Here is a 288,358-nt window from a genome sequence, read left to right on the forward strand (position 1 = left end):
AAAGCACCGATTTCCAGGTTTTAATCTTTTCCCACTTTCAAATGTCAAAATATGTAAAAGGCATGTATTATTATAATATTATCAGAGGAAGTGTACTTCAATACAGTAAACTTGAAAACACAGAGGTTTGTTAAGATCTGGAACACAGTACCTGAAAGGGTAGTGGCACCAGATTCCAATAAACTTGAAGAGAACTAATTTCCAGAGGTTTAGGGAAAAAGCTGTGGGACTAAATTGGACAACTCTTTCAAAGAGCTGACACAGACACAATGGGCTGAATGGCCTCTTTCTGTGCTAGAAGATTCTATGATTCCCCATCTCTTTGCTCATGTTGACATTGCAGATCCCATGACAATATTTGAAGAGAGGCAGGGAGCTCTCCTGGTGAGCATTCTTCTCTGAACCAGAGGCAGATTAAGTGGTCAAACTCAATCCTTTTACCTGCAGCCCTGTGAGCTGTTGCTGAGAGATGTAATGAAGTTCTGTATAAATATACGTCCTATCTTTTAGAAAAGTTATTCCAGTCGAATAATAATATGGCATGTCAGGAGGCAAGACTGAAGGCATCCAGGTCTTAGAGCCCTGAACAGCACTTGGCTGTATTCATTTCTGTTGAGTTTGTGGGATATTCGTAATCCGCTGGAAGAAAATGGTCAGTTGAAAAAGGAGTGTGAAGCTGGTGTGTCCCTGTGACGTAGTTTTAGGATGTAAGTGCACACTGTGGGAAGGTGAGAGCTAGAGTAAAATAATCTACATGCTGGGGGGTATATTTGTCCTTGTGTGAGTAAAAAAAGAATCAGATCAACTACCCATTCTGCATCTTTCCCAATTCTCTGTTTTCTTTAATTACAGTATGCGTTCTCTGGGTGCGAGTGTCACTGGCATGGCCAGCACTTATTGCCCATCTGAGGCGGTGGTGAGCCATCTTGCTGCAGTTTGTGTAGTGTAGGTACTGTAGTGTAGGATTTTAACCCAGTGGCAATGAAGGAAGGGCCAATACATTTCCAAATCAGTATGGTGTGTGACTTGGAGGGAAACTCGCAGGTGGTGGTGTTCCTATGCATCTGCTGCACTTGTCCTTTGTGGTGGTAGAGGTTGTCTTGGTGGCCGGCTTGGAAGATCCTATCAAAGGAACCTTGACGATTGCTGCATTGTATCTTGTAGATGGTACGCTCGGCTGCCACTGTGCGCTCGCGACGGAGGGGGTTCATTTTTTAAAATCCATTCACGGGATGTGGGCTTCGCTGGCTGGGCCAGCATTTATTGCCCATCCCTAGTTGCCCTTGAGAAGGTGGCGGTTTAAGCTGGTGAATGAGATTTCAATCATGAGGACTGCTTTGTCCTGTGTTAAATAATTGTGTGCATTCTCTTTATTTAATTAGCAGACATTCTCAATCTCTGAAACAAAATACACAAACAGCATTTACCTAATTTGTCATTTCTAGAGACCTGGTTGCAACTGAACTATACTGGTTATACCCTGACAGTGAAAGCTGTGGCCTTTTTATGGGGATTCTGTATATTTTTAGTTTGCTACAGACTGCACTGCTATCTGCTGGTCCCCTTTTTTAAACTAAAAATCAGCATCAAAACTGGGTCTCCATTTGTGACCTCTGTTTACATCTCCAGTCATTTTCATTAGTCTATCCAATCGAAGTGGGGAGGGAAGGGGAATGAAACCAGCTGTGGCTCAGTGAATCACCCTCTCACTTCTGAGTCAGAAGGTTATTGTGGGTTCAAGCTCCCATGGATTTGAGCACAAAATGCAAGCTGAGATTCCCAGTGTCAGTACTGAAGGAGTTCTGCACTGTCAGAGTCGTCATCTTTCAGAGGAGAACATATAATCCAGGGTCCCATCGAAAAAGAAAGGCAGACTGTCCTGGGCCAATATTTATCCCTCAACTAACATCATTAAAACAGATAATTATCAGAATGCTGCATGTGGGACCTTGTTGTGTGCAAGTTGGCTCCAGTTTCCTACGTTACAACAGTGGGTACTCTTCTTTGGCTTTTTGACAATAAGTCTTCCATTTTCCTTCTACTGGCCTGATTTCTGGCTGTTGTGTGTGCATCCTCTTTGTAAAGCAGGTCATCCTTTGATGCCATTTTATTCTTCAGGAACAAGTTACCCCACAAGCTCAGACCTCTTGCAGTTAGGAGCATCACAACTTCTGCACACAGCCACAACGTGATTTACAAGCAGAAAAATCACCTCCCCTGGTGTCACTGATGTCCCCATCACCCTTCAGTCATGGAGATTTAATGACGTTTGTGGGGATGAGGGTGGGACATTTGTCTCTAAACTCCCCTCTGCCATTTTCCTCAATTCCCGGTTCTATCAATCCTAATGGGCAAGAATTGAATTGACCATTACAAAAATTGATTTGTGCAACAAATATTGCTCTGCTCCACACACACCCACACAGGTAACTCAACCATTTAACAGGACTTAAGCATTCTCTGTGGATATGCACAATGTAGCTTCTCTGTACAGCAAACACTTGCATTTATACAGCACCTTTAACATTGTAAAACATTGCAAGGTGCTTCAAGGGAGCGTCATCAGGCAAAATTTGACAACAGAGCCGCTTAAAGAGATATTAGGTCAGATGACCAAAAACTTGGTCAAAGAGGTAGTTTTATGGAGTGTCTTGGAGAAGGAGGGAGAGGTAGAGAGGCGGAGAGTTTAGGGAGGGAATTCCAGAGCTCTGGGCCCAGGCAGCTGAAGAATGGCTGCCAATAATGAAGCGATAAAAACTAGTGGTTAGGTAAGAGGCCAGGGTACAGAGATCTGGGAGGGTTGAAAGGCTGGAGGTGATTACAGAGAGAGGGAGGAGTGAGAATACTGAAAGGCCTGGATAGAGTGGATGTGGGGAAGATGTTTCCATTAGTAGGAGAGACTAGGACCCGAGGGCACAGCCTCAGAGTAAAGGGAAGACCTTTTAGAACAGAGATAAGGAGAAACCTCTTTAGCCAGAGAGTGGTGAATCTATAGAATTCATTGCCACTGAAGGCTTTGGAGGCCAGGTCATTGAGTGTATTTAAGACCGAGATAGATAGGTTCTTGATTGGTAAGGGGATCAAAGGTTACAGGAAGAAGGCGGGAGAATGGGGTTGAGAAACTTATCAGCCATGATTGTATGGCAGAGCAGACTCGATGGGCTGAATGGCCTAATTTCTGCTCCTATGTCTTATGGGATTTGAAAACAAAGTAGAGAATTTTAAAATCAAAGCATCACTGGACTGGGGGGGGTCAATGTAGGTCAGCAAGGACAGGGGGTGACGGGTGAATGGGACTTTGTATAAATTAGGGTACAGGCAGCAGTCATTTGGATGAGGTGTATGGAAAGTTGGAGGCTGACCAGGAACCACTGGAATAGTTGGGTCTGGAGGTAACAAAGGCATAATATCTCCCTCATGGGACGATGAGGCACCCAGCTCACAGGCTCTATTGCCAAGCAACACCCATCACAGACAGTCCACAAATATCCCCCATTAAAAAGCATTTTTGAATTTGCTGGGAATTCCTTCTCTAACCTATTTTGCTACCCTGTTACTGAAATAAGCAGTAAATGTCAATCAATTCAAAATTGCTTTCGCAAGGCGACAGTCCAATATTTTGGTATCACATAGCCCAGGATCACAGCTACATATTAGACTGTGTTCAATCCCTTCAGTATTTTAACTAATTTGAGTGATAGGACATCATTGCATGCAGAGGACCTGGGTAATTTCAAAATAATACACAATATATCATTCCGACTTGGTCCTCATATTCTGTCTGAGGCCGCTGGCTCGTCCAGTGTTGCAGGGATTTCGGCACTGGTTTCGATGTCACTCGCCAGAATGTGAGAGGGTGAGCTGGCCACAAGCAGAAAGCATACGAGTCAGTTCCTGAGACATCATATAGATTTAAAGCACAGTCTAGCAGCATCTAACACTATCCTGTCAGAATTCATCAATCAGGACCCACTGGACCGCTAGTCTGCATTGTGAAGAACTGTGAATCAGCGCTATAATCCCCTACCTGAATAATTCCTGATCCCACGATTCCAAATGAGAGAGGTGCTTCTCTTATGTAGAGAGGGAAATACAGTCAGGCAGCTGATCACCTGTGTCAACATATGACTGATGTAGAGAGGATGAGGAGCAGATGCCACCTACTGCTCACCTGGGCACAATCCAGGCTGTGCAGTGACTGGGGCATGGTAACGTAATGGTTATATTACTAGGCTAGTAATCCAGAGACCCTGGGCTAATAATCATGAGAATATGAACTCAAATCCTAATTTGGGAATTTGAATTTCATTTTTAAAAATCTGCAAAATTAAATCCTGGCTCCAATCTGAAGCCAAATGGTTCACTTTAGTAAATGAAACCCAGCATCCTTACCCGATTTGGCCTTTATGGGAGTCCAGCACCAACAGTTTTAAGTTTTAAAATTACAGAGGAATTTAAAATGACAGAAGAAAATACACTTGCTGATGAGTATCCTCCATCTTTTAGATAAGCAGGTCCTTGTTTTGTGATTTCCTTTTTCTCCTCACAGGCCATCTGATCAAGAGTTGGACTGATAATTCCGTGTCAGTGCAGGGCAACATCGCACCAAAAACACATTCTCATCTGATTTGTTGTTAAATAATTAAATTTCCACAGGTCACTTATCTTTCTTTTCAGTTTTCCCTCTCCTTCATCCTGGCTCATCAACTCATGCCACTTGGCTCAGTGGGCCACATTCATGTTCTGAGTCAGAAGTTTGTGGGTTCAAGTCCCACTCCAAAGATATATTTCAGGCTGACACTTTAGTGCAGCTCTGAGGGTGTGCTGCACTGTCAGAGATGCCGTCTTTCAGATGAGGTGCTAAACTGAGACTCTATTCTCTCTGGTGGATGTAAAAAAAAACCCTTATCCATGCTAGTATGTCACCCCCTACACCATGTAACCTTATCTTGTGTAGCAGCCTTTGATGTGGCACCTTATCAAGTGTCTTCTGAAAATCCAAGTCCACCACATCCAGAGGTTCCCCTTTATCCACCTTGCTTGTTACTTCCTCAAAATACTCTAATAAATTAGCTAAACATGATTTCCCTTTCACAAGCCCATGTTGACTGCCTGATCAGATTATGATTTTCCCAGTATCTTGCTATACCATTCTTAATGATGGATTCTAGCAATTTCCCTATGATTATTTCCGCTCTGGCTGTTTTACCAGTCAATGTTGGATTTGTTTCATGTATTCCGAGCTGGTGTAAAGTTAAAGTGCATTACAGTGATCACCTTTTCCACCTCCTAATGCTCACCTTTCACACTCGTAGCCAATAGCCTCTGCACCCTCTCTGTGCAGAACACTCTTTCTGCACATGGCGTTATCCAGAATGGCCTCGTTGACAGAGAATGGAGTTTGCCCCTGGACACAACACTCAATCTGCGCTGTGGGCAGCTGCGTCTGCAGGAAGAGGTGGAGTTGACTGTCGGACAGAAAGATCATCGTGTGGAGAACCCTAAAAGAAGAAAAGAACCTCATTCATATGGTGCCTTTCACAACCTTGGGACACCTCAAAGTGCGTAACAGTCAATTAAGTACTTTCGAAGTGTAGTCACTGTTACAACACAGGGAAACATAGCAGCCAAAAAAGTTCCCACAAATAGCAATGTAATAATGCCCATATAAACTTCTTTTTTGTTGAAGTTTATTGAAGGTTAAATGTTGGCCTTGACACCAGGGAGAACTCCCCTGTTCTTCTTCCAAATAGTGCAATGGGAATCTGAGAGAGCAGGCTGAACCTTGGGTTTAATGTCTCATCCAAAAGACATCACCTCTAACAATTCAGCATTCCCCCACTGAGGCACCTGGAGTGCCAATCTAGATTTCTGATCTCAAGTCTTTGGAGTGGGACTTGATCCCACAACGTGTGACTCAAAAGTGAGAGTGTTTCCCACTGAGCCATGGCTGAAAAACTGAGTGGGAAGGGAACAACTGGTCACCAAGAAATCCAGTAGGGAATTCAGAAGAAACTTCTTCACCCAAAGAGTGGTAAAAATGCAAAACCTGCTATTGCAGGGTGCGTTTGAAGCAAATAGTATTGATTCACTTAAAGGGAAGCTAGACAAGCATATGAGGGAGAAGGGAGTAAAGGATTGCGATGGTAGAGGAGGAAAGATAGGTAGAGGCTTGAGTGGAGCATAAGCACCAGCATGAACTGGTTGGGCCGAATGGCCTGTTTCTGTGTCGTTTATCTTAGGTATGTAACCCTGTGTATGAAACGTGTAGTAATACACAACTTGAGTAATATATACGGGGTTGGGTTCCCCTCTCTCCAGTTTTGCCTTTAATGTCCAGAAGGTAGCGACTCTTCCTGGGCCATTCTATGTGTACCGGCTGCTGCGATACCAAGTAACCGTCCTCCATATTAATGCAGTGAGTTGTTACAATCTGGAATGCACTGAATGAAAGGGCGGTGGTAGCAGATTCAATAGTAACTTTCAAAATGGGAACTGGATAAACATTAGAAAAGGAACTAGATACAGGGCTTTAGGAAAAGAGAAGGGAAGTGGAAATAATTATTCATTCATGGGATGTGGGCATTGCTGGCTAGGCCAGCATTTATTGCCCATCCCTTGTTGCCCTTGTTCAGAGGGCATTTTTAGGAGTCAGCTACATTGTCGTGGGTCTGGAATCACATGCAGGCCAGACCAGTTAAGGACAGCAGGTTTCCTTCCCTAAAGGACATTAGTGAACCAGATGGGTTTTTACAACAATCGACAATGGTTTCTTGGTCACCATTAGACTTTTAACTCCAGATTTTCTTTTTAAATTGGATTCAAATTCCACCATCTGCCATGGCAGGATTTGAACCCAGGTCCCCAGAGCATTACCCTGGATGTCTGGATTACTAGCCCAGCCACAATACCACTCCGCCATCGCCTCCTTGGACAGCTTTCCAAGAGACAGCACAGGCATGATGGGCCTAATGGCCTCCTTTTGTGTGGTATGATTCTATGTAGTTTGAGGCATAGATAGTGATGGGAAGGCGTTAAAGCTAAGCTCAATTCTGTCCTTACTCCCCACCCACACACACACACACACACAGCAGGGGTCATGGAGCAGTGATCAGGAGCAGAGGATTTGGTTAATTTAGCTGATCACTGCTGACACACCGCACTTGTCCTCAGTATCGCTGGAGTAGGTGAGGTGCATGAACTGGGATTCTTGCTCCTGATTGTCCAGTGACTCCTGATGAAAGGTATCCGTGCGTAGATATCAAGTGAGAGTGAGATACTGCTCAGTAGGCCCTCGTGGGTTAAACTCCTGCTGGACTCATCATCAAAAACCCAGAGATAAAGGATGGTCAGTCAGGTAAAAGCGCCCCAAATAGTTTTGCTCCACAATGATAGCAACTTCAGCAGAGAAGCAGGAAACACTGAAACTGCATCCAAATATACAAACATTTTGATTTTACTCATGTTATTACATATGGATGTGATGCACAGGAAAGAAGCACCATCAAAGCCTTTGAGTCTGATTATTTATTTTTGTAGGAGTGATTGCAAACAGAAAACACAAACTGTCTTGCCCTTCTAAACAGTGATCTGCAGAGAACTGGTTTAAATCAGATTTGCAGTATGCCAGAGTCAGTTGATTTCCCTGTGTGAGGGTTGCTGTGACACTTAAAATGTCTGAGAGTGCTTTTCTGATTTAGAATAGCAGACAGACCCTGATAAGATCATTTTCCAATGAACCATAACACGCTTAGCAATACTGGAGCACATCATTAGCCAGGGGTGGGGGAAGCTGATCACAGATTTGTCTGATTGATATCCTGATTCACACAGTCATCTCCACAAATTAAAATTAAAGCAACCTGCTTGCTCTGTCAGGAAAATCAGGCAAGAAAGTTTTGCAAAGATTATAATTCCCATTTGCTAAACCATTTCAGTGCAAGTGGATTTCCACTGAGCCCACAAAGTGCAAGCAATCAGTTGTGCAGTTTAGCTTAATTTTCTAGTCTTCTCTATTCTTCTCCTGAAGCTGCTGATTCTTACAGGGTAACCATTCAACAAAGCACTCCACATGTCTAAGTCTAGACAGCAAGATATTCAAACAGGAGAGCATTGTATCTTGGATTTCCAACTCTGATTGGGACATTTCTGGAGGTTTCAGCCAATAACCCAACTGCCCCACCCAGTCGAACAGCCTTTTTTCGCCATCTCCAATACATTTTAGAATAGTAAATGGAAGTACTCAAAAAAAAAGCCACAATTTGTTTACAGCAAATGATCCTTTTCCTGATTGTTTGTCTCCAGGAGGTTAGTTGTTATTTCCTGGGGACTCCAGGGCAATCCTGGAGTGTTGGCAATGGCAATTGTACCTGAAATCTATTATTGCCTAAAATAACCAACATGCGCACTTCTCAACAAGGATCACTAGATAGACACCTAGGCCAGGAACCAGGGCTGATTACTTCCTCCTTGCCCAGCGTGTCAAGATCATTAAGGTGTCAGCCATAGCTCAGTTAGTTAGCACACTCAGCTCTTTGTTAGAAGTTTACAGATTCAAGTCCCACTCCAGAGGCGCCATCTTTTGTAAGAGGCTAAACCAAGATTCCATCTACCCTCTCAGGTAGACATAAAAGATGCCACGGCACAATTTTGAAGAAAGTAGGGTGTGGTTCTCCAGTATCCTGACCAACATTTATACTTCAACCAACATCCAGGTTGACACTCTAGTGCAGTACTGTGGTTGTGCAGCACTGTTGGAGGTGTCTTCTTTTAGATGAGACTTTAAACTGAGGCCCTGTTTACCCTCTCATGCAAATGTAAAAGATTCCATGCGACTATTTTAAAGAACAGGGGCATTCTCCCAGTGTCCAGGCCAATATTCATCCCTCAACTAATATCACTAAAAACTTGCTGTGTGCAAATTGGCTGCCACTTTCCCTACATTACAACAGTGACTATACTTCAAAAAGTACTTCATTAACTGTAAAGAATAAAATCCATCCTGTCCAGAATTTTTCACCTAGATCAGAATCAGCAGCAAACACAATTGAGAAATGCAGCTGATAATTTCTTCAAACTAGTCTGTTAGTAGGTGGAGCACATCCACCTGAAACTTGCTTTTACTGTGTAGCATAGATCAAATGATAAAAATGAATTAGTGTCAGGAAACAGGCATAGGAAGAGTGTCTTGGGTTTAAAACAGAAGTTATTTTGGAGCCTTGGGGTAATTGTATTAACTATATAGTTTCATAGTCCATGCACATAATGCAAGTTTAAGCAGAAGATTTAATATCTCCTTCAGTCTCACTTTTCTGAATATGAATCGGCTGATGGATAACTAATTACTCAGAAAGCCAACTCTCACTTGAGCCCCGATACTCAGCATTCTCAAGACATGAGAACTTTAAGCACTGGAAGTTCCAGTACCCTTCTCCTAGCCGAGCAAATATTTTCCCTTATTTCTCCCTTCCTTCTTTGAAGACACTGACTCTTGCTGGATACATCTCCACTGAGATGGTAATCCTCCAAAAGGGAATCCTCTTGGCCCAATGGCTATTCTTCACATGTGGGATCAGACAGGAATGTCACTGTGCTATTTGACCATGTGAGCAACATGTAAACACACCCACCAGAGGCTGATGTATCTCAAATGAAAATGCAAACTCTGGATTTTTCCCTTTCTGACCCAAATGTAGTGATCCTGTTGTTAACCCAGCTGAGAGTGAGGTTACGAATGTGGGGAGTTGCCAGTGGCAGTCACCGTCTGGAGGTTAGAGATAGGCAGGAGCAAGGACATGGAGGGATTTGAAAATAAAAACATTCCATGGCAGTAGTTCGAAGAAGAGCAGGGACTTCTTCCTGGCCTCCAAGCCAATAATTCAATCAACATCAATGGAACAGAGTATCTGATCATTATCTGCATTTATAGGGGATTGCTGCGCACAAATTAGCCACTACGTTTTCTACATTAAAATATAATGATGCTTGAAAAGTATTTAATTGGCCATAAAACATTTTCAAATGCCCAGAGGTTGTGAAAGGTGTGATATCTTTTATCTTATTTACTGTGAAGGTTTGTTACAATAAGCAGCGTGGTGTAGCACTGGCCCGTGTTGTGCATGTATGGATGGTGCTGAGTACAGGATTGGGCTCAGGCCAAATGTTTGAATGGGTACAGCAATGAAGTACCTATGGTACCAGCCTATCAACCCAGAGGGCTTGTCTTGTGATTTCACCAGGGCAAGTTGTGAACTCAGATAGGTCAAAACTGAATGGCACTTGCAATATTGTAAAAACCAAACTGCTTCGAAGAAGGGTACATGCCATGACTTCTTGCTCAGCTCACACTATGGAGTCGATTCATTAACACCTTGCAAAGTGGCCTATCCTGTTAATCGGTTGTCTGGGTAGCTTGGAATGGGTATTTCTTATAGTATTGCACACATTCTGAGACAATAGTTAAGGAGAAACGCAGGTTGCCCAGAGATCTTGAGGAAGCGTATTTGACATTAGTCAAAGGGAGCAAGAAGTGGAAATGGGAGCTATAATTAGGTGAGAAAGAAAAATCATCTAAAGGGTTAAATTATAAAGGGAAGCAAGAACAAAAAAAATAAGAAGAACAAGCCTGGACACGTGAAATGTCCTGAGATCAAAGGTTAGGCAAAGAGTAGATAAAAAGGATACATGACACAATAAACACAAACAGATAAATGCAAAAAACTGCGGATGCTGGAAATCCAAAACAAAAATAAAAATACCTGAAAAAACTCAGCAGGTCTGACAGCATCTGCGGAGAGGAACACAGTTAACGTTGCGAGTCCGTATAACACAAACAGATGTTGTCTCAAGGAATGAATAGTACATTGTTAGAAGAGATAAGGGATGATCAAGAAACTGTATGGGTAAGCAAAATCAATTAGCTAACATAGATATAATTATAAGAGAATAAAGAAGGGCAAGTTAATAAGATCCTCATGTTAATAAGATCACTATGTAAATATGCTGGAGTCACGTAATTGTACTGTATAAATACTGCTTGTTGAACACTGTAACTTCGAGCAGATCCGTCGTGATCTCCTCCCAATGGCCATTGTATGGTTCAGCGCTTAATAAATTGTACTCTGTCCTGAAGTAACCTGCATTTGCTGTATTTATTCTTTGACATAGAGGATGATTATTTTTGCTGACAGCATCTCCTCAATGAAATGTCATACTACAGAAAGTGCCAGTGAGTGCAGGAATTAATGTTGTTTCACAGTACCTTTCCACACAAGAGGTGTGTCCCACATACATGAAAACAGGTTCACTGACTGCACAGATGCAAAATGGAATTAAACCTTGCTCAATCACAACAAGAAAACTCCAGGTAAATTCTTCTTCAGATTATTTTCCCTTCTGTGTTTTTTGTCTGTCCTAACTTTCACAGGGACAGGACGAGGCCATTTTACCCCTCAAGCTTGTTCAGCCATCCAGTGAAATCATGGCTGGTCTGTGACCTAACTCCATACATCTGCTTTTATCTCATATCCCTTAATACCTATGGTTGACAAAAATCTCATTTAAAATTAACAATTCATCTAGCATCAATAGCTGTTTGTGGAAGAGCTCCAAATTTCTACCATCCTTTGCATGTGGAGATATTTCCTAAAATTTCTGAAAGAGCTGACTCTAATTTTTAGGATATATCCTGTACTCCTAGACTCCCTGACTAGCAGAAATAGATCAGAAATAGATTCTCTCCACCTACCCTAGCAATTTGCCTTAATATCTTGACAATTTTGATGAAAGACATCTCTTGATCTTCTAAATTCCAGGGAGTGCAACCCTAGTTTGTGCAATCTATCCTTGTGATTTATCCCTTGATGTCCAGGTATCTTTTTGATAAATTTATGCTGCTCTTCCTCCAAGGCCAATATATACTTCCTAAGGTGTGGAGTTTGTATAGCTGCAGCATAACTTCTATGCCTTTGTATGCTAGTCCGCTAGGTATAAAGAAAAGCATACCATTAGCCTTTCTGATTATTTTCTATACCTGTTCATTGCATTTTAATGATTTATGCACATAGGCCTCCAAGTCTTTTTGGATCTCCTAAAGATGCTGGTTGACTCTCACAGGAGTAAGGTCCCAAAGGCACTAACTGCCCTCCTGCATTGCAGTTAAGCAGCCATTCTTCATGTCTTACTCGAGCCAATGAGGTTTGGAGATTTGGAACTGTTAGCATTATTTTAACACCAATTGGAAAATCAAGGATTGCAAGCCAGCAGCTTATTTGACTATTGGGGGGGGGGTGGGGGGGGCATCAGATCCCAGTCGGATTTGTCCTGCCACATGCACTTTCCAATAAATATCACTGGATAGTGGTCAGGGGCAGGTACACCTGCCTACTTTATCCTTCTTCCTGCTCCAACAACAGCTTACAACAACAACTTGCATTAATATAGTGTCACTAGTATAGTAAAATGTCCTAAGGCACTACAGAAGATCATTATTAGTCAAAATTCGCCACAAAGCCACAGAAAGAGATATTAGGACAGGTGACCAAAAGCTTGGTCAAAGATGTAGGTCTTAAAGAGCGACTTAAAGGAAAAAAGAGGTAGGGGATGGAGAGATTTGGGGAGGAAATTCTTAGGGTCTGGCAGCTGCCGTAGTGGAAAAATTAAAATTGGGGATGTGCAAGTGGTCAGAATTGGAGGATGCAGAAATTTTGGAGAGTTGTGGGGCTGGAGGTTACAGAGATAGGGAAAGCTTGAGGCCAGGGAAGGACACTGAGAAGAATTGCAGTTCCCCTAAGATTGCCTTACTCAGCAAAGGCCACACAATGAGCCTGCAAGCTTACTGCTACACCAGATGTGTCTCACTGGCCTCTTCTCTGTGTTGTGGTTTTAATTTTCTTTTTTTGTTTTTGCTCATTTAACAGACACCATTGCTGACACTTTTACTGAAAACTTATCATGTAAGAAAAGTCCCGAAAGGTTTCTGGACAGTGCTTTACTTGTTAGCGCTCTTGTTTCTAACAGGTTATCTGTTCATTAATGCAAGCACCCAGTGGCTCCTCCATCTTACAGTCTCTGCCTGATTTAGAAAGCATGTAGGAGCAAACAGATTATAGCCGTTATTGGGTTTTAACCCAATCCTATTAAAAAAGGAGATATTACAACAGTGTAAAATAATCAACAGAATTAATTCAAGGCAGGTTAGCTCTTCAGGGTACAGGATCACCTTTTAAGGGCACTTGAAAGGCTGACACTCCCCTAACAGCTTAAGCCCAGCTTTAATACCTTACCATGGCGTGAGTCACTCCACTTTACTCAGATGGTACTGTACATGTACAGGAGTTAACATTGAGACACACATGAACCTACAGTACCAGCCAGAAGTGACTTGTTCCCAGTGTAAATTACTTCTTCTGGTGGGGGGAACCAAAACAAGGAGAAATAATCTTAAAATTAGAGCTAGGCCCATCAGGGATAATGTCAAGATGCACTTCTTCACATTAAGGGTCATGGAAATCTAGAACTTGCTCCTCAAAAAGACTAGGTCAATTGCAGATTTCAAAAGTAACTCTGGCAAATTTTTTGTTGGATGAGGGTCAACGTTCTCTTAACTTGTGCAGAAAGAGCTGTGCACAAGCAACATTCTCTTTAAGATGCACGTATGTGTGGCCACGGATTAATCTTAAAGAGACAACCAGTGCAACAAGCTGGCCGCACATGGCATACAGAAGTTAGAGGGAACATTGGTAAGGGTATTAAATAAGGGAACCAAGGTGAGTAGATAGTGAAGATACAGATCAGCCATGACCTAACTGAATGGCAGAACAGGTTTAAAGGGATGAATGGCCTTCTCCTTTTCCTATGTTCCTACCCACTGTGTACTGGACACATATAGTTATCCTGTCTCAGCTGGGTTGCTATAGTTAGCCTCAAGCATTCCTGGGCTAGATTCTGGAAAAGCAGTGATCACTATCCAATGACCCCTTAAAGGGCGTTGGTATCAGGTCAACATCTGGTCTGTGTTCACCCCAATTACTTTAATAATCTGATGACACTCATTAGGCCATCGGCTTGTCTCACTAAATCTCTTCCTCACCACAAAGAGCTGCCTCCCTAAAACCTGCTTTTTTGGTTGTGTTTGGGCATTCCCCCCCACTAATTGTCCTATTGCTCACCATCCCATTCTCCTTCATGAAGTATCTTAGCCCATTAAAGACACTGTGCATATGTAGATGATAGCTGCTGGGTTTAGCTTGCAAAAGGTGACCATGCGGGTGCCCAATGGCTCTTGTGAATTTGTATTTCAGCAGAAGTCGGCACTTTTTGTTTCTGTGCTGTAATGCAGGGGAGAGAAGAAAAATAAACATTTCACCTTTCAGGGAAAAAAATTCAAGCTTTTAGAGTTGGACTGGCTTCTTTTTTTAAAACGATCTTGAAAAACAGCTCCTGGCTTTGTTTAGCTTCACACTGAATTAGGCTGTGTGTTGCTGTGTTTCAGTTTTATCCTCCCCCAGGCAGGAAGTTTAAGATTAATTCTGTCTGCTTTAATTCCAGACAGGATGTGATCTAAACAGATAAAACAGACTCCACATTATTAGCTGTGTGCGAGTCTCTTGCAGCCAGTGTGTAGGAGCATCAGAGGCATTACTAAGGTGAGTCAAACAGGCTTTCCAATGTTCATGATAAGCAGCATAGGCTGGATAGGGGATTGGGGTGTTCCACAACAACGTGTCAGTGAAAGCAGTCAAGCAAAGTTCTCACTCTGGGGGAGGTGAAGTGGAGGCGGTGGGGGTGGGGTTGAAACAGAAGGATAAAACGGATTCAAATGGGGAACCGGACACCTTTCTGTAGTTACTTGAAGTCTGGGCAATGAATGGGCTTCAGGGAGAGTGGAAATCAAGGCAGTTATTTTCAGCCAACAAAATGATTCAGCCATGGCTCAGAGGGCAGCACTCTCACCTCGAAGTCAAGAGGTCATGGGTTCAAGTCCCACTCTAGGGAGTTGAGCACATAATCTAGATTGATACTCCAGGAAGTGCTACAATGTTGGAGATGCTGGTTTTTGAGTAAACCAAGGCATCATCTGCCCTCTCAGGTGGATGTAAAAGATCCCATGGCACTATTCAAAGGAGAGCAGCAAAGTTCTCCCCAGTGTCCTGGCCAATAATTGTCCCTCAACCAACACCTAAAGCAGATCTGCTCAATATCTATTTGTGGGAGCTTGTTCTGTCAAACTGGCTGCCACATTTTCCTGCACTCAACTGTGGCTACAATTCAAAAGTACTTAATTGACTCTAAAGCAATTTGTAAAGCTGTGAAGTGTCATGAAGTGATTAAAGTTGACATGTAAATGAAGAATAGAGAATCAGAGAGTGATACAGCATGGAAGAAGGCCATTCATCTCATTGTGCCTATGCCAATCCTTGAAAGAGCTATCTAGTTAGACCTGTTCCACTGCCCTTTCCCCATAACCATACAAAACGTTTCCCCTTTCAGTATTTCTCCAAATGCCTTTTTGAAAGTTATTGCTGAATCTGCTTCCATCATCCTTTCTGGTAGTGCATTCCAGATCATAAGTTTTCTTGGCATTAAACTGGATTTATGAATGGGAAATCATGTTTGATGAACCTGTTGAAGTTTTTGAGGATGTTATTAACAGAATCGATAAAGAGGATGTGGTATACTTGGATTTTCAGAAGGCTTTGATGAAGTCCCCCACAGGAGGTTGGTTAGCAAAATTAAAGGACAAGGGATAGGAGGTAATATACTGGCATGGGTTAAGGATTGGTTAACAGGCAGAAAACAAAGTGTAGGAATGAACAGGTCATTCTCACATTGATAGGCTATGCCTAGTGGGGTACCTCAAGGATCAGTACTTGGGCCCCAGCTGTTCACAATATATATCAATGATTTAGATGTGGGAACCAAATGTAATATTTCCAAGTTTGAGGATGACGCAAAGCTAGGTGGGAATGTGTGTTGTGAGGAAGATGCAAAGCAGCTTCAAGAGGATTTAGACAGACCTGGTGATGGCCAAGAACACGGCAGATGGAATATAATGTGGAAAAATGTGAGTTTATTCGCTTTGGTAGAAGGAACAGATGTGCAAAGTATTTCCGAAATGGTAAGAGATTAGAAAGTGTAGATATACAAAGGGATCTGGGTATCCTCATCAATAAGGCACTGAAAGCTAACATGCAGGTGCAGAAAATAATTAGGAAGGCTAATAACATGATAGCCTTTATCGCAAGAGGATTTGAGTACAGAAGTAGCAAATTCTTGTTTCAATTGTATAGAACATTGGTTAGACCGCACCTGGAGTACTGTGTGCAGTTTTGGTCCCCTTCCCTTAGGAAGGATATTATTGCCATAGAGGAGTGCAAAGAAGTTCACCAGACTTGTTCCCAGGATGGTGAGACTGTCCTATGAAGAGTGATTGGGGAAACTGGGCCCGTATTCTTTAGAGTTTCGAAGGATGAGAGGTGATCTCATTGAAACCGACAAAATGATTAAAGGGATAGACAGGGTAGATGCAAGTAAGATGTTTCCTCTGGTTGGGGAGCCTAGAACCAGGGGATACAATTTCAAAATAAGGGGGAAGCCATTTAAGACCGAGATGAGGAGAATTTTCTTTCACTCAGAGGGTTGTGAATCTTTGGAATTCTCTACCCCAGAGGGCTGTGGAAGCTCAGTCACTGATTATGTTTAAAGCAGAGATTGACAGATTTCTAAATACCAATGAAATAAAGGTATATGGGGACAGTGTGGGAAAAAGGCATTGAAGTGGATGATCAGCCATGGTTGTACTGAAAGGCGGAGCAGGCTCGATTGGCTGAATGGCCCACTCTTGCTCCTATGTTCCTAAAGCGCTGCATATGAATTGCAGTGGTTGATGCTCTAATGGTGCTGCCCCATTTCCTGCTGTGGGTTTTGAAAGTTTGGATGAATGATCAAAAACCACATTTACAATCAGTTCTATTTCTAATTAAAATGCAGAGGATCCCACTTTAATCAACAATAGTAATTCACAAAACATCCTGTCATCAGTAAGGAAGTCTTGGAGGAACCACTAGAACAAGCAGGTCGGCTAACTCCCAGTTATCAGTAGGAATGTCTGAAACATCGTTGTCTACATAACTCCATGGCCATGACAAACTGGGACAGGGTGCATGCTGTCTCTTCATCTCTACTAAATGAAGCTACTTCTTTTCAAGAGTCAGAAGACTGTGGGTTGAAGTTCCACTCCAAAGACTTGAGCACAAAATTGAGGATGGGACAGTGCAGTACTGAAGAAATGCTGCACTGTTGGAGGTCCTGTCTTTCAGTGGAGATATTAAAACCTGTCTGCCTTCCCAAATAGACATAAAATATTTCAAGGCACTATTTCGAAAAGCAGGGAAGTTCTTCCTGATATCCTGGCCAATGTTTATCTCTCAACCAATATCACTAAAAAAGAGATGACATGATCATTAACACATTACTGTTTGCTGGAGCTTGCTGTGTGCAAATAGGCTGCTGTGTTTCCTCCATTACCACAGTGACTACATTTCAAATTTACTTCAGGAATGTCCTGAGGTTGTAAAAGGTACAGTATAAATGCAAATAATTCTTTCTTTCACGTTCTTTCTTTTCTCCCTCCTCTCCTCTCCTGAAGATGCTCATGCTGGAATATTCCTGGAGCCTAGCTGCTTTCTAGTACCTCACCCTTCATGATCTGCTTGAGAGGCTGATGGCCACAAATTCAACGGTAACTTTCGAAAGACAATTTCATATGAAAAGGAAAGATTAGTGTGACAATGGGGAAAGAGCTGGGTAACTCTTTTGTTACAAACCAGATAAACTAAATGAACAAAATCAGGGACAAAGTAAAAAGCAGCCACTTAAAGAGATACTGCAAAAAAAAGAGTTGCGGTGCAAGGCGACCATGTTTCCAGACTTTGATCAGGTCCTGGTAAAAGGCAGGCAACGCCTGCAAGGAGCCACGAAGTCCCTCAGCTCTACAAACAGGAGATGCACAATATAATTCAGACCTTGCACCTGGTGGGAAAAATGCGTCGTCAGGGCACACCATCTCGGAGGAGGCTCTTACGTAAAGGTATCGCTACAGGTCCTGATGACGGAAAGTCACCACCTGGGTGCGTAGGCACATTAGTGCCTGACCTCCCTCCCTAAGTGGGAGACTCAGAGCCTCAGCAGCAACCCTGTGCAGCCTTTTGTCCCAGAAGAAATCGATCAGCATTCTCTGGATTTTTGTGGCAAAATCCAGGGCAGGGGGTCAAAATGACCAGCCGGTACCGCAACATTCGGCAATCAGGGTAGTTGGACTAATTGTGATGCTGTAATTGGATTGCTCTTCCAAAGAACTGACACAGACAGGATGGGCTGAATGGTCTCCTTCTGTGCTGTAAGATTCTATGATCTGTGAGCCTGCACATACAGGCTGGGGTTTTCCACTTATAATGGGCAGAAAATTGCAAACTGACAAGCAAAGAAATAGAAAACAAAAACTAAAATAGCTGGAAAAACTCAGCAGGTCTGACAGCATCTGCAGAGAGGAACACAGTTAACGTTTCTAGTCGGTATGACTCTTCATCAGATTTCCAGCATCCGCAGTATTTTGCTTTTATCTTAAAGAAATAGAAAACCTTTCCCTGCATGTCAGTGGGAGATGAGACCATAGAGGTAGAGCTGAGGCTGCGCTTATACTCACCCAACACACATAAAAGCAATCACTGGATCATGACTAGAAGACGAACCCTGGCTAATCTTTTAATCTTCATTTTGAAATTAATTCTAATGCTCTAACTGTCATTTGACTGGCATCTGCACAGCTCACACGAGAAACCTAAAGCATCCTTGGTCTGAATGGTTCTGCACCTGAAATGTTCTGCCTGAAAGGGCTGTGGAACCAGATTCAGTACTGTAATAACTTTCAAAAAGGGACTGGATAAATACTTGAAAAGGAAATATTTAACACATTATGCAGAAAGAGGAGACTGGGTTTGATTGGATTGCGAGAGGTGGCACAAGGATGATGGGCTGAATGGCCCCCTTCTGTGCTTTCAGCTGCCTAGGCCCTAAGCCTTGGAATTTCCTCCCTAAACCTTTCCACCTCTCTCACTTCCTTTAAGTCATTCTTTAACCTACCTCTCTTTCTAACCAAAGTTTTGGTCACCAGTCCCCATATCTCTTTATGTGGCTCGGTATAAATTTTTGTCTAATTATACTCTTGAGAAGCTCCTTGAGACATTTCTCTACTTTAAAATCACCACATAAATGCAAGCTGTTGTTGAACCCTTGTGAATGGATCCTTATGTAGCCCAAACAACTCTCAACCTTGTGAACCCTGACACAAATTCCCCTTTTTATGCCCTGAACAAGTTTTTTTGCAATGTTCCCAACTGTCAGGGTGCTCCTATTTTAGCAACGGCTGAAGTTTAAACATGGAATTAATATAAATACCTAAGTGCACAGCTTTAACAAAATTTAATTACACCCAAAAAGAACTCTCCTTTCATCAGACCTGTGTACCCTGAGCCATGAGCAATTGGGCTGTTTAAGCAGGCTTTGTCTCTAAGTAAATACTTTCTACCCTGTCCACCAACCCCCATCTCATCTGGCTAATTTAGGTTAAAGAACATATTGCTGTTTACAACAGCAATTAGGACACAAAATCACAGAGGTGAAAGAGTTCAAACTAACCGTAAATACACTAACTATGGTTTACATACTCAAAAAACTTAGAATCACTGAGTGGGCCCCAGAAATTAGCTGAGCGTGACACAAAGCAGGATTAACGGAACAGAGCGAGAGAGAGAGAGAGAGAGAGAGGATTCAGGTCAGGTGCATTTAATATTCTGTTTGTCACATGCTTTTCAGTTCACCTCAGGAAAGGGGTTGTTAACAAAATATAAACCGGGATTTTCCGGCCCTGTTGGTGTCGGGCATCATGGCAAGGGGGATGGGACAATATGGCAAGACAGCTACAAATCGGTTTCATGCCGTCGTGAAACCAGTTTGCGATTGTCCACTCCACCCGTCAACGCTGGGCTGCATTGCCCGCTGCCACACGTCGGGAACCTCATTTCAATACTTTAGCATCTCATTATAAGCCCTGGTTGCTGGAATCACCCCCACCATGCTGGATCATCCGGGCGCATGCTGACGTGTTTCACAGCTGTACGTAAGCGCCATGCACCTGGCGGACTGCACTCGGGACTTCGAGGTTTGTTTGCCTACCTTGCTTTGGGCAGCACTCGCGGTCATCAGCGCCAGGCTTCGCAAGCAGCACCACATCACTTTTAGGGGGATCATGGGCAGGTCTCTACCTACCAGGCCAGCCATAAGGCAAGGGTGGATTTTCAATGGCTGCAGGGCCACGGCTTGCTTGGGTAAAGGAAAGAAGTGGCTTCAGGCAAGGGAAGAGGCTGCAGGGCGAGGGCTGTACTGGGGAAGAAGGGTATCCTAGAGTGTGTGTGGGGGCACATGTTGATCTGTGCAAGTGGCCTCAAGATGGTGAGGGCTGAGGAGGCAGTGTCCAGAGATATGGCCCAGATGGAGATGTGAGGGTGTATGTGAGAGAGAGTGGTGATGTCCCTTGAGCTGGCAATGAGTGTGATGCCAGTGAATGTGTGATGGCCTTGGGAGTGTGTGAGTTTAGAGTGATAGGATGGTTGCCTTACCCTGGCAGCATGGATGAGATCGTTCATCCGTTTTCTGCACTGGATGGCCGAACTCTTGTGTGCAGCATCAGCACTGACCACCTCTGTCACTGCCTCCCAAGCTGGAGTGGTGAGACTGATGGGCCTCCTGCGGCCAGAGCGGAGGTAGAGGATAACATGGTGAGCCTCCACGCTGTCCAAAAGGCATCCCAGGGATGCATCACTGAATTGGGGGGTGGGCGTTAAGGGGGTGCTGCACTCTTTCCTGGCTTTTGGGGCCATGTCTTCACAGGGGCAGCCCTGGGCTGCAAGCATCGAGAAGTGTGCATGCAGCTGCGGTTTAAATGTGGCGCCTAGTGTGAAGAAGCGATGAGGTAACGGCGTGGTGGGCAAATCAGAGGCTGCCCGCCAGCGAGATGGCGTGTTTCCTGCGGCTGCATAATCAATGAGGCAGGAATGGGATGACATGGCACAAAAACCCGCCACTGCAGCCAGTGGGTAAAACAACTTTTTTCCCGCCCGCTACCGCACTTTGTGCAAATCTGGGACAATTCCGCCCATACAGTACATTAAGGAAGAGGAGCTATTTTGTCTGGTGGGTGCTTGCAGAACAAGAGCGCACAATCTTAAAATTAGAAACAGGCCATTTGGGATCTCAGAAAACATTTCTTCACATAAAGGATGGTGGAGAGCTGGGATGCTACCTCCCACATCTACCCCCCCCTCCACCACCACACACACACACACACACACACCACACACCCCCCCACCCGCAAAGCTGGGTTTTTAACGTGGCTTCTCGCTTCTCCCAGAAGATCACATAGTTTCAGGTGGGATGGAAAGTTTATTTACAATGTCACAATCACTAGACACACTGGATTAACCTGGAGGTCCATCAATGTTCTTAAATTTGTAAAAAGGCTGCTCAGGCCGAGGGTCAATTGGAAATTTCAAAACTGAGATTTTTGTTCGGTAAGGGACCAAGGTGGCAGATTAAGACTCGGATCATCCATGATCTAATTGAGTGGCAAGCATTCTCAACGGGCTGAATGGCCACCTTTTTTTGCCGTGCAAAAGCTTTTTGCAGCAGAGAATGACATTTTAATTTAGAAAGATTTTTAAAAAAAAAAATGTTCTCCCCATCTATCCTGAAGCAGCTCATTTTTGTTGGGGTATGCGATTAGAGTTCAAGAATAAGGACGACTTACTATAGTTGTACAGGGCTTTGGTGAGAACACAGCTGGGAGTACTGTGTGCAGTTTTGGTCTCCATATCTAAGGAAGGTTATACTTGCATTGGAGGCAGTACAGCAAATGTTCCCTAGATTGGTTCTTGGATAAGAGGGTTGTCCCATAATGAGTGGCTGAACAAATTAGGCCTATAATCTCAGTCATTTGGAAGAATGGGAGGTGTTCTAATTGAAACATACAAGAGCCTGAAGGGGGTAGACAGTGAAAGGTTGGGAAGAATTTTTCCGTTGGCGAGTGGGGGTGGGGCCTGCTCACTGATGCGTAAAATGACGCGTGGTGACATTGGGCGGGCATCCCGATGTCACCGTGTGTCATTTAGATTGTCAGTTCGGTGGGCGCACAGCCAAATTGTCAAAGGCCTATTAAGGCCATTAACATAGAAATTAAAGTTGTTAAGAATGCTGCCCGTCCAACCTTAAGGTTGGCGGGGGGGCAGGTGAAGAGCTCAGGCGGCCTTCGCATTTTTCATGAAACCTCATCCATGGGCAGGATGAGGTTTCATGAAGGGTTTATTATTTAAATAAAAATTTTTGAAAAAATTAATGGACATGTCCCAGATCACGTGACAGTTTCACATGAAGGGACATGTCCTTGAAATTTTTTTCACCTTTATTAAATATTCCAGAACTTAAACTTATCTCCCTGAGGCACCTCCATGCCTCAGGGAAATTTCTGCGCTCTTTCGCGCACATGCACGAAACAGCGCAGGCCCCGACTCAGGGTATTCCCCCCTCCCCCCCACCCGCCCTCACAGGGAGTGCACGGCGCTTCTGGGTGTGCATCACGCTGGGTGGGCCTTTATCGGCCTGCTCATGTAAAATGGCGGCATGCACCCAATTGGGTTCGCACTCGCTCCCGCCCGCCCCCGCACAACCCCCCCAACGGGGGAAAAATTCAGCCCGTTGTTTCTCCTGGCTGGGCAATTTAGAACAAGGGGGCATAGCCACAAGATACGGGGTCGATATTTAGGACTGAGAAATTTCTTCACTCAAAGGGTTTTGAACTTTTGGAATTCTCTACCCCAGAGGGTTGTGGAAGCTCCATTGTTGAATATGTTTAAGGATGGGATAGAGAGATTTCTCTCAGGGAATCAAGGGATATGGGAAGTGAGTGGGAAAATGGAGTTGAAACAGAAGATCAACCGTGATCGTGCTGAATGGCAGGGCAGGCTCAAGAGATCTACCCCAGCTCTTATTTCTCATGTTATGTTGAATGGTTGTCAGTTACTTGCCCAAGTGAACATTCTTCAAATGTGGGTATTGGCAGGTTACTTAGCCATGGAGCGCAACACAGTCAAGAAAGGAAGGAAAAACTTGCATTTCTATAGCACCTTTCCGGACCTCAGAACATCCCAAAGCACCCTTTAAATAGTGTAAATTAATAAATGCAGCAGCCAATGTGCCCACAGCAAACTCCCACAAACAGCAATGTGATAATGGCCAGGTTACCTTTTTTCCTGATGCTATTTGAGGGATAAATATTATCCAGGGAATCAGGCAAAACTCCCCTGCACTTCTTTGAAATAGTGCCCTGTGGTCTTTTACATCCTCCTAGGACGGCAGACAGAGCCTCAGTTTAACGTCTCATCTGAAAGATGGATTTCAAGTCCAATTCTCTCCTCACTTTGTCATAAAGATGCACTTTACAGTCAGGGTCAGTCATCGGATGGCTATCAGAAGTAGAAACCCTACCTTGTTCTGTCACTCTTCTCCAACCCAGAGATAGCTTACCACGCTTTTCAGGTTTATTTCCTTTCATTGCCACTTGCTTAACAGACACCAAGCCGACACTTTTATTGGAAGCGTGCTTGAGAATAGATGCACTGCTCAGGGAAAACTGCTGCAAAGCATAAATATATCATGGTCTATTGACAGACTTGTAAACTTATAAACCTAGGAATAACCCTAAAGCTAACACCTCCATTAAACACATTAAGCTTTCAGAAGGCCGATATCAGCACAATAATTTCTGGCCTGTGGCTTTAAGGAAACTGTGGAAGATCTATTAATAACAACATCCTTGTCTGCATCAATTTTTTGAAAATTATTCTTTCCAATACAATGGGTGATTTGTTCATCTAAGTAATGAGCCTAATACAAAAGCAAAATAGTGCAGGTGCTTGAAATCTGAAATAAAACAGTAAATGCTGGAAATACTGGAGTTGAGTTCTGATGTAAGGTCATTAACCTGAGAAGTTAACTTTTGCTCTCTTCACAGATGCAGCCAGACCTGCTGAGTACTTCCAGCACCTGACACCTTGGTTTAAAATTTCCGAAAACTTCCAAAAGACAGTGGGGCACTCCCTCAGTATTGCATCGGTATTGTTAGCCTGGATTATGTGCTCAAGTCCCTTCTTATTCAAAGGCGCTATGCACTAAGCCCCGGTTGACACCACTAACACTTTAAACCAAGGTGCCAGTGGTCTTAGACCATAAGACCATAAGACATAGGAGCAGAAATTAGGCCATTCAGCCCATCGAGTCTGCTCCGCCATTCAATCATGGCTGATAAGTTTCTCAACCCCATTCTCCCGCCTTCTCCCCATAACCTTTGATCCCCTTACCAATCAAGAACCTATCTATCTCGGTCTTAAATACACTCAATGACCTGGCCTCCACAGCCTTCTGTGGTAATGAATTCCATAGATTCACCACTCTCTGGCTAAAGAAGTTTCTCCTTATCTCTGTTCTAAAAGGTCTTCCCTTTACTCTGGGGCTGTGCCCTCGGGTCCTAGTCTCTCCTACTAATGGAAACATCTTCCCCACGTCCACTCTATCCAGGCCTTTCAGTATTCTGTAAGTTTCAATCAGATCCCCCCTCATCCTTCTAAACTTCATCGAGTATAGACCCAGAGTCCTCAAACGTTCCTCATATGTTAAGCCTTTCATTCCTGGGATCAGGAATGAAAGGCTTTCTGATCATCTTTCTGATGTGGTTCCACAGATAAGGTTCCACAGTACTATTTGAAGGGTAGGGTGTTCTGGGCAACATGCTTCTCTCAATCCACAGCATTGGGAAAAAGAAACAGGGCTGTGTGTTCATTCATTTCAGCTCTGTTTATGGCATCTTGCTGTATGCTCAATGGTCACTGTTTTTGCCTAGATAAGTAGCACTGCACGTCAAAGTAATTGTTGTACATTAAGTACTTTGAGATATTTCTGATAAGAAGTGCTATAAATACAAGTTTATTCTTTAATGTTAAGTACCTGTAAAATGACAGGGTGTGTGTTATAGGGCTGAACGCTTTTAACAGTGTTCAATTGATGTTTACGAACCACTCCCAGATACAGTCTGAACTATACAATTATGTGGCAACTCCAATAAATTCACTTGCAGGTTTCCAGAATTCCAGTAACTTATTCCTTATAACGTCATCCCCTGCTCCAGGGAACTGGAACAGATGAGGAACAGGATCTAACTGCTGAAATCACGTTAACCAGAATGAAGCACTTGACAATCTTGAGTTACAGGTTTTCTACTGGCATAGTCACAGAAAACTGACACCATTCACCTGAGTACAAACCAGCCAAAGTCTACAGACTTTACTTGACAAAGTCTATAGACTCTACCTCCATTCTCAGGAAACCTCCAACCAAAGGTGCAAGAAGGTTGATCACTTTGCCACTCCAGAACTGCCCATCCAGAGCAGGACTGCAATAAGCCTATATATTATTTTGTTGATGTCCAATGCCCAATTGGTCATTCCATCATGCCACAGATGCATTGAGCTCTCTATGCATGGAGACCAACTGTACTTGTACACATAAACAGGGGAGCATATTGCAATCTGATCACTCTACTACGTCTTTATCTGTAATATGAAAAATATGTTTGAGGCAGTGCTGAACTGTCAGGGATAACGTCTTTCAGAACTGAAGTCCCATCTGCCCTCTCAGGTAGTTGTTAAAATATCCCAACCTATTTCAAATAGAGCAGGGGACTTCTCCCCAGTGTCCTGCTCAATATTTGTCCCTCTTCCAACATCACTAAACCATATTATCTGGTTATTAACTCATAGGTGTTTGTGGGAACTTGCTGTGTGGAAATTGACTGCTATGTTTCCTACATTAAAACAGTAATTATCCTTCACAAAGTGCTTCATTGGCTAAAGTGCTTTGAGATGTCCTGTGGTTGTGAAAGGTGCTACAGAAATACAAGTTTCTTTTTCGGCCATTGAGCAAATGTAAGATCCAAACACAGTAGAGTAATGGTTACATGTGGCTGAATACAGAGTTGGATTTAAAAGTCAAACTACACTGTCTAGCAGCCACAAAGCCTGGTTAAGTGTTGCTTTTTTCCTCCTTAATGTTTTCTACGCCTTGCTTAGTCATTGCTTTTGATTCCAGTTGGCTGTCAAGAAACAGAAGATCAATTTTGTGTGGTATCACTGATAAGTTATCCCAGTAAGAACGGTACTTTCATCTTAAAGAAGCCTTAACCTAATCTTGCAACAATGATATTCAGACTTAAAGGACCTTACAGCTTTTGAAAAGCTGGAATTTGCTTACAGATTGAGTTGAGGAACTTATCGAATGGTGAAATGGGACTGACTTGTAAATGGGTAACATATTTTAATCTTTCTTTAAAAATTCAAAAATATTATTTATTGTACTTTGGTAACCATTCTAAAATAATAGCTATACAAAGGGGGCAAATGGCTAGACTGTCAGATGTGATTAAGTATTTGTTTTATCGGTGAATATTTTTGTGTGATAGTTTTTCAGTTCTTGGATACTTACTGGATTCTCACAGGTCCTATGTTTATGCTACCCATGCCAAAGTAACTAAAACTGGCACTTCAACCATAACCCCTCCTCAGCATAAACCGATATGTTGATTTAAACAAAATGCCTCTAGCAGATGTTATTTACTCCTGGAATAGAATCATAGAATTGTTCAAGTACAGGAGGTGGCCATTCAGCCCATGATGCCAGTGCTGGCTCACTGGAGCAGCAACTCAGTTACTCCCACATCCTCTTACATACCCCATAGCCCTGTAAATTTTTCCCCTTTTCCCCTGGATATTTCTCTGCTGGGGCGGGGATTAAAGTAGTATAATGAGCCTCAGTATTTCTGGACTAGGGAGGGAAAGACGGAGTGAGGGAGGAGCAAGGAAAATCAGCTGGGCTTCTCACTCCTTATCTATGTTAATATAAAAACTGGAGCAAAGTTAAAGATGAGAAGCAGTTTTTGGTCTGTTGAAGCCCATCTCTCAACTCTACTTGCACATAGAGGAGTGGAGTGCAATCATGTTAAAAAAATCCCATCCCATTTCAAAGTAGAGCAGCCAAGTCAAGGGTGCAAAAGCAGTGCTCAACTTCAACGTCCCTCCCTCATTTATCCTTCAACCAAAATCACTAAAACAGAATATCTGAACGTTATCACATTGCTGTTTATGGGACCTTGCTATGTGGAAATAGGCGTGTGTTGCCGTACAAAAGTGACTTCATTGGCTATAATGTGCATTCTGACATGCTGAGGTTGTGAAAGGTGCCATAGAAGTGCAAGCTATTTTCTTTCTTAGTGCCCTGCCTGTCCTGCATCCCTTCCAGCTGTATTTAGAATGTCCCAAATGCATCTGTCTCCAACCCAGCAAGGATGATTATTTCTAACATTTCTCATATGCTTGGAGTAAAAAAGTTCTCCCTAAGATTCGTTTCAAATTTACTTTTGACTAACTGAATTGACGCCATCTTTGTCCTGTTTCCCTTGCTTACTTTGAAGCAACATTCTAGCTTACTTTATCTAAAACCATTTTATTCAGTATGGTCCTGATAGAAAATGTGGGTGTGTCAGGCGGACAGGATTGTGCTTAACTTTGATGTCTCTGGCTCATAGTCTGGACTCGCACATGAAGAGCTGCTACTTGGATGAAGTACTGAAGAGTTTCTGTCATCTGTGGAATGGATAGGTAGGGCACAGTTCCTTCAAGAGGACACAGAAGATGTTTCCACTTGTGGAGGAGTCCAAAATTAGAGGCCATCATCGGTGATAAATCCAATGAGGAATTCAGGAATAAGGTGTAATGTCTTTATGCAGAACATGGTTATAACGCTGAACTTGCAACCAGAGGGAGTGGTTGAGGTGAACAGCATGGATACATTTAAGGGGAAGGTGGATAAACGCACAAGTGAGAAAGGCATAGAAGGATATGCTGATAGGGTGAGGTGAAAAAATGCTTATATAATGCCCTTATTCAAAAAGGGGGGAGGCAGAAAGTAGGAAACTATAGACCGGTTAGTTTAATGTCTGTCGTTGGGAAATTGTTGGAATCCATTATTAAGGAAGTAGTAATGGGGCATTTGGAAAGTCAAAATGCAATCCATCAGAGTCAGCATGGTTTTATGAAGAGTAAATCGTGTTTCACTAATTTGCTAGAGTTCTTTGAAGATGTGACAAGCAAAGTGGATAATAGGGATCCTGTAGATGTAGTATATCTGGACTTCCAGGAGGCCTTTGATAAGGCTCAAGAGATTAATACACAAGATAAGATCACACGGAGTTAGGGGTAATATATGAGCTTGGATAGAGGATTGGCTAACAAACAGAAAGCAGAGAGTCGGGATAAATGGGTCTTTTTCTGGATGGCAAGCTGTAACTAGTGGGGTGCCACAGGGTTCGGTCCTTGGGCCCCAACTATTTACAATCTATATTAATGAATTGGATTCAGGGATAGAAGGTACTATAGCTAAATTTGCAGATGACACCAAAATAGGTGGGAAAGTAAGTTGCAATGAAGAAATAAGAAATTTACAAATGGATATGGACAGGTTAGGTGAATGGGCCAAAATTCGGCAGATGGAATTTAACGTGGATAAGTGTGAGGTTATCCATTTTGGTCAGAAGAATAAAAAGGCGACTTATTATTTAAATGGAGAGAAACTTCAGAATGCTTCAGTGCACAGGGATCTGGGTGTCCTCGTGCATGAATCGCTGAAAGCTAGTATGCAGGTACAGCAGATAATAAGGAAGGCAAATGGAATTTTGGCATTTATTGCTAAAGGAATTGGGTATAAAAATAGGGAAGTGTTGTTGCAACTGTACAAGGCATTGGTGAGACTGCACCTGGAATACTGTGCAAGTTTTGGTCCCCTTACTTGAGGAAGGATGTAGTTGCACTGGAGGTGGTTCATAGGAGGTTCACTAAATTGATTCCAGAGATGCGGGGCTTGTCTTATGAGGAGAGATTGAGCAGTTTAGGCCTATACTCGCTAGAGTTTAGAAGGATGAGAGGAGATCTAACTGAGGTATATAAAATGCTAAAGGGGTTGGACAAAGTAGACGTGGAGCGGATGTTTCCCTTTCTGGGGCATTCTAGAACGAGAGGCCATAGTTTTAGGTTAAGGGGTGGTAGACTTAAATCAGAGACGAGGAGGAATTACTTTTCTCAAAGGGTCGTGAATCTGTGGAATTCACTACCTCAGAGTGCAGTGGATGCCGGGACGCTGAATAAATTTAAGGAGGAGATAGACAGATTTTTAATTAGTAATGGGTTGAAAGGTTATGGGGAGAGGGTGGGAAATTGGAATTGAGGCCGAAATGAGATCAGCCATGATCGTAATGAATGGCAGGCCAGGCTCGAGGGGCTGAATTTCCTACTCCTGCTCCTAGTTCTTATGTTCTTATGTAAGTAGCGTAGGAGGAGGCTCATGTAGAGCATAAACAGTGGTATAGACCAGTTGGGGTAAAATTATCTGTTTCTGTGCTGCACATTTGATGTAATTCTATGAAAGAGAGAGAAAATTGGGCAAAGTGAACATCTGTTTTTTGAAAAGGGTGTTCATCTTTTGACACTGCACTGGAAAATGCTTAAATCTGAGTGTGTACTCAAGAGGAGAATTTCAGCTTTTTAAAAATATATAAACACACAGGAGATTCTGATCACATGTTTGTAATAAGACCTCGTAATAAGACAAACTGACCAGTAAAGGAGTGAGCGCTGAGCCCACGTCTTGCTGAAGTTTCACACCATTTGTATTAGCATCAAGAGTTATGGGGAACAGGCAGGAAAATAACAGTGAGGCCAAAATCACATCGGCTTTGATTTTGTTGAGTGATGGAGCAGGCTCAAGGGGCCTTATGGCCTACTCCTGTTCCAATTTCTTATCTACCCTAAGCAAGGCTACTGACTGCAGTGTTGAGGATTTCAGCAAACCTGACATCGAGCAGTTGGGCCGAATGGCTTGTTGCTGTGTATATACATTCAACAAACCCCTTATACACGATTCTTTAGTTATTATTCTGTTGAATAAATATTGCTAGTTAAATATTAAATATTGCTACTTCCCCCAACCTCAGCCTCTTTTGTTACACTTTAAATTGATAATTTAAGGTGCGCTGTAAAACCTGTTTTCCCATTTGCAGCTGCAGAGGAAACCTAGTGTTTGAAGGGCTAAAACCACATCCTGTACAGGATTAACTGTTTTGAGGTAGTCCAGTTTATTTATATTAACCACCAGTGATTAAAACTTTTTGGGGGCTTTTTTTCTCACTTCACGCAGGAGCTCAACGACATACAAATTTCCATCTCAGTGCAAGTCTCTTGATCTTCCTTGGTGTCTGTTGCTGTTTCTCTCAGTTTCTCCAAGTGATTTTGTCACCCTCTCGTATGTATAGGTCTGTGTTTTATAGGTGTTTCTCTGCACATCTCTGGTTTCCCTATACCTGTTTCTGAGTCTACGTAATTCTCTTTCTGTACTTCTGCATGTCTCCATTTTCTGTGTCCCTCTATATTTATGTTTCTGCTTTCTATGTCTCTTTCCTGTGCGCATGTCTCTCTGTTTACTATACTGTATATGTATTTGTGTGTGCGTGTTTCTCTGTTTTCTGTATGTGCCGCCCCCTCTCTCTCCCTCTTTGTTGTTACTTGATGTCTGTTTCACATTTTGCAAAGCTATTCCTCATTATAATTCATTTATTTTTTCAATATTCAGTTTGGTCATTAACAAATTTGCCTTCTTTATTCTTTGTTTTTGATTAATATTTAATGCTGGATATCATTCAGTACTGAGATGGTTAAGGCCTATTTAAAATATGCCCCGTTCTCTGACTGCTAATACACTGAGAGCCTGTTGGAGATAAGCTGCTGCATAGGATCAACTTAAGTGTGTGTTTTTCCCCTCTCTTTTAAATTTTTTTGAGAATAAACCACAAACTGTTTCCTTCTGTACTGCTGGTGTCTGATAAGATCAACGTCTGCCTAGGATCATAAGTACGCGTCAGCAAATTGCAGATGATCTTATCAGGGCTGGGTTGTGGTGTCGAATTTCAGATGAGATCACTTATTTTACATCACAAAGCACATCCCTAAAGCCTGCTCAGCATCAACTTCACGTTTCACAGACCTCTTTGTTCCTGGTCTGTGCAGCAGAGGCTGAGAAGCTCATTCCTTCTCTACATTCTGCAAGCAGCCACATTGGAGCCTGTTAGCTTCCATAATGCCTGTGCTGTAAATGCTGCCTAACTCCTTCATCACACAACAAAAAAAATCCAGTATACAACTGCACTGCCTGTCTGGCATTTAAAAAAAATGTGGATTATGGTTAGGAGTTTGGAGACTCTCTTTGTATAAACACACTATTGTAGTCTGCTGTTTCTGTGCTGTTGCAGTGCTGGTATGGAGAACCCGATCAAAATCAAAAGGACCGCTATCACGCTGGCTCAGAAAGTCCAGATCATCTTGAAGCTGAACGACCCCTCCTTCAAACAGAAGGAGATCGCCCGAGAGTACGGGCTGACCGCCTCTGCCATCTCCAAAATCGTCAAGAAGAAAGAGGAGATTCTGGAGGAATGGTTGCGTGGTGGGAACCTGGAGCGCAAGCGAAAGCGTGAGGGGAAGAACCAGACCATCGACGACGCCCTGCTCAGCTGGTTCTGGACAGCCAGCAAGGAGAAAGGCCCAATTTCGGGGCCGGTGCTGATGGCCAAAGCCAAGGCCCTTGCCGAGGAAATGGGGATCGAGTTCAAACCCACCAACGGGTGGCTGTGCCGGTGGAAAAACCGCAACAACCTGGCCTATAAGCGCGCGCCGAAGGATAAGAGCGAATTCAGAGGGACAAGCGACCAGTGGACTGGTACGATATTTAATTTTGCTGATCACCCCCCAACCTTATCCCCAATGTCTCTCAAAGCTGTCACTATTCCATTCACACACCTTCATATTGCCCTTTCCTTGCACATGGATCAATAACAAATGACCAAGGTGGCAAAATCTGGTTCACAGCACAGCTTTCAGGTCATGTTTAATCTGAGTTACCACGCGATAGGATCTCATGTTTTCATGTTCACCTCTAAATATCAAATTAGAAATTTGTTGATCAAGAAGTTGGGAACAGGGGCAGGCGGGGTTGGTTTAGGTAAATTCACTTAATTGTGATGGAATGGCAAAATCCAACCTCCCATTCCTTTCTGCAGCCATGTAATTCAGCAGTGTGTTTGGTACATAGTATTTACTGCGCAGAAATAGACCATTCAGCCTGAACGAGCCTCCTCTCAATGCTGTTCCTCTCACACTGTATATTCCTCTTTTCCTCGTGTGTTTATCTAGCTTTCCCTTAAATACATCGATGCAATTTTCCTCAAGTACTACAACTCCATGTTGTACCAAGTTCCACAAACTCATCACTCTCTGAGAAAAGAAGCTTCTCTTGAATTCCCTATTGTATTTATTAGTGACTATCTGAGATATATGGCCCCCTAGTTCTGATCTCCCTAACACCCTGGACTGGATCTTATGGAGCCCATTGCGGCTGGAACCATGGTGGCTGGGCCCACTTAATTGTGGGAGAGGCCCCGTGTCAGTCTCCCAGCAGCTGGGAAAACCTAAAACAAAAACAGAAATACCTGGAAAAACTCAGCAGGTCTGGCAGCATCGGCGGAGAAGAACAAAGTTGATGTTTCGAGTCCTCATGACCCTTCAACAGAACCAACTTTGTTCTTCTCTGCCGATGCTGCCAGACCTGCTGAGTTTTTCCAGGTATTTCTGTTTTTGTTTTGGATTTCCAGCATCCGCAGTTTTTTGTTTTTATAGCTGGGAAAACCTTTCCTGATTAAGTTGGAGGATGGGACTGACACAAAATTCTCGGCTGCTGCTGGTGGGATGTTAATTAGGCTCGTTCAGGGATTAAATGGAGGCCTCACGGGTCTCCTTCACCCTTGGAAGGCTACTCGGAAAAACCTGTCGGGATTACCAGTGGCCTCCCCAAGGGTGGGGGGCGGGATGGGATGGTGGTGGTCCCTCATTATCAGGCACTCTGTGCCCGATTGAGGAACCCAGCATCAGGCAGAGATGTAGCTGCTGAAAGCCACGCACCCCTCTCAGCCATGCCTCTTGATCCCCCCCTGCCCCAGAAGTCCCACCTCACGACCCCCATACTGCCTTCATTCACCTGTGGCCCCTCCGCCATCTTGGGCCTCACGTGAGTGTAGTTCCACCAGCTACCACTGTTCCCACTGGCACTGACAGCATGATCCGATTGTCAGCAGCTCTCAGTGGGGAGGGGGAAACTTCTGCCACTGGGGACCTCAATCGTGGAGAAGGTCTGACTGTGGCCAGTTAAGTGCCTGAAGGGCAATTGATTCTGTTAGGCCTCCCCCACAGAACTGATGGGTTTCCCACCGATTCCCTGACCAGTTGGTGAGACCCCCATCGGCCCAATAAAATCCTGGCCCTTGTTCTTGTCCACAGATCCGTCCACGGACTTACCGCACTCTACAATTGTTATAGTGCAAGGTTGCATTTAGTCCACAACACCTTGCACAAGGCTTATTTCCAGTTTCACATACTCACTGAGTTAGGGGTCAGAGATATGCCTCAGCATCAATTTCTTTCTCTTCGATTTTTTAACCTGCCTTTGTGAACATGTTAACTTTGCTGGGACAGGTTTTCATGGGTGCTGACATCTCCCACAAGTGGCCATTCTTCATGATCAGTGAGTGTGGGTGGTGAACATCAGCAAGCTATTCTATCACATGGTGCTGCACAACCAAATCTGACCCTGCCGCCCACATACCTGTCACCAGGGGGTTGCCAGCTAGTGATCTGTAGCAGAATTCCCCAGCTAATTTCCCCTCTCCTTTCAGAAGTCAATAGTATTGTCACTGTCAACCCAGTTAACTCACCCATACGAGGGATGAAACTTAGAATTTTGCTGGCTCTGTATGGCTCATTAACACTATCATTTCAGTTACCAACTGAGCCATTTTGAAGCATAATATTTTTATAGGGTATGAATGGGCGGATGGCCTACTGTGCAAGGTACTTCTCACACAGTAAGCCCTACCAATCAGATTGGGCAGATAGGTATAACTACCATGTGCAACAGTAACACTAGCCAAATGGCAATGATCACTTACATCTTTGTTGGATTCATGAGATTGGCATTGAAATAGCAAAGGTATGATCCGGTAAGAATTTTGGCAAGACCGGGACAGGAGAGAAAAAGTGAAGATCTCTTCTGCAATGGGTCAGTTGGTGAATAAACATTCAACTGTTCACTTGTCAGGCATGGCTCAGTGGGTAGCACTATTGCCTCTTAAGTCAAATGGCCATAGGTTCAAGTCCCACCCCAGAGACCTGAGCCCAAAATCCAGGCTGATAATCCGATTGCTAATACTGAGAAAGCACTGGACAATCAGAGGTGCAGTCTTTAGGATGAGACAGTAAATCTGTCTGTCCTTCCAGTTCAGTGACTGCAAAGTAAACAGAACTTGGTGTTAATTTGGAAATGGGCAGCAGAGTTGTGGATGAGCTCATGTTTAAAGAGGGTGCAAGGTGGGAGTCCAGCCAAAAGAGCACTGGAATGGTCAAGTCTGGAGGTGACAGTCATGGATGAGGGTTTCAGCAGTAGATGAGCTGAGGCAGAGGCCGAGATGGGTGATGTTACGTATGTGGTCACAAATTTTATTCATATTCCAAGCAGCTCCATCGCTTTTCAAGAACAAATTTTGTTATTTGCTGATCACGGCCACTTCTTTCCCGGTCACAATAACATGGATGCTAATTCTGGAAGAAACTGAGTCCTGTACATTTGTGATTACAAAGGAAACCAATAGCAACCAAGGAATTTGGAGGATGGGCTGAAGACAGGTTTAACAAGTTAAAAACTGAGTCAGGGTGGCACAAAGCCATGTGGAGAAGTCCTTCTCTCCAGAGAATGTCAATGAGCAAGTTTGAGGGATCATCACATAATTGTTTAACTCCAGGAGTTCACGTATCCACCTCACTCACCTTGGACCCCGCATGTAAATCATTTGCCCCTAACCACTCTCTCCTAGCTTAGTGGTCACACTCCAAGTCAGGAGGTTGTGGGTTCAAGTCCCACTACAGAGATTTGAGCATGCAATCCAGGCTGGCGTTCTCAGTACAGTTCTGAAGGAGTGCTACACTATCAGAGGTGCACTCTTTTGAATGAGATGTTAAACTCTTAAATGGATGTAAAATATTTCGTGTCATCATTTTGAAGAAGAATGTCCTGGGCTAATATTTATTCCTCAGCCCATTTTGCTAAAGCAGATTATCTGACCACTAATTTTAGATGTTTGTGGGAGCTTGCTGTGTGCAAATTGGCAGCCGTGACTACAATTCAAAAGTATCCATTGGCTGTAAAGTGCTTTGAGCGATCCTGAGCTTATGAAAGGTGTTATAGAAATGCAATAAGGAAAACAATTTTCCCCTTCTCCTGAAGGTACTAACTCCTGTCAGATACAGTTCAATAGCTGCCTACTGCCCTTCAAGTTGTCAATTTTCATGTGCGGACTTAGGCAGTGAGTGACAACAGGCATTTAACTATAGGGTGCGTCACAGCCAGACCAGGTTCTTCAACCACCTGATATGCACACACATTTTTAGCTGTGTACCATCTGAGATCTCGGTGTTCCTCTAATTCTGGCCTCTTGAGCATCCCTGATTTTAATTGTTCCACCACTGGAGGCTGTACCTTAAGTTGCCACGGCCCGAAGCTCTGGAACTCCATCCCTATACCTCTCCACCTCGCTTTCCTCCTTTAAGACATTCTTTAAAATTTACCTCTTTGACCAAGATTTTGGTCATCTAACTTAATATCTCCTTACGTGGCTCAGTGTCACATTCTGTTTTATTATGGTCCTGTGAAGTGCCTTGGGATGTTTTATTACCTTGAAGGTGCTATATAAGTTATTGCAGTGTGGAGGTGGATGTCACAGGACACCAATCACGGTTGTGTTTCTCCTCTAGGCTGGAGGAGGTTAGAGATAGGAACATTATCACACTAGGAACCACAAAGATTCCAGAAGAGAGGTGAGAATCATGGGATGAGAAGGTTGTCCCAGGATGAGAGATTGAGTGTGTTCTCTGGAGTTTAAGAGAAATTACAGGTTATCTAATTGAAATGTATAAATGCTGAGAGGCTGCTTCCCCTGTCTGATGAGTCAAGAACCAGGGCTCAGGAAAAGGGGTTGGTCACTTAGGACTGAGTTGAAGAGAAATTTCTTCATTCAGAGCATTGTAAATCTTTGGAATTCTCTACCCCAGGGAGCTGTGGAGCTCAGTCAAGATTGAGATCAATAGATCTTTGGAGATGAAGGAAATTCAGGGATGTGGCAATAGGGTGGGAAAGTAGAGTTGAGGTAGAAGATAGCCATGGATTTACTGAATGGCAGAGCAGGCTCCAGAGGCTGGCCATATGATTTACTTGTGCTCTATTTCTTAAGTTCTTAACGGAAGATAAACATTTATTTAGGGATTTTTTGAGAAATATTCACTGGGTCCATTTCTTCTTTGAGTACACACCGAGGACCGACTGACTGAATTTAAATGTGCCACACAAGTCAACCCAATTCCGATTTACATTTGTCTATATAGGTGCCATGCCAATCAAACCTTTTGTTTCTTTTCAATGAAGGCAACCTTTTACTTAGAGCAAAAAATAATCCCCAAATTTTTACAGCATATTCAGGCTTTCTCACAAACAAAAATTAAAAGAAATAGAACAAGTCTTCGAGTTAAGATTAAAAATGGGCTTGGATTCCAATGTCAGATTTTCCACTGCCACTGAATTAGATACTGAAAATCAAAAAATTGGGAGTGCATACCTAATGATAGAGAGCAACCTTCAAGGAGGTCTCTGTTCTGAAATAATTCTTTGAAAATGGACAAGGCAGTCATATCTGCCAGCTAATAAGATAGAGAAAAAAATCTTCTCCAACTGAGACAAAGAACAAAAGACACCAAGCATGCAAATTTGCTGCCATGTTTTCTACATTGCAACAGTGCTGCATCTCAAAAGTACTTCATTGGCTCTAAAGCACATTGAGATGTCCTGAGGTTGGGAAAAGGTATATAAATGCAAGTTCTTTCTTTTTTTTAAATCAGGTTTTGGGATGCATTACAACCTGATATTGACACCACAGAGGGTAGTTGTTCCTCCAAAGTCAGTGCCTATGGGTGAATGGCCAATCTCATTCTTGTATTTAAATCCCTTCATGGACTCGCCTCTTCTAACTCTGTAACCTCTCCTGCTCTTCAAACCTCAAAGATGTCTGCATTCCTCCAACCCTGGCCTCTTGCTCATCCTTGATTCCGTTGCCCAACCACAGATGGCCGTGCCTTTAGCCGTCTAGGCTCTAATTTCTGGAATTCCTTCCCTAAACCTCAGGGACTGTCTGCTGCTCTCTCTCACCTCCTTAAAACCTATCTCTTTGATCAAGCTCTTGGTTACCTGACCCAATATCTTCTTAATGTGGTCCAGTATCAGATTTGTCTGATAACATTCCTGTGAAACACTCTGAGATGTTTTACTAAGTTAAAGGTGCTATATAAATACAAGCTGTGGTTGACCAGTGTGGTACTGGATGCCAGCTGCCACCTGTGACAGTAACACAGCACAGGCCAAACTTTTAAATAGCTGTGGAAGCAGGACCAGAGGCGGATGGGGCCCCAAACTTCCCGCTACCTGCCGAATTGCAAGCATGGATCCAGATCAGGGCCATTTTTGAACAGCCAGGTTGGAGTGGGGTGAGGGGAATTTTCCAGTTGGCAGTTGGGTCTTCACTAAGGTCGGGACGGTGTCCCAGCAGCAGACCAGAGAACCATCTACCATTTTAATCCCTCTCACCAGGACCACAATTGTGAGATGGCCACAGACATCTGTGGAGGGAGCAGGAAGACTTAGGATTGAGAGATCTGGAATAAGGAAAAAATACTACAAAATAAGTACAAAAGAGTTAGGACAAAACAGGAGAAACTAAAACAGGGTTGAAAACCTGTGCAACACACTAGAGTTAGTGATTGCATCGTCTTTACTTCAACATTTAAGAATAGGTTGAATGAATGACAGTATGGCAGCTGTGACCCCTTTTTATTTTTAAAGTTTTAAAAAAGTTTTCAGATGATGTCTCCGTCTTTCTCCTACCTACATCGGCAGCTCCCATTCCTAACAGTGGGGCTGTCAAAGTGTTAGTGCTGGAAGGCCTCCAATTGGCCCTCCAGCCTTGGGAGCCCACCCTCCATAGGGCTTATGGAGGTGGCCAATTCATTGGCCATCTACTCAAAAATCACTCTCTGGGTCCCAAAACCAGCATGTGTGAGTACCAGACCCACTTTTCTTCCAATGGTGAGATTGAGACCCACAATCAAAAATTCAACCCAACTAGTCAGCAGTTTCATAAGCACAAGAAATAGGAGCAGCAAAAGACCATTCAGCCCCTCAAGCCTGCTCCGCCATTCAATAAGATCATTGCTGATCTTATACTTTAATTCAATTTTTCCGGCCTTTCTCCATATCCATGATTTCCTCAGTTTTCAAAAATCTATCAATCTCAGTCTTGAATATACTCAATAACAGCCCTGTGGATTAGAGAATTCCAAAGATTCACAATCCCCTGCACGAAGAAACTTCTCCTCATCTCAGTCCTCATCTCATGAACCCTAATCCTAAGGCTGTGCCCCCTAGTTCTAAACTCTCTAGTCATGAGAAACAGCCTCTTTGCATCAGGACAGAGTAGATAAAATGCAATAAGCAGAAGGGATGCAAATAGAAATACATCTGCAGAGAGTATGAGCCATTTCAAAAGCTGGCCATGAATATTAAAAGTTAATGTTAGCTGCCAGAGAGTCTGCAGTGCTGCTAATGAATGTCCTATTTGCATGGAAACAGTAATTGCAGTGAGTTACAAAAACTACGAAGGGATGAGGATCTGGCTACAATATAAATAAATGCACCACAGTTAACATTTCTTACATGGGGCAGAATTTTCTGCCTGTCGGGCAGGCGGGCCCGACCCAATCTCCGGCGGGCGGGGAGCCGATCCCCAATGGAGAAGCGGGCCCCGCTGCCATTTTTCGTGGGCCAATTAAGGCCCGCCCAGCGTCACGTCCGGCGGGAAGCGCTATGCGCTTCCTGTGCAGGCGGAGGGGGGGGATTCCCCAAAAGCGAGAGTGCGCTCTTTTGCACATGCGCACGAAAGTGTGCACATCTCCCTGAGGCTAAGTGCTGCCTCTGGGAGATCACTGACATGTTTAAAAATATTTAAAAAAAATTCCCCAACAATGTCACATGAGATGGGACATGTTCATAATTTACATAATAACTTTATTAAAATGTTTGAAACCCTGCATGAAACCTCATCCCGCTGGTGGATGAGGCTTCATGTTTTATCTATTTGCCGCCGGGGCTCCTGGCCTGCCCACCAACCTTAAGGTTGGATGGGCGGGTCCTTTAATTGTTTAATCGATCCTGTCAATGGCCTCAATTGGCCATTGACAGATCGGTGGGCCCGCAGCTGATTTTGCTGTCCCCTCTCCTTCCTGAAAATTTAAATGAGGCAGGATGACGTCGGGGGTTCCGCCCGACAACATCCCGCGTCATTTTACGCATTGGCGAGTGGGCCCTGACCCCTGCTCACCGGCAGCAAAATTCTGCCCATGGTTTTTGAAAAACAACATTAAAGAACAAAGAAAATATAACATTTCAGTTATAAACTCTCTAGAAATGCCTGACTGCAGGAAAAAGGTTATGGAGATGGAGGAGGAAAAACCCTGGGAAAAAAAGGGTGCAGTCCAGCAACAACAAAGATGAAGCATTTTAATCTTTGTTAGATTTTCAATTGTATTTTCTATTGCTGGTCACATTACACACAACAGAGGTAAAGTCAGTGATTGCATGCTAATAAAATTTATGGTACAGCCTGGCTGATTCTCACACCTCAGGACAAAGACCCAGGTATTTCTCTGGAAGACTGTGATCTGTAACGCTTTGATTATGTTAACATATTTCAATGGTTTAGGCATTCAGTTTGCATCTAGTGACTCACAGGAGTGCCAGGCTTGCTTCAAAATCATTTAAGTACTACATATCAGGATCAGTGCAGTGTAAGGATAAATGATGCAATTAACTTAACATTTCAGTACATTTGCAAAATATTTTGAAAACCTATGGGTAGCCTCTGAGTCAAAGACTTGAGCACAAAATTTAGGCTGCTTTTCCCAGCACAATACCGAAGGAGTGCTGTATTGTTGGAAGTGTCATCTTTCAAATGACATGTTAAACAAAACTTTCAAAAATGATATTGACAGATTTTTGTTGGGTAGGGATTTTAAGGGTTAAGGAACCAAGGTGTTTAGATCTAGTTGAATGACAGATGAGGCTTAAAGGGCTGAATAGCCTCCTCCTCCTATTCTATGTTCCACTTTTCAGTGTTATCATCGTTTGTCACCCTGGCTAACAGCAATTCTCCCCCCCTCCCCCCAGCCCCCAACCCCACCCTGAATTCAGTGCAATTAATAATCACAGCATAATCACTGCAAGTTAATCAAGTGATAAGCCACAGTTAATTACTAGGAAATAACAGAATTTAATCAAATCTTAAATTAAGAAACCTAGCGGAATGTAAAATGGCTATAGGGCTTGAAGCCATCAAAGTTAAAAAGAAAACAAGAGGAAATAAGTAAATCAAGAGGATCAAAATTCCTAAAGTCCCATTCTGTTGGTGAAAGTACATGAAAACACAAAGAAGTTACAACATGGACGCAGGCCATTCAGCTCAACCAGTCTGTGTTGGTGTTTACCTGCTACGCTTACAAACAGTGCAAATAACACCTATCCATCCTGTCCCCAAATCCTTTCATCCTCTTCTCCTTCATCCAATCTAATCTTGCATTTTGACATAATTTGCCTCAACCACTCAGTGTGGATGTGAATTCCACAGACTCTCAATTCTCTGTGTAAGGAGGTTTCTCTTGTCCTCTGTTCTAAATCTCTTACATATCAGTGACCCCTCATTTTAGACCCCTTGTCCACTGGACACAGTTTGAACCATCTACCCTGTCCCATTTCTTCATGATTTTAAACACCACTATCATATGCTAATTTGACTTGTTCTAATGAAGAAAGCCCAATTTCTCAAGTCTTTCTTTGCACTTATACATCCTCACCCTGTGAATCTTTGCTGTACCCTATAAAGCCTCAATCTCCTTCCAATAGTGTTGTGCCAAAAACTGCAAACAGTGCTTTTAAAATATTGAAATAAATATTTTACAACATAGTAATAACACTACAGAATTCCAGTTCCTGATTTCAACAAATAAACTGAACATTGAAAACTGAACTAAGTGTGATTGATTGCGAAATTTGACAGTTTTTGATTTAAAAACCAGCACAGGTTTCATAACATAAGTTCAGTCTCTTTAAATGTTTTATGAGATTACAGAATTAGCATCTTCACATCAAGGCATACAAATGTCTCCAATTATTTTACATATTTTAATCCTCCAAAGACTGTGGTTATGTTATTAAAGCATTTTTGTTTTTAAAAAATAAGTGCTTTTACATGATTTTAATTCACGAGATGCCACACATTACGGAAACAATAACTTGTATTTTTATCGCACTTTTAATGAACAGTCCTCCAATTCTGACCTTCTGTACATCTCTAGTTTTGATCTTTCTGTCATTGGCAGCTGTGCCTTACCTTCAGCTGCCTGGGCTCTAAGCTCTGTAATTCCCTCCAGAAACCTCTCCACTTCTCTCTTCTTTAAGACCTCCTTAAACTCTACCTCTTTGACCAAACTTTTGGTCACCTGCCCTAATATCTCCTTATGTAGCATGTGTCAAATTTTGTTTGATAATCAATCATGCGAAGCAACTTCAAATATTAAAGGAGCAAGTTGATGTTGTTTGGGAGAGTGGGGGTAAAGGGGATGAAAGCTGTGCTCTGCGGTAGATCTAGTGTAGTGCACTTGGCTCTCGTAGCTTGTTCCAACTTCAAACACACAAAGCATGCCCAAAGCAATGTGGTACTCGTAAGGTTAATGATACAGCCAGTGTAGGCCAACAACAGAGAATTTTTGTACAAGTTATCTATATTAAAAATCACATCCTGTTGTTTTTTTTCTCTGGCAGTCCCAAGGCCGATGAAGAAAAAAAACCCACATTCTTTACAGATACAATCAAGTCCTGTTTAAGGTCACACTGAACGTCAGTGAAATGGAAGTTGATCTTATCAGAGGATGAGGCAGTGGTTGGTACATCGCAGTGCAACCGCAATGAGAATTCAATGTTAAATTTCTGCTTGTTGCATTACACCGATGATCTTATCACAATTCAACAGTACCAAGAATTGTACCACTTTCCATCCACTTTCTTTGTAAAAGACTAGAATCTTTAATCACATTTCTCTTGTGCTGAGCAGGGCTGTGCTGTTCTTGGTGCTGGGTAGCTGAGAATGCCTGAGCGATTAGAAATCGGTAATGTGATCAAGCCAGCACAAGGGCTTCATTCAATCCTCTCCACTCAGACCACCCACTATCTCCTCTCCCTCAATATTATTTTTTAATCCCTGTAGGTTTTCATGTTTCAGGAATAATAAAATTGAATTTCACATTCTTCTTCCCAATAAGAGGGTGGCATTGTGACTGTGATTTGCTAAATTACATGCACATCAGTGAAATAGTTAGAAATTAAAATTATATATACAGGCTGGAGCAGGAGAACAATAATATGCTTAACCCTTGCAGCATGTGCTCTGAACAGATTGAATCACAGAATGAAACAGCATAGAAGACGGCCATTCGGCCCATCATAGCTGTGCCGGCTCTTTGAAAGAGCTGTCCAATTAGTCCCTCTCTACTGCTCTTTCCCCATTACCCTATATTTTATTTTCCTTTCAAGTATTTACTCAATTCCTATTGAAAGTTATTACTGAATCTGCTTCCACCACCCTTTCACCACAACTCGCTGCATAGAAAATGTTTCTTGCTGAAAAAAGAGACATGTCTAAGCATTTCATTTTGCACTCATCAGGACACTTTGCAAAAATACCAATGTAAGGGGAAGACAACAATTTATACCATATGTGAAGAGAGTGCTGATTGGTTGGCAAGTGGCATTACCATGGAGAATGCATCACTGATGGTGACTGACAGTTAACTGCCAAGCATTGTTTGAAATTTAAATCAGGCAGCTTGACCCTGATTGGTCAAGGCATTGCCCTGAGAATGAGTCAGCGAATGGGTGTCACCTATTTTGTTTAGCTGAAACAGGCGCAATGTATGTACATGTTCTTTCTGTCTGCAAAGAACAGAGCCCTGTGTATTAATATATGTAGCTTCCAGTAGACACAAATGCACCACATTACGAGCCTGACTGACAATCTTAGATTGGCTGTCGGCGTAATTCTTAGCACACTGAGGATTATTCAGCAAATGTTGTCCAATCATGGAATCACATCTAATGTTGGACACTGTGTTTTGAGTTTTGCAAGCACGGGCTAGTTGGGTATGGTCTGTACCCTCCCCATTGTGAACAGCAGCTGGGACATGCTCTTTGATATAACCCGCCAGTCTTTGGGATCTACGACCTACATACCTGGCATCACACTGGCACTGAAATTCATATGCCACATTACTCATTTGTGTGATAGGTGTCCCATGTGCTAAGAATTACGCTGACAACCAATCTAAGGTTGACAGTCAGGCTCGCAGTGTGGCCCGTGTGTGTGCTGGAAGCTACATATATTAATACACAGGGCTCTGTTCTTTGCAGACAGAAAGAACATTTACATACATTGTGCCTGTTTCAGCTAAATAAAATAGGTGACAGCTATTCGCTGACTCATTCCTCAGGGAAATGCCTTGACCAATCAGGGTCAAGCTGCCTATAAATTTCAAACAATGCTTGGCAGTTAACTGTCAGTCATTATCAGTGGTGCATTCTCCACGGCAGTGCCACTTGTCAACCAATCAGCAATCTCTTCACATACAATATAAACTGTTGTCTTCCCTTTATATTGGTATTTTTGCGAAGTGTCCTGATGAGTGCAAGACAAAAAGCTTAGACGTGTCTCTTTTTTCAGAAAGAAACATTTTCTGTACTACCAAACAACTATTTGAAAAAAATGTTTCCTCATGTTGCCTCTGGTTCTTTTGCCAATCACTTAAATCTGTGTTCTCTGGCTTCTGATTCTTCTGCCTTTGGAAACAGTTTCTTCTTATTTACTTGATCAAATCCGTACATGATTTTGAACACCTCTATCAACTCACTTCTTAATCTTCTCTGCTCTAAAAGGAGAACAACCCCAGTTTCTGCAATCTCTCTACGTGACTGAAATCCCTCAGACCTGATGCTATTGAATCTCTTCTGCACCCTCCCGAAAGCCTTGAAATCCTTCCTAAACTGTGGTGGCCAGAATTGAATACAATACTCCAGATCTCTGGGCATTAACATTCAGTCGGCTATGCTCGTATGTTTTTTTCCCATCCCTTCTCAGGAAGACAATGAGTTATGCTGGGCTACAATTCCGCAGGTTAACAACTGCCCTGTGACAGCTTGCCCAAGCAGCCATTCTTCCTGACAGAGTCTGGGTCATATGTGGGTGTTCTGGGAAACGATTTAATTAAGTGCTACACATAGCCAATCTTGTCCTGTCCAAATTCTAGAGACATGTACTTTTCGTCAGGAGACACTGGACAGTGATTAGGAGCAGGAATCCCAGCTGATTTAAAAAAAAATTTCCTTCCACTCAGTCAGGACACTGAGGTCAACTATAGTAACATCAACTGTTGTTTCAACTGAAATCAGCTCATTCAGCAGATACTGAAGAATTCTGCTTTGGACACCATGATGTACATTTCATAATTTAGAGTATGCAACAGCAAGTCTTTATTAACAACTCATAACTATGTATATATTTACACTAGGGGATACAGGTAAGGAGCTGACTCCCGTCTAGGTCTTAACCCTACTCTGTCCATCTCTAGACTGACTCTGGCTCTGGGTCAAGTATCTTCTTACATCAGTGTATGAGCGGTACTGTACTCAGTCCCACATTAACCCTTTATGTACCAGGCTCTTCTACTACACCTCCCCCTAAGCCTTTATCCCATGGATATAGAGTTACTTTAGATTACTTCCAAGTCTTACATTGTTATAAGTCTTGTGCATTAACCTTATTGTTACAGCCTTAATGCTATTCTAACATTTTTGTTATTACAGTATTAACATTAATAACGTTAACACTACAGAAACCATGGTTACAAAGCTGGGGCTTTCCCTTTCTGTATAGCTGCAGCTCAGTGGGTCACACTCTTGCTTCAGAAGATTGTGGATTCAAGCTCTGCTCAAGGCTTGAGCACATAATCCAGGCTGACACTCCCAATACAGTACAGATGGAGTGCTACAACATTAGTGTTGTTGTCTTTCGAATGAGTATTAATCCGAGGCCTAGGTGCCTGTTCATGTGAGCGTGAAAAATCCTTTGGTGCCATTTTGAAGAAGAGTAGTGGAGTTTTCCCTGGTCTCCTGGATTATATTTATCCCTCAACCAACATTACAACAAACAGATTATCTGGTCATTACCACTTCACTGTTTGTGGGATCTTGCTGTGTGCAAACTGGCTGCCACGTTTCCTACATTTCAACAGTAACTACAATTCAAAAGTACTTAATTGGTTGTAAAACACTGATGTCTTAAGGTCCCAAAAGTCACTATATAAATGCAAATATTTCTTTCTTTCTCCTTTCTTTTGGAACTCTCAATGAACAGAATTGAATCAGGGTCAGTTGACACATTTAAAAGAAATGGACTGACGGCTTGTGGGGTCAGGGGCACTGTGCCCATGATTCACCGCCCAGGAATTTCTGATCCTATGCCTTTAACCCTGGAGTGCTCCAACCCAACTGTGTCCCCTCAAACAGCACATGTGCTAACTGTAAATGTCACACAATATCAATAACATCATCCTCTAGTTCCATCACTGTTGATATCAGTACTCCAAACATATTTTACTTGCCATTTTTTCCTCATAAACCTTTTCTTCTCTCCTGGCTCCATACTGGGTACAGTTTTAATCATCCCTATCTCACCCAAATGAGCAGTGGGGGCTTCAACAATGAATGTGAGCAGAAAATTTGACCATAGGAGCTAACAGCCAAGGCAGTTGAGGTGGTGGCGGTGAAGCCCTTGTTAAAATATCATCCGATACTCTGAACAGAGTAAGCTAGGTAGGCCAAATAGCCTTTCTTTGCTTCTGTACCTAACCTTGTTCATTGTTATAGTTTGATTTATTCTATACTTTATAAAAGAATGTCCTTAAAATATAGAGCAACACGAATGACTGCAGATGTAAAGGAAAGAGTTATGAGGAAAGATTAAGAAAAGAAGCTCAGTCGCCATTGTCAAAAGAGAGGCTGGTTAAGAGGGATCCGGTTGAAGTATATAAAGTATTAAATGGCTTAGATAAGGGAAATCCTAAATATCACTTTACAATATGGCAGGATGATAGAAGCAAAGGTCAAATTTAAAACTCGGGAAAAATAAATTTAGGTTGGATTGCAGGAGGAACGTCATCACATTGGGACTGATAAATGGCTAGAATAATCAGCTAGGCTGTGCAGTAAAGGCAGGCGCACAAATCACAGTTGAATGCTAAGGGGGTGGAGTAGAGGGATGAATAATATCTTAGTCTTTAACAATGGCAAGACTCCATTTTTAAAAGCAGTCTGATAACAATTCCTCTTTAGTGTTTTGGACTAGTAGTCTGACTTGACTGCTAGCATTACTAGCCCTCATTAATGTCTTTGTTACTTTCAGACTCCATATTCAAATGATTTCTTGGACAGCATTTTACCTTGCACCCTCTGTAAACTTAAGTTCATTCGAAACTCTGCTGCCTGTATCCTAACTTGCGCCAAGTCACAGTCACCCATTACTCCTGTAATTGCCAACCTACATTGGCTCCCAGTTTGACAAATTTTTGATTTTAAAATTCTTATCCTTATTTTCAAATCCTCCCATGTCCTCACCCTTTGCCATCTCTGTAACCTCCAACCCACAACCCTCTGAGGTCTCTGTACTCCTCCAATTTTGGTTTTTTGCAGATCCTGATTTTCTTTGTTCCACCTGTGCCTTCAGCTGCCTGGGTCCTAAATTCTAGAATTCCCTCCCTAAACCTCTCCACCTCTCTCCCTTTTAAAGACACTTCTTAAAACCAAGCTCTTGGTCGTCCCTAATACCTCCATATGTGGCTCGGTATCAAATTATGTTTAAAGCTCCTATTAAATACCTTGCATTGTTTTACTACATTAGAGATGCTATATAAATGCAGGCTCTTGCTGTTTTGGTAAGCAAGATGATTTACAGCCGATTTGGTGATTGCCATTATCTATGTGAGCAATCCTTCGCAAAATGAACAGGAACATACATGTAAACTGGATTCAGGAACCGGTGGTGGAGGTGCTGGGGGTTGCTGTTGAAACAGGGGTTATTACAGTTGAGCCCAAATCTATCCCCCGACACAGCAACACGTGAGCACTTTCCTGCATGCACCAATCAGGAGCTGGGACTTGGTTGTGTACTCCCTTTCAACAACTGTCCTGCCTAAAATTAGCTCACTCCAAACAGACCGGGGTTTGAACCAGGGCCCCTTTTGGTTCGTACAGCTCAGTTGTACTGCTCAATACTTGGTGAAGTAATTAGGCTAGACTATGCGGAGAAGCTAACACTGGTATTTTTCCATTACTGAAAATTGCACAAAGTTATTCTTGACCACTCATCTCTCATTAGGCTCTGCTTGTGTTCTTTAAATGCAAGTTTGTAAGCTTTGCCACATTTTAACTGAAACATACAGATCTAAAGATTCAGGTTCCAACCCCAGCTTGTCTTGAATTAGCTGCTCTCAGCATAGGAAGCATTTGAGCCACTACTGTTTATCTCCTGAAGGGGAGAGGAGAAATATCAGCCTGGGTTCTTGATCATTAGCCACTGACCACTGCTGGACATTCTGTGTTTGGGCATCAGGCACATGGAGGACCAGGTTCAGTTCTGATGCCCTCCAGAGTTGAATATCCTGCAAGGACTCACTTGTTTGAGTCAGAAGCAAGAAATTACAATGATAGGAGTTTACATCACGATGCAGGCCCTTCATGTCTGTGCTGCCTCTCTGCTAGAGCAATCCAAAAGTAATCCCATTGCCCCACTCTCTCTTCATAACCCTGTATCTTGCTCTTCAGCAAATATTCATCCAATTTTTCCTTAAAGTTTACAATAGTCTCTGGATCAACCACTCCCCGTAGTGAAGCATTCTATGTTCCAACAAGTCTCTGCAGATAAATGTACGAAGATATGAAATAGGAGCAGGAGTAGGCCACCTGGCCCTTCAAGCCTGCTCCACCATTCAATAAGATCATGGCTGATCTGATTTCAATCTCAACTCCACTTTCTTGGTTACCCCCTGATTTTCACTCCCTTGCTTACCAAGAATCTATCTACCTCTGCCTTAAAATTATTCAAGGGCTCAGCTTCCACTGCCTTTTGAGGGAGAGAGTTCCAAAGACTCACGACCCTCCGAAAGAAAAAAGTTCTCTGCATCGCTTTCTTAAATAGGCGATCCCTTATTTATAAACAGTGGCCCCTAGTATTTGATTCTCCAACAAGAGGAAACACCATCTCCGCATTGACCTTGTCAAGAACCCTCAGGTTTCAATCAAATCGCCTCTTACTCTTCCAAACACAAGCAGATACAAGACTAGCTGGTCCAAACTTTCTTCATAAGACAACCCATTCCAGGTATTAGTTTAGTAAACCTTCTCTAAGCTGCTTCCAATGAATTTACATCCTTCCTTAAATAAGGAGATCAATACTGTACACAGTACTCCAGATGTGGTCTTACCAATGTCCTATATACTGAAGCATAACCTCCCTCCTTTTGTAATCAATTCCACTCACAATAAATGATAACATTCTATTAGCTTTCCCAAATACTTGCTTTACTTGCATACTAGCTTTCTGCGATTCATGCACTAGGACACCTTGATCCCTCTACATCTCAGAGCTCTGCAATCTCTCACCATTTAGATAACATGCTTTTTTATTTTTCCTGCCAAAACGGACAATTTCCCACTTTCCCACATTAAATTTCATTTGCCAAGTCTTTGCCCACCCACCTGACCCATCTATATCTCTTTGTAGCCTCCTGTGTCCTCTTCACATATTACTATCCTACCTATCTTTGTGTCATCAGCAAATTTAGCAACCATACCTTCAGCCCCTTCATCCAAGTCATTTGTATAAATTGTAAAAAGTTGGGGCCCCAGCACTGATCCCTTTGGCACACCACTCATTACCTCTTGCCAACCAGAAAAAGGCCCATTTATGCCTACCCTCTGTGTCCTGTTAGCTAGCCAATCTTCTATCCATGCCAATATGTTACTCCCTACACCATGAGCTTTTATTTTTTGCAATAACCTTTGATGTGGCACCTTATCAAATGCCTTCTGGAAATCTAAATACAGTACATCCACTGGTTCCCCTTTATCCGCAGCATATGTTACTTCTTCAAAGTCCAATAAATTGGTTAAACATGATTTCCCTTTCATTAAATCATGTTGACCCTGCCTGATTAACTGAATTTTTCCAAGCGCCCCGCTATAACATCTTTAATAATAGCTTCTACCATTTTCCCTATGACAGATGTTAAGCTAACTCCCCATAGTTTCTTGTTTTCTGTCTCCCCCCCCAACCCCCTTTTTGAATAAAGGAGTTAAGGTCGCTATTTTTCAATCTCACCGAATCTTTACAGTGCAGAAGGCCATTTGGACAATTGAGTCTGCACTGGCTCTCTGAAAGAGAAGTCCCAGTTCCCTGTCTTATCCCCATAATCTTGCACATTCTCTCTTTTCAGATTGCAATACAATTCCCTTTTGAATACCTCGATCAAACCTGCCTCCACCTCCCTCTCAGGAAGTTCGTTCCAGACTGCAACCACCCTCTGGGTGAAAACATTTTTCCTCACGTCGCTTTTACTCCTTTTGCCAATTATTTTTAACAGTACCCTTTAGTTCTTAGTAGTCTCTTGAGTGGGAACAATTTCTCACTATTTACCCTGTCCATACCTCTCAGGATCTTGAGTACCTCTATCAAGTCTCCTCGCAGCCTTCTTTTCTCCAAGGAAAACAGTCCTAACCTCTTCAATCTATACTCATAGCTACAGTTCTTGATCCTTGGAATCATTCTTGTGAATCTCCCCTGTACTCTTCCCAATGCCTTCACATCCTTCCTCAAGTATGGTGCCTGGAACTGGATGCAGTACTCCAGATAAGGTGTTATACAAGTTCAACATAACCTCCTTACTCTTGTAAGGGTCTGAAGAAGGGTCATACGGACTCAAAACGTTAATTCTGTTTCTCTCTCCAAGGATGCTGTCAGACCTGCTGAGTTTTTCCAAAATTTTCTGTTTTGGTTTCAGATTTCCAGCATCTGCAGTATTTTGCTTTTATCTCCTTACTCTTGTACTCAATGTCCCTATTAATAAAGCCTAAGATACTATATGCTTTATTAACTGCTCTCTCAACATGCCCTGTCATCTTCAATGACTTATGCACATATACACTGAGGTCCCTCTGTTCCTGCACCTCCTTTAGAGTTTTCCTCTTTATTTTTATACTGTCTCTCCATATTCTTCCTACCAAAATGAATCACCTCGCACTTCTCTGCATTGAACTCCACCTTGTCTGCCCAACCCACCAACATGCCTTTGTCCTTTTGAAGTTCAAGACTATCCTCATCACAGTTGACAAAGTTTCCAATCTTTGTATCATCTGCAAATTTTGAAATCATGTCCTGAACACCACAGTCTAGGTCATTAATATATATCAGGAAGAGCAAGGGTTCCAACACTGACCCTTAGGGAACTCCACTACAAACCTTCCTCCAATCTGAAAAACAACCATTTATCACTGCTCTCTGTTTCCTTTCACTCAGCCAATTTCTTATCCAAGTGCCTACTTTTCCTTTTATTCCGTGAGCTAGAATTTTGGTCACAAGTCTGTTGTGTGACATTGTATCAAATGCCTTTTGAAAATCCATATACACCACATCAGCAGCGTTGCCCTTAACAACCTTCTGTTACCTCTTCAAAAAACTCCAGCAAGTTAGTTAAACATGATTTTCCCTTCATGAACCCAGGCTGGCTTTCCTTAATTATCCTGCACTTGACCAAGTAACTACTGATTTTGTCCCCAACTATAGTTTCCAGAGGTTTCCCTATCACTGAGGTCAAACTGGCTGGTCTGTAGTTGCCAGCTTTATCCTTGCGCCCCTTTTTGAGCAAGGGTGTAACATTTGCAATTCTCCTGTCCTTTGGCACCTCCCCGTGTCTTATGAACACTGGAAGATCATCACTATTGCCTCTGAAGTTTCCATTCTCACTTCCCTCAGTTTCCTTGGATGATGCATCTCATCCAGTCATGGCACCTTATCAGTTTTAAGATTGCCTTTCTAACATCTCCTCTTTTAGTGTACCACTTACCTCGTCTCTCACTTCAGCCTGCGTAGCATCTTCTTTCTTTAGAAAGACAGATGCAAAGTACTCGTTTAATACCTCCACTATTTCTCCTGCCTCCATGTGCAAGTCCCCTTTATTATCCCTAATCAGGCTTACTCTTTCTTTTACCACCCTTTTATTATTTATACGCTTATAGAAGACCTTGGGATTATCTTTTATGTTAGCTGCAAGTCTCCTTGCTTTTCTTATTAGTTTTTTCACTTCTCCTCTGGTCCTTCTATATTCAGCTTGATTTTCCATTGTATTTTCTACCTGACATCTGTCGTACGTGCACTTCTTCCTTTTCACCTTCACCTCTATCTCTCTCGTCATCTGGATTTATTTGTCCTACATTTTCCCTCCAAGGGAATATACCCTGACATTGCCTGCAATACTGCTTATTTGGAGGTGGCCCATTGTTCAGCCACTGGACAGAAAGAATAGTCCCAGATTTGCGCTAAGTGCGGTAGTGGACGGGAAAAACGATGTTTTACCCACCGGCCTCAATGGCAGCTTCTCACGCTGTATCGTCCCAATCCCGCCACATTGATTATGCATTCCCGGGAAACACACCGTTTCGATGGCTGGCAGGCTCATCGTGCTGGGTGCCACATTTAATGTATAGGAACGTGCCCACCTCTCAGTGCTTTCAGTCCAGGACTGCTGCAAAGAAGACATGGCCCCGAAAGGCAAGAAGACTGCAGCCCCCCGGGTTTAGTGACGCGCCCCTCGAGCACCTTTTGGACACCGTTGAGGCCCGCTGTGACGTCATCTACCCCCGCTCTGAACACGCCAGCTTGGTTGGCAATGGCAGTGGTGATCAGGGCCAATGCTGCACAGAAGAGGTTGGCCATCCAATGTAGATGTAGAATAAATGATCTCATCCATGCCGCCAGGTTAAGGCAACCATCTCACCACTCTAAACGCACACATTCAAGCCCATCACACATTCACTGGCATCTCACTCACTGCCAGCTCAAGCGACTTCATCACCCATTCTCTCACAAATGGCTTCACATGTCCATCTGGCCTCATCTCCTCTGGAGAGTACCTCCTCAGTCCTCATCATCTTGAGGCCACTTGCACAGATCAACATGTGCCCCCATACACACCTTGGGAGACCCTCCTTCCCCAGTACAGCCCTTGCCCTACAACCTATTCCTTTCCCTGAGGCCACCTCTCCCCTTCCCCAAACAAGCCCTAGCCCTGCAGCTATTGAAAAGCCACCCAAGCCTTATGGTTGGACTGGTAGGTAGAGTTGCCTAAAAGTGATGTGGTGCTTTCTCCAAAGACTGGCACTGATGACTGCGATTGCTGCCCGAAGCAAGTTAGGCAAACAAATCTTGAAGTCCTGAGCGAAGAGCAGCCTGCCAAGTGCACGCCTTATATATGCTGTTGTGAAACACGTCACTGTGATGTGCACAGACGATTCAGCGTGAGGGAATGATTCCGGCAGGCTGGGCTTATAATAATATGCAGATGTATTACAGTGAGATTCCCGACGGTGGGAAACACAGCCCACCATTGATGGGCAGAGTGGATGATTGCAAACTGGTTTTATGATGTCATGAAACTGGTTTTTGGCCTTCTCGCCACATTGTCCGCTCACACTGCCGAACACGTCCGACGCCAACGGGCACGGAAAATTCCACCCTCCGTCTTTTTTGCCGACATTTGATTCCAACTCACTTGACTCAGTCGCATTCTCATCCCACCAAAGTTGGCTTTCCCCCAGTTAATTATTCCTGCTCTGGATTGTTCCTTGTCCTTTTCCATGGCCAACATAAACCTTATGATACAATAGTCACTATCCTCTAAATGCTCTCCCACTGATATTTGATCCACTTGGGCCAACTTATTCCCCAGGACCAGGTTCAACAGTGCCTTTCCTCTTGTTGGACCGGAAACATACTGCTGCAGAAGATTATCTTGAACACATTCCAGAAACTCTCGTCCCTCTTGTCTATTTGTCCTATTCCTATCCCAGTATGTTTTTGTATAAGTGAAGCCCCCATTATAATTACTCCATAATTCTTGCATCTCTCTTTGCAAATTTGTTTCTTTACGTCCCTTAATGGTCCAAATACTACGCCGATCAATGATATTGCACCTTTTTCATTCCTTACCTTTAGCCAGAGAGATTCCATCCTTGATGCCTCTGGAACATCCTCCTCTCCAATACTGTAATGCCATCTTTAATCAATGCTGCCATTCCCCACCACCCCTCACTCCAACTTTTCTTCCTTCCCTGTCTCTCCGAAACACCTTGTACCCAGGAATATTTAATGCCCAGTCCTGCCCTTCTCTGAGTCAGATCTCTGTTATAGCAATAATATCATAATTCCATTCGTCAACCTGTGCCTTGTAATTCACAAATTTTAGCAACCACACTCCGTGAATTCACATACATGCACATTAACCCTGATTTAGACTTCTATACTTTCTCTCTTACTCTGACCCCATCTAATGACTTACTATTGCCTACTCTAATTCTATCAAACTCTCTTAAATATTCTATTTACCTTGATACTACTCTCTGATATATCCTCCTTATCAGTTAATACTTCACTACTTCTCATTGCCAGTTTTCTCCTCTCCACTCTGAATTTCCTCTCAGGTTCCCATTCCCCTGCCAATCTAGTTTAAACCCTCCTCAACAGCACTAGCAAACCTCCCCATGAAGACATTAGTCCCAGTCCTGTTGAGGTGTAACCTATCCTTCTTGTACAGGTCCCACCTGCCCCAGAACCTGTCCCAGTGCCTCAGAAATCTAAAACCCTCTCCTCCTACTCCATTTCTCCAGCCACATGTTGAACTGCTCAATCTTCCTATTCATGTGTTCATTTGCACATAGCACTGGGGGTAATCCTGAGATTACTGCTCTTGAGGTCCTGCTTTTTAGTTCCCTTCCTAACTCCCTAAAATCTGCTTTCAGGACCTCATCGCTTTTTCTACCTAAGTCATTGATCCCAGTGTGGACCATTACCTCTGACTGTTCACCCTCCACCAAAAGAATGTCCTGCAGCCACTCTGTGACATCCTTGACCCTGGCACCAGGAGGCAACATACCATCTTTGAGTCACATCTACAGCCTCAGAAAGGCCTGTTTGCTCCTCTAACTATGGAATCCCCCACCATTATAGCACTTCCACTCTTCCTCCTCCCCTTCTGTGCAGCTGAGCCACCCGTGGTGCCATGAACTTGGCTCTTGCTACAGTCCTCTGAGGAACCATCTTACTCACCAGTATCCAAAATGGAAAAGCGGTTAGAGAGCCAAACAGTCTCAAGACACTACCTGCCTGTTTCTCTTAGGTACTCTCACAGTCACCCATTCCCTCTCTGCCTGTGTACTTCTTAGCTGCAGTGTGACCACCTCTCTAAACGTGCTACCCATGTAATCCTCAACCTTGCGGATGTACCACAGTTACTCCAGCCGCCGCTCAAGCTCTGCAACACAGAGCTCAAGTTTCTGCAGCTGGTGACACTTCCTGCAGATGTAGTCATCGAGAGCACTTAGTGCCTGTACGACTTCCCATATCCTGCAGGATGCACATTCCACACGGCCGAGCTGCACTGATATACCTTAAATTTTATATAAACTGTTTATTACAGTGTGGTATAATATAATAACTCACCTGTCACTCACCGATAACGATTGAAACTCTTTCTGTTTTTATATTTCTAGCTACCTTTCTCTCGTACACTAATTCTTTCTTCCTTATCAATCTTTTGGTCATTCTTTGCTGTTTTTTATATTCTGTCCAATCTTCTGACTTGGCAGAATTGGTCTTTGTCCAATTACATGCTTTAAGTTTGATGCTATCTTTAACTTTTTGTTAACCTCGGATGGTAGGTCCTCCCCTTGGGATTTTTCTCTCTCATTAGGATGTATCTATTCTGTGTATTCTGAAATATCCCCTTAAATATCTGCCCTTCATCTCCATTGACCTATCCCTTAATCTAATTTGCCAATGCACTTTAGTTAGCTCTGCTTTCATGCCCTTATTTAAGTTTAAAATACTAATCTTAGATCCACTCTTCTCTCCCCCAAACTGAATGTAAAATTCAGTTTATGATCGCTGCTACCTAGGGGCACCTTCATTATGAGGTCATTAATTCATCATATCTCGTGCAAAATACCAGGTCTAGTATAGCCTGCTCTCTGGTTGGCACCAGAACATGCTATTCTAAGAAACTATCCCAAAATAGTCTATGAATTCCGCATCTAGGCTATCTTTGCCCATCTGATTTTTCCAGTCTATATGTAGATTAAAGTTTCCCATGATTATCACTGTACTTCTCCGACAAGCTCCCATTATTTCTCCATTAAACCCCGTGTTACCATATGGTTACTGTTAGGGGACCCATACATGACTCCCACAAGTGGCTTCTTGCTTTCATCATTTTTCCTCTCGACCCAAATCACTTCTACATCCTGGTTTCCTGAACTTGGGTCATTCATCTCTATTGTGTGAATACCATCACTAATTAACAGAACCACCCCTCCACCTTCTCTTAGCTTCCTGTCCTTCCTAAATGTCATGTAGCCTTTAATATTTAGGTCCCAATCTATGTCATCTTGCAGCCATATCTCTGTAATGGCTGTTAGATCATACTTATTTATTTCTATTTGAGCTCTCAGTTCACCTGTATTATTTTTGTAACCTCTAGCCTTATCTCCTGATTTACTCTTAGATTTATACTTCTTGTACCCTCTGTCCCTTCCTGTCACAGTCTGTTTATTATTTCCCAAATTAATATCTTTCTCTTGCCTTGTCCCTACTCTTTTATTTACAGCATTTTCCCAATATGATCCCTTGCCCCCATTATTTAGTTTAAACCCTCTCTACTTCCCTAGTTATGTGACTTGCTAGAATACTGGCTCCAGCACGGTTCAGGTGTAGATCATGCCAACAGTACAGCTCCCACTTTCCTCAGTACTGGTGCCAATGCCCCATAAACCGGAATCCACTTCTCCCACACCGGTCTTTGAGCCACACATTCATCTCTCTAACCTATGTACCCTATGCAATGTGCAATTTGCACATTTCTCAGGTAATAATCCAGAGATTATTACTCTTGAGCTTCTGCTTTTTAATTTAGTGCCTATCTCCTCATACTCTCTATGCAGAACCTCTTTCCTAGTTCTATTTATGTTGTTAGTACCTACATGGACCATGACAACTGGATCCTCTCCCTTCCACTGCAAGTTCCTCTTCAGCCCTGAGCAGATGTCCTAGACCCTGGCAATGGGCAGGCAACATAGCCTTCTGGACTCTCGCTCTTTACTGCAGAGGACAGTGTCAATCCCCCTCACTTTACTGTTCCCTCCTACCACTACATTCCTTTTTGCTCTCCCCACTTGAATGGCTTCCTGTACCACGGTGCCATGGTCAGTGTGCTTATCCACCCTGCAGCCCCCACTTTCATCCAAATAAGCTGAGGGAACATTAAACATATTGAACAATTGCAAGGGCTGAGGCTCCGGCACTCCTACCCACTGAGGCCTCTTACCTGCCTCACTCACAGTCACACCTGCTGTCCTTGACCAAATCAGAAGACCCTATTCTAAGGGGTGTGACTGCCTCCTGGTACAAAGCATCCAGGTAGTTTTCCCCTCCCTGATATGTTGCAGTATCTGCAGCTCAGCCTCCAGCTCAATGACTCTGAGCTGAAGCTCCTCAAACCACAAACACTTATTGCAGATGTGTTTGCCCAGGATCATACTGGCATCCAGGAGCTCCCACATTCTGCAGCCATGACACATCACTTGTCCTGCCATCCTTAATGTGTTTTAATTAATTACTTAATTATATTATTCAATCATTTATTTTCCTTTTTTATATATTTTAATAACTTTGCCACCAGTTTGTATATTATTTTAAACATTAGGACTAGAATAGAGCTTAATCGCTTGCCAGATACTCGCCAAACAGCTAGCTTCTTATCCAGTAGTAGAGCAAGAACCAATTCCTGCAGGGTGGAAAAGTTAGAAAAAGGAAAAGGAAAGGAACACCTCCTCACTGAACTCCCCACTCAATTCCAAAGCTGCACTCGTGTGCAAGGCTGCTCTAAAAAACCCTGAATGTATAGTAAACTGTACAGGAGTTAGAGCAGATTCAACCAGTTAGCTAATTAACTACTCAGCTCTCTCAGCAGAGTGTGTTTACCCTGCCTCAGGCTGGAAGAAAGAAAGAAAGAAACTGACTCTACCTACACAGCACTTTCTAGGTACTGCTAATTGCAGACAAGATTAGATTTTTCAAGAACAAGATTAACACTTTAAACTCTCCCACTCAACAAACTCCCACATAGGCACTCAGTTCCAAAGCTGCACTTGTTTGAAGATTTACAAAAGATTTATAAAACCATAGATGATGCCAATTGAGTTACCAGAGTGCATACAAAGAGCTATTGTTCAGCAAGAGTCATCACCAATATACTGCAGAACAGATTTGAAAGAGAAGTGAAAACACAAATATTAAGGTATACATGTACTGGCTGTTTCAGGTTTCCCTGCTTTTGTGCCTCCATCACTCTACCTCCAAGATGGGCAGCTTGTCCCAGATTATTACGGAGAGGGAACAGCAACACAGCCACTGGATGAAGCAGAGGAAGATTCCCATGACCAGTCTGCAGAGGCAGCTGAGCAAGAGGATCACGACCCACAGTTTTATACAGGCAAGTATTCTATCCACACAAAGCTGGGTGGATGACTTCAACCTATGACAACACCCAGCAACAAAATGATTAACTTTTAAAATTTCAAATGGAAATTGTTAACTTAATAGCTGCCAGAAATGTGGTATTCGGATAAGTGTGCATTTCATTGCAGTAACAGAAAAAAAATGATTGCGAGAAAGGGGAATTTTGCAGGATACAGAAAAAACTAGGGAGAGGGAATACTCATTAATGAATACATGGGTGAATGTTCAACATGGCATGAGCTATAACAGCACATGATGGCCCTAGGTTCAATCTCGTTCTATCCAGCACGGAGCTAAACAGTCCAAGGAAGTCCCAAATTCAATCTGCAGTCGGTGCTGAGCTACCTGGCTTCGGTACTTCCACAGCTCTCAATGACTCCTTTTGAGTGCTGAACAGATTTGAATGTGATGTCTCCACTCACAATGATTGTATTGGCTCACAATGAGGAACGGCCCATCGGATGGTGGCCAGGGGAAAGAGTTTTCCTATTCCTATATGGGAAAATCCTAGAGCAATATGATTCTGCAGCTCTGTCCCCACCAGGTATAATTTTTAATAACAGGAGGAGACTCTTCAGCCCCCTCAAGACTGGTTCCTGAATTGGCCCTGGAACCCTTTGTGTGAAGCAGTGTTTTCTGACATCACCCCTGAAAGGCCTGGCTCTAATTATTTTGGTGATCCCTGATTGTATGGGGCCAAGAGGAATTTCTCTCTATTTACCCTCCGCTTTATTTGGCTGTGATTTGAACAACGATCTACCAGCGGGCAGAGTGAATCCCTTTGCACCATACAGTATGGCCGCTGACAGACCCTTTCTTGTTCCAGGAGCTGCCATGTTTCCACCAGTGCCTAGTGGTCAGCGTGGGCAGTGGCGGGCAATGGGGCCTGGGTCTACTGACAGCTCCTCTGATGAGATGCCTGCAGCACACCCCCTGGTCCAGCAAGATGTAGTCACTCAACATAAACCCAAGCGAATCAAGCAAGAGGAAGTCTCCATGCAGCCAGGCCACAACTGCCAGTTTTATACAGGTGGGTGCTACTGAAGGAAAGGTTGCTGAAATCAGCCAGAGCAGAGGACTGAGCTCCCATTGTCTCGTTTGCTGATGATAAAGAAACTGCATGGAATTTATGGGACAGAAACAGGCCATTTAGCCCAATAGGTTTGTGAGAGTGTTTATGCTACACAAGCCTCCTCCCACCCCTCATTATTTCTCCCTGTCAGCGTCTCCTTCTATTCCTCTCTCCCTCATGTTCTAGCATCCCCTTAAATGCTATTCACCTCAACCACTCCCTCTGGTAGCAAATTCCACATTCTCACCACTCTCTGGGTAAAGAATTTCCTTCTGAATTCCCTCTTTATTAGTGACTATCTTGTCTTTATCAACCCTAGTCCTAGTCTGCCTCTCAAGTGGAAACATATTCTCCACATCTTCCCTGTCAAAATCTTAACGATCTCTATCAGACCACCCCTCAACCTTCACTTTTCTAGAGCAAAGAGCCCCAGCCTGTTCAATTTTTCCAGATAGTTACTGCCTCTCAGTTCTGGTGTCTTCCTTGTAAGTCATTTCTGCACCTTCTCCAGTGCTTCTATATCCTTTTCATACCACGGGGACAAGACTGTGCACAGTATTTCAAGTGTGGTCTAACCAAGATGAAAAAATTGAAAGGCTCCTGAACAGAGCTCCCCAGGTAGGCTCAACAAGTTCATGCGATAAATGAACTACACTGCTCAGGACAGTCCCAGATTCCATCTCTGGGTTGAGCTGGGTGAGCTGATCTCAGCCTGGGCAGTGATGGAAGTGATAAGCATCAGCTGGAGATGAGATCAGTGCTCCTGATGCACAAACCTCCTCCCAGCCTGAGGACTCAGCTCCATGTGGGAACCATTCCCCTGGCTCCCTGGCAACAGTTCCCTTCCACCCAAAATCCTGCTCCTGCCCACCGATCTTCACACTATCTCCACACTGTACTCTGTGCAGAAAACTGTCCGGCATGCATTCCAGAAATTTATTGCCTTTACTACCTTGTGCTATTCTGCTTCTCCCTGTCTATGTGAAAACTAAAATCTCCCTTTACACCACACTGCTTTTACTACATGCTTCCCAAAGCACCATATTTATATATTTCCCTACTATATCATTACTGTAAGGAGATCTGTAGACACTACCACCATTTTATAACTTTTACTATTCCTTAACCCTACCCATGCCATACCCATTGTCTGGTTACCCATCCTGAAAACATTTCTTTCCACTGCCATTTGTCATTATTGCCACTCCTCCTTTCTCAATTTCCCTGTACACTCTGAAGATCCTACATTCTGGAATATTTAGCTCCCAGTCATGTCCGGTTTCTAGCCAAGTCTCTGAATCAGATCTGATGGTATTTAAAACCGGCCCAATTCCATATCAGAAGTCACTGCTTAAGCACTTTAAAAAAAAAAAGTCTCTTTTCAATCGCAACTTCACGGATAAAGTAATCTCCTCAGATTGTTTGTAAGACTTTACGAGCTATTTCTTTTTATTGTTAATCTTCACTTCTGTCGACAGGGGGCGATGCTGGGTTTCAGAACACCTCATCCAGTAGGTGACCATCAAGACTCATGCAAGAATGGTCACAGTATGAGCTGTCCGTTTCCAGAAACAGATATCATTTTCAGAAGAGACCGAAAACAGGGGTGGAAAGGGTTTGCGTGTGAGAGCGAGAGAATGAGAATGTAAAGAGTAAGTGAGATTGAGAATGTGTAAGTGAATGAGAGCATGTGTGAGAGGGTGAATGATTGTCTATGAGAGCGCATGTGAGAACGAGAATGAATGAGTGTGTGGTGGAATGAGCAAGAGTTTGTGAGAGTGAGAATGAGAGTATGAATCTATGTGTGGGCGTGAGAGAGAGAGCGCATGCAGCAGCAGACTCACACCATGGTAATCAACCTCTACCTATGGCTCCATGAGAATGTTAGTGACTCCTAACATAAACTGACAGCAAACAAAATGCTAAAACCCCATACCCCCTCCAATATCTGCATCAAGCTTCAGTAAATTGCATTTTGTTCCGTGGACCTCACTATTTTGCAATTACTCTTGATTTTTGCAGCAAGAGACAAGGTCGAGGAACAGCAGCAGACAGTAAAGGAGTTTAAAAGCAAAAAACTGTGGATGCTGGAAAAACCAAAGTTTAATTCACTTCTAATTCCAATAATAAACTGCGCCTTTTGGCAGCACTCTTTCCATCCATTGTAAATACAGTGGACCCATTTTATGGAACATCACTGACACCGTGTCTCTTACTCAGCCACTCCATCACCATACATTGTGCAAGACACAAAGAGATAAATTTCCCAGCTGGCCTCTGTGATCAGTACATAGTCCTTTTAAATGGAGAAAAATAGGTATCCGGGAGTGCTTACAAGGCATTAATCTAATGGGGGCTGGGCGGGTGTCAAATGACATCTCGAAACAGCAGAGCAAAGCAAGGCCAGTTTATAACAGTCATCTGAGCTCTCAGATTAGATTAGATGGCTTGTAATCACTCTCTGGAATCAGCTACTGTTTTCGAATATATTTCAATTTTATTTGGGATGAGGAAGATGGTCAATTCTAAGTCAGTTTCTGTGCCAGTGAATACTGCCAATGTCCTTTGTGTTAATGCAGAATAACATTCGCAATAAATGATTAACGATTGCAGTGTTATCGCTGCAAATTTAATCAAGAAATAATGCAACAATTTTTCACCCACATCTCCCTTCCCTCCCATTTACATGGTCAGTTAAAGCAGTCAGTGTATGAGTCACACAGAGTAGAAAGTTTCTAGATTCAATCCCTGGCCTGTGTTAAATTAGTTAATCACTGGCAGCAGTAAGTGTTACAATTGTCTTCAGTGGTCCTGGGTTAGGGAGGAGAAAAGGTTCATACTCCTGATCACTATCTCACAATCATGGCTGTGGGTAAACATGTGTGAACATCAGGGAGAGACATGATTCAGTTTACTTGTTATGCTCTTGCAGTTAAATAGCCTACCCACACTCACTTTCTAAATTGGGATCTGAAGAATAGCCAGTATGAATCAATACCTTCAGCAAGGTCAGGCAAAGAGACAATTGGAGGGGGTGGATAAAAGTATTGGGTACTATTAGCTATACAGAACAGGACAATCCTGGGTTTAATCTCTCCTCTGGGCCTTCAATAAAGTGTTAGTCATTTAACAAAACTTGACAAAGATACTTTCAAGTTTAAGATTGAGGGATCAAGATAGAATGGGAAGGAAATGAAAGGGGAGGAAGGAAAGGGAAGGGCTTAGAAGGGAGGGAGAAGAAAGGGAAGGGGGAAAGGAGAAGGGAAATGAAAAAGAAAAAGGATGGAAGAAAAGGAACAGACAAAAGAGAAGAGGAAGTGTAGGACAAAAGGAATGGAGGAATATAAAGAAAAGGAAGATGGGACGGGAAGAGGGTCTGGAGGGAAGGAAAGTGAGGAAAGAAAGGGTAGGATGAAACAATGGAAGGAAGGGGGAAAAGGAAAAGAAGGTAAGGCAGGAAGGAGAGAGAAGAAAAAAGGAAGAGCTAATAAAGAGGGATCTCAGATTTTCATTGCTCTGTTATTGGTGATCCTATCTTCAGCTGCCTAGCCCTTAGCTCTGGAATTCCCTTCCTAAACCTTTCCACCTCTCTAACTCTCTCCTTCTTTGACATTCCTTAAAATGTGCCTCTTTGGTCAGGTATTTGGTCACCTGTCCTAATCTCTCCTAATGTAGCTCAGTGTCGAAACACATTTGTTAACCTTTCTGTTCAGTGCTTTGGAACATTTTACTATGTTAAATGTGCTATACAAATGCAAGTTATTGTTGATGCAATATCACTATTTGCAAATGCTCATATTTATTCCTTTTAATTGCAATTTCCCAGCACCGTTAGATCTGAGAAGTCAACGAGAGATGCCTGGAACCTCAAATGAAACTCCAGCTTCAGGAAACCAGAGTAAAGGAGAGCGAGTTCAGACAGAGGGGGATTCTCGCAGCCACACCTATCAGTTTTACAAAGGTAAGAGTTTCCCGTTTAACAAGCAAATAATTGGCAGGAAAGTATTGGAAAACCCTGTTGGGATGGCTTCCCAATGCTGTTCCACCTCAGGGTGAGTTTCCTAGGGCGGGCTTCCTTTTTTCATTAATTTGTACCTGAGATCAAGAGTAAAAGTTAACCAAAAATGACTCCCTTCATGGCTCACAAGTCAAAGTATGGTGACAAGTGATACTGAGTGATAAGAACATAAGAAATAGGAGCAGGAGTAGGTCATTTGCCCCTTCGAGCCTGTTTCACCATTCAATAAGATCATAGATCAACTTCTACCTCAACTCAATCTTCCTGTGTTACCCCCATATCCCTGAATTCTCTTAGTACCCAAAAATCTTATCAATCTCAGTCTTGAATGTATTCAATGACTAAGCATTCACAGCTCTCTCAGATAGAGAATTCCAAAGATCCTTATTCTAGATTTCCCCACGAGGGGTAATAACCACTCAGCAGTTACCCTGTTCATGCCCCTTAAGAATTTGATATGTATCATTAGATCACCTCTCATTCTTTTAAATCCTAAGGAATTTAGGTCTAGTCATACAGAATGAGCTAGCATTTTTAATGCCTGCTTTATACTGAGCTGATCTCAGCTGGTGCAGCTGTGGGACACAGAAATTGGCCTCAGCGTCCTTGGATGACAGTGGGAGGTAGGATAGGGAAGAACAAAATCAACTGGGGTTTCTCAATTGTGACTGCCATTGAGCAACCCTCCTGCTATAAGTCTGTGTGCATGCATGGGTGTCTCATATGGGGACAGGATCACACCAGGCTATGGTACACCCTTGAGTCGAATAGTCTGTTGACATTTGCTGTCTAGGTTCACGTGTGAAGGCTAACACCTGGCTGTGGTATCAGGGGATGACTGTGGAATCCATACCTCTGCATGATTCAGGCTTCCGAGAAAAGGGAGAAATTCGACTAAAAGCATTTAAAGGTCTCCATGGATGGCTCAATGATTAAATCTACTGTTTGTTGTGCTACTGAGCTATGCAAGCCAAGTTAGCTAGACAGCTGGAATCAAATGAGTTTCATCATCCTCATGTCAGGAGAAATGGAGGCGGGGGTTAGCAGGCAGTGTTTCTGCACGCAATCCCCAGGACCTGTGCTGTTAAATGTCTATCTATGGCCAGTGAACAAGGATAGTTTTGCCTGGGTTGTGATGCCCATCCAGCTCAATAGCTCATTAACACTCAGAGCTGCACAAGCCATGGAACTGTAATTCCAGGAGGAGTCAAGAAAAGGGAGGAGGAAATTGTTTTTTCCTTATGTCTCCTTTAGAGGCCCAAGGCAAATGATGGAGGGACTCAACTATCTGACAGTATCAGACAACAAAACTGGAGCAATTCATAAACACAGCAGACTTATCTTCATTACATTTTACATGTGAGGTGCCAATGAGCAAAAGTTACTTTTAATCTGTAAACTTAACACCAAAATTGGAGTTCACATGTCTCATTTTCTAAAAAGAAAGACTTGCACATTTATGTAGCACATTTCCCAACCTCAGGACATTACAATATGTTTTACAGCCAATGAAGTATTTTTAAAGTGTAGTCACTGTTGTAATGTAGGAAATGTGACGGTCAATTTGCACACAGTAAGCTCCGACAAACAGCAACCAAATAGTTAATATATTTTTAGTGATATTGCTTGAAGGATAAATATCAACCAGAAAAGTGGGGGAGAACTCTACTATTTTTCTTCGAAATAGTTGCATGATATCATTTACGTTTACCTGAGAGGGTAGACAGGCCCTGGCTTATCTATTGTCCAATAGATGGCACCTCCAATAGTGCAGCACTCCCTTGGTGCTGCACTGGGATGGTCAGCTTGGATTTTGTGCTCATGGCTCTGGAGTGGGACAAGCCCACTCAGCGGTTAGAGGGTTATGAATTTATTTTTAGTCATTTGGTAGTACAGAACTTGAGTATTGCTGAAAAAAGAGAAATGCTATCAAAACTTGTTGTTTTGCACTCATCAGGATAGCTAAGCAAAATAAATGAACAGTCAAGGCAACAACAATTTATACTGCATGAGAGGAGTGCGCTGATTGGTTGGCAAGTGGATTCTGGAGGCATTACCATGGGGAATGCAGCAGAGAACAGTTAACTGCCAAGCTTTTGTTTTAAATTCAAAACAGGAGGTCTACTCTGATTGATCAAGGCATTTCCATGGGAAATGAACCAGGGAATGGCAGTCCCCCAAGCCTTTGTTTAGTTGGAAAAGACACAATGCGTGGACATGCTCCTTCTGTCTACAAAGGACAGGGCCCTGTGTGTGAATATATGTGGCTTCTAGCACATGTAAGTGAGCCACACTGTGAGCCCGACTGATAATCTTAAAATTGGTTTTCAGGGTAATTCTTAGCAAAGTCATGTTTGTTTAGCAAGTGTTGTCCAATCGCGGAATCACATCTAATGTTGGACACGGGGCATGTAAGGAGACAGGCGACTATGCCAGAGTGAGAAGGAGACTGAGTAAGTAGCAAATTAGATTCATGTGGGAATTTGGTGCATGGGGGAAAAGAGGTATGGTATACATAGCAACTATTCTAAGTTAATTAAGTGAATAATCAAATTAAGTTAACTAAATAACATAAGTAACAATGGCAGGACAGGTGTTATCTTGCAGCTGTGGAATGTGGGTGCTTTTGGATGCCAAGGCAATCCAGGACAAATATATCTGCAGAAACTGTAAGCAGCTGGAGGAATTCCAGATCAGGAATATTGTTCTGGAAGCCAAACTGCAGACACTGCGCAATATAAAGGGAAGGGGAGAAATACCTGGATACTTTGTTCCAGTAGGTGGTCACGCCTCTTAGAATAGGGTCCTCTTTTTTGGTCAGCAGTGAGGGACAGGAAGATGTGACCGTGAGTGAGGCAGGTAATGGGACCAAGCAGACAGTGGTGGAGGAGCCTCAGGCTTTGCAATTGTCAAACAGGTTTGAAGTGCTCACAACCTTTGTGGAAGAAAATGAGGTCTGCAAGGTAGATAAGCAGGCTGGCCATGGCACCATGGTTCAGGAAGCTGTTCAAGCCAGGGGAGCAAACAGGAATGTAGTGGTAGTAGGGGACAGTATAGTGAGGGGGATTGACACTGTTCTCTGCAGCAAAGAGCGAGAGTCCAGAAAGCTGTGTTGCCTGCCAAGTGCCAACGTTTGGGACATTTGCCCAGGGCTAGAGAAGGACTTGCAGTGGGACAGGGAGGATCCAGTTGTCATGGTCTATGTAGGTACCAATGACATAGGCAGGACAAGGAAGGAAGTTCTGCAAAGTCAATATGAGAAGCTAGATACCAAACTAAGAAGCAGAACCTCAAAGGTATTAATCTTTGGATTATTACTTAAGCCACACGCAAATTGGCATAGGGCAAATAAGAGTAGAGAGATGAATGCATGGCTCAAAGGCTGGTGTGGGAGGTAGTGGCATAGTAGTATTGTCACTGACTAGTATTCCAGGGACCCCGGGTAATGCTCTGGGGACCCAGGTTCAAAACCCACCACGGCAAATGGTGAAATTTGAATTCAACAAAAATCTGGAATTAAAAGTCTGATGATGACCATGAAACTATTGCTGATTGTTGTAAAAATCCATCTGGTTCACTAATGTCCTTTAGGGAAGGAAATGTTGACTCTGAACAAGGGCAATTAGGGAATAAATGCTGGCCCAGCCAGAGATGCCCTGTTGTCCTTCTTTAAGTTTAAAATAGAGACTGGATGTAGAATTTAATCAATTTGTGGGGCACGACGCTGGACTGTGCTGGGGTGAGCATTCTTGTGAATTGCATAACTAGGGAAGTAGAGAGGGCTTTAAACTAAATGGCGGGGGGGGGGCGGGATCAAGCTTGGGTAGATGTGGCAAATAATGGGGTACATTCAAGGAAGGAGACCATAATAGTAATAGGGGAATGAGGGTCAGAGAATAGCAGGAAGGGACAGAGAGATAAAAACTAAGAATATACCATTAAATACAATAAATACACCAATACATCAAGACTAGATGTTACAAAAATACCAAAAGGAAAAACTAAAGGCTCTGTATCTGAATGCGTGTAGCATTCACAACAAAGTAAATGAATTGGTAGCGCACATTGAAGTAAATAAATATGATCTGATAGTCATTACAGAGACATGGCCGCAGGATGACAAGGATTGGATCCTGAACATTGAGGGGTATATGACATTCAAGAAGAATAGGAAGCTAGGTAAAGGTGGAGGGGTAGCACTGTTGCTCAAGGATGGCATTTGTGCAATAGTTAGAGATGACCTTGATTCAGGAGATCAGGATGTAGAATTGGTTTGGGTGGAGATGAGGACTAGTAGGGGAAATAAGTCACTAGTGGGAGTGGTCTACAGGCCCCCTAACAGTAACCACAATGTAGGACACAATATACAAGGAGAAATATTGGGTGCTTGTGATAAAGAGATGGCAATAATCATGGGTGATTTTAATCTACATATAAACTGGAAAAATCAGATTGACAGTAGGAGCCTGGATGAGGAGTTCAGAGACTGCTTTCGAGATAGTTTCTTAGAGCTGGAACCAACCAGACAGTAGGTTATATTAGACTTGGTATTGTGTAACGTGACAGCATTAATTAATGACCTGAGTGAAGACACCCCTAGGTAGCAGCGACCACAATATGATTGAATTTTACATCCAGTTTGAAAGGGAGGGAGTGGGTCTAAGATTAGTATTTTAAACTTAAAGAAAGACAACTATGTAGGCATGAAAGCTGAGCTAGCAGAAGTTAACTGGGATACTAGGCTAGGGGATAGATCGTATATTTCTACCATAAAGAAAAAATTTAAAGGGAGGACCCACCATCTGAGGTTAACTAAAGTTAAGGAAAGCATCAAACTTAAGGAAAAACATAAAACTGCACAAAGATGAGTGGCAGGTCAGATGATTGGTCAGAATATAAAGAACAGCAGAGAATGACTAGAAAGTTAATCAGGAATAAGAAATTAAAGCATGAGAGGAGGCTAGCTAGAAATGTAAAAACAGATGTAATAGTTTCTACAGGTACTTAAAAAGGAAAAGAGTAAGTAAAGTGAGTGTTGGTCCTCTAGAGAATGACAGTGGGGAGTTAATAGCAGATGATAAGGAACTCGCAGATGAAATGTACAAATGTTTTGCTTCTATCTTCAATATAGAGGATACAAAATACATTCCAGTAACAGCTGTAAATCAGGGGGTGGAAGAGAGAGGGGAACTTGGTGAAATTACAATCACTAGGGAAGCGGCACTGAGCAAACTGATGGAGCTGTGGGTTGACAAGTGGACTTCATCCTAGGGTCTTAAAAGAGGTGGCTAATGAGGTAGTAATGCATTGGTGTTAATTTTTCAAAATTCCCTAGATTCTGGAAAGGTTCCATTAGACTGGAAAGTAGCAAATATTCCCTCTATTCAGGAAGGAAGGGAGGCAGAATACAGGAAACTATAGGCCAGTTAGCTTGATGTCTGTCGTAGGGAAGCTGTTAGAATCAACCATTAAGGAGGTTATAGCTGGGCACTTAGAAAAGCTCAAGGTAATCGGGAAGAGTCAGCATGGTTTTGTGAAAGGGAAATCATGTTCACCTAATTTACTGAAGTTCTTTGAAGGAGTAACATGCGCTGTGGATAAAGGGGAGCACAGGTTGCAGAGTTCATAAGTTCAATGAATACAGGTTCAGACACTGGCAGTGCATCTAAATCGCCATGATATAGTGACACAGTGCAAATGTCTATGACTTCCTTGAGTGGTATATTGGTGAATAGACTAGCAACGTCGAACGAGTACATAAACACAGCATTGCTATCGATATGCAAGTCCTGTATGGTCTTTGCAAAAGTGAATGAATCCTTCACCGTGTATGTGGAAAACTTACACAGATCTGGTTGTAGCAACTTACCCAAGCATTTGGCCAATTCATGTTGTGCAGAACCAGTCATAAATAAAATAGGGTGTAAAGTGACATCACTTTTGTGTGTCTTGGGCAGCCCTTGCATACATGGAAACAGTGAGCCATGAGGACAAACCCTATCATATATACTAGCTGGCTGCTCGTTACTGTTACATAAGTCCAACAAGCATTTTTGTAACTTTCTTTAGAGCAAGGCTGTCTGGTCATGCTTAGCAGCAGATCCAATGGATATGAATTTGGACCCATCATTAAGAATACATGCATTTTATTGATATAGTCACACTTGTTGAGGATTCCAGTCCTTTTGTCGGGCGTACAGATGTGTATGGTCTCGGTTGGCCGTGAGGCCTCGCAACGCTACCAGACATTCGTGTTGCAAATGAAAATCAGCCAGTCATACGGAAGTGCGCAATTGTGTGCACCAGATCGGCTAGGCTGCTAACTGGACAAAAGCCGACATCGATGGGGCAAGAATGGAGCTGGGCCAGATAGACTGGAACGAAAGATTGGCGAGAAAAACTGTAGCTGAACAAAAAAGAATTGGTTTGGACACAGTCAAGGTATATTCCATCGAAAGGGAAAGGTAGGGCAAACAAATCCAGAGCTCCCTGGATGAAAAAGGAGATAGAAATTAAGATAAAAAAGAAAAAGTGTGCTTATGACAGGTGTCAGGTAGAAAATACAATTGAGAACCAAGGGGAGTACAGAAGTTTCAGAGGGGAGGTGCAAAAGCATATTAGAGAAGCGAAGAGGGATTATGAGAAAAGACTGGCAGCCAACATAAATGGGAATCCCAAAGTCTTCTATAGGCATATAAATAGTAAAAAGGTGGTAAAAGGAGGAGTAAGGCCAATTAGGGACCTAAAAGGGAATTTACACTTGGATGAAGGGGCCGTGGCTGAGGTAGTAAATGAATACTTTGCATCCATCTTTACCAAGGAGGTAGATGCTACCCTGGCCATGGTAACAGACGAGGATAAGGAGGAAGTGTTGAATAGGTTGTTGGTCTTAAAGTTGACAAGGCACCAGGACTGGACGAGATGCATCCAAGGATACTGAAGGAGGTAAGAGTAGAAATTGTAGGGGCACTGGTCATAATCTTTCAGTTTTCCCTAGACTCAGGGTGGTGCCAGAGGACTGGTGAATTGCAAACATTACACCCTTGTTCAAAAAAGGTTGTAAGGATGAGCGCAGCAATTACAAACCAATTATTTGGGATAGAATTAGTAGTCACATGGAAAAATACGGGTTGATAAGGAAGAGCCAGCATGGATTTCGAAAGGGGAAATTGTGTTTAACTCACTTGGAGTCTTTTGAAGAGGTAACAGAAAAGATTGATGAGGGTAATGCTGTTGATTTGGTGTACATGCACTTTCAAAAGGCTTTTGATACAGTGCCACACAACAGACTTGAGAAAGGTTATTGCACATGGAACAAAAGGGACAGTAGCAATGTGGATACAAAATTGACTGAAAAATAGGAAGCTGAGAGAAATGTTCAATGGATATTTTTCAGGCTGGAGGAAGGTTTGTAGTGGAATTCCCTGGGGGGTCGTTATTGGGATCCTTGCTTTTCCTGATATATATTAATGATCTAGATCTTGGTGTGCAGGGGACAATTTCAAAGTTTGTGGATGATACAAAGCTTGGGAGTGTTGTAAACTGTGAGGAGGACAGTGTGGAGCTTCAAAAGGACATAGACAAGTTGGTGGAGTGGGCAGATAGGTGGCAGATGAAGTTCAATGTGGAGAAGTGTGAGGTGATGCATTTTGGTAGGAAGAACATGGACAGACAATATAACATAAGGGGTGAAATTTTGAAGGGGGTGCAGGAGCAGAAAGACCTGGGTGTGTATGTGCATAGATCTCTGAAGGTGGCAGGACAGGTGGAGAGAGCAGCTAATAAAGCATATCGTATCATGGGCTTTATTAATAGGCGCATAGAGTACAAGTACAAGGAGGTTATGCTGAATTTATATAAGACACTCATTCGGGATCAGCTGCAGTATTGTGTACGGTTCTGGGTGCCACATTATAGGAAGGATGTGAACACATTGGAGAGAGTGCAGAAGAGGTTTACAAGAATGGTTCCAGGGATGAGAAACTTCAGTTACAAAGATAGATTGGAGAAGTTGGGACTGTTCTCCTTGGAGTGAAGAAGGCTAAAAGGAGGTTTGATAGAGATAAAAGCAAAATACTGCAGATGCTGGAAATCTGAAACAAAAACAGAAAATGCTAGAAAAACTCAGCAGGTCTGACAGCATCTGTGGAGGGAGAAAAACAAAGTTAACGTTTCGTGTCCATATGACCCTTCTTCAGATTTGATAAAGATGTTCATAATCATGAGGGGGCTGAACAGAGTAGATAGGGAGAAGCTGTTCCCGCTTGTAAAAGTTTCAAGAATGAGAGGGCACAGATTTAAAGTGATTTGCAAAAGAAGCAAATGTGACGTGAGAAAAACTTTTTCACACAACGAGTGGTTCAGGTCTGGAATGCGTTGCCTGGAAGTGTGGTGGAGGCAGGTTCAATTGAGGCATTCAAGAGGACATTAGATGATTATTTGAATAGAAAATGTGCAGGGGTATGGGGAAAAAGCAAGGCAATGGCACTAGGTCATAATGCTCATTTGGAGAGCTGGTGCAGACATGATGGGCCGAACGGCTTCCTTCCGTGCCATTAAAATTCTGTGATTTTGTGATTCAAGGACTCAGCATCTTCACTGGATACTGGTTTGTTGCTGGATAACTGGGAGTAGAGGATTTCAAACTGAGAAAATACCTCTTCCTGTTTGATGTGGGATGAAGGCACACCAAAATTGAAGCCATGCACAAGAATAAATTCCTCGCTTTCAGAGAGTTCATGGTCAGAGAAATTTACTAAATGGTTTGGTGGTGTCATCAATAGTGCTGCCAAACTTCTTCCATTTAAGCAAGTTTATAGTGCGGGCTTGTTTCAAGCGGGTATCATTTATGGCGCAGTCATCTATTGAGGCAATATAGCGGCACAAACAGGTCAAATTAAAAAATGAAAGGAATTTGCGCACCTCAGACCAAGCACAGTGTAGGGCACGATGTAAATTAGTAACCCTACTACCAATCTGTTCCATCTCATCTTGCATAAACGTTCATTCGATCGTGGGACTGTGTCTCACTTTAGCATTGTTAATATGCTTGGAAATGAACACTGGCACAACCTTAGGTCTAATATACTCTCAGAGAAACTCGATGGACAGCATAGCTGTTCTTAACTTCCCTGTGAGTTGAATTTATTTTTGAAGGATTTATTATTGGCTCACTGAACTTTCTAAAGTTTGTAGCAGTCACCCAATATTTTGTTTCTACCAGAAGTTCCCTCAGATCAACAGTTTACCTCAGACTCATCAGACACCTCATCTGACGAAGGCACTTTGACACATCCTACAATTCATCGGGTAGCAAGTACCCATCATGCTACAAAACGAGTCAAGGAAGAAGAGAGCCCTCAACAGTCCGGCCACAGTTTCTCATTCTACAGAGGTGAGACCTTCTTGTCTTTGATCTCCCTGTAATCAGAGCAGACCAGTCCAGTCCTAACAATTGAACAGAAACTGCTCTGTTTTTGTTTCATTTGTTCATGAGATGCAGGCGTCACTGGCTAGGCCAGCATTTATTTCCGATCCTTAATTGTCCTTGAGAATGTGGTGGTGGGCTGCCTTCTTGAACCACTGTAGTCCATGCTCAGTTTTGCTCATTGATTATCTCTCATTAATAAGCGCAGTGCCTTATGAATATGAGTGGTTTGGATCTTTTGAATTAATGTGGGAACAGTGACTTCCAGTAGCCCCTTAGGAGCCAAGGTCATGGTTTACATGGAAAATCAAAACAAAATCACCACAGTCACAAACACAAAAAATGACCTTCATGAATTTGGTCAGGGCCATTTCAGTACTTGAGGAGTGATAACCTAGCTGGAGGGATTCACACAGGGAGTTGGGGAGAGAGGAGAGGAAGTGAGAAAGGAGGACCCTGGGACAGGCAGTCAACGGCACCCAGAGGAAAGCAGAAGAGCTATAAAAACAGCGCGAGAAGCAGCGAGAGTTCGAGAACAGAGGTGACTGAGGGAGTTTGGTGAGGAGGTACATCTTTCCTTTTCTACCTTTCCTCAGAAAGGTGAGCGGCGGGCAGCCTTGGTAAGTAGGAACTGGTGAATAAATTAGAAAAGTGTAATATTTTTAAACAAGTTGCTGTAGTTAGATTTAACTGTGAAGCACCAGGAATAAGGGAAACTTAGGGCCAATATAATAAAGTAATATAGATAATCCAAAGTAGAATAAAATTAATATAAAGGAAGTAGAGTTAAGACATGGCAGGATAGCTCAGTCGAGTGGAACGCGTGTCCTGTAATATGTGCGAAGTCATGGATGCTATAGGTGTCCTTGACAACCACATGTGCAGGAAGTGCTGCCAGCTGCAGAAACTTGAGCTTCGGGTTGCAGAACTCAAGCAGCGGCTGGAGTCACTGTGGCGCATCGCGAGGCTGAGAGCTACGTGGATAGTACGTTCAGAGAGGGTGACCACCAGGCAGTCCAAGAAAAGTAAGCAGGTAGTGCAGGAGTCCCCTGGGGTCCTGCTCACAAATCGGTTTTCTGTTTTGGAAGCTGGTGAGGGCACTGGTTCTTCAGAGGAGTGCAGTCAGAGCCAAGTTTGTGTCACCACGAGCAGTTCGACTATACAGGTGGGGAGGAAGAAGAAAGAAACAGCAATAGTGATAGGGGATTCATTGGTTAGGGGAGCATACAGGTGTTTCTGCGGCCGTAGACGTGACTCCAGGATGTATGTTACCTCCCTGGTGCCAGGGTCAAGGATGCAGGACATTTTTCTGGGGGAAGGTGAACAGCCAGAGGTCGTGGTTCACATTTGTACCAATGACTTAGGTAGGAAGGGGGATGTGGTCCTGCAATCAGAATTTAGGGAGCTTGGTAAAAAATTAGCAAGTAGGATCTCAAATGTAGTAATCTCTGGATTACTCCCAGTACCATGTGCCAGTGAGTACAGAAATAGGAGGATAAGGAGTATGAATGCATGGCTGGAAAGATGGTGCAGGAGGGAGAGCTTTAGATTCCTGGGACACTGGGACTGGCTCTGGGGAAAAGATGGCACCTGTACAAGCCGGACGGGTTGCATCTGAACAGAGCTGGGACTGAATTCCGTGTGGGACGTTTTGCTAGTGCTGTTGCGGGGGGCTTTAAACTAACTCAGCAGGGGTGTGGGAACCAAGAGAAAATATTAGCGAGGAATACCAGGGTGCACAAAATGCTGGGAGGGACAGATAGCACTAGTATAGAGAATAGGAAGTTAATAGGTGAAGTCAGGGTGAGAGAGAAAGAAACAAAATCTAAATGAGGATAACTATGCATGTATGTGAATGCACAGAATATAGTAACTAAGATTAGGGAGTTACAGGTGCAGATTGCCAAGTGGAAATATGATGTTGCAGCAATAACAGAGACCTGGCTCAAGGAAGGGCAGAACTAGGTGTTAAATATTCCCAGGTACGAGGTGTTCAGAAAAGATAGGAAAGGAAGGAAAGGAGGGGTGGCCTCCTTTTGGTTAAGGAGAGCATTGCAGTGCTGGAGAAAGAACACATCCCAGAGGGTTCAAGGATGGAGTCAATTTGGCTAGAGCTAAGGGACAAAAAGGGTGCAACTGCATTGCTCGGTGTAGTCTATAGGCCATCAAATAGTGAGAAGGACGTAGAAGAACAAACCTGCAGGGAAATTACAGAGAGATGCAAACATTGTAGAGTAGTTATAATGGGTAACTTTAATTACCCGAATGCAGATTGGGACAGTGGTAGTGTAAAGGGTGGGGAGGGGCAAAATTTCCTAGACTGTGTTCAGGAAAATTTCCTACAGCAGTAAGTATCCAATCCAACAAGAAAAGATGCACTGTTGGACCTGGTTCTTGGAAATGAGGTGTGCCAAGTAGATCAAGTGTCAGTGGGGGAACATTTAGGAGAAAATGATCAATGTATTGTACATTCTAGGATGATGATAGAAAAGGACGATAGGCAAGCCAGAGTAAGAATAATTAACTGGATGAGAGCCAACTTCGATGGGACAAGAACGGAGCTGGGTCAGATAGACTGGAATGAAAGATTGGCGGGAAAAACTGTAGCTGAACAATGGGCTACCTTCAAACAGAATTGGTTCGGGCACAGTTTGGGCATATTCCATCGAAAGGGAAAGGTAGGGCAAACAAATCCAGAGCTCCCTGGATGAAAAAGGAGGTAGAAATTAAGATAAAAACGAAAAAGTGTGCTTATGACAGGTGTCAGGTAGAAAATACAATTGAGAACCAGGAGGAATACAGAAGCTTCAGAGGGGAGGTGAAAAAGCACATTAGAGAAGTGAAGAGGGATGATGAGAAAAGACTGGCAGCCAACATAAATAGGAATCCCAAAGTCTTCTATAGGCATACAAATAGTAAAAGGGTGGTAAAAGGAGCAGTAGGGCCGATTAGGGACCTAAAAGGGAATTTACACGTGGACGAAGGGACCTTGACTGAGGTATTAAATGAATACTTTGCATCCGTCTTTACCAAGGAGGTAGATGCTACCCAGGTCATGGTGACAGACAGAAAACTCTATCACTAGAAGGGTTCAAAATTGATAAGGAGGAAGTGTTGAATAGACTGTCGGTACTTAAAGTTGACAAGGCACCGGGACCAGACGAGACACATCCAAGGATATTGAAGGAAGTGAAAGTAGTAATTGAAGGGGCACTGGCCATCATTTTTCAGTCTTCCCTAGACTCAGGGGAGGTGTCAGAGGACTGGAGAATTGCAAACATTACGCCCTTGTTCAGAAAAGGCTGTAAGGATAAGGGCAGCAATTAGAGACCAGTCAGTTTAACTTCAGAGGTGGGCAGGGTTCTAGAAACAATTGGTGGAGTGGGCAGATAGGTGGCAGATGAAGTTCAATGTGGAGAGTTGTGAGGTGATACATTTTGGTAGTAAGAACATGGACAGACAATATAACATAAGGGGTGAAATTTTGAAGGGGGTGCAGGAGCAGAAAGACCTGGGTGTGTATGTGCATAGATCACTGAAGGTGGCAGGACAGGTAGAGAGAGCAGTTAATAAAGCATAAAGTATCACGGGCTTTATTAATAGGGGCATGGAGTACAAGAGCAAGGAGGTTATGCTGAATTTATATAAGACACTCATGAGACCTCAGCTGGGGTATTGTGTACAGTTCTGGGTGCCACATTATAGGAAGGATGTGAACACATTGGAGAGAGTGCAGAAGAGGTTTACCAGAATGGTCCCAGGGATGAGAAACTTCAGTTACAAAGATAGATTGGAGAGATTGGGACTGTTCTCCTTGGTATGAAGAAGGCTAAGAGGAGATTTGATAGAGATGTTCATAATCATGAGGAGGCTGGATAGAGTAGATAGGGAGAAGCTGTTCCCGCTCGTAAAAGGATCAAGAATGAGAGGGCACAGATTTAAAGTGATTTGCAAAAGAAGCAAATGTGACGTGAGAAAAAACCTTTTTTCGGGTCTGGAGTGCACTGCCTGGAAGTGTGGTGGAGGCAGGTTCAATCAAGGCATTCAAGAGGGCATTAGATGATTATTTGAATAGAAACAATGTGCAGGGGTACGGGGAAAAGGCAAGGCAATGGCACTAGGTCATAATGCTCATTTGGAGAGCTGGTGCAGACACAATGGGCTGAATGGCCTCCTTCTGCGCTGTTAAAATTCTGTGATTCTGAAATGGCTTGAGATCTGGAAGGTGACAATGTATTCTAGAATCCTGGCGTCTGAAGGTGGGTTTTCGAGGAAAGAAATGATGACTGTGAGTTTGTAAGGGAGGGGGAACCATTTACAATGTCAGCTAGCTTGCAGATCCAGGAGTTTAATGAGAATGGGGTGAAGAGACCAGGTGCCAGGCTTGCAGATGAGATGAGGTTAGAGAGGGCAAGGGGGAAAACATTTGAGTCAAATGGGGTTCATGGCTGGGAAGAGGTTTGGCTTGTGATCAAGAGGATGGAAAGCAGCAGAGACAACTGCATGATTTGTCTCTATTATGATGACAAAGAAATCCATAAGTTTTCAGAACTTGTTAGATGTGAGGGTGGAGTACACGATTTAAGGAGATAGCTGGTAACAGAGTAAAGAAATCATGAGTTATCTTTGCTACGCCATCTTGTACATCTATCTGAGACAATGCCTTGGTTTAATGCCTCATCCAAAAGAGGGCACTTCCAACAGTATAGCAATCCCTCAGTACTGCATTGAAGTGTCAGCTTAGATTATGTGTTCAAGTCTCTGGACTGGGGTTCCACATGCTTTTGACTCAGAAGTAAGAGTGCTACCACTAAACCAAAGCTTACATAGCTAAATGGAGGGGTAGATAGATATATTGTAGGGACCCCTATACACTAGGTTTCACAGTGTTAGTTTTATGGAAAGCAAAAATGAGCCCAGGTTCCTACTCATGGGGCAGAATTTTACGAGTCGGCAAGTGGGGGCGGGGCCCGCTCGCCGACGCATAAAATGACACGCGGTGACATCGGCGGAGAACTCCCGATATCACTGCGCCCGATTTAAATTTTCAGGAAGGCGGGAGCATAGCAAAATCAGCTGCGCACCTGCCGACCTGTCAATGGCCAATTGAGGCCATTGACAGGGTCAATTAAGTAATTAAAGGACCTGCCCATCCAACCTTAAGGTTGGTGGGCAGGCCAGGAGCCCCGGCGGGCATTAGAAAAAACATCCCAGGGATGAGGTTTCATGTAGGCTTTAAAAATTTTTAATAAAGTTTTTGTAAAAATCATGGATATGTCCCAACTTATGTGACATTGTCACATGAGGGGACATGTGAGGGAAATTTTATTTTTCTATTTTTATCTTTTTTCACATGTGCAGCCGATCTCCCTGAAGCTGCACCTAGACTCAGGAAGATGAGTGAGCTCTTTTGTGCGCACCGCCTGCACAGGGACCGCAAAGCACTTCTGTGCGGATGTTGCACTGGGCGGGCTTTAATTGGCTCGCCCACGTAAAATGACGCCACGCCCATCAACCTCCCCACCCCCCAATGGGGGGAAAATTCAGCCCATGCTTTCCCGTGATCTCTATCAAAACCTGTGGGTGTCCAGATGTCTTGAGACAAGGTAAAAGCAAAATACTGTGGATGCTGGAAATCTGAAACAAAAACAAAAATAGCTGGAAAAACTCAGCAGGTCTGACAGCATCTGTGGATAGGAATACAGTTAATGTTTCGAGTCCGTATGACTCTTCATCAGAACTAAGGAAAAATAGAAATGAGGTGAAATATAAGCTGGTTGAGGGGGGTGGGACAGGTAGAGCTGGATAGAGGGCCAGTGTTAGGTGGAGGCAAAGAAGAGATTGCCAAAGATGTCATAGACAAAAGGGTGTTGACGGTGGCATTAGTTAAGGAATGTGCTAATGGTGACATTAAGGGTAGAAAGCAGGACGAGCAAGTGACAGATAGCCCTAGTGGGGGTGGGGTGGGGGAGAAGGGATCGAAATAGGCTAAAAGGTGGAGATAAAACAATAGATGGAAATAAATTTTAAAATAATAGAAATAGATGGGAAAAGAAAAATATATTAAAAAAATATTAAAAATTATAAATTATTGGAAAAAGGGGGATCGGAAAGGGGGTGGGGATGGAGGAGAGAGTTCATGATCTGAAGTTGTTGAACTCAATGTTAAGTCCGAAGGGCTGCAAAGTGCCTAATCGGAAGATGAGATGCTGTTCCTCCAAATATTTATTTCCATCCATTGTTTTATCTCCACCTTTTAGCCTATTTTGATCCCTTCCCCCCACCCCACCCCCACTAGGGCTATCTGTCACTTGCTTGTCCTGATTTCTACCCTTAATGTCATCATTAGCACATTCCTTAGCTAATATCACCACCATCCACACCCCTTTGTCCTTTTGTCTATGACATCTTTGGCAAGCTCTTCTTTGCCTCCACCTATCACTGGCCCTCTATCCAGCTCTACCTGTCCCACCTCCCATAACCAGCTTATATTTCACCTCATTTCTATTTTTCCTTAGTTCTGATGAAGAGTCATACGGACTCGAAACGTTAACTGTATTCCCCTCCGCAGATGCTGTCAGGCCTGCTGAGTTTTTCCAGCTATTTTTGTTTTTGTCTTGAGACAAGGATTGGATTTGGCTCTGAATTCCAACACTCACTGACTCGCTCAAAAGTGAAGAGTTGATGATTTAGGCTAAGTAGCAAAGGGCTGCTGATGCCAGTGAAATTGTACTTCAGAAAGAGTTTGAAGAGGAAAAGGAAAGAGAAGAAACCTGGAAAAGTAAAATTCCCAGGCACCATTAATATTCACTGCTGGTCACCACTGCTGAGGGAAAAATGCAGGTAGGATGGGCAGCAATTCACCTGCCTGTAGATAACTACGATTCAAAAGCAATTGTGTTCCATCTGACAGGGCCAGGAGAGTTGCCAGATCACAGACACAAACCATGTCCCTCAGACAACCCCTCGGATGAGATCATGAGGACCAAGACTCCAATTTATCGCACAATTGCTGAGCGCAACAGGCATGAGTGCATATTGCAAGAGGAAGAGCCCCTGCCCAAAGAGCATCAGAGCAAAAGCATTCCTTCTTACAAAGGTACAGTCACTGTACAGATCCACTTACTGTAAACTGGAAACCTTTCTACTGTGCTTCAACTGTGGCTCAGCAGTAGCACTCTCGCTTCTGAATCAACGTTAAGGGTTCAAGTCCTGGTCACTTGGGCTGACAGTCCACAGGGTAGGTTGTGAAAGAAGCAAGACAAATCCAAGTCTTTCTTTTCTTTCTAAAGCCATACCCAAGTGACCAGGACCCTGGAGCCCAGTATTTTCCTTTCTGTAGTTTAAGAAATACAACAAACTAAATTAGCTTGACTCAGTTGATGGCATTGTCTGTGTGTCAGAAGCCTTCTTCAAGAAAATAGTCAAAAATTGAGCAAATAATCTGGATTGATGTTCCAATGTAGTATTGGGGCAATACCACTGTTAGATGTGAGGGGGCAGGGGAGAGGGATTTAAGAAAGTAGCTAACAATAGGGAAGAAGAGGCTTGAGTTATCTTTGCTCTCTGGGATGGTCCTGTAGTAAGCATTCTTTATAAAGGATTTATAGGATGATTTGCTGGAAGATTTTTTTTATTATTGTTGATACACAAAGGAAAAAAAAAGAAAACTTGCATGTTTCACAGGTGCGGATGTACCTAAAGACTTTACAGCCAATGAAGTGCTTTGAAAGTGTTGTCGCTGTTGTAACATAGGAAATATGGCAGTTAATTTGTGCACAGTAAATTAAACAGGAAGTTGATAATGATTGGAAAACTTATTTTTAGTAATATTGATTGAATAAATATTGACCAGAGCAATGAGGGGAGCTCCCTTACACTTATTCAACAGTAGAATCTTTTATATCCACCTTGGAGAGCAGATGAGCCTTGGGTTAACATCTCCAGATTTTTAGCTCAAGTCTCTGGAGTGGGCCTTGAACCTACAACCTTCTGACGCAGAGACAAAGATACTACTCATTCAGCTATAGCTAACACAATTGCACCAGCAAAGACTGGCCCCATTGGTCAGACTGTAACTGCAGCCTACACCCAAGGAACTGTGCCTCAGCATTAATCAGCACCACTGAGTTAGAAAGGTGAGCGGAGAAGAGAAAAATAAAAACTGTTTCTTGCACTATTCTTTCTCTCAGGAAAGCAGACTCTGGCACAAGTGCTTCAGCAGTTGGGGGCTCAGCTCCCCTCACGAGGTTCATGCAGTGAGCTCCCAGCGTCACACTCTTTCGATCCCGGGGCAGAACTTTCTCGCAACCAATATGGAGGGCAAGTGAGGGATGACTCCATGTCCAAGAAGAGAAGTCAGTTTTACAAAGGTACATTCATGTGACAGAGTTTCAATGAACCACAAAGTACTCTTCCCAATGAGTACAGAGACAGAATTTCCAGCCAGCATCAGTCACAAACACAATCATAACAAATCCCTCCCATTCACCAATTGCCCACTGTACTCACTGATCTATGCTGACTCCTGATCTGGCAAAGCCTCAACTTTAAAATTCTCATCCTTATTTTCAAATTCCTCCATGGTCTCGCCCTTCCTATCTCTGTAACTTTCTTCACCCCTTCAACCCTCAAATCTCTGTGTCCTTCCAATTTTGGACCCTTACGCAACCCAATTTTCAATGCTCTATGAATGGTGGCCATACCTTAAGCTGCCTGGGCCCAAAGTTCCAGAATTCCCCTCCCTAACCCTCTTCATTTCTTTATCCCTCTCTATTCGTTAAGTTGCTGCTCAAAATCTCACGCTTTGTCCAAGCTTTTGATCACCTCTCCAAATATTTATTCATGTGGCTCAGTGTCAGATTTTGTTTGATAACAGCCCTGTGAAGCACCTTATGATGTTTTACTTTGTTAAAAGTGCTATATAAATGCAAGTTGTGGTTGTGATGTTTTAACTCCGGCATCAATTTTTTTTTCTGAGGGCATTAAGCATTCATACGCGCACAGTGCTGACTGGAAAGTCCACCTTTCTTAGCAAATCCACTGCCCTGTGTGGTACACAGCCAGACGGCCCCAGTCTGGTCATTAGTGGGCTAGAGCCAGAAAAACTGCTAGGTCGTCATAAAAACCCAACTGGTTCATTCATGCCCTTCAGGGAAGTAACCTGCTACCCCTACTCAGTCTGGCCTGCACACGACTCCAGTCCATACTGCATGGTTGATTTTTACTGCTTGGGATGGCTAGTAAATGTGGCCTTATCAGAATCATCCACATTCTGAGAACAAGTAATGAAAAATAAGTTCAATTTCTGGTCAGTGCTGAGTTAGTTCATGAAATAATCAAAAAGGCTAATAGAACCTGAGCCTTTATGTCAAGGGGGCTGGAATAAAAATTGAAGGAGCTTTGCTGTAGTCGTACAAAACCTTGGTCAGACCCTATCTGGAGTATTGTGTTCAGTTCGGGGCAGTGCCTCCCAGGACGGATAGGTTGGCTCCAGAGGGGGTCGTATAGGGCAGATTCACCAGAATGATATTGGGGCTTAGAGTTATGAGGATGGTTACATAAACTTGGATTTTATTCGCTTGACTCTGAAATGCTGAGCCGTGATCTAATTAAACTTTTTAAATTGAGAAAAGGATTTAACAGGGTGGATACAGAGAAATGATTTCCTCAGGTGTGGGGAATCCAGAGCAAGGGGGGCATTACCTTAAGTTAGAGCCAGGCCATTCAAAGGTGATGTCAGGAAGCACTTCTTCACACAAAGTGTAGGGAATTCTGGAACTCTCCTCCCCCAAAAGGCTGTGGATGTTGAAAATTTCAAGACTGAGAGCAACAGATATTTTTTGGATAAAGGTATTAAGCGATATGGATGAAAGGCAAATGAATGGTGTTGAGGTACAGATTAGCCATGATTTAATTAAATGGTGGAATTGCTCAAGGGACTGAATGATCTCCTTCTGTTCCTGTGTTCCTCAACTAGACTTTAGCTCAAATAAACATAGGAATTGGAATTAATGGTGGTCTCTGTACTCATTAAAGTCTAAACATGAACCCCCTTGATGATATGAGCCCTGGCACTGCTTGAAGTAAAATGCCGCACCTTTCAGAAGGTCCCAGGCGCCTTTTACAATTTGTGCTGAGTTAATTGATTTCAGTCAGATGCAGCAGTGGAGGTACTACAACTGAGCTCAGCTCCTGTTCAATAGCCAATGACTCCCTCCACAAGTTGCATGTGTATAGATGTGTGATACCAACACTGCAGCCACAATTTTCCAATCATTACTGTTTAAATGCATTAGTGAGCATTATGGGAGATTGCTACTCAGCCTCAAAGACACAACCTTGTATAGTTGAAATTGGTGGCTTGCCACCCTTGCACGTAAGGAACAGGCTATGGTGAATGCTAATTCACTGAATTCCTTAAAGCTAGAGCTGAACTGGTTTCTGGCTTGGGCAGAGATCACCTGGCACAAGAGGTAGGTACCTGGTAACATCAGCCCATTCCAGGGTTATCTCCTGGATTCATTTCGATAACATGAGCAGTGAGGTAGGTAGGTGGGGGAGGTTGGAGAGGAATTTTCCAGGTTCTTTCCCCAAATGGGTTTGCGTTTTTCTACCTTCGGAGAATTACATGGTGGGATGGGAAGTGTCTGCACATCTGTATGGAGCAGGCCTGATGGATTGATAGGTCTTTTCATATGTATGTTCGTATCTTAACCTGATTAAAATGAATGTGTTACCATCAGCGTTAATACAACTACAATTACAAAAAGCTAGGCTTAGTGGTCCAGGCTCAAACATAAAGAACGGTTAAGCAAGGTGCACAGAGCACTCAAGGCACATGAAACCCACAGCCCAACATGTGGCAGAATCTCTATGAAAGTTTAACTATATATATTTTCTATTCTGTTTCAACACTTCAGGTGAGAACAGTTACACAGGAGGCCTGCACTCTGCCAAAAAAAATACAGCTGAAGTCAAGGTCCAAGAGGAATGCTATAAAAAGGCTGAGCTAGCTGCAACGTGCGCTCTTCGCAATGTGTATTTTGCGGCCAAAGAGATGATCCCCAATTCCTCAACAGAAGCTCTGAATGAGTTGTGCGTGATTCAAGGTCTCACTGACCTGTCTGGACTTCACTCGGACAAGCTCGTCTCCTACAATGAGTCAATCGAGGAATTCCAGCAGGCCATCGCTGAAGTGACGGATGAAGGAATCCTGAAAAGGGCGCGGTCTAGTAACTGTTTCAGTATCCTGATCGATGAATCTGAAGACTGTTTCACTGAGCCGTGCTTGTTCCTGTACCTCCGAATCATTGAGCACGTTACAGGAGGATACGAGCCCAAAACATACTTCTTGGCGGTCAAAAAACTGCAGGAAGAGGTCACAGCAAAGAAGATCACGGCAGAGTTAGTTGACTTGCTCAAAGAGAAAGATCTAGACATGAAACAGATGTGTGGATTTGCAATTGATGGCACTGCTATCACAGCTGAATGCAAAAACAGTGTGGTCACTCAGTTAAAGGCACAGGCACCTGGGCTCTTATCCATCCACTGCATTGCTCATCGATTAGCTCTCAGCAGCGTGTCTGCTGCAGACACTGTCCCTTACCTGGTGAAATACCAACAAACTCTCGACTCTGTTTATAAACACTTTATCAATTTGCCAAAGAACAGGGATGGTCTTGAGGCCATTCAAAAAATACTGAGAGACACGCACAAACAGAGCAGCCCTTTCAAGGATATCTTTCCATCCAGGTGGCTTACAGTCAGAGCATCAGTTGAAGCTGTAATCCGCAACTTTGGCAACCTTGTCTCAGCACTCCAGAACAGTCGGTCAGCCAGAGGTGCTGGACTAGCAAAGACCATGTGCACCTACAAATTTTTGCATTGTAGTCACTTTTTGGCTGACATTCTCCATCAGATGTTCATTCTGTGTAAAAGTTACCAGACCTCCAATGTTGACTTCTCAATTGTGCACGCCCTGTTGAAATCAACGGTCACCACAATTAATAAGTTGAGTGCTGAAAGAACCGGCGAGATGCTCAAGAGCCTCTTGGCTGCACTGCCACCCAACATGTGGGATGACAGCCTCTCTGACTGCTCCTTTATATTTCAGAATCACTGGATAAAAGGAGGCCGCCGCCAGAGGACAGAGGCAGAAAGCACCTGTAGGACCTTCCTCGAAACTCTCACACGTGACCTTAAGGCCAGGTTCTCGGAAACCAAGGATTCAGCCACCATGACAGCGATGACTGCCATATTCGACCCCGCACATGCCTCCGACTCCAAGAACAGGCATATCCAAACTGTGACTGATTACCTGTCCTCACTTTCCGACGAGAGTGACAAAGACGATTTTGAGATGAGCTGCAAACAGGAGCTGGTCAGCTTCATGAACTTTGTAGAGTCTCAGCCTGGTGTTCATGCACTCACCAGCGCCAAGGATGTGTGCGAGCTTGCGCTCAAGCAGAAACTGATGTTTCCCATGGTCAGTTCACTGGCGGAACGGTACCTGGCTTTGCCGATTCCCACTGCAGATCTGGTGGGAGTGTTCAGCAGACAACACATGTTGAGGACCAAACTTGGGAACTCACTGACCAGCAAGTCGCTGGAGAACCTGATCAAGATCTCAATCCATGGTCCTCCAATCAAGGAATTCAACTTTGTAGCTGCCTATTCCAAATGGGCATCGAGTAAAGCCAACAGGCCAAAGCAGCAAAAAAGTTAGAGGTTTGCAGAGACTGTTAAGTTGTACTGGTTCTTGTGGTTTTTTTTAAATTGTTTGTTATAAGCAAGGAAGAAAAGAAGGGAAGCCTATTTGCTGGGAGAGTTCCAGAAATCTATCAGTCTTAGGAGCAGCTGCATGAGGCATAGATATGCCCTGCAGCAACCTAGGTTTGTTGTGAAAATATTATTTATCTTTGATTTTACCTCAATGTCCAGAGGATCTACATAACAGCGTATTCTGCAGTCAGCTCCCCCTGATGGCTTAAAAGGGAAATGCCTCAATATGCCATGGGACTGAGTCAGGTAGAACCAAATGCCCAAGATTATATCCCTGCTGAAGAAAGGACTTGCCCCATAAAATTGAGAACTCCACCAGGGGCACATCGAGAGGAAAATGTTAGAAAAAGAGTAACAGAGTTAAGAATTCAGCCTCCACATCAAAGGCATCATCACTTCCAGCGCTCCTCATCTTGACAGAAGCTTCCTTCCATCATAAGGTCAGAAGTGGCGATGTTTGCACAATGTTTAGCACCATTCGCGACTCCTCAGACACTGAACCAGTCCATGTCCAAATGCAGCAAGACCTGGACAATATCCAGGTTTGGGCTGACAAGTGGCAAGTAACATTCGTGCCACACAATGACCATCTCCAACAAGAGAGAATCTAACCATCGCTCCTTGACATTCAATGGCATTACCATCGCTGAATCCCCCTCTATTAACATCCTGTGGGTTACCAATGACCAGAATCTGAACTGGACCAGCCATATAAATACTGTGGCTACAAGAGCAGGTCACAGGCTAGGAATCTTGTGGCGAGTAACTCACCTCCTGACTCCCCAAAGCCTGTCCACCATCTACAAGGCACAAGTCAGGAGTATAATGGAATACTCTCCGCTTGTCTGGATGAGTGCAGCTCCAACAACACAAGAAATTTGACAACATCCAGAACAAAGCAGCCCACTTGATTGGCACCCCTTCCACAATCACTCCCTCCACCACCCATGCACAGTAGCAGCAGTGTGTACCATCTACAAGATGCACTGCAGGAATTTACCAAGGCTCTTTCGGCAGTACCTCCTAAACCCACAACCACTATCGTCTAGAAGGACAAGGGCAACAGACATATGGGAACACCACCACCTTCAAGTTCACCTCCAAACCACTCACCATCCTGACTTGGAAATATATCGCCGTTCCTTCACTGTCTCTGTGTCAAAATCCTGGAACTCCCTTCCTAACAACACTGTGGGTGTACCTACACCACATGGACTGCAGCGGTTCAAAAAGGCAGCTCACCACCACCTTCTCAAGGGCAATTAGAGATGGACAATAAATGCTGGCCTAGCCAGCGACGCCCACATCCCATAAATGAAGAAAATAAAGGCAAGAGATAAGGTGACACACTGAGTGGAAGACTGCAAAGTAATGCCGGCAGAGACCTATCCAGGATTGGTGTATGATGGCAATTTTACTTTTAAATCTAGCACACCAATCTATCACTGTTTCTGAACTTCCAAAGAAGGTTACAGAGGAAGGGGTTCTGTTTTCCTGGTTTGGAAAGCCCTCTTTCTCCCATGGAGACACAATTCACCACCCCCCCCACCACTGCTGAACTCCAGGGAGCACGTTGCCATTGGGTCCAGTTTAGGGGCAGGCTGGGTCCTGCTGGAGATCGAACAGCTAAATAAATGTGGCCTAACAACATAAAACATTAAATCACAATATGATGCAGCAGAGAAGACCCATTCAGCCCATCATGCTTGTGACAGCCCTTTGAAAGCATTATCCAATTAATCCCACACCTCCGCTCTTTCCCCATGGCCCTGTGATTTGGTTTTTGCATTCAAGTATTGCTCCAATTCTCTTCTGAAAGTTACTATTGAATCTGCTTCCACCAGCGCATTCCAGATCACAACAACTCACTGCATAAAGTAATTCTTCCTCATCTTCTGTGATTCTTCTGCCAATCACCATAAATCGGTGTCCTCTGGTTACCGACCTTTCTGCTAGAGGAAACAGTTTCTCCTTTTTTACTTTATCAAAAATCCTTCATAATTTTGGACATCTCTACTTAAAAAAACCCTTAACCTTCTCTGCTCTATGCAGAAAACCCCAGTTTATTAGCTTCTGTACGTATTTGTACTTCAGTCCTGCAACTCAAAGCATTGATAAATATCCTACTGCTTGTCCACCTAGGGACCATCCAACCTGTTAGAACATTGTTTTGCACACATATATGGAGTCGAGTAGGAACAATTCCATCCACCAGTGTAGTCCAGGTCCCATTAATGATCCAGATAGGCAATCATCAATAGTACCCTGGAGTACTTTAGTCTGCTTCGTTAGCATGGAAGGAGGCTATTCAGCTCATCATGTCGGCGCCAGCTCTTTGGCAGAATTATCAAGTTAAGCCCACTCTCCTGCTCTTTCACACAGCCCTGTAAACTTTTTTCAAGATTCCTGATTGGCTCAAAGTGCCAAGATTACTGAGTCTACTACCTGATGGGTCACATTGGAGCCAACTCAATCCCAAAGCAGCATGTGTACCTTCCCAACCCACCCTTTCCAGGGGTACAGTCACTAGTTGGTGGAGGTGAGAATGATTTAACAAGGAATGGAACAAAAAAGCTAAGGGATAACCATTTCAGCAGCATACTTGTCCATTTCAGACCTGTTTCCTATATCAAGGATCAACTGACACAATAGCATCCATACACATGGTACCATTAGGTGCCAAATCAGTGAAAGGATCTTAAGAACTCTTACACCCCCTCACACCCAGCTACAATAATTTCACCTTCCTGATAGGTAGGAAGTTAAAGAATGAGCTTGCATTTAATTTGCAACTTTCACGACCTCAGGATGTCCCAAAACACTTCAAAGCCAATGAAGTACTTTTGAGGTGCAGTCATAATTGTTGTAATGTAGGAAATGTGGCAGCCAATTTGTGCACAACAAGATCCCACAAACAGCAATGTGATTATGACCAGATAATCTTTTTTTAAAATGACTTTGGTTGAAGGATAAATAATGGTCTAGACATGGGAGAGAATTCCCCTGCTCTAATCTGAAATGGTGCTGAGGGATATTTAACATCCACCAGAGATGGCAGATGGGGGTCTCGGTTTAATGCTTCATCCAAAGAATGGTGCCTCCAATTCCCTCAGTACTGCAGTGAAGTAACAGTCTCTTGGGTAAAGTAGCAACCATACCTCTGGAATTGTACCTCAGAGTCAGGAAGAAAGGGTAATAAAATAAAAAATAAAAAGACAGGTGCTTCAAAGCCATAGCCGTGTTGGTTGTGGATCATTGGCGCAGATCCAAACACATTCGCTACCTCGATTAACATTATTCTAAGCATGGGTCATCCTGTCAGAGGCTGGCATTTTCTCACAGTAGCTGGAAGTGTTTCACAGGATCATTAAAAGAAAATGGAAGATGCTTAAAACCTTGTTGTTGAGTTGTTGTCTGGAATAGAAAAGATGTTTTAAAAGAAGGCTAATGTTTGCTATTAGGCAAGGACGCTGCAACTGAGTTTCATTTCAGACAGTCTGGCTTTCAAGTGGGTTGTCTGGAAAGTCCAATTGTAACTGCTTGCTGAAGGTTCAGTTCTTAAATAAGAGTTTTTTTTCCTTTCCCTGCTAACTTCCATACTCTATTATGTGTTGAGAAGCTGAGAGACTTCAGTTATATTCTCCTTAAAGCAACAGAGTTTAAAGAAAGATTTAAAAGAGGTGTTCAAAATTATGACAAAAACAAAAACAAAAATACCTGGAAAAACTCAGCAGGTCTGACAGCATCTGCGGATAGGAGCACAGTTGACGTTTCGAGTCCGCATGACTCTTCAACAGAACTAATTAAAAATAGAGAAGGGGTGAAATATAAGCTGGTTTAGGTGGGTGGTGTTGGGACAAGAAGAGCTAGGTAGAGGGCCAGTGATAGGTGGAGATAACCAAAAGATGTCACAGACAAAAGGACAAAGAGGTGTTGAAGGTGGTGATATTATCTAAAGGAATGTGCTAATTAAGGGTGGAAAGCCGGACAAGCAAGGTACAGATAGCCCCGGTGGGGCGGGGCGAAGGAATCGACAAAGGCTAAAAGGTAGAGATAAAACAATGGATGGAAATACATTTAAAAATAATGGAAATAGGTGGGAAAAGAAAAATCTATATAAATTATTGGAAAAAACAAAAAGGAGGGGGAAAATCGGAAAGGGGGTGGGGATGGAGGAGAGAGTTCATGATCTAAAGTTGTTGACTTTAAACGTCAACTGTGCTCCTCTCCACCGATGCTGCCAGACCTGCTGAATTTTTCCAGGTATTTTTGTTTTTGTTTTGGATTTCCAGCATCCGCAGTATTTTGCTTTTATCTCTGTGTTCAAAATTATGAGTGACATTGATAAGAGTAAGTAATGTGAAACTGTTTCTACTGACAGGAGGGTCAGTAACCAGAGGATACACACTTCATAAAAATTAGCAGAAGAACCAGAGGGGAATTGAGGAAGACCATTTTTTAAAAATGCAGTAAATTATAATGATCTGGAATTCACTGCCTGAAAGGGTGGTGGAAACAGACTGAATAGCAGCTTTCAAAGAGGGAACTCCATACATACTTAACAAGGAAAAATTTGCAGAGCTATAGGAAAGGAGCAGGGTGTGGGACGATTTGAATAGTTCTTTAAAATACAGGCACGATGGGCTGAATGGTCCCGTGTTGTGCAATTCTGTGATTCAATTAGGATTAATGAAAACCTGCAACAACTTGACTTATAGAGCATCTTTAACATAGTCAAATGTCCCAAGACACTTCACATGAATGTTATCAAACAAAATTTGGCACAATGCTACAGCAGGAGATATCAAGACAGGTGACCAAACACTTGGTCAAAGAGTTAGGTTGTAATGAGCACCTGAAAGGAGAAAGGACAGAAGAGGTTGCTATGTGCAAATTAGCTGCCATGTTTCCAACATTACAACAGTGACTACATTTCAAAGTACTTAATTGGATGTAAATCACTTTGAGATGTCCTGTGGTGGTCCACTACATAAATGCAAGTCTTTATTTTTCACACCCCTCCTGGTTGCTAGTTACAAATTAGTAATTGGCAGGCATTCACCTGGGGAAACTGAACATTAGGAGAAAAGTGGGGGAAACAGTTTATTGCTTTGGATCTGACGACTGAATACATGGGGCTAAAGGTCCTGGGGCCAGGGACAGTGTGGAGTAAGTGAATTGTCCATGCGAGCCTTGCTGAATTTGGAAAATTTCTCATTGGTGCTTCAGCCAGTTGTGGGATGCTAACACCAAAGTACCTTTATATAAAAAGAAACATTTTAGATTCCTTGGTCTTTTGCATGCAATTGAAAGGCTTTTAATCGGGGTCATTGATTTACGGGAACAGAATAAAGTCAAACTTGGTCTTTAATTACATAGGATTCCAGGATTTTTAAATTGGTGTTTTGGGGCTAGCATTTCATTATTCCATGAAAATTTAAAATCAATGGTCTTGCTTCTAAAATAGATTCTGGTGAAAGACCTTCACCCAAATCATTAACCTTGTTTTTATCTTTTCAGATCTGATGTGCATTTCCTGCATTGTTTTGTTATTTCTGATTTCCAGCATTTCCAGTTCCTTTACACTTGATTTCCTTGTTGCTGATTATCAAACCTCAATCTTTTGTTGCAGTCATTTTTGCTCCTCTTACAGGTTCCACTCAAATGGTAAATGCTTGGGGTTTCTTCGCCCTCCATGATTTATAAAATAAATGATTTCAGATCGTGGCTGAATGTTGCAGATTAAGGCCGAGTATCCTGTGGCTGCATCGTTACAGTTTCCCGCCTTCCCATTCCATTCTCAAAATCGATGGCTTTATCTTACCGTTAGTGTCTTTTGAATAACCGCACATGAACACCACCCCCCACATGACCACCGTTTGCCCATCCCCCCCCCTTCCAATCTTTGGACAAAATGCCAGAAATCCCAATCTCCATGGCAACTATGTTAAGTGCAGAGTACACAGCGAAAGGAATTCGCCTCCTGCTAAATATCACTGCCAGTTTGACAATTGAAGCAGTTTCCTGTCGGCTGTGCACTGCAGGAAGAAAGCATCGATGGCATTCCGCACACATGTTCTGTAAACAGGGATTAAACTCAGAGGTAAGCCCCCATTCTGTCCTCTTAATTGCTAGTATGAGGAAACTGGGCTCCACGGATAATAAGACGCATGTGTACCATTTTTTGTGGAATCATCAAGTCGTTGCTTTTGGCAGTCGCTCTCTTGTTGATAACATTCTTGTCTGAGTCAGAACATTGTGGGTTCCAGCCCCAATCCAAGACTTGAACACAAAACCTCAGACTGTTACTCCTGTACTGAGGGAGTGCTGCATTGTTGGAGGTCCTGGTCTTCAGGTTAGTTGTTAAACCTGAAGCCTGTTCAAGTGGATGTTAAAGATCCTTTCCACAATTCAAAAAAAATGGTACAGACTTCGCCACCGACCATTCTCACCAAAACACAAAATAGATGGCCTTTCACACAACTGATGTGAGATCTTGCTTTACACAAAATAGCTGCCTATTGTCTACATAACAGGTGACAGCACTTTAAATAATTAATTATACTTGAAGTGCTTGAAGACATTCCAATGGGAGGTGGTCACAGGTCTCAGGAGAAGCATAGCTAGGAGTTGCCAATCCTCCAGGCTTGACCTGGAGTCTACAGAAATTAAATACTGAACGCTAAGTTAAGTAACCCAGGAGAAAAATTATTTGGGCGTTAAAATACAAATTGTGTATTTTTTTCACATTTTCTTTGAACATTTTTGTGTTCATTAGTAACAAAAATATTGGAAATGGGACAGAGAAAAAGGCAGTTTGGCTGGCAGGCAAGGATAGATTTTGTATTCTTTCACGGAACGTGGGTGTCGCTAGCTAAACCAGAATTTTATTGCCTATCCCCAATTACCCTTGAGAAGGTGGTGCTGAGTTACCTTCTTGAACCGCTGCAGTCCATATGCTGTAGGTACACCCACAGTGCTGTTTGGAAGGGAGTTTTTGGATTTTGACCCAGCAACAGTGAAGGAATGGCGATATATTTCCAAGTCAGATTGGTGTGTGGCTTCGAGGGGAACTTGAAGGTGGTGGTGTTCCCATGCATCTGCTGCCCTTGTCCTTCTAGGTGGTAGAGGTCATGGGTTTGGAAGATGCTGTCAAAGGAGCCTTGGTGAGTTGCTGCAGTGCATCTTGCACACGGTACACACTGCTGCCAATGTGTGTCGGTGGTGGAGGAAGTATATGTTGGAGCTGGTGGATGGGGTGCCAATCAAGTGGGCTACTTTGTCCTGAATGGTGTCAAGCTTCTTGAATTTTGATGGAGCTGCACTCATCCAGGCAAGTGGAGAGTATTCCATCACAGTCCTGACTTGTGCCTTGTAGATGGTGGACAGGTTTTTGGGAATCAGGAGGTGAGTTACTCGCCACAGAATTCCCCGCATTTGATCCGCTCTTGTAGCCACAGTATTTATATGGCTAGTCCAGTTCAGTTTCTGGTCAATGGTAAACCCCAAGATGTTGATAGCGGGGGATTCAGTGATGGTAGTGCCATTGAATGTCAAGGAAGATGGTTGGATTCTCTCTTGTTGGAGATGGTCATTGCACTTGTGTGGCGTGAACGTTGTCCAGGTCTTGCTTCATATGGGCACGGACTGCTTCAGTATCTGGGGAGTTGCAAATGGTGCTGAACATTGTGCAATCATCAGTGAACATCCCCACTTCTGATGTATGATGGAGAGAAGGTCATTGATGAAGCAGCTGAAGATGGTTGGGCCGAGGACACTACCCGGAGGAACTCCTGCAGTGATGTCCTGGAGCTGAGATGACTGACCTCCAACAACCACAACCATCTTCCTTTGAGCGAGGTATGACTAGCCAGCAGAGAATTTTCCCTGAATCCCATTGACTCCAGTTTTGCTAGGGCTCCTTGATGCCACATTCATTCAAATGCTGCCTTGATATCAAGGGCAGTCACTCTCACCTCACTTTGAGAGTTCAGCTCTTTTGTCCATGTTTGAACCAAGGCTGTAATGAGGTCAGGAGCTGAGTGGCCCTAGCAGAACCCAAACTGGTCATCAGTGAGCAGATTATTGCTAAGCAAGTGCCCTTGATAGCACTGTTGATGACCCTTTCATGTACTTTACTGATGATCAAGAATAGACTAATGGGGCGGTAATTGGCTAGGATGGATTTGGCCTGCTTTTTGTATACAGGACATACCTGGGCAATTTTCCACATAGCCGGGTAGATGCCGTGTTGTAGCTGTACTGGAACAGCTTGGTTAGGGGTGCGGCAAGTGCTGGAGCACAAGTCTTCAGTACTATTGCTGGAATGTTGTCAGGGTCCATAGCCTTTGCAGTATCCAGTGCCTTCAGCCATTTCTTGATATCACGTAGAGTGAATTGAATTAGCTGAAGACTGGCATCTATGATGCTGGGGACCTCTAGAGGAGGCCAAGATGGATCATCCACTTGGCACCTCTGGCTGAAGATTGTAGCAAATGCTTCAGTCTTATCTTTTGCACTGATGTGCTGGGCTCCTCCATCATTGAGGATGGGGATATTTGTGGAGTCTCCTCCTCCAGTGAGTTGCTTTATTGTCCACCACCATTCACGACTGTATGTGGCAGGACTGCAGAGCTTACATCTACATTACACGTTGGCTGTGGGATTGCTTAGCCCTGTCTATCACTTGCTGTTTATGCTGTTTGGCACGCAAGTAGTCCTGTGTTATAGCTTCACCAGGTTGACACCTTATTTTTAGGTATGCTTGGTGTTGCTCCTGGCATGCCCTCCTGCACACTTTGTTTTAACCAGGGTTGATCCTCCAGCTTGATGGTAATGGTAGAGTGGGGGATATGCCGGGCCATAACGTTACAAATTGTGTTGTATAGAATTCTGCTGTTGCTAATAGCCCACAGGGACTCATGGATCCCCAGTTTTGAGTTGCTAGATCTGTTCAAAATCTATCCTATTTAGCCATGGTCGTGCTACACATCATGAGAGAGGGTATCCTCAATGTGAAGGTGGGACTTCGCCTCCACAAGGTCACTCCTACCAATACATCATGGACAGATACATCTGCGACAGGTAGATTGCTGGGGATGAGGTCAAGTATGTTTTTCCCTCTTGTTGATCCCCTCACCTCCTGCCACAGACCCAGCCTAGCAGTTATGTCCTTTAGGACTTGGCCAGCTCAGCCAGTTGTGGTGCTATCGAGCCACTTTTGGTGATGGACATTGAAGTCCCTCACCCAAAGTACATTCTGTGCCCTAGCCACTCTCAGTGCTTCCTCCAAGTGGTGTTCAACATGGAGGAGTACTGATTCATCAGCTGAGGGGGCACCGTAGGTGGTAATCGGGTTTCCTTGCCTACGTTTGACTTGATACTATGAGACTTCATGGGGACCAGAGTCGATGTTGAGAACTCCCAGGGCAACTCCCTCCCGACTGTATACCACTGTGCAGCCACCTCTGCTGGGTCTGTTCTGCCGGTTGGACAGGACATACCCAGGGATGGTGATGTCTGGGACATAAAAACATAGAAACTAGGAGCAGGAGTAGGCCATTCGGCCCCTCGAGCCTGCTCCGCCATTCATTATGATCATGGCTGATCATCCAACTCAATAGCCTGTTCCTGCTTTCTCCCCATATACTTTGACCCCTTTCGCCCAAAGAACTATATCTAACTCCTTCTTGAAAACATACAATGTTTTGACCTCAACTACTTTCTGTGGTAACGAATTCCACAGGCTCACCACTCTGGGTGAAGAAGTTTCTCCTCATCTCAGTTCTAAATGGTCTACCCCATATCCTCAGACTGTGACCCCTGGTTCTGGATTTCCCCACCATCGGGAACATCCTTCCTGCATCTACCCTGTCTAGTCCTGTTAGAATTTAATAGGTTTCTATGAGATCCCCCCTCATTCTTCTGAACTCCAGAGAATATAATCCTAACCGACTCAATCTCTCCTCATATGTCAGTCCCGCCATCCCAGGAATCAGTCGGGTAAACCTTCGCTGCACTCCCTCTATAGCAAGTACATCCTTCCTCAGATGGAGACCAAAACTGCAACACAATATTCCAGGTGTGGTCTCACCATGTCCCTGTACAATTGCAGCAAGACATCCCTGTTCCTGTACTCGAATCCTCTGGCTATGAAGGCCTACATACCATTTGCCTTCTTTACCACCTGCTGCACCTGCATGCTTACCTTCAGCGACTTGTGTACAAGGACACCCAGGTCTCGTTGCACATTCCCCTCTCTCAATTTATAGCCATTCAGATAATAATCCGCCTTCCTGCTTTTGCTACCAAAGTGGATAACCTCACATTTATCCACATTATACTGCATCTGCCATGCATTTGCCCACTCACTCAGCTTGTCCAAATCACACTGAAGCATCTCTGCATCCTCCTCACAGCTCACCCTCCCACCCAGCTTTGTGTCATCTGCAAATCTGGAGATATTACATTTAGTTCCCTCATCTAAATCATTAATATATATTGTGAATAACTGGGGTCCCAGCACCGATCCATGCGGTACCCCACTAGTCACTGCCTGACATTCGGAAAAAGACCCGTTTATTCCTACTCTTTGTTTCCTGTCTGCCAACCAGTTTTCTATCCATCTCAATACACGACCCCCAATCCCAATAGCTTTAATTTTACATGCCAATCTCTTAAGTGGGACTTTGTCGAAAGCCTTCTGAAAGTCCAAATAAACCACATCCACTGGCTCCCCCTCATCAGCTCTACTAGTTACATCCTCGAAAAATTCCAGTAGAATAGGAATTGTCTGTAAGGTATGATTCCATGAGTATGACTGTCAGGTTGTTACTTGACTAGCCTGTAGGACACCTCCCACAATTTTGGCACGAGCTCCCAGATGTTAGTAAGGTGGGCCCTGCAGGATCGTCAGGGCTGGGTTTGCTGTTGTTTCTGGTGCCGGGTGATCCGTCCGGTTTCATTCTTTTTCTACTTTGTAACGGTTTAATACAACTGAGTGGCTTGCTAAGCCATTTCATAGGGCAGTTAAGAGTCAACCACATTGCTGTGGCTCTGGAGTCACATGTAGGCCAGACCAGATAAGGATGGCAGATTTCCTCCCCTTAAGAGCATTAGTGAACCAATTGACAATAGTTTCATGGTCACTATTACCAAGACTAGCTTTTTAATTCCAGATTTATTAACTGAATTTAAATTCCACAAGCTGCCGTGGTGGATTCGAACCCATGTCCCCAGAGCATTAGCCTGGGCCTCTGGATTATTAGTCTGGTGATATTATCGCTACAACACTGCCTCTCCACTTGGAAGTTAGGAGGTAATCTAATGAACCAGGAGTGGGCAACCCGAAATATGGCTGTGTGCCTACCTATTCTTCATTTTGTATACAATGGCAAACACTAGACTGAGCCGGTCAAGGAAACTCCAACTTCAATTCCTGGTCTGTTATGAGTTAGTTAAGCTTAGCTAGGGTGCTCATATGGGCTGCACAACTATATTAATACTTCTGAGATAGGGAGGTGAGGGAAGAATCAAATGGGACGCCTGTTCCTGATTCAGCAACAGCTATTGGAAAGTGCACATGTGGACATCAGGTAAAGAAGCAATGGACAATAAAACAACTTAATCAAATATTTGATTCAACAAACTCTGCATCCTTAATCCAGTGCATGTGTTCCACTGTTGAACTTTCTGCATTCAATAGCACAGACCACAAATGGGACAGATTTCTCAAGCTACAGCTACAAATCCCAGCTCCATTTACACTTCATAAAAAACTTGGAAAGAAAGGAAGAATTGCATTTCTATAGCGCCTTTCACGACATCAGGATGTCCCAAAGTGCTTTACAGCCAATCAAGTGCATTTGAAGCGCAGTCACTGTTGTAATGTAGGAAACACAGCAGCCAATCTGTGCACAGCAATCTCCCACAAACGGCAATGTGATAATGAAAAGATAATCTGTATTAGTGATGTTGGTTGAGAGTTAAATATTGTCAAATCAATCAGGGAGAACTCTCCTGTTCCTCTTTGAAAAGTTGCTGTGGGATCTTTTCCATCCACTCAAGAGGGTAGGCAGGACCTTGGTTTAATGACTCAAATGAAAGTCAACGCCACCAAGAGTGCATACACTCTCAATACTGCACTGGAATGCTAGCCAAGATTTTGTGCTCAAATCTCTGAGAGCCCTGGTAAAACTAAAGTGAATGGAAATCAGGAGGAAAGCTCTCTACTGGCTGGAGTCACTGCAGGAGTTCCTCAGGACAGCATCCTGGGTCCAACCATCTTCAGCTGCTTCATCAGTGATCTTCCCTCCATCATAAGGTCAGAAGTGGGGATGTTCGCTGATGATTGCACAATGTTCAGCACCATTCACAATTCCTCAGATAATAAAGTCTGCATGCAACAAGACTTAAGTAACATTCAGGCTTGGACTGATAATTGGTAAGTGACATTAACACCACTCAAGTGTCAAAACAATGACCAATTTCAGCAAGAGAAAGCCTAGCCACCTCCCCTTAACATTCAATGGAATTCTGTCATCAAACCACACAGTCAACATCCTGGGGGTCACCATTGACCAGAAACTTAACTGGGCCAGCCACATAAACGCTGTAGCCATAAGACCAGTTCAAAGACTGAGAATTCTGTGCTGATTAACTAACCTCCTGACTCCCCAAAGCCAGCACCAGCTACAAGTCAGGAGCGTGATGGAATACTCTCCACTTGCCTGGATGAATGCAGCTCCAACAATACTTAAGAAGCTCAACACTATCCAAGACAAAGCAGCCTGCTTGATCGGCACCCATCCACTAACGGTACACCATGGCAGCCATGTGTATCAGACATAAGATGCATTGCAATAGCTCACCAAGGCTTCTTTGACAGCCCCTCCCTAACCCACAACCTCTACCACCTAGAAGAACAAGGGCAGCAGGCGCTTGGGGAGACCATCACCTGCAAGTTCGCCTCCAAGTCACACATCATCCTGACTTGGAAATATATCGCCGTTCTTTTATCGTAGCTGGGTCAAAATCCTGGAATTCCCTCCCACCACATGGACTGCAGCAGTTCAAGAAGCCAGATCACTAGCATCTTCTCAAGGGTAATTAGGGATGAGCATTAAATGCTGGGCCTTGCCAGCAACTGCCACGTTCAGTGAATGAATAAAGAAATAAAACCAGGCCCGACAATGGATACCTGCCAGAACACCCGAACATCAACTCTGCAACCAGATTAACAACTTGAATAAAGACAAACAGAAATTTTAAACTCTTGTTCAAAGTTTCAAGCAGAATTTTTTGTTTTTTTAATACACAACAATTTTTAGCACTGTTTCCAAACAGCAATGGTTTAAAACAGCACAGAAACAAAATTTAGACCTGGAGCTTGTGGCTGAGCATCAGACAATGCTGTCAGAGTCGGCCACTAGATGGTGCCCCAAACAGCAAATAAAACAACTAGAAACTTCATTAATATCAGTTTAACTTTTGAGTCTTGAAATTATTTTTTTTCAACGCTAGCGAAATCAAAATAGGTAGTAGAGGTCATATAGTAATACACCCTCCTGGTACTGAATCACTAACAGTGCAATCAGAGAGGATGGTTATATTCTGAAATGTAAAAGTGGTGCTGTAACAGAAGCAGACGAGCTGATCCCTGAAAGGGAGGGGAAGGGGGACAGGGAGGGGGGAAGAGGCAGGAAAGTGGTAGGTGGAAAGTGGCGGGGGAGGGGAGAGGAAAGGTGGTGAGGAGAGCGGAGGGGCTGTTAGTCCCCCAGGAAGGGAGCAGTAATCTGGGTCCAATACCCAGTTGTAACAAAGCAACATGTTCACTAAAGGCTGTGACTGTCTCGGGGTCTCCCAATATTTCTGGTCCCCAGTGGAGCAGACAAGCCAGTTCTAAGTAGTGGGGCGTTGGCACCATTCATGCTAATACCCATTGCCCTGGGGATCTGGGACAGAGTCAATGTCAAGCAAATGCTCTGTGGCACTTCAGGGTTTAAGGAATTCAGTCTCCAAATAAAATATTAAGCATGTGTTCACTTCAAATTAACCTAATATGACCAGGGTGTGCCTATTTAAAGTAACTGTCAGTTTAGCTCAGTTGGTAGCACTTTAGTTCTGAGTCAAAGGTTGTAGATTTAAACCACTATCATCAGTCAGCATACCAACCCCTCTCCCAAGAGGTTTTAATTTTAAAACCTCCGTGAGTGCTTCGGGATGTTTCACCATGTTCAGCTATGACTTTAAATCATGAGAGCAGGAAAAGGCGGCACAGGTTCAAACAATTAAAAGACAATTTTAGGATTGTTATCAGGAGGTTTCTGTTCACACTAGGAGTCATTAACACATGGGGTGAACTTCTAGACAGTGTAATGGAGGAAAAAATCCTGGATTTATTTAAGGAACGATTGTTGCAAACAGGGGAAATATAGGATGCCTGATGAATTAATTAAGATGGGCCAGATTGCCTTCCTCACAGTAATTGTCCCGTGATCTTTTAATGAAAGTGCAAATTTTTATTGTTGAAATGTTCTTGGGCCCAGCACTATGCCTTAAAGTTCTGGTGCTCTGATCTCTCCAATGATTCAAATGATGTGGTACACAGCTGTATAAAATCCCAGGCTCAATCCCTGATCTGCGCTGAGTGGCAGATTTCACCCAGAATGGCAGCAGTGTCTCTGTCCGCAGGATCACAGTCATTATTGGTATCCACAAATCCCTGATGTACAAGTTTGAGTCACGGGGACGGGTGAAAAAAAGTTTGGACTCAGCAATGATCCCCAATCACCCTGTGATTCATTCGCCTACCAACACTCACTGTCTCATCTCACACAGGGAGAATAATCGAGTAATTGAAATACTTGAAATCTGTGTCTATCTGTACAGAATCAAACCCTGCCCGAGGCCAAGAACTGGGAATAAAAGCAAGATACGAAGCCTTAACAAGGGTTCCTTAGCAATGCAGATTAAGTCAAATAGCATTACACTCCTCATACTGCACTTACTTTTCCAGAAACTGCTGCAAACCTTGTCGTCTTCTCTCTATACCTTCACTGTCGTTAACTTGGAAAAATGGTTTCTTGCCTGGAAGCTCTGGGAGAGGTCTGTGAAAATAAAAACAACAGGGAATTTTGTACACAATCTGTTCTGAAGCAGAGTCATTCGAACTCGAAACATTAACTCTGTCTTTCTCTCCACAGATGCTGTCAGACCTGCTGAGTTTTTCCAGCACTTTTTGTTTTTGTTTCAGATTTCCAGCATCCGCAGTATTTTGCCTTTATGTTAGGGAATCTTGTACATTTTGGTAAAGGAGAATGCGACAATCGCTTTGATTCGTATATTATCAGAATGTCATGACTGGAGTGGGGCGAGAGATGGAGTCACTAAACGTGCAATTAGAAAGGATGTTTGAATTCTAAAACAAAAAAGATTTAATAGAAGCAGGCAAGCTGGACTCCAAAATTACCCAGGTTTCAGAGTGAGGAGAAGGGTTGGAAGGAGGAAAGGAGGGATGATAGTCCATAAGAAGGGAGTTGCAATCTGAGTCAGCGCCAAGTTCTGGCAAAGCAGCATGTTCAATACCGGCAGGGTCCTCAAAGACTGTGAATGTCTTTGAGCTCAATGCAAGTGCCACTGATAATTCAAATCATGAATGGAATCAGTTATTTTCCCTCTATAGCTTGGTTCAGTGCAGAGCACTTTTGCCTGAGTCAAGAGGTTGTAAGTTCAAGTTCCACTACAGAGACTTGAACACATGCTACAAACTGATGCAATCAGTACCAGTACTGACAGAGTGCTGCACTGTCAGAAGTGCTGTCTTTTGGATGAGATTTTAAACTGAGACACCATCAACCTTATCAGGTGGATGTACAAGATCTCACGGCTCTGCCAACTGAGCCACATCTGACACCATGAGGTATCAAGTGACTTGTCCTCCCACTGGTAGCTCAAACTCCAGTGGGGTCAGTAGTGGTCGGCAGGTGTGATCCCAAAATTATTCTCGGGATAGCATGCCATGCCTTTTTAGAGGGACTTGGTTTCCAAATCATCCACCATTCTACGTGTAGCTCAGCGCTGTTAATTCTAGTGCTCTGTGCCACGCGAGTAGTAGTATTCGGAGCAGCACTTACACCAATCCAGAATTCTTCTGGAGCCTGCGCCTCAGCCACACAAACTCACGATACCGTCTTCGCACACAGGAGGTCTTTACAGTAAAAGCTTTACTGTTTGTCTGAAAGAGAGCAGCAAATGGCCTTTCAGTTAACTTTGTTACTGTTTGTTAGTCAAAAATAACAATCTGTACTCCCTCCTGCCACAGAATTCTAAAACGATACAGTAGGGGAAGGCGGTCATTCGTCCCATTGTGCCTGTGCCAGCCCTTTTAAAGAGCTAACCAATTAAGCCAACTCCATGTTCTTGCCACATAACCCTGCAAATCTTTCCCCTTCAAGCATTTATCCAATTATTTAGCCCATTTAAGATGGAGATGAAGAGGAATTTATTCTCTTAGAGGGTTGTGTATCTATGGAATTATCTACTCCAGAGAGCTGTGGAGGCTGGGTCACTGAATATTTTCAAGGCTGAGATAGACAGATCCTTGAACTATAGGGGAGTCAAGGGTAATGGAAAACAGGGAGAAAAGTGTAGTTGAGGCCAAGATCAGATCAGCCATAATCTTATTGAATAGCAGAGCAGGCTCGAGGGGCCATATGGCCTGCTCCTTTTTATGTCCTTATGTTTAATTCCCTTTTGAAAGTTATTATTGAATCTGCTTCCACAGTGTGTCCAGATCACCGTAACTTGGTTTTACACAGCATAAAAATTTCTCCTCAAGTCACCGCTGGTCCTCTTGACAATTACAGTGTGGTGCTAAACACCTTTACAGAGCCAAATGGTTTTAGGTTCAATCCTGGGTCTTTACTGAGTCATCAGAGCCAAGCTTGGGCAAGACTGGGGCGCGGTAATTAACCCCAACACCACTAGCTTTAGGGGCAAGGAAAACAGGCCATGGTGCCCGCTCCTGATCACAGTCCAATGATGCCTGCTCGGATGTGCACAAGCATGGCAATAACAGGAGCAGACTCCAGGTGCTGCTCCTACCCTCCGGACAAACATGCGATAACAAACTGCTGCTTAGCTAAAGTACTGATGGTACTTGCCATTTATGGAAATATGCCACAACAGCAAGAGCCAACACATTCATTGCTTGGGGGGCGGGGGGAGCGGAGAAGGTGATGGGAAGAAGTGGCAACACACGTTGAGAGTTGAGTCATGGAGTCAAGACAGACAATTTCAGTCCCTGTTTTACTGAGTTTTTGTATGCAGAGACCAGAGCAGAGTCACCAGGAATGCTACCAAGTGGACATAGAAGCACTCATGGAGAAGAGAAGTAGGATGTTGCTAAGAAGAGATCCCATCAGAGGCGTAGAGGTGCCCCACAGGAGAAAAACTACCAAGGTGTCTCCTCTCTGGACTGAATTTGTTTGCCTCCCAATAACCAGCTTGCAGCATGGCAGAGACCTGGGACAAGCCTGCTAACACACACGACTGTGATTGATGAAAGGCTAGGGTCAGCGTGAACGGATCACAGGGAACACAGAAACAGAAGGAGGCCATTCAGTCCCTTGAGCCTGTTCTGTCCTTCAATCGGATCATAGTTAAGCTGTACCTCAACTCCACTTTCCCAACTTGTTCCATATTCTTTGATATCCTCACCAACTTGAAATACATCAATCGCAACCTTAAAATTTCAATCGACAACCAACATTCACAGACTTTTTTGGAGGATGGAAGGGAAGAATTATAGATTTCCACCACTCTTTATGTAGAATAACTCCTTCCTGATTTAACTCCTAAATAACCCAGCTCTAACTTTAAGATTGTGCCGCCTTGTTCTTGATTCCCTGATCAGAGAAAATAAGTTTAAGTTTGGATTGTGGCTCAGTTGGGAGCACATTGACCTGAGTTAGAAGGTTTCTGGTTCAGGTTCCACTCCAGAACTTGAACATAACAAGATAAGGCTGACACTTCAATGCAGTACTGAGGGAGTGCTGCATTGTTGGAGGTGTCATCTTTAGCGGGAGACAGTGGCATAGTTGGAATATCACTGGACTAGTAATCCAAAGGCCCAGGCTCATTAATGCTCTGGGAACGTGGGTTGCTGGTGGAATTTAAATTCAATTAATAAAAATATGGAATTGAAAGCTAGTCTCAGTAATGGTGAGCATGAGAACTATCATTGACTGTCATGAAATGTCTTTTAGAAAAGGAAATCTGCGATCCTTACCCAGTCTGGCCTATATGTGACTTAAAATTACAGTTAACCAGTTATGTGGTTAACTCTCTTAACTGCCCTCTTGAATGGCCAAGCAAGCCACTCAGTTTAACGGCAATTAGGGATGGGCCACAAATGCTGGCATTGAAAGAATAAATAAGTAAAAAAATTTACCCTATAAAATCCTTTGAGCATTTTAAACACTTGAACCATATCCAAGCAAACAACACGCACCATACTTACATAAAGGAATATTTTATAATCCACATAAGGACTCCAGGAACTCTGGTCTTGGATTCTTGGATCCTGCACTCGCACAGTGATGAATTCCTACCAAACACAATGTTTCAGTCTTAAACACATCACAAACTGAAAGGCTTTGTAAAGCTACTTCCCCCTCTGTAACATCACCCATTTCCGCTCCTGCCTCAGCTCAACTGCTACTGAAACCCTCATCCATGCCTTTGTTGGTTCTAAATTCAACATTTCCAATGCTCCTCTGGCTGGCTTGACACCTTTAAACATGAACTCATCCAGAACTCTGTTGCCTGTATCCTAACTCGCACCATCTCATTCGCCCATCATCCCTGAGCTCACTGACCAACATTGGCTCTGAGTCTGGCAATACCTCAATGTTAAAATGCTCATCCTTGTTTTCCAATGGCTCTTTGGCCTTTACTGCACCCTGTTTCTTTAACCTCCTCCAGCTCCCAATCCAACAACTCTCTGATATCTCTGTGCTCTACCAATTCTGACTACTTCCGTATTCTTGATTTCCTTCACTTCACCACAGCCGGCCGTTCCTTCAGCTGTCGGGGTGGTAAACTCTGTAATTCAATCTCTAAACCCCTCTGCCTCTCTCTCCTTCTCTAAGACACTTCTTAAAACCTATCTCATTGACCACAGCCCTGATAGTTCCTCATGTGGCTCAGTGTCCAAATTGTTTGATAACACCCCTGTGAAGTACTTGGAATGTTTTACTGAATTAAAGACACCATATAAATGCAACCCTTAGTAGGAGATCTAAATAATGCAATAAATGTGGCCTTTTTAATACCTTTCAAAAATATTCCTCAGTTACTCCTCAGATTTTGTGCCATTCTCCAATTGAGTGAAACTGTACTGTCAATGCTGCTCTCTAACCTGCAGCTAGGATCTGTACTAAAGCCAGAGAATGCTGAAAATACTCAACAGAATAGGCAGCATCTGTGGCAAGAGAAAAAGGAGTTAATGCATACTTGGCCATAAAGAGACAACTCTGAAACTGCCACTAACACTTGGACTGGGCAGTATATCATATGGTGTGGATTCTGGAAACTGAAATGAGCTAAGTTCCACTTTCACCATTTCCCATGTGGCTAAAACAATAATTAGGGTATTTGTTGAAACACATTATTTGAAAAAAATTCCTGAAAAAATTACAATTAAAATACAGAAATTACAAATAAAATGTAACTTTTTTATTAGTTCATGGAATGTGGGCATTGCTGGCTAGGCCAGCATTTACTGCCCATCCCTAATTACCATTTCAGAGGGTATTTAAGAGTCAACCACATTGCTGTGGGTCTGGAGTCACATGTAGGCCGGACCAAGTAAGGGTGGCAGATTTCCTTCCCTAAAGGACATTAGGGAACCAGATGGGTTTTTACAACAATCAATGGTTTCATGGTTATCATTAGACTTTTAATATCATATTTTTTATGGAATTCAAATTTCACCATCTGCCATGGTGAGGTTCGAACCTGGATCCTGAGAGCTTACCCTGGGTCACTGGATTACTAGTCCAGTGACAAAACCATTACAGCACCGCCTCCCCCCTCCAAACTAAAATTTAGATACAAAGAAAGTCAACTTTCTTTTGAAGATAACGGATAGAATCAGACTGGTCTTGAGGTCCTGAAGGGACAAAAACTGACAACTGCTTCCAGAACTTAAGCAGCATTGCCACCAGTCTCATCTGCATGAAAAATTTTTACTCAAGAGGATTTAAAACACGAACTAGGAGGCATTCTGATCACATAAATAGTTCACTTAACATGTGGGTTGTGCTAAATCTTAATGCTGGACTTCTGGAGCTAGAGTTTTGGTGGCGGATTAAGATCAGAAAAAAAAAATTGGTTGGATATTGAGTGTGACCTTGCAGAATCATGTGGTTTTCCTGTAAATTGAACTCATTACCAATAAGTAGGTTTTATTGTGTGTTCCCATATTGACTCGGGTTATGACTTGGATACTATCACAGTCTGATTCTCCTTAATGTGACTGGTTTCAAATTTTATTCTGGCAAGGCCAGCATTTATTACCCATTAATAGTTACTCTGAGAAGATGGTGGAGCTTGTTTGGTCACTTCAGAGCCAAATGCAGTTTCCTTCCCTAAAGAACAATAGTGCACCAGTTGGGTTTCTTACAATAATACAACAGTTTTGTGATCAATTTTTATTTCCAATTTTTCTTCTGCCAACCCTCATGGTGGGAATTGAACTCTCACTCCCTGGCCTTGGGTTACTAGTCAAGTAACAGAACTGTTATGCTACCTAACCCAGCACTTGAACTATGTGAGCCTGCATGTTGTGCACTAGATGCAAAACCAACACTCACAACTTTCAATAACTACACACATATGTACCACAACTGGATTGTGAAACCAAGTCACCTGATAGATAAGAATCAAGCATCAGTTAAGCAGCAATGTGAGTGAAAAATGTGCGATTTTAAACTGTTTGGTCAGAGACTTAATGTTAATCCTACAGTCTGTGGGATGAGGAATGCCAAACATGAATTTGATAAACGCATTTACCTTGCACCAAGAACAACAGCTACTTTTAAAGAAGTAAAAAAAGTACAAGGACCTTCACAGGAGGGTTATCAAACAATAATTGACACCAAGCCACATAAGGCAATATTAGGGCAGGTGATCAAAAGCTTGGTCAAAGAGGTAGGTTTAAGGAGAGTATTTAAGGAGGGGAGGGAGGTAGAATAGGGAAGTTTAGGGAGGAAATTCCAGAGCTTAGGGCCCAGGGAATTTGAGGTACTGCTGACAACAGCAGACTGATTAAAATTGGGGATGTTGAAGAAGTCGGACTTAGAGGAGTGCAGTGATCTTGTAAGGTTGTAGGGCTGGAGAAGGTTACCCAGATAGGGAGAGGTGAGACCATGAAGGGGTTTGAAAACAAGGATGAGAATTTTAAATATGAGACTATGGTGGGCCAGGAGCCAGTGCAGGTCGGGAGCACAGGGGTGATGGGTGAACAGGTCCAATTTAGGATACAGACAGTAAAGTTTTAGATATAGCTTTGTTTTCACTCTTACTTAGTCTTCCATGAGTTTGTATGGAATGTGAGATACATAATAAATGTAATTAGCGAGCAGTAAAATAGGTGGGGCATTACAATTAAGCTGTGTTACTGGGCTAGGTATAGGGGATTGTTGGGAAACCATATCTTCAAGAACTATATTTCCTTTTAAAGTTTGGAAGAACGTTACATTATTTGGACACTTGGGAACTGACCTGGATTTTATTTTTAAAAAGGTCATAAGTTCACCTTGGGCTGTGAGCAAGCATGCCTTTTCCAAGAAATCACATGACTTCAGCTAAATGACCAGCATGGCACTTGAGAAGAGCTATTTGCGTATTTGAACTGTAATTACATTAATTGCTGGAAAAAAAACTGTTTAAAAGGCAAAGGCCCTGGTGATTTTCTGGAAATCACCTGATGGAGATGAGTTTTATGTTCTGAACTTGTTTTTTTGAACTCAGTTGGGAATAAACCGAGAAGGGGAAAGCTGCCCAACTTGCGCTCTCCTTGCCTTGCCTGAAATACAGTGTGGTTATCAGTATCCAGTGAGGAATCCTCATCTCAGTGGAACTTGTCTGTATTTGGAAACCTGAGATGCTGAGACAAGAGGGAGATCCCAAGGATTGATCTGGCTCTATTCACCTCCACGCCGTTGGTGAGAACCTTCAGCCATCTACTGGGACTAGCGATCCATCTTCACATGAAGGAGCACCAGATCGACAATGTTGAAACCCTGCAAACTTTATCCTTTTCATAAAGTTTTTCTTTAACCGCCAGTCTCTGCAGAGACCCTATTTGTTTGTTTGTGTGCGTGTGTGTTTGTCTGTTTTGGTGTATTTTAAAAGGGATAGATAGTTACACTTCCAGATTACAAATTGTGTGTTAACCAGTTCTTGCAACTTGTTTTTAAAAGAAGTTTCATTTTATAATAAATCAATCATTCTGAGTTTATTGAAAGAAGCCTGATTAAAGTCTCTTTTAATCTGGGTCCACCAGTAGCGAAGGTAAAGAATTGGCCATTTTGGTGAGTGAATTAAACATTTACACTTAGTGTACATTTACTTGTACATAGTGCACTTAGTAAACATTTAGTGGTGCGGCCTGTGGAGTAGCGGGGCTAGATAAACTACACATTCCTCCCATCCTGCTCATAACAGGATACAAAACAGTGGGCCATCCCGACTGCTGTAAACGCCATAGCAAAGTGTACGACATTGAATGGAAACAAGATCAGGTTCAGCTGTTATTATATCAAATTACATAAAATTTACAGTACAGAAACAGGCCTTTTGGCCCAACTAGTCTGTGCTGATGTTTATGCAGCACACACCTCCTCCCATCCTACTTCATCTAATGCTTTCTGCATATCCTTTTATTTCATTCTCCCTCCTGTGTTGTCTAGCTTCCCCTTAAATACGTCTCTGCTATTCACCTCAGCTACTTCAAGTAGTAGCAAGCTCCACATTCTAATCACACTCTGGGTTTCTCCTGAATTCCTTATTGGATTTATTAGTTAGAAACATCTTTTTTATGACTATCCTATTAAATCCTTTCACAATCTTAAAGCCTCCAGTAGGTCAACCCTCAATCTTCCCTTTTCTAAAGAAAAGAGCCCCATCCTGTTAATGATTTTCACTATTAAATAGCTTCCTTACATTCATGATCTGAGCTTACTAATGAAGTAGCCACCACTCGGGTGTTGTACTAGAGGGCAGACATTAGCATTAATGGAAATCTTTTAATTGGAGAAAATTTCAGGAACCAATTCCTACCTCTTCCTCCTGGTCTTTCATCATTTTGTTTTCAGTTGGAGAATTGGAGCACCATCTGTCAGGGCATAGACTCACAAATTAAACAGAGATGATTTTTATATTGACACTATAAGCTCTCAGTGTTCTTGACGATTTTAGAAAAATGCACCACGCTCACCGAAACAATTAAAATAAGTCAACTGAAATAAGCTCAATTGAAATAAACCTTTTACTGAAACCATCATTGTAAATCTCCAAACCCCCTCTCCAACAAGGGCTTCATTACAAAGAACTCTCCAACGTACCTCTGAGATGGGATATTTTGCTTGACTAGTGTGTGCGTTTGGTTAGTTACTCAGCTCAGGCAGCTGTTGAGTGGCTACAATTAGCTTCAGCTTCCTCAGACTTAAGGGAAGGGGATGTTGTGGATTCAGATGGGGTTTCTGATCCCTAGGTTTTGAGTTGTGCAGAAAAGGGTACCTGCATATGGGAGTGTTGAGGAGCAGATTGAGCAGAGTTGTGACATGCACCCCCACACATGTGGTGAATGCCCTGCTGACATTTGTTTAGAACGAAGAATGCCTGAGTCAGACGAGCTGCCACGTCGATGGAACCTGTGCTGTACCAAAGTCCAGACCTCCAGAGGCGGAAAAGGAGAAAAATAGAACAATTTTGAAAGCCTTCTTCAGTTTGTAGAACAAAGGATGTCATTCAGCTCCTTAAGCCCGCTCCACCATTCAATTAGATCATGGCTGATCTGCATCTCAACTCCATTTACTTACCATTGCTCCCTGTCCCTTCCTTTCCAAAAATCTATCAAACACAGTTTTGGAAGCTCCAATTAATGTTCTCTCCCACCATTGCACAGCCTTTGAGAGAGAGAGTTCCAGATTTCCAATAATCTGTGTGTGGAATAAGTGCTCCTGGTTTTGATGCTAAAAGAGATATGGACTTTGCTACAGCACAGGTTCCATGGACGTGGCAGCTCATCTGACTCAGGCATTCTTAGGTCACCTTAATTCTAATTTTAAGGTTACACCCCATCGCTGTTAATTTCCCCATCTGAGGAAACAGGTTATCTGCATCTACCTTATCAAATCTTTTTAACAATGTAAGCACCTCCATCAGGTTATCCCTTAATCTTCTAAACGCAAGAGAATGCAAGACAGCTTTGTGCATCCAGTCCTCAAAATTTAACCCTCTTAACCAGGGGTTCCCAAAACGTGGGTCGGGAAGTGGGGTCACAGGATGAGCAATTGGGGTCACGTGCTCCTGTGCAGCAATGGCAGCTATGGAGCAGAAAGTCAGATTTGATAGTCCTGGGATCCGCTGTGACATCCCTTAAAATGTGTGTGGTCTATTTTTGTCTGTGGGTGTGACCCAATCGATGTGCTCTGAGGCCTACTATCTGATACTAATAGAGCCTGCAAGATGGTGGATGTCTTAGTTCTTCATAAGAACATAGCATAAGAACATAAGAAATAGGAGCAGGCTATTCAACCCCATAAGCCTGCCCCGCCATTCAATAAAATCATGGCTGATCTGCCCCAGGCCTCAACTCCTCTTTCATGCCAGCTCCTCATAGCCCTCAACTCCCCGATATTTCAAAAATCTATCTACCTCCTCTTTAAATACTTTCAGTGATCTAGCCTCCACAACTCTCTGAGGTAGAGAGTTCCAGACATTCACTACCCTCTGAGAAAATAAATTCCTTCACATCTCAATTTTAAATGAGTGTCCCCTTATTCTGGAACTATGTCCGCTAGTTCGAGATTCCCCCACTAGTGGAAAATCTTCTCAACATCTACCGTCAAGCCCCCTCAGAATCTTATACGTTCAATAAGATCACCCCTCATTCTTGTAATGAATAAAAACCTAACCTGTTTAGCCATTCTTGATAAGTCAACCCCTTAATCCCAGGAATCAGCCTAGTGAATCTCTTTTGAACTGCCTCCAATGCCAGTATATCCTTTCTTAAATACAGGGACCAAAACTCCAACAGTACTCCAGGTGCGGCCTCACCAACACCCTGTACAGTTGTAACAAGACTTCCCTATTTTTAAACACCAAACCCCTAGCAAAACAGGCCAAAGTTCCATTTGCTTTCTTAACTACTTGCTGCCCCTGCATGCTAACCTTTGTGTTTCATGCACAAGAACACCCAGATTCCTCTGTGCTGCATTTTTTTGGAGTCTCTCTCCATTTGAATAATAGTCTGCCTTTTGATTTTTCCTACCAAAGTGTATTACCTCACATTTTCCTACATTAAACTCCATCTCCCTAGTTTTTGCTCACTCACTCAACCTGTCTATATCTGTGCTTGTATCCCTGCTGTTTGAATCAACAGGCCACCCTGCCCCCACCACCTCCTAACTTTCCCTCTGGGGTTGTACCAAATATGAAGCATTAAAATGGGGTCACAGCAGAAACAAGTTTGAGAAGCACTGCTCTAGGCCCCAGTATCATTCTGGTGAAAACCCGTGCTCACTGCACAAAACCTGCAGAAGTAATGTCCAGTCGCAGATACAAGTACAAATATAGGAAAGAAACCAGGAGGATATTTTTCATTCTCTACATTCCTTCAATTTAAACCAATGATAATCTTACTTTACATAACACCAACGAGTAACCGTGAGTTAGATGGATAAGCAAGCATATATCTCACCTGCAGGTCTCCAATTTAATGTTTAGACTACTATTGGTTTTGCAGTTGGTATTCCAGTCACTAAGTTGCTACTCAGAGTTGTAGCAGCTGAGCTCTCACCTCACTTCTTCATCTGAGCGACACTGATAGGCAGCAACAAGTACAAGCCCTGCATAAAAACAGCACAAAGTTCAGATATGCTCAATGCTAACTTGTTATCTCACAACCTGCAGTGTGGGCGTAGAAGTCAAGGCCATGCACCACAGACCAATAAAGCGTAAGCCTGTTTCCCACACACATCACAGTTGGTAAAAACTCACCATTCACAGAAATGATAGCTGGCCATTAGATTACTGACTCGGGCAACTGTAAATAATTGGTCTCAGCACTACTGATTTGAGGCAAAATGGTGGGATGTGGGTGAGCAGGGGAGACATCAGGGATCATTGCTTCCTCATCACTATTCAATGAAAGCTGTGAAGGGGGAATGAAGGGACATAGTGTGAAAACATAAAACAGAATTTTAATCTACTTGGCTCCCTGTCTAGCAATGCCTCGATTTGAAAATTCACATCTTTGTTTTTTTTAATTTATTCGTTCATGGGATGTGGGGGCCATTGGCTAGGCCAGCATTTATTGCCCCTTGTTCAGAGGGCATTGAAGAGTCAACCACATTGCACTGGGTCTCGAGTCACATGTAGGTCAGACCAGACCAGCAGATATCCTTCCCTAAAAGGCATTGGTGAACCAGATGGGTTTTTACAACAATCAGCAACAGTTTCATGGTCATCATCAGACCATTTAATTCTAAATTGTTTTACTGAATTTAAATTTCGAGCCCAAGTCCCCAGAGCTTTACCCTGGGTCTCTGGAATACTAGTCCAGTGATAATACCACTATGTCACCGCCTCTAAATCCCATTGTGGCCTCACCTCTCTCTGTAACCTCCTCCAGCCCCCTAACCCTCCGGGATCTCTGTGTTCCTCCATCTGTAGCCTCTTGTGCATCCTTGATTTCCTTCAACTCTCCATTGACGGCCATGCCTTCAGTTACCTGGGCTCTAAGTTCTGGAACTTCCACCCTAAACATCTCCACCTCTCCTCTCTTACAACAGTAATTAAAACCTACCTCTTTGACCAAGCTTTTCATCACCTGTCCTAATATCTCTTTGTATGGCTCAGTGTCAAATTTTGTTTGATAATGCTCCTCTGAAGGACCTTGGGGTGTTTTACTACGTTAAAAGCACTATATAAATGCAAGTTGTTCGTCATTTTGTTTTTATCCCCTTTTATATCTCTCTTGATTTTAATTTGGAAATAAAAATCCAAGAGGATGCAAAACACCCATTCAGCATCACCCATTTCACATTATCGTACAAAGTCAAGATATACCCTAGGTGAGGGCAGGATCTGACTCGGTTGGGGAGTCTTCCACAGCCTGTCAACACTCATTGTCCAGGTTTATATAGAATGATCACTTGGTCAAGGTACCAGAGGATGGGTGATACCCAGAAAATTATATGCCAGCAAGAGCCAGCGACATCAGGAGAGACTGGGAAAACATTACAAATCAGCGAAAAGGACAAGTACAAGCCCATACCTGTAAATCTTCCTGTGCAGCTGCTGGGAGCGACCAATGCAGGTGAAGCACTGGGCGGTGGAGAAGTTTGGTATAATTGGGCGGAAAGCCCAAACAGAGCTGTCACTATTCACTGCACAATGACAAAAAAAAATCCAAATGTAGTGCAGACACGAAGCTGCAACTACAGAGACCAAGACCTGGTGAGCATTGCATGGTGACGCAAAGACACAAACATAAAGAAAAAGTTGCATTTAAATAATGCTTTTCAGGACATGCCAAATCTCTTTACAGCCAATTCAGTATTTTTGAGGTGTAGTTACTGCTGTAATGCAGGAAACACAGTGGCCAATTTGCACACAGCAAGGTTTCACAAACAACAATGTGATAGTGACCAGATAGCCTGTTTTTCAGTGAAGTTAGCTGACTGATAAATATTGGTCAGGACACCTGACAGAACTCTCCTGCACTTATTCAAAATAATGCCTTGGGATCGTTTATGTCTGTCTGAGAGGGCAGACAGAGCCTCAGTTTGTTTTCTCATCCACAAGGTGGCAACTCTAACAGTGCAGCACTTCCTCAGTACTGCAGAGAGTTGCAGACTAGATTTAGTGCTGATCCCATGACCATCTGACTCAGAGGTGACAGCACTACCAACTAAGCCACAACTAATAGCAACAATAGTAATGTCAGATACATAGTGGCCTCTCCACAGTGCTAGGGAGAGAAACAGCTATCAAGTTCTTCACTAAGAGTGTGGCGAACAGTTCAAAAACATCCAGACTGGAGGGAGAAGATCTTTCACTGGCTTACATCAGATTGTAATTGCAGAATGTATTTTTGACATTGGAAAACCCTGTAGAAGTGCCACGATCTACATTGCAGGACATCAGCAAGGCTGAAACAAACAGCACAGGAGGTAATGTAAATAAGGGCATAAGAAATTGAATAGAATTACAGAATGGTTACAGCACAGAGGGCCATTCGGTGCTTCATGTTTGTGCTGGCTCTCTACAAGATCAACTCACCAAGTCCCACTCTGCTGGCTTTTCCCTTTAGACCTGCAAAGCTTTTCTCTTCAGATGATATGCAATTCTCTTTTGAAGGCCTCGATTACATCTGTCTCCACCACACTCTCAGGCAGTACATTCCAGATTCTAACCACTTTCTGTTTAAAAGATATTCAAGTCACTATTGCTTCTTTTGCCCATCACTTTAAATAAGTGTCCTCTGGTTCTGCATCCTTCTGTGAACTGTAACAGTTTCTCTTTATCTACTCTGTTCACTCCCCTCAAAAGTTTAAACACCTCTATCAAATCTCCTGAAATAGGAGCAAGAGTATACGGCCCCTCAAACATGTTCCACCATTCAATACGATTATGCTGAGCTGACCTTGGCCTCAACTGCAAATTACTGCCCATTTCCCATAAATCATGAAATAGTAATTAGTAACTCCAACCTTGAGAGTTTTCAAAGCCTGCAGCTTGTTGGAGGAAGTGTAGTCTAAGGGAGGTTCTTAAGATAAGAGTTGACAGAGTTCCATGTTTGCAATTATACAGACAATCACAGCAGATCAGCCCTTTAAACAGCGAATTTGTAAATCATTGCTAGAAATCTGAATGAAAGTGGCCTCACACTGATAGCACTAGGGGACTGTTCAAGATAGCTGGCACGGCAAGATTACCAAAGCAGCCTGGTTAATATTGCACGGTCAATTCCACAATTACCTGTTCCCAGCAAGCAAGCCCTTCTCAATGGGCTGCAGATCAAAAACAGAGCATGACTCCGTAACACCAATTTACCAAGCAGCTAAGCCATGTCTGAGATAGGGTAACAATGTCATTACATCAATTCTCGGACCTACGCTCCCAGCAGGAACACTACACTTGCAAGGATGGTAGGTCAGAGATATGACTTCATCACAGTAATATTGACTTTCCAACCTGTACTTCCTATGAGCATGGCTTTCCACTGTGAACCTGGAAGACGGACTCATTTGTAATTTTACACCTTCAGTTGTTGGGTTCAGCAACTTCTCTCAATCAGGTCCCTTGGCATTGACATTCACTATATAAACAGGTAAAAAAAAATTAGCTTACCATTTTCAACGTTTTTTTTGTTTAAAACGCAAAAACAAGTGGCCATTCACATCACATCCACATGCTTGAACCAGTTTTTTAAACCATCATCATCATCTGATAGCTTCAGGTGCAGAAATACTGACATGACTGAAAGGTTAACTTTTTCCTCATGAGGATCAGGTCACAGGAAGACCATTTCCACAAACCTCTGAACTGTGTAAATTACAGACAGTCACACATTAAAGGGATAGTCACCAACTAAAAATCAGTTGTTGCCACCCAGTGGCACAGCAAGTGTATCCAGTGAGTACACAGCAGGAAAGTCCCAGGTTTGAAGCTGGGTCTGCCCTGAGCTCACTGGTCTCAGGCGGAGCATCTGTGGCAGTTGGGCTCAGCTGTGATGCGCCATCCCCCAAACCCAGCATGGCCAAACAGCTACTGTCATACTCTCACATGAGTATTAGCTGCTTAGAAGAGGGAGCTGAAAGTGACTGGAGTCCAGGGAACTGTGCCACAGCAAAAAGTGAAATCTTCCACAAAAGGGTATTTTTTTTTAAATCAGCTATGTTGAAGTTAGAATACTACCTTTCAACTCTGGGACTTGAGTTCAAATCAAATTTTCTCTGTTAACTGGCTTAAGAATCGATGGTCAATCTCAACCCAGTGACCAATTAGCATTGATGCACTCTGCAAAACTGCAGGTAAGCAGTTAATACTCATGTGAGATTATGACAGTAGCTGTTTGGCCATGCTGGGGTTGGGGAGTGGTGCATCACAGCTGAGCCCAAATGCCACAGATGCTCCACCTGAGATCAGCGAGTTCAGAACAGACTCAGCTTCAAACCTGGGACTTTGTTGCTCTGTATTCACTGGATACACTTGCTGAGCCACTGAGTGGGCAAAACTGGCTTTTAATTTGGCACTAATAAGAAAATAAGAAATAGCAGCAGGAGTCAGCCATTTAGTGGCAGTGATCCTCCATCTCAAAGTGACACCTGTTTTTGGTTGGCAAGTGAGGATGACATCAGGTTACACCAGATCTTACCAAGCAATCATCATTTCAGGGTGGGTTCTCATTAATAAAGAGCATAGTTGACCCAGCTAAAAAGTGGAATCATTTTCAGGTGACACACCTGCTACTTGCCAGGTCAGATCCATGATGCCACGAATCTGTACCAGTGCATGAAAACGGCTCAGCCTGAGCAAGACCATGAGGAGGAGTCCACTGTGCTATTGCTGAACAAATGCTTTATCAAAAATTGATCCCAAATTCATACTCCAAGTCCCTGCTTTAATTGGATTGTCTCCATCTGGAGAAGAAGCAGAGTATGAGCTGGTACACTTGTGGCTTTCCATGACCATCGGGTACCGCAGGGCATATGGGAGGACAACATTAATAAGTTGCCATTTAGTTTTTATGATTCTGATTTCTATTAGTTGTATCCCTCTAAAAAGGGGGCACTTTGATGACTCTGGGGCAACCCAATGCCTCCTCCTGAGTTTTATTGGAAAGGCCAGCAGATGGACTGCAGCAGTTCAAGAAGGGGGCTCATCACTCCCTACTCAAGGACAATTAGGGATGGGCAACAAATGCTGGCCTTGCCAGTGACACCCACATCCCGTGAAAGAATAAAAATTCTCTGGAGTCTCAGACCACACAATCTGCTGTGTTTCATGTTTACACAGAGTGGGAGAGGGGGCTGCATGATCCCTCTTCCACTATATGAAGGGGCTGCTCCTCAAGCTCCTGATCTTTGGTAACCAGCGTGGGTGAAGAGTGTGCAGGTAGGTCACAAGACTTCCTTCTGTGGTCTGCTCCCGGGCTGTGGTCTAGGTACCAGGCTGGGCATAGCGGGTGGAAGTTGTTCTCTCTGCCTGCATTGGCTCTCTTCCACAACCATGTCGCATGCCTTGGTATCCCTGAAGAGGGAGGGCATGGTGTCTGCTGGTCCACTTGAAGCTTTCTGAGCCCAGTGGGTACTGCAGTAACTGAATAGCATCATTGAGATAGGAAACAAAATTATAAGTTGATAAGTTATTTACGTTAGTTATTTTTTATTCTTTCACAGGATTTGGGCATCACTAGCTAGGCCAGCACTTATTGTCAATTCCTAATTTGGAACTTACTGTTTGTGCCCCTTAAAAATGAGGGACCTTACAAAAGTTGCATTTATAGCACCTTGAACATAGTTAAAACATCCCAAGATACTTCACAGGAGCTTAAATCAGACAAAATTTGACACAAGCCACATAAGGAGATATTAGAACAGGTGACCAAAAGCTCAGTCAAAGAGGTAGGTTTTGAGGAGGGTCTTAAAGGAGGAGAGAGGTGGAGGGATTTGGAGGAATTCTAGAACTTGGGGCTCAGGCAGTTGAAGGCACAGTTGCCAATGATGGAATGATTTTTTAAATTCATTCACAGGATGTGGGCTTGGTTGGCTGGCCAACATTTATTGCCCATCCTAGATGCCTTTGAGAAGATGGTGGGGAGTTGCTTTCTTGAACCGCTGCTGTCTATGTGTTGTAGGTACACCCACAGTGCTGTTAGGGAGGGAGTTCCAGGATTTCGATCCAGCGACAGTGAAGGAACGGTGATATATTTCCAAGTCAGGATGGTGTGTGGAAACAAAATCGGTGATGCTCAAGGGGCAGAATTAGAGGTGCATAGAAATCACTTGAAGGATTGTAGGGCTGGAGGAGATTACAGAGATAAAGAGGGGCAAAGCCATGGAGAGATTTAAAAACAAGGATGAGAATTTTAAGATCAAGGCGTTGTTAGACTAGGAGCCAGTGTAGGTCAGCGAGCAGGGGGTGAACAGACAAGAGCTTTAGATGTGCTCAAGTTTAAATAAAAACCCGGCCAGGAGAGCATTGAAAGAGTTGACGGTTTCGTTGATTCCTTTTGATGATTTAATGATCCTAATTGACAGATCCTAGCAATCTGCAATCACTCAAAGCAACAAAAAACCCTTCTAAATAATGAGTTTTTAAAATCAAAAAATAAATATACAACAGTAAACTAACCACTTAAAGCTGGAGCCAAGGTACAGCAGTTAATAATTAGCCCGGCTTTTATGCAGTAGGCCCCAATTAAAAGCCGAGAATTTACCTCAGGACAGTTGTTCCGGAATGCAGCAACAGTAGCTTCCCCCGCCCCCAACCCCGGGTCCGCCTCCCCCAGGGCTCCGGCTACTCGCCCATTCCCGCAGATTAGTTCCGACTCTCCGGCAGCCACCATCTTCAGCGGCAACATGGGTAAAGCATTTCCACTCTTTTAATTTTAAAACAAAAAATACATTTTCACTTTTCTTCCCTCTCGGGACTGCTTCATTCTGTCTATTCTCTCTTTTTTTAAATTTGCAGCTGGCCGTGGAGGGGTTATTTGGAAGGAGGAGGGAGGTTGTGTGTGAGGGGAGGGCGGCCTCGGGCTTTATTGTGTGTCGGGGTTTTGGTGCCGATCCCTCGGCCTAGGCCGCGGCCTTACTTATTTATCATTCAACCAGTGTCTTTCCTTCTCTCAGTCGCGGTTATCATCGCCGCCCGCGGTGAAAGTCATGATTTTTAAAATCCCACACGGTAGTTTTTATTTTAATAAATGTTCATTTTTTTAATACATAAACTTGCTTTGATTCATGCGCATGCGCATTTACAATGCAGGAGCAGAAAGAGAAATGTTTTATACTCAGATTTTATTTAATTTATGCAGCTGGTTTTAAATGCATTTAAACACCCGATGGTTTTTGATGTTTTTGCATGCTTTTATTTTTTTCAACACGGGTTGTTTTCTTTGAATGGCATTTTTTTCAAATCCGTTTCTGCCGCGCGCGGTTTGTAGTCCGTCAGCGGCGGTGCCTCACTGCGCATGAGCGGGCGCTCAAGCGGCAAACGGCGATTAAATTCTCATTTTCCGAAATGGTGTTGCCGATCCTCGGGTACATGGGAAGATTGGGGAAGGGGATCTGATCGAAGCCCGGGTTGATTCGGGCTTTGAGGGCCGGTTCGGCTTAGGCGGTTAGGCGGCGTCGCGGGGGCCGCTGGGGGCCGGCGCCGAGCAGCAGGAACTACAACTCCCGGCATTCACCGCTGCGACGGCCATGTTGGAATTTCCCGCGCTTGCGCAGTGGCCGCGCTCGGTCACCGTGGCGGGTTGCGAAGAAGCCTTTTGTTTGTGTGTGTGTTTCTTTTAAATTTTACCAAACAGATTTTATATTTTTGCGAGATTTGTTTTCTTAGACATAATAATCGTGGGATTTGAAGACGGTTTAAATACAATTATTACCGTCGGCCGCTCCTTTTTATAAAAGGTACGGGTTTGCATTTTAAACGTTACCTTTTTAAAGTTGCAAACACCACCTGCAGCTTAACGGGACTCGTTACATTAACTAGAAAAATATATATCCACTTCACTGAATCCACCTTCATTCCCCGCCCAATTTAAGGCGTCAGTTGTGGCTCAGTGGGTGGCATTCTGGCCTTTCGGGTCAAAAGGTTGTGGGTTCAAGCCCCACTCCAGAGACTTGAGCATAGTATCGTGGCTAACACTGGTGCAGTACTGAGGGAGTGCTGCATTGTCTGAGGTGCTATATTTTTGGTGAGACATTAATCGGAGACCCTGTCTGTTCTCTCAGTTGGATGTAGAAGATCCTGTGGCCACTAATTTGAAGAAGAATAGGGCATAGAGCTCCCTCCTGTCTTGGACAATATTGGACCCCTCCACCAACATCACAAAAGCAAAATAATAGAAACCTAAGCGGCCAGTTATTAATCTGAGAGAAAAATACTGCAGATGTTGGAAATTTGAAATGTCAGAAAATGCTGGAAATACTCAAGCTGGTGATATCTGTGGAGAGAGAAACAGAGTTAATGTTTCAGGACAAGGGAGTTTTTTAGATCAGAAACAGTATTTTATCTGGTCTGTATCACATTGTTTGTTGTGGTGACTTCCCCCCAGGAATTGGTCAGCATCATTCATTCAATAATTTACTGTGCTGTGAATTGTGTTTTTAAAGCGTATGACTTGACCCACACAGCACCACATAGGAAGGAAGAGAGCTCCTTTTCAGATGCACCCTCGTTGCCCAGATCATTGGTAGAGACTTGGCAGCAGGTGCTCTTCAACTGGTGCCATAATATACTGCGCCTTTCATAAACTCAGATCATCGCAAAGCACTTTCTAACCAATTAAGTAGTTTTAAAGTATAGTCACTGTTGTACTGTAGAAAATGTAGCAACCAATTTTCCCACAATAAGCTCCCACAAACAGCAATATGAGAAAAATACCTGGAAAAACTCAGCAGGTCTGGCAGCATCTGCGGAGAGGAACACAGTTAACGTTTCCAGTCCGTATGACTCTTCAGACTCTTCTGTTGAAGAGTCATACGGACTCGAAACGTTAACTGTGTTCCTCTCCGCAGATGCTGCCAGACCTGCTGAGTTTTTCTAGGTATTTTTATTTTTGTTTTGGATTTCCAGCATCCGCAGTTTTTTGCTTTTATCTTAGCAATATGAGAATGGTCAGATAGCCTTTAGTGATGTTTGTTAAAGGATAAATATTGATTAAGGACACCAGGGAGCACTCGCCTGCTTTTCAGAATTGTTATGGGATGTTTTATGTCCCTCTGAGAGGGCAGATTGCACCTCAGTTTAACGTCTCATCCAAAAGGTGTTGCATCCAACAGTACAGCACTCCCTCAGCATGCTCTTTTAAGTGTCAGCCTGGATGAGTGGATTTGAATCCATGATCTTCTGAATCCAAAATGAGAATGCTGCCAGTGAGACACGGTTGACCCTTTAATCAAAGTCTCTGTAACAGAGTAACCTGCTGTTGCTCTGCTCAGTGAGGTGATGCACCCAAGTTGCTGTGCTTTCATGTTATTTAAGTGGAATACTCTGAAGGTGTTGCCAGGATACAGTGGAATGTGGCATGCAATGTCAGTGCTGTGATGCAGCACAGGATCACATTGAAACCACTATTTTAGTCAGTATTAGCTTTAGGCCTATCGCATTAACTGGAGCTCAGACACGAATAATAAGTTTTAAACTAAAATGACCCCTCAAAAGCTAAATTTGCAAAACAAAATTATCCCTCCAAGGAGGAGAAGCTAAGGAGAGTGTGAGATGTTTTTTAATGAGAAATCTCATTGCAGAGCAGTGGGACTCTGATTGAAGTAAAGCAGCTTTTATACTGGTGCTGTTTTAATTCCGATTCCAGGAGATCTGTTTGTGAGCTGGTTTCCAAGGGTTGGGGTAACACCTGGTTCCCTTATCCTGTTAATGCATTCATTGTCTCGTGAGTCTCCAGTCAGTCAATCAGAGTGCCAAGGTTTTGTACAATGTTTAGTAGGGTAAATATAGACTTGTGACACAGGCCTCCAAGATAAATTGTAATGGTGTCTGGAACAAAGATTTTGTAAAACCATTGGTTTGGTTTGTACTGAAAGGAGTCTGTGTGCATGTGCCGTGGTTAGATTACATTCAGGCCTCGGGGGGTGGTGGATTGGGGGGTGCGGTGTGGGTGGATGGTTGCGGTAGATTGTGACTCTGGTAGCTTCATCTTTAAAATCCCACTGTTTTTAAGAACTTGCTTTCCTTGTGACACGGGACTGAATTTCACAAGGTTCACCTTAAGGTTGGAGGTTTGACTCAAGATCTGCCTCCCTGCACTTGTACCCCAGCAGCTGCAAGTTATGAACAGTTGAAACTGGGCTACAAACTGTAAATTCCTGCCAGCCAGCCTGGGGCTAATCTATATTGCTGGTTTGATATGACAGCACATTGTGAGTGTGTGTCAGGGTTGCAGTCTTTCCTGGGACAGAGAGACAGCTTTCCTCTTGTACTGCCATGGCTGCTGCAGTTTCTCCATGCCTCAGTCAGCATCTCCGTGTCTGCACTGACATTGCCTTTTAACCAATTCCTATTTTTTTAAGAATCAGCCATCTCAAGCTAAACAGACAGTCTTACACTAGTTTTGAAAAACGTTCTAAGCTGGCCATTAGATAATCAGACTGTTGACCACCCATGCTAGGCGCACTTTTGTGAATATTCATGTTTCACAGCGAGAAACTTGTCTTTCTCTGGGTTTTGCAATATAAAGAACTGAGTGTAAAATTTGTTGCTAATGGGAATTGAGAAGATGTCAGTGAGAGATGATACTGAAACCTCTGAATTGGTAATGGCTGTGAGTAATCTTGGCTGAAATATTCAACATATTCTTCTAACTCTTCTGATGTTTGCTTTCACTGTTCAGTGTTGGTTTGTTATGGCAGTTCCTCTCAGGTGTCGTGCTTATTTAATGCAGTGGACCTTATGTGATATCTGGCCACATTCAGCAAAAAATATTAAAATCTCAATCCAAGAATATATTTTATTTCCTACACTGCAACAGCGATTGCCTGCAATGTTGTTTTTGGATGCCCTGAGGTTGTGAAAGGTGCTGTCTATAAAATGATGGTTGCTGCTACAATACCTGTCATCTCTTGGCCAGTTTAGGAGCAGGGGTAGGCCATTCGACCCTTCAAACCCTGACTCTTCTGAAATCTGTGGCTTACACACTCAAATGAATTTCCTCTGTGACAATGAATATTGGTGCTGGGACATGTTAACTGTTCATGAAACCCAGTCTTCCTCTTCGGCCCATTGGATGCAAATTTACTGGTCAACTTTGAACTTGGCTGATTATCTTGAGCATGTAGGGAGAAGAGGAATGAGAGATAAATATTCTCTTTCCTCTGATATTTGAGAATGGAGTATTCAGTTGTTCTTTCCTTAATTCGTTCTTGGGATGTGGCAGAGCTGCATTTATTTCCACATCCCTATTCACCAATAAGCAGTTTGATACAATTGAAAGAGAGGTTTGCATTTGTATATCACCTTTTCTGACCTCGGGATGTCCCAAAATGCATCATAGCCAATGAATTACCCTGTTTTGTAGTTTCTTAACAATGTAGGAAACATTGCAGCCAATTTGCTCACAGTAACATCCTGTAAACAGCAATAGGCTGATGACCAGTGAATCTATTTTGGTGATATTGATTTGAGATAAATATTGGCCATGAAATTTAGAAGAACTTGCTCTACTCTTCTTTGAAATGGTGCCATGGGATCCTTTGTGCCCACCTGAGAAGGCCGACAAGGACTTTGGCTTAACATCTGAAAGGCAGCACCTTGCCTATTGCAGCGCACTCAGGAATGCATTGGAGCAGCAGTATGGATTATTGGCTGAAGTTTCTGGAATGGGTCTCGAACTCTCAGCCTTCTGATTATTGGGTATTTGGACCAAAGATGACTCCGTCTGCCTTCTACCCCCACCCAAGTCCCATCAGTAATGTGGGATTGGCAGGGAAAGTCAGAACAGTTTCTCCATGGAATGCTTGCTGTGTTGCAAAGATTTAAACAAACAATTGAACTTTCATTCAGTACAACGCTGGTCAGCAAACCACATCAGTCTCAAATGAAAATGAGAAAACACCCAGTAAATGCATCAGAATAAATCAAGATGACAACTGAATTAAAATGGGCAGACAGAAGACCAGGTGCAGTCTCCACACGGCCACACTGCTGGGCAAGAACAAAGCGCAAAATGGAAGGCGGCCAGGGTGCCCGAGGCTCGTGGTGCTGATGCTGCTGAGGCAGTTGATTTGTAAAGTTTTTTTAAATAGTTCAGGAAAAAATTCCTATAACACTTTAAATGTAAGCTTGTTGCATTAAATTGCATTAAAGCAATTTTGAAACAGCAAAATGTGCCAGATAACTTAACAGTCGATAACCAAAACAGCAATTTGAAATGCCAACCATTTACAACAGATTAAACCACCTCCAGGGACAGCTGAGTGAGGGAATGAGCAGAAGATCAGGGTCTAAATGGTCAGAAACCAGGAACAATGGAGAGGCAGCGATTTGGGAGTCATTAGAAAAAGCAGTACGCAGGAAGAAAAAGCAGTCATATGGCTAATGGAATGTTAGCCTTTATTTCAACCTGGTGGAAGTGATGCTTCAGCTGAACAAATCCTTGGTTAGACCTTGTCTGGAGTAACTGCATTCAGTTCTGCTCACCCCACCTCAGGAAAAAGATATTGGCCTTGGGGGTACAACATTAATTCACCAGAATGATGCAGAGAATCGGAGGGTTAAATTTACAAGGACACTTGCATAAATTTGGTTTGTTTTCCCATAAGCTTAGAACATTGGGAGATGATCTGATTGAGGGGTTTGAAAAGTTAAAGGGATTTGATAGGGTAGATACAGAAACTTCTCTGGGGGGAATCGAGAACAAGAAGGCATAATCGAAGGCTAGTAAAAATTTGGAACTCTCCCTCAAAAGGCTGGGGGACAATTGGAGTGTTCAAGATTGTATGGCTTTTTTTGATTGGGTAACGATGTAGGGAGATATGGAACTAAGCTGAGGTGGACTAATTGAAAGTTGAAGGGCACTCTTATTGAAGTTATAGGAGCAGGACTCCTATAGCTGTGCATTCAAGGGCACGTATTCCCTAAACGGAGTAGGGATTTGGATGGCTCCAGATGCTGCTTCAAGCGGATGTGGGGTGTAGCTGTGATCTGATTGCTGTGATAGAGCCGCTTCTTGCTGCTTTATTGGATGGTGACCCTCAGCAGCTGGATCCTACCAGGCCTCTGCGCATCTAGCATTTAGCCTGGGGTGGAAAGAGGTGATCCTGGCAGCTGCTGCCTTCTTACTTGTCAACTGCATGCTCTGGGAGGGGTACGAAGACATAGGTGCTGACTTAGACAGTTGTGGGGTTTTTTGGCAGTTGGTTGAGCTTCCTGTGCAACTGCCTGACGCTACCCAGCCCAAACAAAGGAGCATTATCTGTGACAGATGCCCCCTATGCTCCTGCACCATCCTCCCTTGCAGGCGCAGACCCTTGTAGGAACATAGGAGCAGGAGTAGGCCATTCGGCCCCTCAAACCTGCTCTGTCATTCAAAGAGATCATGGCTGATGTTCTGCCTCAAGGCATTTTCCCGTACTATCCCCATATCACTTGATGCCTTTAACATCTAAAATCTGTCAACCCCTGCCTTGAACATAATGACTGAGCCTCTACAGCTCTCTGGGGTAGAGAATTCCAAAGATTTGCCATCCTCTGAGTAAAGAAATTCCTCCTCATCTCAGTCCTAAAGGGCCTACCTCTTATTCTGAGACCTGTGTCCCCCTAGCTCTAGACTCCCCAGCCAGAGGAAACATCCTTCCTGTGTCTACACTGTTGAGCTCTGGTAAGAATTTTGTATGTTTGAATGAGATCACCACCTCTCATTCTTCTACACTCAAGAATAGCCTCCTCAATCTCTCCTCGTAGGACAATCCTGTCATCCCAGAAATCAGTCTGGTGAACCTTGCCTCCAAGGCAAGTCTATCCTTTATCTTGGGTAAAGGCTCTATACAATTACAGCAAGACTTCTTTACTCATGTACGCAAATCCTCTTGCAGTAAAGGCCTGCTCTCAGTCATCCTTAAACTGGGCCTAACATCAATGCAACCTCATGGGGTCTAGGGTGACCCCCCCTGCACCCCTCCTCCACCCCTGGACAGGCCAGATCCATGTCTCCTATCTGACAGGCTTGTGGGGGTGATAGCTGCAGCTCCATACTGGTGGCTGGTTGGTGGTAACTAGTACAATGTGGGAGAGGTTGGGAACTGGGGAAGCAGTTTGATGGGAGCTTTGAGTGAGGAACAGGTGTTGATCTGATGGGATCCTATCAGTCATTGGGAGGTTTCCGTCAGCTTCAAATTCATCAACAAGCTATCCTGAGAAGGCTTGCTATCCTTTTGGGTCTGACTTGAGCAAACGAGCCGATTGCACCTTGCAGGTACCTAATGCCCCTTGATTAGGACAACTGCTTGCCAGTACAAATTGTGGAGATTCAATTCTCTGAGTTCTGACTTGAAGCCCTGAGAATACTTACCTTGCCTACCATGGTTAGGTTGTTGCATTTCTTTCTGCATCAGCTCCTGTATGTGGAATATGAAGCTCAGCGCTTTGACTACCTGGGTAGCCTGTGCCCTCTCATTCCCCCATCCGTTGATTTCGCTGACCTATCCAATAGGATATCCAATCTTGCGATCTTTTTCTGGGGGTGATGTACAGGTAATAAAGATTATCTTTTCCAGCTTTTTTTTTATATATAAACTTGTTATAAAGTTAGAAGTTGCAGCTATCGGTGCTCTGTCACAGTCTGAGTATTGGTGCCTATAATGTCATGCACTTGCTCTGCAGGATCAGCATTGGCTGTGCTGTACACAAGCTCACTGATCTGTTACTAATCTCACTATGTCTAACTACTCTACTCCAGCAAAATGCCGTGTAAATAAAATGCAGTAACTGGGAGTGCAAATAACTCAGCCCAATATAGAGTTGTGTATTGACACCACCCTGTCAGCCAAGACTCTGTAGGACTTATAGCAACAAGAGTCTCTATTTAAAAGCAGCAAAACACAATGACAGCAGGATAGTTACATAAGACACATCGTGTAAAATCAATCACAGTCACTCTAAGCGCATCTGCAGGTGAGACAGGGGAATTCCCCGATCATCTCTATTCTGCCCAGAGCTTGCGGTTTCACTATATGCAGCCAAAAAAAATCCACAATTTGTCTTTATTCTGTAAATTGACTTTTTTGACTGCCCAACACTCTTTCCTCTGAAATTTAAGGTGATTTTATTTAACTTTTTTTATAAAGGGAACACAATTGCCCTTGAATGCAGCCGAGAAGCTGATGGATGGGGAGGAGAAGTAGGACTCGCTGAACTTGGAGAATTGATTTGAGGGCGAGGGATGGGATGTTGGCTGGTCCCTGTGATGAGTTGAAAGTGCAAGTGACATGTAAATCTAGAACTCCCATTTTGTTTTCAGCCTCCCCAACTGTGTATCGACAGTTTTTACATCTCGACTGTATGTAAACTGGGCTGTTACACAAACTCGGTTCCCCTCCTTTACTGCAACTCTGACCGATGTTGGGATTATGTTCCACAGGAGGGCTGGAGCTTGTCAAAGGTCTTTCATTGGGAATTGGGGCTTTAAAGAGGAGGCAGTGAATTTTTGTTTTAAATTGCACTGTTGTGAAGTGAGGCACAGGTCAAATGTGGAGCAAAGCTCCTTCTGCACTGCCCTGACAATGCTCTTTTCAACTCTCTATACCTCCACACCACTGCCACACACTATTACATATGTACAACAACTTGCATTTATATAACATCTTTAATGCATTAAGACACCCCAAGACGCTTCACGGGAACAATTTTTCAAACAATATTTGAAACCAAGTCATGTAAGGAGATACGAGGACAGATGACCAAAAGCTTGGCTGAAGAATTAGGTTTTAAGAAGCACCTTTAAAGGAGGAGAGAAGGGCAGAGAGTCAGAGGTTTAGGAAGAAATTGGTTTAGGAAGAAATTCCTTGGGATAGCTGCCAATGGTGGAGCAGTGAAAATCAGGATATGCAAGAGGCCAGAAGCGGAGGAGTACAGAGAAGTCAGAGTGTTAAGAGATGGGTAAGGTCATGAAAAGGTTTGAAAACACAAATGAGAATTTCAAAATTGTCAATTCCTCACATCCTGTTGCAGTTGTAGTTGCTGCTCAGTTACAGAGTATTTGTACAGTTTCATACTAGCAGTTTGGAGGATTCTCTTCTTTAAAAAGAGAGTATGGGGTGGTAGTGCGTTCTGATTGACAGCAGTCCTCTTTGAATTGCTTGTCCAAATTCTAGATCTAATTAACTTTTTTTTTAAACAGCCTCAGCCTCACTTCTCAATTTAAGACTGGACACAATGGGGAAAAAGCAAAACAAGAAAAAGGTGGAGGAGGTTCTAGAGGAGGAGGAGGAAGAGTACGTCGTGGAAAAAGTACTGGACAGGCGTATTGTAAAAGGAAAAGTGGAATATCTGCTGAAGTGGAAAGGATTCTCGGAGTGAGTGATTGACAAATTTTGCTGGTTTCAGTTATGATCCCCGGCCTAGCTAAATGCCTGTTCTTCATATAGGTCTTGGAAGGAGGGCAGCACAGATTCACCAGAATATTCCCAGGGCACCAAAAATTAAATAACATAAACTACACCCCAGTCATTGAAGGGTTAGGAATAGGAACATAGGACTTGGGAGTAGGCCATTCGGCCCTTCGACCCTGCTCCACCATTCAGTAAGATCATGGCTGATCTGGTTGTGGTCTCGATCTCCTGACTGCCCCCCATAACCCTTGACTCCTTTGTCTAACAAAAATCTATAACTCAGCCTTGAATAGATTTAAAAACCCAACCACCACTACTTTCTGGGGAAGAGAATTTCCCCACTCCAATGATCCTCTGAGAGAAAAAAATTCTCCTCATCTCTGTCTTAAAAGGGAGTCCTCTTAATCTTAAACCATGTCCCCGAGTTCTGCTTTCCCCTACAAGCGGAAACATCCTCCTGGTTTTCACTCTATCCAGTCTCCTCAGGATCTTTTATGTTTCAATTAGTTCACCTCTTATTCTAAACTCCAATGGGTATAGGCCTAACCAGTTCAATCATTCTTCGTAAGATAAGCCCTTCTTCCCAGGAATGAGTCAAGTGAACCTTCTCTGAACTGTTTCTAATGCAATTAAATCTTTTTTTCAAATAAGGACACCAAAACTGTACACTGTTTGCCAGCTGTGGTCACACCAAGGCTCTGTACAGCTGCAGTAAAACTTCCCTACTTTTTTTGTTCCATTCCTCTGGCAATATATGCCAACATTCCATTTACCTTCCTAATGAGGGGCCAAATCTCCAAAATTAAATGGGAGATTTTGAACTGGTGTCAGGAGACTGGAGGCTATGAAATTCACATCCAGTGTTAGTGGTTGATGCTGGAATATGTCCGCATTCAGGATTAGATTGACTAGGTGGATGAATGAAAAGGTACAAAAAGAGGATGAGTAAATGTGATTAGAGCTATTTGTTTGCAAGGAAAGTAAATAAGACACACACCCTGTCGGATTGAATGGCCTGTTTTGAGTTGTAACTTCCATTTATCGATTCCCTGAAATGTAGACAGTTAAAGAGCCATTTGATTAGGATTTTGAAAGGATAGGGCAGATTGAAACATTTTCCACTGGGGCCTAGGACAAGGGAGCATAGTCAGACAGAATCAAAGCCAGTCAGTTCAGGAGAGAAATTAGCAAACACGTCGTCTAACAACAGGTAGTGGAGTTTGGAACTGATGCCCACAAAAAGCAGTAGGTGCTATCTGAATTCATAATTGATTTTTTTTTTACCAGACAAGAATATGAATGGAGCTAAGGTGGTTACATGGAGTTAAGGTACAGATCAGCCATGTTTTTATTAAATGGTGGAACAAGCTTGAGGAGCTGAACAGCCTCCTCCTGTTCCCATGAGAGATGTTCATCAGAAGGCTGTGTTCGTCATGAGTATCATAGCCGAGCCGGGTCCTGTCCTCACCCTGGAGCCATGTGCGTATTTATCATTCCAGGTCATTGGGTAAGGAGGGGGACATAGAGAGATTCCTCTGTCACTATTGTGTTTAACTCTAGGAACACTGAATGGATAATCGCCCATCCATTCCAATGTCGCCTTCACTAAGCAATCAGATTAAATCATCTTCCTTCTTAACCCCCCTGTCTTACCCACCCCCAAAAATATATTGGAACACTAAAGTCCTCTGAACTGCCTTGGTGGTGGTGGAGGGGGGTGGCCAAGGTGAAGTCAGCCACCTCAGCACAGTCCAGAGGTTAAGTGAGGCCTTCTCTCTCTCTCTTTTTTGTGTCTTCAGTTCTATACGACTGTACAGCACATTGATTCACTGGGTTGCTGGGTCACTTTTGCTTGGTTATTCTGTGAATGTTTTTTAGGAGATGAAAGATCAAATGATATGAGATTTTGAGAGAACCTGTAACCAGACATCACATTGGACAAGTGTTTAGTCACTGATTTGCTCTTGTGATTTCTCTGTCTGTGCCTGGTTGTGGGTGTACTGTCAGGAGAGTGGAGGCTAAGTCCTTGTGGGTAATGGTGAGTCACACTGAAGTAGTGGTAGAGAGTTCTGCTCTGTTCAACATCTGCTGTGTTTCAGCTGCATCACTTTACCATGCAGGATGCTGCACAGTATCCACAACCTGGCTTATTTTGTTGGTACCTCACCACTGTGTGTAAAAATATGTATTTGATTTGCAAGTCTGATGCATTCTATGCTGTGCTAAAGGAAGCTAGATGCAGAATGTAATATAGTATCAATATGAATTCACAGCACTATGAAATTTATCCCCTACCATCTAACAAGTGTTTGTAAATTGGGTTAATTGCAATGATTCAAGTTGCTGGTGTCCTGTGGTCTGTAAACTTGAATTATTTTCCAGTGACGACAACACATGGGAGCCTGAGGAGAACCTTGACTGTCCTGATCTCATCGCAGAGTTCTTACAGTCTCAGAAAATAGCACATGATGGCATAGATAAAACAGAGGGGCCCAAACGGAAAGCAGAGTCTGATACTGAAACTGAGGAAAATAAAAACAAGAAGAGGAGAGAGGAGGTCAGTGAATGTATTACCTGCTCTTCCATCTCCAGCGTAGAACTGAGAATGCACAGTGTTTATTGAAGAGTAAAAGCCTAGGAAAATTTTCCACATCTTTCATGTTGCGAGAGGATAAATGGCCTTCTCCTTTGTTGTGATCTGAGGTTTTCTAGAATTATCCTGGTGTGGAAAGTTAATTTGTATCTGCCCATTCCCTCCATGTTTCTCTGTATCATATGGTGGGGGTGAGGGATAGAATTGTGAATTCATTCTCTCCTCCATTCCAGTCGCTTGTCTTGGGGTTCCCACCAAACCAATGTGCAGGGCTTGGAATCAGACAGAGGAAAGTCTCTGAATTGTCTACCAAGAGAATAAAGCAAATTTTGCAAAAACAGTTACTTATACTATCCCTTGGTGAGAAGCTGGCTCATAACTTCAGGGGAGAGGAGGAGTAAGCAGGCTCATCTGTGGTCAAGATGCTCAGTAATAACTCTTGGCAATGAAAGATTGAATCCTCTGGCAACCAGACCCTGGCTGTTTTGCAGTATCCAGGCCACTATTTATTGGTCCAGTCAGGCTAGGATGTTTGATGGGACCTGGAGGGTTAGCTAAGCTCTCGGATTCTCCAGATAACCCTGTAAGCTAGGGTGATCCTCACCCCTTTTTATTAGGCAAACCTGGCTCTGTGGATTTCTTGGTTTACCACAGCAATGACACCATTTTCCGCACCCCTCACTCCACCCCTGGCCGAGGTCTAATGTGTTTCTCTTGCAGCAGGAGAAGCCAAGGGGTTTTGCGAGAGGACTGGAGCCAGAGCGTATTATTGGGGCGACAGACTCAAGTGGAGAGCTCATGTTCCTCATGAAGTGGTGAGTTCCAGCTTTTAAGATTTATTTCTGACTGGTTTTAACCTCTCACTGAACAAAGTTGCTGTGCCAAGAGGCTAAAAGAGCTTAATCTATGGATGGGGTGGGTCCACAAAACTTCCCCGAAATAGCACTAAATTAACAACATGAGCCAAAGGGTGGCTGAAGAGGAGTTTGAGAGAGAGAAATCGGAATGGAATTATACAGCATAGAAGGCCATTTGGCCTGTTATACCTGCACTGACTCTGAAAAAGCTACCCAATTAGTTTCACTTCCCTGCTCTTTCTCCATAGCCCTGCAAATTTTTCCCCTGAGGAAATAGAAGTGTTTGGTGCTCTGGAAGATGACTGAAGGGAGATCCACCCTTCGTCACCTGGGCCATTACTGGCTCCTGACCCTGAGCACAAAGCCTTTATCAAAAGTATGTCTAAATGTGAGAAGTTAACGTCAGTTTAACTGATCTTGTTGGGTATGTTGTGTAACTGCAGAAACCAGACCAAGTCAGTTTAAAGTTATTTCTAACAACAAACTTTGTTTTACTTTCTCCATTCTCCATCCAGGAAAAATTCTGATGAGGCTGATTTGGTTCCGGCAAAAGAGGCTAACGTCAAATGTCCCCAGGTGGTTATCTCGTTTTATGAGGAACGTCTGACGTGGCATTCGTACCCGTCTGAAGAGGAAGAAAAGAAGGAGGAAAAGTAACCAAGGGAGAGGAGCTCATGCACCTCCCGTTTACAACTTTACAAGACGAGAAAATAATCCCGACTTTTCAGAAAGTGGTTTTCAGTTGTACAGGTGTATAGTTCTCCGGGTGTACCTTTTCTCAATCCTTTCAGACCCATATCATTGTCAGCATTTGTGAGGGGATGGGACAGGTTGTGTTTTTAAATGCAGCATGATTTTTTTTTCCTCCAGGTTTTGAATAACAACTGACTGTAGAAGCCAGTGAATTGTAGATTAGTTACCTTGGCTTGTAGCGTAGGGTTTGAGTCCTTGAAGGGGAAAGGAATCCGTAGGAGTTGATGTGCCATTAAATAGTAGCCTCTTTTAATATGACATGCGGCGGTTTTGTTTGAAATTCTTTTTCCCCCTCACCCCACCCTTTTCCTTCGCATGTTCCAGATCTGAAGGGCAGCTTGGGTGGAATTTATCTGACTGGTTGAGGTGTGGCAGCTACTTTAGAAAGCCCTAAATTGTTGTCTGCGAGTTGCATTTGCACCTTGCTTGGGGGGAATTTAGTGGCTCCTGCTCATGAGTATCCTGCCATTGGGAGCCTCATTTGATGCCAGCTCCTCCCACTCTTCACACATGAGCACCAAAACCTCTGCAGAGAAGCTGAGGAACACTGGATAGCAAAGGGGCTATGTGATACTAAACTAACTTGTGGGAGGAGCAGTAATTTTCACAGCCTCCCTCCCCTGGACTTTTGTCTTTGTTTTTAGATAGTGTTACAGTAAGACTCTCCTCTTGTTGGTTGGTGCAGGCTACTTTACAATGAAATGATAAACCTCAATTAGTGGAGGGGACAGGCATTCTTAAACAGTCAGAAACTGTTGGGCAAGCATTCTTTAAGGGTCAAATTCTTGAGGTTGCTGATTGGCTTATTGCTTAAGATGGAGTCATTTGCACCAAAGCAGCTCATTGTTCTTGTGTCATAGGCAGCAGTTACATTTTTTTAATTTTATTTTTGTATTAATACCTGCTCATTCTTATAACTTCCACTGCCTAATGCTGGAACCCTTGGGCCTGCCTGAGACTGAGGGATGCAGACATGTAACTCAGACAGGACTGCAGAAAGACATAGCAGACTGTGGTATTGGGACAGAGAAGAAGCAAGTCTGTTTTTCAGGTGTGAGCCATTTTTTTTTGTGGTCAGAAAGAGGTTTACACCTGAAGCATTACCTCATGTTTCACTGTGCCTTTCCAGCATTTCCTGCTCATATCACACACAAGTGGGTTTATGATGGTACAAGTTATGAGATTCCAACTAAGGCCCCACAGTGCATTCCCCACTATCTGTCTCACCATCCCTGGACCAATGACTTTTGAAGATGTGCATTCCAGTGCTCTGATAATTCCATCTTTATTTCCAGACAGTTGTGCAGTATGTGGCCAGAGGTTATCCAATTCATTGGTTGGTAAGGAGCACTAGAGTAGATACTAGGAGGAGTAAAGCTCACTCTGGGAATGTTGGGTAACATCCCAAGGAACTCTTCAGTTCATTTGGTCCCAGGATACCTGTTCATTATCAACTCAGTTGCTTCTGATTGGTGAAACCTCTTGCTTAACCAGTACTTTATATCTGTTCAACCTGTCTGGGTAGAGGGGGAAGTTGAGGTAGATATGTAAGTGCAGCACTGGGTGACTGGTTTACATCTGCTCCCTTTCCTGAGATATAGATCTTAGGGAGTGTCACAGTCATTGGATGGCAAGTGGGGGATTGGTGAGGGGAGGATAGAATTTGGATTTACCTGCCCAAGTCAGTAGCAAAATCACAAATCAAACCAAAAAACACAAGGCTGCCTTTTTTTTTAATTTCCCTGTAGGATTGTGATTCTTATTTGAACACTGGCTGTGGTTTGTTTGGTTGGGGGGGGCGGGGTGGGGAAGGGTGTAAGAGGAAGAAAAAACAGTGTCATCCAATATAACCCTTGTACTGTAGGTCTGAACAGGGATGTGGCTGCTTTTCCCCTGATGGTCCCTCCCAACTGGCTTGAACATCAGAAATCCAACACTGTCCTAATGCAGGAAAAGTATTGCTTCGACAAAGTGTTTTTGTGTTACTGGAGTAAGACTGATTATGTTTTCATTAGTAATCTTTTTAAACGTGATGATGGGGGGGGGGTGTTTGTCTGAGGTATTTGTGGAAGGAAATATATAAGCATGGAAACTAAAGTATTAGTGCCACTTTCCTAATTTTCATACATTGCAGCTCTTCTGTCTGATTCACATTTAATCATCGAATGTCTTTTAGACGGGGAGAACTGATTTTAGCTGGTTTTAAAGGATCTGTTTTGTAGAATTCCTATTAAGTATTGTGATAAATGCTCCTGCAACACCACACCCTGTGTGTTGTTTAACAGGCACGCAAATATTGTGTAATAAAACAGGAAAAACACTAACATTGCCTGAAATTTTTTTTGTGACTGGACAAGTGTTAAACTGAGAGCGCAAAGTACCAAGGATGCTGGAAACACTTGGGTCAGACAGCATCTGTGGAGAGTGTTAACATATCAGGTCAGTGATCCTTTGTGTATCTCTCTCTAGTTGCTCCCCTGTTGAGTGTTTTCAGCCATTTTGCTATGTTAGACTGCACCTTTCCCCCCCACCCTCCCCATTAAAGCAATATGTGACCTCTATCTCTGGGTATGGATAGTTAAAACAGGCATGATTGCCCCCTACTGGTCAATACTGATTATTTTTTTAAAGTGGATGTTGCAAGGACTGGGCCAGGTTCATGTGTGGAAAGACAACTCAAAACATGGAAGAAAATTTCTGGAGTATTAAACCAAAGTTTTTCATGTAGTGCAGACATCTTGGATGTTTATGAAAATCTGTGCAATGTGAAAGGAAACCACTCTAGTTAATGTTGCATTGCAAAGAGAAATACTGAAATGATCTGTAAACTTCATCCTGATTCAGATCTAGACCAGGGGTGTTATTCCCAGTACCCTGGCCATCATTTATGTTTATTCCTTCAAGCTGTTTTATGGATGCATAAAATGTGTTTCTTACAACAGTATACCAGTATTTTACTGGCTGCGAAAGATTGAGATGTTCTGAATCTTGGGCACAAGTCTCCATTGTGTTAGATCAGCTGCATTCAGTACTTGTCATCGTGGTAATTGTTATGAATGATACACCTCTTACTAACTTTACAGCATAGGGCATTCAACCCATCGTACCCTGGTCATCGCTCTGGAAAGCGATGCAGTCAGACCTATTCCCAAGGGTGGGTGGGTGGGTGGGGGGTGTTAAATGAGAATGCAAGATTTGGGGGCAGGGGAAGAGGAGAGAAGTTTGGAATCAATATAGCCAAGGGGTCTTTTCCTAAAGGTGTTTAGAGTTATCAGGTTCAAGAACCAGTCTTGATCACTTATTTTGCATACTGCATTTTGGTAGATCCAAGTAGTGTTCAACAGGAGGTTTCCATGCTCAAGTTTGACATAACATTGACTCTAGCCACCATGAGATTTCATGGGGGCTGGAGTCAATGTTAAGGACTCCCTCCCCACTGTGCTGCCAGGGCGGTCGGTCCTGCTGGTGGGATAGGAGGGCTGGAGTCAACGTTAAGGACTCCCTCCCCACTGTGCTGCCAGGGCGGTCGGTCCTGCTGGTGGGATAGGATGCATCCAGGGTGACAGGTGTCTGGGTCATTGTCAGATATGATTTGGTGAGAATAGTGATGTCATACTGTTACTGGACTAGTATGTGGGACTGCTCTCAATTTTGCAGAAGGAATGATCCCTTCATTCCCAATATGGACATGGTCAAGATCAGACATGGACAGGTGTAAAAACTCCCACCACCATCCATCCAGAAATGCTTTGTCAAAACAGGTTTACATTTTTCTACCTTGAGGCAGAGGTGAACATCTAATTTTCTCATCCCCTCCACCTACCCCCAAACAAACAGGAACATCCGGTAGAATGAAATAATTAGCCTTGAAAACATCTGAAAATAGAACTAATTTATTGAATTTCCCTCCCCAAACAATCCTGGTTTGCTGCAAGTTTCCATGTAAAGAAAAATATACAGATTTGAGAGAGATATTCCCTGCCAAGCCAAGAAAAAAAATCAAGACATTTGTTTATAGGCAACATTATATCTGCACAAATCTGACAGGAAACTAAAACAATAAAATAGGAGAAACACTCCATCATCCATAACTTAACATAAATAAGCACAAAAACCAAAAAAAAAACAGGAGAGATTACTGGTTATTCTGCAACAGCTGGTATAGGTGTATACACAGGTGAAGGAAACAATCTCTTGCACAGCTGGGAGAATGAAGCTGTTCAGTAACCTCTTTGGAGCAAATGTTATTAAGTGCCGTTAGAACTAACCAGAAATGCAGAGTCAGCTTTAACCATGATTTGTTTCTAGAAACTGCCCATCCCTTGGCAATCAGCACCTGGGAACGATGGCGGACCAGTGTTGTTCCTGAGCATGGAACCTTGAAATTGTATGATCAGAGAGAATGTCCTAATTCAACAGGCAGGCTTGCACACACCTGCCAGATCAGGAGCTCTCAGCATACAATTTGGTGCATTCAGAACCTTGATTGTTTCATTTTTGAGTGAGTGGGAACACATCTAAGAGTTAGAAATCTGCTCTGGGTGCAGGGAAAATAAATGTTAGCAGTGTTTAGGAACACAGGCCAGTAGGCAGGCAAACCGAACACAGCAACATGGTTGTTGGTTTGTCTCCATCTCCCCAGGTACTGGACCTGCTCACTCTTTAGAAATTTGAGCTTTGTGCAACCTGTTTGTTGGAACCCCCCCCCCCCTGAGGATTTGCCTGCCCAACTACTTTTCCACTAGAAACAGTCAACGTAATGCAAACTTTGCTGTCCCAAAATGAACTCACCCACCTTCATGGAAAGCCCGACACTGAACAGTCACAAACTATAGGAAGTCTTATACAAAACTTAGCAACTCCCACTTTAGCTTCATTTAAGTTTATTAAAGTTCATGAGTTTTGCGACTTGTCTTACTAACAAATGCTTTTAAGGGGCAGCTAGATAAACACACAAGGGAGAAAGGAATTGAAGGATATGATAGGATGAGATGAAAGGGGAATGGAAGGACATTGGTGCATAAACACTGGCATGGACCAGTTTCAATGCTGTTACATTCCATGTAATCCCATAAATTGCAGCAGGGATTTTAACTTGTGCTCCACTCAGTCTTATACCAGCCTGCTAGCAGTGAAGGCTGTGCAATGCATCAGGCAGGAAGAGGATGTGGGAAAGCAGAACTCCAACTTGGGATTGCATTGCCAATTCCTGCTTGACATGGTCCAGCTCAGTTTCCTCTCCCAGACAGTCAAAACCAGTTTCCCCTGTCGGAGCTGATCTAAATAAATAAGTCACTTCAAGTTAATTGAGGGTTCCTGTGAATCGTAAAATTGCCTTCGGGCAAGGGAAAAAAATGCAGTTTGTGTAAAATTTAAAATAGCAGCAGCAGAGGGAGCCCAAGTCCGATTAAAAAGGTCCCTGCAATGAACTGTTCAGGTGAAGCTGCTTTCTTTAAACTGCAGCGCTACAGACAGCTCAGGATTATCAGAAACCATCCCATCCCATCCCTGACAATCACATTCTGACCACCAGGATCAGAATCAGGGGCTGAAGGACTGAGCACTTGGTGCAATGCGTCTTAGTCAATAACTAAGAGATCACTTGAAATTAGCTTCACAATTAAAATTGCAAATTTACACTCAAGAAAGATGTTTCCCTGTAGATAAATTGATAATGGTTATGACTTCAAATCTATTCACTTAAGTTATCTTTATACACAGACACTAATGAAGGGAAGGTTATGCATCTTGGAAATGCTACACACTTAACATGGAGTAAGCTAACACAAGACAATGGAAAACTGCAGCGACTCCTGACCCAAGACTAGTCGTCATTTCTTGAAATCACTGGAAACTGATAAGTGGTGAATCAGCTGGAGGATGATGATATTTGTTAACTTCTGCCTGTCACAAGTCTCCTTTCTTGCTAGTTACCTGTTAGTCTTGGCAAAGTGGGAGGAGGAGCTGAATCTTGACATCCAGAACCTCAGATACCTGAAAATGGCAGAGTGTCTCGGATGATTATTGCATCACAACCGAACATGCCATGCAGAAGTGGCAGGGCCAGTGAGACTAAAATAATGGCTCGTAGTCAATACTGGAGCGTAGGTGCATCAACAGCCAGTGTACATGGAGTTGTAGCCTCTATCTGGAGTACGAATAACATGAGCTGCAGCCAAAAGCCAGTTCTTAAAAATCTCCACACTAACCGCTGTCAATCAGAATGGTCACAGAATGCAGGGTTCATTCAACATCAGCACTAGAACCAAGTCATCTTCAGAGGTGTGGGATGGGAGGATTCAAGTCAGCCATGCATCCAAAACCAGAGAACATCCCACCAAATCCTTGCACAAGTGCACACATCCTGCTGGACAGCATCCTTTCATTATAAGTGAGCCTCTCCTCCATCTTGCCTCATCTCCATTCCCAATCAAGAAACTGTGGAGATTACCAACAGGAAACACTCCATTTTGGAAACCAAGCTTTTTTTTCTGCATTCTCTAGATCACTATCATGTTACAGCCCTGAGCTAGTTAGTTTGATATCACACAGTTTATGATCAAAAGTATAAAAGGTTTTCACTCTGCAAAGCAACAATTCCTCCCTGCATTATTTGAATAATAACCGCAGATTGAACTGCATTCAGATTGCCTGGTTCTGTGATGAACCCAGAAGCTGTCTGAACACCTACTTTCGTTCGTAGAGTGCCTCTTCCATTAGAGATGTTAATCCATTTATTTTGCCCTCTATTAAAACAGCAGTGCTTTTCGACTTGAATGGGGTTAGTATTCTGACAGATCAGACTCCAATTGCCAGGATATAAAATCAGGAAGGAAAAATGCAACTGCCAAGCATTCTTGCTATTGAGTTTCCTTTGCAAGTTTCTAAAATCTGCACTAACCAAGTGAAGAAACTCTGATTGCTGCATTAGGGCTAATCTAGTCTAGAAATCCATCCACGGCACCTCCCCCCCCACAACTCTAAACCCAATATAGCACATTTCAAAGACACATCGTGACACAAATCCTTATCTTAAATATTGAATGGGGCAGGGAATCTGAGGGCTGCTTCACACTTGTAGATCCCCATGTGGTGACAACCCGGTCACAGCAGAGGCACGGGTCCCTGCATACACAAAAATAAAGGAAAGCTGACAAAGCCAGGATTTACAGGCACACACCACACAGTGGCCTGACAGCAGATTACCTGACACACCTAGAATCCATAAAAAGGAGAGCTGCACTCACGGTTAATAACGTCAACACATTTGGTACACAAATGGGGATCTTGAGACAGCCACTACCTCCCCAATAAATCACAGCACACTGAGTAAAGGAGAGAGGGGAACAGTACAGTCTCCCGCAACACAAAGATCTCCAGATTTCAGCCGTAACTAACTGGGAAAAGCGAAGGACAGCCCATAATGCTCCTTGACATCACCAATTTATAGTGTCATTGAGAAAAGCCTAGGGACAGGCTCTCTTCCCCCACTCACCCCCAGCTAATGCCTCTTCCTTCCCCTTTCCACACAACCCCCTCACCACAGAAAATACCTGGTGTTGGGAAGAATGCCAAAGGAGGAAGGCGACAACAAATAAATTCATCATTCTTAATACATCACACATTGAAATTCCAGCGACCACATGGTCTTCTGTTCACAGTATTCCTGTCTTGTTCTTTGATAAGTTAAATAACCTGTACCTTAGCAGCACCATGCATCAGCAAGCATCCAGCAGCTTTAGGTCTCAAGTCCCAATGGTCAGTTATCCTGTCTCAGACAGGATGAACTGAGGGGTCATGGAAGGGGGGCCTAGCTGACGGGGCAAATATGGCAACAATCACCTGGGCCCCCACCTCAATTCGAGTTCTGAAACAGTCTCCTAACTAAGCGAAAGGAGTTAAACAGGTATTTCTGCTCAGCTGCCCCTCAGTGTGTGTGGAGTGCAAGGCAATGAACAAAAATTTAAAACACTCCTTAGTCCCCAAATGAACAGACTGTATAACAGAAATAAAACTAAACTTGCAAGGCTTGACTTCTGCACTTAATAAATAGAGCCATCGGGGCAAGGACTCCAAGTAGATCGCCTCTTCAAACCCTGCTAGAGATTTAGCACTTGGCAAAAATGAATCCCTGCGGAGCAAGGTCATACTCAGGATGGCAGGCCCAAGACTCTCATAGCAGCACAGTGCCTCTGAAAGGAAATACTCTTCGCACAACTGTACTTTATCCAAGCCACCTCTATCAGTAACTTTTACCATCTAGATTTCAAAATGTATGCAGCCGATTTATTTAGAAGTTAGAACTTTTAAATAAAAAATTGCCTGTGAACAAACGCCCTTAGTTCACACATCAAGTCCTTAGATTTAAAAAAAAAAGGGAAATATTCAAGTAACAACTGAACACATAGCTTCTGGTTTATGTATGTAAACTGTGGAGGAGTGGGAATTATTTTTAATCCTCATTTGTTTTGCTGAGTAGTTTGTTACCCACAGCCAGGGTGTCTCGATTAGAGAGAGAGAGAGAGAGAAAATTTCCTTTCAGTTGCTACATCCAGAGCTCTTTCACCCCTCCCTCTAAGCAGGCACATAAGCGCACGCACCTATTCTTCCCAAGGGACACAACAGGAGTGCAAAGACACTTATTGATTCTCAAGCTGTGGTCAAAAGCAAACTACCAACTCAATACATAAAGCTCTGTCACCGACCCTCCTGGGATACTGTTCCATCCTAACTGACCTGCAGCTGTCAGATTTGCGAGATATTTTCAAATACAAGAAGGTGCGAATTGTCAGTTGTCTATTTGTAAAAGTCAGCGGCAGCTTTCTGGAGGCGCTGCCTCTCGCTGAGTTCCTTTCTTTAGTTCAGTTCAAAGCCAGACACCAGGGCTGGCCGTGGATTTCACTTCTTCTTATTGTTCTTCTTCTTGTCTGATTTTCCTTGCTGAGAGATTAGGGCCCGAGGCATAACCAGCACACTGCCATCGTTTGTGTACTGGAGGGAGTACTGGCTTGGGCAGTAAGGCCTTCCCTCCTCGTCCCTCAGGCGGTCAAAGACCTGCTGGTAAAGCTCCTGCAGTTTCTGCTTCATCTGGCGCAAGGACTTGACAAACTCCACTTTCTCCTTTAGCAGCCTGGCCTTCTGCTTCTTCAGGTGATCCACATCATGATCCAGGTTCAGAATGGTGTCTAGCTTCCTCTTACGGCAGTTCTGAGCTGCTAGTTTGTTTTTCCCACGGCGCCTAATGTCACGGATGAGGGTCAGCTGGGCCTCAGTGAGCTGATACTTGGACAGGAGCTCGTTAAACTCGTCGACTGGTGAGTTGATGATCTTGTCATTGGAGAATGGGATCTTCAGTGCCCTGGCCCTGCGCTCATCCCGGCCCAGATGTATATCCATGCGACTGGAATGGGTTTCCTTTATTACTGCTTTCTTTCCAGGGCTGGGGTGATATTGTTCACTGGAGACAGAAGCCCCAGGGGGCAGGTTGTAAGTATGGTTGTGGTTGACTTGATCCAAGTAAGGCAGCGAGTGGAAATAGCTGGGATTCTGGTAACTCATTCGGCAGAACTTGCTGTATTCTGGCTGATAGCCTCCCACTGCACCCTCCCTCTCGGGCTCTTCGGAGTCCGCAGCTTCCGAATCAGTGCTATATCCGACTGCCCCTTCCTGGTAGAACGAGGAGGAGGAAGAGGATGAGGATTCAGAGCTGCTCGGAGAAGCAGGGCTGTGGCTTGAATCAAGAGAGAGGCCAGAATCAGAGTCCAGCTCCTCCTCAATCTGCGAGGCCACCATCGGACCAAAACCTTCTTCCATGGCCAGGTCCATCAAGCTGATCTCATCAAACATTGCCTCATCCAGTAGGCTAGATAGAGGGTCAGGCAAGCTGGAGCCAGAAGTCTCATTGCTGGTTCCATTAATCTGAGGAGGGAAAAACATCCCTGTGAAGTTGGTGGAACCAAAGGTGGCATCAAAGTTGGTGGAATTGGTGGATGCCAGTCGCTGGAGTCTGGGACTGCTTTCCACAGAAGGGTTCTCCAAATTTGGATTAAAGAATGATGGGAAGTCCTGGCCACATGGAGGCAGAGTGGCATCGTGGAGACTTACATCTTGATTGATTGCTGTGGCTGGAGTTTGGTTGTAGTTTGTGGGCACGTCAGCGCTGCCATTCCCAGAGTCATTATTGTATGATGATGTTACACTGTTGGTCACTTCCATATCCTGCAAATGAGGATCAAAATATGATTAAAAAAGTTGGCCACACATATTTCTAGGGCATACACTGCTGAGGAGCACAACCTCGGGAACCTGTTATCATGCCTCTATCATCCATGCTCAATAGCTGGTGCGCAACTGCAAAATAGTTGATATAAGCCAGAGAACAAATGAAGAATGAACTCGGACACTTGTTCTTTCAGTTAAAACCAAAATACTGTGGATGCTAGAAATCGGAAATAAAAACAGAAAATGCTGGAAAATCTCAGCAAGTCTGGCAAGTGGAGCGAGAAACAGAGTTAACGTTTCAAGTCCATGTGACTCTTGTTCAGAGCTAAAGATAAGTAGAAATGTGATGGATTTTATACTGTTTAAGAGGAGGTGGAGCAAAATAGAAGGTCAGGGATAGGTGGGAACTAAGGGGAAATTTGACAAAGATGTTATGGACACAGGACAAAGGGAGTGTTAAAGACTAAAGAAGGTGCTGATAGTAGCATAAAGGTAAGACAGCATAACATATCAATAGCAGAACAAGGGTCAGCGCTCTGTGAAAGCACAACATAAAAACAAGTGATATGTGACCCTGTTTGGAGGATGGAAGTGGGTTGGGGAAAAAGGATAAGTTAAAAAATGAATAAAAATAAAAAAAATAATTGGATTAAAAAGGGGGGGGTAAAGATGGAGGAGGTAGTTCATGGTCTGAAGCTGTTGAACTCAATGTTAAGTCCTGAAGGCTGTAAAGCACTTAATTGGAAGATGAGGTGCTGTTCCTCCAGCTTGCATTGGGCTTCACTGGAACATTGCAGCAGGCCAAGGATGAACATGCGGGCATCAGAGCAGGATGGTGTGATGAAATGGCAAGCAACAGAAAAGTCTGGGTCATGCTTGCGGACAGACCGATGGTGTTCCGCAAAGCGGTCACCCAGTCTGCATTTAGTCTCCCCAAAGTAGAGACCGCATTGGGAGCAGTGAATAAAGTGGACCAAATTGAAGGAGGTGCAAGTAAAGTGCTGCTTCACCTGAAAGGAGTGTTTGGGATCTTGGATGGTGAAGAGGGAGAAGGTAAAGATGCAAGTGTTGCACCTTCTGTAATTGCATGGCGACATGCCCTGGGAAGGGGGTGAGGAGTTGGGGGTGATGGAGTAGTAGACCGGGGTCAGAGGGAATGGTTCCTACAGAATGCTGACTGGGGGTGGGGGGGGGGGGGGTGAGGGGAAGATGTATTTGACATCATGCTGGAGTTGGGGGAAATAGCGGAGGATGATCCTTTGAATGTGGAGGCTGGTGGGGTGAAGAATGAGGACAAGGGGGTCCCTATTATGGTTTTGGGAGGGAGGGGAAGAGATGCAAGAGATGAGGTGCTGTTCCTCCAGTTTGCATTAGGCTTCACTGGAACTTTTTGCTTCACTGAGGGTTCCCCTCCACTGTGGTTGACGGGGCCCTCAACCATGTCCGGCCCATCTCATGTTCCGATTAGGCACTTTACAGCCTTCCAGACTTAACACTGAGTCCAACAACTTGAGGCCATGAACTCTTTCGTCCATCTTTACTCCCTTTTTTAATCTACTTTTTAATGTTTTTTAAATCCTTTTTTCCCCAACCCACCCCCACCCACAGGGCCACCTGTCACTGGTTTCTATGTTGTGCTTTCACAGATCGCTGACCCTTGTTCTGCTATTAACACATTCTGCTATCTTCTATCAGCACCTTCTTTAGTCTTTAACACTACCATTAACACTCCCTTTGTCCAGGACTTCTTTGTCAAATTTCTCCTTAGCTCCCACCTATCCCTGACCTCCTATTTTGCTCCACCTGCTCCAGCCTCTTCAAACAGTATAAAATCCATCATATTTCTACTTCTCTTTAGCTCTGAAGAATCATACTGACTTGAAACGTTAACTCTGTTTCTCTCTCCATAGATGCTGCCAGACGTGCTGAGTTTTCTGTTTTTCAGCATTTTCTGTTTTTCAGTTTCCAATCACAGAATCTTAACGGCACAGAACGAGGCCATTCAGCCCATCGTGTCTGCATTGTGTGTCAATCCTTGTGGAAGAAGCATTCAACTTTAGCCCAGCACCTCCTCCTAATGAACAGGTCCTATCAAACTATACTGCATTGCATCCAACAGGAAAACCCAATGCAAGTTTAACTAGCCTCTCCACTCCTGAAGGCATTGACTCATGTTTTAGCATGGTTCCACAGGTACTTGGGTGCCCTCCGTTACCTTGCCAAATGACCATCCCTTCTGTACAAGTCTAGACAGAGTGTGTTGACAGGCTATTTGATTATAACCTTTAAATCCAACCTGCCCTCATGTGACACAGACTATATCTAGATATTTCTCAGAAACAGAAACTCCCTAGTCCAAGGAGCACAGAGTGCAGTATAGCACTCATATTGCGTCAGCCAGCTTAGTACAAACATTCCTGGCTGTGCCTCACTTGGTAGCCCATTTTATCCAAAAGGCTATGGGCAGTTCATTGCATACACTGCCTTAGGTAAACAGGCAATCTGGTGAGGGTTGAATTGTACCTCAGGTTTTTTGCATCAGACAGGAATGTTAATTAGGAAAACCCACCAAAGTACCTGCACACATCGACACAGAGCAAAACAAACCATGCACACAGTTCAGAACATGCTCACCTGTAGCTCCATGAGGGACAAGAGGTCCTGCCACTGTTGTTCTAAGTCTAAAGGAGTCTCTGGCCTCAAGAGAGGTGGAAGAAGGGTCATCTGTGAGCCTGCAGTCAGGCTGTCGCTGGTGCTGGGCAGAGCATTGTCTAAAGCCTCATTCAGCACTGAGGATACTGCTGCTGGAAACTGATAACAGAAGACATGAAATTCAGTCTTGTGCCGTGCCCCATCAACGTATCTCAGGTTGTTCCTATACAAGCAAGTGTGCACATAGTGTGACGCTTGCCTTGATGGGGGGGATGCTGGATAGGGAGACATTAATTACATTACTCAATGATTTGCTACGTTCACCACAGCAGCAAGTGTCTGCACCTCAGGAACTGAGGTTCACAGTCACGGTCAACTTAGCATCATGTTGAATTGCAGAAACAACCACCTTTAGCCTTGTGACTAGTGTATAGTGTGAGGATTAAAGCTATGTTTTGCAAGGGATCATTCCCTCCGTGACACCCTGGTCCACTCCTCCGTCACCCCCTACTCCTCAACCCCCTCCCACAGCACCTTCCCATGCAACCGCAGAAGGTGCAACACCTGCCCCTTCAACTCCCCTCTCCTCACCGTCCAAGGGTCCAAACACTCCTTTCAAGTGAAGCAGCATTTCACTTGCACTTCCCTCAACTTAATCTACTGCATTCGTTGCTCCCAAAGTGGTTTCCTCTACATTGGAGAGACCAAACGCAGACTGGGTGATAGCTTTGCAGAACACTTTCGGTCTGTCTGCAAGCATTACCCAGACCTCCCTGTCGCTTGCCATTTCAACACTCCACCCTGCTCTCATGCCCACATGTCTGTCCTTGGCTTGCTGCATTGTTCCAGTGAAGCTCAACACAAACTGGAGGAACAGCACCTCATCTTCCGACTAGGCACTTTACAGCCTTCCAGACTGAATATTGAGTTCAACAATTTTAGATCATGAACTCTCTCCTCCATCCCCGCCCCCTTTCCGTTTTTCCCCCTCCTTTTTGTTTTTTCCAATAATTTATATAGATTTTTCTTTTCCCACCTATTTCCATTATTTTTAAATGTATTTCCATCCATTGTTTTCTCTCTACCTTTTAGCCTTTTTAGTATTCCTTCACCCCACCCCACCCCACCCCCACTAGAGCTATCTGTACCTTGTTTGTCCTGCTTTCTACCCTTAATTGGCACATTCCTTTAGATAATATCACCACCTTCAACACCTCTTTGTCCTTTTGTCTGTGACATCTTTTGGTTATCTCCACCTATCACTGGCTTCTTGTCCCAACAACCCTCCCCCCCTAAACCAGCTTATATTTCACCCCTTTCCTATTTTTTACTTAGTTCCGTTGAAGGGTCATGAGGACTCGAAACGTCAACTGTGCTCTTCTCCACCGATGCTGCCAGACCTGCTGAGTTTTTCCAGGTATTTATGTTTCTGTTTTTGCTATGTTTTGCTTGATACAATTTACAATGATTACTCCCTCAGTGAAAGGGAGATATAGCGTCACAGTGCCAAATTAGATGAAGCACATCAATACACCCACTAAAATTCGTGAACACACACACACACACAAACAAACAATGAAGTGTGTTATATACATCCTGACAGGAATACAAGACTAACCTGCAGAATCCAAATAGTTGGAAGCCACTTGCTAGCAATGAATAAGGATGACCCCCAGCTACTCCAATCTTTAGTCCCCTCATATCATTTTATCATCTAGGGGTTTTTGCCTCAATTATCCTAACTGGAAATTGGTTTTGTGTGTTCATCACACTGGCAAACGTCCTGGTGCCAGGCCTTATACCCTCCCCCATCCCTTCCATACTGACCAGTGACTCTGATCCCACCGTCCACACCCATCTCTCCCAACCCCGGAATTCACCCTCAATGACTACCATGGTTTAGCTCAAAGCAGCATTCTAAATTTGCCTTTCTCATACTGTTTGTAGGTACCAGATAACCCATCCACCTCCTAACGCCAATGAACAGCTCAAGTTTCCTTCAAATTTTCCTTATTAATCAACCTTCTGATACCTAGCTCCAGTTTCTGGCTCTTGCCTCCAAGCTCTAATCTCTGGTCTCAATCACAGACCGCTCCTTCCAAAAACCATATACATCCTACACGAGGATATCTAGACCCAGAGATGGCAGCTTTATAGTTACTGCCAGGAATCCACAATAAAAATTCACATCGAACCTGGGTGGAGTGTTTACGGCATAATGGTTTTTGGTTCTAGGTTAAATCCAGACATGGCGTTGTCACGATTCACTGACTCGCTTACCTCAGAATCCTCCCCAAAAGAAAATGTTTCATCCAGAAGCCTCAAGCACTCCTCGAAGGAAGGTGCCGTCTGCTCAGCCAACTCCGGCACCTGACAAAATAACACCAGATCTGATTAGCTTCAGCCAACAGAAATGTCAGAACTGCCTTTCAATAAGAAACATGCGTGCACACAAACCGCAAGTAAAGTGTGTCTGGGAGACAATTATAAAACCACACAGCAGCCAAACTATCGACTTCAAGGCTAAGCTTAAAGATCTAATTTTAAGGCAAAAAGCTATATAAACAAGGGAATGTCTACGTCAATATGGACTGCTAGAAAACTTTCCTTAAAGATCCACATAATTATTGGCAAAAAACAAGAGGTATATACCTGTGTTTCTGTATTAGTGACACTGTATTAGCGTAAACAGTGTAGGTAGGAACAGGAAGTTGCAATGCACATTGATAAATGAACTGAGTAGGCAAAACTATGGCAGATGAAAAGTTTGATGCCGACAAGTGCGACTATGTTGAAGGGGTAAGAAATGGGTGAAAGAAGATTTGCGTGGACCATAAATGTTAGCATGTACTGAGGGGGGGGTAAATGGCCATTTCCGTGCTGTAAATGTTACATAAGCGTGAGATCATCCACAAAGGACTGAAGATAGATAAATTGGAGAATTTTATAATGATGAGCAGCTAGGAACTGTAGAGGAAACTGCTTTAAAAAAAAATGCATTCATCCTTTTGTAATGTGTTTTTTTCTAAATGTTTATGCTGGATCTAACATTTGGGAATAGTGCAAACTCAAAGTCTCAAACAAAAAGTTTTAATCAATCTCATTTTATTTGAGGGGTTGAATGGCCTCCTCTTCCTATGTTCCTTGCTGTGTGCAAAATGGCTGCCACATTTGCATTTCAATGTGATTCACCACAAGTTTGCCAGAGGTGGAAGAAAGTTATATAAATGCTACATTTTTTGTACATTAGGAAAATAGTCAACAGGAGCATTAAGCAACCAATGATAAATGCCAGAATATACCCACAGGCACAACGAGTTTTGTGCATTTATGCAACCTTTAAAAAGCACCGTTGCTAATCATTTTAGCATATTGTATTTATTAACACACAAGAACATGTTACCATGAAAAGGTGCTTATATACTACGTAAGTGGGGGATATGGTGGCATAGTGGTAATGTCACTGGACTAGTAATCTAGAGGCCCAGGCTAATTCTCCAGAGACATGGTTTCAAACCCCACCACGGCAGCTGATGGAATTTAAATTCAATTTTTAAAAATCTGGAATTAAAAGCCAGTCTTAGTAACGGTGACCACGAGAACTATGTTGGTTTTTAGGGGAAAGAAATCTGCTGTCTTTACCTGGTCTGGCCTACGTGTGACTCCAGATCTACAACAATGTGACTGCATTTCAAATGCCCTCTGAAATGGCCTAGTAAGCCACACAGTTCAAGGGCAATTAGGGATAGGCAACAAATGCAGGCCATGCCAGCGACACCCACATCCAAAGGATTTTTAAAAAAAGCTACATTCCTATTATATCAGAGAAGAGTCCAGCTCATTATAAGTGGTGTCTTTCTGTAACACAAATACTAAGGAAGATATTGCATACCTTTGGTTGACAAAAAACTGTCAATCTCAGATTAAAATTAACCCATCAACTGTCATTTGCAGAAGAGAATTCCAAACTTTTATCATTCTTTGATTGCAAGTGTTTCCGAATTTCACTTCTGAAAGGTCTGGGTCTAACATTTAGGCTATGTTCCCTAGTCCTAAACTTGCCAACCCTCTCCATCTGCCCCATCTGTTCCCGCTTATCAAATCACCCTTAATCTCCTAAACTCTAGGGAATACAATTCCAATTTGTGTAATCTCTTCTACAATAAAATCTTTCAGCTGTTAAAAAAAGTACCTTGGAAACTGTCCGCTTTTCACCAGCTTGTTTGCCAACAATTTTTTTGTTTGAAGTTGTAGAAAAAAGTCAAGTTTCTTTCTAAATTAAGGTGAACAAGTAGTCTACTGGTTAACAAAGGAATATTTGCATTGATAAAAACAGGTCTTGAGAAATATTTCTTTTTTAAAATTTCTTCACAGTTTTCACCAATTTAATCTTTGGAACCCTGGTATCATTCTGGTAAAACTGCATTGTACTCCCTCAAAGGCCAATATATCCTTCCTAAGGTGTTCCTTAAATAAAAACACTTCCTTTTCCCTCCCCAGACTGGCTCATCATACAGCACGAATCAAAACATCAATGAATTTCTGGTCTATGTTGTTCAGTGCTACACTGGGTGGTACCTTATACTATTAGGGCTGGCAAGTAGCAATGCAGTTGTACAAAGTTATAAAATTAATGATTAAAGACATCTGTATTGTAGATACTGAGGCAGTATATTCAATTTCCATAGCAGTCAGTCCTGAGGCTATCCCTATACCCTTCTCCAGAGAGATTACAAGTTCCAATCATTAAATATTACTAAACCACCAGACTACTGTTTAGAATTTTCCTTACACTCAACATTTGGAATGATTTATAAAACGACAACAGGCACATCTTTCCACACTGACCGCTGCTTCTACTTGATCCCTCCCACACAAAGTCCTCACCCAAACTTAGAATGCAGGAGGGAACCTTGAGAAGACATGTTCAACACTGTAGCAAGTACAATATTTCCATTTAAAGTCATGAAATTAGAAATGGCCGGAAGAATGATATCCTGGTTCTTAAACTCCTACCTCAACAGCTACAGTTTGTCATCTTCAAACAACTTAAAATGCCCTGAGACTCATTCAGATCAGGTATGAGAAGCTTTCCGGAGTAACATTTGGTGCGAACAACCTAACCGTTCAGTCCTCCTCCCCCATTATAGCCTAGTAGGATAGTATTGCATTTGCTTTAAATCATTCAACAATAGGATCAATTATAAAGTTGCCTTGTACATTGAAGTTAGCCAGTGTGGTAGAAGGGGTTAAATCTATGATTTAAAAGATGGTTTTGCGACTGTCATGATCTTAGGACATCCCAAAGTGCTTTACATTTTTAAGTAATGTAGGAAACACAGCAACCAATTTGCACATAGCAGAGTCCTAAAAACAGCAACGTGATGACCAGATTTTAGGTGTTGCTTAAGGAGACTGGTGAGAATTTGCCAATTAGTCTTCAAAAAAGTGCAATGGGATCTTTTACTTGAGAAACAGATGGAGCCCTGGTTTAATGTTTCATTCAAAAGATGGCACCTTCAACATTTCAGCACTCCCTAGATTTTGTACTCAAGTCTCCGAAGTGGGACTTGTTGAGCTCACACCTTCTTAGTTAGAGGTGAGAATGCTACCTGCTGAGCCACTGCTGACAGCTATCGTTTTCTACATAGAACTACTGATCTCAGCATTCACCACAGCAAAAGGCATCCTCACAGAGGAACTGGTTTAGGGAAAAATCATCAATTTTCTTAAATCAGAACTCTAACTCCCATCTACAATCAGATTTATAGGCTGAAACAGTAAAACAAGTGCACAATTGGATTGTTTGGCTTAGTGACTGTGCAATCAGGTAATCCAACATTCCATTATCTGAACCAAGGCCCTTCCTTTTTTTTAAGTCTATGAAGAACAAACATGGATGGAATTTCAGTTTGCGCCTTGCCACAGAGCCTCTTTGAAGCTCCCTTTTTATTTAGCTTGATGGAGAGAAGCCAACTGCAGTGAAACTTTAATGCAAACAGTTCGAGACATGTTCTGATCATTCCATTTTAATGCCTCTCAGTGATCCAGCCTTTGGGAGTGATAGAATGCAGATTAAAATGAAGCTTTCAATATACATGCTTTACTTAGTTAAGCAAAAATATTGGGATAAGATGAATGTAAAAACATGTTACCAGATCCCTACACCTGACCAGTCACGCTGCCTAGTAACGTTGTCTAGACTGTGACTGCGTCTGGTAGAGCTTAAAGCTTGTAACTGAGCATTGCAACTTGAAGCTGTTCAGGAAATACCCAAATCACGGAAAAGGCAAATTTTGGTAGTAGATGCCGAACTTGAGTTACATCGAGACACTGTAGGAGCTGGGATCATTCTTAAGGAGATATATGATAGGTGTTAAAAATGATGATGGAGTTTGATAAAGTAAAGAGAGTTTCCGCTGGCAGGAGGGTCAGGAAGCAAGGTGCAGATTTAGATCAATTGGTAAGGAAACCGCAAGGGAAATGAGCACCAAATTATGATGATTTTGAGTGTATTGCCTGAAAGGTCAATGAAGACAGATTCAATAGTAAGTTTCAAAAATGAACTGGATAAATGCTTGATCAGGGAAAACATTGCAGGGCTAAGGGGAAAAAGCAGGGGAGTGAAACTAATTTAATAGCTCTTTCAAAGAGCTGGCACAGGCACAAAGGGCTGAATGTCCACCTTCTGTGCTGTATGATTCCGAGAACAACCAGAACTAGATAGCAGGCTATTGGTGAGGTTAAACTAACTGCCCTTAGCCATGAACCAGTACCTGATTGGGAACGCTTTCTCCCGTTTCCCCATCCACTTGAACAGGCCCCTGCAGCAATCCACTCCTCCCATTTCCATCTTTCTCTTCATTCTTCTCGCTCTGTTCCTCCTCTTGCTCGTTCTCCTTCTGTCTGTAATTGTAGTCGAAAACCTCTCTCCCAGCGCCCAGATCTATGTCTTGCCTCCACAGGATATCAATTAGATCAATGTCCTAGAACCAAAGAATTCCAATAACTCCAGCTGTATCCAAAATTTATTTCAGCAACAAAGCAAGACACTTTCATTGTCAATTGCAAAGCAAGCAGCTCAAAGTGAAATAGGATCATTTGTAATTCCCCCCAGTCTGACAGGTGCAAGGAGGGAATGTTTCAATTCCCACTAGTGGACACTAAACTAGGTAATAAACAGAGGTACAAGAGGAGGCCATTCAGCCCCTCAAACCAGTTTCACCATTCAATTCAATCATGGCTGCTCTGTTTCTTAACGATCTCTATCCCCCTTGGCTCTGTAATCCTTAATATCTTGGTTTAACAAATCTATCAATCTCACCCCCAGGCCTCAACAACGTTTCGGGAGAGAGTATCTTCCAGGTTTCCACTATCTTTTATGTGAAGTGCTTCCTGACATCATCCCCGAACGACCTGGCTCTAATTTTAAAGGTTATACCCCTCATTCTGGATTTGCTTCACCAGAGGATAGTAGTTTTTATCTACCTCATCAGCTCTTTGAATGCTCAGTAAGATCATCCCACATCTCCTATATTCAAGGGAATACAAGCCTAGACTAATCAATCTCTCCTAACATAACCCTCTGGACTTTCCCACCAGAGAAAATAGTTGCTCTTTCTACCCTACTCCAGGAATATGTATGCCATACCTCACTATGTCTAGCTGCAGGGTTTCAGCCACCTCACACCTGATCCTCAAACTCTCTGCTTTTTGGTATTAAGTGTCAATTTGCCAATTACCAATGTACCACACTGGTTTGAACAGAATGTTGATCAGCCTAATATTCAGAATGCTACAACTCCAACATACAGAAATGGGATGGTTACCAATTTCCCCCACAAACCAAAAAACTCTCTCAAGGCACTGCCACTGAAGAATAGCATGAGTGGAAGACAAAAGGGTGAGAATGAGCAAAAGAGAGACAGTGAGACTGTCACCCTGGGGACACTTTTCTACACTCAGCTAGTTTCAGAAAAGCACTGCTGGTCATTCCTTCCGCCAGAGAATGTATGGTAGCCTAGAGGTTTTGGTACTGGTCTAGCAACCTGACATATTGCAAAATGGAGTTCAATAAATTTGGGAACCAGACCAGGAAAGCTGCTATTATTTAAATTAAAGAAACAACTAGTTAACAAATGTTTTTCAAGGAAAACAGCACCTACGCAGTCTAATTCTAGTTGTACACTACATGCTTGGTTCTTAAACCCTTCAGTCACCAGAGATAGACAATAAATACTGTGCAGCCAAAACTAAAGCAAAATACTGAGGATGCTGGAAATCTGAAATAACAAATTACTGGAAAAACTCAGGTGGTCTGGCAGCGTCTGTGGAGAGAAACAGAGTTATGTATCAGGTCAATGACATACTAACAGAACTTGAGACCTGAAACCTTAACTCTTGTTTCTTGCTCCACAGATGCAGCCTGACCTGAATTGCCAGCATTTTCTGATTTACTGCCTTGTCAATGCTGCTTACATCTCAGGAACAAAGCAAAAATAAAAGAAAAAAATGCAGTGTCCAGCTGTCGGTAGAAAGGATCTGAAGTTTACAAAACTACCTTGAAAAAGTATCACAGGGAAAGGGAGAGAGGCAGAGACACAGAGAAACGAGCAGACCTGCTTTTTATTCAGAATATTCTCCCACTGCCTTAAAGGGAAAAAAACCCTATATGATATTTCACCAACTGCTTATTTTCCAGATATTGAATCTCTCTGGATCAGCTCCCAAATGATGAATCACAAACCCACTGATCCCATTAACAGGGTAAGGGAAAAGTTAAAAAGGCAAGTCTAAAATGATAGATCTCTAAAGAACTCCAATTTTTCCCCCGTTCGCACGTTGAGGTGGTCCTGAAACAATCCCATCAATTTCCCTCCCCTTTTAATGCCGCCAGATTTAAAACCAATTATTCTGCTTTTGTATTTCAAATTCCAGACAGCAGCTTAGAATGCTTTGAGAAGGGCACAAATTTGAGATTAGATATAATGGATAGAAGCTCTAGTAAGGCACTGCCTGGCAGTAATGTTCGATTTACTGCCACTTTCCTCTCTCTCTCCAGCCCACGTCACAGTGGTACCACCACTGATTTACATACGGGGGCAGTGAGCTGTAGCAAAGCAGTCTGGACTGTTCCTTCTGTACCTTCATTGCACCAGTCTCAAACAGGAAGATAAGCTTGATAAGATGTAGCAAAATCAAATATATACATACAGTTCACTAAAGGAGGGGGAGTGTGCTTGTTTCTATTAAAGCTGTGCCTGGCAGCAGTATGGGACACTGGAAAATGTTTCTGTGGATTTGGGAGGGGTGTGGACAAGAGCAGAAAAAGGAGAAACAGAGAAGAAATGCACCTATCCACAGATTGAATATTACATGCACTCTGTTTCAAATGTAGCCTGTTAACACTCCTGTGAAGCGTCTTGGGTCATTTAATGTTTGAAAGTACTTTATAAATGCAAGTTGTTATTGTTGTATTCCAAGGGTGTGCAGCAGTTTTGATTAGTGGCTAAGATGATGCTTTGTTTAACCCACCTGCCCCTTAAAGGCATGTCCAGCAGTCCCTCTGGGGATGAGATCTTAACAGATAAAGCCAGGTCATTGCAACTGGTTTACACTCAAGGTAGAGTTATGATGTTTCTTAGTCCAGATCAGAAGAAACCAGAATTCAATAACTGTTTTCCTTTAAAAAAAAAGTTAATTTGCCCAATACAAAACAAGTTTCCCAGGACATCTAGCACCAAATTCACTGGAAAATGCCAATGTTTTCTGTACAGTGCATGAAATTCACATTGGAACAGATTATCAACCGCTGTCACAACCCAGTAGACACAGACAAATTCAGTGATGGCGACTCAGTTTATGATTAAACATTAGGCCTTGAAACCAACTTGAACGTGGAACAAGGGTGACTGCTTTTAGCAGACATCCATGGCAGCCTATTGGTCTCAGTCACAGCTCAGCTGATCAGTGGTCTCAGCCCAGTCTGGAGGTGGACAGCTGACACATTTAATTAAACTTAGAAGCATAGTCAATTCAGAGAAAAATGGCTGCTTAAAACAGCAGGCTGTTTAGATCAAGGTGACCTCTGAAGAAAATCAGTGGAAACTTTACAGAGTCAATGGTCAAACTTAAAAAGCTGCAATGGTGAAACGCACTCAACACTTTAAATATGAAGTAGTTTGAAAAATTATGCAGTAAGATTCAAATAATCCAGGTCACACAAACAACTCCAGATGATTCCTTCTGCCTTGTACGACGGGAGTGGCGAGAATAATATTTGAAATTTTCAGTACTCATTTCATCTGCAGCACTTCCTCCTGTCCTCATGGATAATGGGTCATAGCTATTTTTGACTTTACATAAGCTCTGTTATTCTGCAGTCAGCGTGTTGTACAGCGCTGCAATGGGTTAGGTGGCTGGTAATTCCTTTGCACTCCAAGAGGAGCAGGGCGAGCAGTCTGTCTAGGCTGGCCCAATTCTGTAACTGTAGCAGGGAGTCATATGGTAATTGGACTTAATCCACATTTATCTACCTTTATTTATCTTTATTCTGTCATCCAACTTAAATCACTGTTCACATTACTCCTTGCGAAGGCCCACACCCACTGCTCAAAGGATGATAACTTAAGCTTGACCTCTAGAGAGGGAATTTCATTGAGTTAAAGGAGCAACATGACCTGCTTTGATTCTACCACCCCGCCCCCTGCCAACTCCCCAACCATTTCCCCTTTAAGTTAAAACTTGTAACTTGCCCTAAACATATCAACTTTGCAAAAACTCCTTCTGTAGTGAGAGTTATCACCCTGTACCAAGATTTTCTCTCCCATCCAACCAAAATAACATTTCCATTTTAAGAGATGGATCAACTGAGCTACTCTACCCATCAGTGTCCCTCAAACTGCTCCGACAAGTATGAGAGTGTAACAAGATAGAGGAGAACCTTCAACCCCTCACTCAAAGCACAATCTACCACTCACCAGCAAGGGCAGAGGCCAGGGACCAAGTCTCTTATGTGAAGAGAAACACGGAACTAATGTTTCGTCATTGGCCTGAAACGTTAACTGTTTCTCTCCACAGATGCTGCCTGAACTGCTGAGCATTTACAGCATTTTTTTGTTTTCATTTCAGATTTCTAGCATCCACCAGTGTTTTGCTTTTGACCAAGTTCCTTCTATTCCCACAAGGGAAGTTGTGCAACTCCATCCCGATGGCTGGGAAACCTTAGCCAGAAAGCAGCATAGAAGGATTCAGGCTCAATCGGTGTTGATTTAGTAAATCATAACCAGGATCCAGGTTAAGGATCAATGGATATCATAAGGGAGCAGAATTGGGACCCACCAAAGTCAAGTCAGCTGACACAATTTTAACACTTGGGGCAAATAAACTTTTACATGTGGAAGTAGCAAAAAGCAACTAATGTTTCACTGAATCATACCATAGGCCAGAGGCAACAGCAGGGGAAAATAGTTGGAGGAAAAAATAATAATTTGAAGGGAAAGAGGAGGCTGGCATCTTTCCTTTGCAGAAAAAAAAATGCAAATCATAATTACTACCGCAATTGTTCCACACAAGAGAATTATGCAAATCAGAGGGTGGTTATGAGGAACTTTGGGACATTAGTCTGACCAGAGACAGAAGTAAATTAAATACCACTATACAAAGCTACTTTTTCCAATTACCACCCATATCTGTTGAACAAAAAAAAATCTACAAACATCATGTAATATATGGTAGAATCACCAGAACCCAACAACTATCACAATCCCATCATGAAATAAAGCGGGAAAACCCAAGCAGCAATACCTCTGGCTGTCCAATTGTTTGATCCTCAACATTTTCATCCCGTGATCCATCCTCTGATCTGTGCAGAGCCTTGGTGAGAGTGCTACAATTCCTGGGTGCTCATAGGGTGAAGAGACTCCAACGGTTTCTGCGCTTGGCCACATCTAGCAGACCCAGCTGGACAACATGCAAGCAGGGTCATGACCTCTCCCAACATGCTTGAGTAGCACTGCCTGAGAGTCTGAGCTCAGGCATGAACAATGGTCAGTTCCAGTGAAGTATCAGGAGCTCAGTATTATATCTCAATGTAAGGGAAAGGGAGGAATAAACTGCAAGTTTCCACACATTACTCTGCCTACAGCATGACACAAAGCAATAACAAAACATTAGGTTCAGTTGCTGACGAAATGGAATGCCGACAAAATTCATTTGGTCACAAGTCAGACCAAATTCACGAAGTTAAACCATTGATCCATTAACATGTTCCAGCAGACTATTGTTGGACTATCCTGCTGCTCTCCAATTGACCAAATTCACCAATTTCCAAATTGAGATCTCAGGTAAAAGAAAATGCCCACACATTCCTGTTGAGAATATAGCACTGACCCAATGATGACAGGTCCTAATTAAACTGATGTTTGTAAAAGGCATTGATGGAGTTAAATGTACAAGTGGATTCCACACCATAAGATCACTGGGAATATTACAGATCACTACAGTATACAGATTTGTTGATCATTTATTAAAAACCCAACAAGCTATATTCCAACACACAGTAAACCCATTGTAGTTAATATCTTCTTTACAAGTGAGCAAATTAGAATGGTGCAATCCATCCAAAACAGACACCAGGGAGAAGTTACCTAGCCCAATATTTTGAACCTGGCCCAGTACAATAGAAAGTGCTGGTTCAAAGATTCACAACCTTTTTCTGGTCATGGCATGCACGAACAGATGGTTCAGGCTTTCACGTTTGATCAGGAGTGATTGCCATCATCCACCTGTGGAGAGTTTTATTCCACAAGCTAGATAATCTCAGCCACACTGATGAGCAGGGACCCAGTTACCCAAGGAGATGGTGAGTGTGTGGGGGAAAGAGATAGAGGAAAAAAAGAAAGAGGGAGCACAAGCAAGAAAGGAGGCAAGGGAAAAGAGCAAGATATCTTCACAAGATTAGCCTCAAATGCCTCCACACTGCCACTCACCTGAATAAACTATAGAAATCCATAAAAAATAACCAATGCTGGTAATGGAGAGAAGAGTGAAAAATCGAAAAGAACTCAAAGAGGAGAAAACAGAGTGGAAAAAAAGGATAAGTAAATGTTCCCTCAAAATATGGATAATAAAATAATCTGCAAGGTCAGAGGTATCGATATTGAAAACAGTATGTTATTCTTCTCCTTTTATGCACTGACTTGACTTGGATTTGGTTAGATGCCCAGACCAAACAAGCTCACTGATTTGAAGACAATAAAAATCTTGGTCCAAGGACCCAGTGCTCATGAGTAAACAATCTCCAATTTAATGGGGTTAACTCTCAGTATCACAGTATCTTTACAGTGCAGATGGTGGCCATTTGGCCCATCAAATTTGCACTGGTTCTCAGAGCATTCCACCTAGTCCTACTCTCCCGCCTTATTCCTAACCTTGCACATTCTCTCTTATCAGGTAGCAATCCAATTCCCTTGTGAATACCTCAATTGAACCTGCCTCCACCACCCTTTCAGAAAATTTGTTCCAGACTCCAACCACCCTCTGGGTGAAAAAAATTTTCCTCACATTACATTTACCCCTTTTGCCAATTATTTTGAATCTGTGCCCCCTAGTTCTTGACATTCTCTTAGTGGGAACAGTTTCCACTGTTTACCCTGTCCATACCCCTCTTGAATACCTCTATCAAGTCTCTTCTCAGCCTTCTTTTTCTCCAAGGAAAACAGTCCCAAACTCTCCAATCTATCCTCATAGCTACAGTTCTTTATCCTGGAACTGGTCTTTGAAGGAAGATTACCCGTTATGGAAAAGGAAGGACAGGGAGCCATGAAATGAATGTCATATCCTAGAAATGTTATACACACAAACTAAAAGAAACTGAGCTCTGTTGTAAACATATTGTGTACATGCAGCTGGAGTCTGCTGGTCTGGGTAAAATACATGTACAGGTCTGTTAAGACAATGAAAACCCAAAAGCACCAGTGCAATGTGTCCTGGCCTATATTTATCACTCAGATAAATTGATGGGTGTCACTAAGCAAATGGGGATATACAACCTGCCCGACAACTTGTGAATGTGGAACTGAGCCACAGGCTATGCAACATCTCCTGCAATGCCTATCACTACAGGAACCCTGCACTGTTGCAGATCTTGCCGAATTCAACAAGGCGCAAAAATATGTCCAGTTCTGGCTGGGCCACGTATAGACTGTCCGTGGACACGATAAGAAGAATCACTCAGACAACACCTAAAACATTGTCATTTGTTGGATTGCTGTTTTTGGGAGCTTACTGTGCACAAGTTGACTGCCACACTTCCTACATTACACACTCTTTCACTTCAAAAGTACTTCACTGACTGTGAAGCATTCAAGTGACATCCAGAGATCAGGAAAAAGTGTTAAACAAATCCAAGCCATTCTTTTAATTTAAAAACAAATTGTGGGCCGCAAAGGCCGGCACTACAGAAATCAACACCACTAAGCTGGCTCAGGATCTTATTGTCAAGATGATATAGGTCACGTTGCAGTGCCCATTGGATATAAATGGCTTTGAGCACTATCTGCACTGTCCCTTGCTAGGGACACCCAGGACTGGGCAAGGCTGTGGAAGAGGCCGCCAGAGCGATACACCCTCCCCACTCCACCAAAACAACTAGTTATAATTATTATTATAATTATTATAATAACTAGTTATCCCAAGTGTGAACCTTTCAGCAATCAATTCCCTGCTTGAGGATAGTTACACCTCATTCTCCAAAAACATCCCCAAAATATTCAGCCCACCCCTCCACCAAAACCAATTATTGCAATGCCAAAACACAAAGCATTAGCTAGAGCGGTTTAGGCAGTCACAGGAAACAAATTTCACTCTGGCCACATGCAGGCTCATGAGACAATGCAATTCAGAAACACTTTCAAACGTGGAACTCCGGCTAATTTTCACATCAAAGTGTTTAGATCCTATTACTCTATTTTTGGGGTGACCTGCAAGGTTATTTCAGTCAACAGGGCATTTAACCAGCCCCTCCCTTCCTACATCGCAATCAGTTCATGTAGGGGCTAATATGACTGCTGTAGACTCCCCTGGCAGGTGTCATAACAGGGGAGTGGAGAGAAACATAAGACAACAGCATAATACCAATAATGATCTTCCTCGTGTTGCGTATCTGCTTGAACCCCTCAACACTCATCTGAATGTTCATTATTAAAGATTAAGTAAGCACAACAGTTTTAAGTTTGTGAAAATTCTGATATTTGACAGATGCAGGGATTGCTCAGCAGTCAATCACATGCTCAGCTGGCAACTCATATGTTTTATATAATGTATAGGACATGATTTTTAGTAATAGTTTATTTATAGGGCAAACAAATCCACATACATAGGCAAAAACAAAAAACTGCGGATGCTGGAAATCCAAAACAAAAACAGAATTACCTGGAAAAACTCAGCAGGTCTGGCAGCATCGGCGGAGAAGAGTTGACGTTTCGAGTCCTCATGACCCTTCAACAGAACTGAGTAATATTAGGAGAGGGGTGTATTATAAGCTGGTTTAAGGTGTGGCGGGGGGGAGAGAGAAGTTGGGCGGGGGGGGGGGTTGTGGTTGTAGGGACAAGCAAGCAGTGATATGAGCGGAGCCTGAACGTCAACTCGCAGACACTTCCTCCTACCTCTCCCTGGACCATGACCCCACCACCGAACATCAAGCCATTGTTTCCAGGACTGTCACTGACCTCATCTCCCCTGGAGATCTTCCTCCCACAGCTTCCAACTTGATAGTCGCCCAACCTCGGACGGCCCGCTTCTACCTCCTAACCAAAATCCATAAACATGACTGTCCCGGCAGACCGATCGTGTCAGCCTGTTCCTGCCCCACGGAACTCATTTCTCGTTATCTTGACTCCCTTCTCTCTTCCCTTGTCCAGTCCCTTCCCACCTATATCCGTGATTCCTCTGACACCTTACGTCACATCAACAATTTCCAGTTCCCTGGCCCCAACCGCTTCCTCTTCACCATGGACGTCCAATCCCTCTACACCTCCATCCCCCATCAGGATGGTCTGAGGGCCCTTAGCTTCTTCCTCGAACAGAGGCCCGAACAATCCCCATCCACCACTACTCTCCTCCGTCTGGCTGAACTTATTCTCACACTGAACAATTTCTCCTTTAACTCCTCTCACTTCCTCCAAAAAGGTGTGGCTATGGGTACCCGCATGGGCCCCAGTTATGCCTGTCTCTTTATGGGGTATGTGGAACATTCCCTATTCCAGTCCTACTCCGGCCCCCTCCCACAACTCTTTCTCCAGTTCATCGATGATTACTTCGGTGCTGCTTCATGCTCTCGTCGGGACCTGGAAAAATTTATTAATTTTGCTTCCAATCTCCACCCCTCCATCATTTTCACATGGTCCATCTGACGCTTCCCTTCCCTTCCTTGACCTCTCTGTCTCAATTTCTGGTGATAGACTGTCCAACAATATCCATTACAAGCCTACCGACTCCCACAGCTACCTCGACTACAGCTCCTCACACCCCGCTTCCTGTAAGGACTCCATCCCATTCTCTCAGTTCCTTTGCCTCCGTCGCATCTGTTCTGATGATGCTACCTTCAAAAACAGTTCCTCTGACATGTCCTCCTTCTTCCTTAACTGAGGTTTTCCACCCACGGTCGTTGACAGGGCCCTCAAACGTGTCCGGCCCATCTCCCGCGCATCTGCCCTCACGCCTTCTCCTCCCTCCCAGAAACATGATAGGGTCCCCCTTGTCCTCAATTATCACCCCACCAGCCTCCGCATTCAAAGGATCATCCTCCGCCATTTCCGCCAACTCCAGCATGATGCCACCACCAAACACATCTTCCCTTCACCCCCCCGGCAGCATTCCGTAGGGATCGTTCCCTCCGGGACACCCTGGTCCACTCCTCCATCACCCCCTACTCCTCAACCCCCACCTATGGCACCTCCCCATGCCCACGCAGAAGATGCAACACCTGCCCCGTCACTTCCTCTCCTCACCATCCAAGGGCCCAAACACTCCTTTCAAGTGAAGCAGCATTTCACTTGCATTTCCCCTAACTTAGTCTACTGCATTCGTTGCTCCCAATGCGGTCTCCTCTACATTGGAGAGACCAAACGTAAACTGGGCAACCGCTTTGTAGAACACCTGCGGTCTGTCCGCAAGAAAGACCCAGACCTCCCTGTCGCTTGCCATTTTAACACTCCACCCTGCTCTCTTGCCCACATGTCTGTCCTTGGCTTGCTGCATTGTTCCAGTGAAGCCCAACGCAAACTGGATGAACAGCACCTCATCTTCCGACTAGGCACTTTACAGCCTTCCAGACTGAATATTGAATTCAACAACTTTAGATCTTGAACTCCCTCCCCCATCCCCACCCCCTTTCCATTTCTTCCCCCTTCCTTTTGTTTTTTCCAATAATTTATACAGATTTTTCTTTTCCCAACTATTTCCATTATTTTTAAATCTATACCTTTTATGCCCTGTTAGTCTTTCCACCCCACCTCCATAGATTGTACCTTGAGTGTCCTGCCATCCATTCTTAATTAGCACATTCGTTTAGATAATATCACCACCTTCAACACCTCTTTGATCCTTTTGTCTGTGACATCTTTTGATTATCTGCTCCTATCACTGCTTGCTTGTCCCTACAACCACCCCCCCCACCCTCCTTAAGCCAGCTTATATTTCACCCCTCTCCTAATATTACTCAGTTCTGTTGAAGGGTCATGAGGACTCGAAACGTCAACTCTTTTCTTCTCCGCCAATGCTGCCAGACCTGCTGAGTTTTTCCAGGTAATGCTGTTTTTGTTTTCCACATACATAGGCTCCTGACTTTTACTGTACTGAGACAATCAGAACACAAAACTGAACAAGCAGTGCTTTCACCTCCAGTTTGTAATCATTCACATAAATACAGGCGCATCAAACTGAGTGCCAACATGTGGTGTCATTGAATGGACTTTCCCTCTTCAGGCAGAGATAGAATAAGGTTGGACGATGGAGGGGACAGAGAGCAGGAAAATAGAGGCTGAAAACACCCTCTAGAAGGAACGTATGCTTGATAAATATATCTTACAGAATGCCATGGATCGTTTTATGTTATAGACACTATATGGTGACTACAAGAGCAGGTCAGAGGTTGGGGATTCTGCAGAGAGTAACTCACCTCCTGAATCCTCAAAACCTGTCCACCATCTACAAGTCACAAGCCAGGATGGAATACTCTCCACTTGCCTGGATGAATGCAGCTCCATCAACATTCAAGAAGCTCCACACCATCCAGGACAAAGCAGCCTGTCTGATTGGCACCCACCACCTTAAGTATTCACTCTCTTCACCACCGACACACATGGCAGCAGGGTGTACCATCTACAAGATGCACTACAGCACCTCACTAAGGCCTCTTCGACAGCACCTTCCAAATCTTTGACATCTACCACCTAGAAGGACAAGGGCAGCAGATACATAAGAACATTACCACCTCCAAGTTCCCCTCCATGCCACAAACCTTCCTGGTGTGTAGCTTGGAACTATATCACTGTTCCTTCACTGTCGCTGGGTTAAAATCCTGGAACTCTTCCTAACAGCACTGTGGGTGTACCTACACCACATGGACTGCAGCAGTTCAAGATGACAGATCACCACATTCCCAAGAGCAATTAGAGATGGGCAATAAATGTTGGCCGAGTCAGCAATGCCCTCATTCCCAAGTACGAATAAATAAAATTTCAGAGCTTCAGACCTAGGCAGCTGAAGGTGTGGCCACCAATGAGTGATTAAAATCAGGAATCCACAAGAAATCAGGCCACAAAGATCTCAGGGGTGGTAGGGCCAAAGGAGATTTGAGATAGGGAGGGGGAAGTCATGGAGAGTTTTGAAAACAAAGAATACAATTTAAAATTGAGGCATGGCTTGATCAAGAGCTAATGCAGATCAAAGAGCACAGAGGAAGATTGGTGAGCAGGACTTGGTGCAAGTTAGGACACCAGCAGCAGAGTTTTGAATGACCAAGTTTTCAGAGATGTAAGATAGAAAGGGGGCATAAGTTCACTGTAAATATTAACACCCTTGAAAGTGCTATGAGACAATGGAGACAAAGACTGAGTACACATTTGATACCAGTGGTTTGGAGAAAACAAGTCAATACATAACAGCTGGACTCACTGCTGATAAGACTGCAGTGGAGCAATTTCCAGCAAAGCACCCCATCATCTTGTGTCCCCTACACAAGTCGATAAAAGATGCAGCTCCACCACTAGTGCTGCTGTTCAAGAGTGTTGTGTGTGAACTGAAGGCATGGGAGACTCCTGGATTCTCCCCTCCAAAAAAAAAACCCCAACAGAATCTGTGCATGCTAAAGTGGATAACTGGTCATTCAATTGTTAACTCATTCATTGCCTCCATTCTGAGCTCAAAGGTTAAAGCACCCTAAGAGTCCTACCGTGGAAACACAAAACCGTCAGCAAAGGCAATAAATTATCCCAGAAATATATCACAGCAGCAATGAAAAGGACACTGGTGTTAACCTTGTATCATTCTACTGGCTCATGGTCTGCTAAAAATTGTAAACTGGCTGGAAAACGCTTTGGAAAAGGGCTACAAAAATGCTAGTCTTCCTTTACTGAACAAATTTAAGACTCTCAGCTTCTCTTGGTTTTGAACTGGGTGCCTGAACCATATGTACTGTTCTATCTATTGGCTGCTCACTTCACAAGTCCAGTTCGGGGTCAAATTAGAAGCCATGCTTAATCCGCCAGTGTAGAAAGGATGCTGGTAAAAGGGAAGTTCCAGGTCCTTTAAGTAATTGGTCAAAATTTTTAAAATATGCCTCAAGAATAATCACTAATTTCTTCTCCATCTTAACATCGCAGGATATCAGAGAGCTACAGGGTCTGACAAGGCTTCAATACCACCAGTGGTGCCAGTATTCAGACTTAAGTCATGGAGTTTCTAAAGTTGAGGTCAGCCACACTACAGCTCACCCCAGTGCTTAAAATGAAGGACCTTGTAGAAAATCCCAAAGCAAACCAACCAGATTGATTACAAAGGGTAACAAATTAAAACAGCATCTGACTCAAGGAATATATTCACTAGTGAACTCCACAAGGGTGGTTCTATGATTTTCTGTTCTGTAAACAGCTGATTTATATTCACATACAATATCCAAAGAGCCAGGTGTTTATCGAGTACACACACCTGCCCAAGAGAGAAGTCACAACAAGACTCGACACTGGACTCTGACTCATGCACAGCAATCAACTTAAGTTTTGCTAACATTCCAGTATGCTTTCCATGTCCAACTACGTGGAGCAGATAAGAACAGTCGCTGGGTGTGGAAATCCCCTAGAAATCGTGGTGACAGAAATAGGCCTGCTCCAGATGGAGTTACTGACATGCATGGGCGAACTTCCATCACAAGATATTGGAATGAACGGTTATTTTTAATCAGTCCAGGAACAAAATGTTGTTGATATGGAGTCTTTTTTTCTGAAAAGCACATGACTGGCAGCTGCTTAACCTCCACTATTTGAAAACAGATAAACAGGCGGGAAACCATGATCAGCTTTGTTAAAGTCACCACAGAAACAGAAAGCAACAAAAAGCCAGTTTGCAGGATTTTCATTTCAACCATTGCTCGAGTCCATAAGAGGAAACTGAAACACAAATATTATTCCCCTCCAACTCTTTCCAATTTCCTTCCTTATCTAAGATGTTGGCTTCTTGCAAGGGTAAAGTACCAGAGACACCAGCTGCCCTGAGATATATACAAAGCAGCCATTACTCTGACATATTAATATGGCATCATTTTGAAAATCAAGGGAATGAGTTCTCCCTGCTGTCCTGATCAATATTTACCCCTCAGCCATCCCCTTAAAAACCCCACATTATCTGTTGTGAGACCTTACTGTGAACAAACTGGATTCCACAATTACTACATTACAGCACTTCAAAAAAACTACTACTTAACTGTAAAACACTTTGGGATATCCTAATATAGTCAAAAGCACTACAGAAATGTATTTTGTTTTTAATTCATGCACAAACCCATAGCCCCACCCAAATTGGTGCTCTATCAGGATTGTGCTCAATACCCAGAGTCTCCAGCAGAAATCACCACTGTAATCAGGAGCAGAAATTCCAGCTGGTTTTGCCCTCCCTAATCCAAGTTCAACATGACCATGGTTTACATCACTCCACAGGGATCAGGAATCTGGGCCAATATCCACTGTTTTGGTTAAAAAAAAAACAATTCTCAAGTACAATGGAAGCACTATGCAGCAAACTGCCACCTGGCCCACCACACCATGAGGCCCGACCCTGGCCACCACGCCTCACTAATCTAGGCTCACTGACAGTGTGGCGCTGCATTAGCCACATACCAACTTCAGAGAAACAGGGAGGTAACTGCACATACTAATAGTGGTAACATTTTTATTACTTTAAAGGCACTATATAAATACAAGTAGTAGCTGTCCGGATATTGTGTACTGCCCAACTGGGCACGGGCAGGATCTCCAACTTCCTGATCTGTTGTCTTCCAAAGGGCAGATGTCAAACGTCACAACATGGGTCTTTTGGGAGAGAATTAATGCTAAGACGACAAGTGGCCCAAATGTACTCCCTCAAAATCATGCTAGCTTTATACTTAGGAAAAACAGGGAGCCAACCAAACTTTACATGGCACTGTGGAAAAGACAGATTAAAAAACAAATAGAAAATTCGCTGGATCAAAATCCTGGAACTCCCTTCCTAAAAGCACTGTGGGTGTTCCTCCAGCACAGGGACTGGAGTGGTTCAAGACGGCAGCTCACCACCTGCTCTCAAGGGCAGTTAGGGATGGGCAATAAATGCTGGCCCAGCCAGAGACACCCACATCCCATGAAAGAATGAAAAAGAATGAGGTGGAGAAGAAAATCCCCAGGACCAGGTGATTTCCATTCAGGGTTTTAAAAACAAGTAGGTGAAGACATTGGAAGATTATAATTATAGAGAATATTCAAAGTTCTCTAGATCTGGGAACTGTTCCTTTAGATTGGAAAATTGTGGCATGTTAGTCTGCTTTTTAGGAAAGGTAAAGGAAAGAAAACAGGAAATTAAAGACCAGTTAGCCTAACACCTGTTGTCAGGAAATTACTAGAGTCTATAATTAAGGACAGGGAACTGAACACCTTGTAAATTTTTAGCTGATCAGAGCAAGCCAGAATGGTTTTGCAAAGAGATCATGCCAAACAAATTTGATGCCTTTATATATAGAGGACTGGAATACAAGGGGATAGAAACCATGCTTTAGCTATACAAAGCCAACATCTAGAATACTGTAACCAGTCTGGTCACCTCACCTTAGGAAAAAGTTATATTGGCCTTGGAGGGAGTACAGCATAGGTTTACTAGAATGACAGCTGGTCTTTGTGGAATAATTTATGAGGAGAGATTACACAAATTTGATTGCATTCCCTGGCACATAGACAGTTAAGGGGCAATTTGATCGAAGCTTTCAAGACAAAAGGAGAACAGATAGGATAGACAAACTATTTCTGCTGCTTGGACAGTCTAGGACAAGGAAGCCATTTAAAAATTGAGCCAGACCTTTCAGAAGTATAATTAGGAAACACTTCTTCACAAAGGGTGGTAGAAATTTGTAACACTCTTCCACAAGCAGCAATTGATCATTTGCAAATTTTAAATCTCAGTTTGATAATATCTTTGGGTTTAACAAAAATTTAAGAGAAATTGAGTTAGGTCACAGATCAGCCATGATCTCATTGAAAGGTGGAACAAGCTTGAGGGGCTAAATAGCCTCCTCCTGTTTCTATCTTACCAGTCAACAAATCGTTGAAGTCTAAAGTGACACTTTAAATATCCACACATCCTTGTGTATCTGATTTCATTCTAAGCCCACAGCCAAAACTGCAGCCGGAACAACTGGTATTTTCCAAAGAACCATGTGGCTGCCTGGCTATTACAGCAACAAGTACAAGTAGTCCTGACAGGTTATAACTAGATTAAACATGGAAACAGCTTGCCTCCAGAATCATTTAAGAAACAATTCCATACTGCAATCAGTGCACTTTCTCACTCCAAGCTGGGGAGGATCTTCTCAGTCAGTGTTACATGAATTACAGCACTATTGCATCAGTAACCCAGTACGTGCCTTTTGTAGCAGAAGTCACAAAAAAGAAATACAAGAACAGGCGACCCCAAAACCTTAGTCAAAGGGATAGATTTCAGGGTCATCTGAAAGGAGGAAAGAGGGATAAGAGGGACAGAGGGGTTTAAAGAAGGAATTCCAGAGTTTAGAGTCTCTGCAGCTGAAGGCATAACCTCTAATGACGGGGCATCCCGAATGTCGGGATGCGCAAGAGGTCAGAATTGAGAGAGCACAACAGAGAGTTACAAGTCTGGAGGTTACAGAGATAGAAAGGGGTCAAGGCTATAGGAAGGATCTAAAAACAATCAATACATAGTCTCATGTACAAAGCAACTTGGGAGAGACACCATAGGGCAAACAGCACTACTGAACTGCACCTCAGCAAGAATAGTGCTTTGAGGACAGGAGGGGAAAACAATGTGAAAGAGGAGGTGCTGCTGATGTAGTCACATAGTAGTTAGAAATTTGCGGTCATCCACGTCATTTTAATATAGATGTTACCTCCCATTAATTATCCCAATAAAAGAAAGGTGTTGCAATAGGTGCAGACTTCCTGGAGCCATTAACATCCAGGACCAATTAGGTTACATATGTGCTCCATCTAGCCCATATGCTACAAGAATTAAGATCCTATATTAGGTAAACAAAAATGGGGAAAATAGCTGAATTAAGCTTGCATTCCTGGCCTCAAAGTGCTAACTGGCACAGATTACGTGTCAAATGGCCTCCTCCTGTGCTGCATTATTTTCATGCGTACAATCTGAAGGACACCAGAATCCAAGCTCTCTGAATAACCCAGTGCCCTATCCCTGCAGCAGATGCTGGAAAATGCAACCACCGACAGAATACTGTTCCCACCCTCAGTGGCCAGAGGCCAAATACAACATGGCTGAGAGTGGTGAAACAGGCTGATGTACAGCCAGTTCTTGATCAAGTGTGGAGGTTGGGGGGAAAATCAGCTGTTGTGCAACCTGATTACAAAACAGCACTTGGCAGAGTCTCTCAGCACTGCTAATGTATTTTGATGCACGCGACAGGCAATGAGAGAAGAAACTCTTTTGGTTGCCTAACCAACTTGTTATTCCACTTTGAGCTTTCAAATCACTTCCAGATTAACAGTTGCAAGGTGCAACGAAATGTTCATGGCTAATGAAGTACAAGAGACATAAGTTATGTTACAGTTATAAAAAACTCCAGTTAGACCACACCTGGAGTACTGCACTCAGTTCAGTGCCCACACCTTAGGAAAATATATTTGCCTTGGAGAGCGTGTAGCACGGGTTCAGCAGATGTTACACAGCCTAAAGAGTTAAATTACGAGAACAGATAGCAAAGACTAGGCTTGTATTTTCTCAAGATGAAGGCTAACGTTCCATTATCCTTTAATATATAATTATCTTACGCATTTCAATTAACAGATCCAATAGGGTGGATACAGAGAAATGATTTCCTCTGATGCAAGAGTCCAAGACAAGGAGCAAATTCTTAAATTAGAGCTAGCCTGTTCAGGGCCAAGAATCTCTTCACATAAAAGGATAGTGGAAATCTGGAAACTCTTCTCCAAAAAGCTGCTCGGGGTGGGGGCAAATTAATTTAAAAATAAATTGGGATTGATAGATTTTTGTTGGGCAAGGGTATTAAGGTGGAAAATTGAGTTACGATACAGTCCAGATCAGCCATAATCTAACTGAATGCAGAACAGGCTCGAGGGATTGATTAGACCACTCGTATTCCTGGGTGGAGCCTGAGGACCTGCCACACTGGCCTGTGTGGTAACTTTTCCAGTGTCTTCCACCAAATTGAATGAAAAGTGGTGCGGTACGTTAAACGAGCAAGAGACCTTGATACAGGTTCACAAATACAACAGTAAGGCTTAGTTTTGACATCCAGTGCCAGGCTATTAGAACAAAACTGGCCTGTTGATACTGCACAAAGCTGAACTAAGCCAGGGGGTTGCCTAAAATCCCCACCATTACCCAACAGCCAGTGGAGCACAGCACTCTCACCCCAGTCAGGGGGTCCTGGGATCAAGTCCCACTCAAGAGATCTAAGCCTTTAAATCCAGGCTGGCACCCCCAGTGTATTGAGCGAGAACTGTCAGAACTGGGGACAAGATGATTCCATGGCACTATTTTGAAGAATTTTCCCTGGCTAATGTTTACCCCTCAATCAACATCATCACTGGTAAAAATAATCTGGAATTTATCAATTTCCTCTAATCCAGCAACAACTTGTATTTATACAGCACCTTTAATGTAGTAAAATGCCCCAAGGCAGAAGCATTGTCAATTAAACATCAACACAAACTTAAAAGGAGATATTGGGATAGGCGTCTAAAATTTTGGTCAAAGAGGCGGGATTTAAGGAATGTCTTAAAAGGAAGAGAGAAGGGTACAGGAGCAGAGAGGTTTAAGAAGGGGATTCCGGAGCTCAGGAGCTGGAGAACCACAAAGATCTAAGGGTTGTAAGACTGGAGGTGGTTACAGAGATAGGGAGGACAAGACCATGGAAGGATTTGAACACTGGGACGAGCATTTTAAAATTGAGACAGGACTCAATAGAGCTCAGAAGTCCTGTCTGCCCACTGCCCCTTCACCCTTGATCTTCAGTAAAGCTGCTGGCTTCTACTCATGGCCTGCACAGCAGCTGTGGAAAGTAGGATGGAATTCAGTGTTTGTCATGTTCCTTTGTGGTGTCCAGTTTGGAAACAACTTGTGTTTATATATATAGCACCTCTAACCTCGACATCCCATAGCACTTGAGGCAGAATAAACAAACAGACAGGCAGCTAGGGAAGGTGACCAAAGTCATTGATCTCCAGCACACTTTACAGTGGGGACAAGGTGGAGGAGTTTTGGGAGAAAGTGACGTGCTAAGAGATGAAGAATCTGCACCTACTTATGGTAAAATGCAATTGGGGAGGGAAGAGAGTGGGCGGTAAAGACAGAGGGAAAACTGGCCAGAGTCAAAAAAAAAATGCCTGTCGCAACATTGGCAGGACAGTGCTGCAAAGGTTGGGAATACAGAATTCAAGGTGTTGGATAGCGGAGGCTGGCAAGAATAAGGGGGATGGAGAAGCAGCCCTGGAGGTTTGGCTTTTACATAGATAGACGAGCAAGGAGAGTGCAGCAAGATTAGTGTTGGCAGATTTAAGCCTAGAGGTAAAGGACATGAAGCAGGGCTCCAGTGGCAATGGGGAGGGGTCAAATTGCAATAGTAAAAAAGTGCCAGTGGGTAGCCTTCTTACCCAGGTCAGAAGGTTGTGGATTTGATTCCCAGTCCAGGATTTGAGTCCAAAATTCAAGGCTGCCTGTGCAGTAGAGGGAGTGCTAAAAAGTCAGAGATGCCATCTTTTGGCTAAGTCATTAAACGGAGGCCTCATCTGCCCTCTCAGATGGATGAAAAAGATCACATGAGACTCTTTCAAGGGCATTTTGTCCAGTGTCCTCGCCAATATTTATCCTCTCAACCAATAAGATAAGTGCAGACGATCTGGTCATTATCAACCTGCTGCTTGTGGGGGCTTGCTGTGCAAATTGGCTGTCCTGTTTCTTAAATTACAACAGTGACTACACTTTAAAAAGGTACTTCATTGGGTGTAAAGCACCTTGGAACACCCAGTGATTATGAAAGGTGCTATATAAATGAAAGTGCTTTTTTAAAAAATAGGTGAAACTGATGATGGAGAAAGTGAGGGAACATTGATCAGAGAATGAACCCATGCCAGTATTCACTAAGCAAGTGGAAGGGCTTATTAAAGAGAAAGAACTGAGATTTAATGGAACACAGCAGTCCTGCAGTTTCAGTTTCTTTCTCCTCCCATTTCCTTTCCCTTTCTTGTAAGGAAGTAAGTGACCTCCACTTGGTAAAGGTTCACAGCAGAACAGAAACCAGTAGCTCATCCATGTGATGAATTACAGATGCAGACATGTTCCATCACTGCACTCTGCAGTAAATATATTCGAAAATATTTAAATGTCCCTTAAGTAACGTTACTTAGGATTGCAGCCCTGGGCATGAAGCAGTTAGTCCCCAAGACCGATTTACAATAGGATACATTTTAAAACTATGATTCAATTTTTGAGTTACATGCTACCTTGATTGCCAGAATATCTACCATACAAAAAGCAATATGATTAGGGAACCTGGTTAAAGTTACCAAAATAACAGGGATTTTTAATCAATATCACTACCAATACATACAGTAACACAGGGTTCTCGCACTAACAACTGTGGTCCTCTTTTACAGTGGCATGCAGAAAAACTATTTCCAACCAGGCCTCCTCTTTCCCAGCTTCACCCCCTCCCCACGTTCAGCTCTCAAATTTAAGACAAAACCATACAATCAACAACTTGCATACTCCCAGTGACTTCCAAATATCACCCTCCCCATCCTTGGAGCTTTGGTCCCTTGCAATGGTTCCATCCCACTGTGACAACTAATGAGCATTTCATATATCAGTCAAATGGCCATAATCCAAAAACCACCCAACCAGGGAGCACTGGCAAGGTGTGCAATCTAAAAGCAGCATCACAGTTTGTTCAATCCTAGGCCAAGCCCACCATATATTAATCGACAGCAAGATCCACTGGCTGATTTTCCCGATAGTCTCATTTACCCATCATCCCATGTTGGCTGACCTACACTGGTTTACGGTCCCGTAATGCTTCAATTTTAAAAATTGTCAGTTTTCAAATCAATCCATGGTCTCATCCCTCCGTCTCTGCAACCTTCTCAACCTACAGCCTTTGAGATCTCTGGACTCCTGCAACTCCAGCTTCTTGTACAACTCCCATTCCCTTTGCTCCACTATTGACAGCGTGCCTTTAGCTATCTGAGCCCTAATCTCTGGAAAACCGTTCCTAAAACCCCACTCGCCACCTGTTATAGGTTCCTTAAAAGCCTAAACTCCTTGATCAAGTTTGTCTTAATATTTCCTTGTGGTTTGGTGTCAGATTTTGTGTTTGGTGTCAGATTTTGTTTCACAACAGTCCTATGAAACATCTTGAGATGTTTACTATATTAAATGTGCTATATAAATGCAAGTTGTTACTAGCCTAGAGGCGCCAAGGATATTGCAAAAGATGAACTATCAAGGAAGTCCTAATTCGTTCAAACTCACATTTTGGTGGCGCAGGGAGATGGTGGGAATGGGGGGGGTGGGGCGGGGAGTTGGTGAGGAGAGAAAATAGTAACCAGTTTCTGCAACACGCAAATCATATCAGAAGTTGAAGTTTGCTCCAAAACCTTAATGCCTATTGTCCCCATTTTTATATCTGAATATGTGGGAACAGATGAACTATTGTCCTAAGTTTCCAGCTTAGAAATTTATGGACAGCCCGCTAAAAGAGGGGGCGGGGTGAAAGCCAAGGTTAAATTGCGGAATGATGATAAACAACCACAAGAGCTGCATTTTCTATTTTTTTGAGGTTGGGTTACCTTCCATCCTGCGGATACGGCAAGTTCCTGAGCAGCCATTTTAATCAAGCCCTGCCCAGTAACCATGCATCAGCTCGCCACCGAGTGAGGTTTACTTCCTTTAACTAGCAATGTTATGAAACCAACACAAACTTCAAGGTACAATGTGGCGTATATTGTTTTGCTAGATTGGAGATTAAATGTTGCACTTCAAGTTGCAATCTGATAGTGGGAAGGGGGAATTCTGGCTTTCATTGAAAGAGAGCACGTGTAGATTACCTTTCTACATAAAAGGGTGGGAGTTTCTATTTTGGGCTGTTTCGTTTTCGCAGGAGTATCCCAGTTTACTACTTAGAAAGAAAACTTTGCTTTGTTTCAAAGATATGGGTCAGACTCAGCATCCAAGTTAAATGGAGATGTGCATTAGGTTTAAAATACCTCCTTGGTTAACTCGCTACTCATTGGCAATCCTACAGCCCCCAAGTTCTCCTCGCCCTGTTCGGAGGAGACATTGTCTCTGCTGCTGCTCTCCGGATCCGTCACCTCGTTCACCCCGCTTGGGTTGTCCAAGGGCAGGTTGGGCTGCGAGGCGATCACCGAGCTGTCCGCTTCCCTGCTGCCGCCGCCGCTGCTGCTGTGCACCAGCCAAGCACTGAGCTCGGTGCTGGGTACCAGCAGCCTGTCCAGGCCCCTCACATCGTTCAACAGCCTCCTGGCCGTGAAGTAATAGTCCAGGTCCACGCTCTTGGGGTGAAGGTCGTAGCCGTCCAGCGTGTTCCTCCAGTTGTGGAACTGAGTCTGGGTGTAAGCCGAGCTCTGGCCCAGGATAATCTCACGGAATGGAGGGAGCTGAGCATTCAAATAGGAGTCAATGTCCACCCGGACCCCCATCAGACTCAGGAGGATGGTGAACTGGATGAGACCCTCTGTGAAATACTTCTTCAGGGGGAGCATCTTCCCTTCCAATATTATAGTCAAATGGTTTTAAAATAAGAGGGCGGAGGGGAACCTTTAATTCCCCAGTTAACGGCCTATTCTCTCCCTCCTACTTTTAAAAAGACAAAAGGCACGATGAAACAGAAAAACTTTTGCCCCTCGGAGTTTCTGAGCAAAGGGAGTCACTTCCTCTTTCTTAGCTCTAAAACACCCTTTGTTTTTCACTGCCGTGCCCTTGTGCTCAGCCTCTTCCCAGACGCGAAAATCCAAAGGTGCGGACGAAAAGTTCCTCCGCAAGCGGCCGAGCGACTTCACTCTGGCTCCAGGCTCTGTTGCTGCCTGTGTAACTAGGCCCCGTGGCTCCTAAGGGCCTTTTATCACTTCTGGATAATCAAGCGGTGGCTTTATTGGCGGATGGTTGAGTGGCCGCACTCCTCCCATGCGCTGGTTTGTTTGTTGTGACTCCCGCTGCCGGCTCCACACACGCTAAACTTCAACTTGTGACGAAAAAAAGCAGCAGCAGGAAACCCGCCGCCACTTCCTCATCCTGACCACCCACCCACCCGCCGCCTGACTGACACGTTGCCCAACCAATCACACACCGCCTCGTCAAATCACTCGGCACGGCCCCATCCCCTCTGACCAATCGGCGGCCGGCAGTAGGGCCGGTCCTGTTGCTATGCGGCAATGTGGCTTAGGCCCAGGCGCCGGCTGGGAGTAAGCGGGCGGCTTTTCTTTTGTTTGCTTTCTATCCGTTTGTTTTGGAGGAGTCGGGAAAGGTTCAGCTACACTCAAAGCGTTTGTTTAATTGATGAATAGTTGGTCGACCGCGGGAGACGCCATCATCACCGGCCGGGCTTGGTTTACCGACCGGTCCTTCCCCTCCCCCCTCAGGCTGCAAGTGCCACCATGACTTGCAGATTCTGCCGGGGCTGCGGCGCATGCGCGCTCGCTTTGGACTCCGCGGAGCTGAGTACCGAGCCACTACCATGTGACCTGGTGGTTGCCAGGAAGGCAGCCATTTTGGAGCGGGGAATTCCGCCTTCCACCCACAGAGCTGCCAACCTACCAGGTACTTGTCCTGGACTCTAAAAAATTGAAATCTTAATCTCCAGGACACTGCTTCTTAAAGCAAAGATGGAAGTGTTGTTTTAGAGTAAATAAGAATGTGAGAAATAGGAGTAATGGCAGAGTCTGCTCTGCCATTCAATAAGATCATGGCTATCTCAACTGTACTTTCCTGCGCTTTCCCCATATCCTCAATTCCCTTAGTACCCAAAAACCTATCAACCAAATTCTGTCTGGAATGTGTTCAATGACTGGGCATCCAAAGCTCTCTGGGAAAAAATAGGAATTAAGTATATGCACTAACAGTTGGGTGGATAACCAGAGAACATAAATTTGAGTTTGTAGGTTGGCATAGTGGTCATGTTACTGGATTAATCCAAAGACCTGAACTAATGATCCAGAGACACGAGTTCAAATCCAAGCTTGGCTGTTAGAAAATTTAAATTCCGTTAATTAAATTAATCTGGGATTAAGAAAAGATAGTATCAGTAATAGAAGCCATGAAATACTGGATTATTGTAAAATCCCATCTGGTTCATTAATGTCCTTTAGGAAAGATAATCTACCTCTTTACCTGGTCTGGCTTGAATATGGCTTCAGGCCCAGAGCTGTGTAGTTGACTCTTAATTGCCCCTGAAAAAGCCTAGCTTTTAATACACCGGGTTGTATTCAAGAAGGTGGCAGTTAGGCATTCCCAGTGATGCCCAAATCCTGCAAATGAATAAAAACAATTAAAAGTGATTAGCAAAACCAGACACCACATAAGAAAACTTTTGCAGTAGGTTATTTTGATGTAGAGATCTATGTATGTAGATTGATTAAAATGTCATGAACAGGTACAAAAACTAATTGAAAAGGCTGATGAAATGCTGGCCTTATCTGGAGGACTAGAATAAAAGAGGGTATAAGTCATCCTTAAATTATACAAAGCCTTGGTTGAACCACACCTGGAGTATTGTGAGCAGTTCTGAGCACCACACCTTAGGAAGGATGTATTGACCTTAGAAGGAGTGCAGTGTAGATGTAGCAGATTGCTTCCTGGACTCCAAGAGTTAAATTAAGAGGAGGGATTATACAACCTCGGGTTGTGTTCACCAGAATGTAGAAGATTCTGGAGGAATTCAACATATTAAGGCGAGCTGATAGGGTAAATAGAGAGAAACTATTTTAACTGGTTGGGGAGTCTAGGATTAAGGGACATGGCTTCAAAGTTAGAGCCAAATCTCTTGGGAATGAAATTAGGAAACACTTCTGCTTGCAATGGGCAATAGAAGTTTGGAACTCTCTTTTGCAAATGGCGGTTGATGATAAGCCAATTGTTAATTTTAAACCTGAGATTGATAGATGTTTGTTAACCGAACATATTAAGGGTTACAGGCCAAAGGTGGATACAGGGAGTTAACTCACAGATCAGCCATGATCTGACTGGATAGCAGAACACGCTTGAGCGGCTAAATAGCCTACCTATCTGGAATGCACAGTCTGACAGGACAGTGGAAGCAGATCTTATAGTAACATTCAAAAGATAATTGGATATCCCCCACGGCATATTCCCCACTCTACCATTACCACCGAGCCAGGGGAGCAACCCTGGTTCAATGAAGAGTACAAGAGGGCATGCCAGGAGCAGCACCAGGCATACCTAAAAATGAGGTGTCAACCTGGTGAAGCTTTAAAACAGGACTACTTGCGTGCCAAACAGCATAAGAAGCAAGTGATAGACAGAGCTAAGCAATCCCACAACTAACGGATCAGATCTCACATCTGAGCTCTGCAATCCTGCTTCATCCAGTCATGAATGGTGGTGGACAATTAAACAATTCACTGGAGGAGAAGGCTCCACAAATATCCCCATCCTGAATGATGGAAGAGCCCAGCACAGCAGTGCAAAAGATAAGGCTGAAGCATTCGCAACGATCTTCAGCCAGAAATGCTGAGTGGATGATCCATCTCGGCCTCCTCCGGAGGTCCCCAGCATCATAGATGCCAGTCTTCAGCCAATTCAACTCGCTCCATGGGATATCAAGAAACGGCTGAAGGCACTAGATACTGCAAAGGCTATGGGCCCTGACAATATTCCAGCAATAGTACTGAAGACTTGTGCTTCAGAATTTGCCGCGCCTCCAGCCAAGCTGTTCCTTTTACAGCTACAACACTGGCATCTACCCGGCTATGTGGAAAATTGCCCAGGTATGTCCTGTACACAAAAAGCAGGACAAATCCAGTATGGCCAATCAGTCTACTCTCGATCATCAGTAAAGTAATGGAAGGGGTCATCAACAGTGCTATGAAGCGGCACTTGCTTAGCAATAACCTGCTCACTGATGCCCAGTTTGGGTTCTGCCAGGGCCACTCAGCTCCTGACCTCATTACAGCCTTGGTTTAAACATGGACAAAAGAGCTGAACTCCCAAGGTGAGGTGAGAATGACTGCCCTCGACATCAAGGCAGCATTTGACTGAGTGTGGCATCAAGGCGCCCTCGCAAAACTGGAGTCAATGGGAATCAGGGGGAAAACTCTCTGCTGGTTGGAGTCATACCTAGCACAAAGGAAGATGGTTGTGGTTGTTGGAGGTCAGTCATCACAGTTCCAGGACATCACTGCAGGAGTTCCTCAGGGTAGTGTCCTCGGCCCAACCATCTTCAGCTACTTCATCAATGACCTTCCTACCATCATAAGGTCAGAAGTGAGGATGTTCGCTGAGGATTGCACAATATTCAGCACAATTCGCGACTTCTCATACTGAAGCAGACTATGTTCAAATGCAGCAAGACCTGGACAATATCCAAGCTTGGGTTGACAAGTGGCAAGTAACATTTGCGCCACACAAGTGTCAGGCAATGACCATGTCCAACAAGAGAGAATCCAACCATCACCCCTTGATGTTCAATGGCATTACCATCACTGAATCCCCCACTATCAACATCCTGGGGGTTACCAATGACCAGAAACTGAACTGGACTAGCGATGTAAATACTGTGGCTACAAGAGCAGGTCAGAGGCTAGGAATCCTGCGACGAGTAACTCGCCTGACTCCCCAAAACCTGTCCACCATCTACGAGGCACAGGTCAGGAATGTGGAATACTCCTCACTTGCCTGGATGAGTGCAGCTCCTACAACACAGAAGAAGCTGCACACTGCCCAGGACAAACCAGTACGCTTGATTGGCACCACAGCCACAAACATTCACTCCCTCCACAACCAACGCTACAGTAGCAGCAGTGTGTACCATCTACAAGATGCACTGCAGGAATTCCCCAAAGTTCCTTAGACAGCACCTTCCAAACCCACCACCACTACCACCTAGAAGGACAAGGGCAGCAGTTAGATGGGAACACCACTACCTGGAAGTTCCCCTCCAAGTCATTCACCATCCTGACTTGGAAATATATCGCCGTTCCTTCACTGTCGCTGGGTCAAAATCCTGGAATTCCCTACCTAACAGCACGTGGGTGTACCTATACACATGGACTGCAGCGGTTCAAGGAGGCAGCTCACCACCACCTTCTCAAGGGCAATTAGGGATGGGCAATAAATGCTGGCCCAGCCAGCAAAGCCCATATCCCATGAATGAATAAAAAAATAAATAAATACTAGAAAGGAAAATATATGCAGGGCTATGGGGAAAGAGCAAGGAAATGGGACAAATTGGATAGCTCTTTCAAAGGACACCACAGGCATGATGGGCCAAATACCCTGCTTCTGCATTGTATCATCCTATGACTCTATAAAAAAAAGGATTGTAAAAAAATATTTTTCATTTTTCTTCTTTTTATAAAGATAGGTGACTTGATTGAAACACGTAACATCCTGAGGAGTCTCGACAGGATGGATAGAGAGAGGATGTTCCCTCTGTAGGAGAATCTACAAATAGGAGTCACGTTTAAAAATAAGGGGTCGCTCATTTAAGACAGAGATGAGGAAAAGCTTTTTCTCTTAGAAGGTTGTGAGTCTTTGGAACTCACTTCCTCAAAAGGCGGTGGAAGCTAGAGTCTGAATATTTTTAAGGCAGAGCTAGATAGATTCTTGATAAGCAAGGGGGTGTAAAGTTATCGGGGGTAGGCAGGAATGTGGAGCAGAGGTTAAAATCAGATCAGCCATGATCTTATTGAATGGCGGAACAGGCCCGAGGGGCCCTGCTCCTCCTAATTCATGTTTGTATTTATGAGTTATAAAAATATAGGAGATGGGAAAAATCTTGATTAACAATTGGGGTAATGATGCATCTTTTGCTTTCTAATTGGCCGTGAGTAGCAAGGATGGATGGATGTGAGGCACCAGAGGGGCGACACCCAATGTGGAGTCAGCACTAGATGAAATTAGAAGGAACAAAAGTCTTGATAAAAAATGAATCCTTGTAAGTGAGTTATAAGCCTGGGAGCTGTTGAGTTCCAAGAATGCACTTGATTAAAATTATACACCCCACCCTTAAAAAAGTTGGAATGCTACTCATTAAAATCACTATTCATTTGTGCCGTTGAAATTGACTTTTGCTGAACTGTAAAAGAAAGAACTGCATTTATACAGCAACCTCCATGGCTTCAGGACATCCCAAAATGTGTTACAGGCAGTGAAATACTTTTTGGAGTGTAATCACTGTTGTAAGAAAATGGCAGACAATTCATACTCAGCAAGCTTTCATAAACAGCAATATGATAGATGACAAGACAATCTGTTTTAGTGATGGTGGCTGAGGGATAAATATTGACCAGGACTCCAGGAGCATGCTCCTACTCTTTGAATAGTGCCGTGGGATCTTTGTAGGACAGACAGGGCCTCATTTTAATGTCTTATGTAGTAGACAGCAATTCTTTCTTCAAAGGAGCCATATACTGAGGACTGAAAATTTGTCTTCATATATTTCCTAAATGTTACAAACAATCAAAGCCCACAACTTCCAATTGGCTGATGCAGAACTGTGAAATTATTCAGTGCATCCTCTACCATAATTCATTTTGAATTATTATAGCACTGAATCAAACTGAAACACAAACCTTTCTTACCCAGTTCTATATCCCATTACTGATTTACACGCGGCTTGAAGCAGCGAAAAGACAGAAGAACTTTCTTTTACAGTACATAAAATAAGATTTCTTACGTGATATCCTTTTGTAAATCATTACCTTCCTTCCAGGCAACTGCACCCATGTGAAGTACAAAGAAAGATCATGGGATTCCAACAGTGTGCCAGAGAACTGCACCTCCAACTATTAAGGCCATTTCAGAAAGCACAGGATACCTAAGGAAAATTTTATCCTTGGCTCAGAATATTTTGCTTAAGTATTACTGCAGAAAAAATGGTGTACAATAGAATGAGGTTTAGTCCGTTGCGATTCTGTACAGGGGGAGTGAAGAAAAGGGGTTTGATCCATTGAGATTCTTTATAACGGGAGTGAATGGGAATGGGTTCAGTACCTTGGGATTCAGTGCAGAATTGGACTCTGTAACTCCCTCACACTATCAGTAAATCTCTTTCGCGATCAGTTTCAGTAACTGTCACACTCTCTGTTTCAGCAGTTCCCCTAGATATATTTAGAGCATTCAGTGCTCTGAATGAATTCAAGACTTATAGGATCTTAACTCCTTAATTTTAGCACTTGAAAAGGAATCTGGACTGATTGGAGATTGTGTGTGCGCATGGCGAAAAACAAATGCTGATATTTGCTGCTAAATGCATATCAGCTATTAAAACCTATGGTCCCACCCTGCTTCAGTTACTGCTAAGGCCAGATTGAAGTTGTGCCCCTGAATGGAGAATGCTAAACCCTTTTCACTATGGCAAAACCCAGCAAGTTCTCCCCCAACCCAATTGCAGCAAGTCTTGCCCCGCCCCCACCGTCCCCAGTTGCAGCAAGTTCCCCGAAGAACTCATGGAGGTATTGGTTGACTCTGAAGGTTTGCATACGTGCTCCCAATACTGACTTTAACTACAGAGAGTGCATGTAGGTTAATCGCTGGCCTCATCACTTACAATCCATGGAAAGTGTGTCCATAGTTGTCCAATTTGTGATGCCAGTGGGCAGAAGGCTCCAATTGAGGAGGGGTACACATTCACAAAATCGGACTGAATGAGTCAACCTTGGGGAAGGGAAGGTGAATACAACCAGGAAGGGTCTCATTAAGGTGTCAGCTGTGGTTTAGTGGTAGCATGCTTGTCTTTGAGTCAGAAAGTTATGGGTTCAAGTCATACTTCAGAGACTTGAGTATGTGATCTAGACTAGCACTTTAATTCAGTACTGAGGAAGACCTGTACTGTCAGTAAGTGTCATCTTTCAGATGTGAATTAGTATAGTGGCCATTATGAATAACCCAAAACATGAGTTCAAGTCCCATCATGGTAGTTTTGAGAAATTGAATGTAGTTTAGAAAACAAACATTGTTAAACTCCTTGAGTGTCCTGCCATCCATTCTTAATTAGCACTTTTCTTAGATAATATCACCACCTTCAACACCTCTTTGATCCTTTTGTCTGTGACATCTTTTGATTATCTGCTCCTATCACTGCTTGCTTGTCCCTACAACCACCCCACCCTCAACTTCTCTCTCCCCCCGCCCCCCACCTTAAACCAGCTTATATTTCACCCCTCTCTTAACTATACTCAGTTCTGTTGAAGGGTCATGAGGACTCGAAACATCGACTCTTTTCTTCTCCACCGATGCTGCCAGACCTGCTGAGTTTTTCCAGGTAATTCTGTTTTTGTATTGTTAAACTCATGTTGTATAAACCCAACTGGGTTGTTAATACATTTTTAAGATCATAAGAATCTTGCTGAATGCCATCCCAGAACTTGAAGCTCCAGTCTCCACCCATCAGAACTATCTGGAGTGGGCTTTGAACCCTGTGTCTTCTGACTCAGAGGTGAATGCGTCACTGAGCCAAAGGCTCAATCCAAGGCAATTAGTGATGGGCAATAAGTGCCAACTTTGTGAGCCGTACCCAAATCCTAAAAATTAATCATTGTCAGATGTATGCAAAAGATTTCGTGGCATTATTTTAAAGAAAAAGAAAAGAAAGGCTTGCATTAATTAGTGTTCAAACCATCTCAAAGCACTTTACAACCAAAGTACTTTTGAAGCATGTTTGCTGTTAAAATATAGGGAACACAGCAGCCAATTTATGCACAGCAAGGTCCCACAATCAGATGATCTGCTTTTGTCATGTTGACTGAGGGATAAATATTGGCCAGGACACCAGGGAGAACTCCCTCCTCCTCTTTGAAATAATGTTGCGGGATATATTATCTAAGAGAGAAGACAGAGCCTCAGTATAACATCTTGTCCAAGAGCTGGCACCCCCAACGGTGTAACACTTCCTCAGTTCTGCACTAGAGTGTCAGCCTGTGTTATGGATTCAAGTCTGTGGAGTGGAACTTGAAATCACTGTTCTGAGACGGTCCTTCTTATCTGTGAACTCTAGGCATGGTACTTGGTTGTAGGACAGACTGTAGTCATATTCTGGTACTTGCTGAATCCTTGTTTATTAGAACTACATCTAAACAGGTTACCGAGTAGGCATGTTGCTCCTGGCCATGGTGTTCTGACCTCTCTCAAGAGTGAATGATGTCAGTGATACATCATCAGTGTCATACATTGGCACATTGGTGCAGTTGCCTGGCAGGAAGGTAATGAGTTCCAAAAGGATATCAGGGAAGAAATCTTTATTTATGTACTGTTAACCCTTTATACTACATTCCCCCCCTCCACCCCCGAGTATACCGAGACTTGGAAATATATCAATGTTCCTTCACTGTCATTGGGTCAAAATCCTGGAACTCCCTCCCTAACAGCACTGTGGGTGTACCTACACCACATGGACTGCAGCGGTTCAAGAAGACAGCTCACCACCACCTTCTCAAGGGCAATTAGTGATGGACAATAAATGCTGGCCCAGCCAGCGAGGCTCACATCCCGTGAATGAATTTTTTTAAAAATCCAACTTTCAACAACAATATGGGCAGGAGTTTCCGCTCAATGTGCGGGTGCGCACCCAACATGCTCAAGCGTAAAATAGCGTGCAATGACTTTGGGCAAGCGTCCCGGCATCATCGCACACTCACGCGATATTTCGGTCAGCGGGCACGGGTGAGAGTCGGCGGCACACCCGCCATCAATTAAGAGGCCTATTAAGGCCATTAATGTATTAATTAACCTGGATTTTTCACTGCCAGCCCAACGTTATGGTTGGCAGGCAGGCGAATCGGCCAGACAGCCTTTGGATTTTTGTTGGAACCTCATCCAAGGGCGGGTGAGGTTTCTGATATTAATTTTTTTTTAATTAATATGTTTGGGCAGAATTTTTATAACCTATATCTTTAGGTGAGTGAGTCTGATGTGTGGACATTTTTTTTGCAATTTAAAATCTTTATTTGATGATTGCAAATTCTTCAGCTCCCTGAGGCAGCTCTCTACCTTCAGGGAGCTTTCATTTCGCCCTCCTGCCACCACCCCCCCCCCCCCCCCCACCCCCACCCCCCACCACACCCCAGCAGCAATGAGCCTTTCAGCACATGTTTCATGCTGGCTGGTTGCTAATTGGCTAGCCAGCGTGAAATCGCAGTCGGGGGCCGGTCACAGGCGGCGGCCCGTTTCCAGACCAATCGTGGGCAATGGGTCATTCCCCGGCTGCTCCCGGGCCCATCCACTGCATCCACCCAACAACCTCAAAATTCAACCCAATTTGAAACTATGGCCAGAATTTTTCCATCGGCGAGTTGGGGGCGGGGCCCACTCGCTGACGTGAAAATGATGCGGGATGACGCCGGGGGTTGCCCCTGACATTATCCTGCCCCATTTAAATATTCAGGAAGGCGGGCAGACAGCGAAATTAGCTGTCCACCCGCCGACCTAATAGTTTTTCTATTTTTCTATTTTTTTATGTTTATGAAACTGTCAGCGCTTCCCTGAGACAGCACTTAGTCTCAGGGAGCAGTGTGCTCTTGGGCGCGCATGCATGAAAGAGCACACTTTGACAGTTGGGGAATCCCTCTCCACACACACACACACACACCCCCCCCCCCCCCCCCCCCCCCACCACCACCAGAGTGCATAGTGTTTCCTGTCGGGCAGCCCGCTGGGCGGGCCTTAATTGGCCACTCAAAATGGCGGCAGGGCCCGTTTCTGCAGCGGTGATTGGCTGCCTGCCCGCCACCGAGCTGGTGGGGCCCACCCGCCCATCGAGGGGTAAATTGTGCATCATATCTCTAACTATTTACATTGCATTTCCGTAACTCTCTTTTTACAAATACAGATTCTACCCAACTCCAACTCCTACTCTTCCTCTCCCCAAATCACAGTCCTAAGGGATTCAGTCTCCCACAGTATTCTCGGCCCTTAGGGAAGACGTCTTGGAGACATGGGGGATTTCTTCTTTGTCGTGGAGAACAACATCATCATCAGCATGGGACAGCAATTTAGCAGCATTGCTGGAAAGCAGACTGTAGGTTCAGAACTACTGAATGCAAGGATAACGAGGACTTTTCAAGGAAAGACAGATCTAAGAGAGAAGACTGAACAGAATCATCCTCTGAACTTCTGGGACTAGAAGAGAAGAAATTAGGACTCTCTGAGGACCTTCATTGCTCTTTCAAAGCACACAGGGAAAGACCTTCGGAAGACATATGATCTTCAACTCCAGGAAAGACTGTCACAGTGATATCATTCACTGCTGCATCAAAGAGACGAAATGTATTGTAGATCTGAGATTTCAATGAATGTAGACGACCAAAAGCAAAAAAACAACAAAATTCCAGTAAACCTTTCAGGAGGAGAAGAAGAGTTGATTTCCCAATGATATTTCAGAAGGACTGTTTACTTTCTGTCAGTGAGAGCCATACTTCACTCTGTGTGAGGCTGCTCCACTCTGCGCAATGGAAAGAATTGCTGATATAGAGACAAGACACCACCACCTTCTGTAATGGGACAAATTTTAACGATAAAATGAAGACAAATTTCCTGTAGACAAATAACTCAGAGGCAAGATTGCTGTACAGGATTCTGCAGCTTCAGAAGTCCTGAAGATTCTACCATAGCTTCTGTGCTGACATACAGCTCGAGAGGGAAGAAGACTTTCAGCTGGGACTGATGTATCAAAGCCTTTAACTTGAACTGCAACTGACCAATAGTCTGGATTAAGACTATTAACTTCCCCTAGGAACTCTGTAATTTTGTCTTTATCTTGATTTCCAATTTCTTGGATGGAGTGCATTTCATAAATATTTTTTTGTCTTCTACCTTGATTAAAGTTGCTGGATTTGCAGAAACACTTGAAAGGTCCAGTGTTGCTGCACTGGAAGCATTCCATGCCCTCTGCTAGGCAGTCCTGGTGTCTAAAATAAAAACAAAAATAAAAATACCTGGAAAAACTCAGCAGGTCTGACAGCATCTGTGGAGAGGAATACAGTTAACGTTTCAAGTCCGTATGACTCTTCAACAGAACAGTGTCTATGTTGGTTCTTCATGCCGCAGCGCAAGCATCTCGAAATGGCTTCTGCTGTTGAGTTTTCCACCCTTTCTCCCAGTTTGGCAGGCTTTCTTATGGATGGGTCTGCTGCCTGTGGGCCTACCCAGCCAACGAATTCATATGAAGCCTCAGAGTCATGCTGAATTATAGCCCAGTTAAATTCTCTAAGCTTGGCCTGCTTCGCATACTGGACCACTTGGTCTAAAGTAAGGTATAAATAAAGTAGCAAATATAACCCCTGTATTCAAGAAGGGAGGGAAGCAGAAAACAGGAAACTATAGGTCAGTTAGCTTGACGTCTATCGAGGGGAAGTTATTAGAATCGATCATTAAGGAAGTTATAATTGGGCACTTAGAAGAGCTCAAGGCAATAGGGAAGATTCAGCATGGTTTTGCGAAAGGAAAATCATGTTTAACCAATTTATTGGATTTTTTTGAAAGAGTTACATACACAGTTGATAAAAGGGAGCCTGTAGATGTACTGTACTTGGATTTCCAGAAGGCATTTGATAAGATGCCACATCAAAGATTATTACAGAAAATAAAAGCGCATGGTGTAGAGGGTAACATATTAGCGTGGATAGAAGATTGGCTGGCTGGTAGAAAGCAGAGAGTATGCTTAAATGGGGGTCTTTTTCTGATTGCCAGGATGTGATGAGTGGAGTCCCACAGGTGTGTGTACTGGGGCCTCAACTTTTTACGATTTACACCAATGACTTACATGAGGGGAGTGAAGACATGGTAGCCAAATTTGCAGATGACACAAAGATAGGTAGGAAAGTATAAAAGCAAAAAACTACGGATGCTGGAAATCCAAAACAAAAATAAAAATACCTGGAAAAACTCAGCAGGTCTGGCAGCATCAGCGGAGAGGAGCACAGTTAATGTTTCGAGTTCGTATGACTCTTCAACAGAACTAAGTAAAAATAGAAAAGAGGTGAAATATAAGCTGGTTTAAGAGGGGGGGAGGGTAGAGCTGAATAGAGGGCTGGAAAGTATGTTGTGAAGAGGACATGAGGAAGTTGCAGATGGATATAGATAGGTTGAGTGAGTGGGCAAAGATCTGGCAAATGGAGTTTAATGTGGGAAAATGTGAAGTTGTTCACTTAGGTAGGAAGAACAAAAGAACAGAGTATTACTTAAATGGAAAATGGCTGCATAATTCTGAGGCGCGGAGGGATCTAGGTGTTCGAGTACATGAGCCACAAAAAGTTATTAAGTAGGTACAGCAAGTAATTAAGAAGGCTAATGGAATGCTATCCTTTATTATAAAAGGGATTGAACATAAAAGTAAGGATAAAAACAAAAAACTACTGCGGATGCTGGAAATCCAAAACAAAAACAGAATTACCTGGAAAAACTCAGCAGGTCTGGCAGCATCGGTGGAGAAGAAAAGAGTCGACGTTTCGAGTCCACATGACTCTTCAACAGAACAGAAAAGTAAGGATGTTATGCTTCAGTTTTACAGGGCATTGGTGAGACTGTATCTCGAATACTATGTGCAGTTTTGGTCTCCTTATTTAAGGAAGGATGTAAATGCATTGGAGGTGATTCAAAGGAGGTTTACCAGATTGATACCTGGAATGTGCAGGCTGTCTTATGAGGAAAGGTTGGACAGACTGGGCTTGTTTCCACTGGAGTTTAGTAGAGCGAGGGGTGATTTGAAGGAAATATACAAGATTCTGGATGGTCTTGACAAGGTGGACGTTGAAAGGATGTTTCCTCTTGTGGGTGAGTCCAGAACTAGGGGACACTGTTTTAAAATTAGGACAGAGATGAGGAGAAATTTTTTTCTCTCAAAGGGTTATGAGCCTTTAGAATTCTCTGCCTCAGAAGGCAGTGGAGGCGGGGTCATTGAATATTTTTATGGCAGAGGTAGATAGATTCTTGTTAGGCCAGGGAATCAAAGGTAATCGGGGTTAGATGGGAACATGGAAATCAAAACACAAGAAGATCAGCAGGCTCGAGGGGCCAAATGGTCTACTCCTGTTCCTATTTCTTATGTTCTTATGTCATCTTTGGTCTGCAAAAAGTCAGAGAGATTTTCTACAACTATGTGATCACGGATTAGCTTGTCTTTCAGCACCTCGTATGCACAAGAGCTAGCTAGGCAATATATGTCAGTTAGAGATAATTCAATCGATTCCCCAGGTCATTACAGCCTTTGGTTAAAATGGGTAAAATGCACACCTTATAACTAAGTTTCACTTTTGGCTAAAACAGGTGTCAAAGGCTATGAGAACAGTCTCAAAGTCCACCACACCTTCACACCCTGCCTTAGGATAATGTTGTCTGCTATTGGACTTACGGTATAAAGAAAGGAACTGTTGTGATGCTTCTGCTCTTTAGCATGAAGGCCCAATGCTACTTAATTTCAAAGGAAATGGTGTTTCCATAACTCCCACTGGTGGCCTCTCTGTGGGCTCTCGAGACAGTCAAATGGGCAGGGACTGCTCACCGGGTACAGTCATTACCTCTCTCCAGTTTGACTCCTCCTTCCGTCAAGTCGTAAGTACTGCTATCAAGTTTTTCTTCACTCTGCGATTTCTTCAATAATGCTGATATATTTTAAATCAATGTCTCCACTGCTGTTGCCATGTTCTGAGATGGTCCTTCTTATCTGTCGACTCTAGGTGTGGTACCTGTTTGCAGAACAGACTATAGTCATGCTCTGGTACTTGCTTAGCACTTGTTTATTAGCACTACATCTAAACAGGTTACAGTGCAGACATGTTGCTCCTGGACATGGTGTTCTGCCTCTCTCTCTCAAGTCTAACATATGACTGACCGGTGTCAGTGATATATCATTTAGTCATACATCAATGACAAGGTTCAATACTGCCTTCAGTGTGCCAACACAGCCTTTGGCTGCCTGAGGAAGCAAGTGTTTGAAGACCAGGATCTCAAACCCGGCACCAAGCTCATGGTCTACGGAGCAGTGGTGATACTCACCCTCCTATATGGCTCAGAGGCGTGGACTATGTACAGCAGGCACATCAAAACTCTGGAGAAGCACCACCAGCATTTGAAAGATCCTGCAAATCCATTGGCAGGATAGATGCAGTGCTCTCGCTCAGGCCAACATTCCCAGCATCGAAGCATTTTCCACACTCGATTAGCTGCGCTGGGCGGGCCGCATCGTCCACATGCCTGACACAAGACTCCTGAAACAAGCACTCTGCTCGGAGCTTCGACACAGAAAGCGAGCCCCAGGAGGATAGAGGAAGTGCTTTAAGGACACCCTCAAAGCTTCCTTGAAAAAGTGCAACATCCCTGCTGACATCTGGGAATCTCTTGCCCAAGACCACCTGAAGTGGAGGGAAAGCATCCGGGAAGGAGCTGAACACCTCGAGTCTCATCGCCAAGGGCTAGCTGAAGCCAAGCGTCAACAGCGAAAGGAACGCGTGGCAACCCGGGCACCCCACCCACCCGTTCCCCCTACCACCATCTGCCCCACCTGTGACTAAGACTGTAGGTCATGCATTGGACTCTTCAGTCACCTGAGAACTCACTTTTAGTGTGGAAGCAAGTCATCCTTGGCCCCAAGGGATGGCCTAAGCAGAAGAATGTGTTACATTAGCATATCCCATCCGTTAACCCTTTATACTACAATCACAACTTTCTAACTCAGAAGTGATAGTGTTACTCACTGAAGCCCAGTTCTGCAAGAGAGATCCTCTATAATATGTAAACCTCAGTCAATACTGGTAATCTATCACGTTGTTGTGAGCTTGCAATGCACAGATTGGCTATGGTGTTTGCCTTATATCAAAAATAATTGCATTTCAAAAGTAATTAACTGGCTATAAAAAGCTTTGGGGCATCTTGAGGGTATGAATATATATAAATGCTAGTTCTTCTCATTACTTGTTTTTCTTGTATCCATGGTTGCTAATATTTAGCAGGAGTTGGTAACTTTAGTAAGCCTGACAGTGACTGGCTCCCTCAGTGACTAGAAGGCTCCCAATTGTTGGCTGTGATTCACAGTCAGGGTCTGAATGCATCATAATAGAAAGGCATTGTCCCTGTTTGAGTTGTAATTATTTCCAATGATATGACTAACTTTTGCTTGTTTCTTCATCAAGAAATAGAACAGCATTGTCGCTCTCCACTGCTTAATTTCAATGTGAGCAACAAGTGGATTGTTGCTTGGCAACCCAATAACTATATTGGAGGTTTTTCTTGGAATCCCTGTGTTTACAGTAAGGTTTTACCTCAAGATGAGATTCTGCACTGTTTACCTGCTGTGAACGCTGCACATTTCACAACATAAACTGGGAGGAAAAATAAAGAAGGACTTTTATTTCTATAGTACCTTCCTCTTGCCATGAAAAGCCAATTACAGCCATGAATTACATGTGGGCATATTGAACTTTTTAAGGAAGACGTATGTGTTTTTAAAGAAATACAAGCAAGGACACTGAGAAAAAGATGGCTAATAATGTAAAGTGATCATTTTCTGGAAAATTCCTATGTGGATTTCCCTGACAGATCTGTCCGGAGAGAACATGGAATGTCGTACCTGAAAAGGTGTCATGACCTTCTTCAAGCAGAGACACTTGAAAGGGAAATAGGCAAGACACAAAAGACTGAACTTTAATCTCCTACGGTTGTGGAGACAAAGACTGAGTACCACTGATTAGCAGTCATTTAAAATCCATCTCTTGTTGTTACATCTCAGAATGTGTAAAATGGTCGGAGACGAAAGAAAACAGGCTCTGGGCGCAAGACTTGTTTTTTTTCCTTTGCAGGAATGCACAGGGAAAATGGGCTTAAAAGCTAGCTGCAGAGCAGTACAGGTGCACTTGTGTGCTGCGTGTATGACAGCAAGAAGACAAACTAGTCAGCCCTATAGTTCCTCTCTCTCTCTCCCTCTCTGTTGCTGGAGGCAAGGCTCAGCAGAAGCCACAACCCAAAAGGGAATAAGACCGCTTCTTCAGCTATCCTGCAGAACCCAGTGTTTCCAAACCAACTATGAAACTGCCAAAGTCAGCTCTACCGGAATCACCCAACTTAATGGCTGCAACATTTCGCCATCTACGCCTAATGGACAAACCAAAGACTGATTCACATATCTTTATTAACTTTACTTGGACTCTTAGCTTCTCATTTCTGACCTGTGTAGATGTGTGTTGCATTTTTATTATTTGCCACAGGTTTTTAAGTAACTAATATACTTACTCTTTCTTTGACTCAATAAATCCTGGTTAAATTGGCTCCTTCAAAAAAATAAATACATTTGGACTGAGAAAATGTATCTATGGGGGAAGGGATCCCTTTTAAATTAATCTTGTTGCGACCCAACCAAGGGGTTTAATAAAGAAGGGGAGCCAGCTCATCTCTCCTCACCCGGGAGCATAACAAATTTGGGGTCCCATTCGGGAAGTTAATAAATTGAGGGACCTCACCCGGGGACTGATCATAACACTCTGGAGTCCCCAAGGATCCACCCTTGACCGCTATTCTATTTCTCATCTATATGCTGCCTTTCATCCAAAAACATCTTGCCGGTTTTATATGCTGACAATATCCAGGTTTACCTCACTACCACCTCCCTAAACTCTACACTGACTCTAAATTTGCATGTCGCTTGCCCGTCATCGAGACTGGATGAGCAGCAATTTCCTCCAAATGAATATTGGGAAGGTTGATGCCCATTTTCTTTGGTCCTCACAACAAGCTCCATTTCCAAATTGCTGACTCCGTTCCTCTTCCCGGCAACTATCTGAGCCTGATCCAAACTGTTTACAACCTTGTGTGTTATATTTGACCCCGAGATGAGATTCTGACCACATATCTATGCTATCACTAAGACTGCCTATTTTCACCTCCATAGCATCATCAAACTCCGCCCTTATCTCAGCTTATCTGCTACTGAAACCCTCATCCATGCCTTTTTTTCTTCTAGATTTGACTATTCAAATGCATTCCTGACTGGCCTCCATGTTCTACCCACCATAGGCTTGACATCACCAAAAATCAGCACCCCATTCCTGCCCCCTCCCTATCTCCGAAATTGCCTTCAGCTTTACAACCCCCGAGATCTCTGCACTGTCTGAATTCTGGCCCCTTGATCATCCTTGATTTTAATCACTCCACCATTGGTGGCTGTGTCTTCAGCTGCCAAGGCCTGAAGCTCTGGAATTCCCTTCCTAAACCTTTCCACCTCTTGTCCCTTCTTTAAGATGCTCCTTAAACCTACCCCTCTGACTAAGCCTATCTACCCTAATATCTCCTTATGTGACTCCGTGGCACGGTTTGTTTGATAAGCCCCCATGTAGAGCCTTGGGATGCTTTACTATATGATAGGTGCTGTATAAATACAAGTTGTTGATTGATTGATAAATAGTGAACAGGTCACTGGGGAGAACACCTGTGTTCCTCTTCAAAATTGTAGCATGGGGTATTTTACATCAACAGGGCTCTGTTTAACATTGCATAAGAAAGATGGCACCTCCAACAGTGTAGCACTTCCTTAGTTTTGCATAGGGCGTGTCAGGCTAGTCCTTAGGCTCAAATCTGTGAATCCACAACCTCCTGCCTCATAGAGTGAGCCTTGACTGACATTGTGCAACTCATTTCCATTGTTTCAGATTCCTGTTCCAAGTATAATATATATTCTGATTATCCATTTTGAATGTTCAGTACTCTGAATATATAGGATCCACTGGAAAATTCCATTCAATGTGTTCGAAAATATGATCCTTTATGTGTAAAATCAGGTGCCTGTTTCATGTTTTGTTCTGACTGAATCATTATATAAATAAGTGAAATAAGTAAGATGGCTACAGTACAGAGGTTTACTAACAATCTGTTTCTATCTGAACTTTATGGAACCCTGAGCCAAGCCAATACTTGTTAAAGTAATTTTGTGCTCATCAGGTACATCAGTGCTGATGAATGAAGAGCCCTTTTCAACCTTGCTACATAGCATTAACATTAAGCATTGCCCTGACAAGAGCAGCACATCTTCTCTGAATGTCTCTCCCTGTTCACACACAATCCCTGTCTAAGACACACAATATAGTGTTTACTGTAAGGTTTCCACAGTTCATGTACAGCATCTGCGCTATTCAAGGAAGAACGAAAGAGCTTGCATTTCTATATATTTCGTGACCCCAGGATGTTCCAAAGCACCAATGGAGTACTTTTTGAAGTGTAATGTAGAAACACAGCAGTCAATTTTCACACTTCAAGATCCCATGAACAGTGATTTGATAAATTACCAGATAATCTAAATCTAGTGATGTTGTGTCACAACTCACTGGGGATAATGCGCTACAATATCCAGCCCCACTGCTCCCTGAGCTGTGACAAATGTGAAAGGTTTGATCAACCCACCCAATTATTTAATTTAGGTTAACAGAATACGGGCACCAAGTTTGTAAACTTAATAAGTAAATAACTGTTTATTGAACAAATTGTCTTTAACCAGTGGCAAAAGAAAGAAATATGAAGTGCTAACTTCTAACTCTATAACCTAAACTCTATCCCTTCTTAAATCCCTATATACACACACACATACAAGAGACATAAGACACACAAAAACCTGGATTTTAAGGGTGGGATAAAACAGTTCAATAGCATCAATTCCAGAGTACAGGATTTGATTGGTTGATTTTGATCAATGTCTTCCAACTTCCTTTCAGTTCTTTGTTGGTGACATGAGGTAGTCTTCCAGCACTTTCAGCCTTTAGTTCACTGGTTGAGCACTTGCCTTTCAAAATGTCTAACAATGATTTTTCCCTTTTCCTCTTGACAGGGCTTTTCAGAGAGAAAGCAGGTTATAGAAATATGAGGAGCAAAAGCCAGCTAGCTATTATTGTAGAATTACTGGAATCTTACACACACAGGAGAAAGAGGTTTTAGGTCTTTTTCCTTTCAGGCTGGGCACTATTCTGCTGCACTGTTCTCACACAAACCCTGGTCACCTGGTCAGGAGCCAATTAAAATGTTGTTGCCAGCCAGTTCCCCATTAGACCAGACTCCTCCTTGGCACCATCCTGTCTTCCATGGCACACTCTGTTCCAAGACTGCAACATTGTACATATCCCTCACACTGTTCCAGTAAACATGTCTTTCAAACTGTAGCCTTTGTAATTTTAATCCACAGTCTAATAGAAATAAAAAGATAAGTTCTTTACACCAGTCCAAAGATATGTTCTTTACAGTTGTTTGAGGAATAAATAATGGCCAAGACACCAAGGAGAACATCCCTGCTCTTCTTCAAAGTAGTGCCATGGGATGTTTTACCTTCACCTGAGAGGGCAGACAGGGCCTCGGTTTATCTGAAAGATAGTACCTCTGACAGTGCAGCATCAGCTAGATCTGTGGAGTGGGATTTGAATTCACGACCTTCTGACTCGGAGGTGAGAGTGCTACTCATTGAGCAACAGATGACACGTGTCTTGCTGCTGAGAAGAGATTTGTCAATGGTTAATTCACTCCATCTGGATATTCCTCCTTTCCTAGAGAGAGAAGCATCAGTGTTTTGTACCAGTTAAACCAATGTACCACAGCAGTGCAGCACAGGCATAATCTGCTAAGTTTGAAGCTGAGGCAAGTTATTGGGGTAAAACGGAGGGATGTTTACTCTGCCTCTAACTGTTCTGTATGACCTGGAAGTGCTTAATTCTAGCACTGTGTGGGAAAAACAAAATGTGTTCAATTGCACAGCACCAGCATCCTTCATTATGATGAATAAAACATGCATGGGGAGAAAAAAGTAATAATTTTATCATTACCCATCAGAGTTACTATTTGGCTCATTTAGAATGCACTCCTTTAAATGATCACATTGATGTTCTGAAACTTTAACTGATATTGATTGACAAGAGTACTATCCGTGTTTCTTGAAAAGAGTAGTATTACTTTTTTAAGTTTTGTATCTTGTGGATTCTGAAATGAAAACAGAAAACACTGGCAACACACAGCAGGTCTGGCAGCATCTTTTTTTTAATTTATTCTTTCATGGGATGTGGGCATCACTGACAAAGTCAACATTTGTTATCCATCCTTAATTGCTAGGCCATTTCAGTGGGCAGGTAAGAATCAACCACATTACTGTGGGTCTGGAGTTCCATGTAGGCTAGCAGATTTCCTTCCCTAAAGGACATTAGTAAACAAGATGGATTTTTACAACTATCAGCAATGGCTTCATGGTCACCATGACTGAGACTAGCTTTTCAATTCCAGATTACTGATTGAATTTGAATTCTACCAGCTGCTGTGGTGAGATTTGAACCTATGTCCCCAGAACATTAGCCTGGACCTTTAGATTATTAGCACAATGACATTACCACTACACCACCATGTTGTTCAGTGTGGAGTGAAAAATGGTGTTAAGCTTTCAAGTCTGTAACCTTTCATCAGAACCTTTCTGATGAATACCCCAGTGTCATTTTCATGAATCTGATCGGAAATGTGCTTCTTGAATACAGATCGTATTGATGACGAGGACCAGGGTGCTGACAAGCTGACTCAGACTTTCCCTGAGCTGTAAGTTACTTAAACAACGATATTGCAAAGTCGGCTGACTATTGCAAGACAACTGAACACTAGTAAAATAGTCTCCAGCACATTCCGCCTAAACGATGCCAGTGAAAAGAGGGAACTGACCATTAACCTGGATGGCCAGAGACTGAAGCACAATCCCCACCCTGTTGATCTAGGTGTTGCCCTTGACAGAATCATCACATCACCCTTGACAGCATCTCTTCAAGACTGCAGAAAAAAATTAAAAGCCGCAACAACGTTCTCAGTAAATTGCCTGTACCTCATGGGGATCACAGGCCAAGACCCTAAGGATCTCTGCTCTTGCCATCACGTACTCAACTTCAAAATACTGTGCCCCAGTATGGCAGCAATCTGCCCATACCAAACTTATTGACATACAACTCAAATCAACAGTAGTACCCTTTGACCAACTCACTTCCCCTGGCACCCCCCCCCCCCCCAAACAAATCAGGAGGGTAATTGCAATAGGCAAGCTGTTGTGATCCTTGGTCAGACCCCGGGATGTAGAGGGAGATCCAGTTCGGGACCAATAAGGTTTTGTTTAAAGTAGATAAGGTTTAAGATTCAAGATGTTTACTAAGTGAATAAGGGCACAAGATTCCACGAGTTTGGAACTAACAAAAGTAAACTTTACTATACAAGTTCAGAAAGATAAAACAACTTACAATACCTATCTTATACTCCTATCTTAACTGTGGTCGGACACGCCACACTACACAATAGAAGACAGATGCAATCAAGACAGATTCTATGGATTTCTCAACAACCCACCCAAACGTTTGTCATATTGTGAGTCAACCAATCTCACTGAAACTTTGTCTTTCTCATGAGGGTTTCCAATCTCCACATTTGAAGATCACGCCTTGGAATTGTCTCCAAAAGTCACTCCCACTTGGACATCTTCAACAATGACCCGTCTCACAGGGTTTCAATCTCGCCTTCTGAGATTCTTTTCCCCTGGATCTCCGAGTACAGTCAAGCTTCACCTTCCATGCACAATGTCAGATCTTTGGCCATGCCAAGCAGAACACCACTGCTTGAAAGGGGTACATTTGCTCCAACGGCCCGCAGCACAGAGTCACCAACCTTTGGCTGCCTTCTTGGATCTTCAGGGCTTCTCTCGTGCCCACTTCACTTAAAGTCTGCTCCCTGCAGATCCTTCTTGAATTTGGAGTCTATTTCTCTGCTCCTTTCTTTTAATTTAACTTTATGGGACATATTTCTGTCCCCTACCTTTTATCCTTTCTCTTTGGGGCCTCTCCCTGCACCCCCTCCTGTATTCTGCTCCCTGGGACACCGACTAGATAATAGGGCTCCATATCAGGTCATCTAACCTGCATTTTCCACGCTATTCTTCTTATTTTTTCTGTGCAGGTGCGCAGGGCCAGTCATCAGCCTGAAGAACGTAAAAAGATAGTACTGCACATGTGCTCCTGGCCGGCACATGCGCGACAGGTCCGAAGATCATTGGGAATCGGAGTTCCCGACCACCAAACTAAAGAAGGTGAGTTTAGGTTCATTACAAAACTACTGGAAGAGGTCTACTCCAACCCAAGCTTGCCCTTGTTCAGTGAGCTCCTCAACCGACCAGTAGTATCCCTTCTCTCACGCCACCCCAAGGACTAACAGCTGAGGACCTATGAGAGGAGCATCGGCAGGCGAAACATCCACCATTCTCTCGTTATAGACCCCACTGCTCGTCCACCCGGCTTTGATCTCCCACAGCGACAGTGGGCCCTCTTAAACCGCTTCCGGGCTGGCCAAGGCCTCTGTGCAGCCACCCGACGTCACTGGGGTCACCAAGACCATTCTGGCTGCAACTGTGGTGCAGTCCAATAACTCACATTGTCAAGGAGTGTCTGTTCACTAAACTTGAAAGCAGGCTGAAAGAACCCCATCTAGCCACTGACAAGGCTATTGATTGGCTCTGTGACTATGCACATGCTAAATAGATAAATAAAATTCTCATGAATCTACACTGTATGCCTTCAAAGCCAATTATCTTTCCTGAGGTGCAGTGCCCAGAATTTAACGCTATGTTCCAGATGTGGTCTGACCAAGGCCCTGAATAAAATATGTAATCAGTAAGGAAGAGCTTTCATTTATACATTTTTTTATTTATTCATTCATGGGATGCGGGTGTCACTGGCTAGACCAGCATTTATTGCCCATCGCTAATTGCCCTTGAGAAGGCGGTGGTGAGCCTCTGTCATGAATTGGAGCAGTCCGTGTGGTGTAGGTACAGTGCTGTTAGGAAAGGAGTTCCTGGATTTTGACCCAGTGACAGTGAAGGAACAGAGATATAGTTCCAAGTCAGGATGGTGAGTGGCTTGGAGGGGAACTTTAAAGTGGTGGTGACGCCTTTCATGACCTCATGATTTCCCAAAGCATTTTGCGGTACTTTCAATGAAGTGTAGTCATTGTCATAATGTCAGAATCAGCTACTGTACAAATGCAAATTAGGAATATTAAGCTTGAAAATTACACTGTGTGACATTATGCTCCAAATAGTTAATGTTTCCATCAACCCTTTGTCTTCTGTTTGAACAAGAAGTGTTAACCCATTTCTATTAAGTGTTGGTAGGATAATTCCCAGACTTTGCTGTGAACATGGAAATTGACATGATTTTTTCTATTGCTCACTTGCACCTAAGATCCCTACCTCCCAACTGTCAGAGTCAGTCCACCATGTCTGCCCCACCTTGTGAAAGTGCAGATCTCATCACAAGCACTGGCAGCAGAAGTAACCCCTGAGGACACATCAGCTGAATTAGAGTCAAACGCCTGCCCTGGGAAATTACAGGTCAAGGTGACCCGACCATGATTGTGAGCTTATGAGCTGGAAAGCATAAGCAGGGTATTCAGCACAGGAAGCAGTGAAAGAGCCAGTGAATAGTGTTCTAAATTAGGGGTGGCAGTAGAGAAGGGTGGGGAACATCATTGTGGCTAGGAGCTTTGAATCAGAAATATCTCCACAGCATTTGCTCAGCAGAGGCAGGGAAATGTTGAGGGGTTCCTCAAACTGCTGTGGTTTGTTACACAGATTTAAAGCTGGCCAGAGAGATGTGGTACTTGTCTAGATCCTTGCTGATACTTCAGAACAGGCTGCAGGAACAAACTGGTCGCTTGTCAGCAAGTGTCTACTTGTGATGTGGGCCAGCAAAGCTTACCTCATCAAACACAGGTTGTGTCTGTCAATTACAAGCATCAGGTACTACATATCAAGTAATGACAGACAGCACAGGTGCCCCCAACACCAGCCCCCAAAACGACCCCCCCCCCCCCCCCCCCCCACCCCCCCAACACACACACACACACCCCCACCCCACCCCCCACCACCCTGGGTGAAGAAGGTTGCAGAAGTTCAACAAATTTTTGAGCCTCCAAGAAATCAAACCAATGCTCAACTTGCCAAGGCACCCAGTGATGGCAACCTGTAACTAGTGGGGTGCCTCAGGGACCAGTGCCGGTGTCACAATTATTTACAATATATATTAATGACTTGGATGAGAGAAGCGAATGTACTATCGCCAAGTTTGCAGATGACACAGAAATAGGTGGGAAGGCAAGTGATGAGGATGACTACAGAGGGATATAAACAGGTTACATAAGTGGGCAAAAACTTGGCAGATGGAACATAATGTGGGAAAATGTGAGCTTATGCACTTTGGCAGGAAGAATAGAGGAGCTGAATATTATTTAAATGGAGAAAGACTGCAGAAAGCTGCGGCCCAGAGGGATTTGGGAGTCCTCGTACATGAATCACAAAAAGCTAGCATACAAGTTCAGCAGGTAATAGGAAAGGCAAATGGAATGTTGGCCTTTATTTCAAAGGGAATGGAGTATAAAAATAGGGAAGTCTTGCTAAAACTACACTACACTAGTTAAACTACACCTAGAATACTGTGAACAGTTCTGGTCCCCATTACTAAGGAGGAAACTCAGTCACTAGAAGGGTTTAAAATTGATAAGGAGGAGGTATTGGATAAGCTGTCGGTACTTAAAGTTGATAAGGCACTGGGACCGAGGAGATGCATCCAAGAATATTGAAGGAAGTGAGACTGAAAATTGCAGAGGCACTGTCAATAATCTTTCAATGATATCTGGATTCGGGGGAGGTGCTGGAGGACTGGAGAATTGCAAACATTATGTCCTTGTTCAAAAAAGATTCTGAAGATCTGCCCTGTAACTCCCCAGTCAGTTTAACTTCAGTGGAGGGGAAACTTCTAGAAACAATTATTTGGGATAGAATTAATAGTCACATGGAAAACTGTGGATTGATTTGGAAAAGTCAGCACAGATTTGTTAAAGGAAAATTGAGTGTAACTAACTTGCTGGAGTTTTTTGAAGAGGCAACAGAGATGGTTGATGAGGGAAAGGCAGTTGATGTGGTTCACATGGACTTCCAAAAGTTCGATACAGTGCCACACAACAGACTCGTGAGGAAAGTTATAGGTCATGGAATAAAAGGGACAGTAGTAACGTGGATACAAAATTGGCTGAGGGATAGGAAACAGAGGGTAATGGTTAATGGATATTTTTAGGGCTGAAAGAAGGTTTGTGGTGGAGTTCCCCGGGGGTTGGTATTTGGACCCTTGCTTTTCCTGATATATAAATGATCTAGAACTTGGTGTGCAGGGGACAATTTCGAAGTTTGCGGATGACACAAAACTTGGGAGAATTGTAAACTGTGCGGAGGACAGTGTAGAACTTCAAAAGGACATTGACACATTGGTGGTGTGGGCAGATAGGTGGCAGATGAAGTTCAATGCGGAGAAGAACATGGAGAGACAGTATAAAATAAAAGATACCATTCTAAGGGATGTGCAGGAGCAGAGGGACTGAGTGTATATGTACATAAGTCATTAAAGGACAGATAGAGAGAGCTGTTTCTAAAGCATACAGTATTCTAGGCTTTATCAATAGGGCCATAGAGTATAAGAGCAGGGAGGTTTTGAGGAACATATATAAGACACTGGTTAGACCTCAGGTGGAGTATTGTGTACAGTTCTGGGCGCCACACTATAGGAAGGATGTGAACGCATTGGAGAGAGTGCAGAAGAGGTTTACGGGAATGGTTCCAGGGATGAGACACTTCAGTGATGAGGAAAGATTGAGAAAGTTGGGACTGTTTTCCTTGGAGAGGAGAAGGCTAAGAAGAGACTTGATAGAAGTTTTCAAAATTATGATGGGTCTGGACAGAGTAGATAGGGAGAAAATGTTCCCGCTCATAAACGGATTGAGAACTAGAGGGCACAGTTTTAAACTGTTTTGCAAAAGAGGCAAATGCGAGGTGAGAAAAAATTTTTTCACACAGCGAGTAGTTAGGGTTTGGAATCACTACCTGGTAGTGTGGTGGAGACAGGTTCAATTGAGGCATTCAAAAGGGAATTGGATGATTATTTAAATAGAAACAACGTGCAGAGTTATGGGGAAAAAGCAGGAGATTAGCACTCAGAGAGCCAGTGCAGACACGATGGGCCAAATGGCCTCCTTCTACACCGTAACAATTCTGTGATTCTGTGAAAGATATACTGGCATTGGAAGCAGTCCAGAGAATGTTCACTAGGGGCTGAATGGCCTACTCCTGCTCCTATTTCTTATGTTCTTATGTTCTTCTTATGATCCCGGGTATGGAGGGATTTTCTTATGAGGAGAGGTTGAGTAGGTTAAGCCTGTACTCATTGGAGTTTAGAAGAATGGGAGGTGACCTTATTGAAACTATAAGATTCTTAGGGGGCTTGTCACGGTAGACGCTGAGAGGTTGTTTCCCCTTGTGGGAGAGTCTAGGACCAGAGGGCATAATCTCAGAGTAAGGGGTTGCTCATTTAAGGCAGAGATGAGGAGGAATTTCTTCTCTTAGAGGGTAGTGAATCTTTGGAATTCTTTACCACAGAGGGCTGTAGAGGGCGTTAAGTATATTCAAGGCTGACATAGACAGATTTTTAATCAGTAAGGAAATTAAGGGTTATGATGAAAAGGCAGGAAAGTGGAATTGAGGATTATCAGGTCAGCTATGATCTCAATGAATGGTAGAGCAGACTCAATGGGCCAAATGGCCTACTCCTGATCCTACGTCTTATGGTCTAATCCTATTTCCTCTACCCCACCCTAAAATAAACTCCGCTGTGCCAATTTAAACCCCTGAGGTGAAGTTCCATATAAATAATCCCCAATCCCTAAAAATAATTTACAGCTGATCTCTCTCTGCTGTCCAGCCTCCAACTCCTATCTCCCAGCACAAAACCCACCATCTCCATCACAAACCCTCTTGCATCTCTCTATTTCTTCCCTATCATAATGGTCAATGCTTCTCCAAACGCTCATTTCTTTCTCCATCTAAGCTCCAAATACTCTGGCCCACAAGTTCTTCCTTCTCAACACCAACAACTTGCATTTATATAGCATCCTTAACATTGTAAAACATCCCAAGGAGCTTCATAGGAATGTTACAAGGCAAAATTTGACAATGAGGACAGGTGACCAAAAGCTTGATCAAAGAGGTAGGTTTTAAGAAGCGTCTTGAAGAAGGAGAGGGAGGTGGAGAGCTTTAGGGAGGCAATTCAAGAGCTCCCAGACAGCTGAAGGCACTGCCACCAATGGTGTGGCGATGAAAATAGGGGGTGAGCAACTGGCCAGAATTGGAGAAACACAAAAGATTTTGAAGGATTGTAGGATTGGATGATATTACAGAGATGAGGAGGGGTGAGGATTTGAAGACAAGAGTGAGAAATTGAAAATAGAGGCATTGCTTGACAGGGACCGGGTTGATGGATGGATGGGACTTGGTGTGAGTTAAGTTTTCAACAAGCTCAGATTTAAGGAGGTGCAAGGTGGGAGGCTGGGTTTTAATGTCTAAGTTTGCTATCATTCAGTCATTAATTGTCGACTATTGTCAATCTGGCTGGTGTCCTTCTCCTGTACATCTCAATAAAACTATATATAGATTGAGTATAAAATGCTTCATGTATAATTCAGGAGTGCAAAGACCAGATGTAATGGGCTATGGACAGCCTTTATTTCCAGAACATGCTTAATTATTCTGGAATGAACATTTGGACACTGGCGAATGTTAATATAAGGCCAAAGGGCAAAAGTTGTTATTCATTTCCATTATATACCCAAAAGCCAGTGACAGGATTGCTGGGGCAAGTCTCTTTTACTCTTTCAACTTTATTATTCCTTATCCAATGTGTCATGAAGGTATAATAATTTTCATAATATTTTTCTGGTTTATTGTAAAGTAGATTTATAGGGGTTGTGGTTTTCTGTCTGTGTGTGTGATTTAATTACATGTTGTAGCCAAGCAAACTGCAAGTTGAAGTTATCAAAAGAAGTTAAGGTGTAGAAGTGTCTTTAATATGCTAATGAGTAAACATGGTTGGGGTTTTAGCATGTAAGGTGCAAAGGGAATTTGCATTTTTAGATAGATGAAGGAGGATTTGAATTTCAAAGAGGTTAATGAGAATAGTATCAACATGAAAAGATTTATATTATGAGAAAGGTAAAAATTTCAAAGACATATGGAAATGATGGAATTTACATATTAAAAAGGGAGATACATGTATAAAGGAGAATGAGGCTATGTGTCAGGGGAAGGCATTGTAAGATCTAACAAGTGTGGGAAGCCTCCAGCATTTGTGCATAAACCTGCTGTCTACAGAAACCGAAGCTAGAGAGAGTTATTTTGAATTCCACTGTCCAGGGTATTGTGTTAATTTGCTGTTTAAAATCTAAAATATCTACTTTTGGACCATTGCCTTAAACGGGGTGTAACTGGGAGTCAGGTTAGTTAGGGATTTTAGGAGTTATTATAGTGGTAATTTGTAGTTCTATGTATGTGCTTCAAATCTTCGCTTTTGTTAATAAATATTTTAAGTTTAGTTTTTTTTAAAAAATCTCTAAAGTCTTGGTGGACTTATTACTTCTGAATTCAGGGCATGCATCTCAAAATGAATACAAATTGAAAAACAAATTGTGTTGTGATAGTGCGATCAAATTTCCCTCGTGGATTTGATCCGTCTGGCACACATCATCTGCTGTGTCATAACAAATAGCATCCACTCTCCCTTGGTAGCTCCAGAAGCACTGGCAACCTTTCATTATCTCACCAAAGGGCCATTCATCATTGGCCAGTGAGTGGTGGGGAGTCACTGCTAGGTTTGGCCCTCCCCGAACTCAACATCCACAAACAAACTTTCCAGAAGAGGCAACTGGTGCTGGAGCCCTTTCTGATTTGCATCTCTTTCATTTGGATACATGGAAGACAGCTTTACTGCTCTTACTACTGCCCATCTTAGACTGGATTGTTTCTCCTAGTTGATGGGGCTCAGTAGGAGATGCATTTACTGACAGTGGCATTAGGCGATCCTGATTCCTAATCCATTATTTTCTTCTCCCATTTTTCCACCTCAGCTCCAGCCCAGGTGAGGTAAATCAACAAGTGGTGATTAAGTGACAGCAAACCTAGATGGTAAACATTGGCCTCCCACCTTGCATCCTCCGTAACCCCAGGGAGTGGAAGTGAAAATTAATCCCATTGGTTCCATTCAGCTCAGCCTGAATTGGAGGTTCTGAAGCTGGAGGAGTCCTTACAGTTAAGAATTGGTTGTTAAGAGTTGATGGGTGGGGAGAGGTAAGGATTAGCTGTCGAGCACTTTAGGGAGGCCTGAGGTTGTGAAAAGCTGTTACTGTATGTAAGCTCTTGCTTTCTTCTTGAGGAAGGTTTGTACCTATCTGCTTTTAGACTCAGGAGTCTTCTTTGAGTGAGCTGTCCGAAAACATTACAAACTATAAACTGAATTCCCAGTTTACTCAAAATATTTAAAAATGTAAATCAATTTTTTCCTACTTACAGTTGTGCAATCTGCTTATTCTGTTTGATCCCCAGTTTGGAGTCTGTCTGTCCAGGTGATGATGAGGGGGTTCCTGTCTTCTTTAGATTTTGCCTCCCATTGATTTGAAAACTTTGTTGAGATTTGCATCTCTCTCTGTAGCTTTTGTGATCAAGCCACAATCCCACTGCCGCTTCAACCCTTTGCATTTGCCCCTTAACCATACCTTGATAATTTTTTTTTACCTTCTAAGTGTCAGTAATCCTCGAGTGGGTGGCTGATTTTGCCTTTGGCTAAGGTTACCAACCCTCCAGAGATATCCTGGAATCCCAAGGAATTGAAGATTAATCTCCAGGACACTGCTGTAAGCAAACCAGGAGAAAAAGTACTCAGAGACATTATAAATAAATCCTGTTTTTGCATTTGCATTGAACATTTCTATTTATTAGTTGTAAAAATATTGGAGGTGGAGAAACAAATCTTTTTCACTGATAGGGCTGAACCTTCCGTTCTGGCGTCTAAGTCCAGTGGTAGGCAGGGAAGTCGGAATGATTCCCACTGGGCAGTGGGATGGCTGAACACACGCAATCTTCCACTGTTCAGCTCATTAATTAAGCATCTGTGAGGAGCATGCTGAATCTCATGGTGGGGAAGGCAGGAAGTTGCCTCGCTGTTACATCCTGAGGACAAAGGTCCTGCTGCCATATTTAAATGGCACCCAGACAGCCATTAACTTACTGCAGGCCAGGAGCTCCACATGTCTCCTCCAGATTCCTTGCGGCCGTAGTTCGTACTAGAGAAGCAGATGTGGGCAACCACATCCTGGGAAATATGAAGGAAGTCTAGCATTGCCTTTCGCTCATTTCTAGATAAGACCACCATCTGCAATACACTCATGGCTGGGCCAGTGCTCGCCGTTGCTGTGGTCCATGTTTGCCAGCATATTGACCTTCTTTCAGCCTCCCTGCCACTTGCCAACCTGCGATGGACTCTCCTTCTCCTCATCTGGGTGAGAGCCAGTACCAAGGCAGGGTTGCCTGCAGCCTGCATCATTGATGCCTCAGTGGATCTGTGAACGAATTGAAGTGATAAATTTAGTGAGGATATCTTTTACAGGTTTCCATCCACCTCGAAGCCACCAAGATGGTGTTAAGCCCTTTGCCTGGCCTCCCCCTAGCCATGGCATCCCCACCCCACCCATCCCAGATGAAGGACGCCCTGGAGGACCAGAGATGGGTGTTCCTCCTGTTCATACATGACTGCACATGGACACAATGCTTTTTGATCAGGGTGATGAGAGCCATGTGCAAGAACCCTCCCTCTGACACTATTCCTTTTGCCTCTACTACCCTCAAGACTCTATAGAGAGACCAGTGCCTTGGCAGCATAGAAAGAAGCAGCACACGAACCCTTGTCAGCCATGACCATTCACCCAGGAGGTTGGAGGTTTGGAATCGGGAGTTGGCTGCCGTCCACTAGCCGTGCCCCTTAGAGACATCCACCTCCCTCCGTCCCTCCCTTCTCTCCTGCCTCTGACTGCAGCCAATGGCAAATGGCACAGAATGAATGGCAGCTCCACGCCTTGCTGGGATCGCAATGTTATGAGACCCATGAGTCAGGAGCAAACCTGCTGCCGCGTGGGCGTCACTGTAGAGAGGAGAGCACAACTGAGCATCTTTGACATCCAGTTGCCTCATAATTATCAGGGTGTCCATTTAGTTTGCCATGTCCATCCACCCAAAAAGATCTTCCTCCCACTTTGAGGGATCTCACTTTCTAATTAAGTGCATGGTCAAGATCAGATTTGAAAAATGGTGTGCATCACCTTCCAAAATTGGCCCACCACCTTCTACCCTCCCCCTGTCACCCACTAACTTCCCTTCATCACCCTTGACCCACCCAATATCACCATTCATCTCCCCTCTGTCACCCTTGAACCTCCCCCCATTACCCTGGATCCTAATATAATCCACTTAGAGCTGATACCCGTTACCATCCCCATGCCCACCCTGACCCTGCCACCTCTTGTTATCCGAGCCACCTGTCTAATCCGCTTCTAGGACACCCCCACCATGAAACCTTCACCTACCAAACTATCACCATGGATCTGCCACCCCACTGCATCTCACTCCCCTCACTGACTTTGAGTGTTCCTTCCTATTACCAGAACCCTGAGTTCACCCCCCCAGGACTCCACCATCAACACTACCAACCCCATCCTCTAAGATACTCTCTTCCCCCACTTCCCCAGACCATCTGCCCCCACTTCCTAGCTTAGCCTGCCTCCCCTGCCCAGCCTTCGTTCAACCCTACCCAACCTTCCAGCTTTCAGCTACTTCCCATGTCCAGCCCTGGCACAGCGTTTGCTGCTGGCACTTAATATGAGTGAAGTTATGCAAGGTCTCCAAGAAGGCAAAAGCAATGTCTACCAACCCCAAAGTCATGGAAGAAGTGAAGCTCACCAGGTGCATGCCACTTATACACAGCCGTAAAACAGAATGCCATAAGTTCTTGCTGGGGGGATCTTAATTTGGAGGGTGAACTTAATTCATGGTGAGGTGTCTTTTAAAGAGTTTATCCTGCCGCCAGCAAACAGGTATTTTGCCTCCAGTCAAATGAAGTGTCCCCACCCATGATGATTCCCAATGCTGGCAGGACTGGAAGATTCCACCCATTATCTTGGTGAATTCAACTGGGGAACAAGGAATCTGTAGATAAAAGCAAAATACTGCTGGAAATCTGAAATAAAAACAGAAAACGCTGGAAAAACTCAGCAAGTCTGGCAGCACGTGTGGAGAGAGAAACAGAGTTAATGTTTCCACTGTGTATGACTCTTCTTCAGATACTGAGATATTGTTTCCCGTGTCTGGGGAATCTGAAACAAGTTTCAGGATAAGGGGCCGATCATTTAGGATTGAGAGGAGGAGAAATTTTTCATTCAAAAGGTTGCGAATCTTTGAAATTCTTTACTCTGGAGGGTTGTGGATGCTCCATCATTGAATATATTTAAGGCTGAGATAGACAGATTTTTAGTCTCTCAGGGAATTGAGGGATATGGGGAGTGGGCGGGAAAGTGGAATTGATACCCAAGATCAGCCATGGTCATATTGAATGATGGAGCAGGTTTGATGGGCCATATGGTCTTCTCCTCTCTTATTTCTGAAGTTCTTATGTTCTTACCTGGTCTGGCCTAAATGCAAGTCCAGACCCACAGCAATATGGTTGACTCTTAACTGTCCACTGAAATAGTCTAGCAAGCCCTCAGTTTGATACAACCGGTACAGACAAAAAAAAAGCACTGTGGGTGTACCTATACCATGTGGGTTGCAGGGGTTCAAGATGGTGGCTCACCACTACCTTCTCAAGGGAAATTAGGGATGGGCAATAAGCGCTGATCTTGCCAGTGATACTCACATCCCAAGGACAAATAAAAAAACTTTGAGAAATTCCTGGCACCCTGGTCCCTTTTCCTGTTGAATTCTCAACAGACCAGATAGGTCACACCTAAGGTATGAAGTAAGCAGCGGGGCAATGCTTCAGGCTGCCACAGCAGGGTAACTGTAAGAGCCTCAGTGGCACAATCATTGCCCACCAAATGCTGGCACAGTGCAAGAACCAGCCTGCTATGCTAGCACAACTGCTGCATTGGAAAGAATTCCCTGGAGTGCTTTGGCCTCAGAATCAATCAAGCTTGCTCATTTCTTTAGTCAGTGCAGACTCAGTGTGTAACTCTAGCCACCATGGAGTGGGTCATCACCAGTAGTCAAAATCTGTAGGCCCTCAGGTAGTTTTGTTAGTCAGCAAGATCCAACAACACAGGAATGGTTTGTATTTGTTTGCAAGAATTGCTATTGTTGGTCCAAATGCCCAATATCTCTCACTATCAATGTGTCATGAGTACTACAACATGTATCCCATAGTAAACAATGCATACTACACCATTTATACTGCACCAGAAAGAAAAACTTGTAATTATATAGTGCCTTTCATGACCTTAGGATGCCCCAAAGCACTTTACAGCCAATGAAGTACTTTTGAAGTGTAGTCAATGATATGGTATAGGAAACAGCAGCCAATTTGTGCACAGCAAGATCGCACAGTCATGTGATAATGACTAGATCATTTGTTCCCATGATGTTGGTTAAGGGATTGGCCAGGACCATAAGACCATAAGACATAGGAGCAGAAATTAGGCCATTCGGCCCATCAAGTCTGCTCCGCCATTCAATCATGGCCGATAAGTTTCTCAACCCCATTCTCCCCGTAACCTTTGATCCCCTTACCAATTAAGAACCTATCTATCTCGGCCTTAAATACACTCAATGACCTGGCCTCCACAGCCTTCTGTGGCAATAAGTTCACTAGGGTGAACTCCTCTGCTCTTCTTCAAGATAGTGGCATGGAATATACTACCATGGATCATATATAATACATTCTCTACCATCATATTATGCCACACACTGTGGCTCATTTGTACGCTTACCTCTGAGTTACAAGGTTGTGGGTTCAAGTCCCACTCCAGGACTTGAGCACAAAAGCCTACACAGACACTCTAGTACAATACCAATGAGGGAGTTCTGCACTGTCAGAGGTGCTGTCTTTCACGTGAGACATTAAACTTAGGCCCCCATATGCCCTCTCAGGTGAATGTAAAAAAACCCTATTTCAAAGAAGAGTAAGGGTCTCCCAGTGCCCTGGCAAATATTTACCCCTCAGTCAGCATCACTAAAACATATTATCTGATCATTAATGCTGTTTGTGGGAGCTTGCTGTGTGCAAATTGGCTAGCAGCATTACCTATATTACAACAGCTACCTTTTCTTTCATGGGGTGTGTGTGGCAAAACTATGCAATTGCCCATCTCTAATCATTGCCCTCTGGACTACATTTCATGAGTTAAATGGCTAAAACATACCTTGGGATATCCTGTAGTAGTGAAAGGTGCTATATAAATGCAAGCTGTCGTCCATTTCAAACAACCATTTCAGAACCCATCGAACCGGAGTGGAAGCAAATCACTCAATCCTGAGGGACTAGAAGAGAGGAGCGCAAGGCTTCTTCTGTTATGTATTCTGTCTGTACACCACGTGTACTGGGATATTGTGAATGTGGTGTTTGTCAGTGCGTTCTAACCCAAAAGCACAATTGGAATGAAGGGGGAAAAAAAGCGAGGAATTTGAGTCAAACCACATGAGAACAAGCAATTACAGGAGCTGGGAGTCATCCAGAATCCCGTCATACACCGTTGCAGCCTAAATAAACCCTCCTATGGCGAGGGAGCCAGTCACAGAGGCTGGGAGTGGATGCAAGATTTGTCCACGTCGGCACTACCGCAACATGGATCCCTCAGCACTGGTACGGTGTGTAACATTTGAAGTATTTTTCTTCCCCTCTTTAGGTCATGTCACTTTCGGTGGATGATGCCTCTGGTGAAACAGATTGTGAGGAAGGTGAAATCAACATTCCTCTCCAGACTGCCTCTTCTTTCCTCGCTGAATTGGCTAAGATTTATTCCTCTGACATTTTTCACATACCAGTTTGCACAGATATAGACCCCGGACAGTGTGCGACTCTGTAACAAAACCTAACTAGATTTCTTCTGGCATGAATCAGTCGCTAACTTGTTTGTAAAATAAAACTAGAAGGCAATTCAGTAAAATGAAACTAAACGGGTTGCCTGTTCCTTAATTCTCAGTTTGTGTGTGCGATGAGGCGGTGGGGGAGGAGGAAACAAAATTAAAGAAAACTTGTCAAGTTACAACAGAAAAAAATCACAGAGCCAGCTGGTATCAAATGATAGGTTTTTTTTATTTGCTTAATGAGTTCGGAAGTTTCTGTAAGTTCAGATCCAGGCTGCTTTGCTGAAGCGCATTTATGTCGATACCGTGTTGAGATGCAAAGAGAAAGTTTTATTCGACCTTTAAACAAGAATCTGTCTGATGTGATTCTTCCTGTCTTCCCTTGAGGATCCGCTGTGCAGAGGTCTCCCAAGCCGAAGGTTCTGTCATACACTCCGGCTCTGTAACTGAGAAAAGTCAGTGCATGACAGAACTTTGTTTTGGAAGGACCCCAACTACAAACTAAAACCAGGCGAGCTGGCTAAATACTGCAAATTTCCCAGCTGTTAAGCAGAAGGCAATTTTTAACCATTATAATTTTTTTTAAAGTTAACTTTTGTTGATACAAAGTTTGTTACTTCATTTATTTATGCGTGTGTAGATCAAAAAATTAACTTTTGTTACAAAGTTTTCAGTTACCACATTTATTTTTATGTTTTATGTATTCAAAAACATTCGTGGTTACAAAGTGTGCTACTTTAAGAGGATGTCTAGAAGATATTTTAAAGTCTGAGTGAAGCTTTTAATTTTTTACCCTGGATGATTTTTTTTTTTGAGCTGTGTCTGTGTGAAGTTGTGATAATCGTCTGGGTCAATCTGTGATGTGGCGTTAGCGGAGACACGTGTAACGCTTCCGGGCAGCCAGTGTTAGGAGAAATATTAGTTGGTGTGAATTTCAGGTACATGACTGGATCAGCTATTCAAAGTACCATCGCAGAACGCAGCTTAAATCCTGACTTTGAGTGTGGGACCAAGTCGCTTTTAAACAAAACATGCAGAGCTCCCTTCAAATCTGATTTCTCTTTTTAAAAAAAATGTCAAAGGGAGCAAACGGACAGAGGGAGGATTAGGGTTGTTACTGCTTTTTTAATGCTGCTGATTTAAGTTCACTGCAGAGTTATTACTAACCGGACTCTTATTTGCATATGTAACCGTCACTGTATTATATGTGACACATTTTGAGAGGCCAGAAGAGTCTAATAATAAACGGAGATGCCAATGAGTTGCAGGCAGGGTTGGAATTTGGGGCAGGATTTGGAGAATGCAATATCTGTTTACAGGGTATATATTTTTAAAGGAGTCTGTAGCAAACACAACTCCATCTCCAGTAAAATGCAATAAGTGGAGGATAGTTATATACAAATTATGTACAAAATCAACGTCAGTCACTTGCAGCAGTGGTTGACGGGACAGCTACCCAAACATTCTGGCTGTGAAGTGTGGCGACGTTTATATGCCTCCCATATAAATGTAAGGAGTCCACATCATGAGGCACAAGAGGAGGTGAAAACATTAATTGTGATTTAAAAATAAAATGGACATTTTGGTAGGTTTCTGCATTTTAACAACTAGTATTGTGCCTTTTAAATTTAGCAAAACGCCCAAACTTCTAAAGTGAAATTGGACAAAACTGACAGTAAGCCACAGAAGGAGACATTAGGGTAGATGACCAAAAGCTTGGTCAAAGGGGGATCTGAAAAGAAGGGAGAGGCGCCAAGAGGTTTAGGGAAGGAATTCTGAAGCTTGAGGCCTAGATAACTGTGATGATTAAAACCAGGGATGCATCAGAGGCCAGAATTGGAGGAGCACAGAGAACTTTGAGGATTATGGGGCTGAAGGAGGTTATAGAGGTAGGGAGGGGCGAAGCCATGGGGGGATTTGAAAACAAGATGGGAGTTTTAAAATCAATGTGATTTCAGGACAGTTCTTTCAGCAGCCAGCTGGATTGCAGTTCTGGTACGCTGGCGCCCTGTCAAATAGAAATGATTGGCAGAGTGTTGGGTCCTGGGTGGAAGGTGGGTTGCACCATGCCGCTTTGTTTCTCTTGCCCAGGGAATGAGTAGATTCATCTCAGAGGGACCTTGACTATAAAGCCTTTTGAGTGTTGTGCGCAAGCTGTCCTTGTGTAAAAGTAAGGAGTCATACAATCATAAAGATTATACACATCAAAAACGGGAAAAATAAATGTCGGATGACCTGTTAGTCTTTACATCTTGGCCTTCTGATTGGCTGCACAACATTTGTTAAGTCAATTTTCAGCCAACTTTAAAACAAAACTTGCTCCAATGTTCAGAAAAACTTGCATTTATTTGGCAATCTCAAAACCATTTACAGCCAATTAAGTGCTATTTTAAAGTGTTGTACGGTATAGGGAAGTCAGTTCATGCACAGCAAACTCCCACCAACAGCAATGACCAGATAATGTGTTTTAGGTGTTAATTGGAAGGATAAATGTTGGCCAGGACACTGGAGGGAACTTCCCTTCTCTCTTCAGTTAATGCCATGGAATCTGTTTCACCCATCAGAGGAGGTGGATGGTGCCTCAATTCAATGTCTCATTTGAAAGACGCACCTCTGACAGTGCAGCACTCCCTCAGTACTGGATGTGTCACCCAGATTTTGTGTTCACATCTTCCAGAGTGGGCTTGAAGCTATGACTTTTTTACTCAAGAGATGGGAGGGCTACAACTACCTACAAGTGGGATCACCACAGGCTGAAATATTTCATGTAGGGTCTGATGGTCACCGGAGTAAAGGTCCACTGGGGAGGTGTACCAGCAAGTGTGTCCCATATTTCAGTGAAACTGGGATAAGCCTAGGCAAAGCAGGGACAGTCAGAAGCCCTTGTGCTTCTGCCATTCTGTCCCTGTTCCCACTTCCCTTGACTTGACTCTTCCATTAGCGTTGCATTGACCAGATTGTTTTGTCAGCCAGGCCTTGAAAGTTGTGTTTGATTCTCATTCTCTCTCTCCTCTCTTTTTCTCTCTCTCTCTCTCTCTCTGTGTGTTGAATGGGCAGCTCCTCCGGCTTAATGCCAGATGGAGAGGCTCAGTAAATATTGTGTTACAAAACATGTTTGCTTTTCATGGTTTGCAGTTCCTGAAGGACATCACCAGTGGGAACCTCTCTCTTACTGTATAATTACATTCCATTTGAATCACAGAATTTGTGCCATCTTAGGCAGCTATTCTAAGAGGCCATTGCAAAACCAAGAGACATGTCTGCACAATTGTTTCTACACTGTGATTGTGACTTTAAGGCTTCAACTCCACCCTCCTGGAGGGAAGGGGGCCATTTAAATGAGTGGAAATTCTTGTCACTTCCCCAACCCCCACCCCTCACCCTGTCATCCTGCTGCCTTCCCACAGGTTTCCAATATTATTAACCTTCCCTTTTGAACAGACAAGTGGAACAACTACCCCAGGTTGATGGGGTCCCCTTTAACTATGTAGATTTGGTCCTGATCGACAACTTTTGTTGGAGGCTTGAGTGTGGGGGGTAGCAGTTCATATTCCATCACCAGGCCAGACCTGCCAGGAAGGGGAATGGGTGTCACAGGAAGCCCAGGAAGGTAAGCTTTTAATTTTTTATGTTAAGTTTTCCTGTGGGACTAAGGGTGTTCCATCAAACCCACAAAGAAGTTGTGGGCCTCCCTTCCCTCAGGTCGCTCAACCCCATCATCATTGTTTCCATTCATCTGAGAGAACAAATAGGGCCTCAGTTTAACATCTGATCTAAAAGACAGCAGCTCTGACAGTGCAGTACTCCCTCAGTACTACATTGTGAGTGTCAACTTAGATTCCAGACTCAAGTCTCTGTGTGAAATTTGAACCCATTAACTGCTGACTCTGACAGTGTCACAGAGAAGCAAGAGTGACACTGACACGGTTAGGCTGAGGAGTATTGCTTGTTGCTCATGCTCTCCTCAGCCAATATCCAGGTCCCCTGCAGGATCCCAGGACAGAGATCAACATGGAACATAAATAGAGCAGCAGACAGATTCCAATGAGTAATGCAATGGGGCATTGACAGCAACTTGAATCATGCTAGGAACAGGAAGTTTTAACCCAATTTAGAAATAAACACTAGCCATTGACCTGGATGAAAATGTCTCTTCTTTGTGTTTCCCTTGTCTTGTGGTTTTAGGAGCCCTCTCTCTACACTGTCAAAGCAATCATCATCTTGGACAATGATGGGGAGCGTCTGCATGCCAAGGTAACTCCTAAAAGGTAGCAGTTTGATGAAGCTGTTGTTTCCTTAGTAACCTTCATGGGAATGATTCTGTCTCTCTCCCTCTCTCTCTCTCTCTCTCTCTGGTTCTCTTTCTTATTCTTCTGCTCCACAGTATTATGATGATGCCTATCCTTCCACAAAGGAACAGAGGAATTTTGAAAAGAATATTTTCAGCAAGACACATAAAAATGACAGTAAGTGTGCCTACCCTCCTTTACCAGTGCCATTGCTAAATTTGGTTTAAGTTCTCCACCTTCACTCTCCTCCCACTCCTCAGGGTGGCTGTGTGATTTGTTCTGTGTGGGACAGAACATCACAGCCAAACCCAATCCTGTTCTCATGCAGATTCCTTTCAGTTCTAGGCACTGTATCTCAGGAAGGATATATTGGTCTCGGAGAGAGTGCAGCACAGATTCACCAGAATGATACCAGGGTTAAATTGTGAGGACAGATTGCCTAAACTAGGCTTGTATTTCTATGAGCATTGAGGATTAAGAGGTGATCTAATTGAAGTGTTTAAGATGATTATAGGGTTGACAGAGGGAAACTCTTTTCCTCTGATATGGGAGCCCAGAACAAAATTAGAGCTAGGCTGTTCAGGGGTGATATTAGGAAGCACTTTCTCACACAAAGGGAAGCGGAAATCTGGAATTCTCTTCCCCTAAATCTTGGGGTTAATTGAAAATTTCAAAACTAAGATTGATAAACTTTTATTGGGCATGGGTATTAAGGATTATGGAACCAAAGCAGATAGGTGGGGTCAAGAGACAAATTAGCCATGATCTGATGAAATTGCAGAATCATCTCACGGGGCTGAATGCCTCCCTCCTTTGTGCCATAATGTCTCTACAACTATTACTGGACTGAAATAAAGAGTGGGCACCACGACTGATTTCTGCCATCCCCTCCTGAGACTGAAAATGAGATGCATTCTAGTGCTCATAATACTGTCTGCCTGACATCAGCTGACTTAGCACTGACCAGAGACACGGCATTGGTTAAGATGATTCGGTGTCTCACTGGCTGGAGAACTGACCCACTATATCACTGGGGTCGGAGTGATTTAGGCAATCTTCAGAAAACTTAATTTTTAAAAATTAATCCTTGGGATGTGAGCATCACTGGCAAACCAGCCATTAATATTGCCCATCCCTAATTGCCCTTGAGAAGGTAGTGATGAGCCTTCGCCTTGAACTGCTAGTCTGTGTGGTGAAGGGATTCCCACAGTGCTGTTAGGAAGGGAGTTCCAGCAATGACGAAGGAACGGTGATATATTTCCAAGTCAGGATGTTGTGTGGTTTGCAGGGGACCTTGCAGGTGGCGGTGTTCCCATATGGCTGCTGCCCTTGTTCTTCTAGGTGGTAGAGGTCACAAGATTTGGCAGGTTCCGCTGAGGTAGCCTCTTTGAGTTGCTACAGTGTATCTTGTAGACAGTTCACATGTGCAGCCAGTGTGCTCTGGTGATGGAGGTGGTGGATGGCATGCTGATCAACTTGAACTAAAAAACTGTTCAAAGTTACTGATATCAAGAGAAGGTCACAGAGTTTGTGATCTCCACATATCGAGAAAAGGTTGCTGATGTTCTGATATCAAGGTGTGTATGTGTACTAAGAGTTGACATGTGACTTTTAATTGAGATTATGAAATCCTCTGTATAACAATAGACTGTGTCAGATGCAATTCACTGAGATGAGTGTTAAGTCATCCATTTTGGATCTAAGAAAGATGGATCAGCCTATTTTCTGAAAGATGATTCAGCCTATTTTCTAAGTGTTGAGAAGTTAGGAAGTGTAGGGCAGTAAAGAGATTTAGGGATCCAGGTACAGAAATCATTTAAAAATTTTTGGGCCGGCACAATAATTATTTTAAAAGGTTCATGGAATATTTCAAGGGGGCCGTAAAAAGTAATATAAAAGAGTGCAAGTTGGCTGTCAGCTGTAGAAAGCTCCAGTCAAAGCTGATCAGGAGTAACAACATTCAGTTTTGGGTATCGCACCTCAGGAAGGATATATTGGACTTAGAGAGGGTGGAGCACAGATTTACCAGAATGTTACCAGGAATAAAAGGGTTAAATTTATGAGGACCAATAATAGAGTGGAAGAAATGCAAAATATTGCAGATACTTTTAATCTGAAATAAAAACAGAATGCTGGAAATACTCAATAGGTCAGGCAGCATCTGTTACGCACTTCCTACCATTCTTGGTAATATTTATGTCGGTTGTAACAGAATTGGCGGATAAAAGAGATATTCACTGTTTACAGAATTTTTTGCCTCTAAAGCAACGCTTCAAGATTAAAAAGTAACCCTAACTTTTAGCAATTCTGATGCAAGGTCATTGAGCTGAAGCGTTAATTCTGCTTCTCTCTCCACAGATGCTAAGTGTTTTCAGCATTTACTGCTTTTATTGCATAGATGAGGCTTGTGTTCACTTGACTATAGAAGATGAAGAGGTGATTAAATTGAGGTATTTAAGATAATTAAAAGTGTTCTGCTAGATAGGGATAAATTGTTTCCTGTAGCAGGGAGTTCCAGAACAAGGGAGCATAACCTTAAAATCCAAGTTAGGACATTCGAGGTGATGTTATGACAAAGGGGCATAGAAATCTGGAACTGTCTTTCCCCAAAAAGCTGAGTCTGGGGATCAGTTGAAAATTTCAAAACTGAGATTGATTTTTGCTAGGTGAGGCTATTGAGGGATACAGAATCAAGGCAGGTAGATGTAACTAAGACATTGATCAGCTCCAAAATGAAGAGCAGATTAGAGAGAGAGGAAACTGGAAGGACAAAATTGTTTAATCCCAGTGAAATTCTGACCCTCTCTGTCCTTTGACTGAAACAGGTGAAATTGCATTCCTGGAGGGACTGACAATCATCTATAAAAGTTCTGTCGATTTGTACTTCTACATCGTAGGGAATTCACAGGAAAATGAGGTAAAAAAAAAACCTTCTTTTGCTCAATTTGCAACAGATGTGTTGGGAAGTGCTAAGTGGAGTCCAAATGTCACTGGAACACGCAAGAGGTTGTTGCCTATTCGTTTTGACACAGCCTCCTGTGGAACAGCTCAGCAACAGTGGTAAGAGCCTTGAGGGAACCTCTTGTCGCTCTTACAACTGGTACAAGGATTGTCGAGAATTAGGGAGAGAATAAAAATATTTACACTTTACAGAATTCTTGATCTCTATAGTAATGTTCAGTACTGTAGAGTAATATTGTCACTATTTCTTGCTATATTATTGTTAGATAGTAACAAGGAGTAGCAAAAAGTAGAATTATAACATAGTGTGGAGCAACATAATTAAAAAGTGATTATGGTTTGACAGTAATGTAGCAATATAGAATTAAGAGTGACAGTGTTACAGTGATGGATTGTAAGAGAGATGACTGTGGGGTAGATTGTGACTTTGCGACAGTGTAAAGCAGCTGTGCGTGTGAGATAGAGAGACAGAAGCTTGCTCAATATCTTCCTGATTGTCTTCAGTGAAAATAAAAATAGGTCAGCTGATTTGCTGTTACCCATTTAACACTGTTACACAAAACCTACCCTGTGTGTGATTATTACTGTATGGGTGCTTAACCCTTTCCAATAACATTGCTTTGTGCTCAATTTTAACCCACTTATTTTAAGCAGGTTGTCTAAAAATAACAAATGTTACAGAGTTCTCTACACTAATATCTTGATTCTTAACCATGCCAAGTGACACATAAGGCAGACGAAGCACATGCTTATGTCTGTTTCTGTAGCTAGTTTTTCCCTGGAACAGGTCACGAGCCTGTCACCAGAGGCTATAGTTTCACAGCGCCACTCTGCATCAAGCGTGGCTGACTAGGAGACTCTTCCACTCTTGCTGCCTTCCATAGGCACATTGGAAGGATTTACTGGTTGATAACCAACTTATATTAAAATAAAAGCAAAATACTCCGGAAGCTGGAGATCTGAAATAAAAACAGAAAATGCTGGTTAAACGCAGCATCTGTGGAGAGAGAAACAGAGTTAATGCTTCGAGCCCAAGATGCCTCCTTCGGAACATTTTCGGAACTCCGTTCTGATTGTTATTTCTAGCTTAGAGCAGCAGACGTATCTCTCCAACAAGACACCATTGTTACATCTAATTTGTTCACCAATTATCTCCTCTCTTTCCTGTATGATAACTCTTGTCCATTTATAAAATGTAACAATTATCAGCCCTTTCAGACATGGCAGCTTGTTCATTATATCTGTAATGTTTTACATATCCAGCTGTCTGAACTGCACTGGGAGTTTGCTGCATATGTTATTCATAGTTTTACTAAAAAAAAGTGGGCTAGGAATTCTAGAGACCCAATCAGCAACCAGATCCTAGGGCTTGGGGCAGTTTCCACCCATCCCATGCCATTGATCTGACTCATTCTCAAATCTTGGGGCCAAAGACATTGGAAACATATGAGGGAGAAAGAAATAGGATATGTTAATAGGAAGATGTGAAGTAAATAGAGTGGGAGGAGGGTCATGTGGAGCATAAACACCAACAAAGACATTTTGAGTTCGTTCAAAACTCTGTCCTAACTCACACCAACCCCATTCACCCATCACCTCCATGCTTGCTGATTTACACTGGCTTCCAGAGAGCCCTTAATTTTTAAATTTTCATCCTCATTTTCTAACCCCTCCAAGGCCTTGCTCTTCCTTGTTTCTGTAAACTCCTCCAGCCACACAACCTTCCAAGATCTCTACACTCCTCCAATTTTAGTCTTGTGAACATCCCAAATTTCCTTTATCCCAACATTGGCGGCTGTACCTTCAGCTGTTTGTGACCTATACTCTGACATTATCTCCTTTGCTGTTTAAAAACCCTCTTTAAAACCCAGCTCTTTGAGCTTTTCACAGACTCTCCTAGTACCTCCGCCATTCTTTTCTTTCATCTCATTACCTTTCACTGACACAACTTGTCTGTTTTTCCAATGTTAAAGGTGCTATATAGATTCAAGATATTGTTGCATCAGCATAATTCTGATTTTCTGTATAAAATAATTGGTATCATTACATGAAGTTCACTCAGTTATAATATCATGGACGTCAATGTAATGTGTAACTGATTCTGTCTATTTACAGCTCATGTTAATGGCTGTTCTCAATTGCCTGTTCGATTCTTTGAGCCAAATGCTACGGTAAGTGAGACTATAAAAGTTTTTTTTTATTCATTCACTGGCTAGGCCAGCATTTATTGCCCATCCCTAACTGCCCTTGAGAAGGAAGTGGTGAGCTGCCTCCTTGAACTGCTGCAGTCCCTCTGGTGTAGGCACACCCACAGTGCTGTTAGATAGGGAGTTAAGCCTTTACTCTGTGTAACTATAGCTCAATGAAAACATTCTATCCCCAAATCCGTCTCCCCCCCCCCCACCCCCCCCACCCCAAACTCCCTTCTCACCAATTTGATTTATGGCCTCCCTGCTCCCAGCCCTGGACACTCTGTCAGGATGAATCAGATTGTTTCCAACCTTGGCCCTCAGTTGACCCTGAGATGAGCCTCTGAACCCATATCCACACCATCATAAAGACCACCTACTTGCACCTCAGTAAAACCTCCTGTTTCCAGCCCTGCCTCGGATCACCTACTGCTGAAACCTCATCAATGCTTTTGTTACTTCTAGGCTTGACTAATGAACTTGAACTTATCCAAAATTCTGTTGTCCATATCTTAACTCCTGGTCCCATTCACCAAACAGTCCTATATTGGTTTTCAGTCCAGCACCACCTTGATTTTAAAATTCTAATCCTTGTATTCAAATCCCTACTTGGCCTCATCTCTTTCTAACTCTGTAACCTGCTTCATCTTTGTGTTCCTACAATTTTGGTGTATTCCCTGCTTCCTTCACCCCATGATTAGTGCCCATGCCTTCACCGTTTAGGCCCTAAGCTCTAGAATTCCCTCCCCAAAGCTTTCCTTTCTTGCACCTCTCTTCCTTTGAAGACCCTCCTTGTAACTACCTATTGGTAACCAGATCTTTATATCTCCTCATGTGGTTCAGTGTCATCTTTGTTTGATTGTGCTACTGTGAAGTGTCTTGGGATATTTTGATATATTTAAGATGTTATATAAATACAAGTTGTTGTTGGTATTATTTTCCGGTACCATTCATAGCCCAATCAGAGAGATCATCAGTATATGAAAATTATAAACCTTAACCTTCTATTGTCACGAAGAGAGGTCAAATGGTTCCCTTCTTTGTCCACTCCTTGTTTGACCGTAACGGGTTTTTTTTGTTTGAAAAAGATATACTTGCCAATTCAGTGGCTACTTAATCGTTTGTGTTGTGATCATAATAACCAATAGGACGTGTTTTTTGAAAGAGATTACTTTATTATTCTTAAACCAATCTAAGTAAAATAATGCAACTTTCACACATGAGCAAAGTTCTCTCACACACAAATACAGATTACAGAGCGGAGAAGGATATGTTGACCAAATTAGAGTCCATAAAAAGATAAAATAGTATATGCTCTGTAGTTTGGTGCCCTGGCTGGCTTCAGGCCAAATTCGATGGTCTTGATGCTTCTGATTTGTAGATGTAGATGACTGAGTTGGTTGTTCTTTGGGAGACAGTAGTTTCTGCAGAAATCTTTGTCTGCAGCAGGTCATCCCTGGATGATCATAGTCAGCAAACATCGGCTCACCAGATGGGTTGGAGAAAAAAGGAAGCAGAAGGGATGCCACTTAGATATTCTCCATAAGCTGCTTGTCCTCACTTCTGCTGCGAAAACATGGGCTTAAAGCATATAAAGGATTAGTTTGTCATGGGATCTTCCTTCTCCAACTGCCAGGGGAATTAAAAAGAAAGACATTGTCCATGTATTCCAAAGGTGACTTGAGTAGCTCATGTCTGGAAGCTAACTTAGCCATGTCCCATTGTCCAGTGGTCTGTCTTCGACAGTTGAATAAATCAGGTAATTGCCGTAGATGCCTTGCTACTGAGACAGGAGATGAGTCTTTCACACTCTACTGAAGTCATCGTCTTTAATGGGTTTTTCAGACAGACAGATTTCACTCCAATGATTTAGAATATGGAATGGATGGTAATGCAAATTGGGGTTAGCCATCTTGGGCTGTGAGTTCAAGTCACTTTGGTTTCTTGTGTTTTTAAGAAGTCTGTTTTTAATTGAGGACTGGTGGACTAAAGATCATTATTTGGCATAAAGCACATCCTCATGGCAGTATTTATTTTGGTAATCTGTTTTATATTTTTCAGGAAAAATGTGGAAAAGAAATCTCTAATGGAGAATATGGATGGTGTTCTGCTTATCATGGATGAGATTGTGGATGGAGGGTGAGATCATTTTTACACCATTTGTACTTTGGAAATTTTAGACCCAAAATCTAAGTTTCTGTCTATTTGAGGGTTGTTATGAGGACGAGGTGCATAAGTTTGGCTTGTATTCTTTTCAGTTTAGAAGATTTATGGTGATCCATTGAGGTAATTTAAAATGATAAGATTTGATAGGGTACATAGAAAAACTATTTCCTCCGGTGGCAGAGTCCAGAATAAGGGTGGGTAGCCTTAAAATAAGAAACGGGTTCTTCAGGGGTGATGACAGGAAGCATTTCTTCACACAGATGGGAGTGGAAATCTGAGAGACAGTGTTATTCAAAAATACAGTCAGTGACACAGGGCACTGGGTAGAAGGATTGTTTAGTTAGTGCGAGGGAGCTGGATTAACGACCAGTCAGTCTCTAGCTCTAGCCATGTTTTTTATCCTGTGTTTTTACTTTGGTTCTGTCCTTCTGCTCCCCTGACAGGGTCATTCTGGAGAGTGATCCCCAGCAGGTCATTCAGAAAGTGAATTTTCGGGTAAGTGTCTGTTCTTAGAACATTCCTCGCATTCCACACCCTCTCTTTGTGCTCTCCTGTTTGGGGCGACTATATCTTTATTCTTTTCTTTCTATCCATCTCTCTCCCTCTCCCAATGCCAGGCAGACTCTGAATCAGCCTATGGCTTTGTTCTCTTTGACTATCTGACGAACAGTGGGAACAGTGAAGACCAATGTCATCGGCCTCTGAATTAACAGCGGGTAGCTCAGGTACAGATGTAGAATGTTATCTGGGTCTACCCTCATTGCATGTTATTGCATGGAATTGTCTGTGAACTTGATGAGGAGTTTGCCTCTGATAGAAGTCTTTATCTGGCTATTTACACAATATCATCAGCATTGATGCCATTAGTTGATCTCAGCTGAGGAGGCATTAGGAAGGAAGCTGGAAGGTTATGAAGACAGGGTAATATGAAGTCATGCTGGGGGTAGGCTCATGCAGAGCATAAATAGCAGCTCAAATGCGTTGTGCTGTAAAGTAATGCTTGCATTTCTATAGCACCTTTACCAACCTCAGGACTTCCCAGAATACATTACAGCCAATGAAGTATTTTTCAAGTGTAGTTACTGTTTTAATGCAGGAAACACAGCAGTCAACTTGCATACTGCAAGATCCCACAAGCAGTAATGTGATAAAGACCAGATAATTTCGGGCGGAATTTTCCAGTCCTGCCAGCGGCATGTTTCCTGGCGGGCGGGTGAGGAAATTCAGTGAGAGGCCAAAAGTTGGAATCCCCCCGGTGGGAAAACAGGTCGGCATTTTCCCCTCCCCACTTTCATGGAGAGCTGACTGCGGGTCGGATTTCCCGCTGAACCATGACAGGGACTCCATTTGTAAGTATTAGCATGTCATGAATATTCATTAAATATGCAACCCGTTGGAATCTCACTCTCCATCCTAATTACATGGCACGCCAGTGGGAAATTAGACCAGTATGATTCACAATTGGATATTAATGGCGTGCACCCTCAGTTTGCTCGTGACTTTGAGGTGAGTGCAACATTCGGAGCCTATCTGCAACAGCGCTGCTCCGGTTCCTCAGCAATGCCAATGTTAGCACACACTGGTGGGGGCTTATGCTTGGGCCGCTCCCAGTGGGAGCCACTGGCGTTGAGCTGGGCTGCTCACAATGGGAGCTGCTGGGATACTCTGGGATGACAGCATTGTGCTGTGGGCCTCGGGCAGGTCTCCCCTCAAACAGAGACCAGCATGACGACCTGGGGGAAGGTGGTGTGGGGGAGGCGGGCGGGGCATTGTGGAATGGATGACGGAGACGTGAGGTGAAGGGGGTATGGTGGTGTTTGAGGGGAGCACGATGGCAGGCAGCGGGAAGATTGGGGGTGGGAAGCGAGAGCACAACATAGAATACTGAAATGCAGACACTGAAATGCAGACACAGATTCGAATTGCATGAATGCGAGGGGGTGCATTCAGACTCTGGTGTAGGAAACGGGGTCCTGGAGTGGTTAGTGTGGCATGAGAGGGAAGGATTGCACATTGGACTCATGAGTGGTGTCGGTGGGGGAGGGGAGGCTTTCACAACAGGGACAGGTTGCACAGAGACTCACGGAGGGGAAATGGTCTTGTGGCCAGCCCTGAAGTAGCCGGAGAGCTGACCGAAAGACAGTCGGTATGAAAGACTCAGTTTAAAATCAAAACTGCAAAAGAATCTGCACAGGAGGGATCTGAGGCTGTGTGGGAGGAGCTCATGGTTGGATTCAGGGGCCCTGTCAGGGGGCAGCCTCACACTGCTTAGAGTAACAACATGGAAATGAACTCTCTTCCAGACTTCTATCAGCTCAATGTTTTCAGAAGGTGCAATTGAAACCACTGACATTTGGAGTGCTTTAACTTGAGCCTGTTAAACTCTTTCGAGTTATCAACAGTCACAGATTGCAACTCTTTTGAGTACAATCACAGTTCTTGGTTTCCGGGAGTGGGACATGAACCCACAACCCTCTGGTTCAAAGGCGAGGGTGCTATGAACTGAGCCACAGCTGAGTGCAGGACTTGAGGTCACCAGTAAAGTAGTTCAATCAGGGCATTAACAGAGGAATGTGAGAATGGAAGATGCAGCCAACCATTAAGGTAACACAGCTGCTGGATATCTGCAAGATGATCAATGAAAGACGCTACGGTCCTTTCTCCAATTGGCGTGGCTAATGGGCCAAAGGGCATCCAGTCATTCCAAAAGTGCAGGCTAAACATAAGCAGTATACCAGATCAGACATAGTAGTAATGCATTAGGTAAGGCTGATCATACCATGGATGTGCTGAAGCCTCTTCCAACCTCCTGAGATTAAGAGATCAAGTAGCTGGGATGGCATCTTGGTCCCCTTGATCTGTGAGGTAGTGCCTCAGCTGAAACACTGGATCAGGGAAAGGTGAGAAATGCAGACACAGCTCTAGGGCATGACAGTGGCTTTCTGCAGGCGAGTGAGAGGTTGACTATAGTTGCACATCATTCCTCAATCTGTTGCACATATCTATCCACCAGGAGGAGGAGGAGTGAATAATGGAGCCTGCACTTAATGCTGCTACCTTGATGGCTGATGGCAGTGATCTGATTGAGGAGGAGAAGAAAGGCCTGGTGCTGCCTAGCACAACTTCAAAAAGAGGCCAGGCCTGAGGACCATGGTCCATCCTATAGGATGAGGAGGACAGGCTGATCCCATAGAGATGACTCTCAAACCAAGGGTCTATCGAAGATGCCCTTCCTATCTGGAGATGAGCAAGACAATGCTGCATTTATCTACGCTTGTCAAGAGACGTGGTCGCTCATAAGGCCAATAAATCCCCGGGGCCAGATAATCTACATCCCAGAGTACTTAAGGAAGTGGCCCTAGAAATAGTGGATGCATTGGTTGTCATCTTCCGAGATTCTATAGACTCTGGAACAGTTCCTACCGATTGGAGGGTAGCTAACGTAACCCCACTATTTAAAAAGGGAGGCAGAGAGAAAACGGAATTATAGACCAGTCAGCCTGATGTCGGTAATGGGGAAAATTCTAGAGCCCATTATAAAAGATTTAATAGCTGAGCACGTGGAAAACAGTGGCAGAATCGGACAGAGTCAGCATGGATTTATGAAAGGGAAATCATGCTTGACAAATCTACTGGAATTTTTCGAGGATGTAACTAGTGGAGTTGATGAGGGGGAGCCAGTGGATGTGGTTAATTTGGACTTTCAGAAGGCTTTCGATAAAGTCCCACATAAGAGATTGGCGTGTAAAATTAAAGTGCATGGGATTAGGGGTAGTGTATTGAGATAGATAGAAAACTGGTTTGCAGACAGGAAACAAAGAGTAGGAATAAACGTGTCTTTTTCCGAATGGGAGGCAGTGACTAGTGGGGTACCGCAGGGATCGGTGCTGGGACCCCAGTTATTCACTATATATATTAATGATTTAGATGAGGGAATTAAATGTAATATCTGCAAATTTGCATATGACACAAAGCTGGGTGGGAGGGTGAGCTGTGAGGAGGATGCAGAGATGCTTCAGTGTGATTTGGACAAGCTGAGTGAGTGGGCAGATGCAGTATAATGTGGATAAATGTGAGGTTATCCATTTTGGTAGCAAAAACAGGAAGGCAGATTATTATCTGAATGGCTATAAATTAAGAGAGGGGAATGTGCAACGAGACCTGGGTGTCCTTGTACACCAGTCGCTGAAGGTAAGCATGCAGGTGCAGCAGGCGGTAAAGAAGGCAAATGGTATGTTGGCCTTCATAGCCAGAGGATTCAAGTACAGGAACAGGGATGTCTTGCTGCAATTGTACAGGGCCTTGGTGAGACCACGCCTGGAATATTGTGTGCAGTTTTGGTCTCCTTATCTATGGAAGGATGTACTTGCTATAGAGGAAGTGCAGCAAAGGTTTACCCGACTGATTCCTGGGATGGCGGGACTGACACATGAGGAGAGATTGAGTCGATTAGGATTATATTCGTTGGAGTTCAGAAGAATGAGGGGGGGGATCTCATAGAAACCTATAAAATTCTAACAGGACTAGACAGGGTAGATGCAGGAAGGATGTCTCCGATGGTGGGGGAGTTCAGAACCAGGGATCACAGTCTGAGGTTATGGGGTAGACCATTTAGGACTGAGATGAGGAGAAATTTCTTCACCCAGAGAGTGGTGAGCCTGTGGAATTCATTACCATAAAGTAGTTGAGACCAAAACATTGTATGTTTTCAAGAAAGAGTTAGATATAGCTCTTAGGGCGAAAGGGATCAAAGGGAGAAAGCGGGAGCAGGCTATTGAGTTGGATGATCAGCCATGATCATAACGAATGGTGGAGCAGGCTCGAAGGGCCGAATGGCCTACTCCTGCTCCTAGTTTCTATGTTTCTATATCTGCCATATTATGTGGGATGATCTAGCACTACGTGGGTTGGGAGGACATGCCCTGCCAGTGCCCCTTAAGGTCACCTCCGCACTCAATTTTTATGCCAGTGGATCATACCAGGGATCCATAGAGGACTTATGCAGCATCTCTCAGTCCTCAACACATACGTGTATCAGGGAGGTGATAGATGCCCTGTACAGTAAGGCTCATCATTATGTGAGATTCACACTAGATGAAGCCGGCCAGGCGGCCAGACTCCTGGGCTTTGTGGCAATCTCTGATTTCCTTAAGAGTACATGCTGCAATCAATTGCACACATGTGGCTTTGGGAGCTCCATTGACAGGGAAGGGTTCCACTCTGTGAATGTTCAACTGGTGCGCAATCATCAGAAGCACATCATGCACGTTTATGCCAGGTACCCTGGGAGTACCCATGACTCATACATCCTGTGTCACTCCCAGATGCCTCAGATATTTGAAGGGCCGCAGTGCTTACAGGGCTGGCTGCTGGGTGATAAGGAGTACCTGCAGAAACAATGGCTCATGACGCGTGCTTCCGTCCGTCCTCAGGGTGCCTTGGAGGAGAGATATAATGTGGCACATAACTCGACAAGATCCATCATAGAGCAGACCATTAGGATCTTAAAGATGTGCATCCGATGCATGGATTGCTCCAGTGGGGCTCTGCAGTACTCTCCACAGAGAGTATCCCACATAGTAGTGGTGGGTTGCATTCTGCACAACCTGGAACTTCAAAAGGGAGATGACTTGCTGGAGGGAGACATGGAGGAGGCTGAGAACTGCTCTGGTGATGAAGTCCTGAAAGGGCGTGAAGCTGAGGAGGGGGGTGATGGTGAGCTTCCACAAGAGGATGCCTTTGAAGCAGCTTGATGCGGAAGGCGTGCTCATGTGATACTGATAGCCACACGGTTCCAGGAGGAATAAGGTGCAGGCAAGGATACCCAAGTGCATTTCTCCTGTCTCTGAGTGACATGCCAGTGATCTGAAAGGTCTTTATCAAGAGCAAGGTCAGCATTGGGCCTTGGCTGTCCAACCCTCATGTTTCACCAGGCCCTAATCTTTGAGAAGGTCAGCAGCCAAAACTGCAGTTAGCTGCTGTGCGAAGTGAAAAGCAGCAAACCTGCTGGACCAGGGTCTCCAAGGGGTCAGGAACTTCGGGTGAACGAATCATTGCTTGCCCCGCTACGCGATGGCAGGTGGACGAATCAGTGCCCACCCCACCATGTGACTCAGCAGGCAACTGGTCTATGCATTATTAATGAGATTGCAAGTGGAAGATTGGGTGTGAGAACTCAACACACCGATCAGTGGGAAATTCGCTGCTTACCCCACCCGCCACTGCACCTAGTCTCCGGAGTGGAAAATTCCGCTCTTTTTTTTCGTGATGTTGATTGAAAGATCAACATTGACCAGAACACCAGGAAGAGCTCCCCCTGCCCTTCTTCAAAATAGCAGCCATGGGATCTTTTGCATCCACCTGAGGGGACTTATGGTGTTTCAGTTTAATGTCTCAAAAAAAAACGGCATCTTCGACAGTGCAGCACTTATTCAGTAGAGCACTGGGGTTGTCAGTCTGGATTAAGTGTTGGACATTCTGGAGTTGGACTTCAGCCTTTAGCCTTTTGATTCTGAAGTGAGAGTTTTACCCACTCAGTCATAGCTGACATTTTTTAAAGAAGTTTACAATTGACCTTTTAACAGGAGAGAGGAAATCCCCTCTGGGGTTCTTTTCTCCTGATCACTGTCCAGGGGCCCCCTGCTAGAAATTGTGTGCGTGCAATTGTGTTGGGCTTGGGTGCGAAGCCCTTACAGTTGAATAGCTTGTTGGCCACAGTCTAGTCTTGCACATGGATAATGGCCCCTGGGATGAGATGTACGAGTAAGTAACTGTTTGCTTTGGAAATGTAGGCCAGATCTTCCGATCAGGATCAGAAACCCTGTTTCCCCACCATGATTAGACAAAAGAACGCACACTTAACTTCCTCCGGCTTTTCTGACCGATCTTCCAATGGAGGATCATCCAAATCTGACCCAGTGCAACAAACCTTAGGAGCAGCACAAGTTGGTTGTGTTGTCTAAATCTGATTATATTTTATTGACACCTTTTTTGAGATTTCTGCACTCCATCAATTCTTGCACATCCCTGATTTTAATTGCTCTCCAGTGGTAGCTGTTCAGCTGCCTGGGCCCTAATTTTTTTTGAATTCTTTCTTTCCACCTCTCCATCTCTGAATGCTTTGACACTTTGGGCTGAATCTTCCAGTCGGCGTGTGGGGGCGGGCCCAACACGCCGATGCGTAAATGACGTTGGGCGTGCGTCCCGACGTCATCTCGACATTTCATTCGGCGGGCGCGTGCTGGAGGCAGCTGCATGCCCGCTGAAACGTCAACAGCCTATTAAAGCCATTAAGAAAGTAGTTAAACTAAACTAGTTAAGAACACTGTCCAACCAACCTTAAGGTTGGCGGGCAGCCGAAAAGCCCAAGTGGCCTTCACGTTTTTCAGGAAACCTCATCCACAGGCGGGATGAGGTTTCCTGAAGCCTTTATAAAGCCAATAAATTAATATTCCCACCTTCACAAACGTGTCCCAACTCATGTGACACTGTCACATGAGGGGACATGTTTAAATCAATTTTTACATCGTTTATTTAAAATGTTTCATTCTCCGTTCAATCTCCCCGAAGCAGCTGCATGCCTCGGGGAGATTGCTGCGCTCTTTAGCGCGCGAAAGAGCGCAGCCCCCAATTCTCCCTCCTCCTCCCCCCACCCGCACCGGTAGCGCTGAGTGCTACTGGCCGTGTGTTACGTTGGCTGGGCCTTAATTGGCCCGCCTGTGTAAAATGGCGGCGCGCAGCCAATTGTGAACGGTGATCAGCTCCATGTCTGCCCGCTCCCACCCAGCCTGCCTGCCATAGGAAAAATCCTCCTCTTTAGATATCTTGCACCATCCAGAATGCATAGCTATTTGTTCTTGAACATTTATACCTGCAAGTTTATCTAATCCTCCTCTGTATTACCATTTCTGAGTTGGACAAAGATGTAAGTTGGTAAAACAGTGGCAGATGAAATTTAAAACAAGCAGGTGTAAAGTACGAGAAATATAAAGAATAAATGTCCTGTGCTGAATAATTCAGGAGGAAATTGCGAGATCTTGGGCCCTGGTCCATATAACGCTCACCATCTTTAATGAGGTAATTTTGTGGTTAAGCTCTTGGGAAGTGGTGACCCTGGTAAAGCTATATTTAGAACATAAGAAATAGGAACAGGAGTAGACCATTCGGCTCCTCAAACCTGCTTCACCATTAAGATCATGACTGATCTTCTTGTTTCAAATTCCACATTCCCATCTAACCCTGATAACCTTAGATTCTTGTTAGGCAAGGGAATCAATCTACCTCTGCCTTAAAAATATTCAATGACCCCGCCTCCACCGCCTTCTGAGGCAGAGTGTTCCAAAGTTACACAACCCTCAGAGAAAAATTCTCCTCATCTCTGTCCTAAAAGGGTGACCCCTAATTTTAAAACGGTGCCCCCTAGTTCTGGACTCACCCACAAGAGGAAACATCCTTTCGACATCCACCTTGTCAAGGCTGTTCAGGATCTTGTATACTTCAATCAAATCACCCCTCACTCTTCTAACCTCCAGTGGAAACAAGCCCAGTCTGTGCAACCTTTCCTCATTAGACAACCCACTCATTCCAAGTATCAATCTAGTAAACCACCTCTGAACTGCCTTCAATGCATTTACATCCTTCCTTAAATAAGGAGACCAAAACTGCACACAGTATTCTATGTGCAGTCTCACTAATGCCCTGTATAACTGAAGCATAACATCCTTACTTTTATGTTTAACCCTCTCATAATAAAGGATAGCATTTCGTTAGCCTTCTTAATTACCTGCTGTACCTGCATACTGACTTTTTGTGACTCATGTACTAGAACACCTAGATCCCTCTGTACCTCCAGAATTATGCAGCTGTTCTCCCTTTAAGTAATACTCAGCCTTTTTGTTCTTCCTGCCAAAGTGAACACCTTCACATTTTCCCACATTAAACTCCGTTTGCCAGATCTTTGCCCAGTCAACCTATCTATATCCATCTGCAACCTCCTCACGTCCTCTTCACAACATATATCTATGTTGCTTTATGAAAGTGGCAGTGGGTTGTCTTGAACTTATTTCATAGCCACTGCCTTGCTGCATTCCCTGGCCTTATCCTACTTCACAGTGTAGCACTCTGACAGTGAACTCTCCCTGGCAGGCTCCTCGTGGGTCCTCAATGCCTTCGCACTCAGCACCAGTCCCAGTATCAGCCTAAAGTTTTGCCATAGCAACAGAGACAACCTGGGCTGTCTAGGCTTAGGTAACATTATCTCTCATTCACACATGCCCCAGCAGGCCTCAGACAGCCTTCCCCCACTCCCAGGCCCCAAGCTCCAACATGCAGGCTCTAGAAAGAAAAGATCAGCTCTATAATTCTTGAAGTAGCACCTGAGGCATACAGAGAAAGTACAACACAGGCTGAAAATGGGAGAAAGCTCGTAGAGTGTGAGTGGAAGGCAAACTGACAGAATCTGGTAAAGAATGAAAGTGGCACAGAAACCACAACAAACACAGCCACAGGTTTATTTTTATATGTGAGCAATGAGGACATGAGGGAAAGCTTCATTTATGCAGTGAGTGGTTAGGATTTGGAATGCTCTGCCTGATTTTTTTTTAGTGTATTCATTCATGGGATGTGGGTGCCACTGGCTAGGCCAGCATTTATTGCCCATCCAAATTGCCTTTGAGAAGGCCATTAGGTGTTGGAAGCAGACTAATAGTAGCCTTCCAAAGGGAATTTGGATAATACTTGGAGGAGAAAATATTGCAGGGATATATGGAACTGGACCAACTGGGTTGCCCTTTGAAAAAGCCAGACAGAAGCAATGGGCCGAATGACCTCCTTTTATGCTGTGTGATGTCGTTATGATTTTATAACCTCTCCATTCTCTCGCGCTCTCTCTCTCTCTCTCTCTCTTTTCCCCTCTGTCATTGTTTGGACTCCTCTGTGTCAGGGTTCTGGGCATTTCTTTCAATGTCCCATTATCCTCTGATTTAAATGTTCACTTTCATTAGATATCAGCTGTGTCTCAGGTTGGTAAAACTCTCATCTGAGTCAGGACATTGTGGGTTCAAGTCCCAATCCAGTAGCTTGAGCACAAAAAAAATCTGGACTGACACTTTGGTGCAGTGTGGAGGGAGCGCGCCGCTGTACTGAGTGCTCCACTACTGGAAGTGCTGTCTTTCAGTTGGAAGATTAAACCAAGGCCATATCTGCTCTCTAGAGTGGACTTAAAAGACTTTTAAGAAGAGCAGGACAGTTATCCCAGTGTCCTGATCAATATTTATCCCTCACCCAGTACCTCTTTTTTTTTCAAAAAATAAACTGACTATTATTCTCATTGCTGTGTTTGGGAGCTTTCTGTGTGCAAGTTGTCTGGCATGTTTCCTGTTTTGTCTTGGGCTCAGGGACTAGATGGGGTTTCTTCAGGGTTTGCCTGTTACCCTAAGAATGCTATTGTAGACCATTATTTGTAAAAACCATTCTTGTTTATTTACAGGTGATATATGTACATCTGAGCACTCTACATGAGATAGTACTTCTGCTTCCCACCAAATCTCAGTCTCTTAGTGTGACATTGTATCATAGTTACATCAGCAGATACATCAATGTCAGGTGCTCCTGATGTTAACCCTTTTCTCTACATCTCCTCCCTCCACATCTTCATCCCAATTATATATATCCTCCCCTGCAAAGTCTCAGATTTCACAGGGTTGGTCTCTGTGGTGCCTTGACCAATCTCCCTGATCTGGTCTTGATGTTGTTTCAAGGTTGAGGATGAACTGGACTCTTGTCGTTCAATAGGAGTGTCTTCCACCTGGGCAGTTGTAGCGTTTCTGCTTGTTTCTTGGTTCCTTGCGTCCACCTAGATCTAAATAGTATGTCCAAGGTTCCACTGGTTTCCTTCCCAATGATATTAAGGCTTGTCGGTCCCTTCTGATATTTCCCTGGTCCATGTCAATTTTATAAGATCTCGACTGTGGAGCTTTTCTATCACAATGCCTTCTTTCTGTTGATCTCCTATCCACCCTGTCCCCGGACTGTAGAGCTTTCAAGTCTTGTGCTCTGTGCCTGAAGTTGAAATACGAGCTTGACCATCTCTTTGGTGCTCTTCACACTTCCTAACTTTCTCATGATCATCTGAGGTAATGTTAGGTTGTAGTGTTTGTTGGGGAGCTGTGAGTTGTGTTCACAGCCGTCTCCCCATCAACAGATCTGAAGGCAAGAGCCTGATTTTTAGCAGCGCGGTTCTGTAGTTAAGAAAGGCTAAGTTAATATCCTCATTCCTTTTTAATCAATTCCTTGATTGTTCAAACTCCTCTTTCTGCTTCTCCGTTCAATTGAGAATATCTAGGCAAAACTAGTCACAAGCATGAAACCATATTCCTGAGCAAAGTTATGGAACAGTTCATTAGCAAACTGAGGACTGCTGTCTGACACCACAATGTCTGGGATGCCATAGCCAGAATTTTCTGCTCGTCAGGTGGGTGCACGCCGGACCTGAACGAGCGTAAAATGACACGCGATGACGTTGGCTGAGCGTCCTGACATCATCGCTCGCTTGTTCAATATTTTGGTCAGGCACATGTGGGAGTTGGCAGTGTGCCTGCCGACAGTTAACAGGCTATTAAGGCCGTTAACAATCTAATTGAATTAAATTCTTCGCTGCCTGACCAACCTTACGGTTGGCGGACAGGCAGGCAAAAAGGCCAAACAGCCTTTGCATTTTTTGCGAAACCTCATCCATGGGAGGAGGGGATGAGGTTTCAATCCATCATAAAAATAAAAAGTTTTCATACTAATTTCTAGCATGTCCCTGCTCAGAGTCACATGAGGGCACATGATTTTCAACATTTTAAAATTCTTTATTTTTAATTTTTTATATCTTCATCTCCCTGAGGCAGCTCTTTGCCTTGGGAGCTTTTCCCACGCACACTTACACACATGCATGAAGTTCCCTGCTTGGACCCCCCTACAGACAGGCAGCGCTAAGTGCTGCAGCACTCGTTTCATGCTGTGTGGGCCTTAATTGGCCCGCCAGCGTGAAATCGCGGTCGTGGCCCGATTGTGGGCGGTGATTAGCTTCCCGACCGCTCCCACTCGCCCCCGCTGAGGGCAAAGTCCTGACCCATGTGTCGCGATGGTGGTTCTTAGTAATGCAATGCCTGCCTGCTCTGTGGTATTATATAATCTACTCACTTCAAACCATCTCGAGTACTATTCAATGACAATAGTGAAAGCTTTGCCTTTAAATTGAAATAAATCCATTGCCAAACGTTCCCATGGCCTCATAGGAAAGGTGCAAGTGCATCATTCTGCTGCAAAATATGCACTGCACACGTAAGGCAATTTGTGATTAAGTGGAGTGACTGATGCCTGGCCACCAAACTGGCTGTTGGGCTCTTGCTCAGCATTTTGCTATTCCCAAGTGACCTTGATAGATTTTCTGAAGAACCTCGAGTCAGGAGTGTTTTAGGGATGACTAGCCTGTGGTTAGAAACTAAGAAATCATCGATGATTGTGAGATGTTTTCTTTGTTTGAAGTATTGGTGAAATACTGGATTATTTGGAGTTTACTCTGGCCATCCACTCTGGCAATACTCTTTTATTTTGGTGCACTCGTCACTCTGTTGTTCTTGCTTAACTTCTTGTAACCTCTTCTCAGTGACTGTTGGATTTTTAGTGATGAGCGAAGTATATGCTTCCACTTCCTCTATAATATTGAAGTTTTTGAGTTTGACTGGTATTCTTGACAATACATCTGCTGTTGTCTGGTACTTCTCTTGAACATACTCAATAAATGAATTGTATCTCATGAGTCTCAGTCTAAAATGTTGAATTCTAGGCGGCATTTTTGCAATTCTCTTTAGGTTAAGAAGAGTAACCAAAGGCTTGTGGTCAGTTTCAATTTTAAACCATAATCCCATGACATAATCAGAGAATTCCTTGCCTGTGGCTGCTAATGCGTCTTTCTCAATGGTTGCATACCTTTTTTTTTCCTGAGAGATCTTGAGGCATAATAGACTGGTCATCATTCTCCACATTTTTGAATTTGAAACAGCATTGCACCTAAACTGGTAGATGATGCATCCCCTGCTACCATTGTTGGCAACTCTGGATCATAGTACACTAGAATGTCTGGTGAAATTAAGAGATTTTTGATTTTATCGAAAGTATTTTGCTGGTCCACGTTCGAGCACCACTGTTGATCTTGTTTCAACGGTTGTCGTAGCGGCTTGTTGATTCTGCCAAGTTTGGTAGGAACTTGCCTACTTGATTGACCATCCCAAGGAATCTTTTTGATCATTTTAATTCTGTGGGAACTCTGTAATGACCTTGGTTTTCTGCAGGTCGGTTGTAATTCCCGGAGCTTGCACAATGTGGCCTAAGAATTTTATCATAGGCTTTGCAAAGTCACATTTATCAGTTAATGTCAGACCTGTTTTTTCTTTGAGGTCTTTTCTTAACGATGGTCATGTTCTTCATTTGAACCATGTACAAGAATGTTGTCCATACGGCAGATTACTCCTTCCAGGATCTGAGACATCGTTCTTTGGAATATCTCTGGTGCAGAAACAATTCTGAATGGTAACCTGTTCAAACAGTAATGACCAAATTGAGTGATAAAACTCGTTAGCAATTTGGATCCTTTGTCCAGAAACAACTGCCAAAATCTACTATTAGCAAAATGCACCCTCTTTACAAAATTGGATGCTAATTTAGTGAAACATTCATCCACTGATGGCAGCGGGTGGACCTCGTGCTCTACTGACTTGTTTAATTGAGTCAAGTCCACACAGATTCTAATAGACCCGTTAGACTTTGGTACTGTGACCATTTCAGAGCATCACTTCGTTGGTATGGTTACTGCAGAGATGACCCCTTGTTGTAACATATGTTCAGTCTCATTCTTGACTTTGTCCAAGAGTGGGTAAGGGACCTTCCTTGCTGTGAATAAACATATAGGGTTAGCATCTGCCCTTAGGGTTGTGTGATATTCTGTTTTTGGCTTTCCTAAGCTTGAAAATAAAGATGGAAATTCATTGCTGAATATCCTCAACAGCAATTTCATTAACCTTGTACATGAGCCTAGGCTGCAATCATGCTTTTATGGTCAGTAACAATGACCCTGGTTATTTATCACATAGAGGGGTTCCACAATTTCTTCATCCTTGTATCTTAATCTTGCCAAGTGTTGGCCTGTTACTTTTAGTGTAGTCTCTCCTAGACCTTGTAACTGGATGGAGGGTGGCTATAATTTGATATTTTAAAGCCATTTTACTTCGTCAGATAATGCTGAAACACGTGCCCCAGTATCTAGCTTGAATTCTGTGGGGTGACCATCAACTTTTAACTTAATGCTCCAATAATTATCTTCTGTTTCAATAACTTCTCCTCAGAAGGCTATTTGTTGTTTTTCCTGTGGCTCTTCCACTTCTTGGATTTTATCTGGCTTTGTTGTCATCTTTTTCTTCCTATGAGCTATAGGAACTTTGGATCTGCAGACTATTTTAAAATGTCCCAACTTCCCACAGTTGTGGCACTCGGTTCCCCCTGTCGGGCATTCATCTCGCTTGTGTTGGGTTTTCACACCACACCGAGAGCATCTCAAGATGGCAGTTGGTGTGCTTTTTCCTGATTTTCGTGGGTTTTTGCTTCACTGCACTATTTTTTATCTGACATATTGAATGGTTTCACTTTTTCTTTCAAGTGACATCACTTTACCCATGAACAACCGTTCAGTTTTGCTTCCTAAGCTCAGTCTGTCGTGCTATTTGTACTGCCTTTGTCAGAGTTAAATCTTCCCTCATTTGCAAAATATCTGATAGGGTTTCATTCAAGACCCCAACCACTATATGATCACTATGTGTACTAATTCATCTCTGAGGATCCCATAGTTGCAATTCTCCGCAAGTCTGTACAGGTCATTTATAAATTAGTATATAGATTCACTTGATTTTTGCCTCTCATTAAAATTTGATCATTGAGTGAGCAAAATTTTTCAAACACTGAAGTATGAATCAAATGCCTGGAGGACTTCCTCATATGAGCTTGAAGTTTCATTGACACCCTGCCTTGCAATAACATCGTCAGCTATGGCCCCTAATGGGTAAAGGACTGACCTGATCCTTCTGGCCCCTCTTGTGTAAACCTGAAGCTGTTCTGTATCTGGAGAATATCTTCCTCCAATTGGCCCAGTGTTGAGCCTGTCGGGAGCCTTCCCCAGGTCGGAACGGTTCTGGGAGTGGCAATGGTGACTCCATGCTTACCCTAAGCTCTGAGTCTGTGGCTGCTTCAGTAATTTGGCTGTTTTGACTGTGAGCTATCCTCACTGTTGTCTGGACTCCAGGTCTGTGTGTCTGCTTTCATCTGCAGTACCCATGATGCTCAATTCACAGGTGAGTATTCAATCTTTTTTCCTGTCCTTTTCCAAGGATTCACAGGTCTCTCAGGTCTGCAGTCTTCTCTTGGAGTTTTTCAGGGTCTTTATGCTCTGTCTGCTGCCCACATATTTTGGAAAGTGCACATGTACAGCTGATAGAAACCACCAGCTGCTACCATGTTTCATCTGGGGCTTGGGGTCTAGGTGGGGTTTCTTTAGGGCTTGCCTGTTACCCTAAGAATGTTACCATAGACTGTTATTTGTAAAAAAAACAAACCTTTCTGGTTTATTTATAAATCTATATACATCTCAGTACCCTACACGAGTACTTCTGTACCCCGCCAGATGGCAATCTCTTAGTCATGTGACATTGCATCATAGTTACTTCAGGTACTCCTGATGATAACCCTTTTACTCTGTTTCCTACATTGCAACAGTGATGACACTCCAAATATATTTAACTGGTTGTGCAGCATTTTGGTGCATTCTGAGTTAATGAAACGTGCTATAGAAATGCAGGTTGGCCGTTGCAGTCTCGCGTATGTGATTGTTTTCCTTTCTCCAATTTCCACTGAACTTTTGCTACTGTCACTCCTCCAATTTTTTACCCTGTTTTGAAAGGTGAAAAATTAATATCCCTGTGTGATGTGTGGCATTGAAGCCTTAATGATTTACCAGGCTTGAGCCTTTTATTGAACCTTTTGTACTCTATCCCTACAGGTTGATGATACTCCTTTAACAGAGCAGAGTATGGCACAGGTAAGATCCTTTTGTGATGACATTCATTTACACACCATCATTCAGATTGTATCAACAATGATTCAACACTCCAATCCCCATCGTCTCCTCTCGTACAAGAGGGTCACTAACCCTCAGATAATCAAGCAACTTTAATTAAAATGCACTGAAGTTTGTGACCAGAGAGTCTGATCCTCATGCAGGGATGCTGATGTGAGAGGGTGACAAAGATATCCTCTAGGTTAGGCAGCTTGGCGGTGGGGGTGGTGAGGGGGGCTTGAATTTCCAGAGCTAGGGGTTGCTCAGAAAACTTAACAATTTCTACTGTTTCTTCCCGGGGAATTACTGCGAATCTTCTGCTGACGTTCTGGAGGACAGGCAATCAGGAGAAATCACCCCGGAAAGTCAAGCTGTTGGGATTTGAGTGTTGGGAGAAATTGGGGAGATTTTTGAGGCACTGACAATATTGATGAGGGAGTCACTAGGTACTGGGAAGGTGCCAGTAGATTGTCCATTATTAAAAAGGGGACAAAGCAGAAACAGGTAGCCACAGGTTCATTAACCTTGAGATAAAAACAAAAAACTACTGCGGATGCTGGAAATCCAAAACAAAAACAGAATTACCTGGAAAAACTCAGCAGGTCTGGCAGCATCGGTGGAGAAGAAAAGAGTCGACGTTTCGAGTCCTCACGACCCTTCAACAGAACTGAGTATAGTTAGGAGAGGGGTGAAATATAAGCTGGTTTAAAGTGGGGGGGGTGGAGAGAGAAGTTGAGGGAGGTGGGGCGTGGTTGTAGGGACAAGCAAGCAGTGATAGGAGCAGATAATCAAAAGATGTCACAGACAAAAGGATCAAAGAGGTGTTGAAGGTGGTGATATTATCTAAGAAAGTGTGCTAATTAAGAATGGATGGCAGGACACTCAAAGTACAGCTCTAGTGGGGGTGGGGTGGAAAGATTGACAAGGTAATAGTTGTAGATTTTAAAATAATGGAAATAGGTGGGAAAAGAAAAATCTATATAAATTATTGAAAAAAACAAAAGGGAGGGGGAAGAAACGGGGTGGGGATGGGGGGAGGGAGTTTAAGATCTAAAGTTGTTGAAGTCAATATTCAGCCCGGAAGGCTGTAAAGTGCCTAGTCGGAAGATGAGGTGCTGTTCCTCCAGTTTGCGTTGGGCTTCACTGGAACAATGCAGCAAGCCAAGGACAGACATGTGGGCAAGAGAGCAGGGTGGAGTGTTAAAATGGCAAGCGACAGGGAGGTTTGGGTCTTTCTTGCGGACAGACCGCAGGTGTTCTGCAAAGCAGTCGCCCAGTTTACGTTTGGTCTCTCCAATGTAGAGGAGACCGCATTGGGAGCAACGAATGCAGTAGACTAAGTTAGGGGAAATGCAAGTGAAATGCTGCTTCACTTGAAAGGAGTGTTTGGGCCCTTGGATGGTGAGGAGAGAGGAAGTGAAGGGGCGGGTGTTGCATCTTCTGCATGGGCATGGGGAGGTGCCATAGGTGGGGGTTGAGGAGTAAGGGGTGATGGAGGAGTGGACCAGGGTGTCCCGGAGGGAACGATCCCTACGGAATGCCGCCGGGGGGGTGAAGGGAAGATGTGTTTGGTGGTGGCATCTTGCTGGAGTTGGCGGAAATGGCGGAGGATGATCCTTTGAATGCGGAGGCTGGTGGGGTGATAATTGAGGACAAGGGGGACCCTATCATGTTTCTGGGAGGGAGGAGAAGGCGTGAGGGCAGATGCGCGGGAGGTGGGCCGGACACGGTTGAGGGCCCTGTCAACGACCGTGGGTGGAAAACCTCGGTTAAAGAAGAAGGAGGACATGTCAGAGGAACTGTTTTGAAGGTAGCGTCATCAGAACAGATGCGACGGAGGCGAAGGAACTGAGAGAATGGGATGGAGTCCTTACAGGAAGCGGGGTGTGAGGAGCTGTGGTCGAGGTAGCTGTGGGAGTCGGTAGGCTTGTAATGGATATTGGTGGACAGTCTATCATCAGAAATTGAGACAGAGGTCAAGGAAGGGAAGAGAAGTGTCAGAGATGGACCATGTGAAAATGATGGAGGGGTGGAGATTGGAAGCAAAATTAATAAATTTTTCCAGGTCTCGACGAGAGCATGAAGCAGCACCGAAGTTATCATCGATGTACCGGAGAAAGAGTTGTGGGAGGGGGCCGGAGTAGGACTGGAACAAGGAATGTTCCACATACCCCATGAAGAGACAGGCATAGCTGGGGCCCATGCGGGTACCCATAGCCACACCTTTTATTTGGAGGAAGTGAGAGGAGTTAAACCTCGAGACTGAACAGCGCTTTTTGGGAGAGAGTTCCAGGCTTCCACTTCCCTTGTGTGAAGTACTGCTTCCTGACATCACCCCTGAATGGCCTGGCTCAATTTTTTTGCCGATGCCCCCTTGTTCTACCTTTCCCTTCAGAGGAAATAGTTTCTCCCTATCTACCCTTAGAACTCTTTTATTTTCATCAATTTGAACATCTCAGTTGGATTACCTTTAACCTTCTACTGAGAATATAAATCTAGCCTATGCAGCCTGTACTCAGAATTCTATCATTAAAGCCCTGGTATGAGTTTGGTGGAGATTTGTGAACCCTGCTGAGTTTGTAGGTTAAGTGGGACACAGGTTCCAGGCTGATATCAGAAACCCCCTCAGAACACAGTAATTAATACATGGAATGAAGTCATGGTCGGGGAATATAGTCCAGTGCGACTTGAAAGACAGACAGGGACTATGATGGTGAGAACTAGAATCTTCTGTGAAAATTGAGTTAAACGGACCAGATCACTTCTCTCTCCTTGTCTGATATTTATCAAGATGGAGACTCCAGAATGTTCCATTCTTGTGAATGTGTAAAATCTGTTCCATCCCATGGTGCACAATGAGTGCACAATCCCTGTTGTCTTTTCAGTGTCTTGTCTCTCTTGCACCTTCCTCTGAATTGGTCTGTGTTTTAAAAGCGAGGTGCTTTTCCTCTGTAACCTTTGTTGCTTACGCACTGTCGCTTTCCTTCCTGCTGAAGGGTCTTGGTGAGTTTGTGTGAGTGGATGTCAGGTCAGCATTTGGCCAAGCTTGAACTTGATTTCCTTCCCTCAGCTGACACTTAGTGTCTGGACTCGCACGTGAAGGTTGCCGCCCTCAACCGTGGAACAAGACGTTCAGTGTCATGGAGACCCTGTAACCCCTCCCATGAGAAAATCTTCAGTAGAGGAGACGTGCAGAAAATGTTTCAGGAACAGATGTTATAGTATTCACATTCTGGGGAATAATAGATAACAGGAAATATAGACCACATGCACTGATATTACTTCTGTTTGTTTCTGAGGGAGGGAGGTTATTGGAACTGGAGGAGGCCATTCAGCCTCTCATGTCTGTTCTGCCATTTAAGCAGATTATGGTTGATATGTATCACAAGTCCATTACCTGCTTTGCCCCATATCCTTTGAGAATCTTGCCCAATAAACATCAATTAATCTCAGTCTTGAAACTTGAAACCAGTGCACACATCTTTTCAGGGAGAGAATTCCAGACTTCCACTACCATTGGTGTGTGAAAAAGTGCTTCCTGATTTCACTCCTGAATGGCCTAGCTATCATTGTAAGGTAATGCCTACTTGTTCTGGACTCCCCCACGAGAGGAATTCTCACTCTCTCTCTCTCACACACTCTCTCTCTCTCTCTCTCTCTCTCTCTCTCTCTCTCTCACACTCTCTCTCTCTCTCTCTCTCTCTCTCACACTCTCTCTCTCTCTCTCTCTCTCACACTCTCTCTCTCTCACTCTCTCTCTCACTCTCTCTCACACTGTCTCTCACACTCTCTCTCTCTCTCACACTCTCTCTCTCACCTGTCTCTTGTCATTTTAAACACACTACCCCTCAATTTTCTAAACACAAGGGATTACAAGTGCAGGTAACTCTGTTTCTGTGCACTGCTGGGTGAATGCGTGTGTAGGATGTGGCTCTGCTGAGCGTTCTAATGGTATGTCTCCGTCTTGCCTGTGTAGCAAATCTCCAGGAGGCTGGGAGTCACTAACAATGTAAGTCTCTCTGCCACCCAATGTCTGCAATACATGGAACTTTGGCACAGAAGTGAACCCTTTGGCCTAACAGCTCCATGTTTACTTCATCACCAGCCTCTTCCCCCCCTACTTCATCTCACTCTATCGGCATATCTTTGTTCCTTTCTGCTTCATGTTGTCCAGTTTCCCTGCATCTATGCTATTCACCTCCACCACTCCATATGGTAGCAAGCTGCACAACCTCACCACCCTCTGGGTAAGGAAATTTCTCCTGAATCCTCCATTGGATTTATTAGTGACTGTGTAATATTGATGGCCCATGGTGTTAGATTCCCTAAGAAACATTTTCTTTATATCTCTGTATGGAACTCCTCTCCCCATGATCAAGGGATTAAGGTTGAATGAGTGGCCCACCACATAGAGTGCCAGCTTATGGAACTCAGGACCAAGTGGTATGTGTTCAGGCCCATGCACTGCCTGTACCCAAGAGGCTGCATGATGTAGAGAATGTGCTGGAGCTTTTTACACTGAAGATTCCCCAGCATGAGTGTGTGATCAGATCATGACTTTCACTGTATAACACTGGTACTGTACTGCTGGGTCTGTTACTAGGAGTGGGTGATATTCAAGGGGAATGATTGAGAGCATCACTTTAGGAACATTTGCTACAATCTGGCATGTGTTTGTATCTCTTGAGTTTTGGTGTATTCTTAGTATTTGATTTATGGTAAATAAACTCAGGCTGTTGGTGTACTTTCATATTCCTATCTCCTGCTCACCTTAACTCTCGAACCCCTGATTCAGTGGAGTGCTAAAGAGGGAACTCAGAGCACAGAGTAAAGGGAAAAGAGTGAAGTGCAAGGCAGGGAGTGAGGGTGAGGAAAATTTTGTTTAAAAGAGGATAAATATATTAATAATTGCCTGTCTTTTTCCTTTTCTAGGTCCTTCAGTCAGCAAAGGATCAGATCAAATGGTCGCTGTTAAAATAAAGCAAGAATCTTGCCCTTTTTCCTGTCTGCCCTTCCCCTCATATCAAATGCTGTGAGACAAATCCAGATCTCAACCATGACACGAACATTATGCAAATATAGTCGAGGAAGGCAGTCAGGACACTGAGCTTATCTGTCCAGATCTCACCCACCCACCCGTCATGCTGAATACCGCCAGGATTTTGCTGTCTGCTTCCTTACATAGGAGCCCCTTCTAAGAAAAGAGAGAAATTGCATTTCTGTAGCACCTTTCGCAATCTCAGGATGTCCCAATGAAGTGCTTTTTTGAAGTGTAGTCACTATTGTAATGTTGGAAACGCGGCTGCCAATTTGCACACAGTAAGATCCCACAATGTGATAAACAACCAGATCATCTGTTATGGGCTGATCATTTTTTTTGTGTGAAGTTGGGGGATGCAGGAGAGAATTACAGCCTGAATCCTTAGTTTGTTACCCTTTGGTTTGCAGCTTTGGATTAGTAGTCCCCATCCCCCATCCCTTTTGAGATCTCTTAGTCTCTTGCCTATGAGCCTGGTTGGCTCATCTCAATCCTCTGCCAGGCTGTCTCTGTAATCCCAGGGCAGGTGGAGCAGTTGATTCCCATTCCCAATGATCTCAGCTCAGATTCTGAACCTCAGAAGGTCTTTAAGATAATGAAGGGATTTGATAGGGTAGATGTAGAGAAGATGTTTCCACTTATAGGGAGACCAGAACTACTAATATAAATATAAAAGTCACTAATAAATCCAATAGGGAATTTAGGAGAAACTTCTTTACCCAGAGAGTGAGGAGGGGAAATCACTTACACAGGGAGTAGTTGATGTGAATAATGTGGGTGCATTTAGGGGAAGGTAGGAAAACACATGAGGGAGAAAGGAATAAGAGGATATCCAGATGGGATGAGTTGCACTGGAGTGGTAGGAATTTCACATGGCGCATAAACACTGGCATGGACCATTTGGGCTGAATGGCATTTTCTGTGCTGTAAATACTACTTGAGGTTGTACAATAGTATGTGTGAATCTATATCACCCACCTCCAAAACTGCCTGTGCAGATAAACAATATGAATTAAAGGCTGATAGTGCCCATCACTGACCCCTAAACCAGGTAGCAGGAAGTTGTCGAGGTTACCACAGAGTCATGGGTGGGGGCGGGGAAGGGAAGTTCTCAACAGGCCTGAATTATGAAGAAGTTCCTCCAGGTTCAGTATAATTAAAGCCCAGTGCTTAACATCAACATATCTTCAGGCCCCAGGAGGCTCTGACATGAATTGTGACCTGAATCTCAAATGGATGAATTGCGTATATATTTGTAGAGGGACAATTTGCAGAACTATGAGGAAAGAACAGGGGTTGTGGGCTTAATTGGATAGGCTCTACCAAAGAGAGATATGATGGGGCTGAATGTTGAAGATGTTAATGACATTTGACTCATGCAAAAGAGCACGATTTTGTGTCCTTTGGACCAGGAGTTAAGTTTTCAGCTGTGCCCTGGAATCTCCCGGAATTAAAGATGAACCTCGCAGACACTGCTGAAATGTTAAAAAATAATTTCCCATTGAACCACTTTCATTCTAAAAACATCGAGACGGTGGGCGAGGGGGGGGGGGGCGGAAAGGGTGTTTGATTGACAGTCAGGAATTGGCCAACCGGCTAACAGTGTTCATTCTCCATTCAGTGGGGGAGGGTGGGGTAATGTGAGGATGGACGAGGCGGGGGTCCAATGGGGAGGCGGGGGTGGAGTTGGAGGTTGGAATTGGGCAAGACCCCGACTGCACACAAGTGTTCAGTCGCATCCAGCGGCTGTTAACATTGGTGGGGACTCCAACGCTGAGAAGATTGTGGAGAGATATTTGAGAGAAAATGGACAATTTGGTAAAATTGCTGCACCCTATTGGGGGAAAATGTACTTTAATCTAGAGTGACACCGCTCAGAAGGAGGCTATGTGGCTCCTTGGTAGATTATCCAATTAGTCCCATTTCCCTGCTCTTCCCCCAGAGATCTGTCATCCCCCCACCCCACCCCCCAAGTATTTATCCAATTCCCTTTTAAAGTTATTGTTGAATATGCTTCCACCGCCCTTTTCAGGCAGAGCATTCCAGATTATTACAATGTTCAAGCCTGAATTACTAGGAAAAGAGCGATCGGGAAAAGAGAATTTCCAACTCCACCATCCCGCTAGAATCCTTCAGCCGCGATTTCCGACACTGTGTTCCCAGTTACCGATGTGTACTCTCCTCAGGGGAAAGTTCCTCATTGGGAGAGTGGAGTCAGAATACTGCCATCCCCCCACTGTGGTGCTAAGATAGGCATCTCCTGATAGGTGTAAGGCACCTCGGACAGACTGCCTCCGACAGCTCATGCTGCCATCCAGAGAAGCAGCCCATCCCCTCCACCTTGTTCTGCGTTGAGGTCTCGCCAAGGGGAATGTTGTCTTGTGTCTTGAATGATCCTGATGTTTTCTCTCTGCATTTGCGTTGGGTAATGTTTTAATATGGAGCCGGTTGATAAGAGTTACAAAAAGCAACTTTAATTAAAACACAATCTTTTTAAAATTCTGTTTCAACCTACTCATCTTTCTGTAAATTCCAGCCTTCATCGTGTCTCAGAAACAGGAGGAGGTCAATCAGGTGCTTCGGTCATTCATGGCTGATCGGAATCACCATTTACACAGCTGGGCTTCACATTCACTTTCACTGAACAAACATTTGTCAACCTGTGTCTTGAAACTGACCCTCAGCTTCAATAGTTTGTTTGGGGGGTGGGGTAGAGAGTTCCAGATTTCCACTCCCCTTTGTGTGAAGAACTGCTTCTCGACGTCACTCCTGAATAGCCTAGCTCTCAATTTAACATTGCCCCTCCCTCTCTCCCTTTACCGTCCCCACCCCCTCCCCCTGCTCCTAAGTTGAAAATTTCCTAATTGTGAAAGTTTTAAAAACCAACACGGTGACCAAAACAAAAGGGGGAAAATAAACTAGCAAATAATATAAAAACGGGCAGTCAGTGCTTCTTTAAATATATAAAAAGGAAGGGAGAGGCCAAAATGAACATAGGCCCCTTAGAGAATGAGCTGGGGAAATAATAATGGGCAACTAGGAAATGGCAGAGGAATTGAATAAATACTTTGCTTTAGTTTTCACAGTAGAAGATACTAATAGCATTCCAAAAATACTAAATAATCAAGGGGCAAAAGGAGGGGAGGAAATAAATACAATAACTATCTAACATTTTTTTTAAAACTAGGGAAACTAATAGGGCTAAAGGCCAATAAGTCCCCTGGACCTGATGGGTTACATTCTAGGATATTAAAGGAAGTAGCTACAGAGATAGTGGATGCACTGGTAGTAATCTTCCAAGAATTCTTAGATTCTGGAAAAGTCCCAGAGGATTAGAGAACAGCCAATGTAACACCCTTATTCAAAAAAGGAAGGGAGACAAGAAACAGGTAACTATAGGCCAGTTAGCTCAACATCTGTCATTGGGAATATGTTAGAGTCTATTGTAAAGGATGTAACAGCAGAGCATTTAGAAATACATAATCTAAACAAGCAGAGTCAGCATAGCTTCATGAAGGGGAAATCATGTCTAACAAATTTATTAGAATTCTTTGAGGAGGTAACAAGCAGGATAGATAAAGGAGAACCAGTAGATGTAATATATTTGGATGCCCAAAAGGCGTTCAATAAGGTACCTCACATAAGGCTACTTAATAAGATAAGACCCCATGGTATTGGGGGTAGAATATTAGCATGGATAGAGGATTGGCTAACTAATAGAAGACAGAGTCAGGATAAGGGGCGCATTTTCAGGATGACAACCTGTAACTAGTGGAGTGCCACAGGGATCAGTGCTGGGCCTCAATTATTTACAATATATATTAATAACTTAGATGAGGGAAGTGAATGTACTATTGCCAAGTTTGCGGATGACACAAAAATAGATGGGAAGGCAAGTGATGAGGATGACACAAGGAGCCTACAGAGGGATATAGACAGGTTAAGTGAGTGGGCAAAAACTTGGCAGATGGAAAACAATGCGGGAAAATGTGAGGTTTTGCACTTTGGCAGGAAGAATAGAGGAGCTGAATATTATTTAAATGGAGAAAGACTGCAGAAGGCTGCAGCACAGCCTTGTGCATGAATCCCAAAAAGCTAACAAAGAAGTTCAACAGGTAATAGGGAAGGCAAATGGATTGTTGGCCTTTATTTCAAAGGGAATGGAGTATAAAAATGGGGAAGTCTTGCTAAAACTATACAAGGCACTAGTAAGACTGCACCTAGATTACTGTGAACAGTTTTGGTCCCCTTATCTAAGGAAAGATATACTGGCATTGGAGGCAGCCCAGAGAATGTTCACTAGGTTGATCCCAGGAATGGAGGGATTTTCTTCTGAGGAGAGGTTGAGTAGGTTGAGCCTGTACTCACTGGAGTTTAGAAGAATGGGAGGTGACCTTATTGAAACATATAGGATCCTTAGGGGGTTTGACAGGGTAGATGCTGAGAGGTTGTTTCCCCTTGTGGGAGATTCTAGGACCAGAGGGCATAATCTCAGAGTAAGGGAGCGCCCATTTCAAACAGAGATGAGGAATTTTTTCTCTCAGAGGGTAGTGAATCTGTGGAATTCTTTACCGCAGAGGGCTGTAGAGGCTGGGTCATTATGTATATTCGAGCCTGAGATAGACAAATTTTTAATCAGTAACGGAATCAAGGGTTATGGCGAAAGGCAGGAACGTGGATTTGAGGATTATCAGATCAGCCATGATCTCATTGAATGGCAGAGTAGACTGAATAGGCCAAATGGCCTACTTCTGCTCCCACATCTTATGGTCTTATGGTAAGCCCTATATAAACCCCTGAACTTGTTGGATTAGATTCCAGCCTGTAACTTGCTTCTGTGGTTATCTGTTAGTCTATATATAACACTCACCCCCCAGCCCACAAACCCTTCCATGAGATTCCAGCCTGTACCAGGTATCTGTAATTGTGGTTGAGCTGTTCCTGGGTGAAGTAGCTAGTGGAATTCTCTACCTCTGAGAACTGTGGATGTTCAGCTGTTGAATAAATTGAAGACTGGGATTGATAGATTTTTGAATATCAAGGGGATTAATGGAAAAGTGCAGGAAAATGGATTTGGAGGTAGAAGATGAGCTATGATCTTATTGAATGGTGGAACAGGGTCAAAGGATGGATGACTTCCTCCTGCTCCGATTTCTATGAGGTTTTGGACTCACTCTGATTTTTAATCGGCAGATGGTAAATTGCTGCCGTTCCTTTAATTTTGCTCTAGTCTCCGGAAATTTGCATCTTTCTTTCCTATTGGCCACTTTGTCATCATGCGCAGGCAAATCGAGTCACCAATCATCAGGATGTTGTGACGTCTTCTGATTAGCATACAATGCGCGCCCCTATTATGTAAATACCGGAAGCGCGAGCTCCAATCAATGCGGAGCAGAAATATTTGTGTGAATGAGGGCGGGGTTGAATGGTGGACCAAATGTGATTGGTCATCACGGCAGTAAAGGGGCGTGGTATGCAAATAAATCTCCTGGGTATTCATGAGGCAATTGGATACAATGGCTGAAGTATCAGTTTGTTAAAGGCGCTCTTCATTCATCCTCCAGATATAGAAAGTCTGTATCCACATTGCCCGAATGAAAAGCAGATTTGCAGCTTTTTCTGCACCAATTTCTGGCTGAGCCGCCCGCAGCCTCTGGTACTGATCACTCTGCAATGTGGAACAAGGAGGGACCCCCTTTGAAGCTGCTCTTTGCTTGGTTTCAAGCCGATGGGAGCCTCTCCTAGGGCAGAGACAGGCGGCACTACAGGGAAGTTAATTAGTGATAATAATATTGAGGTAGACGTGAAGGGGAAACAAATCCACTCGTTTCCTGACTATACTTGAGATACCTGTGTCTCTCACACAGATCTCTGCTGTTCCAGGGCTAGTTTTTGAGCGACAGCCCCATCTACAGGCTCTTCCTTGCTTCAACGTCTAAGTTCCGGCAAAGCTTCAGCCAGTCCCGCTGGCTTGTCCCTCTCCTCCTCCTCGTAACCAGGCCATGAGAGGGTGTTGGAGAGCATGGACTTCCATTGGATTGTCCGGGATTATGTTTGCCAAAGTACTGCAGCGGTTTGCCATTGCATTTCTGCAGCATAGCTGACCAGGAAACTTTCCCACTCTCGCTGTCGGCCATCAGGCAGAGTGGAAGGATTTACCAGTTGGCTACATAATGGTTGCACCTTCCATGTCCATTAAGTCCCAGAGTGAGATTCGAACCCAGAGGTAGGGCCGCTGCCGCTGTGCCAGGAGGGCGTCCCCAGCTTGTCTCTCGTTGATTTATGAGAGATTGGGAAAAGTACTTGTTCAAATACTAGAGGGGTCCAATAGGATTTCGGCATAATAAATTATTAACAGCACTGTGGGTGTACCTACATCACATGGACTGCAGCAGTTCAAGAAGGCAGCTCACCACCACCTTCTCAAGGACAATTAGAGATAGGAAAAGAAAAAAATGCTGGCCCAGCCAGCCAAGTCCACATCACGTGAACGAATAAAAAAAAATACATTTTTAAAAACTGATTTTTTTTTGGACTGAACTGCAAGGTTTGCAAGTAAGGAAACAGGAAGCCTCAGTACTTTGGGGATTGGAGTGTGAACACGATCAGATGACTCAGTGAGCTCAACATAAGAGTTACAACTGGGACACTATGGAGTGGGTGATGGAGCCAACATTGGGCACGGAGCCAGAGGGGGAGATGTGTTTAAAAGAAAGACTTGCATTTATATAGTGCTTTTCACCACCACCAGACCTCCTCAAACAATGGCTTCAGTCTTCCCCATATTTAATTGGAGGAAATTTCTGCTCATCCAGTACTGGATGTCAGATAAACAGTCTGATAATTTAGCAACAGTGGAGGAGTCAGGAGAGGTGGTGGTGAGGTATTAGCTTTATTAGCCAGGGCAGAGACAAAGGGAGCACTGACTCACTCCCCCTGTGAGGTGCCTAGGATTAAATGTGGGTGTTGCTGTGTCTAGAATGATTTTACAACTGTGTAATGTGGCCATTCAGTTAATTAAATAAATGTAATCATTAACCAAATGGATCTATTACACAGAAAAATGATCTTAATTGCTGACATTCACACTAACCTAGTGGTGCGTGTCTCCCCTACAGCTTGGAATAAAGTTTTAAAGGGAAAGGCCCATCTGATCTTTTCCCCATCGAATTGAGTAGGGGAAACTAAAGGAATAGAATAAAATGACAGGTGCTGCAGAAAGTTATCCTTTGTGAGAATGTAAATGACGGATTGGTGTAAGGGCTGCCTATTGCAGTATAGATGAAAGGATCAGTTTGCATCCCCGCAGTGACAGAACTCCCTGTGACTGATCTCATCCAAAACCATTTCCAGGGTTACCAACTCTGGTTAGACGTATCCCTGGAGAGTTAATCACATGACCCATCCTCCTCTAACCCCGCCAATCAAATAACCTTTTCCAATATGTTTATAGTTTATAAAGGAATGTTCAAAGAAATATAAAAACAGTCGTCACTTTTTTTACAGCCCACATGATTTTGCTTCTGGGTTTTTGGTTGTCTCAGAACTGATGAACATAAGGCAGTGCAGGGTTAATCATTTAGCATTGGTGAGAGAGAATAGTGGAGTATTAAAGAGAAATTGCTCCCATTCTTCTAAATGCTGCAACCTGACTGCATTAGTGAATAGTGGAGCCTTTACAACGGAGCTTGGGTTATGGAGTGACTTGGGGAGCAAGTTGTAGCAATCCCCAGTCTGGAAGGTGAAGGGTTTGAACCCCATTCCAGTCAGCCCTGGTAAGCAGAGACTGGAAATATTGTCTCGAAATATTGGATGGGCCTCCAGATGGGAGTGGCCTTGGATGTCTTTGACATGGGCAGTATACCAGCCTCTGACACTGGACCTGCCCTGGTTTGTGTTCTACCCCCAGTTGCAACAACAATTTGCATACATACAGTGCCTCTTGACTTAATAAAACACCTTAGGCTGCTTCACAGAACTGCTATCAAATAAAATTTGACACTGAGAAAAGAGAGGATCCAACCATCGCCCCTTGATCTTCAATGGTATTACCATCTCTGAATCCCCCACTATCAACGTCCTGGGGCTACCATTGACCAGAAGTGAACTGGTCTAGCCATATAAATACCGTGGCTACAAGAGCAGGTCAGAGGCTAGGGATCCTGCAACGAGTAACTCACCTCCTGACTCCCCAAAGCCTGTCCACCATCTACAAGTCACAAGTCAGGAGTGTGATGGAATACTCCCCATTTGCCTGGATGAGTGCAGCTCAAACAACACTCAAGAAGCCAGACACCATCCAGGACAAAGCAGCCCGCTTGATTGGCACCCCATCCACTAACATTCACTCCCTCCACCACCCACACACAGTAGCAGCAGTGTGTACCATTTATAAGGTGCACTGCAGGAACTCACCAAGGCTCCTTAGACAGCACCTTCCAAACCCAAGACCACCGCCACCTATAAGGACAAGGGCAGCAGACACATGGGAACACCACCACCTAGAAGTTCCCCTCCAAGGCACTCACCATCCTGAATTGGAAATATATCGCTGTTCCTTCACTGTCACTGGGTCAAAATCCTGGAACTCCCTCCCTAGCTGCACTGTGGGTGTACCTACAACACATGGACTGCAGTGGTTCAATAAGGCGGTTCAGCACCCCCTTCTCAAGGGCAATTAGGAATGGGCAATAAATGCTGGCCTAGCCAGCGAAGTGCACATCCTGTGAATGAATAAAAAAAACCACAAATAAATAATAAAACAAGTCACCAAAGGCTTGGCCAAGGAGAAGGTTTTAAGAAGTGTCTTCATGGAAGGGAGAGCGAGAGATTTGATAGCTTTAGGGAGGGAATCCCAAAGCTTTGGGCCCAGACAGCTGAATCCAATGGGTGAGCAATTAGAATCGTGGATGTGCAAAAGGTCACAATTGAAGGAGTACAGAGACCTTGGATTGTTGTAGGGTTGGAGGAGATTACAGAGATAGGGAAGGGGAGAGACCATAGAGGGATGTGAAAAGCGGGATGCTGGACTGGGGGACTGTATAGATCAACTGTATTTGAGTGGGACTTGATGCAAGTTAGGATAAGGGCTACAGAGTTTTGGGTGAGCAGAATGCTGACTTTGAATACTGGTTGATGTCTTCCAGGGCTGAATATGTGCAGGTTCTACCCCATTGCAAAGGGTGGGCAAGGCTTCTTGACATTGGTCACAGCACACCTAAGACAAGCTACTGTGAGGAAGGAAATGGGAAGCCACCCTAGCTCTCCTTCCTTGGTGAATGGCTTGAGAATCCTGAGTGAGCCTGCGCCAGAGCTGCACAGAGCATGTTCTCCCAGCGTCTCATCACCTTTACTGAACTTGGTCCAATAAAGTGTACTTTGGGACCCTCCTCTGGTGAGCTGCAGTACTGCAGCACAGACAGCCCAATGATTTAATTCACAATTTGAGGGAACTGTAGTCTCGTAGTTATGTTACTGATTTAGTAATCCAGAATCTTGGGCTAATGATCTGGGGACATTTTTTTAATTATTGTAGGGAAGCGAGCATCCTTGCCTGGGCCAGCATTTATTGCCCATCTCTAATTGCCCTTGAGAAGTTGGTGGTGAGCTGCCTTCTTGAACTGCTGCAGTCCATGTGGCGTAGGTACACCCATCGTGCTGTTAGGGAGGGAGTTCCAGGATTTTGACCCAGTGACAGTGAAGGAATGGCGATATATTTCCAAGTCAGGATGGTGAGTGTCTTGGAGGGGAACTTCTAGGTGGTGATGTTCCCATGTGTCTGCTGCCCTTGGCCTTCTAGATGGTAGTGGTCGTGGGTTTGGAAGGTGCTGTGGAAGGAGTCTTGGTGAATTCCTGCAGTGGATATTGTAGATGGTACACACTGTAGCCACTGTGCGTTGGTGGTGGGGGGAGTGAATGTTTAAGCTTAAATGATCAAGTGGGACTGCTTTGTCCTGGACAGTGTCAAGCTTCTTGAGTGTTGTGGGAACTGCACTCATCCAGGTAAGTGACAGTATTCTATCACACTCCTGACTTGTGCCTTGTAGATGGTGGACAGACTTTGGGGAGTCAGGAGGTGAGTTACTCGTCGCAGGATTCCTAGCCTCTGACCTGCTCTTGTAGCCACAGTATTTAGTTCAGTTTCTGGTCAATGGTAGCCCCAGGATGTTGATAGTGGGGGATTCAGTGATAGTAATACCATTAAATGTCAAGGGGCAATGGTTAGATTCTCTCTTGTTGGAGATGGTCATTGTCTGGCTCTTGTGTGGCACAAATGTTACTTTCTACTTATCAGCCCAAGCCTGGATATTGTCCATGAGGAAGAAAGGAATAGAAGGAAAGGATGATGAGGTTTGATGCAGAAGGGTGAGAGGAGCATGAAGGGAGCATGGATCATTTGGGCTGAATGGCCTGATTGTGTTGTACATACTACAGAATACTTTGTATTTGTGTGTTCCTCTGTGTTTCCATGTAAATCTTTGTCACTCTCTGACACACTCAGCAATTCTGTATGTTCCCAATTATGAAAACATAGATACCAGATTAAAATGTATTGGAATAAATTGGTTAAATAATAAATGGAATTTAATTTTGATCATAAACATTATTTAGTCCTCAAAGGGTTAAGTGCTATTATTGGTGCTGAACTGCTGAATCAGTTCAGTCACCACTCAGTTTGCTGCATGTTCTAATTCTCACCACAAGGTGGTGCAAGAGGTCAAGAATCGTCTCACCGACTGGGATTCAGTGAGTTGTGCGAATTAACTTCAAATGGGGAAAGATGGAGCAAACGACTCCTGGGCAGAGAAGGGGGGAAAGTATCCAGATTTCTCACTGCTCAATTCTTTTATATTCATTTACAGGATGTGGGCTTTGCTGGCTGGGCCAGCATTTATTGCCCATCCCTAATTGCCCCCTTGAGAAGGTGGTGATGAGCTGCCTTCTTGAACCGCTGCAGTCCATGTGGTGTAGATACACCCACAGTGCTGTTAGGGAGGGAGTTCCAGGATTTTGACCCAGTGACAGTGAAGGAACGGCGATATATTTCCAAATCAGGATGGTGAGTGACTTGGACGGGAACTTCCAGGTAGTGGTGTTCCCATCTATCTGCTGCCCTTGTCCTTCCAGGTGGTAGTGGTTGAGGGTTTGGAAGGTGCTGCCTAAGGAGCCTTGGTGAATTTCTGCAGTGCATCGTGTATCAGCTGTGGCTCAGTTCATAGCACCCTCGCCTTTGAATCAGAGGGTTGTGGGTTCATGTCCCACTCCTGGAAAACCAAGAACTGTGATTGTACTCAAAAGAAGTTGCAATCTGTGACTGTTGGTAACTCGAAAGAGTTTCCTCTATGAACCTTCAACAAAACTCATTGTAGATAGTACACACTGCTGCCACTGTGCGTCGGTGGTGGAGGGAGTGAATGTTTGTCGCTAAGGTGCCAATCAAGCGGGGCTGCTTTCTCCTGGATGGTGTCCAGCTTCTTGAGTGTGCTGTTCTCTGAGTCAGGAGTCTGTGATTCCAATCTCCACTCCAAAGTCTTGAGCACATAACTCAGGCTGATACCCCCCAGTGCAGTACTGAGGGGCTGTTAGACTGTCGGGGGTGCATCTTTCGGATGAGCTGTTCAATTGAACTCTTATCTGCCCCCTCAGGTGGACATGAAAGATTCTGTGGCACTACTTTGATGAGGAGCAGGCGAATTCTCCCCAGTGTCCTGGAAAATATTTATCCCTCAACCAACATCACTAAAACAAATTATCTGGTCATTTATCACATTTCTGCTTTTAAGATCTTGCTCTGTGCAAATTGAGAGCTCTGGTATCCATATTACAACAGTGATTAACCTTCAAAACTACTTCATTAGCTGGAAAGTACTTTGAGATGCCATGAAGTTGTGAAAACTGGAAATTATTTTACTTTTAAAAGCCAGTAGACAGCAGGAGAAAGGGAGACTAAGAGAGGGGAATTTTGAGGTACTGGCAAACATAGAGACAGAGACAGTTCAATGAGTCATGATTGCAACACTGTGAGAATGTTTGGGAGTGTATGTAAGATGGGGGATATTTGGAGGAACAGGGGAGGAGAGCTGAGAGGAGATCTGACCCATATAAGTTCAAGGGCGACTGCAAAGGAGATAGAGAGAGAGAGAGAGAGTGACTGGAGAGAGCAATGGATTGTTACTATCAGGCTTTCCTTGTAATGGTGCTGGTATCTCCCCCTCCTCCTCACCCTCCTGGATTGTGGTGTTCCCTGATGGGATCTCTCAGAATATCATCTCCACAGCAAATCCTGGATCGTGGGATTGCTCAACTCTGCTGAACTTTCTCTGTGTCCAGAAGTGACAAACTTTCTATGTCAATAATAGTAAATATTTAACAATTCCAACCTGATCAGAAGCTATGTCATAAACGTTTGTTTCTTGAGTGTGGACATTCTTTAAAGAGAGCGCCAAAATTTTAAACTCAGGCAAGATGAGAAAAGTCCCGACCACGTTTCCACTTCTCCACCATTGGCTGTACCTTCAGGGCCAGGAGTCCCTCCTTAAATTATTCCGTCTCCCTCCCTCCCTCCTTCTCCTCTGAGTTTGTCAGCTACCCCCCCACAGGCAGCAAGTCATTCATGGACAATATGCTCCATGGCAACAGCAGCAAGTTGTATAGAACCTTTAACAAAGTAAAACATCTCAAGGCGCTGGCTTAGCTGGTAGCAGGTGAGTCAGAAGTTTGTGGATTCAAGTTTCGTTCCAGGGACTCGCATTGAGAAAAGTCTCGGCTGATACTCCCAACCCGGCACTGAGAGAATGCTCCGCTGTTGGAGTGCCATCTTTCAGCTAAGATGTTAAGCTTGTCTGCCCTTACGGTCAGATGTACAGATCCCCGTGGCTTTGAAGAAGAGCAGGGGAGTTCTCCCCGTGCCCGACCAATCAACATCAGTAAAACAGATGATCTGATCATTGCTGTTTGTGGGATCTTGCTTTGCACAAATTTGCTGTTGCATTCCCAACGTTACAACCAACGACATTTCAGAAAGTATTTTGATGGCTGTAAAGAGCTTTGAGATAGGCTGAGCTTGTAAAAGCTGCTACATAAATGAACGTTGGTGTTGTTATTGATGATGCCATATCCCCAATCTTCTTATGGAGCAGATTATCTCCGATTGGTTGGGAGGGTGCTGACCACCACAGGGAGAGGAACATGGAAACCTAGGACCTCCAATAGATGTCTCATCTGCCCCTAGGATTGCTCTGGAGTTTTTACCTCCACTCCCTCTCACAGACTCGATCCCAGGTACTGACCGCTCTGTGACAAGGGTCTTCCTGATATCAATCCTCTGCTTGCCTTTCCCCAGATTATCCTTGTGTAATCTTGCCCGGCTTTACGAGACTAGACTTTTCTATTGCACTGATGATCTTATGTGACTATTTATGCTTGGAGCCAATCCTCTTCAGCCTGTTTTCCTACACCAAACTCTCTGATGCCCTCCTGTGATCCTGCCACTGAAATCAGAATTCACGTTGACAGGAAACTGCTCAATCTGAGACCACTCCAGGCAAAGACCAAAGTCTCCAAGGAGATACTTGATGATATTCTATTTCTGAGGACTGGGCATTAGCTGCTGGGTCAGAGCTGGACATGCACAGCACGGATTTGTTCTCCAATTCATGCAACAGCTTCTGCTTTACCATCAACACAAAGGAAACTGGAATCATGTCCCAGCCTGCTCCAGGAAAGCCCCATCTCAAACCCAAGGTTTCAGTCCATGACCAGAACCTGTCGGCAGTGGATAAGTTCACTTATCTCAGCAGCACACTCTCTCGAGCTGTCTATGTTCACAACAAGATACATGCACGAATTGCCAAAGCAAGTATAGCCTTCGTCAGACGTCAGTCTGGGAATGAAGAGGAGCGAGTCTGCCAGCGAACGGAAAGTCTGTAGAGCAATAGTCCTGCCCACCCTGCCCTGCACATGCCAGACTTGGTCTGTGTACCAGCCTCATGCCAAGAAACTTAACCACTTTCACTCCAGCTGCCTTTGGAAGCTTCCAAAGATCAAACGGTAGGACAGAATACCAGACACGGAGATGTTCACCTGAGCTGACATGGCAAAGATCCACACGGTATTGAGACAGTCTCAGCTGAGCTGAGCAGGTCACGCAGTCAGGCTGCCTGACACTCACTTACCAAAGTGAATCTTCTATGGGGAGCTTGAGTCTGCGGTACACACTCACGGCGGTGAGTCTGCGGTACACTCTCAGGGCGGTGAGTCTGTGGTACACTCATGGCGGTGAGTCTGCGGTACACTCTCACGGCGGTGAGTCTGCGGTACACTTTCATGGCGGTGAGTCTGCGGTACACTCTCAGGGCGGTGAGTCTGTGGTACACTCATGGCGGTGAGTCTGCGGTACACTCTCACGGCGGTGAGTCTGCGGTACACTCTCATGGCGGTGAGTCTGTGGTACACTCATGGCGGTGAGTCTGCGGTACACTCTCACGGCGGTGAGTCTGCGGTACACTCTCAGGGCGGTGAGTCTGTGGTACACTCATGGCGGTGAGTCTGCGGTACACTCTCACGGCGGTGAGTCTGTGGTACATTCTCATGGTGGTGAGTCTGTGGTACACTCATGGCGGTGAGTCTGCGGTACACTCTCACGGCGGTGAGTCTGCGGTACACTCTCAGGGTGGTGAGTCTGTGGTACACTCATGGCGGTGAGTCTGCGGTACACTCTCACGGCGGTGAGTCTGCGGTACACTCTCATGGCGGTGAGTCTGTGGTACACTCATGGCGGTGAGTCTGTGGTACACTCACGGCGGTGAGTCTGTGGTACACTCACGGCGGAGAGTCTGCGGTACACTCACGGCGGAGAGTCTGCGGTACACTCACGGCGGTGAGTCTGCGGTACACTCACGGCGGTGAGTCTATGGTACACACATGGCGGTGAGTCTGTGGTACACACATGGCGGTGAGTCTGTGGTACACACATGGCGGTGAGTCTGTGGTACACACATGGCGGTGAGTCTGTGGTACACTCTCACAGCGGTGAGTCTGTGGTACACTCATGGCGGTGAGTCTATGGTACTCTCACGGCGGAGAGTCTGCAGTACACTCACGGCGGTGAGTCTGTGGTACACTCACGGCGGTGAGTCTGCGGTACACTCATGGCGGTGAGTCTGCAGTACACTCACGGCGGTCAGTCTGCGGTACACTCACGGCGGTCAGTCTGCGGTACACTCACGGCGGTGAGTCTGCGGTACACTCACGGCGGTGAGTCTGCGGTACACTCACGGCGGTGAGTCTGCGGTACATTCATGGTGGTGAGTCTGCGGTACATTCATGGTGGTGAGTCTGCGGTACACTCTCAGGGCGTGAGTCTATAGTACACACATGGCGGTGAGTCTGCGGTACACTCATGGCGGTGAGTCTGCGGTACTCTCCCAGCGGTGAGTCTGTAGTACACTCTCGGTGTATACCCGGTGAAAGGAAGCATTACAGGGACACTCTGAAGGAGTTCTGATATTGACTTTGTGCCCTGGGAGAAACTCACCCAGGATCACTGCACCCGGCGCAACCCAAATAAAAAACAGTGCGGCCTCCTTCAAAAACAAGAGCATCTCAGTGACAGAGAAAAAACAGGAGGAAATCTCGAGCCAACAACTCATCTAAAATTCAGTCATCTGTGGTGTCCTATCCTATGTGCAGCAGAACCTTCCCGGTGCAGATCAACCCTCGCAGCCACCTGAGTGTCGACTGGAAACTCCACCAAACAGCCCAGATGATGAACATGGTCATCTTCATCTCAAAGCTCAAACAAGAGCAAAGAGATTTTCTCATTGATCTCACATTCTCCTCCATTCAAGGAAGGGTCTAAGTATTTCTAACATTTCCTGATAACTGACACCAGAGCTCAGTCTGGCAGTCCTTTCACTGCATCAATCCCAGAGTTTGGGCACAGATTTAGCAGTGTGATATCACAAGGTAGCAGACTGACATGCTGAGCAACCCTGGAGCAGGATTTCATGGAAAGTTCATCACAGTTCTGCCCTTGAATGTTTTCTGAAGCATACAGAAGTGGCAAGTATTACTCCTTGGGTTACATTCTGTCCCATGCTCTCCCTCCCTGTCCCACACTTTGTTTCTCTGTCTGACACCTTCTCTCTGTCCCATTCTCCCTCTCTTTCTGTCTCACATTCTCTCTCCCTCTGCCTCACACACTCTCTCCCACTCTCCATCTCTGTCTCCCTCTATCTTGTTCCACACACTCACTGTCGGCCATTCTCCCTCTCTTTCACTCTGTCTCACATTCTCATTCTCCCTGTCTCATTCTCTCTCTCTTCCACTTTCTCTATCATCAGCACTGGGTAGATTTGTGTGTCTATGTAAAATGATCGATAATCAGCAATCCATTTTGCATCTCTCCCTGTTTTTATTGGCCTGATTTAGCAATTATGCTGTTGAACCAGTAACCCAGAAGCCGTGAGTTCAAATCCCACAGCGGCAGTTTAAGAATTGGAATTATAGTTAAAAAAACTGCATATATAAATTTGGGATCAGTAAAAGTGAACGTGAAACAGATGAATTGTCGAAAAAACCTGGTTCACACCATGTCCTTCAGACAGGGAAAGTTGCTGTTCTTCCCCAGCCCTGGCCTATATGTGATTTCAGTCCCACAGCAATGTCTCTGACCGCGAACTGCTCTCTGAAGTATCGAACCTGTAGTTTAAGAAGGTGGCTCACTGCCAACTTCTCAGGACAGCTAGGGTTGGGCAATAAGTGCCAGCCTTGCCAGCTGTGTCCACATCCTGAGAATGATTATACAGCCCATTCTAAAGTCACACATTCTGTACCTGTTTGTAATACGTGGATTCCATACAGTTAATAAGAAAAACTCACAGCCATTCGGGAAGCAAGGAAGTGGGACTTGGAGCAAAGCTGGCTGAACAGCTGGAACACTGAGGCTGCAGCGCCATCATTGGCAAGAAAGCGCTATTACAATGTGACAAATTCAGATGGGCTGGTTCCATTGTAAATGTTGACATAGAGGTTAATGGAAAAAGTTGTCGCAAAACTATGACAACTGGAAATAATTTTTTTTAGACAGAAAATGCACACAGACATAATATGTTTAATTATAGGTAATACAGGAGCACAGTTAATAGAAGGGAAATGCTTGCCTTGCATTGCAATATTTCTAAGGTCAGGCACTGGAACATTTTCTGGTATTCTCAGTTCCTCCAGCGCTTTATGTGCTTTAAACTTTGAAACTGTGGTTCAGATGCCCTCTAGGAGAATTCCCATCTGTATTTCTATTCATGGGTCACTGACACCAGTACTGGGAATGGGAGATGTACAGCTGGGCTGATCTTCACCTGAATCGTGCTTGGACCAGTGTTCTGGTGAGTTGTATAACTAGGGCAGTAAAGAGGGCTTTAAACTAAATAGTAGGGGGGAGGGATCATGCGAGAGGAGATGTGGTAAATCAAAGGAAACAAGGAGGTAGTAGAGCAGGGTAGCAATTTGGGCAATGATAATCAGAGTGTCGCAGAAGGGACAGAGAGTACAAACTTAAGAGTGCACCTGCAAATAAGGCCAGGGATTGTACAAATGGTCAAAAGATAGAGTTAAGGGCCCTGTATCTGAATTCCAGCAGCATTCATAACAAAATGGATGAGCTGTTAGCACAGATAAAAATAAATAAGCATGGCCTGATAGCCAACACAGAGACATGGTTGCAATGTGACCAAGGCTGGGACCTGAATATTGAAGGGTATTTGACATTTTGAAAAAATAAGAATCTAGGAAATGATGGTGGGGTAGCTCTGTTAATTAAGGATGTCATTAGTACAGTAGTGAGCGATGACCTTAGCTCGAAAGAGCAAGATGTAGAATCAGATTGGGTAGAGATAAGAGATAAGAAATAGGAAAGGTAAGAGGACACCTGTGGGAGTAGTTTATAGGCCCCCTAATAGTAGTTACATGGTAAGACAGGGTAGGATGAAGTACATGGAGTGTGTAAGAAATGTGCTGCAATAATCATGGGTGATTTTAATCTACATATAGGTTGGGCAAATCAGATTGGCAAAGATAGCCTGGAGAATGAGTTCAAGAGTATATTCAGGACAATTTCTTAGAGCAGGACATTCCAAAGCCAACCAGGGAGCAGGCTATTCTAGATCTGGTAATGTGAAATGAGACAAAATTGATCAATAACCACATGGTAAAGGAGCCTCTAGGTGACAGTGATCATGGCATTATAGAATTTCACAATTGGTTTGAGAGGTAGAAGTATGTGTCCAAGACTAGTGTTTTATACCTAAGTAAAAGTAACTATTAGGGTATGAGAGCAGAGCTCGCTAATGCAAACCAGGAAACTAAGTTTAAATGTTGGACAGCAGAGTTGCAGTGGCAGATTTTTGAGGAGATATTTAATAAATCTCAGCAAAGATTTATCCCAATGAGAAAGAAAGACTCTTTGAGAAGAAAGCATCATCCATGACTGAATAGGAATGTTAAGGGTTGTGTCAAATTGAAAGGAACACTGTATAAATCTGCAAAGATTAGTGGTAGGGCAGGAAATTGGGACAGATTTTAAGAACCAGCAAAGAATGACCAAAAATAATAAAGACAGAGAAAGTAGAGTATGACAGAAAGCCAACTAGCAATATAAAACAAAAGCGGGAGTTTCTACAAGAATTTAAATAGGAAAAGAGTAATTGATGCTAATGTTGGTTCTCTAGAGAATGAGCCTGGTGAATTGATGATGGAAAACAAGGAAATGGCGGGGGCATTGAACAGGTATTTTGTTTCTGTCTTCACTGGGGAAGACTTAGAAAACTTCCCAAAGATACTTGAAAATCAAATGGTGAAAGGGATGGAGGAACTTAAAAAAGAATTGCCATCACCAGGGAAAAGGTGCTGGGAAAACTATTAGACCTAATGGTTGACAAGTCTCCAGGACCTGATGGCCTGCTTCCTGGGGCCTTAAAAGGAGTGGCTGCAGAGACAGCAGAGGCATCGATTGTAATCTTCCAAAATTCTTTAGATTCTGAAAAGGTCCCAGTGGATTGGAAAATAGCAAATGTAACACCTTTATTCAAGAAAGGAGGAAAACAGAAAGCAGGAAACTACAGGCCAGTTAGCCTAACATCTGTCATAGAGAAATTGCCAGAATCCATTATTAAGGAGGTTATAGTAGGACACTTAGAAAATCATCATTGGATCAGGCGGCGCCAACATGGCTTTGTGAAAGGGAAATCATGTTTAACTTTTTGAAGTAGCAACAAGCAAGGTGGATAAAGGGGAACCTGTAGATGTGGTGTACTTGGATTTCCAAAAGGCATTTGATAAGGTGCCACATAAAAGGTTACTACACAAAATAAGAGCACATTGTGTAGGGGGTAACATATTAGCATGGATGAAGGATTGGTTGGCTAACAGGAAGCAAAGAATAGGGATAAATGGGTATTTTTTGGGTTAGCAAACTGTAACTAGTGGAGTGCCACAGGGATCAGTGCTGGAACCTCAATTATTTACAATCTATTATCAATGTCTTGGGTGAAGGGATCAAATGCATGGTAGCTAAATTTGCTGATGACATCAATATAGGTAGGAAAGTAATTGTTAAGAGGAGGTAGAGAGTTTGAAAGGGATGTAGACAGGTGAAGTGAGTGGGTAAACATTTGGCAGATGGAGTAAAATGTGAAAAAATGAGAACTTGTCCACTTTGGCAGGAAGAATAGAAAAGCAGCATATTATTTAAATGGAGAGAGGTTACAGAACTCTGAGGAACAGAGGGATCTGGGTGTCCTAGTACATGAATCACAAAAAGACAGTATACAGGTACAGCAAGTGATTCGGAAGGCAAATGGAATGTTGGTGTTTATTGCAATGGGAATGGAATATTAAAGTAGGGAAGTTTTATTGCAGCTGTACAGGGCCTTGGTGAGACCACATCTGGACTATGTGTACAGTTTTGGTCTCCTTATTTGAAAAAAAGATATAATTGCATTAGAATCAGTTCAGAGAAGGTTTGCTGGACTAATTCCTGGGGTGAAAGGGTTATCTTATGAAGAAAGATTAAACAGGTTGGGCCTATACCCACTGGAGTTTAGAAGAATGAGAGGTGATCTTATTGAAACATATGAGATCCTGAGGGGATTTGATAGGGCCAATACCTGGAGGATGTTTCCACTTGTGAGGGAGACTAGAACCAGGGGACACAATTTAAGAATAAGAGGTCTAACGTTTAAGAAGGAGATGAGGAGAAATTTTTTCTCGCAGAGGGCCATTAGTGTGTCGAATTCTCTTCCCCAGAAAGCAGTGGAGGCTGGGTCATTGAATTTATTCAAGGCTGAGTTAGAGAGATTTTTGACAGATGAGGGAGTCAAGAGTTGTGGGGGGGTTAGACAGGAAAGTGGAGCTGAGACCACAACCAGATCAGCCATGAGTTTATCGAATGGTGAAGCAGACTCAAAGGGCTGAATGAGCGACTGCTGCTCTTTGGTTCTATGTTCCTATGCTCTAATTCCCCTCAGCAGAAATTTATCTCCTGGGTGTGATGCTGTGCGATATTATTGTAGGGATGTTTTGCAGGTTTATGTAAAATTCCTCAGTCACTGGTTCAGTGGAGGCAGTAATCCCTCTGTATCTGAATCCCGTAATGCATTCCTAACGAACATGACTTCATCAAAATTGCAGACCATGATGCTTCTGCAGTCGATTAGCAACCTGTCACTCATTACAGGACACAATACAAAAATTAAAGGGATCAAGAGAGGGGGAAACACACAGATACAGATACAAACGCACAGAGATGCACACATGTATACACAGAGACACAAATCTGCTTCTTATTCTTAGGCAGTCCCTCAGGGTCAAGGATGATTTGCTTCCACTCCAGTTCGATGGGTCCTGAGATGGCTGATAAATCCCGTGCGCCATCTGCAGACTCTGCCACATGTGGGTCAGGTTGCGCTTGAAGGATTGGGCGGATGGGCTGTTTTAGAGTCTGTGCGCTCCCTCCAACACCTCAACTTTGCTTCTGTACTTTCCCGATGAAGTCTCTTAAAGTGTTCAGTGCCTTCCCAAATGAATCTTCCCTATTTTGGTCAGTCACAAGCCAGAGTCTCCCATGAGCCGGCAGGATGTTTGACCTCTTCAGGGATGCTTTGAGGACATCCCTAAAACGTTTCCACTGCCCTCCTGGGAGTCACCTGGCGCAATCGAGCTCTGAGTAGAACGATTGCTTCGTGAGTCTGGTGTCAGGCATGTGAATGACATGTTCCACCCAGCGGATCTTGTTTTGAGTGATTGGCGCCTCGATGCTGGGCAAGTTGGCTTGGGAGAGGACACTGCTGTGGGACCACATTTCTTGCCACCGGATTTGGAGGATCTTGCGAAGGCACTGCCTGTGGTATAATATCTCCAGTGATTTGAGGTGCCTACTGCAGGTTGGCCAAGTCTCCAAAGCAAATAGGAGTGCAGGGATCACTGCTACCCTGTAATCCATGACCTTAGTCTAGAGTTTGAGATCCTGGTCCTCAAATACTCTTTTCCTCAGTTAGTTGAAGGCTGAGCTGGCACACTGGAGGCGATGATGAATTTTGTTGTCTATGTTTGCCTTCATGAGAAGAAGCTCCCAAGATACAGAAAGTGAGCCACATTTTCCTGGATCTCACTGTTGATCTTAATTGACAGGAGAGGTGTTGTGCTGAGGCAGCTGCTTGGAAGGGACCTTTGTTTTCTGGGTGTTTAGTGAAAGTCCCATTTTCTCATATACTTCGGAGGGGGCGGCGACAGTGACCTGGAGCTCAGCTTCTGAGTGAGCGCACACACATATGTGTCATTTGCATATTGAAGCTCATTGACTGATGTTGGAGTTGTTTTGGTTTTGGATTGATGACAGGGTAAGTTGAACAATTTCCTGTCTGGCCTGTAGATTATCTCAACGCCTGTGGGTAGTTTGCTGGAGGTAAGAGGCAGTATTGCAGTGAGGAAAATGGGGAAGAGGGTTGATGCAATAACACAACTTTGTTTGATCACTGAGATAGGGTTTGTGGTGGTTCTGTGGTGAGGATCACAGAGTCATTATGGAATAGGCATGACCACAGTGTCTCTTTTAACCTAACATTAGTGATAGGGAAAATGCTAAGTCTATTATAAAAGATGTGATAACAGGACACTTAGAAAATATCAACGGGATTAGACAAAGTCAACATGGATTTATGAAAGGGAAATCAGGTTTGACAAACCTACTGGAGTTTTTTTGAGGATGTAACTAGCAGAATAGATAAGGGAGAACCAGTGGATGTGGTGCATTTGGATTTTCAGAAAGCTTTTGATAAAGTCTCACATAAGAGGTTAGCGTGTAAAATTAAAGCACATGGGATCGGGAGTAATATATTGGCATGGATTGAGAATTGGTTAGCAGACAGGAAACAGAGAGTAGGAATAAATGGGTCTTTCTTGGAGTGGCAGGTGGTGACTAGTGGGGTACCGCAGGGATCAGTGCTTGGGCCCCAGCTATTCACAATATATATCAATGACTTGGATGAGGGAGCCAAATGTAATATTTCCAAGTTCGCTGATGACACAAAACTAGGTGGGAATGTGAATGGTGAGGAGGATGTTAAGAGGCTTCAAGGCGATTTAGACAAGTTGAGTGAGTGGGTAAATGCATGGCAGATGCTGTAAAATGTGGATAAGTGAAGTTATCCAAAACAAAAATAATGCGACGAGAACAGCAGTTATCCACTTTGGTAGGAAAAACAAAGTGGCAGAGTATTATTTAAATAGTGATAGATTGGAAAATGTTGATGTACAAAAGGACCTGGGTGTCCTTGTACGCCAATCACTGAAAACAAGCATGCAGGTGCAGCAAACAGTTAAGAAGGCAAATGGTATGTTGGCCTTCATTGCGAGAGGACTTGAGTACAGGAGCAAGGATGTCTTACTGCAGCTGTACAGGGCCTTGGTGAGACCACACCTGGAGTGGTGTGTGCAGTTTTGGTCTCCTTGCCTAAGAAAGGATATACGTGCCATAGAGGGAGTGCAGCAAAGGTTCACCAGACAGATTCCTAGGATTGTCGTATGAGGAGAGATTGGGCTGACTAGGCCTATATTCACAGGGGTTTAGAAGAATGAGAGGGGATCTCATTGAAACATGTAAAATTTTTACAGAGATGGACAGACTGGATGCAGGGATGATGTTTCCTCTGGCTGGGGGGGTCTAGAACAAGGGGTCACAGTCTCGGGATATGGGGTAGGCCATTTAGGGACTGAGATGAGGAGAAACTTCTTCACTGAGAGGGTGGTTAACCTGTGGAATTCTCTGTCACAGAGGCTGTGGAGGCCAAGTCACTGAATATATTTAAGAAGGAAATAGATGGATTTCTGGACTCTAAAGGTATCAAAGGGTGTGTGGAGAGAGTAGGAGTACGGCGTTGAGATAGAGGATCAGCCATGATCATATTGAATGGCGGAGCAGGCTCGAAGGGCCGAATGACCTACTCCTGCTCCTATTTTTTGTTTCTACGAGATCCCTTGGCATGTGCTCCTCTTCTCCGATGGGGAATATGAGGTTGTCCAGCTGTGCCAGGAGTGCATCACCACCATGTTTCAGATTCTCAGCAAGGATTCCACCTGCTCCAGGGGCTTTGTTGTTTTTTAGCTGTGTATTTCGTCAGGATGAGGACTCCATTGGATTTTCCTTTCCCTGCTTATCACACCCTTCCAGGGACTCACGTCCTTCCTAACACTGTTGTTGAAATCTCCGAGGAGGATTAGTTTGACAATTGCTGGAACTCGGGATTGTTCAAGGTTTATGTAGATTTCCCTCTTTGGCCTCATTTTTTGCCTCAAGTATAGGAACATTTGCACTGATGACAGTGGCTTGCTAATTCCTCGTTAGGGTGAGCTAGGCAGTCATGAGCCGCTTGTTTACCCCATGGGAGAGTCGCTGAGGCGCCAGACAAGCTCATTTTTAATGGCAAAGACCACCCCTTGGAGGCGCTGGTCAAAGGTGCACCCACCTCCTTGTTCCTTCAGTTGGCCTTCTCCTGCACATCGTGTCTCACTCAGGGCTGCAATGTCGATGTCGAGGTGCCTTAGCTCCTGAGCTATGATGGCAGTGTGGAACTCAGATCTGTCACTGTTGGAGTTGTCCATGAGGATCCTGATGTTCGCAGATCCCGAACTTCACGTTGACGAGTGGAAGATGCCTGTGGTGGTTTTTTTTAAACGTGGGGTGGTCATTGCATGCTGTCTACCACAGGGCCTCAGAGAGTGGAGCCTTGGTCCAATAGCAAGGAGCTTTCAAGTTGGTCACTGCTGTAAGACATCAGCACATTCTGTGCACAGACACAGATGTGTATGTAAACTGTGGCAAGGACAGAAGAGATACAAATATACACACAGACACACATGCAAACAGATATACAATTATATACATTCTCACACACATGTGCACACACACATACACACACAGACACGTGCACGAATACACAGATGCTATAGTCAGAAACGTGTGATATACATGTTTCTGACTATATATATATAATTTCCCAACAATTAATAACCTGTCCCTCACGTGTGCGCACACTGACACTGAGCATCAGCAAATCAGAACCCTTTCCTGTGGCAGATTGACTTTAATATTAAACAAAGGACAATGAATTGGAATATGCTTTATGGTGCTGGGCAAGCAGGGGTTAAGTCCCTCAGACTGACACCGATGATGAAGTGTCCAGAAGAGTCACGAGCAGACGGTGGATGCGCTACATTGACTCCTGTCAATCACAGGCTGCAGCACAGGAGTGACAGGCTCTTCTCAGACGCTGTGTGCATTGAGTGACAGGACAGGACAGGACACAAAACACAAAGGCTATCAGCACTTTAATTGCCCTGATCACATTAGTGGCCTTTGACATTTGATCCCATGTCACTGTCCTTTGTATATTTGCTGGAGTTGACGATTTTATTTTTGAATCACTCACAGATGAAGACCATTTTAAATGTTGCCAATTTGCAATTATAACCTACCTCTTTGAGCAGATTTTTGGTCACCTGTCTGATTATCTTTCTATGGCTCAGTGTCAATGTTAAATATGCTGTATAAATACAAAGAGTTATCCTAAAGGAAACCTTCAGATTAATGAAATATCTCTGAGTTAAAAGCTTTTACCCACAAATCGTTCCCAGCAGCTGAAGTCACTGACTCTCACTGGGGTACAGTTCCACACACACTGACTCTCACTGGGGTACAGTTCCACACACACTGACTCTCAGTGGGGTACAGTTCCACACACTCTGACTCTCACCGGGGTACATTTCACCCACACTGACTCTCACTGGGGTAAGTTCCACACACACTGACTCTCACTGGGCTACAGTTCCACACACTCTGACTCTCACTGGGGTACAGTTCCACACACACTGACTCTCACTGGGGTACACCTCCACACACACTGACTCTCACTGGGGTACAGTGCCACACACACCGATTCTCACTGGGGTACAGTGCCATACACACTGATTCTCACTGGGGTACAGTTCCACACACACTGATTCTCACAGGGGTACAGTGCCACACACACTGACTCTCACTGGGGTACAGTGCCACACACACCGATTCTCACTGGGGTTCAGTGCCACACACACTGATTCTCACTGGGGTACAGTTCCACACACACTGACTCTCACTGGGGTACAGTTCCACACACACTGATTCTCACTGGGGTACAGTGCCACACACACCGATTCTCACTGGGGTACAGTGCCACACACACTGATTCTCACTGGGGTACAGTTCCACACACACTGATTCTCACTGGGGTACAGTTCCACACACACTGACTCTCACTGGGGTACAGTTCCACACACACTGACTCTCACTGGGGTACAGTGCCACACACACCGATTCTCACTGGGGTACAGTGCCACACACACTGACTCTCACTGGGGTACAGTGCCACACACACTGACTCTCACTGGGGTACAGTTCCACACACACTGACTCTCACTGGGGTACAGTGCCACACACACTGACTCTCACTGGGGTACAGTGCCACACACACTGATTCTCACTGGGGTACAGTTCCACACACACTGACCCTCACTGGGGTACAGTTCCACACACACTGATTCACACTGTTGTACAGGTACAACGTGGGTTAGATACAGAGTAAAGTTTTGTCTATATGGTCCAGTACCCAGATTGCAGTCAGCTCTGGCTCAGTGCTAATAAGCTCGTCAATATTTATCCCTTAAACAACATCACTAAAACACAGATTATCTGGTTATTATCACATTACTGTTTGTGGGATCTTGCTGTGTGCATATTGGCTGCCACGTTTCCTACTTTACAACAGTTTAAAAGTACTTCATTGGCTGTGAAGCTCTTTGGGACATCCTGAGGTAACGAAAGGAAAGTTCTAGAATTCTAACATTTGCCGTTTCTCTTTTTCAATGTAAAGGAGGGAAAAGCTTGGAATTTCTTTTAGAATAAGTGGATTTAGTGATTGGAGGAGTGATTATGTCTGTCTCAGGATGAATGACATTATTTAGCTCGATTGCCCTTCTTGTTGCTCTGTATCGTGTGATCTTGCTGTCAGGTTGAAGTGAGACACTTGCCCCACCACAATGACATTTCCAAAAGTCTTGCGCGATGGCTGTTCCCAGCAGTGAATGCTAGCTGTAACCATGGTAACCCTCTCCATGGTGACTTCCCCGAAACGATCTGTGGGAATCCACAATCTGCCTGCCCCTCTCAGCAAAACATTCTCACCAGCAACGTGCAGCTGAATAACAAAAATAATCTGCTCCTGTTTTCTCGCCTTCTATCCTACCACTGGCTGCCCTCCTATTCACCACTCGAGCAGCGAGTTCGGAGACAGATGTGAGCAGGTATTCAACTGTGATGGGCATCACTCGTCAGGTCCAGTCCCCATTGGAGAATGAAACCTGGCTTCTCCAACTTCTCTCGTCGAGGGACTGTGAGAATAAAGAGAGGGTTCACATATACTGGGCATCTCCACAGATTAGCTGACCTGAATACAGAAGTTCCTAATCAGATTGGATTGTAGTTTGAAGCCCCAATCCAGAGAATTGAGCACAATGTGCATGACAGTTTAATATCAAGCAAGAAGCTGTCTGGTTTAGACAATCCTCCCAAATTACTTTTCTATTGTACTGGTATACATTGATAGGGTGCATGTTATGTGGGTTTATATGGCTGGAATTATATTTCATGGGTCTATTGGGTTGGTGTATATTGGACAGATGCATATTGGGTGGGTGTATATTGAATGGGTGTATATTGGATCTTGTGTATGTTGGGCAGGTACGTTGGGCATATATTGAGTGGGTGTATATTGGGCAAATGGATATTGGGGTGGGTGGGCATTGGGCAGGAGTATATTGGGTAGATGTATATTGGGTAGGTGTATATTAGGTGGGTATATTGGGTGGGTGTATTTTGGCCGGGTGTATGTTGGTGGATGTATATTGGGAATGTGTTGATTGGGCGGGTGTATATTGGAGTGTGTATATTGGACGGGTATATATTGGGTTGTTGTATATTGGAGTGTATATATTCAGAGGGTGTAATTTTTTTTGTTCATGGGATGTGGGCATCACTGGCAAAGCGGGATTTCATTGCCCATCCCTAATTGCCCTTGAGAAGGTGGTGGTGAACTACTTTCTTGAACCATTGCAGTCCGTGTGGTGTAGGTACACCCACAGTGTTGTATAGGAAGGGAATTCCAGGATTTGACCCAGGTGATATAGTTCCAAGTCAGGATGGTGAGTGGCTTGGAGGGGAACTTTCAGGTGGTGGTGTTTCCAACACTGCCCTTGTCGTTCTAGATGGTGGAGGCTGCGGGTTTGGAAGGTGCTGTCAAAGGATATTGGATGGTGTATATTGGGTGGTGTATCTTGTGAGGATGTATATTAAACTCAATTCAAATTTTCACCCTACCCCAATAGGATTTGAATCAGTTTTTACTGATTACTAATCCATATCTTTACCCACCCAAAATACACCCACCCAATATACCCATCTAATATACACCTACTAGCTATGGTAACATAATCACTGCCCTTGTGTACCCTTAAAAATCTGTGTCAGCTCTCTCAGCAATAAACCTTATTGTCTAATTCACATCAGCTATTTTTGCCATCACAGTTGATTGGGAGTCTAAGATATCAAATACTTTAAAAGATATTGATTAACACGGCTTTGTTCCAGTTCCCATGTCCTGATTTTCTCTTTGCCCGAAGTGATATTCAACTCAATTGCGTTGGCTCAAAATAATCAATTTGGATTGGTTGAAGGTTCAGTGTTTGACCCTGCTTACGCTAATGGCCTTTCAATCCTTTTCTCTTCCCCCAAAATATCAGGGAATGGGTGAAGAGGTGTGAATCTCAGTTGGTGTCCCCACAGATTTTTCAGGATTTTCTCTGCTGTGTTTTAGCCAACATGTGGTCTGTTCAAATCCCCCCATAGCCATGGCTTTCCCTATCTCTGTAATTTCCTCTAGCTGTTTCACCCCCTAGGATCTCTGTGCTGCTCCAGTTCTGGTTTCTTCCACATATCCCATTCCCTTACTTGACCCACCATTGCTGGCCATATCTTCAGCTGCCTTGACTCTGAAACTCTGGAATTCCCCCCCCAAACCCCATTTTTAAAAATTTATTCATGGGATGTGGGCGTCGCTGGCTGGGCCAGCATTTATTGCCCATCCCTAATTGCCCTTGAGAAGGGGATGGTGAGCTGCCTTCTTGAACCGCGCTGCAGTCCATGTGGTGTAGGTACACCCACAGTGCTGTTACCCTTCTCTCCTCCTGTAGGACACTCCTTTGTTTGATAACACTCCTGTGAAGTGCCTTGGGATGTTTTACTCTTTAAAGGCGCTATATAAATGCAGTCGTTGTTGTTGCTTGTGATAAAGCAGAAGTAGCTTTTTCTCAACCCTGGAATATCTTCCAGACTTTGGACATGCATGGAATGTTTTTTTAGTTCCTTCTAACTTCCTTAAACAGTGGATCCATCTGCTCTCTCCCATGGATGTAAAAGATCCCATGGCAGTATTTTGAAGAAGAGCAGGGGAGTTCTCCCTGGCCCCCTGGCCAATATTTATTCATCAGCCAACGTCATTAAAAAAACAGACAACCTGATCATAAACACATTGCTGTTGGTGGGAGCTTCCTGTGCACAAGCTAATGCTCCCCTTGCTGCTGTGTCTCCCCTATTACAACAGCAACTACACCTCAAAATGTACTTCATTGGCTGCAAAGGGCTTTTGGAAACCCTGAGATTGTGAAAGGTGCTATAAAAATGCAGGTCTCTCTTTTATCAAGTGCACAATGCGAATCAATGGCCATAGAAAGAGCTTGCGTTTCTGTAGCACCTGTCACATCCTCAGGATGTCCCAAAAAGCTCCACAGTCAATGAAGGTCTTTCAGAGCACAGTTCACTGTTCTGTTGTAATATAGGCAAACACAGCGGACGAGTTAAGCACAGCAAGCTCTCACAAGCAGCAATGGGTTAATGGTCCAGTTAATGTGGTTTTGATGGATAAACACTGACTCAAGCATCCGATCCTGGCAGTTTGTAAACAAACATTGCATTTATATTTATCTCTTGCTACGCCTCCAATGTAATTCCTGGTACTTTGCTGGCTTCTTTCCTTCTGGTTACAAAACCGGTATCCATGGAGACCATCTTGGCCACGTTCTTTTTTTTTTGACGGGAGTTGCATGCTCTCCGACAGGGACCCACAGGAACTGAATGTTACACGATTCGAATCTGGGCTGCATTGGCTGATTGCTGGAGAGATGGCAGTAATCAGAGACAACCACGGTGACAGCAGGAGGCAGATAGAGGCTGTTACCATGGCAAAGGGTTTAAGAAAGAAGAGCCCTCTTGACAGCTCAGTGAGAGAGCTGCCAGGAATTTTGCAAGGCAGCATCTGTTTCCTACAGGCTACTGGGACAGGATGAGCAGATGAGCCTGCCCCTTAAAAAAAAAAACGAACAGATTAAGCCAGCTGCCCAATGAGGGAGGGAAAATGTTATTTATTAAATTTAGCGAAAGGTTGATTCACTGGGTGAATTGATTAATCTCTCAGCCTTCATCCTGTCACTCCACTGTATCTTCGCTCTGAAAACAAAGCAATAGGGACTGGTGTTAAAGGGTGCTGTTGTTTTATGCCTCTGCTGCCTGTCACTGTTGATGAATTGCTCGTTTGATGATTGGATGCTCCTGGTATCATTAGTGTCTTTCCAAGGCGTTGTGTTTTTAGTGGTTACTGGAGAATGTGAAATACTGGATAATCTTCTCTTTATATTCTCAGGGCCAGGAGAAACATCTTTGCCACAGTGATAATTGACTCAGGTGCCAATAAAGGATTGTAGAATAAAAATCTTCGATGTGTACACACAGGCCATCGACTTCTCCCCAATCTCTCCCCCACCCCTACATCTCATACTGACCCAATCTCAACAATTCTAACCCTCCAACATTCACGGGCACCCAGCATTATTCATTCTTTTCGGATATTCTTTAATCAAAGAGAATAAATTAAGCTTTTGTCACCACTCAAAGCTTACGGAGATCGAAAATGTTCCCTGATTCTCCATCAAATTTAGATGCGATTCAATTCTTTCATATAAGCCAGTCTCTGCCCCTGTCTTAGCTCATCAGCTGCTGAAACCTTCATTTATGCCTTTGTTACCTCCAGACTTCACTATTCTAATGCTCTCCTGACTGGTCTCCCAATTTCGACCCTTTATAAACTTGCACTCATCCAAAACTCTGATTCCCGTATCCTAACACGCACCAAATCTCATGCACCCATCATCCATGTCCTCACTGATTTACATTAGCTTCTAGACTGGCAACACCTGGATTTTAAAATTCTCACACTTGTTTTCAGATTCTTCCATTGCCTCGCCCTCCCCTATTTCAGTGACCTTCTCCAGCCTCTGAGAGCTCTGTAACCCTCCAATTCTGACCTCTTGGGCATCCCCAATTTTCATCTCTCCACTACTGGTGACTTGCCTTCAGCTGCCTGGGCCCCAAATTCTGGAATTCCTTCAGACATCTCTGCCTCATGCCCCCTCTCTCCTACTTAAAGATGGTGCTTAAAACCTACCTGTTTGACCAAGCTTTAGGTCACCTGTCCTAATATCTCTTCATGTAGCTCAGAGTCAAATTTATGTCTGATAATACTCCTATGAAGTGCTTTGGGTGTTTGTGATCTGGAGTGTGCTGAAAGGGCGGTGGAAGCAGATTCAAAAGTAACTTTCAAAAGGGAATTGGATAAATACTTAAAGGGAAAAAAATTGCAGGGTATGGGGAAAGAGCAGGGGAGTGAGACCAATTGGATAGCTGCCTGCAGGTGTTTGATGGGGACAGTGTAGAGGGAGCTTTACTCTGTATCTAACCCCGTGCTGTACCTGTCCTGGGAGTGTTTGATGGAGACAGTGTCAAGAGAAAATTTATTCTGTATCTAACCCGTTTTACACCTGCCCTGGGTGTACTCAATACTGACACGAGATACAAAAAAGCTGTTTTGTTCCTCATATCCAACACCCCTGAACTTGATAAAAACAAAAATAAAAACTTTGCTTAAAGGGACCACCTGGTTCTTCTCAATCCCTTCCTGATCAGACTGGTATCATATTCTTAAAGGGACTGGCCATCTCCTCGGAATGGTTTAGATTGGGAATTTTTTTTCCATGGTTGCCAAGTTCCACACTGGGCCTATTTCAGGATATTGGGATTTGAATTTGGCAAGAATCTGAACCAAGTGGTGTGAAGAGATTGGAGGAATATACAAGGGTTCATAAAATACATGCAAACTGATACAGAAAGTAAATTATTTCTGTATATCAATGACAACTGGTATTTCATGTTCAAAGACAGCAGTGCTTTCAGAGATTACAGAGCTTCTCTTGTGGCAAAGATCACATGATTACAGAAAGCCAGATAGGACACATAGTACTGTTGCATTTCAAAACCCAAACATCCCACTTTTCCTAATGAACAAACGGTGAATTTGCATGCACAATCATGTGTAATTGTGAGTTATCCAAGTTACCCACTATACACCCGCTGTTCTCATGCATTAATGACTGTTTGTTCTACTAGTCAGTCTCTGCACCTTCATTGCATACATAGTCTTTACACTGTGTAGGTCTCTTAATGCTACGCATGCGCGTTGTCATTGGCTGTTTGTCTGGTTGATGTTCCTTGTCCGGAAAGTGTTGTTCCTGTGGTACTTGTTGCTGAGGTAACTGTTGTTGTTCCATTGCTGTTGTTGGGGACCCATGGACCTCTGGTATTGATGATAGTTCTGTGCTCAGTACAGCTGGTGAGGTGAGGTCCCATCTTCCTGACTGGCCAACTGCAGTGAAGGAACAGCTTCACTAGTTGTGTGCATATGCCTGCGGTTGTGCCGGTATGTTTGGCCGTTCACTTCCACCGTGTACGATCGAGATGACAACTTCTCTACACATGTCCCAAGTTGCCACGTGGACCCCTGTTGAGAGCATTGAAGGTTTCTACCCTGATTGGCTCTCCAATGCTCAGCTCTGGCAATTGTTTGGCAGTCTTATCAAAATGAAATTTGGCTTTCTGCCATTTCACCATGACTCGTTCATTCAAGCCTGTTACTAATTCTTGTTTCAGTAGCTTCTTTGCTGTTGGAAGAGTGGTTTGAGTGCAGCGTGACATCAGTCTTTGGACTGGACTAATTTCCATGCTTTTAGTCAGTGTGTTTCTCCACTCAGATTGCCTTGTGCACATCTGTGCAAGATTTGCTCGATTTCTTGATGATTCCTTTGGTGATTCTCACAGCCGCCTCAGTCTTTCCGTTCGACTGGGGATAGTGCGGAGATGACGTACAGTGTTGAATTTCTCAATCCTTTGTGAAAAGGCTGAATTCTTCACTCATGAACTGAGGGCCATTGTCACTCATTACAATGCCTGGAATGCCATAATGACGGAAGTGCGCTTTCACACATTCTACTATTTCTCCTTTGTCATTGAAGTCAGCTGCTCTAACTCCCAGTGGTCAGAATAGTAATCTACAGTGACAGAATAGTCAGTTCCTGCCAAAGTGAAGAGGTCCACTCCCAGCTTCATCCATGGTCTGTCTGGGATGCCATGAATCATCAATGGCTCTCTAGCTTGTTTAGCTCGGTATTCGTTACAAGCACTGCACTGACCTATGTGGTCTTTAATTTCATTGCTTATGTTTGGCCAGTAGAGCATTTCTCTTGCCTTTCCAGGCTCGATTCAATTCCTTGATGTCTTGCATGGATGCGCTTCAGCAGCTCTCCTCTCATCTCTTTAAGGATGATGACTCTATTTCCTTTGTACAGGATACCAGTTTGGGCTGTCAATTCATCTTGGTATGCCCAATATGCCCTTGTGACCACAGATGTGTCCTTGATGCTCTCAAGCCATCTTTTCATCACTACGTATTGCAACACTTGTAGAGTTGCATCTTGTTGGGTGATTTGCTTGATTTGAGCAAGGTTCTTGTCAATCAGATTAAATGTCTCTGTTGGGTTGATGACTTCCAGAGCATATCGAGCTGCTGCTTCACGTTGAATCTGGAAGATTTCACATTCTGTTGTAGCATCCTCAACTTTCTTCATGGGGAGAACTGCTCTCAGCAGCATGACTGCAATGAATATCTATTCCCCTTGCTTGTATGTCACATCCAGATGGTATCTCTGTAAACAAAGCAACATTCTTTGCAGATGCTTTGGAGCAGATAGTAGCAATTTGAGAAAATGCTTTGAAGTGGCTTGTGGTTGGTCTCCACTGTTACTTTGGGCAGAATTTTAAGTCCTGCGGGTGGGCACGTGCCTGACCCGAACGTCCCGACATCATCACGCACTAATGCGATATTTTGCTTGGCGGGTGCACGTAAAAGTCGGAAGTGCGCCCACCAACAATTAAGCCCATCAACAGCGCAATTGTCTGTGAGTTTTCGTGGCCCGTCCAACTATTATGGTTGGCGGACAGACAAGTTGGCCAGGCGGCTTTTACATCAAACCTCATCCAGGGGTGGGATGAAAACTCCGTTAATAAAATAAAAAGAAATATCTGGGGGCAGCATTTTTGTGAGGTATGCTTTCAGGTGCTTGATTGTGACACATGTACATTTCTTTGCAGCTCCTTAGTGCTTCATTTCATTATTTGCAGGTCTGCGCTCCCTGAGGCAGCTGTCTTACCTTCAGGGATCTCTTGAAGCGCTTACCTGCACCTGCGGTGACGTCGTCACCCACCCTCCTCCCACCCCCACCCTGGCAGCGCTGACCTTTTCAGTGCGTATTTCATGCTGACTGGCCGTTAATTGGCTAGCCAGTGTGAAATTGTGGTTGGGGGTCAATCACGGTTGAAGACCCTTTCCTGGCCACTCCTGGGCCCGCCGATCGAGCACATCTGACGAGGGAAAAGTTCAGGCCTTTGTCTCTCCTGAGCAGGTATTGGTAAAAATGCTCACAAGAAAAAAACAATAGCCAGGCACTCTTTCTTGATCTGAGCGTAGTGTTGTTCAGTTTGCATTAGTGCCCTGAACGTAAATGCGACTGGTTGTCCTCGCTGCATTAGGGTTTCTCCAAGACCTGTCTCGCTGGCATCACACTGCAAGGTGACTTGATGTCATAGTGCTTCAGCACTGGTGCTGTCATCGCTAGTTGTTTTATTTTAGCAGATGCTGCTTCTTGTTCTGTGCCCCAATACCACTGCTCATCCTTGACAGTGATCTTGCATAATGGTTCACACTCCAACCACAAATTGGGCAAAACGTTTTCTAAATAGTTCGCGAATCTAACAAATCGTTACACTGCTTTCACATCTGTTGGTTGCTGCATCGCTGCTACAGCTCTCACCTTGTCCGGATCCAGGTGAAGACCTTTTGCTGTCAATACATGGCCTATGTACTTGACTTTGGGCATCTTCAATTGCAATTTTTTCTTGTTCAGCTTCAGGTTCACCTGGCAAACTCTCTCCAGCAGTTATCTTAAATTCTGATCACAGTCAGCTATGTCATCTTCCATTGCTGTCTCCACATCCATAGACTAGTAGATCAACTCTGGGAAGATCACTGACTTTCTCATGCTGTCTGTGTTGATACTCTTCTGGAGTCGTGGAAATGTCAAACGGCATGCACAATCTCCCAAATAGCATCCAGGTCTGTGAAGATTATGATGTTGCATGACAGACCAGTGTCTATCTGTCACTTCTTGATTGCTTGATTCTCTCCTTTTACAGTCATCATTGTAACAACCACAAACCATTTATCACCTATAGATTTGATGGAACCAACCTGTTGCATGGTGTATAGTTCTTCATCAGACTCTTCTGCTGATATCTCTCCAGTGGCCATCTGTATCGGCTTGTTTTGTTTCTGTCTAGCCAAACACTTGTGTGCAAACTAATTCGACTTCTTGCAGTTAAAACATTGCTTTCCCCATGTTGGGCAATCCTTTTCCTTTGCATGATGTCCTCCAGAGTATTTGCATCCTGCCCTTTGTCCACGATTGTTCTGCTCTTTCAGCCTGTAATGTATCTCAGTGAATGTATCTCCTGGTCTGCTCTACCATACATGAACACTAACTGACGTTTTACAAGCTCTGCCTTTCTACACACATCTATCGCTTTCCTGAACATATATTTCTCCTCTTTCAGTAAACTTTCTCTCACTGAGGGGTCTCAGAGGCTTAAGAGAATTCTATCTTTAATCAGGTCATCTGTCACATATTATTCAATAGGCTCATTTGCACCTTGAGTTCTAGTGTTGAATACATAACATTCATAAGCAACATTCACTCAGGGTTCAAAATGTGCATTCAAGGCATTGAAAATCTCCATTGTCTGTTTTCTTTGTTCGTCAGTTAGATTTAGGATGGAATACAATTTATAGTAGTCCCACCCCAGCAGTGTTAGAGCTGCAGCTACTCTTATTGACTCTGGCTTGTTAGTTAACTGTGTTGCCAGCTTGTAGTTTTGCCATTGCAAGTGGAAACCGCCAGTTCTGCCACATATCGCCTTTCATTTCTACCGGAGAAGGGAAGGGAAAGTTTACAGCCATGTTCACTCACCCAGTATTTTACTTACAGCCTTCAGTTTGTATGTTTGCTTTTCCTTGTCCTTTATCAGCATATTTTAGCAGATTTGAACATTTCTGTATGACTTTTTGATCTGTAGCTTCTCTGTACCTTTTACAGGGTCTAAAAGCTCTATTTTAAATCCACTCTCAATATCATGTTTCGTGTTCATAGACAGCAGTGCTTTCTCATAGTATACCTTTATTGAACTAACCTAAAATGGCAGCATACAGAGCTTCCCTTATGGCAGAGATCACATGACTACAGCAAGCCAGATAGGACATATAGCACTGTTGCATTTCAAAACCCAAACAACTTGTATTTATATAGCATCTTTAATGTAGTAAAACATCCCAAGGTGATTCAGGGAAGTGTTATCAAATAAAATTTGACACCACATAAGGTGATATTAGAATAGGCAAGCTGATGTTTAGTGAGAGAGGTAAGTTTTAAGGAGCATCTTACAAGGTGGAGATAGAGGCAGAGAATTTTAGGGAGCAAATTCCAGAAATTTGGGCTGAGGTAACTGAACTCAGCTGCCAATTGTGGAGTGTAGGAAAGGGGGAATGCGCAAGAGGCCAGAATTAGATGAGCATAGTGATTTCAGAGGGTTGTGTGACTGGAGGTGGATCCAGAGATAGGGACAGGCAAAGTCATGGAGAGATTTGAAAACAAGGGTGAGAATTTCAAAATCCAATAGTTTCAATGAGACCAAACCTTGCATTGGGAAGTGAAGCAAAGGCTCTGTAAATATTCTTTTTAACAGGGCACCCAACAGCTGGCTCAAAATTGAGCAAAAAATAGTTTGCAGGAGCAATAGGCACTTTTCTCATTTGTAATGAAATCCACATTTTCTCCCTCTCAATCTTCTTTCGAAGGATTCTTCCAGAATGAAAGCCAGTTGAGGCCAGCAGTGAAGTGAGGCACTAATCGAATTAACCTTAGTGTCGCAAATGTAATTACCTGATTGACTGGCTCCAAACCAGGAATGAAGCAGATTGCAAACCATTTGCTTTATAATTAGATTTGATTTTGATCTGTTCTCTCACTGTCTTGGCCAGCCACCTGTTTACTCGCAGAGGAAGTGGATTCGCTGACACTCACTCAATGCGAGGGTCCTTTCTTACTGGAGCAGGTGATGATGTCAACAGGGACGTTTCACACAGAGACTGAAAACCAATTGGATTAGAATGTGTCAAAGTCTTGAATGGTAATCACAGAGTGAATGGTGAATTACCTCCAAACTGCCTTGTGGTTAAATGTTTGGCTCAACAATTTCCCTGGTCTCATTGTGTCTCTTTTGTTGGTGAATGCAGCCAAAGTTATGAAGAATTATTTTCTCCGTGTGCAACGACACTTGAAGTGAGGGCTTGATGGCGGGAAACAGTTTCTTTCGGTTAGATTCCCACCAAATAGAATGAGTAGAGTACAACTGGTTACTTGTTACTTGTTACTGGTTACTTGTAACAACAAGTTACATTTATATAGCACCCTCAGTGAGGTAAAATTTCACCAGGTCCTTCACAGGAGCAATTATCAAACATAATCTGATACCCTGTCATAGAAGGAGATATTAGGAATGGTGACTAAACCTATGAAAGCAATAGGTTTTAAGGAGAGTTTTATAGGAGGATGAGAGAGAGTTAAAGAGGTGGAGAGGTTTAAGGAGGGAATTCAAGAGCTTAGAGTCCAGGCAGCTGAAGGCACAGCAACTAACGGTGAAGCAATTAAAATGTGTAAGAGGCCAGAATTGGAGAGATACAGATATCTCAGAGGGCTGTAAAAGAGGTTAAAGAGATAGGGAGGGGTAAGGCCAAGGAAGGTTTTGAAACAAGGACAAGAATTTGAATATCAAGGCATTGTCGGACCAGGAGGCAATATAAGGCCAGTGAGCACAGGGAGGGAATGGATGCGAGTTAGGATAGAGGCAACAGAGTTTTGGATGAGCTCAAGTCTGCAGAGGGTAGAAAGCAGGAGGTCAGGCAGGACAGACTCCAGGACGCCGATCAAAGGGAAATTCAAATCGACACTCCAAGCACAGCCATCCGTGGGCTGGAATCCAGGTTAGAGATAGTGCTACAACATTGTGAACGTGATTCTTCAATGCCACAGAGGGGCTCTGAGCTTGGCTCTGAATAAATCAGTGAGGGTGAGACTAACAGATAAAGAACAGGAGGGATAAGGAGCGAGTGATACAATGGTGTGTTACAGTTCACTCGGGAAGTCCGTGTTGCTGTGGCAACATGCACTTTTACATGCATGTTGTAGTCTGGAGCTATGAAATGTTTTCTCCATCATATGGTTGACCAGGACTCTTGCCCGAGTGAGCGATGTAAAGAGCCGGAATCCATGTAAAGGAAAAGCCATTAATAAACTGTACCAAAGCAGGTGTTATTTGTAATTGATCAGAACATATGATTTCATTACCCAATGGGATGACTCGAAACTGCCGAAGGCTTGTGGAGAAGCCAGCTCCAATCTGCCTCTTCATTTTTAAAAATTATTTATCTGTGTGGATAACTCAAAATTAAAATATATACCAAGCTCATAGAATTCCTTCCTTCCCCCTCCACACCCTCCGCCTCTGGTGTCTGTAACAGACGGAAGATTTAAAGACTGACATTCCCCAATGACTGTGAATATTGCATCATTGCAAATATCCCATTGTCCAAATCAAAACTAGCCAGGAAAGACCTTGGAAATGGAAGGAAACTGGACAACAAATGAGCCATTGTCAAGCATTTAAAACCATTCAGGGGCTGAGTCTGACTAAACTTTATCTGAATTACCAAAGAATTATAATTAGAGAATGTTTCTTTCTGGGATCTTTCTCTACTGATTAGCCATATCTGTACCATTCCTGCAGCCAACCACAATTACGTCAATTGCTGCTGTGCTTTATAAATTCTTTTTGTCTTCTACTTCCTAGATATGTCCGTGCCTCAGTGGGTAGCACTCTCGCCCCAAGTTTGTGGGTTTGAGTCCCATTCCAGAGACTTGAGCATATGATCCTGGTCGACACTCAGGGAGTGCTGCACTGTCAGAGGTGGTGCCTTTCAGTGAAACCAAGGCTGTGTCTGTCCTCTCAGGTGAAGGTAAATGATTCCATGGCCTAGTTGAGGAAGAGCAGGATTGAGAGATAAATAATGGTTCAGACACTAGGGAGAATTCTCCTGCTCTTATTCGAAATAGTGTCATGAAATCTTTCACATTCACCTGAGACTCCACTTTCCCACACTATCCCTATAATCCTTGATTCCCTTAAAGTCCAATAATCTATCAATTTTAGTCTTGAATATACTCAGGGGCTGAGCATCCACAGATTCGCAACTCTGAGTGAAGAAATTTCTCTTCATCTCAGTCCTAAATGGCCAACCCCTGTAATCTGTATAATGAATGCTCACAGACAGGTGCTCTATTCTGTTGGAGGTTTTAATCCCTGAAACATTAACCTGCCTTCTATTATAATATGGAGTTTGACATGCTGTGTATTCCTCCTTAACAATGTACTTTTATTTTATGGGTTGAAGGGTCATTGTTGTCATGGTAACTCACCCTTCAGGATTTGGGATGATTTGGCTACACATTGTCCAGGTGTATAAGTGCTATGGGACTATGTCCTTCTAATTTTAGTCCTGTGCTGTAGCTTCACCAGGTTGGCATCTCATTTTTAGCCATGCCAGGTGCTGCTCCTGGCATGGTCTTCTACCTTCCTCATTGAACCAGGATTGGTCAGAAGGCTTGATGGTAATGGTAGGGTGGGAGACCTGCTGGGCCAGAAGGTTACAGATTGTGGTGGAATACAATTGTGTTGCTGCTGATGGCCCACAGCGCCTCTTTGATATCAGTTTTGAGTTGCTAGACCTGTTCTTAATCTATCCCATTTAGCATGGTGGTAGTGCCACAAGGCATCATGAAGGGTGACCTCAATGTGAAGGCATGATGTCTCCAGAAAGGTTGTGTGGTGGTCACTCCTACCAATATTGTCAGGGACTGATGCATCTATGACAAGTAAGTTGGTGAGGATGAGGTCAAATAGGCTTCTCTCTCTATTTGGCTCTCTGGCCACAAGCCACAGACCCAGTCTGTGGGACTCGGCCAGCTCGGTCAGTAATGGTGTTCCCGAGCCACCCTTGGCGATGGACATTGAAGTCCCCTTCCTGGAGTACACTCTGTGCTCTTGCCACCTCTCTCCATGCCTCTTCCCAGTGGTGTTGAACATGGAGAAGTACTGATTCATCAGCTGAGGGAGGGTGGCATATGATAATCAGCAGGAGAATTCCTTGCACAAGTTGACCTGAAGCCATGAAAATTCATGGTGTCCAGAGTCAATGTTGAGCACATCATGAAGTAGAGTCACTCCTGTCCAACTGTATAACACATTGACATTCTGTACTCTACTGTATGCCAGCCATGGTTTAGTTGGTAGCAGTGCAGTACTAAGGGAGTGCTGCACCATTGGAGGGGCCATCTTTCAAATGAGAAGCTAATCTGAGGCCCCATCTTCCCTCTCAGGTGGGCGTAAATGATTCCATGGCATTATTTCAAAGAAGAGCAGGTGAGTTCTCCGCAGTGTCCTGGTCACCGTTTATCCATCAACCAATATCACTAAAACAGATAATCTGCTCACTATCATATTGCTGTTTATGGGAGCTTACTGTGCACAAATTGACTGTTGCATTTCCTACATTACAACAGTGACTACACTTCAAAAAGTCCTTAATTGCCTGTGAAGCACTTTGGGATGTTGTAAGGATGTGAAAGAAGCTGGAGAAAAGTGAGACTTTCTTTGATATTCAGAGAGATTTGTGTCCTTCTTCACAGAGTTAACATTCAGATACAGCGAACAATTAGGAAAGCAAATATGTTAGCCTTTATTGCAATGGGATTGAGCGTAAAAGTAAGGAATTCTTGCTGCAATTAGGTAGGGCTTTGTCAAGACGGCACATTAAGTATTTTGCAGTTTTGGCTTCCTTGCCTAAGGAAGGATATACTTGCCTTAGAGGCAGTGCAATGAAGATTTAGTAGATTGATTCCTGGAATAAGGGAAATGTCCTATCAGGAGATGTGTAGAATCATAGAGTTGTTACAGCACAGAATGAGGCCATTTGGCCTGATGTGTCCCTGCTGGTTTCTGCAAGAACTCAGCTCATCCCTTTCCCCATAGCCGCTCTTCATGTACTTATCCAATGGATCTATATTCTCTGGCATTTAGAAGAATGAGAGGTGATCTCATTGAAAGATATACATGTTTAGGGAGCCTGACAGTGCTGCAGGCTGTTCCACTGTGATGGGCATTGTAGCAGAATGTTATGACCCAGCAATTCGTAAAGCTGAGTTATTTAAAAATCCCAGAGGGAAACTTTAAACAACTGTCATAACCTATATTTTTAAGTGGTATGCTTGAGATGCAGCTCTAAGTTCAAGAATCAGACCATCAGTTCTCAAGAGGTTTTTATGTCAAACTACATGAGACATTTATTAATTTACACAAGTTAAATATATACACATGGCTACAAATTACTACTACCATAACTTTTAACAAATTCCCAAATTAAACTACTAAGGCAACAGCAACCCATAGGCTTTAAGCAGACACCAGGCAAAGCATTTTCACTGTACAAATTCAAAATGAGGTTCCTTTGGATCTTTTGCAGACACATTGGTAGGCTTACAGGCTTTGATCTTATATTGCCTCTAACCCTAACCCTAACCCTAGCAAAAATATTGAACTAAAGGCTCTATATCTAAATGCTTATAGCAGTCATAACAAAACAGATGAACGGACAACACAATCTTCCAACTGTGGTATGGGATATGAATCCACTTCTGTCACTACATTCACCTTTCAATAGTCCACACACAGCCTTTGTGTCTATGGCTTTAGGAGTTTGTCTTAGAGTCATTGAGCTGGAGGCTGAGCTGCAGATACTGCGATGCATCGGGGAGGGGGAAAGTTACTTGGACACTTTGTACTGGGGGGATGATTTGGTCAGTGGTCAGGGACAGGAGGGTGCAATGTTGAGTAGGGCAGGTATGGGGACCCAGAAGGTGGAAGTGGAAGTGGAAGAGCATCAGCCTTTGCAATTGTCCAACAGGTTTGAGGTCTTTTGCAGCCTGTATGGATGAACGTGATGGCTGCAGGGTAGATGAGCGAACTGATCATGGCACCGTGGGACAGCAGGCCATTTAAGCAGGGGGGAATTAATAGGAATGGTAGTGGTAGTTAGCGACAGTATAGCCAGGGGGATAGACACAGTTCTCTGCAGCTGAGAGTGGGAGTCCAGACAGCTGTGTTGCCCGCCCAGTGCCAGGCTTTGGGACATCAGCTCTGAGCTGGAGAGGAACTTGCTGTAGGAGGGGGGCGGGATTCAGTTGTCATGGTCCAAGGAAGTACCAACAGCATCAGTAGTACTAGGAAAGAGGTTCTGCTGAGGGAGTATGAGCAGCTGGGGGTTAAATTAAAAAGCAGAATCTCTGGATTACTACCTGAGCCACAAGCAAATCGGCATAGGGTAAATCAGATTAAAGAGTTAAACACATGGCTCAAAGTTTGGCGTGGGACAAATGGGTTTTGATTCATGGGGCACTGGCACCAGTGGGTGGGGAAAGTGGGAGCTATACCATTGGGATGGTCAGCACCTGAACCGTGCTGGGATGAGTGTTCTGGCGAGTCATATAACTAGAGCAGTAGAGAGGGGTTTCAACTAAATAATGGGGGTGAGGGATCAAGTTTGGGAAGATGTGATAAATTATATAGAGAAGACAAGACTAGAGAGCAAGATCGGAATAGGGGAAATGATGCTCAGAGCATGGCAGGAAGGGGCAGAGAGTTCAAACCTAAGAATGCACCAGCTGATATGGCTAGAGGCTACAAAAATGCAAAAATATTGAACTAAAGGCTCTGTACTTAAATGCATGTAGCATTCATAACAAAACAGATGAATGGACAACACAAGTAGAAACAAATATATATGACCTGGTAGCCAGAGGCATGGCTGCAGGATGATAAAGACTGGGACCTGAATATTCAAGGCACATGACATTTAGGAAGGACAGGAAGCTAGAAAAGGTGGAGGGGTAGCTCTGTTAATTAAAGATGACATTGGCACAATAGAGAGAGATGATCTTAATTCTGGAGATCAAGATATAGAACCAGTTTGGATAGAGATGAGAAATAGTAAAGGTAAGAAGTCACTTGTGGGAGTGGTTTATAAGCACCCTAATGGTAACAGGACAGGGTATACAGGAAGAAATAATGGGGGCATGTGAGAAAGGTACAGGGATAATCATGTGTGATTTTAATCTGCATATAGATTGGACAAATCAGATTGGCAAAGATAGCCTGGATGATGAGTTCATGGAGTGTTTTCAGGACAGTTTCTTACAGCAGCACTGTTTAGCACCAACCAGAGAGCAGACTATAATAGATCTGGTAATCTGCAATGAGACAGCATTTATTAATGATCCCACAGTGAAGGCACCCCAGGTAGCAGTGATCATATGATTAAGTTTCACATTCAGTTTGAAGGAAGGGGGAGTGAACCTAAAACTAGTGTCTTAAACTTAAATAAGGGAAATTATGAGGGCATGAAGACAGAGTGAACTGGGGAGTTAGGTTAAGGGATAGATCAGTAGAGATGTAGTGGCAGACATTTAAGGAGATATTTCAGAATATTCAGAAAAGATACATTCCAGTGAGAAAGGAAGACTCAAAGAAAGGACACACCATCTGTGGTTAACTAAAAAAGTTAAAGATCATATCAAATTGAAAGAAAAAGTGCGTAATTCCCAAAAGTTAGTGGCAGGTCAGAAGGTTGGACAGAATATAAAGAACAACAAAGAATGACTAAAAGATTAATAAGGTGGGAGAAATTAGAGTACAAGAGAAAGCTAGCTAGAACTATAAGAACAGATAGTAAGAGTTTCTCTTTTATAAATTTATAAAGGAAAAGAGTAAGCAAAGTGAGCACTGGTCCTCTAGAGAGTGAGAATGGGGAATTACTAATGGAAAATAAGGAAATGGTGAATAAATTGAACAGATATTTTGTATCTGTCTTCATTCTAGAGGATTCAAATAGCATTCCAGAAATAATTGTGAGTCAGGAGGTGAAAGGGAGGGAGGAACTTAAAACAATTACAATCACCATGGAAAGGGTACTGAGAAAATTATTATGACTAAAAACTGAAAAGTCCCAGGTCCTGATGGACTTAATCCATGGTCTTAAAAGAAGCAGCTAGTGAGATAGCATTTACAGTGGTTTTAATTTTCCAAAATTCCCTAGATTCTGGAAAGGTCCCATCAGATTGGAAAGTAGCAAATAGACTCCTCTGATCACAAAAGGAGGGAAACAGAAAGCAGGAAACTACAGGCCAGTTAGCTGAACATCTGTTACAGGGAAATTGCTGGAATCTATTATTAAGGAGGTTATAGCAGGGCACTTAGAACATCTCAATGGAATCAGGCAGAGTCAACACGAGCCAGAATTTTATGCTCCCCCACTGGCAGGTTTTTAGGTGGGGGGTGGGGAGTGTGAAATTGGAGAGTTGGGATTCCCTCAGGGTTTCCACTTGCCCTGACCTCTGAGTGATTTTATGCTGGGGCAGGCCAGGCTTTGGATGGGAAGAACACCATTGCCCCAGTTGAGGCCCTTAAGTGGCCAATAATTGGCCACTTAAGGGCTGTTTCCTGCCCAGCCTCAATTTTTTAGGCTGGTGGGAGGCTTAAGATTCCACGGGTGAAGCCCGAAAAAGAGAAGAGTTACATTTCGGGTGGGAAGCAGGGTGGGTGCTTCCATCAGAAGCCACCTCCTGAAGTTGGACACCCTGCCCTTAAGGCCTGGTGGCCTCCAGACCTCCTTCACCCCCCGGCCTCACCCCTGAGACCCCAATAGCCCCTTTTGCTCCCCCACCCAAGGGCCTTCCCACCTTGGGACCCTTGAACTTACCTTGGCCTCCAGTGCACAAACTTAGGCTCCAACATCCTCCTGCATTTCTTCTTCTTCAGGGACCGGAGAGCTGTGGGCCAATCAGATTGGCTGGCAGTTCTCTAAGATGGGACTTCCCCCAAGTGAGGGGCAGAAGTCCCGCCTGCAGCCAATTAATGCTCATTCCAGCGTA

The 288,358-nt window shown here is 43.7% G+C and overlaps 5 protein-coding genes and 2 long non-coding RNA genes across 16 annotated transcripts; 5 read left to right on the plus strand and 2 right to left on the minus strand.

The window, feature by feature from the left end:
• Positions 1-1,336: 1,336 nt before the first annotated feature.
• On the minus strand, positions 1,337-118,517 carry LOC144667884 (sorting nexin-11-like). 3 transcript variants are annotated; one of them, XM_078529456.1, is made up of 9 exons: positions 118,440-118,517; positions 115,193-115,316; positions 111,693-111,840; positions 109,049-109,103; positions 104,223-104,309; positions 101,836-101,936; positions 100,711-100,809; positions 5,301-5,501; positions 1,337-3,861 (listed from the first exon to the last, which is right to left on the minus strand). In XM_078529456.1, the coding sequence occupies exons 4-9, from the start codon at positions 109,070-109,072 to the stop codon at positions 3,771-3,773; spliced, it is 603 nt and encodes a 200-aa protein (XP_078385582.1). In that variant the 5' UTR covers positions 109,073-109,103; positions 111,693-111,840; positions 115,193-115,316; positions 118,440-118,517; the 3' UTR covers positions 1,337-3,770. The 3 variants fall into 3 exon arrangements, with proteins under 3 accessions (XP_078385582.1, XP_078385583.1, XP_078385584.1); XM_078529457.1 differs by having other exon boundaries at positions 118,355-118,488; XM_078529458.1 differs by lacking the exon at positions 1,337-3,861 and adding an exon at positions 84,042-84,287 and having other exon boundaries at positions 5,363-5,501.
• On the plus strand, positions 14,636-64,428 carry LOC144667672 (uncharacterized). Its single transcript, XM_078529128.1, has 6 exons — positions 14,636-14,645; positions 31,514-31,977; positions 58,206-58,376; positions 59,229-59,432; positions 63,301-63,435; positions 64,286-64,428. Exons 2-6 carry the CDS (start codon positions 31,521-31,523, stop codon positions 64,426-64,428), a joined length of 1,110 nt encoding a protein of 369 aa, XP_078385254.1. The 5' UTR covers positions 14,636-14,645; positions 31,514-31,520.
• LOC144667888 (uncharacterized) lies at positions 91,699-108,236 on the plus strand. The gene is made up of 2 exons (XR_013573392.1): positions 91,699-91,805; positions 107,738-108,236. It is a non-coding gene; the product is annotated as an uncharacterized LOC144667888 (long non-coding RNA).
• cbx1b (chromobox homolog 1b (HP1 beta homolog Drosophila)) lies at positions 118,507-134,816 on the plus strand. Of its 3 annotated transcripts, none has more exons than XM_078529459.1 (5): positions 118,507-118,585; positions 128,079-128,253; positions 130,672-130,846; positions 131,603-131,697; positions 132,255-134,816. In XM_078529459.1, exons 1-5 carry the CDS (start codon positions 118,582-118,584, stop codon positions 132,394-132,396), a joined length of 591 nt encoding a protein of 196 aa, XP_078385585.1. In that variant the 5' UTR covers positions 118,507-118,581; the 3' UTR covers positions 132,397-134,816. The 3 variants fall into 3 exon arrangements, with proteins under 3 accessions (XP_078385585.1, XP_078385586.1, XP_078385587.1); XM_078529460.1 differs by having other exon boundaries at positions 131,606-131,697; XM_078529461.1 differs by lacking the exon at positions 118,507-118,585 and adding an exon at positions 119,440-119,634.
• A 1,553-nt stretch (positions 134,817-136,369) lies between these two features.
• On the minus strand, positions 136,370-175,458 carry nfe2l1b (nfe2 like bZIP transcription factor 1b). Of its 4 annotated transcripts, XM_078529449.1 has the most exons (5): positions 174,384-175,456; positions 152,142-152,351; positions 147,646-147,735; positions 145,348-145,524; positions 136,370-142,710 (listed from the first exon to the last, which is right to left on the minus strand). In XM_078529449.1, exons 1-5 carry the CDS (start codon positions 174,897-174,899, stop codon positions 141,391-141,393), a joined length of 2,313 nt encoding a protein of 770 aa, XP_078385575.1. In that variant the 5' UTR covers positions 174,900-175,456; the 3' UTR covers positions 136,370-141,390. The 4 variants fall into 4 exon arrangements, with proteins under 4 accessions (XP_078385575.1, XP_078385577.1, XP_078385576.1 ...); XM_078529451.1 differs by lacking the exon at positions 152,142-152,351 and having other exon boundaries at positions 174,384-175,458; XM_078529450.1 differs by lacking the exon at positions 145,348-145,524 and having other exon boundaries at positions 174,384-175,455.
• Positions 173,953-186,211, plus strand: LOC144667887 (uncharacterized). Its single transcript, XR_013573391.1, has 2 exons — positions 173,953-174,104; positions 185,198-186,211. It is a non-coding gene; the product is annotated as an uncharacterized LOC144667887 (long non-coding RNA).
• Positions 186,212-209,886: 23,675 nt separating this feature from the next.
• Positions 209,887-243,088, plus strand: LOC144667889 (coatomer subunit zeta-1-like). Of its 3 annotated transcripts, none has more exons than XR_013573393.1 (10): positions 209,887-210,113; positions 214,523-214,591; positions 214,722-214,803; positions 217,452-217,543; positions 219,703-219,758; positions 221,838-221,915; positions 222,386-222,437; positions 222,560-222,667; positions 238,033-238,071; positions 243,022-243,088. XR_013573393.1 is itself a non-coding variant. In XM_078529463.1 (9 exons), exons 1-9 carry the CDS (start codon positions 210,027-210,029, stop codon positions 243,067-243,069), a joined length of 603 nt encoding a protein of 200 aa, XP_078385589.1. In that variant the 5' UTR covers positions 209,966-210,026; the 3' UTR covers positions 243,070-243,088. The 3 variants fall into 3 exon arrangements, 1 of the variants encoding a protein (XP_078385589.1); XR_013573394.1 differs by lacking the exon at positions 222,560-222,667 and adding an exon at positions 237,306-237,328 and having other exon boundaries at positions 209,965-210,113; XM_078529463.1 differs by lacking the exon at positions 222,560-222,667 and having other exon boundaries at positions 209,966-210,113.
• The last annotated feature ends 45,270 nt before the right edge of the window (positions 243,089-288,358 follow it).

This window comes from Cetorhinus maximus, chromosome 25 (assembly GCF_964194155.1).
Source record: "Cetorhinus maximus chromosome 25, sCetMax3.hap1.1, whole genome shotgun sequence".
Taxonomy (NCBI): domain Eukaryota; kingdom Metazoa; phylum Chordata; class Chondrichthyes; order Lamniformes; family Cetorhinidae; genus Cetorhinus; species Cetorhinus maximus.

Excerpts from the sequence above, each read along its gene's own strand:
- LOC144667672 (XM_078529128.1), top strand. The coding sequence starts at position 31,521 with ATGGAGAACCCGATCAAAATCAAAAGGACCGCTATCACGCTGGCTCAG. Across the intron at positions 31,978-58,205 it reads GACAAGCGACCAGTGGACTG|GTTTCCCTGCTTTTGTGCCT; the intron begins GTACGATATTTA and ends TGGCTGTTTCAG. Across the intron at positions 59,433-63,300 it reads CAACTGCCAGTTTTATACAG|CACCGTTAGATCTGAGAAGT; the intron begins GTGGGTGCTACT and ends GCAATTTCCCAG.
- LOC144667884 (XM_078529456.1), bottom strand. The coding sequence starts at position 109,072 with ATGATGAAAGACCAGGAGGAAGAG. Across the intron at positions 101,937-104,222 it reads ATTATAAAATATTCCTTTAT|ACAAACAGTAAAGCTTTTAC; the intron begins GTAAGTATGGTG and ends GCTCTCTTTCAG. Across the intron at positions 3,862-5,300 it reads ATTGGCTACGAGTGTGAAAG|CTCACCCTCTCACATTCTGG; the intron begins GTGAGCATTAGG and ends GCTTGTGGCCAG.
- cbx1b (XM_078529459.1), top strand. Across the intron at positions 130,847-131,602 it reads ACAAGAAGAGGAGAGAGGAG|CAGGAGAAGCCAAGGGGTTT; the intron begins GTCAGTGAATGT and ends TTTCTCTTGCAG. Across the intron at positions 131,698-132,254 it reads CTCATGTTCCTCATGAAGTG|GAAAAATTCTGATGAGGCTG; the intron begins GTGAGTTCCAGC and ends TTCTCCATCCAG.
- nfe2l1b (XM_078529449.1), bottom strand. The coding sequence starts at position 174,899 with ATGCTCCCCCTGAAGAAGTATTTCACAGAGGGTCTCATCCAGTTCACC. Across the intron at positions 145,525-147,645 it reads CTTTTGGGGAGGATTCTGAG|TTTCCAGCAGCAGTATCCTC; the intron begins GTAAGCGAGTCA and ends TTCTGTTATCAG. Across the intron at positions 142,711-145,347 it reads TGTCCCTCATGGAGCTACAG|GATATGGAAGTGACCAACAG; the intron begins GTGAGCATGTTC and ends CCTCATTTGCAG.
- LOC144667889 (XM_078529463.1), top strand. The coding sequence starts at position 210,027 with ATGGCGAGGGAGCCAGTCACAGAGGCTGGGAGTGGATGCAAGATTTGT. Across the intron at positions 217,544-219,702 it reads GGAATTCACAGGAAAATGAG|CTCATGTTAATGGCTGTTCT; the intron begins GTAAAAAAAAAA and ends GTCTATTTACAG. Across the intron at positions 221,916-222,385 it reads GATGAGATTGTGGATGGAGG|GGTCATTCTGGAGAGTGATC; the intron begins GTGAGATCATTT and ends CTCCCCTGACAG.